This window comes from Syngnathus leptorhynchus, unplaced genomic scaffold (genome assembly GCF_054491065.1).
Source record: "Syngnathus leptorhynchus isolate UIUO unplaced genomic scaffold, UIUO_Slep HiC_scaffold_26, whole genome shotgun sequence".
Lineage (NCBI taxonomy): Eukaryota > Metazoa > Chordata > Actinopteri > Syngnathiformes > Syngnathidae > Syngnathus > Syngnathus leptorhynchus.
Window position 1 is genome coordinate 1,659,194 of NW_028231993.1, and position 281,029 is coordinate 1,940,222.

Here is a 281,029-nt window from a genome sequence, read left to right on the forward strand (position 1 = left end):
TCTTTTCACACTTCCAGCTGGAGCTCGGCAGCGGCTATTTGCACAAGATCACGCCGGGTTAGGCTTCCAGGACCTCGGCTAAGCAATTTTAACGGGTCGCCCGGTTCTTTTTTGATCCAGCCCGGTTCTTTTTTTTTATCCAGCCCGGTTCTTTTTACACTTCCAGCTGGAGCTCGGGAGCGGATTTTTGCACAAGATCACGCCGGGTTAGGCTTCCAGGACCTCGGCTAAGCAATTTTAACGGGCCGCCCGGTTCTTTTTTTTATCCAGCCCGGTTCTTTTTACACTTCCAGCTGGAGCTCGGGAGCGGCTTTTTGCACAAGATCACGCCGGGTTAGGCTTCCAGGACCTCGGCTAAGCAATTTTAACGGGTCGCCCGGTTCTTTTTTTGATCCAGCCCGGTTCTTTTTTTATCCAGCCCGGTTCTTTTTACACTTCCAGCTGGAGCTCGGGAGCGGCTTTTTGCACAAGATCACGCCGTGTTAGGCTTCCAGGACCTCGGCTAAGCAATTTTAACGGGTCGCCCGGTTCTTTTTTGATCCAGCCCGGTTCTTTTTTTTATCCAGCCCGGTTCTTTTCACACTTCCAGCTGGAGCTCGGCAGCGGCTATTTGCACAAGATCACGCCGGGTTAGGCTTCCAGGACCTCGGCTAAGCAATTTTAACGGGCCGCCCGGTTCTTTTTTTTATCCAGCCCGGTTCTTTTTACACTTCCAGCTGGAGCTCGGGAGCGGCTTTTTGCACAAGATCACGCCGTGTTAGGCTTCCAGGACCTCGGCTAAGCAATTTTAACGGGCCGCCCGGTTCTTTTTTTTATCCAGCCCGGTTCTTTTTTTATCCAGCCCGGTTCTTTTTACACTTCCAGCTGGAGCTCGGGAGCGGCTTTTTGCACAAGATCACGCCGTGTTAGGCTTCCAGGACCTCGGCTAAGCAATTTTAACGGGTCGCCCGGTTCTTTTTTGATCCAGCCCGGTTCTTTTTTTTATCCAGCCCGGTTCTTTTCACACTTCCAGCTGGAGCTCGGCAGCGGCTATTTGCACAAGATCACGCCGGGTTAGGCTTCCAGGACCTCGGCTAAGCAATTTTAACGGGCCGCCCGGTTCTTTTTTTTATCCAGCCCGGTTCTTTTTACACTTCCAGCTGGAGCTCGGGAGCGGCTTTTTGCACAAGATCACGCCGTGTTAGGCTTCCAGGACCTCGGCTAAGCAATTTTAACGGGCCGCCCGGTTCTTTTTTTTATCCAGCCCGGTTCTTTTTACACTTCCAGCTGGAGCTCGGGAGCGGCTTTTTGCACAAGATCACGCCGTGTTAGGCTTCCAGGACCTCGGCTAAGCAATTTTAACGGGCCGCCCGGTTCTTTTTTTTATCCAGCCCGGTTCTTTTTACACTTCCAGCTGGAGCTCGGGAGCGGCTTTTTGCACAAGATCACGCCGTGTTAGGCTTCCAGGACCTCGGCTAAGCAATTTTAACGGGCCGCCCGGTTCTTTTTTTTATCCAGCCCGGTTCTTTTTTTATCCAGCCCGGTTCTTTTTACACTTCCAGCTGGAGCTCGGGAGCGGCTTTTTGCACAAGATCACGCCGTGTTAGGCTTCCAGGACCTCGGCTAAGCAATTTTAACGGGTCGCCCGGTTCTTTTTTTATCCAGCCCGGTTCTTTTTTTTATCCAGCCCGGTTCTTTTTACACTTCCAGCTGGAGCTCGGGAGGGACTTTTTGGGCAAGATCACGCCGACTTAGCAAGCAAGGTGGAAGTGCCAGCATGCTCCGTGGCTGGAAGTGTGGATGTGCCAGCACCCTCCGTGCCTGGAGCTATGGAAGTGTGGAGCTCCAGCACCCTCCGTGCCTATGGAAGTGTGGAGCTCCAGCACCCTCCCTGCCTATGGAAGTGTGGAGCTCCAGCACCCTCCCTGCCTATGGAAGTGTGGAGCTCCAGCACCCTCCGTGCCTATGGAAGTGTGGAGCTCCAGCACCCTCCCTGCCTATGGAAGTGTGGAGCTCCAGCACCCTCCCTGCCTATGGAAGTGTGGAGCTCCAGCACCCTCCCTGCCTATGGAAGTGTGGAGCTCCAGCACCCTCCCTGCCTATGGAAGTGTGGAGCTCCAGCACCCTCCCTGCCTATGGAAGTGTGGAGCTCCAGCACCCTCCCTGCCTATGGAAGTGTGGAGCTCCAGCACCCTCCCTGCCTATGGAAGTGTGGAGCTCCAGCACCCTCCCTGCCTATGGAAGTGTGGAGCTCCAGCACCCTCCCTGCCTATGGAAGTGTGGAGCTCCAGCACCCTCCCTGCCTATGGAAGTGTGGAGCTCCAGCACCCTCCCTGCCTATGGAAGTGTGGAGCTCCAGCACCCTCCCTGCCTATGGAAGTGTGGAGCTCCAGCACCCTCCGTGCCTATGGAAGTGTGGAGCTCCAGCACCCTCCGTGCCTATGGAAGTGTGGAGCTCCAGCACCCTCCCTGCCTATGGAAGTGTGGAGCTCCAGCACCCTCCGTGCCTATGGAAGTGTGGAGCTCCAGCACCCTCCGTGCCTATGGAAGTGTGGAGCTCCAGCACCCTCCGTGCCTATGGAAGTGTGGAGCTCCAGCACCCTCCGTGCCTATGGAAGTGTGGAGCTCCAGCACCCTCCGTGCCTGGAGCTATGGAGCTATGGAGCTATGGAAGTATGGAGCTATGGAGCTATGGAAGTATGGAGCTATGGAGCTCTGGAGCTATGGAGCTATGGAAGTATGGAGCTATGGAGCTATGGAGGTATGGAGCTCTGGAGCTCTGGAGGTATGGAGCTCTGGAGGTATGGAGCTATGGAGCCCTGGAGCTCTGGAGGTATGGAGCTATGGTGCTATGGAGCTCTGAAGCCATGGAGCTCTGGTGCTATGGAGCTCTGGAGCTCTGGAGGTATGGAGCTCTGGAGCTATGGAGCCCTGGAGCTCTGGAGGTATGGAGCTATGGTGCTATGGAGCTCTGAAGCCATGGAGCTCTGGTGCTATGGAGCTCTGGAGCTCTGGAGGTATGGAGCTCTGGAGGTATGGAGCTCTGGAGGTATGGAGCTATGGAGCCCTGGAGCTCTGGAGGTATGGAGCTATGGTGCTATGGAGCTCTGAAGCCATGGAGCTCTGGTGCTATGGAGCTCTGGAGGTATGGAGCTCTGGAGGTATGGAGCTCTGGAGGTATGGAGCTATGGAGCCCTGGAGCTCTGGAGGTATGGAGCTATGGTGCTATGGAGCTCTGAAGCCATGGAGCTCTGGTGCTATGGAGTTCTGGAGGTATGGAGCTCTGGAGGTATGGAGCTCTGGAGGTATGGAGCTATGGAGCCCTGGAGCTCTGGAGGTATGGAGCTATGGTGCTATGGAGCTCTGAAGCCATGGAGCTCTGGTGCTATGGAGCTCTGGAGGTATGGAGCTCTGGAGGTATGGAGCTCTGGAGGTATGGAGCTATGGAGCCCTGGAGCTCTGGAGGTATGGAGCTATGGTGCTATGGAGCTCTGAAGCCATGGAGCTCTGGTGCTATGGAGCTATGGAGCTCTGGTGCTATGGAGCTATGGAGGTATGGAGCCACCAGCCAGCACCCTCCGTGGCTGGATCAATGGAAGTGTTTTAGGTACCAGGCAGCCAAAGGGCCGAGGCCTCACGCTCGACCACGCCGGCGCAGAGTTCCAGCCGCTCGGATAAGCTCTGTCACTCACCCGCCGCGCAGCCACCGGTAACGGGGAAATGTCGCCGCCTTGTGGACACGCCGTTGTAAATGAATGTGCTTTCGCACTTAGTGCAATTTTCGCCAACTCTCTGACTTAGAGCTATGGAAGTATGGAGCTATGGAGCCACCAGCCACCCAGGCTGGAGCTCTGGAGCTCTGGAGGTATGGAGCTCTGGTGCTATGGAAGTATGGAGCTCTGGTGCTATGGAAGTATGGAGCTATGGAGGTATGGAAGTATGGAGCTATGGAAGTATGGAGCTATGGAGCTCTGGAAGTATGGAGCTATGGAGCTCTGGAGGTATGGAGCCCTGGAGCTATGGAGCCCTGGAGCTATGGAAGTATGGAGCTCTGGTGCTATGGAGCTATGGAGCTCTGGTGCTATGGAGCTATGGAGCTATGGAGCTCTGGAGCTATGGAGCTCTGGAGGTATGGAGCTATGGAGCTATGGAGCTCTGGAGGTATGGAGCTATGGAGCTATGGAAGTATGGAGCTCTGGTGCTATGGAGCTATGGAGCTCTGGTGCTATGGAGCTATGGAGCTCTGGTGCTATGGAGCTATGGAGCTATGGAGCTCTGGAAGTATGGAGCTCTGGTGCTATGGAGCTATGGAGCTCTGGTGCTATGGAGCTATGGAGCTCTGGTGCTATGGAGCTCTGGTGCTATGGAGCTCTGGTGCTATGGAGCTATGGAGCTCTGGTGCTATGGAGCTCTGGAGGTATGGAGCTCTGGAGGTATGGAGCTCTGGAGGTATGGAGCTATGGAGCCCTGGAGCTCTGGAGGTATGGAGCTATGGTGCTATGGAGCTCTGAAGCCATGGAGCTCTGGTGCTATGGAGCTATGGAGCTCTGGTGCTATGGAGCTATGGAGCTATGGAGCTCTGGAAGTATGGAGCTCTGTTGCTATGGAGCTATGGAGCTCTGGTGCTATGGAGCTATGGAGCTCTGGTGCTATGGAGCTATGGAGCTCTGGTGCTATGGAGCTCTGGTGCTATGGAGCTCTGGTGCTATGGAGCTATGGAGCTCTGGTGCTATGGAGCTATGGAGCTCTGGAGGTATGGAGCTCTGGAGGTATGGAGCTCTGGAGGTATGGAGCTATGGAGCCCTGGAGCTCTGGAGGTATGGAGCTATGGTGCTATGGAGCTCTGAAGCCATGGAGCTCTGGTGCTATGGAGCTCTGGAGCTCTGGAGGTATGGAGCTCTGGAGGTATGGAGCTATGGAGCCCTGGAGCTCTGGAGGTATGGAGCTATGGTGCTATGGAGCTCTGAAGCCATGGAGCTCTGGTGCTATGGAGCTCTGGAGCTCTGGAGGTATGGAGCTCTGGAGGTATGGAGCTCTGGAGGTATGGAGCTATGGAGCCCTGGAGCTCTGGAGGTATGGAGCTATGGTGCTATGGAGCTCTGAAGCCATGGAGCTCTGGTGCTATGGAGCTCTGGAGGTATGGAGCTCTGGAGGTATGGAGCTCTGGAGGTATGGAGCTATGGAGCCCTGGAGCTCTGGAGGTATGGAGCTATGGTGCTATGGAGCTCTGAAGCCATGGAGCTCTGGTGCTATGGAGCTCTGGAGGTATGGAGCTCTGGAGGTATGGAGCTCTGGAGGTATGGAGCTATGGAGCCCTGGAGCTCTGGAGGTATGGAGCTATGGTGCTATGGAGCTCCTAAGCCATGGAGCTCTGGTGCTATGGAGCTCTGGAGGTATGGAGCTCTGGAGGTATGGAGCTCTGGAGGTATGGAGCTCTGGAGGTATGGAGCTATGGAGCCCTGGAGCTCTGGAGGTATGGAGCTATGGTGCTATGGAGCTCTGAAGCCATGGAGCTCTGGTGCTATGGAGCTATGGAGCTCTGGTGCTATGGAGCTATGGAGGTATGGAGCCACCAGCCAGCACCCTCCGTGGCTGGATCAATGGAAGTGTTTTAGGTACCAGGCAGCCAAAGGGCCGAGGCCTCACGCTCGACCACGCCGGCGCAGAGTTCCAGCCGCTCGGATAAGCTCTGTCACTCACCCGCCGCGCAGCCACCGGTAACGGGGAAATGTCGCCGCCTGGCGGACACGCCGTTGTAAATGAATGGGCTTTCGCACTTAGTGCAATTTTCGCCAACTCTCTGACTTAGAGCTATGGAAGTATGGAGCTATGGAGCCACCAGCCACCCAGGCTGGAGCTATGGAGCTCTGGAGGTATGGAGCTCAGGTGCTATGGAAGTATGGAGCTATGGAGCTATGGAAGTATGGAGCTATGGAGCTATGGAGCTCTGGAAGTATGGAGCTATGGAGCTCTGGAGGTATGGAGCTATGGAGCCCTGGAGCCCTGGAGCTATGGAGCTCTGGTGCTATGGAGGTATGGAGCTCTGGAGGTATGGAGCTCTGGAGGTATGGAGCTATGGAGCTATGGAGCCCTGGAGCTATGGAGCTATGGAGCCCTGGAGCTATGGAGCTATGGAGCCTTGGAGCTATGGAGCTATGGAGCTCTGGTGCTATGGAGCTATGGAGCTCTGGTGCTATGGAGCTATGGAGCTCTGGTGCTATGGAGCTATGGAGCTCTGGTGCTATGGAGCTATGGAGCTCTGGAAGTATGGAGCTATGGAGCTCTGGAGGTATGGAGCTATGGAGCCCTGGAGCTATGGAGCCCTGGAGCTATGGAAGTATGGAGCTCTGGTGCTATGGAGCTATGGAGCTCTGGTGCTATGGAGCTATGGAGCTCTGGAGCTATGGAGCTCTGGAGGTATGGAGCTATGGAGCTATGGAGCTCTGGAGGTATGGAGCTATGGAGCTATGGAAGTATGGAGCTCTGGTGCTATGGAGCTATGGAGCTCTGGTGCTATGGAGCTATGGAGCTCTGGTGCTATGGAGCTATGGAGCTATGGAGCTCTGGAAGTATGGAGCTCTGGTGCTATGGAGCTATGGAGCTCTGGTGCTATGGAGCTATGGAGCTCTGGTGCTATGGAGCTATGGAGCTCTGGTGCTATGGAGCTCTGGTGCTATGGAGCTCTGGTGCTATGGAGCTATGGAGTTCTGGTGCTATGGAGCTATGGAGCTCTGGAGGTATGGAGCTCTGGAGGTATGGAGCTTTGGAGCCCTGGAGCTCTGGAGGTATGGAGCTATGGTGCTATGGAGCTCTGAAGCCATGGAGCTCTGGTGCTATGGAGCTCTGGAGCTCTGGAGGTATGGAGCTCTGGAGGTATGGAGCTATGGAGCCCTGGAGCTCTGGAGGTATGGAGCTATGGTGCTATGGAGCTCTGAAGCCATGGAGCTCTGGTGCTATGGAGCTCTGGAGCTCTGGAGGTATGGAGCTCTGGAGGTATGGAGCTATGGAGCCCTGGAGCTCTGGAGGTATGGAGCTATGGTGATATGGAGCTCTGAAGCCATGGAGCTCTGGTGCTATGGAGCTCTGGAGCTCTGGAGGTATGGAGCTCTGGAGGTATGGAGCTCTGGAGGTATGGAGCTATGGAGCCCTGGAGCTCTGGAGGTATGGAGCTATGGTGCTATGGAGCTCTGAAGCCATGGAGCTCTGGTGCTATGGAGCTCTGGAGGTATGGAGCTCTGGAGGTATGGAGCTCTGGAGGTATGGAGCTATGGAGCCCTGGAGCTCTGGAGGTATGGAGCTATGGTGCTATGGAGCTCTGAAGCCATGGAGCTCTGGTGCTATGGAGCTCTGGAGGTATGGAGCTCTGGAGGTATGGAGCTCTGGAGGTATGGAGCTATGGAGCCCTGGAGCTCTGGAGGTATGGAGCTATGGTGCTATGGAGCTCTGAAGCCATGGAGCTCTGGTGCTATGGAGCTCTGGAGGTATGGAGCTCTGGAGGTATGGAGCTCTGGAGGTATGGAGCTATGGAGCCCTGGAGCTCTGGAGGTATGGAGCTATGGTGCTATGGAGCTCTGAAGCCATGGAGCTCTGGTGCTATGGAGCTATGGAGCTCTGGTGCTATGGAGCTATGGAGGTATGGAGCCACCAGCCAGCACCCTCCGTGGCTGGATCAATGGAAGTGTTTTAGGTACCAGGCAGCCAAAGGGCCGAGGCCTCACGCTCGACCACGCCGGCGCAGAGTTCCAGCCGCTCGGATAAGCTCTGTCACTCACCCGCCGCGCAGCCACCGGTAACGGGGAAATGTCGCCGCCTTGTGGACACGCCGTTGTAAATGAATGGGCTTTCGCACTTAGTGCAATTTTCGCCAACTCTCTGACTTAGAGCTATGGAAGTATGGAGCTATGGAGCCACCAGCCACCCAGGCTGGAGCTCTGGAGCTCTGGAGGTATGGAGCTCTGGTGCTATGGAAGTATGGAGCTCTGGTGCTATGGAAGTATGGAGCTATGGAGGTATGGAAGTATGGAGCTATGGAAGTATGGAGCTATGGAGCTCTGGAAGTATGGAGCTATGGAGCTCTGGAGGTATGGAGCCCTGGAGCTATGGAGCCCTGGAGCTATGGAAGTATGGAGCTCTGGTGCTATGGAGCTATGGAGCTCTGGTGCTATGGAGCTATGGAGCTATGGAGCTCTGGAGCTATGGAGCTCTGGAGGTATGGAGCTATGGAGCTATGGAGCTCTGGAGGTATGGAGCTATGGAGCTATGGAAGTATGGAGCTCTGGTGCTATGGAGCTATGGAGCTCTGGTGCTATGGAGCTATGGAGCTCTGGTGCTATGGAGCTATGGAGCTATGGAGCTCTGGAAGTATGGAGCTCTGGTGCTATGGAGCTATGGAGCTCTGGTGCTATGGAGCTATGGAGCTCTGGTGCTATGGAGCTCTGGTGCTATGGAGCTCTGGTGCTATGGAGCTATGGAGCTCTGGTGCTATGGAGCTATGGAGCTCTGGAGGTATGGAGCTCTGGAGGTATGGAGCTCTGGAGGTATGGAGCTATGGAGCCCTGGAGCTCTGGAGGTATGGAGCTATGGTGCTATGGAGCTCTGAAGCCATGGAGCTCTGGTGCTATGGAGCTCTGGAGCTCTGGAGGTATGGAGCTCTGGAGGTATGGAGCTATGGAGCCCTGGAGCTCTGGAGGTATGGAGCTATGGTGCTATGGAGCTCTGAAGCCATGGAGCTCTGGTGCTATGGAGCTCTGGAGCTCTGGAGGTATGGAGCTCTGGAGGTATGGAACTCTGGAGGTATGGAGCTATGGAGCCCTGGAGCTCTGGAGGTATGGAGCTATGGAGCTCTGAAGCCATGGAGCTCTGGTGCTATGGAGCTCTGGAGCTCTGGAGGTATGGAGCTCTGGAGGTATGGAGCTCTGGAGGTATGGAGCTATGGAGCCCTGGAGCTCTGGAGGTATGGAGCTATGGTGCTATGGAGCTCTGAAGCCATGGAGCTCTGGTGCTATGGAGCTCTGGAGGTATGGAGCTCTGGAGGTATGGAGCTCTGGAGGTATGGAGCTATGGAGCCCTGGAGCTCTGGAGGTATGGAGCTATGGTGCTATGGAGCTCTGAAGCCATGGAGCTCTGGTGCTATGGAGCTCTGGAGGTATGGAGCTCTGGAGGTATGGAGCTCTGGAGGTATGGAGCTATGGAGCCCTGGAGCTCTGGAGGTATGGAGCTATGGTGCTATGGAGCTCTGAAGCCATGGAGCTCTGGTGCTATGGAGCTATGGAGCTCTGGTGCTATGGAGCTATGGAGGTATGGAGCCACCAGCCAGCACCCTCCGTGGCTGGATCAATGGAAGTGTTTTAGGTACCAGGCAGCCAAAGGGCCGAGGCCTCACGCTCGACCACGCCGGCGCAGAGTTCCAGCCGCTCGGATAAGATCTGTCACTCACCCGCCGCGCAGCCACCGGTAACGGGGAAATGTCGCCGCCTGGCGGACACGCCGTTGTAAATGAATGGGCTTTCGCACTTAGTGCAATTTTCGCCAACTCTCTGACTTAGAGCTATGGAAGTATGGAGCTATGGAGCCACCAGCCACCCAGGCTGGAGCTATGGAGCTCTGGAGGTATGGAGCTCAGGTGCTATGGAAGTATGGAGCTATGGAGCTATGGAAGTATGGAGCTATGGAGCTATGGAGCTCTGGAAGTATGGAGCTATGGAGCTCTGGAGGTATGGAGCTATGGAGCCCTGGAGCCCTGGAGCTATGGAGCTCTGGTGCTATGGAGGTATGGAGCTCTGGAGGTATGGAGCTCTGGAGGTATGGAGCTATGGAGCTATGGAGCCCTGGAGCTATGGAGCTATGGAGCCCTGGAGCTATGGAGCTATGGAGCCCTGGAGCTATGGAGCTATGGAGCTCTGGTGCTATGGAGCTATGGAGCTCTGGTGCTATGGAGCTATGGAGCTCTGGTGCTATGGAGCTATGGAGCTCTGGTGCTATGGAGCTATGGAGCTCTGGAAGTATGGAGCTATGGAGCTCTGGAGGTATGGAGCTATGGAGCCCTGGAGCTATGGAGCCCTGGAGCTATGGAAGTATGGAGCTCTGGTGCTATGGAGCTATGGAGCTCTGGTGCTATGGAGCTATGGAGCTCTGGAGCTATGGAGCTCTGGAGGTATGGAGCTATGGAGCTATGGAGCTCTGGAGGTATGGAGCTATGGAGCTATGGAAGTATGGAGCTCTGGTGCTATGGAGCTATGGAGCTCTGGTGCTATGGAGCTATGGAGCTCTGGTGCTATGGAGCTATGGAGCTATGGAGCTCTGGAAGTATGGAGCTCTGGTGCTATGGAGCTATGGAGCTCTGGTGCTATGGAGCTATGGAGCTCTGGTGCTATGGAGCTATGGAGCTCTGGTGCTATGGAGCTCTGGTGCTATGGAGCTCTGGTGCTATGGAGCTATGGAGCTCTGGTGCTATGGAGCTATGGAGCTCTGGAGGTATGGAGCTCTGGAGGTATGGAGCTCTGGAGGTATGGAGCTATGGAGCCCTGGAGCTCTGGAGGTATGGAGCTATGGTGCTATGGAGCTCTGAAGCCATGGAGCTCTGGTGCTATGGAGCTCTGGAGGTATGGAGCTCTGGAGGTATGGAGCTCTGGAGGTATGGAGCTATGGAGCCCTGGAGCTCTGGAGGTATGGAGCTATGGTGCTATGGAGCTCTGAAGCCATGGAGCTCTGGTGCTATGGAGCTCTGGAGGTATGGAGCTCTGGAGGTATGGAGCTCTGGAGGTATGGAGCTATGGAGCCCTGGAGCTCTGGAGGTATGGAGCTATGGTGCTATGGAGCTCTGAAGCCATGGAGCTCTGGTGCTATGGAGCTATGGAGCTCTGGTGCTATGGAGCTATGGAGGTATGGAGCCACCAGCCAGCACCCTCCGTGGCTGGATCAATGGAAGTGTTTTAGGTACCAGGCAGCCAAAGGGCCGAGGCCTCACGCTCGACCACGCCGGCGCAGAGTTCCAGCCGCTCGGATAAGCTCTGTCACTCACCCGCCGCGCAGCCACCGGTAACGGGGAAATGTCGCCGCCTTGTGGACACGCCGTTGTAAATGAATGGGCTTTCGCACTTAGTGCAATTTTCGCCAACTCTCTGACTTAGAGCTATGGAAGTATGGAGCTATGGAGCCACCAGCCACCCAGGCTGGAGCTCTGGAGCTCTGGAGGTATGGAGCTCTGGTGCTATGGAAGTATGGAGCTCTGGTGCTATGGAAGTATGGAGCTATGGAGGTATGGAAGTATGGAGCTATGGAAGTATGGAGCTATGGAGCTCTGGAAGTATGGAGCTATGGAGCTCTGGAGGTATGGAGCCCTGGAGCTATGGAGCCCTGGAGCTATGGAAGTATGGAGCTCTGGTGCTATGGAGCTATGGAGCTCTGGTGCTATGGAGCTATGGAGCTCTGGAGCTATGGAGCTCTGGAGGTATGGAGCTATGGAGCTATGGAGCTCTGGAGGTATGGAGCTATGGAGCTATGGAAGTATGGAGCTCTGGTGCTATGGAGCTATGGAGCTCTGGTGCTATGGAGCTATGGAGCTCTGGTGCTATGGAGCTATGGAGCTATGGAGCTCTGGAAGTATGGAGCTCTGGTGCTATGGAGCTATGGAGCTCTGGTGCTATGGAGCTATGGAGCTCTGGTGCTATGGAGCTATGGAGCTCTGGTGCTATGGAGCTCTGGTGCTATGGAGCTCTGGTGCTATGGAGCTATGGAGCTCTGGTGCTATGGAGCTATGGAGCTCTGGAGGTATGGAGCTCTGGAGGTATGGAGCTCTGGAGGTATGGAGCTTTGGAGCCCTGGAGCTCTGGAGGTATGGAGCTATGGTGCTATGGAGCTCTGAAGCCATGGAGCTCTGGTGCTATGGAGCTCTGGAGCTCTGGAGGTATGGAGCTCTGGAGGTATGGAGCTATGGAGCCCTGGAGCTCTGGAGGTATGGAGCTATGGTGCTATGGAGCTCTGAAGCCATGGAGCTCTGGTGCTATGGAGCTCTGGAGCTCTGGAGGTATGGAGCTCTGGAGGTATGGAGCTATGGAGCCCTGGAGCTCTGGAGGTATGGAGCTATGGTGCTATGGAGCTCTGAAGCCATGGAGCTCTGGTGCTATGGAGCTCTGGAGCTCTGGAGGTATGGAGCTCTGGAGGTATGGAGCTCTGGAGGTATGGAGCTATGGAGCCCTGGAGCTCTGGAGGTATGGAGCTATGGTGCTATGGAGCTCTGAAGCCATGGAGCTCTGGTGCTATGGAGCTCTGGAGGTATGGAGCTCTGGAGGTATGGAGCTCTGGAGGTATGGAGCTATGGAGCCCTGGAGCTCTGGAGGTATGGAGCTATGGTGCTATGGAGCTCTGAAGCCATGGAGCTCTGGTGCTATGGAGCTCTGGAGGTATGGAGCTCTGGAGGTATGGAGCTATGGAGCCCTGGAGCTCTGGAGGTATGGAGCTATGGTGCTATGGAGCTCTGAAGCCATGGAGCTCTGGTGCTATGGAGCTATGGAGCTCTGGTGCTATGGAGCTATGGAGGTATGGAGCCACCAGCCAGCACCCTCCGTGGCTGGATCAATGGAAGTGTTTTAGGTACCAGGCAGCCAAAGGGCCGAGGCCTCACGCTCGACCACGCCGGCGCAGAGTTCCAGCCGCTCGGATAAGCTCTGTCACTCACCCGCCGCGCAGCCACCGGTAACGGGGAAATGTCGCCGCCTTGTGGACACGCCGTTGTAAATGAATGGGCTTTCGCACTTAGTGCAATTTTCGCCAACTCTCTGACTTAGAGCTATGGAAGTATGGAGCTATGGAGCCACCAGCCACCCAGGCTGGAGCTCTGGAGCTCTGGAGCTCTGGAGCTCTGGTGCTATGGAAGTATGGAGCTCTGGTGCTATGGAAGTATGGAGCTATGGAGCTATGGAAGTATGGAGCTATGGAGCTCTGGAAGTATGGAGCTATGGAGCTATGGAGGTATGGAGCTATGGAGCCCTGGAGCTATGGAGCCCTGGAGCTATGGAAGTATGGAGCTCTGGTGCTATGGAGCTATGGAGCTCTGGTGCTATGGAGCTATGGAGCTCTGGTGCTATGGAGCTATGGAGCTATGGAGCTCTGGTGCTATGGAGCTATGGAGCTCTGGTGCTATGGAGCTATGGAGCTCTGGTGCTATGGAGCTCTGGAGCTCTGGAGGTATGGAGCTCTGGTGCTATGGAGCTATGGAGCTCTGGTGCTATGGAGCTATGGAGCTCTGGTGCTATGGAGCTCTGGAGGTATGGAGCTCTGGTGCTATGGAGCTATGGAAGTATAGAGCTATGGAAGTATGGAGCTCTGGAGGTATGGAGGTATGGAGCTATGGAGCTCTGCAGCTATGGAAGTATGGAGCTCTGGAGGTATGGAGCCACCAGCCAGCACCCTCCGTGGCTGGATCAATGGAAGTGTTTAGGTACCAGGCAGCCAAAGGGCCGAGGCCTCACGCTCGACCACGCCGGCGCAGAGTTCCAGCCGCTCGGATAAGCTCTGTCACTCACCCGCCGCGCAGCCACCGGTAACGGGGAAATGTCGCCGCCTGGCGGACACGCCGTTGTAAATGAATGGGCTATCCCCGGGCGCGCCCTTTACGCACGCCCGCCGTCATTCTACGGAGACTAAGTTCCGCCCCGGGGAGGCTGCCTCCTCCCCTCCGCGGCCCGGGGATGCTGCCTCATCCCCGGACGCGCCCTTTACGCACGCCCGCCGTCATTCTACGGAGACTAAGTTCCGCCCCGGGGAGGCTGCCTCCTCCCCTCCGCGGCCCAGGGATGCTGCCTCATCCCCGGGCGCGCCCGCTGTCTTCCGCCGCGGCGTAATTTCTTCAAAGTCCGATGACGCCCCTGGTAGCGGCCCACCCCGGAGGGGGGATGCCGACCGGCCCCCGGAGGTGACACCGGCCGACAAAAGGTTGGATCGAGGGCTGACTCTCAATAGATCGCAGCGATGTAGCTGCTCTGCTACTTACGAGACCCTGACCCAGAATCAGGTCGTATGCAAGTCATTTAGACCTGATAGGCTGCCTCCCTGTCGGAGGTGATAGGGCAGACATTCGAATGAGACGTCGCCGCCGCGGAGGGCCGGCGATCGGCTGGAAGTTATCGAGGATCACCAAGGGAGGCCGGGCCGGACGCGCGGAGGGCCGCGGCGCGGCGCGTGAACGCCGGCGCGACCCCTGGGCCCGCGCGCCCGGGCACCGCGTGGGTTTTGGGTCTGATAAATGCGCGCGTCCCCGGAGGTCGGCGCCCGTTTGCATGTATTAGCTCTAGAATTGCCACAGTTATCCAAGTAACTGAGGAGCGATCAAAGGAACCATAACTGATTTAATGAGCCATTCGCAGTTTCGCTGTACGGGCCGTGTGCACTTAGACTTGCATGGCTTAATCTTTGAGACAAGCATATGCTACTGGCAGGATCAACCAGGTAGGAGAGAGGGTGGCTGGGTAGCGCCTCTCGCTCGCCGGCCCGCCGGAGCGGGGGCTCGCGCGACTGTTTTCCGGACGCCGGCCGCGGTTCGCGGGGGCTCTAGGTGGTCTGAGGCTGCCGCGGGGTGAGATGGATCGGGCTGGACCCGGCGCAGCCGAAGCCGAGGACGCGGAACCTCGAACGCGACCCTCGCGGACCCCTAAACGAGAGGAGCTGCGCCCGGCCTCGTAAGACACCCCCTGTCCGGTGCTGAGTTTGACCCCGACGCCGCTGACCGCCGCCGCCGCCTTGCCGCTAGCCCTCCGCACGTGTGGGGCCGGTGCGCGACCCGTAGGACGGCCGGCAACTCGCTCGTTTGGCGGGGCGATGCAAGGTTAGGCGAACCGGGCGGTAACTCGTGCAGTCGGTTGGACGACTTTGCGGTGGACAGGGTGGTGCGAATCCGGCGGGACGGCCCTTCGATGGAGCCCGCTGCAGGGGGACGTTCGGTGGGTTGAGCCGCGCTCGCCGCGGAACCTTCGAGCGCCGCTACTCAGCAAGTAAACGAGAGGGAGCTGCGCCCGGCCTCGTAAGACGCCTCTTCTCCGGTGCGAGCGCCCCGACGCCGCTGGCCGCCGCCGCCGCCTTGCCGCTATCCCGCCGCGCGTTTGGGGCCGGAGGGCGACCCGTAGGACGGCCCGCCGACTACACGACCGTTTGGCAGAGCGAGTGCAAGGTTAGGCGAGCTGGGCGGTAACTCGGGTTAGTCTGGGGAGACTGGCGGTGGACAGGGGGGCGCGAATCCGGCCGGGCGGCCCCATCGATTAAGCATTGGTAGGGGGCCGAGGATGAGCCGTGCGAAGTGGCCTCGGAGGCGGTCCGGGGGGGACGACGGGGGGGGACGGGCGTCGGCCCTCCGGCCCGAGCAGAGAACGTTCGGTCACCCAGGCGGGAATCTGCGCCCCGGCCCGAGTCGGACTCGGTCGGTGCGGCCCGCTGAGGCCCTCAACTATTCCCGTACGCGGGGGTCGGGAGCTGCGGCGCTGCGCCGGCGACTTACCCGCGCGAGGCACGCACTGCGTGCGGCCAGGATGCGGAGTTGGATCGGCGCTGGTTGGGAACCCTCGGGGAACGAAGGCGGACGGTGGCCAGCCGGCGCCGACGAACCCGTCGGGGAGGGGGCTGGTGGCAGGCGCGATCGGCACTATTGCTGACTGCCGGGAGGGAAGCTGCGCCCCGGCCGAGTCAGACTCAGCCGTTGCGGCCCCCCCGAGCCCGCAGCGCGTAGCGCGGAAGCCATACGCCCCCCCGATGCGGAGCGACAGACGCCCCCGCGACCGCGGTTGGTCGGGAAGGCTTTTCGGATAGAGGTCGGACGGTGTGTGTGGACGGCTTCCCGTGGTGCCGCCGCTATCAAGCCGGAGGGTTTGAGAAACGTCATTCGCAGAAGGACCGGCGCGGCCGGCGGACGCTCGCACGCGCGGCGCCCGACACTCAGCCGCTCGCTCGGCCTCCGTGGATCGTGGCTAGGTGGGATGGATGCTTTTTCCGGGTCGTCTCGGTCTCGCCGCAGTACGGTCGCGCCGGGGCCTGCGGGGCGGCGCGGGGAGCGCCAACATTCGTAGTTGACACTTTGTTTCATTTTATCCGAGCGGGCGGGCGCCTCGAGAGGCGGACCGTCCGGGGCGACTCTCGGCCTTTGTTTAAGGAGCCGGCCGGGCATCACGCTCCTTCCTTGGATGGACAACATTCGTAGTTGACACTTTGTGTCATTTTATCCGAGCGGGCGGGCGCCGCGAGGCGGACCGTCCGGGGCGACTCTCGGCCTGTGTTTAAGGAGCCGGCCGGGCATCACGCTCCTTCCTTGGATGGACAACATTCGCAGTTGACACTTTGTGTCATTTTATCCGAGCAGACGGGCGCCGCGAGGCGGACCGTCCGGGGCGACTCTCGGCCTGTGTTTTCGGAGCCGGCCGGGCCTCACGCTCCCTCCTTGGATGGACAACATTCGTAGTTGACACTTTGTGTCATTTTATCCGAGCGGGCGGGCGCCGCGAGGCGGACCGTCCGGGGCGACTCTCGGCCTGTGTTTAAGGAGCCGGCCGGGCATCACGCTCCTTCCTTGGATGGACAACATTCGCAGTTGACACTTTGTGTCATTTTATCCGAGCAGACGGGCGCCGCGAGGCGGACCGTCCGGGGCGACTCTCGGCCTGTGTTTTCGGAGCCGGCCGGGCCTCACGCTCCCTCCTTGGATGGACAACATTCATAGTTGACACTTTGTGTCATTTTATCCGAGCGGGCGGGCGCCGCGAGGCGGACCGTCCGGGGAGACTCTCGGCCTGTGTTTAAGGAGCCGGCCGGGCATCACGCTCCTTCCTTGGATGGACAACATTCGCAGTTGACACTTTGTGTCATTTTATCCGAGCAGACGGGCGCCGCGAGGCGGACCGTCCGGGGCGACTCTCGGCCTGTGTTTAAGGAGCCGGCCGGGCATCACGCTCCTTCCTTGGATGGACAACATTCGTAGTTGACACTTTGTGTCATTTTATCCGAGCGGGCGGGCGCCGCGAGGCGGACCGTCCGGGGCGACTCTCGGCCTGTGTTTAAGGAGCCGGCCGGGCATCACGCTCCTTCCTTGGATGGACAACATTCGCAGTTGACACTTTGTGTCATTTTATCCGAGCGGACGGGCGCCGCGAGGCGGACCGTCCGGGGCGACTCTCGGCCTGTGTTTAAGGAGCCGGCCGGGCATCACGCTCCTTCCTTGGATGGACAACATTCGCAGTTGACACTTTGTGTCATTTTGTTCGGCCTGTGTTTAAGGAGGCGGCCGTCCTCCACTCGGTCCGTGTTTAAGGAGCAACACTCGCGCTCCGGTTCGGCCTGTGTTTAAGGAGGCGGCCGTCCTCCCCTTGGTCTGTGTTAAGGGCGACACTCGGTCCGTGTTTAAGGAGCCTGGCCCTCGCGCTCCGGTTCGGCCTGTATTTAGGGAGGCGGCCGTCCTCCGCTTGGTCTGTGTTAAGGGCGACACTCGGTCCGTGTTTAAGGAGCCTGGCCCTGACGCTCCTCTCCGGCCTGTGTTTAAGGAGGCGGCCGTCCTCCCCTTGGTCTGTGTTAAGGGCGACACTCGGTCCGTGTTTAAGGAGCCTGGCCCTCGCGCTCCGGTTCGGCCTGTATTTAGGGAGGCGGCCGTCCTCCGCTTGGTCTGTGTTAAGGGCGACACTCGGTCCGTGTTTAAGGAGCCTGGCCCTGACGCTCCTCTCCGGCCTGTGTTTAAGGAGGCGGCCGTCCTCCCCTTGGTCTGTGTTAAGGGCGACACTCGGTCCGTGTTTAAGGAGCCTGGCCCTCGCGCTCCGGTTCGGCCTGTATTTAGGGAGGCGGCCGTCCTCCGCTTGGTCTGTGTTAAGGGCGACACTCGGTCCGTGTTTAAGGAGCGGCCCTCGCGCTCCGGTTCGGCCTGTATTTAGGGAGGCGGCCGTCCTCCGCTTGGTCTGTGTTAAGGGCGACACTCGGTCCGTGTTTAAGGAGCCGGCCCTGACGCTCCTCTTCGGCCTGTGTTTAAGGAGGCGGCCGTCCTCCACTTCCTTCCATGCACCACCACATTCGCAGTTGACACTTTTCCATTTTTTCAGAGAGGTGACACTTAGTCGTTTTTTCGAAAGTTGACACTTAGTCGTTTTTTTCAAAAGTTGACACTTTGCCGTTTTTTCAGAGAGGTGACACTTTGTCGTTTTTTCGAAAGTTGACACTTAGCCGTTTTTTCGAAAGTTGACACTTAGCCGTTTTTTCGAAAGTTGACACTTAGTCACTTTTTCGCCACAGTGACACCTCCAGCGCGTGCCACGGCGCTTTTCAGGTCTTCTATCCGACCTTGTGCTGTCGAGGACGGCGTGTCCGACGCCGTGGGGAGACCAGCACCATCTCCTCCATACTCGTAAACGAGGTGCTTTGGAAAACAGGGGGAAAGTCGATGAGTACACTGACTACTGGGACCATTTCATTGTACTCTGGCGCACCTGAAGACCAAAAAAGGTACTGCATCTTAGCCCGGGTACCTCACCCCCTGGTACCTCGAGGAGAACTTAGAAAAATTTCGACAAATTTTTGGTGAGCTCCAGGGAGAGAGGCTGATTTTTCGCTTTTTGAGGCCGACCGCCGAACCGGCGCGGGGCGGACTCACAAGCCCCGCAGAGCCGTGGGCACTTAGTCGTTTTTTCAGAGAGGCGACACTTAGTCGTTTTTTCGGAGGCGACACTTAGTCGTTTTTTCGAAAGTTGACACTTAGCCGTTTTTTCGAAAGTCGACACTTAGCCGTTTTTTTGGAAAGTTGACACTTAGTCGTTTTTTCGCCGATTTTGCTGGGACCTCCAGGCGAGGACCGGCGTTTTTCGTCTTCCGGGTCCGACCCGGGAACCAGCGCCGAGCGGACACATTCGCTCGCAAGTGCCGTTGGCACTTAGAAAATTTTTCGTTTGTCATGAGCTCCGGGCGAGGACCGGCGTTTTTCGTCTTCCGGGTTCGACCCGGGAACCAGCGCCGAGCGGACACATTCGCTCGCAAGTGCCGTTGGCACTTAGAAAATTTTTCGTTTGTCATGAGCTCCGGGCGGAGACCGGCGTTTTTCGTCTTCCGGGTCCGACCCGGGAACCAGCGCCGAGCGGACACATTCGCTCGCAAGTGCCGTTGGCACTTAGAAAATTTTTCGTTTGTCATGAGCTCCGGGCGAGGACCGGCGTTTTTCGTCTTCCGGGTTCGACCCGGGAACCAGCGCCGAGCGGACACATTCGCTCGCAAGTGCCGTTGGCACTTAGAAAATTTTTCGTTTGTCATGAGCTCCGGGCGGAGACCGGCGTTTTTCGTCTTCCGGGTCCGACCCGGGAACCAGCGCCGAGCGGACACATTCGCTCGCAAGTGCCGTTGGCACTTAGAAAATTTTTCGTTTGTCATGAGCTCCGGGCGAGGACCGGCGTTTTTCGTCTTCCGGGTTCGACCCGGGAACCAGCGCCGAGCGGACACATTCGCTCGCAAGTGCCGTTGGCACTTAGAAAATTTTTCGTTTGTCATGAGCTCCGGGCGGAGACCGGCATTTTTCGTCATTCGAGGCCGACGGGGGAACCAGCCGGAGCGGACACGTTTGCTCGGAAGAGCCGTTGGCACTTAGAAAAAATTCCGTGTCTCGTGAGCTCCAGGGGGGACAGGCTGGTTTTATTCATCCGTAGCCGACATGGGAACCAGCGCGGAGCGGATTGGTGTTGCGCTGGCATATACCTCATCTCTCTCAGGAGTCCCCCCCTTATACGTGCCGATTGTGTTTTGGAAAACGGGGGGTAACTGGATGAGTACACTGACTAGGGGGACCAGTACACTAGCGAGTGGGACCAGTACACTGACTAGTGGGACCAACACACTATGAGCGCCTGGTACCTAAAATGGAAGTATAGAGGCCGACTTTCGGGCAAGATCACGCCGTGTTAGGCTTCCAGGACCTCGGCTAAGCAATTTTAACGGGTCGCCCGGTTCTTTTTTGATCCAGCCCGGTTCTTTTTTTATCCAGCCCGGTTCTTTTTACACTTCCAGCTGGAGCTCGGGAGCGGCTTTTTGCACAAGATCACGCCGTGTTAGGCTTCCAGGACCTCGGCTAAGCAATTTTAACGGGTCGCCCGGTTCTTTTTTGATCCAGCCCGGTTCTTTTTTTTATCCAGCCCGGTTCTTTTTACACTTCCAGCTGGAGCTCGGGAGCGGCTTTTTGCACAAGATCACGCCGGGTTAGGCTTCCAGGACCTCGGCTAAGCAATTTTAACGGGCCGCCCGGTTCTTTTTTTTATCCAGCCCGGTTCTTTTTACACTTCCAGCTGGAGCTCGGGAGCGGCTTTTTGCACAAGATCACGCCGGGTTAGGCTTCCAGGACCTCGGCTAAGCAATTTTAACGGGTCGCCCGGTTCTTTTTTTTATCCAGCCCGGTTCTTTTTACACTTCCAGCTGGAGCTCGGGAGCGGCTTTTTGCACAAGATCACGCCGTGTTAGGCTTCCAGGACCTCGGCTAAGCAATTTTAACGGGCCGCCCGGTTCTTTTTTTTATCCAGCCCGGTTCTTTTTTTATCCAGCCCGGTTCTTTTTACACTTCCAGCTGGAGCTCGGGAGCGGCTTTTTGCACAAGATCACGCCGTGTTAGGCTTCCAGGACCTCGGCTAAGCAATTTTAACGGGTCGCCCGGTTCTTTTTTTATCCAGCCCGGTTCTTTTTTTTATCCAGCCCGGTTCTTTTTACACTTCCAGCTGGAGCTCGGGAGGGACTTTTTGGGCAAGATCACGCCGACTTAGCAAGCAAGGTGGAAGTGCCAGCATGCTCCGTGGCTGGAAGTGTGGATGTGCCAGCACCCTCCGTGCCTGGAGCTATGGAAGTGTGGAGCTCCAGCACCCTCCGTGCCTATGGAAGTGTGGAGCTCCAGCACCCTCCGTGCCTATGGAAGTGTGGAGCTCCAGCACCCTCCCTGCCTATGGAAGTGTGGAGCTCCAGCACCCTCCCTGCCTATGGAAGTGTGGAGCTCCAGCACCCTCCCTGCCTATGGAAGTGTGGAGCTCCAGCACCCTCCCTGCCTATGGAAGTGTGGAGCTCCAGCACCCTCCCTGCCTATGGAAGTGTGGAGCTCCAGCACCCTCCCTGCCTATGGAAGTGTGGAGCTCCAGCACCCTCCCTGCCTATGGAAGTGTGGAGCTCCAGCACCCTCCCTGCCTATGGAAGTTTGGAGCTCCAGCACCCTCCCTGCCTATGGAAGTGTGGAGCTCCAGCACCCTCCCTGCCTATGGAAGTGTGGAGCTCCAGCACCCTCCCTGCCTATGGAAGTGTGGAGCTCCAGCACCCTCCCTGCCTATGGAAGTGTGGAGCTCCAGCACCCTCCGTGCCTGGAGCTATGGAGCTATGGAGCTATGGAAGTATGGAGCTATGGAGCTCTGGAGCTATGGAGCTATGGAAGTATGGAGCTATGGAGCTATGGAGGTATGGAGCTATGGAGCTCTGGAGCTCTGGAGCTATGGAGCTATGGAAGTATGGAGCTATGGAGCTCTGGAGCTATGGAGCTATGGAAGTATGGAGCTATGGAGCTATGGAGGTATGGAGCTATGGAGCTCTGGAGCTCTGGAGCTATGGAGCTATGGAAGTATGGAGCTATGGAGCTCTGGAGCTCTGGAGCTATGGAGCTATGGAAGTATGGAGCTATGGAGCTCTGGAGCTATGGAGCTATGGAGCTATGGAAATGTGGAGCTATGGAGCTATGGAGCTATGGAGCTATGGAAGTATGGAAGTATGGAGCTATGGAGCTATGGAGCTCTGGAAGTATGGAGCTATGGAGCTCTGGAGGTATGGAGCTATGGAGCCCTGGAGCCCTGGAGCTATGGAGCCCTGGAGCTATGGAGCTATGGAGCCCTGGAGCTATGGAGCTATGGAGCCCTGGAGCTATGGAGCTATGGAGCTCTGGTGCTATGGAGCTATGGAGCTCTGGTGCTATGGAGCTATGGAGCTCTGGTGCTATGGAGCTATGGAGCTCTGGTGCTATGGAGCTATGGAGCTCTGATGCTATGGAGCTCTGGTGCTATGGAGCTCTGGTGCTATGGAGCTATGGAGCTCTGGTGCTATGGAGCTATGGAGCTCTGGAGGTATGGAGCTCTGGAGGTATGGAGCTCTGGAGTTATGGAGCTATGGAGCCCTGGAGCTCTGGAGGTATGGAGCTATGGTGCTATGGAGCTCTGAAGCCATGGAGCTCTGGTGCTATGGAGCTATGGAGCTCTGGTGCTATGGAGCTATGGAGGTATGGAGCTATGGAGCCCTGGAGCTCTGGAGGTATGGAGCTATGGTGCTATGGAGCTCTGAAGCCATGGAGCTCTGGTGCTATGGAGCTCTGGAGGTATGGAGCTCTGGAGGTATGGAGCTCTGGAGGTATGGAGCTATGGAGCCCTGGAGCTCTGGAGGTATGGAGCTATGGTGCTATGGAGCTCTGAAGCCATGGAGCTCTGGTGCTATGGAGCTCTGGAGGTATGGAGCTCTGGAGGTATGGAGCTCTGGAGGTATGGAGCTATGGAGCCCTGGAGCTCTGGAGGTATGGAGCTATGGTGCTATGGAGCTCTGAAGCCATGGAGCTCTGGTGCTATGGAGCTATGGAGTTCTGGTGCTATGGAGCTATGGAGGTATGGAGCCACCAGCCAGCACCCTCCGTGGCTGGATCAATGGAAGTGTTTTAGGTACCAGGCAGCCAAAGGGCCGAGGCCTCACGCTCGACCACGCCGGCGCAGAGTTCCAGCCGCTCGGATAAGCTCTGTCACTCACCCGCCGCGCAGCCACCGGTAACGGGGAAATGTCGCCGCCTGGCGGACACGCCGTTGTAAATGAATGGGCTTTCGCACTTAGTGCAATTTTCGCCAACTCTCTGACTTAGAGCTATGGAAGTATGGAGCTATGGAGCCACCAGCCACCCAGGCTGGAGCTATGGAGCTCTGGAGGTATGGAGCTCAGGTGCTATGGAAGTATGGAGCTATGGAGCTATGGAAGTATGGAGCTATGGAGCTATGGAGCTCTGGAAGTATGGAGCTATGGAGCTCTGGAGGTATGGAGCTATGGAGCCCTGGAGCCCTGGAGCTATGGAGCTCTGGTGCTATGGAGGTATGGAGCTCTGGAGGTATGGAGCTCTGGAGGTATGGAGCTATGGAGCTATGGAGCTATGGAGCCCTGGAGCTATGGAGCTATGGAGCCCTGGAGCTATGGAGCTATGGAGCCCTGGAGCTATGGAGCTATGGAGCTCTGGTGCTATGGAGCTATGGAGCTCTGGTGCTATGGAGCTATGGAGCTCTGGTGCTATGGAGCTATGGAGCTCTGGTGCTATGGAGCTATGGAGCTCTGGAAGTATGGAGCTATGGAGCTCTGGAGGTATGGAGCTATGGAGCCCTGGAGCTATGGAGCCCTGGAGCTATGGAAGTATGGAGCTCTGGTGCTATGGAGCTATGGAGCTCTGGTGCTATGGAGCTATGGAGCTCTGGAGCTATGGAGCTCTGGAGGTATGGAGCTATGGAGCTATGGAGCTCTGGAGGTATGGAGCTATGGAGCTATGGAAGTATGGAGCTCTGGTGCTATGGAGCTATGGAGCTCTGGTGCTATGGAGCTATGGAGCTCTGGTGCTATGGAGCTATGGAGCTATGGAGCTCTGGAAGTATGGAGCTCTGGTGCTATGGAGCTATGGAGCTCTGGTGCTATGGAGCTATGGAGCTCTGGTGCTATGGAGCTATGGAGCTCTGGTGCTATGGAGCTCTGGTGCTATGGAGCTCTGGTGCTATGGAGCTATGGAGCTCTGGTGCTATGGAGCTATGGAGCTCTGGAGGTATGGAGCTCTGGAGGTATGGAGCTCTGGAGGTATGGAGCTTTGGAGCCCTGGAGCTCTGGAGGTATGGAGCTATGGTGCTATGGAGCTCTGAAGCCATGGAGCTCTGGTGCTATGGAGCTCTGGAGCTCTGGAGGTATGGAGCTCTGGAGGTATGGAGCTATGGTGCTATGGAGCTCTGAAGCCATGGAGCTCTGGTGCTATGGAGCTCTGGAGCTCTGGAGGTATGGAGCTCTGGAGGTATGGAGCTATGGAGCCCTGGAGCTCTGGAGGTATGGAGCTATGGTGCTATGGAGCTCTGAAGCCATGGAGCTCTGGTGCTATGGAGCTCTGGAGCTCTGGAGGTATGGAGCTCTGGAGGTATGGAGCTCTGGAGGTATGGAGCTATGGAGCCCTGGAGCTCTGGAGGTATGGAGCTATGGTGCTATGGAGCTCTGAAGCCATGGAGCTCTGGTGCTATGGAGCTCTGGAGGTATGGAGCTCTGGAGGTATGGAGCTCTGGAGGTATGGAGCTATGGAGCCCTGGAGCTCTGGAGGTATGGAGCTATGGTGCTATGGAGCTCTGAAGCCATGGAGCTCTGGTGCTATGGAGCTCTGGAGGTATGGAGCTCTGGAGGTATGGAGCTCTGGAGGTATGGAGCTATGGAGCCCTGGAGCTCTGGAGGTATGGAGCTATGGTGCTATGGAGCTCTGAAGCCATGGAGCTCTGGTGCTATGGAGCTCTGGAGGTATGGAGCTCTGGAGGTATGGAGCTCTGGAGGTATGGAGCTATGGAGCCCTGGAGCTCTGGAGGTATGGAGCTATGGTGCTATGGAGCTCTGAAGCCATGGAGCTCTGGTGCTATGGAGCTATGGAGCTCTGGTGCTATGGAGCTATGGAGGTATGGAGCCACCAGCCAGCACCCTCCGTGGCTGGATCAATGGAAGTGTTTTAGGTACCAGGCAGCCAAAGGGCCGAGGCCTCACGCTCGACCACGCCGGCGCAGAGTTCCAGCCGCTCGGATAAGCTCTGTCACTCACCCGCCGCGCAGCCACCGGTAACGGGGAAATGTCGCCGCCTTGTGGACACGCCGTTGTAAATGAATGGGCTTTCGCACTTAGTGCAATTTTCGCCAACTCTCTGACTTAGAGCTATGGAAGTATGGAGCTATGGAGCCACCAGCCACCCAGGCTGGAGCTCTGGAGGTATGGAGCTCTGGTGCTATGGAAGTATGGAGCTCTGGTGCTATGGAAGTATGGAGCTATGGAGGTATGGAAGTATGGAGCTATGGAAGTATGGAGCTATGGAGCTCTGGAAGTATGGAGCTATGGAGCTCTGGAGGTATGGAGCCCTGGAGCTATGGAGCCCTGGATCTATGGAAGTATGGAGCTCTGGTGCTATGGAGCTATGGAGCTCTGGTGCTATGGAGCTATGGAGCTATGGAGCTCTGGAGCTATGGAGCTCTGGAGGTATGGAGCTATGGAGCTATGGAGCTCTGGAGGTATGGAGCTATGGAGCTATGGAAGTATGGAGCTCTGGTGCTATGGAGCTATGGAGCTCTGGTGCTATGGAGCTATGGAGCTCTGGTGCTATGGAGCTATGGAGCTATGGAGCTCTGGAAGTATGGAGCTCTGGTGCTATGGAGCTATGGAGCTCTGGTGCTATGGAGCTATGGAGCTCTGGTGCTATGGAGCTATGGAGCTCTGGTGCTATGGAGCTCTGGTGCTATGGAGCTCTGGTGCTATGGAGCTATGGAGCTCTGGTGCTATGGAGCTATGGAGCTCTGGAGGTATGGAGCTCTGGAGGTATGGAGCTCTGGAGGTATGGAGCTATGGAGCCCTGGAGCTCTGGAGGTATGGAGCTATGGTGCTATGGAGCTCTGAAGCCATGGAGCTCTGGTGCTATGGAGCTCTGGAGCTCTGGAGGTATGGAGCTCTGGAGGTATGGAGCTATGGAGCCCTGGAGCTCTGGAGGTATGGAGCTATGGAGCTCTGAAGCCATGGAGCTCTGGTGCTATGGAGCTCTGGAGCTCTGGAGGTATGGAGCTCTGGAGGTATGGAGCTCTGGAGGTATGGAGCTATGGAGCCCTGGAGCTCTGGAGGTATGGAGCTATGGTGCTATGGAGCTCTGAAGCCATGGAGCTCTGGTGCTATGGAGCTCTGGAGGTATGGAGCTCTGGAGGTATGGAGCTCTGGAGGTATGGAGCTATGGAGCCCTGGAGCTCTGGAGGTATGGAGCTATGGTGCTATGGAGCTCTGAAGCCATGGAGCTCTGGTGCTATGGAGCTCTGGAGGTATGGAGCTCTGGAGGTATGGAGCTCTGGAGGTATGGAGCTATGGAGCCCTGGAGCTCTGGAGGTATGGAGCTATGGTGCTATGGAGCTCTGAAGCCATGGAGCTCTGGTGCTATGGAGCTATGGAGCTCTGGTGCTATGGAGCTATGGAGGTATGGAGCCACCAGCCAGCACCCTCCGTGGCTGGATCAATGGAAGTGTTTTAGGTACCAGGCAGCCAAAGGTCCGAGGCCTCACGCTCGACCACGCCGGCGCAGAGTTCCAGCCGCTCGGATAAGCTCTGTCACTCACCCGCCGCGCAGCCACCGGTAACGGGGAAATGTCGCCGCCTGGCGGACACGCCGTTGTAAATGAATGGGCTTTCGCACTTAGTGCAATTTTCGCCAACTCTCTGACTTAGAGCTATGGAAGTATGGAGCTATGGAGCCACCAGCCACCCAGGCTGGAGCTATGGAGCTCTGGAGGTATGGAGCTCAGGTGCTATGGAAGTATGGAGCTATGGAGCTATGGAAGTATGGAGCTATGGAGCTATGGAGCTCTGGAAGTATGGAGCTATGGAGCTCTGGAGGTATGGAGCTATGGAGCCCTGGAGCCCTGGAGCTATGGAGCTCTGGTGCTATGGAGGTATGGAGCTCTGGAGGTATGGAGCTCTGGAGGTATGGAGCTATGGAGCTATGGAGCCCTGGAGCTATGGAGCTATGGAGCCCTGGAGCTATGGAGCTATGGAGCCCTGGAGCTATGGAGCTATGGAGCTCTGGTGCTATGGAGCTATGGAGCTCTGGTGCTATGGAGCTATGGAGCTCTGGTGCTATGGAGCTATGGAGCTCTGGTGCTATGGAGCTATGGAGCTCTGGAAGTATGGAGCTATGGAGCTCTGGAGGTATGGAGCTATGGAGCCCTGGAGCTATGGAGCCCTGGAGCTATGGAAGTATGGAGCTCTGGTGCTATGGAGCTATGGAGCTCTGGTGCTATGGAGCTATGGAGCTTTGGAGCTATGGAGCTCTGGAGGTATGGAGCTCTGGAGCTATGGAGCTCTGGAGGTATGGAGCTATGGAGCTATGGAAGTATGGAGCTCTGGTGCTATGGAGCTATGGAGCTCTGGTGCTATGGAGCTATGGAGCTCTGGTGCTATGGAGCTATGGAGCTATGGAGCTCTGGAAGTATGGAGCTCTGGTGCTATGGAGCTATGGAGCTCTGGTGCTATGGAGCTATGGAGCTCTGGTGCTATGGAGCTATGGAGCTCTGGTGCTATGGAGCTCTGGTGCTATGGAACTCTGGTGCTATGGAGCTATGGAGCTCTGGTGCTATGGAGCTATGGAGCTCTGGAGGTATGGAGCTCTGGAGGTATGGAGCTCTGGAGGTATGGAGCTTTGGAGCCCTGGAGCTCTGGAGGTATGGAGCTATGGTGCTATGGAGCTCTGAAGCCATGGAGCTCTGGTGCTATGGAGCTCTGGAGCTCTGGAGGTATGGAGCTCTGGAGGTATGGAGCTATGGAGCCCTGGAGCTCTGGAGGTATGGAGCTATGGTGCTATGGAGCTCTGAAGCCATGGAGCTCTGGTGCTATGGAGCTCTGGAGCTCTGGAGGTATGGAGCTCTGGAGGTATGGAGCTATGGAGCCCTGGAGCTCTGGAGGTATGGAGCTATGGTGCTATGGAGCTCTGAAGCCATGGAGCTCTGGTGCTATGGAGCTCTGGAGCTCTGGAGGTATGGAGCTCTGGAGGTATGGAGCTCTGGAGGTATGGAGCTATGGAGCCCTGGAGCTCTGGAGGTATGGAGCTATGGTGCTATGGAGCTCTGAAGCCATGGAGCTCTGGTGCTATGGAGCTCTGGAGGTATGGAGCTCTGGAGGTATGGAGCTCTGGAGGTATGGAGCTATGGAGCCCTGGAGCTCTGGAGGTATGGAGCTATGGTGCTATGGAGCTCTGAAGCCATGGAGCTCTGGTGCTATGGAGCTATGGAGCTCTGGTGCTATGGAGCTATGGAGGTATGGAGCCACCAGCCAGCACCCTCCGTGGCTGGATCAATGGAAGTGTTTTAGGTACCAGGCAGCCAAAGGGCCGAGGCCTCACGCTCGACCACGCCGGCGCAGAGTTCCAGCCGCTCGGATAAGCTCTGTCACTCACCCGCCGCGCAGCCACCGGTAACGGGGAAATGTCGCCGCCTTGTGGACACGCCGTTGTAAATGAATGGGCTTTCGCACTTAGTGCAATTTTCGCCAACTCTCTGACTTAGAGCTATGGAAGTATGGAGCTATGGAGCCACCAGCCACCCAGGCTGGAGCTCTGGAGCTCTGGAGGTATGGAGCTCTGGTGCTATGGAAGTATGGAGCTCTGGTGCTATGGAAGTATGGAGCTATGGAGGTATGGAAGTATGGAGCTATGGAAGTATGGAGCTATGGAGCTCTGGAAGTATGGAGCTATGGAGCTCTGGAGGTATGGAGCCCTGGAGCTATTGAGCCCTGGAGCTATGGAAGTATGGAGCTCTGGTGCTATGGAGCTATGGAGCTATGGTGCTATGGAGCTATGGAGCTATGGAGCTCTGGAGCTATGGAGCTCTGGAGGTATGGAGCTATGGAGCTATGGAGCTCTGGAAGTATGGAGCTATGGAGCTATGGAAGTATGGAGCTCTGGTGCTATGGAGCTATGGAGCTCTGGTGCTATGGAGCTATGGAGCTCTGGTGCTATGGAGCTATGGAGCTATGGAGCTCTGGAAGTATGGAGCTCTGGTGCTATGGAGCTATGGAGCTCTGGTGCTATGGAGCTATGGAGCTCTGGTGCTATGGAGCTCTGGTGCTATGGAGCTCTGGTGCTATGGAGCTATGGAGCTCTGGTGCTATGGAGCTCTGGAGGTATGGAGCTCTGGAGGTATGGAGCTCTGGAGGTATGGAGCTATGGAGCCCTGGAGCTCTGGAGGTATGGAGCTATGGTGCTATGGAGCTCTGAAGCCATGGAGCTCTGGTGCTATGGAGCTATGGAGCTCTGGTGCTATGGAGCTATGGAGCTATGGAGCTCTGGAAGTATGGAGCTCTGGTGCTATGGAGCTATGGAGCTCTGGTGCTATGGAGCTATGGAGCTCTGGTGCTATGGAGCTATGGAGCTCTGGTGCTATGGAGCTATGGAGGTATGGAGCCACCAGCCAGCACCCTCCGTGGCTGGATCAATGGAAGTGTTTTAGGTACCAGGCAGCCAAAGGGCCGAGGCCTCACGCTCGACCACGCCGGCGCAGAGTTCCAGCCGCTCGGATAAGCTCTGTCACTCACCCGCCGCGCAGCCACCGGTAACGGGGAAATGTCGCCGCCTGGCGGACACGCCGTTGTAAATGAATGGGCTTTCGCACTTAGTGCAATTTTCGCCAACTCTCTGACTTAGAGCTATGGAAGTATGGAGCTATGGAGCCACCAGCCACCCAGGCTGGAGCTATGGAGCTCTGGAGGTATGGAGCTCAGGTGCTATGGAAGTATGGAGCTATGGAGCTATGGAAGTATGGAGCTATGGAGCTATGGAGCTCTGGAAGTATGGAGCTATGGAGCTCTGGAGGTATGGAGCTATGGAGCCCTGGAGCCCTGGAGCTATGGAGCTCTGGTGCTATGGAGGTATGGAGCTCTGGAGGTATGGAGCTCTGGAGGTATGGAGCTATGGAGCTATGGAGCCCTGGAGCTATGGAGCTATGGAGCCCTGGAGCTATGGAGCTATGGAGCCCTGGAGCTATGGAGCTATGGAGCTCTGGTGCTATGGAGCTATGGAGCTCTGGTGCTATGGAGCTATGGAGCTCTGGTGCTATGGAGCTATGGAGCTCTGGTGCTATGGAGCTATGGAGCTCTGGAAGTATGGAGCTATGGAGCTCTGGAGGTATGGAGCTATGGAGCCCTGGAGCTATGGAGCCCTGGAGCTATGGAAGTATGGAGCTCTGGTGCTATGGAGCTATGGAGCTCTGGTGCTATGGAGCTATGGAGCTCTGGAGCTATGGAGCTCTGGAGGTATGGAGCTATGGAGCTATGGAGCTCTGGAGGTATGGAGCTATGGAGCTATGGAAGTATGGAGCTCTGGTGCTATGGAGCTATGGAGCTCTGGTGCTATGGAGCTATGGAGCTCTGGTGCTATGGAGCTATGGAGCTATGGAGCTCTGGAAGTATGGAGCTCTGGTGCTATGGAGCTATGGAGCTCTGGTGCTATGGAGCTATGGAGCTCTGGTGCTATGGAGCTATGGAGCTCTGGTGCTATGGAGCTCTGGTGCTATGGAGCTCTGGTGCTATGGAGCTATGGAGCTCTGGTGCTATGGAGCTATGGAGCTCTGGAGGTATGGAGCTCTGGAGGTATGGAGCTCTGGAGGTATGGAGCTTTGGAGCCCTGGAGCTCTGGAGGTATGGAGCTATGGTGCTATGGAGCTCTGAAGCCATGGAGCTCTGGTGCTATGGAGCTCTGGAGCTCTGGAGGTATGGAGCTCTGGAGGTATGGAGCTATGGAGCCCTGGAGCTCTGGAGGTATGGAGCTATGGTGCTATGGAGCTCTGAAGCCATGGAGCTCTGGTGCTATGGAGCTCTGGAGCTCTGGAGGTATGGAGCTCTGGAGGTATGGAGCTATGGAGCCCTGGAGCTCTGGAGGTATGGAGCTATGGTGCTATGGAGCTCTGAAGCCATGGAGCTCTGGTGCTATGGAGCTCTGGAGCTCTGGAGGTATGGAGCTCTGGAGGTATGGAGCTCTGGAGGTATGGAGCTATGGAGCCCTGGAGCTCTGGAGGTATGGAGCTATGGTGCTATGGAGCTCTGAAGCCATGGAGCTCTGGTGCTATGGAGCTCTGGAGGTATGGAGCTCTGGAGGTATGGAGCTCTGGAGGTATGGAGCTATGGAGCCCTGGAGCTCTGGAGGTATGGAGCTATGGTGCTATGGAGCTCTGAAGCCATGGAGCTCTGGTGCTATGGAGCTCTGGAGGTATGGAGCTCTGGAGGTATGGAGCTCTGGAGGTATGGAGCTATGGAGCCCTGGAGCTCTGGAGGTATGGAGCTATGGTGCTATGGAGCTCTGAAGCCATGGAGCTCTGGTGCTATGGAGCTCTGGAGGTATGGAGCTCTGGAGGTATGGAGCTCTGGAGGTATGGAGCTATGGAGCCCTGGAGCTCTGGAGGTATGGAGCTATGGTGCTATGGAGCTCTGAAGCCATGGAGCTCTGGTGCTATGGAGCTATGGAGCTCTGGTGCTATGGAGCTATGGAGGTATGGAGCCACCAGCCAGCACCCTCCGTGGCTGGATCAATGGAAGTGTTTTAGGTACCAGGCAGCCAAAGGGCCGAGGCCTCACGCTCGACCACGCCGGCGCAGAGTTCCAGCCGCTCGGATAAGCTCTGTCACTCACCCGCCGCGCAGCCACCGGTAACGGGGAAATGTCGCCGCCTTGTGGACACGCCGTTGTAAATGAATGGGCTTTCGCACTTAGTGCAATTTTCGCCAACTCTCTGACTTAGAGCTATGGAAGTATGGAGCTATGGAGCCACCAGCCACCCAGGCTGGAGCTCTGGAGCTCTGGAGGTATGGAGCTCTGGTGCTATGGAAGTATGGAGCTCTGGTGCTATGGAAGTATGGAGCTATGGAGGTATGGAAGTATGGAGCTATGGAAGTATGGAGCTATGGAGCTCTGGAAGTATGGAGCTATGGAGCTCTGGAGGTATGGAGCCCTGGAGCTATGGAGCCCTGGAGCTATGGAAGTATGGAGCTCTGGTGCTATGGAGCTATGGAGCTCTGGTGCTATGGAGCTATGGAGCTATGGAGCTCTGGAGCTATGGAGCTCTGGAGGTATGGAGCTATGGAGCTATGGAGCTCTGGAGGTATGGAGCTATGGAGCTATGGAAGTATGGAGCTCTGGTGCTATGGAGCTATGGAGCTCTGGTGCTATGGAGCTATGGAGCTCTGGTGCTATGGAGCTATGGAGCTATGGAGCTATGGAAGTATGGAGCTCTGGTGCTATGGAGCTATGGAGCTCTGGTGCTATGGAGCTATGGAGCTCTGGTGCTATGGAGCTCTGGTGCTATGGAGCTCTGGTGCTATGGAGCTATGGAGCTCTGGTGCTATGGAGCTCTGGAGGTATGGAGCTCTGGAGGTATGGAGCTCTGGAGGTATGGAGCTATGGAGCCCTGGAGCTCTGGAGGTATGGAGCTATGGTGCTATGGAGCTCTGAAGCCATGGAGCTCTGGTGCTATGGAGCTATGGAGCTCTGGTGCTATGGAGCTATGGAGCTATGGAGCTCTGGAAGTATGGAGCTCTGGTGCTATGGAGCTATGGAGCTCTGGTGCTATGGAGCTATGGAGCTCTGGTGCTATGGAGCTATGGAGCTCTGGTGCTATGGAGCTCTGGTGCTATGGAGCTCTGGTGCTATGGAGCTATGGAGCTCTGGTGCTATGGAGCTATGGAGCTCTGGAGGTATGGAGCTCTGGAGGTATGGAGCTCTGGAGGTATGGAGCTATGGAGCCCTGGAGCTCTGGAGGTATGGAGCTATGGTGCTATGGAGCTCTGAAGCCACGGAGCTCTGGTGCTATGGAGCTCTGGAGCTCTGGAGGTATGGAGCTCTGGAGGTATGGAGCTATGGAGCCCTGGAGCTCTGGAGGTATGGAGCTATGGTGCTATGGAGCTCTGAAGCCATGGAGCTCTGGTGCTATGGAGCTCTGGAGCTCTGGAGGTATGGAGCTCTGGAGGTATGGAGCTCTGGAGGTATGGAGCTATGGAGCCCTGGAGCTCTGGAGGTATGGAGCTATGGTGCTATGGAGCTCTGAAGCCATGGAGCTCTGGTGCTATGGAGCTCTGGAGGTATGGAGCTCTGGAGGTATGGAGCTCTGGAGGTATGGAGCTATGGAGCCCTGGAGCTCTGGAGGTATGGAGCTATGGTGCTATGGAGCTCTGAAGCCATGGAGCTCTGGTGCTATGGAGCTCTGGAGGTATGGAGCTCTGGAGGTATGGAGCTCTGGAGGTATGGAGCTATGGAGCCCTGGAGCTCTGGAGGTATGGAGCTATGGTGCTATGGAGCTCTGAAGCCATGGAGCTCTGGTGCTATGGAGCTATGGAGCTCTGGTGCTATGGAGCTATGGAGGTATGGAGCCACCAGCCAGCACCCTCCGTGGCTAGATCAATGGAAGTGTTTTAGGTACCAGGCAGCCAAAGGGCCGAGGCCTCACGCTCGACCACGCCGGCGCAGAGTTCCAGCCGCTCGGATAAGCTCTGTCACTCACCCGCCGCGCAGCCACCGGTAACGGGGAAATGTCGCCGCCTGGCGGACACGCCGTTGTAAATGAATGGGCTTTCGCACTTAGTGCAATTTTCGCCAACTCTCTGACTTAGAGCTATGGAAGTATGGAGCTATGGAGCCACCAGCCACCCAGGCTGGAGCTATGGAGCTCTGGAGGTATGGAGCTCAGGTGCTATGGAAGTATGGAGCTATGGAGCTATGGAAGTATGGAGCTATGGAGCTATGGAGCTCTGGAAGTATGGAGCTATGGAGCTCTGGAGGTATGGAGCTATGGAGCCCTGGAGCTCTGGAGCTATGGAGCTCTGGTGCTATGGAGGTATGGAGCTCTGGAGGTATGGAGCTCTGGAGGTATGGAGCTATGGAGCTATGGAGCCCTGGAGCTATGGAGCTATGGAGCCCTGGAGCTATGGAGCTATGGAGCCCTGGAGCTATGGAGCTATGGAGCTCTGGTGCTATGGAGCTATGGAGCTCTGGTGCTATGGAGCTATGGAGCTCTGGTGCTATGGAGCTATGGAGCTCTGGTGCTATGGAGCTATGGAGCTCTGGAAGTATGGAGCTATGGAGCTATGGAGGTATGGAGCTATGGAGCCCTGGAGCTATGGAGCCCTGGAGCTATGGAAGTATGGAGCTCTGGTGCTATGGAGCTATGGAGCTCTGGTGCTATGGAGCTATGGAGCTCTGGAGCTATGGAGCTCTGGAGGTATGGAGCTATGGAGCTATGGAGCTCTGGAGGTATGGAGCTATGGAGCTATGGAGCTATGGAAGTATGGAGCTCTGGTGCTATGGAGCTATGGAGCTCTGGTGCTATGGAGCTATGGAGCTCTGGTGCTATGGAGCTATGGAGCTATGGAGCTCTGGAAGTATGGAGCTCTGGTGCTATGGAGCTATGGAGCTCTGGTGCTATGGAGCTATGGAGCTCTGGTGCTATGGAGCTCTGGTGCTATGGAGCTCTGGTGCTATGGAGCTATGGAGCTCTGGTGCTATGGAGCTATGGAGCTCTGGAGGTATGGAGCTCTGGAGGTATGGAGCCCTGGAGCTATTGAGCCCTGGAGCTATGGAAGTATGGAGCTCTGGTGCTATGGAGCTATGGAGCTCTGGTGCTATGGAGCTATGGAGCTATGGAGCTCTGGAGCTATGGAGCTCTGGAGGTATGGAGCTATGGAGCTATGGAGCTCTGGAAGTATGGAGCTATGGAGCTATGGAAGTATGGAGCTCTGGTGCTATGGAGCTATGGAGCTCTGGTGCTATGGAGCTATGGAGCTCTGGTGCTATGGAGCTATGGAGCTATGGAGCTCTGGAAGTATGGAGCTCTGGTGCTATGGAGCTATGGAGCTCTGGTGCTATGGAGCTATGGAGCTCTGGTGCTATGGAGCTCTGGTGCTATGGAGCTCTGGTGCTATGGAGCTATGGAGCTCTGGTGCTATGGAGCTCTGGAGGTATGGAGCTCTGGAGGTATGGAGCTCTGGAGGTATGGAGCTATGGAGCCCTGGAGCTCTGGAGGTATGGAGCTATGGTGCTATGGAGCTCTGAAGCCATGGAGCTCTGGTGCTATGGAGCTCTGGAGGTATGGAGCTCTGGAGGTATGGAGCTCTGGAGGTATGGAGCTATGGAGCCCTGGAGCTCTGGAGCTCTGGAGGTATGGAGCTATGGTGCTATGGAGCTCTGAAGCCATGGAGCTCTGGTGCTATGGAGCTATGGAGCTCTGGTGCTATGGAGCTATGGAGGTATGGAGCCACCAGCCAGCACCCTCCGTGGCTGGATCAATGGAAGTGTTTTAGGTACCTGGCAGCCAAAGGGCCGAGGCCTCACGCTCGACCACGCCGGCGCAGAGTTCCAGCCGCTCGGATAAGCTCTGTCACTCACCCGCCGCGCAGCCACCGGTAACGGGGAAATGTCGCCGCCTGGCGGACACGCCGTTGTAAATGAATGGGCTTTCGCACTTAGTGCAATTTTCGCCAACTCTCTGACTTAGAGCTATGGAAGTATGGAGCTATGGAGCCACCAGCCACCCAGGCTGGAGCTATGGAGCTCTGGAGGTATGGAGCTCAGGTGCTATGGAAGTATGGAGCTATGGAGCTATGGAAGTATGGAGCTATGGAGCTATGGAGCTCTGGAAGTATGGAGCTATGGAGCTCTGGAGGTATGGAGCTATGGAGCCCTGGAGCCCTGGAGCTATGGAGCTCTGGTGCTATGGAGGTATGGAGCTCTGGAGGTATGGAGCTCTGGAGGTATGGAGCTATGGAGCTATGGAGCCCTGGAGCTATGGAGCTATGGAGCTATGGAGCCCTGGAGCTATGGAGCTATGGAGCCCTGGAGCTATGGAGCTATGGAGCTCTGGTGCTATGGAGCTATGGAGCTCTGGTGCTATGGAGCTATGGAGCTCTGGTGCTATGGAGCTATGGAGCTCTGGTGCTATGGAGCTATGGAGCTCTGGAAGTATGGAGCTATGGAGCTCTGGAGGTATGGAGCTATGGAGCCCTGGAGCTATGGAGCCCTGGAGCTATGGAAGTATGGAGCTCTGGTGCTATTGAGCTATGGAGCTCTGGTGCTATGGAGCTATGGAGCTCTGGAGCTATGGAGCTCTGGAGGTATGGAGCTATGGAGCTATGGAGCTCTGGAGGTATGGAGCTATGGAGCTATGGAAGTATGGAGCTCTGGTGCTTTGGAGCTATGGAGCTCTGGTGCTATGGAGCTATGGAGCTCTGGTGCTATGGAGCTATGGAGCTCTGGAAGTATGGAGCTCTGGTGCTATGGAGCTATGGAGCTCTGGTGCTATGGAGCTATGGAGCTCTGGTGCTATGGAGCTATGGAGCTCTGGTGCTATGGAGCTCTGGTGCTATGGAGTTCTGGTGCTATGGAGTTATGGAGCTCTGGTGCTATGGAGCTATGGAGCTCTGGAGGTATGGAGCTCTGGAGGTATGGAGCTCTGGAGGTATGGAGCTTTGGAGCCCTGGAGCTCTGGAGGTATGGAGCTATGGTGCTATGGAGCTCTGAAGCCATGGAGCTCTGGTGCTATGGAGCTCTGGAGCTCTGGAGGTATGGAGCTCTGGAGGTATGGAGCTATGGAGCCCTGGAGCTCTGGAGGTATGGAGCTATGGTGCTATGGAGCTCTGAAGCCATGGAGCTCTGGTGCTATGGAGCTCTGGAGCTCTGGAGGTATGGAGCTCTGGAGGTATGGAGCTATGGAGCCCTGGAGCTCTGGAGGTATGGAGCTATGGTGCTATGGAGCTCTGAAGCCATGGAGCTCTGGTGCTATGGAGCTCTGGAGCTCTGGAGGTATGTAGCTCTGGAGGTATGGAGCTCTGGAGGTATGGAGCTATGGAGCCCTGGAGCTCTGGAGGTATGGAGCTATGGTGCTATGGAGCTCTGAAGCCATGGAGCTCTGGTGCTATGGAGCTCTGGAGGTATGGAGCTCTGGAGGTATGGAGCTCTGGAGGTATGGAGCTATGGAGCCCTGGAGCTCTGGAGGTATGGAGCTATGGTGCTATGGAGCTCTGAAGCCATGGAGCTCTGGTGCTATGGAGCTCTGGAGGTATGGAGCTCTGGAGGTATGGAGCTCTGGAGGTATGGAGCTATGGAGCCCTGGAGCTCTGGAGGTATGGAGCTATGGTGCTATGGAGCTCTGAAGCCATGGAGCTCTGGTGCTATGGAGCTCTGGAGGTATGGAGCTCTGGAGGTATGGAGCTCTGGAGGTATGGAGCTATGGAGCCCTGGAGCTCTGGAGGTATGGAGCTATGGTGCTATGGAGCTCTGAAGCCATGGAGCTCTGGTGCTATGTAGCTATGGAGCTCTGGTGCTATGGAGCTATGGAGGTATGGAGCCACCAGCCAGCACCCTCCGTGGCTGGATCAATGGAAGTGTTTTAGGTACCAGGCAGCCAAAGGGCCGAGGCCTCACGCTCGACCACGCCGGCGCAGAGTTCCAGCCGCTCGGATAAGCTCTGTCACTCACCCGCCGCGCAGCCACCGGTAACGGGGAAATGTCGCCGCCTTGTGGACACGCCGTTGTAAATGAATGGGCTTTCGCACTTAGTGCAATTTTCGCCAACTCTCTGACTTAGAGCTATGGAAGTATGGAGCTATGGAGCCACCAGCCACCCAGGCTGGAGCTCTGGAGCTCTGGAGGTATGGAGCTCTGGTGCTATGGAAGTATGGAGCTCTGGTGCTATGGAAGTATGGAGCTATGGAGGTATGGAAGTATGGAGCTATGGAAGTATGGAGCTATGGAGCTCTGGAAGTATGGAGCTATGGAGCTCTGGAGGTATGGAGCCCTGGAGCTATGGAGCCCTGGAGCTATGGAAGTATGGAGCTCTGGTGCTATGGAGCTATGGAGCTCTGGTGCTATGGAGCTATGGAGCTATGGAGCTCTGGAGCTATGGAGCTCTGGAGGTATGGAGCTATGGAGCTATGGAGCTCTGGAGGTATGGAGCTCTGGTGCTATGGAGCTATGGAGCTCTGGTGCTATGGAGTTCTGGTGCTATGGAGCTCTGGTGCTATGGAGCTATGGAGCTCTGGTGCTATGGAGCTCTGGAGGTATGGAGCTCTGGAGGTATGGAGCTCTGGAGGTATGGAGCTATGGAGCCCTGGAGCTCTGGAGGTATGGAGCTATGGTGCTATGGAGCTCTGAAGCCATGGAGCTCTGGTGCTATGGAGCTATGGAGCTCTGGTGCTATGGAGCTATGGAGCTATGGAGCTCTGGAAGTATGGAGCTCTGGTGCTATGGAGCTATGGAGCTCTGGTGCTATGGAGCTATGGAGCTCTGGTGCTATGGAGCTATGGAGCTCTGGTGCTATGGAGCTCTGGTGCTATGGAGCTCTGGTGCTATGGAGCTATGGAGCTCTGGTGCTATGGAGCTATGGAGCTCTGGAGGTATGGAGCTCTGGAGGTATGGAGCTCTGGAGGTATGGAGCTATGGAGCCCTGGAGCTCTGGAGGTATGGAGCTATGGTGCTATGGAGCTCTGAAGCCATGGAGCTCTGGTGCTATGGAGCTCTGGAGCTCTGGAGGTATGGAGCTCTGGAGGTATGGAGCTATGGAGCCCTGGAGCTCTGGAGGTATGGAGCTATGGTGCTATGGAGCTCTGAAGCCATGGAGCTCTGGTGCTATGGAGCTCTGGAGGTATGGAGCTCTGGAGGTATGGAGCTCTGGAGGTATGGAGCTATGGAGCCCTGGAGCTCTGGAGGTATGGAGCTATGGTGCTATGGAGCTCTGAAGCCATGGAGCTCTGGTGCTATGGAGCTCTGGAGGTATGGAGCTCTGGAGGTATGGAGCTCTGGAGGTATGGAGCTATGGAGCCCTGGAGCTCTGGAGGTATGGAGCTATGGTGCTATGGAGCTCTGAAGCCATGGAGCTCTGGTGCTATGGAGCTATGGAGCTCTGGTGCTATGGAGCTATGGAGGTATGGAGCCACCAGCCAGCACCCTCCGTGGCTAGATCAATGGAAGTGTTTTAGGTACCAGGCAGCCAAAGGGCCGAGGCCTCACGCTCGACCACGCCGGCGCAGAGTTCCAGCCGCTCGGATAAGCTCTGTCACTCACCCGCCGCGCAGCCACCGGTAACGGGGAAATGTCGCCGCCTGGCGGACACGCCGTTGTAAATGAATGGGCTTTCGCACTTAGTGCAATTTTCGCCAACTCTCTGACTTAGAGCTATGGAAGTATGGAGCTATGGAGCCACCAGCCACCCAGGCTGGAGCTATGGAGCTCTGGAGGTATGGAGCTCAGGTGCTATGGAAGTATGGAGCTATGGAGCTATGGAAGTATGGAGCTATGGAGCTATGGAGCTCTGGAAGTATGGAGCTATGGAGCTCTGGAGGTATGGAGCTATGGAGCCCTGGAGCCCTGGAGCTATGGAGCTCTGGTGCTATGGAGGTATGGAGCTCTGGAGGTATGGAGCTCTGGAGGTATGGAGCTATGGAGCTATGGAGCCCTGGAGCTATGGAGCTATGGAGCCCTGGAGCTATGGAGCTATGGAGCCCTGGAGCTATGGAGCTATGGAGCTCTGGTGCTATGGAGCTATGGAGCTCTGGTGCTATGGAGCTATGGAGCTCTGGTGCTATGGAGCTATGGAGCTCTGGTGCTATGGAGCTATGGAGCTCTGGAAGTATGGAGCTATGGAGCTATGGAGGTATGGAGCTATGGAGCCCTGGAGCTATGGAGCCCTGGAGCTATGGAAGTATGGAGCTCTGGTGCTATGGAGCTATGGAGCTCTGGTGCTATGGAGCTATGGAGCTCTGGAGCTATGGAGCTCTGGAGGTATGGAGCTATGGAGCTATGGAGCTCTGGAGGTATGGAGCTATGGAGCTATGGAGCTATGGAAGTATGGAGCTCTGGTGCTATGGAGCTATGGAGCTCTGGTGCTATGGAGCTATGGAGCTCTGGTGCTATGGAGCTATGGAGCTATGGAGCTCTGGAAGTATGGAGCTCTGGTGCTATGGAGCTATGGAGCTCTGGTGCTATGGAGCTATGGAGCTCTGGTGCTATGGAGCTATGGAGCTCTGGTGCTATGGAGCTCTGGTGCTATGGAGCTCTGGTGCTATGGAGCTATGGAGCTCTGGTGCTATGGAGCTATGGAGCTCTGGAGGTATGGAGCTCTGGAGGTATGGAGCTCTGGAGGTATGGAGCTTTGGAGCCCTGGAGCTCTGGAGGTATAGAGCTATGGTGCTATGGAGCTCTGAAGCCATGGAGCTCTGGTGCTATGGAGCTCTGGAGCTCTGGAGGTATGGAGCTCTGGAGGTATGGAGCTATGGAGCCCTGAAGCTCTGGAGGTATGGAGCTATGGTGCTATGGAGCTCTGAAGCCATGGAGCTCTGGTGCTATGGAGCTCTGGAGCTCTGGAGGTATGGAGCTCTGGAGGTATGGAGCTATGGAGCCCTGGAGCTCTGGAGGTATGGAGCTATGGTGCTATGGAGCTCTGAAGCCATGGAGCTCTGGTGCTATGGAGCTCTGGAGCTCTGGAGGTATGGAGCTCTGGAGGTATGGAGCTCTGGAGGTATGGAGCTATGGAGCCCTGGAGCTCTGGAGGTATGGAGCTATGGTGCTATGGAGCTCTGAAGCCATGGAGCTCTGGTGCTATGGAGCTCTGGAGGTATGGAGCTCTGGAGGTATGGAGCTCTGGAGGTATGGAGCTATGGAGCCCTGGAGCTCTGGAGGTATGGAGCTATGGTGCTATGGAGCTCTGAAGCCATGGAGCTCTGGTGCTATGGAGCTCTGGAGGTATGGAGCTCTGGAGGTATGGAGCTCTGGAGGTATGGAGCTATGGAGCCCTGGAGCTCTGGAGCTCTGGAGGTATGGAGCTATGGTGCTATGGAGCTCTGAAGCCATGGAGCTCTGGTGCTATGGAGCTATGGAGCTCTGGTGCTATGGAGCTATGGAGGTATGGAGCCACCAGCCAGCACCCTCCGTGGCTGGATCAATGGAAGTGTTTTAGGTACCTGGCAGCCAAAGGGCCGAGGCCTCACGCTCGACCACGCCGGCGCAGAGTTCCAGCCGCTCGGATAAGCTCTGTCACTCACCCGCCGCGCAGCCACCGGTAACGGGGAAATGTCGCCGCCTGGCGGACACGCCGTTGTAAATGAATGGGCTTTCGCACTTAGTGCAATTTTCGCCAACTCTCTGACTTAGAGCTATGGAAGTATGGAGCTATGGAGCCACCAGCCACCCAGGCTGGAGCTATGGAGCTCTGGAGGTATGGAGCTCAGGTGCTATGGAAGTATGGAGCTATGGAGCTATGGAAGTATGGAGCTATGGAGCTATGGAGCTCTGGAAGTATGGAGCTATGGAGCTCTGGAGGTATGGAGCTATGGAGCCCTGGAGCCCTGGAGCTATGGAGCTCTGGTGCTATGGAGGTATGGAGCTCTGGAGGTATGGAGCTCTGGAGGTATGGAGCTATGGAGCTATGGAGCCCTGGAGCTATGGAGCTATGGAGCCCTGGAGCTATGGAGCTATGGAGCCCTGGAGCTATGGAGCTATGGAGCTCTGGTGCTATGGAGCTATGGAGCTCTGGTGCTATGGAGCTATGGAGCTCTGGTGCTATGGAGCTATGGAGCTCTGGTGCTATGGAGCTATGGAGCTCTGGAAGTATGGAGCTATGGAGCTCTGGAGGTATGGAGCTATGGAGCCCTGGAGCTATGGAGCCCTGGAGCTATGGAAGTATGGAGCTCTGGTGCTATTGAGCTATGGAGCTCTGGTGCTATGGAGCTATGGAGCTCTGGAGCTATGGAGCTCTGGAGGTATGGAGCTATGGAGCTATGGAGCTCTGGAGGTATGGAGCTATGGAGCTATGGAAGTATGGAGCTCTGGTGCTTTGGAGCTATGGAGCTCTGGTGCTATGGAGCTATGGAGCTCTGGTGCTATGGAGCTATGGAGCTCTGGAAGTATGGAGCTCTGGTGCTATGGAGCTATGGAGCTCTGGTGCTATGGAGCTATGGAGCTCTGGTGCTATGGAGCTATGGAGCTCTGGTGCTATGGAGCTCTGGTGCTATGGAGTTCTGGTGCTATGGAGTTATGGAGCTCTGGTGCTATGGAGCTATGGAGCTCTGGAGGTATGGAGCTCTGGAGGTATGGAGCTCTGGAGGTATGGAGCTTTGGAGCCCTGGAGCTCTGGAGGTATGGAGCTATGGTGCTATGGAGCTCTGAAGCCATGGAGCTCTGGTGCTATGGAGCTCTGGAGCTCTGGAGGTATGGAGCTCTGGAGGTATGGAGCTATGGAGCCCTGGAGCTCTGGAGGTATGGAGCTATGGTGCTATGGAGCTCTGAAGCCATGGAGCTCTGGTGCTATGGAGCTCTGGAGCTCTGGAGGTATGGAGCTCTGGAGGTATGGAGCTATGGAGCCCTGGAGCTCTGGAGGTATGGAGCTATGGTGCTATGGAGCTCTGAAGCCATGGAGCTCTGGTGCTATGGAGCTCTGGAGCTCTGGAGGTATGTAGCTCTGGAGGTATGGAGCTCTGGAGGTATGGAGCTATGGAGCCCTGGAGCTCTGGAGGTATGGAGCTATGGTGCTATGGAGCTCTGAAGCCATGGAGCTCTGGTGCTATGGAGCTCTGGAGGTATGGAGCTCTGGAGGTATGGAGCTCTGGAGGTATGGAGCTATGGAGCCCTGGAGCTCTGGAGGTATGGAGCTATGGTGCTATGGAGCTCTGAAGCCATGGAGCTCTGGTGCTATGGAGCTCTGGAGGTATGGAGCTCTGGAGGTATGGAGCTCTGGAGGTATGGAGCTATGGAGCCCTGGAGCTCTGGAGGTATGGAGCTATGGTGCTATGGAGCTCTGAAGCCATGGAGCTCTGGTGCTATGGAGCTCTGGAGGTATGGAGCTCTGGAGGTATGGAGCTCTGGAGGTATGGAGCTATGGAGCCCTGGAGCTCTGGAGGTATGGAGCTATGGTGCTATGGAGCTCTGAAGCCATGGAGCTCTGGTGCTATGTAGCTATGGAGCTCTGGTGCTATGGAGCTATGGAGGTATGGAGCCACCAGCCAGCACCCTCCGTGGCTGGATCAATGGAAGTGTTTTAGGTACCAGGCAGCCAAAGGGCCGAGGCCTCACGCTCGACCACGCCGGCGCAGAGTTCCAGCCGCTCGGATAAGCTCTGTCACTCACCCGCCGCGCAGCCACCGGTAACGGGGAAATGTCGCCGCCTTGTGGACACGCCGTTGTAAATGAATGGGCTTTCGCACTTAGTGCAATTTTCGCCAACTCTCTGACTTAGAGCTATGGAAGTATGGAGCTATGGAGCCACCAGCCACCCAGGCTGGAGCTCTGGAGCTCTGGAGGTATGGAGCTCTGGTGCTATGGAAGTATGGAGCTCTGGTGCTATGGAAGTATGGAGCTATGGAGGTATGGAAGTATGGAGCTATGGAAGTATGGAGCTATGGAGCTCTGGAAGTATGGAGCTATGGAGCTCTGGAGGTATGGAGCCCTGGAGCTATGGAGCTCTGGAGCTATGGAGCTCTGGAGGTATGGAGCTATGGAGCTATGGAGCTCTGGAGGTATGGAGCTATGGAGCTATGGAAGTATGGAGCTCTGGTGCTATGGAGCTATGGAGCTCTGGTGCTATGGAGCTATGGAGCTCTGGTGCTATGGAGCTATGGAGCTATGGAGCTCTGGAAGTATGGAGCTCTGGTGCTATGGAGCTATGGAGCTCTGGTGCTATGGAGCTATGGAGCTCTGGTGCTATGGAGCTCTGGTGCTATGGAGCTCTGGTGCTATGGAGCTATGGAGCTCTGGTGCTATGGAGCTCTGGAGGTATGGAGCTCTGGAGGTATGGAGCTCTGGAGGTATGGAGCTATGGAGCCCTGGAGCTCTGGAGGTATGGAGCTATGGTGCTATGGAGCTCTGAAGCCATGGAGCTCTGGTGCTATGGAGCTATGGAGCTCTGGTGCTATGGAGCTATGGAGCTATGGAGCTCTGGAAGTATGGAGCTCTGGTGCTATGGAGCTATGGAGCTCTGGTGCTATGGAGCTATGGAGCTCTGGTGCTATGGAGCTATGGAGCTCTGGTGCTATGGAGCTCTGGTGCTATGGAGCTCTGGTGCTATGGAGCTATGGAGCTCTGGTGCTATGGAGCTATGGAGCTCTGGAGGTATGGAGCTCTGGAGGTATGGAGCTCTGGAGGTATGGAGCTATGGAGCCCTGGAGCTCTGGAGGTATGGAGCTATGGTGCTATGGAGCTCTGAAGCCATGGAGCTCTGGTGCTATGGAGCTCTGGAGCTCTGGAGGTATGGAGCTCTGGAGGTATGGAGCTATGGAGCCCTGGAGCTCTGGAGGTATGGAGCTATGGTGCTATGGAGCTCTGAAGCCATGGAGCTCTGGTGCTATGGAGCTCTGGAGCTCTGGAGGTATGGAGCTCTGGAGGTATGGAGCTCTGGAGGTATGGAGCTATGGAGCCCTGGAGCTCTGGAGGTATGGAGCTATGGTGCTATGGAGTTCTGAAGCCATGGAGCTCTGGTGCTATGGAGCTCTGGAGGTATGGAGCTCTGGAGGTATGGAGCTCTGGAGGTATGGAGCTATGGAGCCCTGGAAATCTGGAGGTATGGAGCTATGGTGCTATGGAGCTCTGAAGCCATGGAGCTCTGGTGCTATGGAGCTCTGGAGGTATGGAGCTCTGGAGGTATGGAGCTCTGGAGGTATGGAGCTATGGAGCCCTGGAGCTCTGGAGGTATGGAGCTATGGTGCTATGGAGCTCTGAAGCCATGGAGCTCTGGTGCTATGGAGCTCTGGAGGTATGGAGCTCTGGAGGTATGGAGCTCTGGAGGTATGGAGCTATGGAGCCCTGGAGCTCTGGAGGTATGGAGCTATGGTGCTATGGAGCTCTGAAGCCATGGAGCTCTGGTGCTATGGAGCTATGGAGCTCTGGTGCTATGGAGCTATGGAGGTATGGAGCCACCAGCCAGCACCCTCCGTGGCTGGATCAATGGAAGTGTTTTAGGTACCAGGCAGCCAAAGGGCCGAGGCCTCACGCTCGACCACGCCGGCGCAGAGTTCCAGCCGCTCGGATAAGCTCTGTCACTCACCCGCCGCGCAGCCACCGGTAACGGGGAAATGTCGCCGCCTTGTGGACACGCCGTTGTAAATGAATGGGCTTTCGCACTTAGTGCAATTTTCGCCAACTCTCTGACTTAGAGCTATGGAAGTATGGAGCTATGGAGCCACCAGCCACCCAGGCTGGAGCTCTGGAGCTCTGGAGGTATGGAGCTCTGGTGCTATGGAAGTATGGAGCTCTGGTGCTATGGAAGTATGGAGCTATGGAGGTATGGAAGTATGGAGCTATGGAAGTATGGAGCTATGGAGCTCTGGAAGTATGGAGCTATGGAGCTCTGGAGGTATGGAGCCCTGGAGCTATTGAGCCCTGGAGCTATGGAAGTATGGAGCTCTGGTGCTATGGAGCTATGGAGCTCTGGTGCTATGGAGCTATGGAGCTATGGAGCTCTGGAGCTATGGAGCTCTGGAGGTATGGAGCTATGGAGCTATGGAGCTCTGGAAGTATGGAGCTATGGAGCTATGGAAGTATGGAGCTCTGGTGCTATGGAGCTATGGAGCTCTGGTGCTATGGAGCTATGGAGCTCTGGTGCTATGGAGCTATGGAGCTATGGAGCTCTGGAAGTATGGAGCTCTGGTGCTATGGAGCTATGGAGCTCTGGTGCTATGGAGCTATGGAGCTCTGGTGCTATGGAGCTCTGGTGCTATGGAGCTCTGGTGCTATGGAGCTATGGAGCTCTGGTGCTATGGAGCTCTGGAGGTATGGAGCTCTGGAGGTATGGAGCTCTGGAGGTATGGAGCTATGGAGCCCTGGAGCTCTGGAGGTATGGAGCTATGGTGCTATGGAGCTCTGAAGCCATGGAGCTCTGGTGCTATGGAGCTATGGAGCTCTGGTGCTATGGAGCTATGGAGCTATGGAGCTCTGGAAGTATGGAGCTCTGGTGCTATGGAGCTATGGAGCTCTGGTGCTATGGAGCTATGGAGCTCTGGTGCTATGGAGCTATGGAGCTCTGGTGCTATGGAGCTATGGAGGTATGGAGCCACCAGCCAGCACCCTCCGTGGCTGGATCAATGGAAGTGTTTTAGGTACCAGGCAGCCAAAGGGCCGAGGCCTCACGCTCGACCACGCCGGCGCAGAGTTCCAGCCGCTCGGATAAGCTCTGTCACTCACCCGCCGCGCAGCCACCGGTAACGGGGAAATGTCGCCGCCTGGCGGACACGCCGTTGTAAATGAATGGGCTTTCGCACTTAGTGCAATTTTCGCCAACTCTCTGACTTAGAGCTATGGAAGTATGGAGCTATGGAGCCACCAGCCACCCAGGCTGGAGCTATGGAGCTCTGGAGGTATGGAGCTCAGGTGCTATGGAAGTATGGAGCTATGGAGCTATGGAAGTATGGAGCTATGGAGCTATGGAGCTCTGGAAGTATGGAGCTATGGAGGTCTGGAGGTATGGAGCTATGGAGCCCTGGAGCTATGGAGCTCTGGTGCTATGGAGGTATGGAGCTCTGGAGGTATGGAGCTCTGGAGGTATGGAGCTATGGAGCTATGGAGCCCTGGAGCTATGGAGCTATGGAGCCCTGGAGCTATGGAGCTATGGAGCCCTGGAGCTATGGAGCTATGGAGCTCTGGTGCTATGGAGCTATGGAGCTCTGGTGCTATGGAGCTATGGAGCTCTGGTGCTATGGAGCTATGGAGCTCTGGTGCTATGGAGCTATGGAGCTCTGGAAGTATGGAGCTATGGAGCTCTGGAGGTATGGAGCTATGGAGCCCTGGAGCTATGGAGCCCTGGAGCTATGGAAGTATGGAGCTCTGGTGCTATGGAGCTATGGAGCTCTGGTGCTATGGAGCTATGGAGCTCTGGAGCTATGGAGCTCTGGAGGTATGGAGCTATGGAGCTATGGAGCTCTGGAGGTATGGAGCTATGGAGCTATGGAAGTATGGAGCTCTGGTGCTATGGAGCTATGGAGCTCTGGTGCTATGGAGCTATGGAGCTCTGGTGCTATGGAGCTATGGAGCTATGGAGCTCTGGAAGTATGGAGCTCTGGTGCTATGGAGCTATGGAGCTCTGGTGCTATGGAGCTATGGAGCTCTGGTGCTATGGAGCTATGGAGCTCTGGTGCTACGGAGCTCTGGTGCTATGGAGCTCTGGTGCTATGGAGCTATGGAGCTCTGGTGCTATGGAGCTATGGAGCTCTGGAGGTATGGAGCTCTGGAGGTATGGAGCTCTGGAGGTATGGAGCTTTGGAGCCCTGGAGCTCTGGAGGTATGGAGCTATGGTGCTATGGAGCTCTGAAGCCATGGAGCTCTGGTGCTATGGAGCTCTGGAGCTCTGGAGGTATGGAGCTCTGGAGGTATGGAGCTATGGAGCCCTGGAGCTCTGGAGGTATGGAGCTATGGTGCTATGGAGCTCTGAAGCCATGGAGCTCTGGTGCTATGGAGCTCTGGAGCTCTGGAGGTATGGAGCTCTGGAGGTATGGAGCTATGGAGCCCTGGAGCTATGGAAGTATGGAGCTCTGGTGCTATGGAGCTATGGAGCTCTGGTGCTATGGAGCTATGGAGCTATGGAGCTATGGAGCTATGGAGCTCTGGAGGTATGGAGCTATGGAGCTATGGAGCTCTGGAGGTATGGAGCTATGGAGCTATGGAAGTATGGAGCTCTGGTGCTATGGAGCTATGGAGCTCTGGTGCTATGGAGCTATGGAGCTCTGGTGCTATGGAGCTATGGAGCTATGGAGCTCTGGAAGTATGGAGCTCTGGTGCTATGGAGCTATGGAGCTCTGGTGCTATGGAGCTCTGGAGGTATGGAGCTATGGAGCTATGGAAGTATGGAGCTCTGGTGCTATGGAGCTATGGAGCTCTGGTGCTATGGAGCTATGGAGCTCTGGTGCTATGGAGCTATGGAGCTATGGAGCTCTGGAAGTATGGAGCTCTGGTGCTATGGAGCTATGGAGCTCTGGTGCTATGGAGCTATGGAGCTCTGGTGCTATGGAGCTATGGAGCTCTGGTGCTATGGAGCTCTGGTGCTATGGAGCTCTGGTGCTATGGAGCTATGGAGCTCTGGTGCTATGGAGCTATGGAGCTCTGGAGGTATGGAGCTCTGGAGGTATGGAGCTCTGGAGGTATGGAGCTTTGGAGCCCTGGAGCTCTGGAGGTATGGAGCTATGGTGCTATGGAGCTCTGGTGCTATGGAGCTCTGGAGCTCTGGAGGTATGGAGCTCTGGAGGTATGGAGCTATGGAGCCCTGGAGCTCTGGAGGTATGGAGCTATGGTGCTATGGAGCTCTGAAGCCATGGAGCTCTGGTGCTATGGAGCTCTGGAGCTCTGGAGGTATGGAGCTCTGGAGGTATGGAGCTATGGAGCCCTGGAGCTCTGGAGGTATGGAGCTATGGTGCTATGGAGCTCTGAAGCCATGGAGCTCTGGTGCTATGGAGCTCTGGAGCTCTGGAGGTATGGAGCTCTGGAGGTATGGAGCTCTGGAGGTATGGAGCTATGGAGCCCTGGAGCTCTGGAGGTATGGAGCTATGGTGCTATGGAGCTCTGAAGCCATGGAGCTCTGGTGCTATGGAGCTCTGGAGGTATGGAGCTCTGGAGGTATGGAGCTCTGGAGGTATGGAGCTATGGAGCCCTGGAGCTCTGGAGGTATGGAGCTATGGTGCTATGGAGCTCTGAAGCCATGGAGCTCTGGTGCTATGGAGCTATGGAGCTCTGGTGCTATGGAGCTATGGAGGTATGGAGCCACCAGCCAGCACCCTCCGTGGCTGGATCAATGGAAGTGTTTTAGGTACCAGGCAGCCAAAGGGCCGAGGCCTCACGCTCGACCACGCCGGCGCAGAGTTCCAGCCGCTCGGATAAGCTCTGTCACTCACCCGCCGCGCAGCCACCGGTAACGGGGAAATGTCGCCGCCTTGTGGACACGCCGTTGTAAATGAATGGGCTTTCGCAATTAGTGCAATTTTCGCCAACTCTCTGACTTAGAGCTATGGAAGTATGGAGCTATGGAGCCACCAGCCACCCAGGCTGGAGCTCTGGAGCTCTGGAGGTATGGAGCTCTGGTGCTATGGAAGTATGGAGCTCTGGTGCTATGGAAGTATGGAGCTATGGAGGTATGGAAGTATGGAGCTATGGAAGTATGGAGCTATGGAGCTCTGGAAGTATGGAGTTATGGAGCTCTGGAGGTATGGAGCCCTGGAGCTATGGAGCCCTGGAGCTATGGAAGTATGGAGCTCTGGTGCTATGGAGCTATGGAGCTCTGGTGCTATGGAGCTATGGAGCTATGGAGCTCTGGAGCTATGGAGCTCTGGAGGTATGGAGCTATGGAGCTATGGAGCTCTGGAGGGCGGAGCTATGGAGCTATGGAAGTATGGAGCTCTGGTGCTATGGAGCTATGGAGCTCTGGTGCTATGGAGCTATGGAGCTCTGGTGCTATGGAGCTATGGAGCTATGGAGCTCTGGAAGTATGGAGCTCTGGTGCTATGGAGCTATGGAGCTCTGGTGCTATGGAGCTATGGAGCTCTGGTGCTATGGAGCTCTGGTGCTATGGAGCTCTGGTGCTATGGAGCTATGGAGCTCTGGTGCTATGGAGCTCTGGAGGTATGGAGCTCTGGAGGTATGGAGCTCTGGAGGTATGGAGCTATGGAGCCCTGGAGCTCTGGAGGTATGGAGCTATGGTGCTATGGAGCTCTGAAGCCATGGAGCTCTGGTGCTATGGAGCTATGGAGCTCTGGTGCTATGGAGCTATGGAGCTATGGAGCTATGGAGCTCTGGAAGTATGGAGCTCTGGTGCTATGGAGCTATGGAGCTCTGGTGCTATGGAGCTATGGAGCTCTGGTGCTATGGAGCTATGGAGCTCTGGTGCTATGGAGCTCTGGTGCTATGGAGCTCTGGTGCTATGGAGCTATGGAGCTCTGGTGCTATGGAGCTATGGAGCTCTGGAGCTCTGGAGCTCTGGAGGTATGGAGCTCTGGAGGTATGGAGCTATGGAGCCCTGGAGCTCTGGAGGTATGGAGCTATGGTGCTATGGAGCTCTGAAGCCATGGAGCTCTGGTGCTATGGAGCTCTGGAGCTCTGGAGGTATGGAGCTCTGGAGGTATGGAGCTATGGAGCCCTGGAGCTCTGGAGGTATGGAGCTATGGTGCTATGGAGCTCTGAAGCCATGGAGCTCTGGTGCTATGGAGCTCTGGAGCTCTGGAGGTATGGAGCTCTGGAGGTATGGAGCTCTGGAGGTATGGAGCTATGGAGCCCTGGAGCTCTGGAGGTATGGAGCTATGGTGCTATGGAGCTCTGAAGCCATGGAGCTCTGGTGCTATGGAGCTCTGGAGGTATGGAGCTCTGGAGGTATGGAGCTCTGGAGGTATGGAGCTATGGAGCCCTGGAGCTCTGGAGGTATGGAGCTATGGTGCTATGGAGCTCTGAAGCCATGGAGCTCTGGTGCTATGGAGCTCTGGAGGTATGGAGCTCTGGAGGTCTGGAGCTCTGGAGGTATGGAGCTATGGAGCCCTGGAGCTCTGGAGGTATGGAGCTATGGTGCTATGGAGCTCTGAAGCCATGGAGCTCTGGTGCTATGGAGCTATGGAGCTCTGGTACTATGGAGCTATGGAGGTATGGAGCCACCAGCCAGCACCCTCCGTGGCTGGATCAATGGAAGTGTTTTAGGTACCAGGCAGCCAAAGGGCCGAGGCCTCACGCTCGACCACGCCGGCGCAGAGTTCCAGCCGCTCGGATAAGCTCTGTCACTCACCCGCCGCGCAGCCACCGGTAACGGGGAAATGTCGCCGCCTGGCGGACACGCCGTTGTAAATGAATGGGCTTTCGCACTTAGTGCAATTTTCGCCAACTCTCTGACTTAGAGCTATGGAAGTATGGAGCTATGGAGCCACCAGCCACCCAGGCTGGAGCTATGGAGCTCTGGAGGTATGGAGCTCAGGTGCTATGGAAGTATGGAGCTCTGGTGCTATGGAAGTATGGAGCTATGGAGGTATGGAAGTATGGAGCTATGGAAGTATGGAGCTATGGAGCTCTGGAAGTATGGAGCTATGGAGCTCTGGAGGTATGGAGCCCTGGAGCTATGGAGCCCTGGAGCTATGGAAGTATGGAGCTCTGGTGCTATGGAGCTATGGAGCTCTGGTGCTATGGAGCTATGGAGCTATGGAGCTCTGGAGCTATGGAGCTCTGGAGGTATGGAGCTATGGAGCTATGGAGCTCTGGAGGTATGGAGCTCTGGTGCTATGGAGCTATGGAGCTCTGGTGCTATGGAGTTCTGGTGCTATGGAGCTCTGGTGCTATGGAGCTATGGAGCTCTGGTGCTATGGAGCTCTGGAGGTATGGAGCTCTGGAGGTATGGAGCTCTGGAGGTATGGAGCTATGGAGCCCTGGAGCTCTGGAGGTATGGAGCTATGGTGCTATGGAGCTCTGAAGCCATGGAGCTCTGGTGCTATGGAGCTATGGAGCTCTGGTGCTATGGAGCTATGGAGCTATGGAGCTCTGGAAGTATGGAGCTCTGGTGCTATGGAGCTATGGAGCTCTGGTGCTATGGAGCTATGGAGCTCTGGTGCTATGGAGCTATGGAGCTCTGGTGCTATGGAGCTCTGGTGCTATGGAGCTCTGGTGCTATGGAGCTATGGAGCTCTGGTGCTATGGAGCTATGGAGCTCTGGAGGTATGGAGCTCTGGAGGTATGGAGCTCTGGAGGTATGGAGCTATGGAGCCCTGGAGCTCTGGAGGTATGGAGCTATGGTGCTATGGAGCTCTGAAGCCATGGAGCTCTGGTGCTATGGAGCTCTGGAGCTCTGGAGGTATGGAGCTCTGGAGGTATGGAGCTATGGAGCCCTGGAGCTCTGGAGGTATGGAGCTATGGTGCTATGGAGCTCTGAAGCCATGGAGCTCTGGTGCTATGGAGCTCTGGAGGTATGGAGCTCTGGAGGTATGGAGCTCTGGAGGTATGGAGCTATGGAGCCCTGGAGCTCTGGAGGTATGGAGCTATGGTGCTATGGAGCTCTGAAGCCATGGAGCTCTGGTGCTATGGAGCTCTGGAGGTATGGAGCTCTGGAGGTATGGAGCTCTGGAGGTATGGAGCTATGGAGCCCTGGAGCTCTGGAGGTATGGAGCTATGGTGCTATGGAGCTCTGAAGCCATGGAGCTCTGGTGCTATGGAGCTATGGAGCTCTGGTGCTATGGAGCTATGGAGGTATGGAGCCACCAGCCAGCACCCTCCGTGGCTAGATCAATGGAAGTGTTTTAGGTACCAGGCAGCCAAAGGGCCGAGGCCTCACGCTCGACCACGCCGGCGCAGAGTTCCAGCCGCTCGGATAAGCTCTGTCACTCACCCGCCGCGCAGCCACCGGTAACGGGGAAATGTCGCCGCCTGGCGGACACGCCGTTGTAAATGAATGGGCTTTCGCACTTAGTGCAATTTTCGCCAACTCTCTGACTTAGAGCTATGGAAGTATGGAGCTATGGAGCCACCAGCCACCCAGGCTGGAGCTATGGAGCTCTGGAGGTATGGAGCTCAGGTGCTATGGAAGTATGGAGCTATGGAGCTATGGAAGTATGGAGCTATGGAGCTATGGAGCTCTGGAAGTATGGAGCTATGGAGCTCTGGAGGTATGGAGCTATGGAGCCCTGGAGCCCTGGAGCTATGGAGCTCTGGTGCTATGGAGGTATGGAGCTCTGGAGGTATGGAGCTCTGGAGGTATGGAGCTATGGAGCTATGGAGCCCTGGAGCTATGGAGCTATGGAGCCCTGGAGCTATGGAGCTATGGAGCCCTGGAGCTATGGAGCTATGGAGCTCTGGTGCTATGGAGCTATGGAGCTCTGGTGCTATGGAGCTATGGAGCTCTGGTGCTATGGAGCTATGGAGCTCTGGTGCTATGGAGCTATGGAGCTCTGGAAGTATGGAGCTATGGAGCTATGGAGGTATGGAGCTATGGAGCCCTGGAGCTATGGAGCCCTGGAGCTATGGAAGTATGGAGCTCTGGTGCTATGGAGCTATGGAGCTCTGGTGCTATGGAGCTATGGAGCTCTGGAGCTATGGAGCTCTGGAGGTATGGAGCTATGGAGCTATGGAGCTCTGGAGGTATGGAGCTATGGAGCTATGGAGCTATGGAAGTATGGAGCTCTGGTGCTATGGAGCTATGGAGCTCTGGTGCTATGGAGCTATGGAGCTCTGGTGCTATGGAGCTATGGAGCTATGGAGCTCTGGAAGTATGGAGCTCTGGTGCTATGGAGCTATGGAGCTCTGGTGCTATGGAGCTATGGAGCTCTGGTGCTATGGAGCTATGGAGCTCTGGTGCTATGGAGCTCTGGTGCTATGGAGCTCTGGTGCTATGGAGCTATGGAGCTCTGGTGCTATGGAGCTATGGAGCTCTGGAGGTATGGAGCTCTGGAGGTATGGAGCTCTGGAGGTATGGAGCTTTGGAGCCCTGGAGCTCTGGAGGTATGGAGCTATGGTGCTATGGAGCTCTGAAGCCATGGAGCTCTGGTGCTATGGAGCTCTGGAGCTCTGGAGGTATGGAGCTCTGGAGGTATGGAGCTATGGAGCCCTGGAGCTCTGGAGGTATGGAGCTATGGTGCTATGGAGCTCTGAAGCCATGGAGCTCTGGTGCTATGGAGCTCTGGAGCTCTGGAGGTATGGAGCTCTGGAGGTATGGAGCTATGGAGCCCTGGAGCTCTGGAGGTATGGAGCTATGGTGCTATGGAGCTCTGAAGCCATGGAGCTCTGGTGCTATGGAGCTCTGGAGCTCTGGAGGTATGGAGCTCTGGAGGTATGGAGCTCTGGAGGTATGGAGCTATGGAGCCCTGGAGCTCTGGAGGTATGGAGCTATGGTGCTATGGAGCTCTGAAGCCATGGAGCTCTGGTGCTATGGAGCTCTGGAGGTATGGAGCTCTGGAGGTATGGAGCTCTGGAGGTATGGAGCTATGGAGCCCTGGAGCTCTGGAGGTATGGAGCTATGGTGCTATGGAGCTCTGAAGCCATGGAGCTCTGGTGCTATGGAGCTCTGGAGGTATGGAGCTCTGGAGGTATGGAGCTCTGGAGGTATGGAGCTATGGAGCCCTGGAGCTCTGGAGCTCTGGAGGTATGGAGCTATGGTGCTATGGAGCTCTGAAGCCATGGAGCTCTGGTGCTATGGAGCTATGGAGCTCTGGTGCTATGGAGCTATGGAGGTATGGAGCCACCAGCCAGCACCCTCCGTGGCTGGATCAATGGAAGTGTTTTAGGTACCTGGCAGCCAAAGGGCCGAGGCCTCACGCTCGACCACGCCGGCGCAGAGTTCCAGCCGCTCGGATAAGCTCTGTCACTCACCCGCCGCGCAGCCACCGGTAACGGGGAAATGTCGCCGCCTGGCGGACACGCCGTTGTAAATGAATGGGCTTTCGCACTTAGTGCAATTTTCGCCAACTCTCTGACTTAGAGCTATGGAAGTATGGAGCTATGGAGCCACCAGCCACCCAGGCTGGAGCTATGGAGCTCTGGAGGTATGGAGCTCAGGTGCTATGGAAGTATGGAGCTATGGAGCTATGGAAGTATGGAGCTATGGAGCTATGGAGCTCTGGAAGTATGGAGCTATGGAGCTCTGGAGGTATGGAGCTATGGAGCCCTGGAGCCCTGGAGCTATGGAGCTCTGGTGCTATGGAGGTATGGAGCTCTGGAGGTATGGAGCTCTGGAGGTATGGAGCTATGGAGCTATGGAGCCCTGGAGCTATGGAGCTATGGAGCCCTGGAGCTATGGAGCTATGGAGCCCTGGAGCTATGGAGCTATGGAGCTCTGGTGCTATGGAGCTATGGAGCTCTGGTGCTATGGAGCTATGGAGCTCTGGTGCTATGGAGCTATGGAGCTCTGGTGCTATGGAGCTATGGAGCTCTGGAAGTATGGAGCTATGGAGCTCTGGAGGTATGGAGCTATGGAGCCCTGGAGCTATGGAGCCCTGGAGCTATGGAAGTATGGAGCTCTGGTGCTATTGAGCTATGGAGCTCTGGTGCTATGGAGCTATGGAGCTCTGGAGCTATGGAGCTCTGGAGGTATGGAGCTATGGAGCTATGGAGCTCTGGAGGTATGGAGCTATGGAGCTATGGAAGTATGGAGCTCTGGTGCTTTGGAGCTATGGAGCTCTGGTGCTATGGAGCTATGGAGCTCTGGTGCTATGGAGCTATGGAGCTCTGGAAGTATGGAGCTCTGGTGCTATGGAGCTATGGAGCTCTGGTGCTATGGAGCTATGGAGCTCTGGTGCTATGGAGCTCTGGTGCTATGGAGTTCTGGTGCTATGGAGTTATGGAGCTCTGGTGCTATGGAGCTATGGAGCTCTGGAGGTATGGAGCTCTGGAGGTATGGAGCTCTGGAGGTATGGAGCTTTGGAGCCCTGGAGCTCTGGAGGTATGGAGCTATGGTGCTATGGAGCTCTGAAGCCATGGAGCTCTGGTGCTATGGAGCTCTGGAGCTCTGGAGGTATGGAGCTCTGGAGGTATGGAGCTATGGAGCCCTGGAGCTCTGGAGGTATGGAGCTATGGTGCTATGGAGCTCTGAAGCCATGGAGCTCTGGTGCTATGGAGCTCTGGAGCTCTGGAGGTATGGAGCTCTGGAGGTATGGAGCTATGGAGCCCTGGAGCTCTGGAGGTATGGAGCTATGGTGCTATGGAGCTCTGAAGCCATGGAGCTCTGGTGCTATGGAGCTCTGGAGCTCTGGAGGTATGTAGCTCTGGAGGTATGGAGCTCTGGAGGTATGGAGCTATGGAGCCCTGGAGCTCTGGAGGTATGGAGCTATGGTGCTATGGAGCTCTGAAGCCATGGAGCTCTGGTGCTATGGAGCTCTGGAGGTATGGAGCTCTGGAGGTATGGAGCTCTGGAGGTATGGAGCTATGGAGCCCTGGAGCTCTGGAGGTATGGAGCTATGGTGCTATGGAGCTCTGAAGCCATGGAGCTCTGGTGCTATGGAGCTCTGGAGGTATGGAGCTCTGGAGGTATGGAGCTCTGGAGGTATGGAGCTATGGAGCCCTGGAGCTCTGGAGGTATGGAGCTATGGTGCTATGGAGCTCTGAAGCCATGGAGCTCTGGTGCTATGGAGCTCTGGAGGTATGGAGCTCTGGAGGTATGGAGCTCTGGAGGTATGGAGCTATGGAGCCCTGGAGCTCTGGAGGTATGGAGCTATGGTGCTATGGAGCTCTGAAGCCATGGAGCTCTGGTGCTATGTAGCTATGGAGCTCTGGTGCTATGGAGCTATGGAGGTATGGAGCCACCAGCCAGCACCCTCCGTGGCTGGATCAATGGAAGTGTTTTAGGTACCAGGCAGCCAAAGGGCCGAGGCCTCACGCTCGACCACGCCGGCGCAGAGTTCCAGCCGCTCGGATAAGCTCTGTCACTCACCCGCCGCGCAGCCACCGGTAACGGGGAAATGTCGCCGCCTTGTGGACACGCCGTTGTAAATGAATGGGCTTTCGCACTTAGTGCAATTTTCGCCAACTCTCTGACTTAGAGCTATGGAAGTATGGAGCTATGGAGCCACCAGCCACCCAGGCTGGAGCTCTGGAGCTCTGGAGGTATGGAGCTCTGGTGCTATGGAAGTATGGAGCTCTGGTGCTATGGAAGTATGGAGCTATGGAGGTATGGAAGTATGGAGCTATGGAAGTATGGAGCTATGGAGCTCTGGAAGTATGGAGCTATGGAGCTCTGGAGGTATGGAGCCCTGGAGCTATGGAGCCCTGGAGCTATGGAAGTATGGAGCTCTGGTGCTATGGAGCTATGGAGCTCTGGTGCTATGGAGCTATGGAGCTATGGAGCTCTGGAGCTATGGAGCTCTGGAGGTATGGAGCTATGGAGCTATGGAGCTCTGGAGGTATGGAGCTATGGAGCTATGGAAGTATGGAGCTCTGGTGCTATGGAGCTATGGAGCTCTGGTGCTATGGAGCTATGGAGCTCTGGTGCTATGGAGCTATGGAGCTATGGAGCTCTGGAAGTATGGAGCTCTGGTGCTATGGAGCTATGGAGCTCTGGTGCTATGGAGCTATGGAGCTCTGGTGCTATGGAGCTCTGGTGCTATGGAGCTCTGGTGCTATGGAGCTATGGAGCTCTGGTGCTATGGAGCTCTGGAGGTATGGAGCTCTGGAGGTATGGAGCTCTGGAGGTATGGAGCTATGGAGCCCTGGAGCTCTGGAGGTATGGAGCTATGGTGCTATGGAGCTCTGAAGCCATGGAGCTCTGGTGCTATGGAGCTATGGAGCTCTGGTGCTATGGAGCTATGGAGCTATGGAGCTCTGGAAGTATGGAGCTCTGGTGCTATGGAGCTATGGAGCTCTGGTGCTATGGAGCTATGGAGCTCTGGTGCTATGGAGCTATGGAGCTCTGGTGCTATGGAGCTCTGGTGCTATGGAGCTCTGGTGCTATGGAGCTATGGAGCTCTGGTGCTATGGAGCTATGGAGCTCTGGAGGTATGGAGCTCTGGAGGTATGGAGCTCTGGAGGTATGGAGCTATGGAGCCCTGGAGCTCTGGAGGTATGGAGCTATGGTGCTATGGAGCTCTGAAGCCATGGAGCTCTGGTGCTATGGAGCTCTGGAGCTCTGGAGGTATGGAGCTCTGGAGGTATGGAGCTATGGAGCCCTGGAGCTCTGGAGGTATGGAGCTATGGTGCTATGGAGCTCTGAAGCCATGGAGCTCTGGTGCTATGGAGCTCTGGAGCTCTGGAGGTATGGAGCTCTGGAGGTATGGAGCTCTGGAGGTATGGAGCTATGGAGCCCTGGAGCTCTGGAGGTATGGAGCTATGGTGCTATGGAGTTCTGAAGCCATGGAGCTCTGGTGCTATGGAGCTCTGGAGGTATGGAGCTCTGGAGGTATGGAGCTCTGGAGGTATGGAGCTATGGAGCCCTGGAAATCTGGAGGTATGGAGCTATGGTGCTATGGAGCTCTGAAGCCATGGAGCTCTGGTGCTATGGAGCTCTGGAGCTCTGGAGGTATGGAGCTCTGGAGGTATGGAGCTATGGAGCCCTGGAGCTCTGGAGGTATGGAGCTATGGTGCTATGGAGCTCTGAAGCCATGGAGCTCTGGTGCTATGGAGCTCTGGAGGTATGGAGCTCTGGAGGTATGGAGCTCTGGAGGTATGGAGCTATGGAGCCCTGGAGCTCTGGAGGTATGGAGCTATGGTGCTATGGAGCTCTGAAGCCATGGAGCTCTGGTGCTATGGAGCTATGGAGCTCTGGTGCTATGGAGCTATGGAGGTATGGAGCCACCAGCCAGCACCCTCCGTGGCTGGATCAATGGAAGTGTTTTAGGTACCAGGCAGCCAAAGGGCCGAGGCCTCACGCTCGACCACGCCGGCGCAGAGTTCCAGCCGCTCGGATAAGCTCTGTCACTCACCCGCCGCGCAGCCACCGGTAACGGGGAAATGTCGCCGCCTTGTGGACACGCCGTTGTAAATGAATGGGCTTTCGCACTTAGTGCAATTTTCGCCAACTCTCTGACTTAGAGCTATGGAAGTATGGAGCTATGGAGCCACCAGCCACCCAGGCTGGAGCTCTGGAGCTCTGGAGGTATGGAGCTCTGGTGCTATGGAAGTATGGAGCTCTGGTGCTATGGAAGTATGGAGCTATGGAGGTATGGAAGTATGGAGCTATGGAAGTATGGAGCTATGGAGCTCTGGAAGTATGGAGCTATGGAGCTCTGGAGGTATGGAGCCCTGGAGCTATTGAGCCCTGGAGCTATGGAAGTATGGAGCTCTGGTGCTATGGAGCTATGGAGCTCTGGTGCTATGGAGCTATGGAGCTATGGAGCTCTGGAGCTATGGAGCTCTGGAGGTATGGAGCTATGGAGCTATGGAGCTCTGGAAGTATGGAGCTATGGAGCTATGGAAGTATGGAGCTCTGGTGCTATGGAGCTATGGAGCTCTGGTGCTATGGAGCTATGGAGCTCTGGTGCTATGGAGCTATGGAGCTATGGAGCTCTGGAAGTACTGAGCTCTGGTGCTATGGAGCTATGGAGCTCTGGTGCTATGGAGCTATGGAGCTCTGGTGCTATGGAGCTCTGGTGCTATGGAGCTCTGGTGCTATGGAGCTATGGAGCTCTGGTGCTATGGAGCTCTGGAGGTATGGAGCTCTGGAGGTATGGAGCTCTGGAGGTATGGAGCTATGGAGCCCTGGAGCTCTGGAGGTATGGAGCTATGGTGCTATGGAGCTCTGAAGCCATGGAGCTCTGGTGCTATGGAGCTATGGAGCTCTGGTGCTATGGAGCTATGGAGCTATGGAGCTCTGGAAGTATGGAGCTCTGGTGCTATGGAGCTATGGAGCTCTGGTGCTATGGAGCTATGGAGCTCTGGTGCTATGGAGCTATGGAGCTCTGGTGCTATGGAGCTATGGAGGTATGGAGCTACCAGCCAGCACCCTCCGTGGCTGGATCAATGGAAGTGTTTTAGGTACCAGGCAGCCAAAGGGCCGAGGCCTCACGCTCGACCACGCCGGCGCAGAGTTCCAGCCGCTCGGATAAGCTCTGTCACTCACCCGCCGCGCAGCCACCGGTAACGGGGAAATGTCGCCGCCTGGCGGACACGCCGTTGTAAATGAATGGGCTTTCGCACTTAGTGCAATTTTCGCCAACTCTCTGACTTAGAGCTATGGAAGTATGGAGCTATGGAGCCACCAGCCACCCAGGCTGGAGCTATGGAGCTCTGGAGGTATGGAGCTCAGGTGCTATGGAAGTATGGAGCTATGGAGCTATGGAAGTATGGAGCTATGGAGCTATGGAGCTCTGGAAGTATGGAGCTATGGAGGTCTGGAGGTATGGAGCTATGGAGCCCTGGAGCCCTGGAGCTATGGAGCTATGGAGCCCTGGAGCTATGGAGCTATGGAGCTCTGGTGCTATGGAGCTATGGAGCTCTGGTGCTATGGAGCTATGGAGCTCTGGTGCTATGGAGCTATGGAGCTCTGGTGCTATGGAGCTATGGAGCTCTGGAAGTATGGAGCTATGGAGCTCTGGAGGTATGGAGCTATGGAGCCCTGGAGCTATGGAGCCCTGGAGCTATGGAAGTATGGAGCTCTGGTGCTATGGAGCTATGGAGCTCTGGTGCTATGGAGCTATGGAGCTCTGGAGCTATGGAGCTCTGGAGGTATGGAGCTATGGAGCTATGGAGCTCTGGAGGTATGGAGCTATGGAGCTATGGAAGTATGGAGCTCTGGTGCTATGGAGCTATGGAGCTCTGGTGCTATGGAGCTATGGAGCTCTGGTGCTATGGAGCTATGGAGCTATGGAGCTCTGGAAGTATGGAGCTCTGGTGCTATGGAGCTATGGAGCTCTGGTGCTATGGAGCTATGGAGCTCTGGTGCTATGGAGCTATGGAGCTCTGGTGCTACGGAGCTCTGGTGCTATGGAGCTCTGGTGCTATGGAGCTATGGAGCTCTGGTGCTATGGAGCTATGGAGCTCTGGAGGTATGGAGCTCTGGAGGTATGGAGCTCTGGAGGTATGGAGCTTTGGAGCCCTGGAGCTCTGGAGGTATGGAGCTATGGTGCTATGGAGCTCTGAAGCCATGGAGCTCTGGTGCTATGGAGCTCTGGAGCTCTGGAGGTATGGAGCTCTGGAGGTATGGAGCTATGGAGCCCTGGAGCTCTGGAGGTATGGAGCTATGGTGCTATGGAGCTCTGAAGCCATGGAGCTCTGGTGCTATGGAGCTCTGGAGCTCTGGAGGTATGGAGCTCTGGAGGTATGGAGCTATGGAGCCCTGGAGCTATGGAAGTATGGAGCTCTGGTGCTATGGAGCTATGGAGCTCTGGTGCTATGGAGCTATGGAGCTATGGAGCTATGGAGCTATGGAGCTCTGGAGGTATGGAGCTATGGAGCTATGGAGCTCTGGAGGTATGGAGCTATGGAGCTATGGAAGTATGGAGCTCTGGTGCTATGGAGCTATGGAGCTCTGGTGCTATGGAGCTATGGAGCTCTGGTGCTATGGAGCTATGGAGCTATGGAGCTCTGGAAGTATGGAGCTCTGGTGCTATGGAGCTATGGAGCTCTGGTGCTATGGAGCTATGGAGCTCTGGTGCTATGGAGCTATGGAGCTCTGGTGCTATGGAGCTCTGGTGCTATGGAGCTCTGGTGCTATGGAGCTATGGAGCTCTGGTGCTATGGAGCTCTGGAGGTATGGAGCTCTGGAGGTATGGAGCTCTGGAGGTATGGAGCTATGGAGCCCTGGAGCTCTGGAGGTATGGAGCTATGGTGCTATGGAGCTCTGAAGCCATGGAGCTCTGGTGCTATGGAGCTCTGGAGCTCTGGAGGTATGGAGCTCTGGAGGTATGGAGCTATGGAGCCCTGGAGCTCTGGAGGTATGGAGCTATGGAGCTCTGAAGCCATGGAGCTCTGGTGCTATGGAGCTCTGGAGCTCTGGAGGTATGGAGCTCTGGAGGTATGGAGCTCTGGAGGTATGGAGCTATGGAGCCCTGGAGCTCTGGAGGTATGGAGCTATGGTGCTATGGAGCTCTGAAGCCATGGAGCTCTGGTGCTATGGAGCTCTGGAGGTATGGAGCTCTGGAGGTATGGAGCTCTGGAGGTATGGAGCTATGGAGCCCTGGAGCTCTGGAGGTATGGAGCTATGGTGCTATGGAGCTCTGAAGCCATGGAGCTCTGGTGCTATGGAGCTCTGGAGGTATGGAGCTCTGGAGGTATGGAGCTCTGGAGGTATGGAGCTATGGAGCCCTGGAGCTCTGGAGGTATGGAGCTATGGTGCTATGGAGCTCTGAAGCCATGGAGCTCTGGTGCTATGGAGCTATGGAGCTCTGGTGCTATGGAGCTATGGAGGTATGGAGCCACCAGCCAGCACCCTCCGTGGCTGGATCAATGGAAGTGTTTTAGGTACCAGGCAGCCAAAGGGCCGAGGCCTCACGCTCGACCACGCCGGCGCAGAGTTCCAGCCGCTCGGATAAGCTCTGTCACTCACCCGCCGCGCAGCCACCGGTAACGGGGAAATGTCGCCGCCTGGCGGACACGCCGTTGTAAATGAATGGGCTTTCGCACTTAGTGCAATTTTCGCCAACTCTCTGACTTAGAGCTATGGAAGTATGGAGCTATGGAGCCACCAGCCACCCAGGCTGGAGCTATGGAGCTCTGGAGGTATGGAGCTCAGGTGCTATGGAAGTATGGAGCTATGGAGCTATGGAAGTATGGAGCTATGGAGCTATGGAGCTCTGGAAGTATGGAGCTATGGAGCTCTGGAGGTATGGAGCTATGGAGCCCTGGAGCCCTGGAGCTATGGAGCTCTGGTGCTATGGAGGTATGGAGCTCTGGAGGTATGGAGCTCTGGAGGTATGGAGCTATGGAGCTATGGAGCCCTGGAGCTATGGAGCTATGGAGCCCTGGAGCTATGGAGCTATGGAGCCCTGGAGCTATGGAGCTATGGAGCTCTGGTGCTATGGAGCTATGGAGCTCTGGTGCTATGGAGCTATGGAGCTCTGGTGCTATGGAGCTATGGAGCTCTGGTGCTATGGAGCTATGGAGCTCTGGAAGTATGGAGCTATGGAGCTCTGGAGGTATGGAGCTATGGAGCCCTGGAGCTATGGAGCCCTGGAGCTATGGAAGTATGGAGCTCTGGTGCTATGGAGCTATGGAGCTCTGGTGCTATGGAGCTATGGAGCTCTGGAGCTATGGAGCTCTGGAGGTATGGAGCTATGGAGCTATGGAGCTCTGGAGGTATGGAGCTATGGAGCTATGGAAGTATGGAGCTCTGGTGCTATGGAGCTATGGAGCTCTGGTGCTATGGAGCTATGGAGCTCTGGTGCTATGGAGCTATGGAGCTATGGAGCTCTGGAAGTATGGAGCTCTGGTGCTATGGAGCTATGGAGCTCTGGTGCTATGGAGCTATGGAGCTCTGGTGCTATGGAGCTATGGAGCTCTGGTGCTATGGAGCTCTGGTGCTATGGAGCTCTGGTGCTATGGAGCTATGGAGCTCTGGTGCTATGGAGCTATGGAGCTCTGGAGGTATGGAGCTCTGGAGGTATGGAGCTCTGGAGGTATGGAGCTTTGGAGCCCTGGAGCTCTGGAGGTATGGAGCTATGGTGCTATGGAGCTCTGAAGCCATGGAGCTCTGGTGCTATGGAGCTCTGGAGCTCTGGAGGTATGGAGCTCTGGAGGTATGGAGCTATGGAGCCCTGGAGCTCTGGAGGTATGGAGCTATGGTGCTATGGAGCTCTGAAGCCATGGAGCTCTGGTGCTATGGAGCTCTGGAGGTATGGAGCTCTGGAGGTATGGAGCTATGGAGCCCTGGAGCTCTGGAGGTATGGAGCTATGGTGCTATGGAGCTCTGAAGCCATGGAGCTCTGGTGCTATGGAGCTCTGGAGGTATGGAGCTCTGGAGGTATGGAGCTCTGGAGGTATGGAGCTATGGAGCCCTGGAGCTCTGGAGGTATGGAGCTATGGTGCTATGGAGCTCTGAAGCCATGGAGCTCTGGTGCTATGGAGCTCTGGAGGTATGGAGCTCTGGAGGTATGGAGCTCTGGAGGTATGGAGCTATGGAGCCCTGGAGCTCTGGAGGTATGGAGCTATGGTGCTATGGAGCTCTGAAGCCATGGAGCTCTGGTGCTATGGAGCTATGGAGCTCTGGTGCTATGGAGCTATGGAGGTATGGAGCCACCAGCCAGCACCCTCCGTGGCTGGATCAATGGAAGTGTTTTAGGTACCAGGCAGCCAAAGGGCCGAGGCCTCACGCTCGACCACGCCGGCGCAGAGTTCCAGCCGCTCGGATAAGCTCTGTCACTCACCCGCCGCGCAGCCACCGGTAACGGGGAAATGTCGCCGCCTTGTGGACACGCCGTTGTAAATGAATGGGCTTTCGCACTTAGTGCAATTTTCGCCAACTCTCTGACTTAGAGCTATGGAAGTATGGAGCTATGGAGCCACCAGCCACCCAGGCTGGAGCTCTGGAGCTCTGGAGGTATGGAGCTCTGGTGCTATGGAAGTATGGAGCTCTGGTGCTATGGAAGTATGGAGCTATGGAGGTATGGAAGTATGGAGCTATGGAAGTATGGAGCTATGGAGCTCTGGAAGTATGGAGCTATGGAGCTCTGGAGGTATGGAGCCCTGGAGCTATGGAGCCCTGGAGCTATGGAAGTATGGAGCTCTGGTGCTATGGAGCTATGGAGCTCTGGTGCTATGGAGCTATGGAGCTATGGAGCTCTGGAGCTATGGAGCTCTGGAGGTATGCAGCTATGGAGCTATGGAGCTCTGGAGGTATGGAGCTATGGAGCTATGGAAGTATGGAGCTCTGGTGCTATGGAGCTATGGAGCTCTGGTGCTATGGAGCTATGGAGCTCTGGTGCTATGGAGCTATGGAGCTATGGAGCTCTGGAAGTATGGAGCTCTGGTGCTATGGAGCTATGGAGCTCTGGTGCTATGGAGCTATGGAGCTCTGGTGCTATGGAGCTATGGAGCTCTGGTGCTATGGAGCTCTGGTGCTATGGAGCTCTGGTGCTATGGAGCTATGGAGCTCTGGTGCTATGGAGCTATGGAGCTCTGGAGGTATGGAGCTCTGGAGGTATGGAGCTCTGGAGGTATGGAGCTATGGAGCCCTGGAGCTCTGGAGGTATGGAGCTATGGTGCTATGGAGCTCTGAAGCCATGGAGCTCTGGTGCTATGGAGCTCTGGAGCTCTGGAGGTATGGAGCTCTGGAGGTATGGAGCTATGGAGCCCTGGAGCTCTGGAGGTATGGAGCTATGGAGCTCTGAAGCCATGGAGCTCTGGTGCTATGGAGCTCTGGAGCTCTGGAGGTATGGAGCTCTGGAGGTATGGAGCTCTGGAGGTATGGAGCTATGGAGCCCAGGAGCTCTGGAGGTATGGAGCTATGGTGCTATGGAGCTCTGAAGCCATGGAGCTCTGGTGCTATGGAGCTCTGGAGGTATGGAGCTCTGGAGGTATGGAGCTCTGGAGGTATGGAGCTATGGAGCCCTGGAGCTCTGGAGGTATGGAGCTATGGTGCTATGGAGCTCTGAAGCCATGGAGCTCTGGTGCTATGGAGCTCTGGAGGTATGGAGCTCTGGAGGTATGGAGTTCTGGAGGTATGGAGCTATGGAGCCCTGGAGCTCTGGAGGTATGGAGCTATGGTGCTATGGAGCTCTGAAGCCATGGAGCTCTGGTGCTATGGAGCTATGGAGCTTTGGTGCTATGGAGCTATGGAGGTATGGAGCCACCAGCCAGCACCCTCCGTGGCTGGATCAATGGAAGTGTTTTAGGTACCAGGCAGCCAAAGGGCCGAGGCCTCACGCTCGACCACGCCGGCGCAGAGTTCCAGCCGCTCGGATAAGCTCTGTCACTCACCCGCCGCGCAGCCACCGGTAACGGGGAAATGTCGCCGCCTGGCGGACACGCCGTTGTAAATGAATGGGCTTTCGCACTTAGTGCAATTTTCGCCAACTCTCTGACTTAGAGCTATGGAAGTATGGAGCTATGGAGCCACCAGCCACCCAGGCTGGAGCTATGGAGCTCTGGAGGTATGGAACTCAGGTGCTATGGAAGTATGGAGCTATGGAGCTATGGAAGTATGGAGCTATGGAGCTATGGAGCTCTGGAAGTATGGAGCTATGGAGCTCTGGAGGTATGGAGCTATGGAGCCCTGGAGCCCTGGAGCTATGGAGCTCTGGTGCTATGGAGGTATGGAGCTCTGGAGGTATGGAGCTCTGGAGGTATGGAGCTATGGAGCTATGGAGCCCTGGAGCTATGGAGCTATGGAGCCCTGGAGCTATGGAGCTATGGAGCCCTGGAGCTATGGAGCTATGGAGCTCTGGTGCTATGGAGCTATGGAGCTCTGGTGCTATGGAGCTATGGAGCTCTGGTGCTATGGAGCTATGGAGCTCTGGTGCTATGGAGCTATGGAGCTCTGGAAGTATGGAGCTATGGAGCTCTGGAGGTATGGAGCTATGGAGCCCTGGAGCTATGGAGCCCTGGAGCTATGGAAGTATGGAGCTCTGGTGCTATGGAGCTATGGAGCTCTGGTGCTATGGAGCTCTGGAGGTATGGAGCTATGGAGCTATGGAGCTCTGGAGGTATGGAGCTATGGAGCTATGGAAGTATGGAGCTCTGGTGCTATGGAGCTATGGAGCTCTGGTGCTATGGAGCTATGGAGCTCTGGTGCTATGGAGCTATGGAGCTATGGAGCTCTGGAAGTATGGAGCTCTGGTGCTATGGAGCTATGGAGCTCTGGTGCTATGGAGCTATGGAGCTCTGGTGCTATGGAGCTATGGAGCTCTGGTGCTATGGAGCTCTGGTGCTATGGAGCTCTGGTGCTATGGAGCTATGGAGCTCTGGTGCTATGGAGGTATGGAGCTCTGGAGGTATGGAGCTCTGGAGGTATGGAGCTTTGGAGCCCTGGAGCTCTGGAGGTATGGAGCTATGGTGCTATGGAGCTCTGAAGCCATGGAGCTCTGGTGCTATGGAGCTCTGGAGCTCTGGAGGTATGGAGCTCTGGAGGTATGGAGCTATGGAGCCCTGGAGCTCTGGAGGTATGGAGCTATGGTGCTATGGAGCTCTGAAGCCATGGAGCTCTGGTGCTATGGAGCTCTGGAGGTATGGAGCTCTGGAGGTATGGAGCTCTGGAGGTATGGAGCTATGGAGCCCTGGAGCTCTGGAGGTATGGAGCTATGGTGCTATGGAGCTCTGAAGCCATGGAGCTCTGGTGCTATGGAGCTCTAAAGGTATGGAGCTCTGGAGGTATGGAGCTCTGGAGGTATGGAGCTATGGAGCCCTGGAGCTCTGGAGGTATGGAGCTATGGTGCTATGGAGCTCTGAAGCCATGGAGCTCTGGTGCTATGGAGCTATGGAGCTCTGGTGCTATGGAGCTATGGAGGTATGGAGCCACCAGCCAGCACCCTCCGTGGCTGGATCAATGGAAGTGTTTTAGGTACCAGGCAGCCAAAGGGCCGAGGCCTCACGCTCGACCACGCCGGCGCAGAGTTCCAGCCGCTCGGATAAGCTCTGTCACTCACCCGCCGCGCAGCCACCGGTAACGGGGAAATGTCGCCGCCTTGTGGACACGCCGTTGTAAATGAATGGGCTTTCGCACTTAGTGCAATTTTCGCCAACTCTCTGACTTAGAGCTATGGAAGTATGGAGCTATGGAGCCACCAGCCACCCAGGCTGGAGCTCTGGAGCTCTGGAGGTATGGAGCTCTGGTGCTATGGAAGTATGGAGCTCTGGTGCTATGGAAGTATGGAGCTATGGAGGTATGGAAGTATGGAGCTATGGAAGTATGGAGCTATGGAGCTCTGGAAGTATGGAGCTATGGAGCTCTGGAGGTATGGAGCCCTGGAGCTATGGAGCCCTGGAGCTATGGAAGTATGGAGCTCTGGTGCTATGGAGCTATGGAGCTCTGGTGCTATGGAGCTATGGAGCTATGGAGCTCTGGAGCTATGGAGCTCTGGAGGTATGGAGCTATGGAGCTATGGAGCTCTGGAGGTATGGAGCTATGGAGCTATGGAAGTATGGAGCTCTGGTGCTATGGAGCTACGGAGCTCTGGTGCTATGGAGCTATGGAGCTCTGGTGCTATGGAGCTATGGAGCTATGGAGCTCTGGAAGTATGGAGCTCTGGTGCTATGGAGCTATGGAGCTCTGGTGCTATGGAGCTATGGAGCTCTGGTGCTATGGAGCTCTGGTGCTATGGAGCTCTGGTGCTATGGAGCTATGGAGCTCTGGTGCTATGGAGCTCTGGAGGTATGGAGCTCTGGAGGTATGGAGCTCTGGAGGTATGGCGCTATGGAGCCCTGGAGCTCTGGAGGTATGGAGCTATGGTGCTATGGAGCTCTGAAGCCATGGAGCTCTGGTGCTATGGAGCTATGGAGCTCTGGTGCTATGGAGCTATGGAGCTATGGAGCTCTGGAAGTATGGAGCTCTGGTGCTATGGAGCTATGGAGCTCTGGTGCTATGGAGCTATGGAGCTCTGGTGCTATGGAGCTATGGAGCTCTGGTGCTATGGAGCTCTGGTGCTATGGAGCTCTGGTGCTATGGAGCTATGGAGCTCTGGTGCTATGGAGCTATGGAGCTCTGGAGGTATGGAGCTCTGGAGGTATGGAGCTCTGGAGGTATGGAGCTATGGAGCCCTGGAGCTCTGGAGGTATGGAGCTATGGTTCTATGGAGCTCTGAAGCCATGGAGCTCTGGTGCTATGGAGCTCTGGAGCTCTGGAGGTATGGAGCTATGGAGCCCTGGAGCTCTGGAGGTATGGAGCTATGGTGCTATGGAGCTCTGAAGCCATGGAGCTCTGGTGCTATGGAGCTCTGGAGCTCTGGAGGTATGGAGCTCTGGAGGTATGGAGCTCTGGAGGTATGGAGCTATGGAGCCCTGGAGCTCTGGAGGTATGGAGCTATGGTGCTATGGAGCTCTGAAGCCATGGAGCTCTGGTGCTATGGAGCTCTGGAGCTCTGGAGCTCTGGAGGTATGGAGCTCTGGAGGTATGGAGCTATGGAGCCCTGGAGCTCTGGAGGTATGGAGCTATGGTGCTATGGAGCTCTGAAGCCATGGAGCTCTGGTGCTATGGAGCTCTGGAGGTATGGAGCTCTGGAGGTATGGAGCTCTGGAGGTATGGAGCTATGGAGCCCTGGAGCTCTGGAGGTATGGAGCTATGGTGCTATGGAGCTCTGAAGCCATGGAGCTCTGGTGCTATGGTGCTATGGAGCTCTGGTGCTATGGAGCTATGGAGGTATGGAGCCACCAGCCAGCACCCTCCGTGGCTGGATCAATGGAAGTGTTTTAGGTACCAGGCAGCCAAAGGGCCGAGGCCTCACGCTCGACCACGCCGGCGCAGAGTTCCAGCCGCTCGGATAAGCTCTGTCACTCACCCGCCGCGCAGCCACCGGTAACGGGGAAATGTCGCCGCCTGGCGGACACGCCGTTGTAAATGAATGGGCTTTCGCACTTAGTGCAATTTTCGCCAACTCTCTGACTTAGAGCTATGGAAGTATGGAGCTATGGAGCCACCAGCCACCCAGGCTGGAGCTATGGAGCTCTGGAGGTATGGAGCTCAGGTGCTATGGAAGTATGGAGCTATGGAGCTATGGAAGTATGGAGCTATGGAGCTATGGAGCTCTGGAAGTATGGAGCTATGGAGCTCTGGAGGTATGGAGCTATGGAGCCCTGGAGCCCTGGAGCTATGGAGCTCTGGTGCTATGGAGGTATGGAGCTCTGGAGGTATGGAGCTCTGGAGGTATGGAGCTATGGAGCTATGGAGCCCTGGAGCTATGGAGCTATGGAGCCCTGGAGCTATGGAGCTATGGAGCCCTGGAGCTATGGAGCTATGGAGCTCTGGTGCTATGGAGCTATGGAGCTCTGGTGCTATGGAGCTATGGAGCTCTGGTGCTATGGAGCTATGGAGCTCTGGTGCTATGGAGCTATGGAGCTCTGGAAGTATGGAGCTATGGAGCTCTGGAGGTATGGAGCTATGGAGCCCTGGAGCTATGGAGCCCTGGAGCTATGGAAGTATGGAGCTCTGGTGCTATGGAGCTATGGAGCTCTGGTGCTATGGAGCTATGGAGCTCTGGAGCTATGGAGCTCTGGAGGTATGGAGCTATGGAGCTATGGAGCTCTGGAGGTATGGAGCTATGGAGCTATGGAGCTATGGAAGTATGGAGCTCTGGTGCTATGGAGCTATGGAGCTCTGGTGCTATGGAGCTATGGAGCTCTGGTGCTATGGAGCTATGGAGCTCTGGAAGTATGGAGCTCTGGTGCTATGGAGCTATGGAGCTCTGGTGCTATGGAGCTATGGAGCTCTGGTGCTATGGAGCTATGGAGCTCTGGTGCTATGGAGCTCTGGTGCTATGGAGCTCTGGTGCTATGGAGCTATGGAGCTCTGGTGCTATGGAGCTATGGAGCTCTGGAGGTATGGAGCTCTGGAGGTATGGAGCTCTGGAGGTATGGAGCTTTGGAGCCCTGGAGCTCTGGAGGTATGGAGCTATGGTGCTATGGAGCTCTGAAGCCATGGAGCTCTGGTGCTATGGAGCTCTGGAGCTCTGGAGGTATGGAGCTCTGGAGGTATGGAGCTATGGAGCCCTGGAGCTCTGGAGGTATGGAGCTATGGTGCTATGGAGCTCTGAAGCCATGGAGCTCTGGTGCTATGGAGCTCTGGAGCTCTGGAGGTATGGAGCTCTGGAGGTATGGAGCTATGGAGCCCTGGAGCTCTGGAGGTATGGAGCTATGGTGCTATGGAGCTCTGAAGCCATGGAGCTCTGGTGCTATGGAGCTCTGGAGCTCTGGAGGTATGGAGCTCTGGAGGTATGGAGCTCTGGAGGTATGGAGCTATGGAGCCCTGGAGCTCTGGAGGTATGGAGCTATGGTGCTATGGAGCTCTGAAGCCATGGAGCTCTGGTGCTATGGAGCTCTGGAGGTATGGAGCTCTGGAGGTATGGAGCTATGGAGCCCTGGAGCTCTGGAGGTATGGAGCTATGGTGCTATGGAGCTCTGAAGCCATGGAGCTCTGGTGCTATGGAGCTCTGGAGGTATGGAGCTCTGGAGGTATGGAGCTCTGGAGGTATGGAGCTATGGAGCCCTGGAGCTCTGGAGGTATGGAGCTATGGTGCTATGGAGCTCTGAAGCCATGGAGCTCTGGTGCTATGGAGCTCTGGAGGTATGGAGCTCTGGAGGTATGGAGCTCTGGAGGTATGGAGCTATGGAGCCGGGCATCACGCTCCTTCCTTGGATGGACAACATTCGTAGTTGACACTTTGTGTCATTTTATCCGAGCGGGCGGGCGCCGCGAGGCGGACCGTCCGGGGCGACTCTCGGCCTGTGTTTAAGGAGCCGGCCGGGCATCACGCTCCTTCCTTGGATGGACAACATTCGCAGTTGACACTTTGTGTCATTTTATCCGAGCAGACGGGCGCCGCGAGGCGGACCGTCCGGGGCGACTCTCGGCCTGTGTTTTCGGAGCCGGCCGGGCCTCACGCTCCCTCCTTGGATGGACAACATTCGTAGTTGACACTTTGTGTCATTTTATCCGAGCGGGCGGGCGCCGCGAGGCGGACCGTCCGGGGCGACTCTCGGCCTGTGTTTAAGGAGCCGGCCGGGCATCACGCTCCTTCCTTGGATGGACAACATTCGCAGTTGACACTTTGTGTCATTTTATCCGAGCAGACGGGCGCCGCGAGGCGGACCGTCCGGGGCGACTCTCGGCCTGTGTTTTCGGAGCCGGCCGGGCCTCACGCTCCCTCCTTGGATGGACAACATTCATAGTTGACACTTTGTGTCATTTTATCCGAGCGGGCGGGCGCCGCGAGGCGGACCGTCCGGGGCGACTCTCGGCCTGTGTTTAAGGAGCCGGCCGGGCATCACGCTCCTTCCTTGGATGGACAACATTCGTAGTTGACACTTTGTGTCATTTTATCCGAGCGGGCGGGCGCCGCGAGGCGGACCGTCCGGGGCGACTCTCGGCCTTTGTTTAAGGAGCCGGCCGGGCATCACGCTCCTTCCTTGGATGGACAACATTCGCAGTTGACACTTTGTGTCATTTTATCCGAGCGGGCGGGCGCCGCGAGGCGGACCGTCCGGGGCGACTCTCGGCCTGTGTTTAAGGAGCCGGCCGGGCATCACGCTCCTTCCTTGGATGGACAACATTCGCAGTTGACACTTTGTGTCATTTTATCCGAGCAGACGGGCGCCGCGAGGCGGACCGTCCGGGGCGACTCTCGGCCTGTGTTTAAGGAGCCGGCCGGGCATCACGCTCCTTCCTTGGATGGACAACATTCGTAGTTGACACTTTGTGTCATTTTATCCGAGCGGGCGGGCGCCGCGAGGCGGACCGTCCGGGGCGACTCTCGGCCTGTGTTTAAGGAGCCGGCCGGGCATCACGCTCCTTCCTTGGATGGACAACATTCGCAGTTGACACTTTGTGTCATTTTATCCGAGCAGACGGGCGCCGCGAGGCGGACCGTCCGGGGCGACTCTCGGCCTGTGTTTAAGGAGCCGGCCGGGCATCACGCTCCTTCCTTGGATGGACAACATTCGCAGTTGACACTTTGTGTCATTTTGTTCGGCCTGTGTTTAAGGAGGCGGCCGTCCTCCACTCGGTCCGTGTTTAAGGAGCAACACTCGCGCTCCGGTTCGGCCTGTGTTTAAGGAGGCGGCCGTCCTCCCCTTGGTCTGTGTTAAGGGCGACACTCGGTCCGTGTTTAATGAGCCTGGCCCTCGCGCTCCGGTTCGGCCTGTATTTAGGGAGGCGGCCGTCCTCCGCTTGGTCTGTGTTAAGGGCGACACTCGGTCCGTGTTTAAGGAGCCTGGCCCTGACGCTCCTCTCCGGCCTGTGTTTAAGGAGGCGGCCGTCCTCCCCTTGGTCTGTGTTAAGGGCGACACTCGGTCCGTGTTTAAGGAGCGGCCCTCGCGCTCCGGTTCGGCCTGTATTTAGGGAGGCGGCCGTCCTCCGCTTGGTCTGTGTTAAGGGCGACACTCGGTCCGTGTTTAAGGAGCGGCCCTCGCGCTCCGGTTCGGCCTGTATTTAGGGAGGCGGCCGTCCTCCGCTTGGTCTGTGTTAAGGGCGACACTCGGTCCGTGTTTAAGGAGCCGGCCCTGACGCTCCTCTTCGGCCTGTGTTTAAGGAGGCGGCCGTCCTCCACTTCCTTCCATGCACCACCACATTCGCAGTTGACACTTTGCCATTTTTTCAGAGAGGTGACACTTAGTCGTTTTTTCGAAAGTTGACACTTAGTCGTTTTTTTCAAAAGTTGACACTTTGCCGTTTTTTCAGAGAGGTGACACTTTGTCGTTTTTTCGAAAGTTGACACTTAGCCGTTTTTTCGAAAGTTGACACTTAGCCGTTTTTTCGAAAGTTGACACTTAGTCACTTTTTCGCCACAGTGACACCTCCAGCGCGTGCCACGGCGCTTTTCAGGTCTTCTATCCGACCTTGTGCTGTCGAGGACGGCGTGTCCGACGCCGTGGGGTGACCAGCACCATCTCCTCCATACTCGTAAACGAGGTGCTTTGGAAAACGGGGGGAAAGTCGATGAGTACACTGACTACTGGGACCATTTCATTGTACTCTGGCGCACCTGAAGACCAAAAAAGGTACTGCATCTTAGCCCGGGTACCTCACCCCCTGGTACCTCGAGGAGAACTTAGAAAAATTTCGACAAATTTTTGGTGAGCTCCAGGGAGAGAGGCTGATTTTTCGCTTTTTGAGGCCGACCGCCGAACCGGCGCGGGGCGGACTCACAAGCCCCGCAGAGCCGTGGGCACTTAGTCGTTTTTTCAGAGAGGCGACACTTAGTCGTTTTTTCGGAGGCGACACTTAGTCGTTTTTTCGAAAGTTGACACTTAGCCGTTTTTTCGAAAGTCGACACTTAGCCGTTTTTTTGGAAAGTTGACACTTAGTCGTTTTTTCGAAAGTTGACACTTAGTCGTTTTTTCGCCACAATTGGCTCTGAGCTCCAGGGGGAGAGGCTGGTTTTGCCTTATTTCAGGCCGGCTGGGGAACCGGCGCGGGTCGGATGCACGAGCCCGGCAGAGCCGTGGGCACTTAGAAAATTTTCGCCGATTAAGCTGGGACCTCCAGGCGGAGACCGGCATTCCTCGTCCTCGGGGTTCGACCCAGGAACCGGCGCTGGGCAGACGCCGTAGCCACGCAGAGCCGTGGGCACTTAGAAAATATTCGCCAAGTTGGCTCTGAGCTCCAGGCGGAGAGGCTGGTTTTGCCTTATTTCAGGCCGGCTGGGGAACCGGCGCGGGTCGGATGCACGAGCCCGCAGAGCCGTGGGCACTTTGCCATTTTCTCAGAGTCGACACTTAGTCGTTTTTTCAGAGAGGCGACACTCTGTCGTTTTTTCGAAAGTTGACACTTTGCCGTTTTTTCAGAGAGGCGACACTTAGCCGTTTTTTCGAAAGTTGACACTTAGCCGTTTTTTCGAAAGTCGACACTTAGCCGTTTTTTCAGAGATGTGACACTTTGCCGTTTTTTCGAAAGTCGACACTTAGCCGTTTTTTCAGAGATGTGACACTTAGAAACTTTTTGCCAAGTTGGCTGTGAGCTCCAGGAGGAGACCGTTATTTTTCGTCATTCGAGGCCGACTGCGGAACCGGCGCTGGGCGGACGCCAAAGCTCGGCAGGGCCGTGGGCACTTAGAAACTTTTTGCCAAGTTGGCTGTGAGCTCCAGGAGGAGACCGTTATTTTTCGTCATTCGAGGCCGACTGCGGAACCGGCGCTGGGCGGACGCCAAAGCTCGGCAGGGCCGTGGGCACTTAGAAACTTTTTGCCAAGTTGGCTGTGAGCTCCAGGAGGAGACCGTTATTTTTCGTCATTCGAGGCCGACTGCGGAACCGGCGCTGGGCGGACGCCAAAGCTCGGCAGGGCCGTGGGCACTTAGAAACTTTTTGCCAAGTTGGCTGTGAGCTCCAGGAGGAGACCGTTATTTTTCGTCATTCGAGGCCGACTGCGGAACCGGCGCTGGGCGGACGCCAAAGCTCGGCAGGGCCGTGGGCACTTAGAAACTTTTTGCCAAGTTGGCTGTGAGCTCCAGGAGGAGACCGTTATTTTTCGTCATTCGAGGCCGACTGCGGAACCGGCGCTGGGCGGACGCCAAAGCTCGGCAGGGCCGTGGGCACTTAGAAACTTTTTGCCAAGTTGGCTGTGAGCTCCAGGAGGAGACCGTTATTTTTCGTCATTCGAGGCCGACTGCGGAACCGGCGCTGGGCGGACGCCAAAGCTCGGCAGGGCCGTGGGCACTTAGAAACTTTTTCCCAAGTTGGCTGTGAGCTCCAGGAGGAGACCGTTATTTTTCGTCATTCGAGGCCGACTGCGGAACCGGCGCTGGGCGGACGCCAAAGCTCGGCAGGGCCGTGGGCACTTAGAAACTTTTTGCCAAGTTGGCTGTGAGCTCCAGGAGGAGACCGTTATTTTTCGTCATTCGAGGCCGACTGCGGAACCGGCGCTCGGCGGACGCCAAAGCTCGGCAGGGCCGTGGGCACTTAGAAACTTTTTGCCAAGTTGGCTGTGAGCTCCAGGAGGAGACCGTTATTTTTCGTCATTCGAGGCCGACTGCGGAACCGGCGCTGGGCGGACGCCAAAGCTCGGCAGGGCCGTGGGCACTTAGAAACTTTTTGCCAAGTTGGCTGTGAGCTCCAGGAGGAGACCGTCATTTTTCGTCATTCGAGGCCGGCTGCAGAACCGGCGCGGGTCGGATGCACGAGCCCGCAGAGCCGTGGGCACTTTGCCACTTTTTCGCCACAATTGGCTGTGAGCTCCAGGAGGAGACCGTTATTTTTCGTCATTCTAGGCCGGTTGCAGAACCGGCGCGGCTCGGATGCACGAGCCCGCAGAGCCGTGGGCACTTAGAAAATTTTCAGAGAGGCGACACTTTGCCATTTTTTCAGAGAGGTGACACTTAGTCGTTTTTTCGAAAGTTGACACTTAGCCGTTTTTTCGAAAGTTGACACTTAGTCGTTTTTTCGAAAGTTGACACTTAGTCGTTTTTTCGCCACAGTGCCCACCTCCAGCGCGTGCCACGGCGCTTTCCAGGTCTTCTATCCGACCTTGTGCTGTCAAGGACGGCGTGTCCGACGCCGTGGGGAGACCAGCACCATCTCCTCCATACTCGTAAACGAGGTGCTTTGGAAAACGGGGGGAAAGTCGATGAGTACACTGACTACTGGGACCATTTCATTGTACTCTGGCGCACCTGAAGACCAAAAAAGGTACTGCATCTTAGCCCGGGTACCTCACCCCCTGGTACCTCGAGGAGAACTTAGAAAAATTTCGACAAATTTTTGGTGAGCTCCAGGGAGAGAGGCTGATTTTTCGCTTTTTGAGGCCGACCGCCGAACCGGCGCGGGGCGGACTCACAAGCCCCGCAGAGCCGTGGGCACTCTGCCGTTTTTTCAGAGAGGCGACACTTAGTCGTTTTTTCGAAAGTTGACACTTAGCCGTTTTTTCGAAAGTTGACACTTAGCCGTTTTTTCGAAAGTCGACACTTAGCCGTTTTTTCGAAAGTTGACACTTAGTCGTTTTTTCGCCGATTTTGCTGGGACCTCCAGGCGAGGACCGGCGTTTTTCGTCTTCCGGGTCCGACCCGGGAACCAGCGCCGAGCGGACACATTCGCTCGCAAGTGCCGTTGGCACTTAGAAAATTTTTCGTTTGTCATGAGCTCCGGGCGAGGACCGGCGTTTTTCGTCTTCCGGGTTCGACCCGGGAACCAGCGCCGAGCGGACACATTCGCTCGCAAGTGCCGTTGGCACTTAGAAAATTTTTCGTTTGTCATGAGCTCCGGGCGGAGACCGGCGTTTTTCGTCTTCCGGGTCCGACCCGGGAACCAGCGCCGAGCGGACACATTCGCTCGCAAGTGCCGTTGGCACTTAGAAAATTTTTCGTTTGTCATGAGCTCCGGGCGAGGACCGGCGTTTTTCGTCTTCCGGGTTTGACCCGGGAACCAGCGCCGAGCGGACACATTCGCTCGCAAGTGCCGTTGGCACTTGGAAAATTTTTCGTTTGTCATGAGCTCCGGGCGGAGACCGGCGTTTTTCGTCTTCCGGGTTCGACCCGGGAACCAGCGCCGAGCGGACACATTCGCTCGCAAGTGCCGTTGGCACTTAGAAAATTTTTCGTTTGTCATGAGCTCCGGGCGAGGACCGGCGTTTTTCGTCTTCCGGGTTCGACCCGGGAACCAGCGCCGAGCGGACACATTCGCTCGCAAGTGCTGTTGGCACTTAGAAAATTTTTCGTTTGTCATGAGCTCCGGGCGGAGACCGGCGTTTTTCGTCTTCCGGGTTCGACCCGGGAACCAGCGCCGAGCGGACACATTCGCTCGCAAGTGCCGTTGGCACTTAGAAAATTTTTCGTTTGTCATGAGCTCCGGGCGGAGACCGGCATTTTTCGTCATTCGAGGCCGACGGGGGAACCAGCCGGAGCGGACACGTTTGCTCGGAAGAGCCGTTGGCACTTAGAAAAAATTCCGTGTCTCGTGAGCTCCAGGGGGGACAGGCTGGTTTTATTCATCCGTAGCCGACATGGGAACCAGCGCGGAGCGGATTGGTGTTGCGCTGGCATATACCTCATCTCTCTCAGGAGTCCCCCCCTTATACGTGCCGATTGTGTTTTGGAAAACGGGGGGTAACTGGATGAGTACACTGACTAGGGGGACCAGTACACTAGCGAGTGGGACCAGTACACTGACTAGTGGGACCAACACACTATGAGCGCCTGGTACCTAAAATGGAAGTATAGAGGCCGACTTTCGGGCAAGATCACGCCGTGTTAGGCTTCCAGGACCTCGGCTAAGCAATTTTAACGGGTCGCCCGGTTCTTTTTTGATCCAGCCCGGTTCTTTTTTTATCCAGCCCGGTTCTTTTTACACTTCCAGCTGGAGCTCGGGAGCGGCTTTTTGCACAAGATCACGCCGTGTTAGGCTTCCAGGACCTCGGCTAAGCAATTTTAACGGGCCGCCCGGTTCTTTTTTGATCCAGCCCGGTTCTTTTTTTTATCCAGCCTGGTTCTTTTTACACTTCCAGCTGGAGCTCGGGAGCGGCTTTTTGCACAAGATCACGCCGGGTTAGGCTTCCAGGACCTCGGCTAAGCAATTTTAACGGGTCGCCCGGTTCTTTTTTTTTATCCAGCCCGGTTCTTTTTTTTATCCAGCCTGGTTCTTTTTACACTTCCAGCTGGAGCTCGGGAGCGGCTTTTTGCACAAGATCACGCCGTGTTAGGCTTCCAGGACCTCGGCTAAGCAATTTTAACGGGTCGCCCGGTTCTTTTTTGATCCAGCCCGGTTCTTTTTTTATCCAGCCCGGTTCTTTTTACACTTCCAGCTGGAGCTCGGGAGCGGCTTTTTGCACAAGATCACGCCGTGTTAGGCTTCCAGGACCTCGGCTAAGCAATTTTAACGGGTCGCCCGGTTCTTGTTTGATCCAGCCCGGTTCTTTTTTTTATCCAGCCCGGTTCTTTTTACACTTCCAGCTGGAGCTCGGGAGCGGCTTTTTGCACAAGATCACGCCGGGTTAGGCTTCCAGGACCTCGGCTAAGCAATTTTAACGGGCCGCCCGGTTCTTTTTTTTATCCAGCCCGGTTCTTTTTACACTTCCAGCTGGAGCTCGGGAGCGGCTTTTTGCACAAGATCACGCCGGGTTAGGCTTCCAGGACCTCGGCTAAGCAATTTTAACGGGTCGCCCGGTTCTTTTTTGATCCAGCCCGGTTCTTTTTTTATCCAGCCCGGTTCTTTTTACACTTCCAGCTGGAGCTCGGGAGCGGCTTTTTGCACAAGATCACGCCGTGTTAGGCTTCCAGGACCTCGGCTAAGCAATTTTAACGGGTCGCCCGGTTCTTTTTTGATCCAGCCCGGTTCTTTTTTTGTGTGGAGCTCCAGCACCCTCCCTGCCTATGGAAGTGTGGAGCTCCAGCACCCTCCCTGCCTATGGAAGTGTGGAGCTCCAGCACCCTCCCTGCCTATGGAAGTGTGGAGCTCCAGCACCCTCCCTGCCTATGGAAGTGTGGAGCTCCAGCACCCTCCCTGCCTATGGAAGTGTGGAGCTCCAGCACCCTCCCTGCCTATGGAAGTGTGGAGCTCCAGCACCCTCCCTGCCTATGGAAGTGTGGAGCTCCAGCACCCTCCGTGCCTATGGAAGTGTGGAGCTCCAGCACCCTCCGTGCCTATGGAAGTGTGGAGCTCCAGCACCCTCCCTGCCTATGGAAGTGTGGAGCTCCAGCACCCTCCGTGCCTATGGAAGTGTGGAGCTCCAGCACCCTCCGTGCCTATGGAAGTGTGGAGCTCCATCACCCTCCGTGCCTATGGAAGTGTGGAGCTCCAGCACCCTCCGTGCCTATGGAAGTGTGGAGCTCCAGCACCCTCCGTGCCTGGAGCTATGGAGCTATGGAGCTATGGAAGTATGGAGCTATGGAGCTATGGAAGTATGGAGCTATGGAGCTCTGGAGCTATGGAAGTATGGAGCTATGGAGCTATGGAGGTATGGAGCTCTGGAGCTCTGGAGGTATGGAGCTCTGGAGGTATGGAGGTATGGAGCTCTGGAGGTATGGAGCTATGGAGCTATGGAGCCCTGGAGCTATGGAGCTATGGAGCCCTGGAGCTATGGAGCTATGGAGCCCTGGAGCTATGGAGCTATGGAGCTCTGGTGCTATGGAGCTCTGGAGCTCTGGTGCTATGGAGCTATGGAGCTCTGGTGCTATGGAGCTATGGAGCTCTGGTGCTATGGAGCTATGGAGCTCTGGAAGTATGGAGCTATGGAGCTCTGGAGGTATGGAGCTATGGAGCCCTGGAGCTATGGAGCCCTGGAGCTATGGAAGTATGGAGCTCTGGTGCTATGGAGCTATGGAGCTCTGGTGCTATGGAGCTATGGAGCTCTGGAGCTATGGAGCTCTGGAGGTATGGAGCTATGGAGCTATGGAGCTCTGGAGGTATGGAGCTATGGAGCTATGGAAGTATGGAGCTCTGGTGCTATGGAGCTATGGAGCTCTGGTGCTATGGAGCTATGGAGCTCTGGTGCTATGGAGCTATGGAGCTATGGAGCTCTGGAAGTATGGAGCTCTGGTGCTATGGAGCTATGGAGCTCTGGTGCTATGGAGCTATGGAGCTCTGGTGCTATGGAGCTATGGAGCTCTGGTGCTATGGAGCTCTGGTGCTATGGAGCTATGGAGCTCTGGTGCTATGGAGCTATGGAGCTCTGGAGGTATGGAGCTCTGGAGGTATGGAGCTCTGGAGGTATGGAGCTTTGGAGCCCTGGAGCTCTGGAGGTATGGAGCTATGGTGCTATGGAGCTCTGAAGCCATGGAGCTCTGGTGCTATGGAGCTCTGGAGCTCTGGAGGTATGGAGCTCTGGAGGTATGGAGCTATGGAGCCCTGGAGCTCTGGAGGTATGGAGCTATGGTGCTATGGAGCTCTGAAGCCATGGAGCTCTGGTGCTATGGAGCTCTGGAGCTCTGGAGGTATGGAGCTCTGGAGGTATGGAGCTATGGAGCCCTGGAGCTCTGGAGGTATGGAGCTATGGTGCTATGGAGCTCTGAAGCCATGGAGCTCTGGTGCTATGGAGCTCTGGAGGTATGGAGCTCTGGAGGTATGGAGTTCTGGAGGTATGGAGCTATGGAGCCCTGGAGCTCTGGAGGTATGGAGCTATGGTGCTATGTAGCTCTGAAGCCATGGAGCTCTGGTGGTATGGAGCTATGGAGCTTTGGTGCTATGGAGCTATGGAGGTATGGAGCCACCAGCCAGCACCCTCCGTGGCTGGATCAATGGAAGTGTTTTAGGTACCAGGCAGCCAAAGGGCCGAGGCCTCACGCTCGACCACGCCGGCGCAGAGTTCCAGCCGCTCGGATAAGCTCTGTCACTCACCCGCCGCGCAGCCACCGGTAACGGGGAAATGTCGCCGCCTGGCGGACACGCCGTTGTAAATGAATGGGCTTTCGCACTTAGTGCAATTTTCGCCAACTCTCTGACTTAGAGCTATGGAAGTATGGAGCTATGGAGCCACCAGCCACCCAGGCTGGAGCTATGGAGCTCTGGAGGTATGGAGCTCAGGTGCTATGGAAGTATGGAGCTATGGAGCTATGGAAGTATGGAGCTATGGAGCTATGGAGCTCTGGAAGTATGGAGCTATGGAGCTCTGGAGGTATGGAGCTATGGAGCCCTGGAGCCCTGGAGCTATGGAGCTCTGGTGCTATGGAGGTATGGAGCTCTGGAGGTATGGAGCTCTGGAGGTATGGAGCTATGGAGCTATGGAGCCCTGGAGCTATGGAGCTATGGAGCCCTGGAGCTATGGAGCTATGGAGCCCTGGAGCTATGGAGCTATGGAGCTCTGGTGCTATGGAGCTATGGAGCTCTGGTGCTATGGAGCTATGGAGCTCTGGTGCTATGGAGCTATGGAGCTCTGGTGCTATGGAGCTATGGAGCTCTGGAAGTATGGAGCTATGGAGCTCTGGAGGTATGGAGCTATGGAGCCCTGGAGCTATGGAGCCCTGGAGCTATGGAAGTATGGAGCTCTGGTGCTATGGAGCTATGGAGCTCTGGTGCTATGGAGCTATGGAGCTCTGGAGCTATGGAGCTCTGGAGGTATGGAGCTATGGAGCTATGGAGCTCTGGAGGTATGGAGCTATGGAGCTATGGAAGTATGGAGCTCTGGTGCTATGGAGCTATGGAGCTCTGGTGCTATGGAGCTATGGAGCTCTGGTGCTATGGAGCTATGGAGCTATGGAGCTCTGGAAGTATGGAGCTCTGGTGCTATGGAGCTATGGAGCTCTGGTGCTATGGAGCTATGGAGCTCTGGTGCTATGGAGCTATGGAGCTCTGGTGCTATGGAGCTCTGGTGCTATGGAGCTCTGGTGCTATGGAGCTATGGAGCTCTGGTGCTATGGAGCTATGGAGCTCTGGAGGTATGGAGCTCTGGAGGTATGGAGCTCTGGAGGTATGGAGCTTTGGAGCCCTGGAGCTCTGGAGGTATGGAGCTATGGTGCTATGGAGCTCTGAAGCCATGGAGCTCTGGTGCTATGGAGCTCTGGAGCTCTGGAGGTATGGAGCTCTGGAGGTATGGAGCTATGGAGCCCTGGAGCTCTGGAGGTATGGAGCTATGGTGCTATGGAGCTCTGAAGCCATGGAGCTCTGGTGCTATGGAGCTCTGGAGCTCTGGAGGTATGGAGCTCTGGAGGTATGGAGCTATGGAGCCCTGGAGCTCTGGAGGTATGGAGCTATGGTGCTATGGAGCTCTGAAGCCATGGAGCTCTGGTGCTATGGAGCTCTGGAGCTCTGGAGGTATGGAGCTCTGGAGCTCTGGAGGTATGGAGCTATGGAGCCCTGGAGCTCTGGAGGTATGGAGCTATGGTGCTATGGAGCTCTGAAGCCATGGAGCTCTGGTGCTATGGAGCTCTGGAGGTATGGAGCTCTGGAGGTATGGAGCTCTGGAGGTATGGAGCTATGGAGCCCTGGAGCTCTGGAGGTATGGAGCTATGGTGCTATGGAGCTCTGAAGCCATGGAGCTCTGGTGCTATGGAGCTATGGAGCTCTGGTGCTATGGAGCTCTGGAGGTATGGAGCCACCAGCCAGCACCCTCCGTGGCTGGATCAATGGAAGTGTTTTAGGTACCAGGCAGCCAAAGGGCCGAGGCCTCACGCTCGACCACGCCGGCGCAGAGTTCCAGCCGCTCGGATAAGCTCTGTCACTCACCCGCCGCGCAGCCACCGGTAACGGGGAAATGTCGCCGCCTGGCGGACACGCCGTTGTAAATGAATGGGCTTTCGCACTTAGTGCAATTTTCGCCAACTCTCTGACTTAGAGCTATGGAAGTATGGAGCTATGGAGCCACCAGCCACCCAGGCTGGAGCTATGGAGCTCTGGAGGTATGGAGCTCAGGTGCTATGGAAGTATGGAGCTATGGAGCTATGGAAGTATGGAGCTATGGAGCTATGGAGCTCTGGAAGTATGGAGCTATGGAGCTCTGGAGGTATGGAGCTATGGAGCCCTGGAGCCCTGGAGCTATGGAGCTCTGGTGCTATGGAGGTATGGAGCTCTGGAGGTATGGAGCTCTGGAGGTATGGAGCTATGGAGCTATGGAGCCCTGGAGCTATGGAGCTATGGAGCCCTGGAGCTATGGAGCTATGGAGCCCTGGAGCTATGGAGCTATGGAGCTCTGGTGCTATGGAGCTATGGAGCTCTGGTGCTATGGAGCTATGGAGCTCTGGTGCTATGGAGCTATGGAGCTCTGGTGCTATGGAGCTATGGAGCTCTGGAAGTATGGAGCTATGGAGCTCTGGAGGTATGGAGCTATGGAGCCCTGGAGCTATGGAGCCCTGGAGCTATGGAAGTATGGAGCTCTGGTGCTATGGAGCTATGGAGCTCTGGTGCTATGGAGCTATGGAACTCTGGAGCTATGGAGCTCTGGAGGTATGGAGCTATGGAGCTATGGAGCTCTGGAGGTATGGAGCTATGGAGCTATGGAAGTATGGAGCTCTGGTGCTATGGAGCTATGGAGCTCTGGTGCTATGGAGCTATGGAGCTCTGGTGCTATGGAGCTATGGAGCTATGGAGCTCTGGAAGTATGGAGCTCTGGTGCTATGGAGCTATGGAGCTCTGGTGCTATGGAGCTATGGAGCTCTGGTGCTATGGAGCTATGGAGCTCTGGTGCTATGGAGCTCTGGTGCTATGGAGCTATGGAGCTCTGGTGCTATGGAGCTATGGAGCTCTGGAGGTATGGAGCTCTGGAGGTATGGAGCTCTGGAGGTATGGAGCTTTGGAGCCCTGGAGCTCTGGAGGTATGGAGCTATGGTGCTATGGAGCTCTGAAGCCATGGAGCTCTGGTGCTATGGAGCTCTGGAGCTCTGGAGGTATGGAGCTCTGGAGGTATGGAGCTATGGAGCCCTGGAGCTCTGGAGGTATGGAGCTATGGTGCTATGGAGCTCTGAAGCCATGGAGCTCTGGTGCTATGGAGCTCTGGAGCTCTGGAGGTATGGAGCTCTGGAGGTATGGAGCTATGGAGCCCTGGAGCTCTGGAGGTATGGAGCTATGGTGCTATGGAGCTCTGAAGCCATGGAGCTCTGGTGCTATGGAGCTCTGGAGCTCTGGAGGTATGGAGCTCTGGAGGTATGGAGCTCTGGAGGTATGGAGCTATGGAGCCCTGGAGCTCTGGAGGTATGGAGCTATGGTGCTATGGAGCTCTGAAGCCATGGAGCTCTGGTGCTATGGAGCTCTGGAGGTATGGAGCTCTGGAGGTATGGAGCTCTGGAGGTATGGAGCTATGGAGCCCTGGAGCTCTGGAGGTATGGAGCTATGGTGCTATGGAGCTCTGAAGCCATGGAGCTCTGGTGCTATGGAGCTCTGGAGGTATGGAGCTCTGGAGGTATGGAGCTCTGGAGGTATGGAGCTATGGAGCCCTGGAGCTCTGGAGGTATGGAGCTATGGTGCTATGGAGCTCTGAAGCCATGGAGCTCTGGTGCTATGGAGCTCTGGAGGTATGGAGCTCTGGAGGTATGGAGCTCTGGAGGTATGGAGCTATGGAGCCCTGGAGCTCTGGAGGTATGGAGCTATGGTGCTATGGAGCTCTGAAGCCATGGAGCTCTGGTGCTATGGAGCTATGGAGCTCTGGTGCTATGGAGCTATGGAGGTATGGAGCCACCAGCCAGCACCCTCCGTGGCTGGATCAATGGAAGTGTTTTAGGTACCAGGCAGCCAAAGGGCCGAGGCCTCACGCTCGACCACGCCGGCGCAGAGTTCCAGCCGCTCGGATAAGCTCTGTCACTCACCCGCCGCGCAGCCACCGGTAACGGGGAAATGTCGCCGCCTTGTGGACACGCCGTTGTAAATGAATGGGCTTTCGCACTTAGTGCAATTTTCGCCAACTCTCTGACTTAGAGCTATGGAAGTATGGAGCTATGGAGCCACCAGCCACCCAGGCTGGAGCTCTGGAGCTCTGGAGGTATGGAGCTCTGGTGCTATGGAAGTATGGAGCTCTGGTGCTATGGAAGTATGGAGCTATGGAGGTATGGAAGTATGGAGCTATGGAAGTATGGAGCTATGGAGCTCTGGAAGTATGGAGCTATGGAGCTCTGGAGGTATGGAGCCCTGGAGCTATGGAGCCCTGGAGCTATGGAAGTATGGAGCTCTGGTGCTATGGAGCTATGGAGCTCTGGTGCTATGGAGCTATGGAGCTATGGAGCTCTGGAGCTATGGAGCTCTGGAGGTATGCAGCTATGGAGCTATGGAGCTCTGGAGGTATGGAGCTATGGAGCTATGGAAGTATGGAGCTCTGGTGCTATGGAGCTATGGAGCTCTGGTGCTATGGAGCTATGGAGCTCTGGTGCTATGGAGCTATGGAGCTATGGAGCTCTGGAAGTATGGAGCTCTGGTGCTATGGAGCTATGGAGCTCTGGTGCTATGGAGCTATGGAGCTCTGGTGCTATGGAGCTCTGGAGCTCTGGTGCTATGGAGCTCTGGTGCTATGGAGCTCTGGTGCTATGGAGCTATGGAGCTCTGGTGCTATGGAGCTATGGAGCTCTGGAGGTATGGAGCTCTGGAGGTATGGAGCTCTGGAGGTATGGAGCTATGGAGCCCTGGAGCTCTGGAGGTATGGAGCTATGGTGCTATGGAGCTCTGAAGCCATGGAGCTCTGGTGCTATGGAGCTCTGGAGCTCTGGAGGTATGGAGCTCTGGAGGTATGGAGCTATGGAGCCCTGGAGCTCTGGAGGTATGGAGCTATGGAGCTCTGAAGCCATGGAGCTCTGGTGCTATGGAGCTCTGGAGCTCTGGAGGTATGGAGCTCTGGAGGTATGGAGCTCTGGAGGTATGGAGCTATGGAGCCCTGGAGCTCTGGAGGTATGGAGCTATGGTGCTATGGAGCTCTGAAGCCATGGAGCTCTGGTGCTATGGAGCTCTGGAGGTATGGAGCTCTGGAGGTATGGAGCTCTGGAGGTATGGAGCTATGGAGCCCTGGAGCTCTGGAGGTATGGAGCTATGGTGCTATGGAGCTCTGAAGCCATGGAGCTCTGGTGCTATGGAGCTCTGGAGGTATGGAGCTCTGGAGGTATGGAGTTCTGGAGGTATGGAGCTATGGAGCCCTGGAGCTCTGGAGGTATGGAGCTATGGTGCTATGGAGCTCTGAAGCCATGGAGCTCTGGTGTTATGGAGCTATGGAGCTCTGGTGCTATGGAACTATGGAGGTATGGAGCCACCAGCCAGCACCCTCCGTGGCTGGATCAATGGAAGTGTTTTAGGTACCAGGCAGCCAAAGGGCCGAGGCATCACGCTCGACCACGCCGGCGCAGAGTTCCAGCCGCTCGGATAAGCTCTGTCACTCACCCGCCGCGCAGCCACCGGTAACGGGGAAATGTCGCCGCCTGGCAGACACGCCGTTGTAAATGAATGGGCTTTCGCACTTAGTGCAATTTTCGCCAACTCTCTGACTTAGAGCTATGGAAGTATGGAGCTATGGAGCCACCAGCCACCCAGGCTGGAGCTATGGAGCTCTGGAGGTATGGAGCTCAGGTGCTATGGAAGTATGGAGCTATGGAGCTATGGAAGTATGGAGCTATGGAGCTATGGAGCTCTGGAAGTATGGAGCTATGGAGCTCTGGAGGTATGGAGCTATGGAGCCCTGGAGCCCTGGAGCTATGGAGCTCTGGTGCTATGGAGGTATGGAGCTCTGGAGGTATGGAGCTCTGGAGGTATGGAGCTATGGAGCTATGGAGCCCTGGAGCTATGGAGCTATGGAGCCCTGGAGCTATGGAGCTATGGAGCCCTGGAGCTATGGAGCTATGGAGCTCTGGTGCTATGGAGCTATGGAGCTCTGGTGCTATGGAGCTATGGAGCTCTGGTGCTATGGAGCTATGGAGCTCTGGTGCTATGGAGCTATGGAGCTCTGGAAGTATGGAGCTATGGAGCTCTGGAGGTATGGAGCTATGGAGCCCTGGAGCTATGGAGCCCTGGAGCTATGGAAGTATGGAGCTCTGGTGCTATGGAGCTATGGAGCTCTGGTGCTATGGAGCTATGGAGCTCTGGAGCTATGGAGCTCTGGAGGTATGGAGCTATGGAGCTATGGAGCTCTGGAGGTATGGAGCTATGGAGCTATGGAAGTATGGAGCTCTGGTGCTATGGAGCTATGGAGCTCTGGTGCTATGGAGCTATGGAGCTCTGGTGCTATGGAGCTATGGAGCTCTGGAAGTATGGAGCTCTGGTGCTATGGAGCTATGGAGCTCTGGTGCTATGGAGCTATGGAGCTCTGGTGCTATGGAGCTATGGAGCTCTGGTGCTATGGAGCTCTGGTGCTATGGAGCTCTGGTGCTATGGAGCTATGGAGCTCTGGTGCTATGGAGCTATGGAGCTCTGGAGCCACCAGCCACCCAGGCTGGAGCTCTGGAGCTCTGGAGGTATGGAGCTCTGGTGCTATGGAAGTATGGAGCTCTGGTGCTATGGAAGTATGGAGCTATGGAGGTATGGAAGTATGGAGCTATGGAAGTATGGAGCTATGGAGCTCTGGAAGTATGGAGCTATGGAGCTCTGGAGGTATGGAGCCCTGGAGCTATGGAGCCCTGGAGCTATGGAAGTATGGAGCTCTGGTGCTATGGAGCTATGGAGCTCTGGTGCTATGGAGCTATGGAGCTATGGAGCTATGGAGCTCTGGAGCTATGGAGCTCTGGAGGTATGGAGCTATGGAGCTATGGAGCTCTGGAGGTATGGAGCTATGGAGCTATGGAAGTATGGAGCTCTGGTGCTATGGAGCTATGGAGCTCTGGTGCTATGGAGCTATGGAGCTCTGGAGCTCTGGTGCTATGGAGCTATGGAGCTCTGGTGCTATGGAGCTATGGAGCTCTGGAGGTATGGAGCTCTGGAGGTATGGAGCTCTGGAGGTATGGAGCTATGGAGCCCTGGAGCTCTGGAGGTATGGAGCTATGGTGCTATGGAGCTCTGAAGCCATGGAGCTCTGGTGCTATGGAGCTCTGGAGCTCTGGAGCTCTGGAGGTATGGAGCTCTGGAGGTATGGAGCTATGGAGCACTGGAGCTCTGGAGGTATGGAGCTATGGTGCTATGGAGCTCTGAAGCCATGGAGCTCTGGTGCTATGGAGCTCTGGAGCTCTGGAGGTATGGAGCTCTGGAGGTATGGAGCTCTGGAGGTATGGAGCTATGGAGCCCTGGAGCTCTGGAGGTATGGAGCTATGGTGCTATGGAGCTCTGAAGCCATGGAGCTCTGGTGCTATGGAGCTCTGGAGGTATGGAGCTCTGGAGGTATGGAGCTCTGGAGGTATGGAGCTATGGAGCCCTGGAGCTCTGGAGGTATGGAGCTATGTTGCTATGGAGCTCTGAAGCCATGGAGCTCTGGTGCTATGGAGCTCTGGAGGTATGGAGCTCTGGAGGTATGGAGCTCTGGAGGTATGGAGCTATGGAGCCCTGGAGCTCTGGAGGTATGGAGCTATGGTGCTATGGAGCTCTGAAGCCATGGAGCTCTGGTGCTATGGAGCTATGGAGCTCTGGTGCTATGGAGCTATGGAGGTATGGAGCCACCAGCCAGCACCCTCCGTGGCTGGATCAATGGAAGTGTTTTAGGTACCAGGCAGCCAAAGGGCCGAGGCCTCACGCTCGACCACGCCGGCGCAGAGTTCCAGCCGCTCGGATAAGCTCTGTCACTCACCCGCCGCGCAGCCACCGGTAACGGGGAAATGTCGCCGCCTTGTGGACACGCCGTTGTAAATGAATGGGCTTTCGCACTTAGTGCAATTTTCGCCAACTCTCTGACTGGAGCTATGGAAGTATGGAGCTATGGAGCCACCAGCCACCCAGGCTGGAGCTATGGAGCTCTGGAGGTATGGAGCTCTGGTGCTATGGAAGTATGGAGCTATGGAGCTATGGAAGTATGGAGCTATGGAGCTATGGAGCTCTGGAAGTATGGAGCTATGGAGCTCTGGAGGTATGGAGCTATGGAGCCCTGGAGCCCTGGAGCTATGGAGCCCTGGAGCTATGGAGCTATGGAGCCCTGGAGCTATGGAGCTATGGAGCCCTGGAGCTATGGAGCTATGGAGCTCTGGTGCTATGGAGCTATGGAGCTCTGGTGCTATGGAGCTATGGAGCTCTGGTGCTATGGAGCTATGGAGCTCTGGTGCTATGGAGCTATGGAGCTCTGGAAGTATGGAGCTATGGAGCTATGGAAGTATGGAGCTCTGGTGCTATGGAGCTATGGAGCTCTGGTGCTATGGAGCTATGGAGCTATGGAGCTCTGGAGCTATGGAGCTCTGGAGGTATGGAGCTATGGAGCTATGGAGCTCTGGAGGTATGGAGCTATGGAGCTATGGAAGTATGGAGCTCTGGTGCTATGGAGCTATGGAGCTCTGGTGCTATGGAGCTATGGAGCTCTGGTGCTATGGAGCTATGGAGCTATGGAGCTCTGGAAGTATGGAGCTCTGGTGCTATGGAGCTATGGAGCTCTGGTGCTATGCAGCTATGGAGCTCTGGTGCTATGGAGCTCTGGTGCTATGGAGCTCTGGTGCTATGGAGCTATGGAGCTCTGGTGCTATGGAGCTATGGAGCTCTGGAGGTATGGAGCTCTGGAGGTATGGAGCTCTGGAGGTATGGAGCTATGGAGCCCTGGAGCTCTGGAGGTATGGAGCTATGGTGCTATGGAGCTCTGAAGCCATGGAGCTCTGGTGCTATGGAGCTCTGGAGCTCTGGAGGTATGGAGCTCTGGAGGTATGGAGCTATGGAGCCCTGGAGCTCTGGAGGTATGGAGCTATGGAGCTCTGAAGCCATGGAGCTCTGGTGCTATGGAGCTCTGGAGCTCTGGAGGTATGGAGCTCTGGAGGTATGGAGCTCTGGAGGTATGGAGCTATGGAGCCCTGGAGCTCTGGAGGTATGGAGCTATGGTGCTATGGAGCTCTGAAGCCATGGAGCTCTGGTGCTATGGAGCTCTGGAGGTATGGAGCTCTGGAGGTATGGAGCTCTGGAGGTATGGAGCTATGGAGCCCTGGAGCTCTGGAGGTATGGAGCTATGGTGCTATGGAGCTCTGAAGCCATGGAGCTCTGGTGCTATGGAGTTCTGGAGGTATGGAGCTCTGGAGGTATGGAGCTCTGGAGGTATGGAGCTATGGAGCCCTGGAGCTCTGGAGGTATGGAGCTATGGTGCTATGGAGCTCTGAAGCCATGGAGCTCTGGTGCTATGGAGCTATGGAGCTCTGGTGCTATGGAGCTATGGAGGTATGGAGCCACCAGCCAGCACCCTCCGTGGCTGGATCAATGGAAGTGTTTTAGGTACCAGGCAGCCAAAGGGCCGAGGCCTCACGCTCGACCACGCCGGCGCAGAGTTCCAGCCGCTCGGATAAGCTCTGTCACTCACCCGCCGCGCAGCCACCGGTAACGGGGAAATGTCGCCGCCTGGCGGACACGCCGTTGTAAATGAATGGGCTTTCGCACTTAGTGCAATTTTCGCCAACTCTCTGACTTAGAGCTATGGAAGTATGGAGCTATGGAGCCACCAGCCACCCAGGCTGGAGCTATGGAGCTCTGGAGGTATGGAGCTCAGGTGCTATGGAAGTATGGAGCTATGGAGCTATGGAAGTATGGAGCTATGGAGCTATGGAGCTATGGAGCTCTGGAAGTATGGAGCTATGGAGCTCTGGAGGTATGGAGCTATGGAGCCCTGGAGCCCTGGAGCTATGGAGCTCTGGTGCTATGGAGGTATGGAGCTCTGGAGGTATGGAGCTCTGGAGGTATGGAGCTATGGAGCTATGGAGCCCTGGAGCTATGGAGCTATGGAGCCCTGGAGCTATGGAGCTATGGAGCCCTGGAGCTATGGAGCTATGGAGCTCTGGTGCTATGGAGCTATGGAGCTCTGGTGCTATGGAGCTATGGAGCTCTGGTGCTATGGAGCTATGGAGCTCTGGTGCTATGGAGCTATGGAGCTCTGGAAGTATGGAGCTATGGAGCTCTGGAGGTATGGAGCTATGGAGCCCTGGAGCTATGGAGCCCTGGAGCTATGGAAGTATGGAGCTCTGGTGCTATGGAGCTATGGAGCTCTGGTGCTATGGAGCTATGGAGCTCTGGAGCTATGGAGCTCTGGAGGTATGGAGCTATGGAGCTATGGAGCTCTGGAGGTATGGAGCTATGGAGCTATGGAAGTATGGAGCTCTGGTGCTATGGAGCTATGGAGCTCTGGTGCTATGGAGCTATGGAGCTCTGGTGCTATGGAGCTATGGAGCTATGGAGCTCTGGAAGTATGGAGCTCTGGTGCTATGGAGCTATGGAGCTCTGGTGCTATGGAGCTATGGAGCTCTGGTGCTATGGAGCTATGGAGCTCTGGTGCTATGGAGCTCTGGTGCTATGGAGCTCTGGTGCTATGGAGCTATGGAGCTCTGGTGCTATGGAGCTATGGAGCTCTGGAGGTATGGAGCTCTGGAGGTATGGAGCTCTGGAGGTATGGAGCTTTGGAGCCCTGGAGCTCTGGAGGTATGGAGCTATGGTGCTATGGAGCTCTGAAGCCATGGAGCTCTGGTGCTATGGAGCTCTGGAGCTCTGGAGGTATGGAGCTCTGGAGGTATGGAGCTATGGAGCCCTGGAGCTCTGGAGGTATGGAGCTATGGTGCTATGGAGCTCTGAAGCCATGGAGCTCTGGTGCTATGGAGCTCTGGAGCTCTGGAGGTATGGAGCTCTGGAGGTATGGAGCTATGGAGCCCTGGAGCTCTGGAGGTATGGAGCTATGGTGCTATGGAGCTCTGAAGCCATGGAGCTCTGGTGCTATGGAGCTCTGGAGCTCTGGAGGTATGGAGCTCTGGAGGTATGGAGCTCTGGAGGTATGGAGCTATGGAGCCCTGGAGCTCTGGAGGTATGGAGCTATGGTGCTATGGAGCTCTGAAGCCATGGAGCTCTGGTGCTATGGAGCTCTGGAGGTATGGAGCTCTGGAGGTATGGAGCTCTGGAGGTATGGAGCTATGGAGCCCTGGAGCTCTGGAGGTATGGAGCTATGGTGGTATGGAGCTCTGAAGCCATGGAGCTCTGGTGCTATGGAGCTATGGAGCTCTGGTGCTATGGAGCTATGGAGGTATGGAGCCACCAGCCAGCACCCTCCGTGGCTGGATCAATGGAAGTGTTTTAGGTACCAGGCAGCCAAAGGGCCGAGGCCTCACGCTCGACCACGCCGGCGCAGAGTTCCAGCCGCTCGGATAAGCTCTGTCACTCACCCGCCGCGCAGCCACCGGTAACGGGGAAATGTCGCCGCCTTGTGGACACGCCGTTGTAAATGAATGGGCTTTCGCACTTAGTGCAATTTTCGCCAACTCTCTGACTTAGAGCTATGGAAGTATGGAGCTATGGAGCCACCAGCCACCCAGGCTGGAGCTCTGGAGCTCTGGAGGTATGGAGCTCTGGTGCTATGGAAGTATGGAGCTCTGGTGCTATGGAAGTATGGAGCTATGGAGGTATGGAAGTATGGAGCTATGGAAGTATGGAGCTATGGAGCTCTGGAAGTATGGAGCTATGGAGCTCTGGAGGTATGGAGCCCTGGAGCTATGGAGCCCTGGAGCTATGGAAGTATGGAGCTCTGGTGCTATGGAGCTATGGAGCTCTGGTGCTATGGAGCTATGGAGCTATGGAGCTATGGAGCTCTGGAGCTATGGAGCTCTGGAGGTATGGAGCTATGGAGCTATGGAGCTCTGGAGGTATGGAGCTATGGAGCTATGGAAGTATGGAGCTCTGGTGCTATGGAGCTATGGAGCTCTGGTGCTATGGAGCTATGGAGCTCTGGTGCTATGGAGCTATGGAGCTATGGAGCTCTGGAAGTATGGAGCTCTGGTGCTATGGAGCTATGGAGCTCTGGTGCTATGGAGCTATGGAGCTCTGGTGCTATGGAGCTCTGGTGCTATGGAGCTCTGGTGCTATGGAGCTATGGAGCTCTGGTGCTATGGAGCTCTGGAGGTATGGAGCTCTGGAGGTATGGAGCTCTGGAGGTATGGAGCTATGGAGCCCTGGAGCTCTGGAGGTATGGAGCTATGGTGCTATGGAGCTCTGAAGCCATGGAGCTCTGGTGCTATGGAGCTATGGAGCTCTGGTGCTATGGAGCTATGGAGCTATGGAGCTCTGGAAGTATGGAGCTCTGGTGCTATGGAGCTATGGAGCTCTGGTGCTATGGAGCTATGGAGCTCTGGTGCTATGGAGCTATGGAGCTCTGGTGCTATGGAGCTCTGGTGCTATGGAGCTCTGGTGCTATGGAGCTATGGAGCTCTGGTGCTATGGAGCTATGGAGCTCTGGAGGTATGGAGCTCTGGAGGTATGGAGCTCTGGAGGTATGGAGCTATGGAGCCCTGGAGCTCTGGAGGTATGGAGCTATGGTGCTATGGAGCTCTGAAGCCATGGAGCTCTGGTGCTATGGAGCTCTGGAGCTCTGGAGGTATGGAGCTCTGGAGGTATGGAGCTATGGAGCACTGGAGCTCTGGAGGTATGGAGCTATGGTGCTATGGAGCTCTGAAGCCATGGAGCTCTGGTGCTATGGAGCTCTGGAGCTCTGGAGGTATGGAGCTCTGGAGGTATGGAGCTCTGGAGGTATGGAGCTATGGAGCCCTGGAGCTCTGGAGGTATGGAGCTATGGTGCTATGGAGCTCTGAAGCCATGGAGCTCTGGTGCTATGGAGCTCTGGAGGTATGGAGCTCTGGAGGTATGGAGCTCTGGAGGTATGGAGCTATGGAGCCCTGGAGCTCTGGAGGTATGGAGCTATGTTGCTATGGAGCTCTGAAGCCATGGAGCTCTGGTGCTATGGAGCTCTGGAGGTATGGAGCTCTGGAGGTATGGAGCTCTGGAGGTATGGAGCTATGGAGCCCTGGAGCTCTGGAGGTATGGAGCTATGGTGCTATGGAGCTCTGAAGCCATGGAGCTCTGGTGCTATGGAGCTATGGAGCTCTGGTGCTATGGAGCTATGGAGGTATGGAGCCACCAGCCAGCACCCTCCGTGGCTGGATCAATGGAAGTGTTTTAGGTACCAGGCAGCCAAAGGGCCGAGGCCTCACGCTCGACCACGCCGGCGCAGAGTTCCAGCCGCTCGGATAAGCTCTGTCACTCACCCGCCGCGCAGCCACCGGTAACGGGGAAATGTCGCCGCCTTGTGGACACGCCGTTGTAAATGAATGGGCTTTCGCACTTAGTGCAATTTTTGCCAACTCTCTGACTGGAGCTATGGAAGTATGGAGCTATGGAGCCACCAGCCACCCAGGCTGGAGCTATGGAGCTCTGGAGGTATGGAGCTCTGGTGCTATGGAAGTATGGAGCTATGGAGCTATGGAAGTATGGAGCTATGGAGCTATGGAGCTCTGGAAGTATGGAGCTATGGAGCTCTGGAGGTATGGAGCTATGGAGCCCTGGAGCCCTGGAGCTATGGAGCCCTGGAGCTATGGAGCTATGGAGCCCTGGAGCTATGGAGCTATGGAGCCCTGGAGCTATGGAGCTATGGAGCTCTGGTGCTATGGAGCTATGGAGCTCTGGTGCTATGGAGCTATGGAGCTCTGGTGCTATGGAGCTATGGAGCTCTGGTGCTATGGAGCTATGGAGCTCTGGAAGTATGGAGCTATGGAGCTCTGGAGGTATGGAGCTCTGGAGGTATGGAGCTATGGAGCCCTGGAGCTATGGAAGTATGGAGCTCTGGTGCTATGGAGCTATGGAGCTCTGGTGCTATGGAGCTATGGAGCTCTGGAGCTATGGAGCTCTGGAGGTATGGAGCTATGGAGCTCTGGAGGTATGGAGCTATGGAGCTATGGAAGTATGGAGCTCTGGTGCTATGGAGCTATGGAGCTCTGGTGCTATGGAGCTATGGAGCTCTGGTGCTATGGAGCTATGGAGCTATGGAGCTCTGGAAGTATGGAGCTCTGGTGCTATGGAGCTATGGAGCTCTGGTGCTATGGAGCTATGGAGCTCTGGTGCTATGGAGCTATGGAGCTCTGGTGCTATGGAGCTATGGTGCTATGGAGCTCTGGTGCTATGGAGCTATGGAGCTCTGGTGCTATGGAGCTATGGAGCTCTGGAGGTATGGAGCTCTGGAGGTATGGAGCTCTGGAGGTATGGAGCTTTGGAGCCCTGGAGCTCTGGAGGTATGGAGCTATGGTGCTATGGAGCTCTGAAGCCATGGAGCTCTGGTGCTATGGAGCTATGGAGCTCTGGTGCTATGGAGCTATGGAGGTATGGAGCCACCAGCCAGCACCCTCCGTGGCTGGATCAATGGAAGTGTTTTAGGTACCAGGCAGCCAAAGGGCCGAGGCCTCACGCTCGACCACGCCGGCGCAGAGTTCCAGCCGCTCGGATAAGCTCTGTCACTCACCCGCCGCGCAGCCACCGGTAACGGGGAAATGTCGCCGCCTTGTGGACACGCCGTTGTAAATGAATGGGCTTTCGCACTTAGTGCAATTTTCGCCAACTCTCTGACTTAGAGCTATGGAAGTATGGAGCTATGGAGCCACCAGCCACCCAGGCTGGAGCTCTGGAGCTCTGGAGGTATGGAGCTCTGGTGCTATGGAAGTATGGAGCTCTGGTGCTATGGAAGTATGGAGCTATGGAGGTATGGAAGTATGGAGCTATGGAAGTATGGAGCTATGGAGCTCTGGAAGTATGGAGCTATGGAGCTCTGGAGGTATGGAGCCCTGGAGCTATGGAGCCCTGGAGCTATGGAAGTATGGAGCTCTGGTGCTATGGAGCTATGGAGCTCTGGTGCTATGGAGCTATGGAGCTATGGAGCTCTGGAGCTATGGAGCTCTGGAGGTATGGAGCTATGGAGCTATGGAGCTCTGGAGGTATGGAGCTATGGAGCTATGGAAGTATGGAGCTCTGGTGCTATGGAGCTATGGAGCTCTGGTGCTATGGAGCTATGGAGCTCTGGTGCTATGGAGCTATGGAGCTATGGAGCTCTGGAAGTATGGAGCTCTGGTGCTATGGAGCTATGGAGCTCTGGTGCTATGGAGCTATGGAGCTCTGGTGCTATGGAGCTCTGGTGCTATGGAGCTCTGGTGCTATGGAGCTATGGAGCTCTGGTGCTATGGAGCTATGGAGCTCTGGAGGTATGGAGCTCTGGAGGTATGGAGCTCTGGAGGTATGGAGCTATGGAGCCCTGGAGCTCTGGAGGTATGGAGCTATGGTGCTATGGAGCTCTGAAGCCATGGAGCTCTGGTGCTATGGAGCTCTGGAGCTCTGGAGGTATGGAGCTCTGGAGGTATGGAGCTATGGAGCCCTGGAGCTCTGGAGGTATGGAGCTATGGAGCTCTGAAGCCATGGAGCTCTGGTGCTATGGAGCTCTGGAGCTCTGGAGGTATGGAGCTCTGGAGGTATGGAGCTATGGAGCCCTGGAGCTCTGGAGGTATGGAGCTATGGTGCTATGGAGCTCTGAAGCCATGGAGCTCTGGTGCTATGGAGCTCTGGAGGTATGGAGCTCTGGAGGTATGGAGCTCTGGAGGTATGGAGCTATGGAGCCCTGGAGCTCTGGAGGTATGGAGCTATGGTGCTATGGAGCTCTGAAGCCATGGAGCTCTGGTGCTATGGAGCTCTGGAGCTCTGGAGGTATGGAGCTCTGGAGGTATGGAGCTCTGGAGGTATGGAGCTATGGAGCCCTGGAGCTCTGGAGGTATGGAGCTATGGTGCTATGGAGCTCTGAAGCCATGGAGCTCTGGTGCTATGGAGCTATGGAGCTCTGGTGCTATGGAGCTATGGAGGTATGGAGCCACCAGCCAGCACCCTCCGTGGCTGGATCAATGGAAGTGTTTTAGGTACCAGGCAGCCAAAGGGCCGAGGCCTCACGCTCGACCACGCCGGCGCAGAGTTCCAGCCGCTCGGATAAGCTCTGTCACTCACCCGCCGCGCAGCCACCGGTAACGGGGAAATGTCGCCGCCTGGCGGACACGCCGTTGTAAATGAATGGGCTTTCGCACTTAGTGCAATTTTCGCCAACTCTCTGACTTAGAGCTATGGAAGTATGGAGCTATGGAGCCACCAGCCACCCAGGCTGGAGCTATGGAGCTCTGGAGGTATGGAGCTCAGGTGCTATGGAAGTATGGAGCTATGGAGCTATGGAAGTATGGAGCTATGGAGCTATGGAGCTCTGGAAGTATGGAGCTATGGAGCTCTGGAGGTATGGAGCTATGGAGCCCTGGAGCCCTGGAGCTATGGAGCTCTGGTGCTATGGAGGTATGGAGCTCTGGAGGTATGGAGCTCTGGAGGTATGGAGCTATGGAGCTATGGAGCCCTGGAGCTATGGAGCTATGGAGCCCTGGAGCTATGGAGCTATGGAGCCCTGGAGCTATGGAGCTATGGAGCTCTGGTGCTATGGAGCTATGGAGCTCTGGTGCTATGGAGCTATGGAGCTCTGGTGCTATGGAGCTATGGAGCTCTGGTGCTATGGAGCTATGGAGCTCTGGAAGTATGGAGCTATGGAGCTCTGGAGGTATGGAGCTATGGAGCCCTGGAGCTATGGAGCCCTGGAGCTATGGAAGTATGGAGCTCTGGTGCTATGGAGCTATGGAGCTCTGGTGCTATGGAGCTATGGAGCTCTGGAGCTATGGAGCTCTGGAGGTATGGAGCTATGGAGCTATGGAGCTCTGGAGGTATGGAGCTATGGAGCTATGGAAGTATGGAGCTCTGGTGCTATGGAGCTATGGAGCTCTGGTGCTATGGAGCTATGGAGCTCTGGTGCTATGGAGCTATGGAGCTATGGAGCTCTGGAAGTATGGAGCTCTGGTGCTATGGAGCTATGGAGCTCTGGTGCTATGGAGCTATGGAGCTCTGGTGCTATGGAGCTATGGAGCTCTGGTGCTATGGAGCTCTGGTGCTATGGAGCTCTGGTGCTATGGAGCTATGGAGCTCTGGTGCTATGGAGCTATGGAGCTCTGGAGGTATGGAGCTCTGGAGGTATGGAGCTTTGGAGCCCTGGAGCTCTGGAGGTATGGAGCTATGGTGCTATGGAGCTCTGAAGCCATGGAGCTCTGGTGCTATGGAGCTCTGGAGCTCTGGAGGTATGGAGCTCTGGAGGTATGGAGCTATGGAGCCCTGGAGCTCTGGAGGTATGGAGCTATGGTGCTATGGAGCTCTGAAGCCATGGAGCTCTGGTGCTATGGAGCTCTGGAGCTCTGGAGGTATGGAGCTCTGGAGGTATGGAGCTATGGAGCCCTGGAGCTCTGGAGGTATGGAGCTATGGTGCTATGGAGCTCTGAAGCCATGGAGCTCTGGTGCTATGGAGCTCTGGAGCTCTGGAGGTATGGAGCTCTGGAGGTATGGAGCTCTGGAGGTATGGAGCTATGGAGCCCTGGAGCTCTGGAGGTATGGAGCTATGGTGCTATGGAGCTCTGAAGCCATGGAGCTCTGGTGCTATGGAGCTCTGGAGGTATGGAGCTCTGGAGGTATGGAGCTCTGGAGGTATGGAGCTATGGAGCCCTGGAGCTCTGGAGGTATGGAGCTATGGTGCTATGGAGCTCTGAAGCCATGGAGCTCTGGTGCTATGGAGCTCTGGAGGTATGGAGCTCTGGAGGTATGGAGCTCTGGAGGTATGGAGCTATGGAGCCCTGGAGCTCTGGAGGTATGGAGCTCTGGAGGTATGGAAGTATGGAGCTCTGGTGCTATGGAGCTATGGAGCTCTGGTGCTATGGAGCTATGGAGCTCTGGTGCTATGGAGCTATGGAGCTCTGGTGCTATGGAGCTCTGGTGCTATGGAGCTCTGGTGCTATGGAGCTATGGAGCTCTGGTGCTATGGAGCTATGGAGCTCTGGAGGTATGGAGCTCTGGAGGTATGGAGCTCTGGAGGTATGGAGCTATGGAGCCCTGGAGCTCTGGAGGTATGGAGCTATGGTGCTATGGAGCTCTGAAGCCATGGAGCTCTGGTGCTATGGAGCTCTGGAGCTCTGGAGGTATGGAGCTCTGGAGGTATGGAGCTATGGAGCCCTGGAGCTCTGGAGGTATGGAGCTATGGTGCTATGGAGCTCTGAAGCCATGGAGCTCTGGTGCTATGGAGCTCTGGAGGTATGGAGCTCTGGAGGTATGGAGCTCTGGAGGTATGGAGCTATGGAGCCCTGGAGCTCTGGAGGTATGGAGCTATGGTGCTATGGAGCTCTGAAGCCATGGAGCTCTGGTGCTATGGAGCTCTGGAGGTATGGAGCTCTGGAGGTATGGAGCTCTGGAGGTATGGAGCTATGGAGCCCTGGAGCTCTGGAGGTATGGAGCTATGGTGCTATGGAGCTCTGAAGCCATGGAGCTCTGGTGCTATGGAGCTATGGAGCTCTGGTGCTATGGAGCTATGGAGGTATGGAGCCACCAGCCAGCACCCTCCGTGGCTGGATCAATGGAAGTGTTTTAGGTACCAGGCAGCCAAAGGGCCGAGGCCTCACGCTCGACCACGCCGGCGCAGAGTTCCAGCCGCTCGGATAAGCTCTGTCACTCACCCGCCGCGCAGCCACCGGTAACGGGGAAATGTCGCCGCCTGGCGGACACGCCGTTGTAAATGAATGGGCTTTCGCACTTAGTGCAATTTTCGCCAACTCTCTGACTTAGAGCTATGGAAGTATGGAGCTATGGAGCCACCAGCCACCCAGGCTGGAGCTATGGAGCTCTGGAGGTATGGAGCTCAGGTGCTATGGAAGTATGGAGCTATGGAGCTATGGAAGTATGGAGCTATGGAGCTATGGAGCTCTGGAAGTATGGAGCTATGGAGCTCTGGAGGTATGGAGCTGTGGAGCCCTGGAGCCCTGGAGCTATGGAGCTCTGGTGCTATGGAGGTATGGAGCTCTGGAGGTATGGAGCTCTGGAGGTATGGAGCTATGGAGCTATGGAGCCCTGGAGCTATGGAGCTATGGAGCCCTGGAGCTATGGAGCTATGGAGCCCTGGAGCTATGGAGCTATGGAGCTCTGGTGCTATGGAGCTATGGAGCTCTGGTGCTATGGAGCTATGGAGCTCTGGTGCTATGGAGCTATGGAGCTCTGGTGCTATGGAGCTATGGAGCTCTGGAAGTATGGAGCTATGGAGCTCTGGAGGTATGGAGCTATGGAGCCCTGGAGCTATGGAGCCCTGGAGCTATGGAAGTATGGAGCTCTGGTGCTATGGAGCTATGGAGCTCTGGTGCTATGGAGCTATGGAGCTCTGGAGCTATGGAGCTCTGGAGGTATGGAGCTATGGAGCTATGGAGCTCTGGAGGTATGGAGCTATGGAGCTATGGAAGTATGGAGCTCTGGTGCTATGGAGCTATGGAGCTCTGGTGCTATGGAGCTATGGAGCTCTGGTGCTATGGAGCTATGGAGCTCTGGAAGTATGGAGCTCTGGTGCTATGGAGCTATGGAGCTCTGGTGCTATGGAGCTATGGAGCTCTGGAGCTCTGGTGCTATGGAGCTATGGAGCTCTGGTGCTATGGAGCTCTGGTGCTATGGAGCTCTGGTGCTATGGAGCTATGGAGCTCTGGTGCTATGGAGCTATGGAGCTCTGGAGGTATGGAGCTCTGGAGGTATGGAGCTCTGGAGGTATGGAGCTTTGGAGCCCTGGAGCTCTGGAGGTATGGAGCTATGGTGCTATGGAACTCTGAAGCCATGGAGCTCTGGTGCTATGGAGCTCTGGAGCTCTGGAGGTATGGAGCTCTGGAGGTATGGAGCTCTGGAGGTATGGAGCTATGGAGCCCTGGAGCTCTGGAGGTATGGAGCTATGGTGCTATGGAGCTCTGAAGCCATGGAGCTCTGGTGCTATGGAGCTCTGGAGGTATGGAGCTCTGGAGGTATGGAGCTCTGGAGGTATGGAGCTATGGAGCCCTGGAGCTCTGGAGGTATGGAGCTACATACCTCCAGAGCTCCAGAGCTCCATAGCACCAGAGCTCCATGGCTTCAGAGCTCCATAGCACCATAGCTCCATACCTCCAGAGCTCCAGGGCTCCAAAGCTCCATACCTCCAGAGCTCCATACCTCCAGAGCTCCAGAGCTCCATAGCACCAGAGCTCCATGGCTTCAGAGCTCCATAGCACCATAGCTCCATACCTCCAGAGCTCCAGGGCTCCAAAGCTCCATACCTCCAGAGCTCCATACCTCCAGAGCTCCATACCTCCAGAGCTCCATAGCTCCATAGCACCAGAGCTCCATAGCTCCATAGCACCAGAGCTCCATAGCACCAGAGCTCCATAGCACCAGAGCTCCATAGCTCCATAGCACCAGAGCTCCATAGCTCCATAGCACCAGAGCTCCATAGCTCCATAGCACCAGAGCTCCATACTTCCAGAGCTCCATAGCTCCATAGCACCAGAGCTCCATAGCTCCATAGCACCAGAGCTCCATAGCTCCATAGCACCAGAGCTCCATACTTCCATAGCTCCATAGCTCCATACCTCCAGAGCTCCATAGCTCCATAGCTCCATACCTCCAGAGCTCCATAGCTCCAGAGCTCCATAGCTCCATAGCACCAGAGCTCCATAGCTCCATAGCACCAGAGCTCCATACTTCCATAGCTCCAGGGCTCCATAGCTCCAGGGCTCCAAAGCTCCATACCTCCAGAGCTCCATAGCTCCATACTTCCAGAGCTCCATAGCTCCATAGCACCAGAGCTCCATAGCTCCATAGCACCAGAGCTCCATAGCTCCATAGCACCAGAGCTCCATAGCTCCATAGCACCAGAGCTCCATAGCTCCATAGCTCCAGGGCTCCATAGCTCCATAGCTCCAGGGCTCCATAGCTCCATAGCTCCAGGGCTCCATAGCTCCATAGCTCCATACCTCCAGAGCTCCATACCTCCAGAGCTCCATACCTCCATAGCACCAGAGCTCCATAGCTCCAGGGCTCCAGGGCTCCATAGCTCCATACCTCCAGAGCTCCATAGCTCCATACTTCCAGAGCTCCATAGCTCCATAGCTCCATACTTCCATAGCTCCATAGCTCCATACTTCCATAGCACCTGAGCTCCATACCTCCAGAGCTCCATAGCTCCAGCCTGGGTGGCTGGTGGCTCCATAGCTCCATACTTCCATAGCTCTAAGTCAGAGAGTTGGCGAAAATTGCACTAAGTGCGAAAGCCCATTCATTTACAACGGCGTGTCCGCCAGGCGGCGACATTTCCCCGTTACCGGTGGCTGCGCGGCGGGTGAGTGACAGAGCTTATCCGAGCGGCTGGAACTCTGCGCCGGCGTGGTCGAGCGTGAGGCCTCGGCCCTTTGGCTGCCTGGTACCTAAAACACTTCCATTGATCCAGCCACGGAGGGTGCTGGCTGGTGGCTCCATACCTCCATAGCTCCATAGCACCAGAGCTCCATAGCTCCATAGCACCAGAGCTCCATGGCTTCAGAGCTCCATAGCACCATAGCTCCATACCTCCAGAGCTCCAGGGCTCCATAGCTCCATACCTCCAGAGCTCCATACCTCCAGAGCTCCATACCTCCAGAGCTCCATAGCACCAGAGCTCCATGGCTTCAGAGCTCCATAGCACCATAGCTCCATACCTCCAGAGCTCCAGGGCTCCATAGCTCCATACCTCCAGAGCTCCATACCTCCAGAGCTCCATACCTCCAGAGCTCCATAGCACCAGAGCTCCATGGCTTCAGAGCTCCATAGCACCATAGCTCCATACCTCCAGAGCTCCAGGGCTCCATAGCTCCATACCTCCAGAGCTCCATACCTCCAGAGCTCCATACCTCCAGAGCTCCATAGCACCAGAGCTCCATGGCTTCAGAGCTCCATAGCACCATAGCTCCATACCTCCAGAGCTCCAGGGCTCCATAGCTCCATACCTCCAGAGCTCTGGAGGTATGGAGCTATGGTGCTATGGAGCTCTGAAGCCATGGAGCTCTGGTGTTATGGAGCTCTGGAGGTATGGAGCTCTGGAGGTATGGAGCTCTGGAGGTATGGAGCTATGGAGCCCTGGAGCTCTGGAGGTATGGAGCTATGGTGCTATGGAGCTCTGAAGCCATGGAGCTCTGGTGCTATGGAGCTCTGGAGGTATGGAGCTCTGGAGGTATGGAGCTCTGGAGGTATGGAGCTATGGAGCCGGGCATCACGCTCCTTCCTTGGATGGACAACATTCGTAGTTGACACTTTGTGTCATTTTATCCGAGCGGGCGGGCGCCGCGAGGCGGACCGTCCGGGGCGACTCTCGGCCTGTGTTTAAGGAGCCGGCCGGGCATCACGCTCCTTCCTTGGATGGACAACATTCGCAGTTGACACTTTGTGTCATTTTATCCGAGCAGACGGGCGCCGCGAGGCGGACCGTCCGGGGCGACTCTCGGCCTGTGTTTTCGGAGCCGGCCGGGCCTCACGCTCCCTCCTTGGATGGACAACATTCGTAGTTGACACTTTGTGTCATTTTATCCGAGCGGGCGGGCGCCGCGAGGCGGACCGTCCGGGGCGACTCTCGGCCTGTGTTTAAGGAGCCGGCCGGGCATCACGCTCCTTCCTTGGATGGACAACATTCGCAGTTGACACTTTGTGTCATTTTATCCGAGCAGACGGGCGCCGCGAGGCGGACCGTCCGGGGCGACTCTCGGCCTGTGTTTTCGGAGCCGGCCGGGCCTCACGCTCCCTCCTTGGATGGACAACATTCATAGTTGACACTTTGTGTCATTTTATCCGAGCGGGCGGGCGCCGCGAGGCGGACCGTCCGGGGCGACTCTCGGCCTGTGTTTAAGGAGCCGGCCGGGCATCACGCTCCTTCCTTGGATGGACAACATTCGCAGTTGACACTTTGTGTCATTTTATCCGAGCGGACGGGCGCCGCGAGGCGGACCGTCCGGGGCGACTCTCGGCCTGTGTTTAAGGAGCCGGCCGGGCATCACGCTCCTTCCTTGGATGGACAACATTCGCAGTTGACACTTTGTGTCATTTTATCCGAGCGGGCGGGCGCCGCGAGGCGGACCGTCCGGGGCGACTCTCGGCCTGTGTTTAAGGAGCCGGCCGGGCATCACGCTCCTTCCTTGGATGGACAACATTCGTAGTTGACACTTTGTGTCATTTTATCCGAGCGGGCGGGCGCCGCGAGGCGGACCGTCCGGGGCGACTCTCGGCCTGTGTTTAAGGAGCCGGCCGGGCATCACGCTCCTTCCTTGGATGGACAACATTCGCAGTTGACACTTTGTGTCATTTTATCCGAGCAGACGGGCGCCGCGAGGCGGACCGTCCGGGGCGACTCTCGGCCTGTGTTTAAGGAGCCGGCCGGGCATCACGCTCCTTCCTTGGATGGACAACATTCGTAGTTGACACTTTGTGTCATTTTATCCGAGCGGGCGGGCGCCGCGAGGCGGACCGTCCGGGGCGACTCTCGGCCTGTGCTTAAGGAGCCGGCCGGGCATCACGCTCCTTCCTTGGATGGACAACATTCGCAGTTGACACTTTGTGTCATTTTATCCGAGCAGACGGGCGCCGCGAGGCGGACCGTCCGGGGCGACTCTCGGCCTGTGTTTAAGGAGCCGGCCGGGCATCACGCTCCTTCCTTGGATGGACAACATTCGTAGTTGACACTTTGTGTCATTTTATCCGAGCGGGCGGGCGCCGCGAGGCGGACCGTCCGGGGCGACTCTCGGCCTGTGTTTAAGGAGCCGGCCGGGCATCACGCTCCTTCCTTGGATGGACAACATTCGCAGTTGACACTTTGTGTCATTTTATCCGAGCAGACGGGCGCCGCGAGGCGGACCGTCCGGGGCGACTCTCGGCCTGTGTTTAAGGAGCCGGCCGGGCATCACGCTCCTTCCTTGGATGGACAACATTCGCAGTTGACACTTTGTGTCATTTTGTTCGGCCTGTGTTTAAGGAGGCGGCCGTCCTCCACTCGGTCCGTGTTTAAGGAGCAACACTCGCGCTCCGGTTCGGCCTGTGTTTAAGGAGGCGGCCGTCCTCCCCTTGGTCTGTGTTAAGGGCGACACTCGGTCCGTGTTTAAGGAGCCTGGCCCTCGCGCTCCGGTTCGGCCTGTATTTAGGGAGGCGGCCGTCCTCCGCTTGGTCTGTGTTAAGGGCGACACTCGGTCCGTGTTTAAGGAGCCTGGCCCTGACGCTCCTCTCCGGCCTGTGTTTAAGGAGGCGGCCGTCCTCCCCTTGGTCTGTGTTAAGGGCGACACTCGGTCCGTGTTTAAGGAGCCTGGCCCTCGCGCTCCGGTTCGGCCTGTATTTAGGGAGGCGGCCGTCCTCCGCTTGGTCTGTGTTAAGGGCGACACTCGGTCCGTGTTTAAGGAGCCTGGCCCTGACGCTCCTCTCCGGCCTGTGTTTAAGGAGGCGGCCGTCCTCCCCTTGGTCTGTGTTAAGGGCGACACTCGGTCCGTGTTTAAGGAGCGGCCCTCGCGCTCCGGTTCGGCCTGTATTTAGGGAGGCGGCCGTCCTCCGCTTGGTCTGTGTTAAGGGCGACACTCGGTCCGTGTTTAAGGAGCGGCCCTCGCGCTCCGGTTCGGCCTGTATTTAGGGAGGCGGCCGTCCTCCGCTTGGTCTGTGTTAAGGGCGACACTCGGTCCGTGTTTAAGGAGCCGGCCCTGACGCTCCTCTTCGGCCTGTGTTTAAGGAGGCGGCCGTCCTCCACTTCCTTCCATGCACCACCACATTCGCAGTTGACACTTTGCCATTTTTTCAGAGAGGTGACACTTAGTCGTTTTTTCGAAAGTTGACACTTAGTCGTTTTTTTCAAAAGTTGACACTTTGCCGTTTTTTCAGAGAGGTGACACTTTGTCGTTTTTTCGAAAGTTGACACTTAGCCGTTTTTTCGAAAGTTGACACTTAGCCGTTTTTTCGAAAGTTGACACTTAGTCACTTTTTCGCAGGAGTGACACCTCCAGCGCGTGCCACGGCGCTTTTCAGGTCTTCTATCCGACCTTGTGCTGTCGAGGACGGCGTGTCCGACGCCGTGGGGAGACCAGCACCATCTCCTCCATACTCGTAAACGAGGTGCTTTGGAAAACGGGGGGAAAGTCGATGAGTACACTGACTACTGGGACCATTTCATTGTACTCTGGCGCACCTGAAGACCAAAAAAGGTACTGCATCTTAGCCCGGGTACCTCACCCCCTGGTACCTCGAGGAGAACTTAGAAAAATTTCGACAAATTTTTGGTGAGCTCCAGGGAGAGAGGCTGATTTTTCGCTTTTTGAGGCCGACCGCCGAACCGGCGCGGGGCGGACTCACAAGCCCCGCAGAGCCGTGGGCACTTAGTCGTTTTTTCAGAGAGGCGACACTTAGTCGTTTTTTCGGAGGCGACACTTAGTCGTTTTTTCGAAAGTTGACACTTAGCCGTTTTTTCGAAAGTCGACACTTAGCCGTTTTTTTGGAAAGTTGACACTTAGTCGTTTTTTCGAAAGTTGACACTTAGTCGTTTTTTCGCCACAATTGGCTCTGAGCTCCAGGGGGAGAGGCTGGTTTTGCCTTATTTCAGGCCGGCTGGGGAACCGGCGCGGGTCGGATGCACGAGCCCGGCAGAGCCGTGGGCACTTAGAAAATTTTCGCCGATTAAGCTGGGACCTCCAGGCGGAGACCGGCATTCCTCGTCCTCGGGGTTCGACCCAGGAACCGGCGCTGGGCAGACGCCGTAGCCACGCAGAGCCGTGGGCACTTAGAAAATATTCGCCAAGTTGGCTCTGAGCTCCAGGCGGAGAGGCTGGTTTTGCCTTATTTCAGGCCGGCTGGGGAACCGGCGCGGGTCGGATGCACGAGCCCGCAGAGCCGTGGGCACTTTGCCATTTTCTCAGAGTCGACACTTAGTCGTTTTTTCAGAGAGGCGACACTCTGTCGTTTTTTCGAAAGTTGACACTTTGCCGTTTTTTCAGAGAGGCGACACTTAGCCGTTTTTTCGAAAGTTGACACTTAGCCGTTTTTTCGAAAGTCGACACTTAGCCGTTTTTTCAGAGATGTGACACTTTGCCGTTTTTTCGAAAGTCGACACTTAGCCGTTTTTTCAGAGATGTGACACTTAGAAACTTTTTGCCAAGTTGGCTGTGAGCTCCAGGAGGAGACCGTTATTTTTCGTCATTCGAGGCCGACTGCGGAACCGGCGCTGGGCGGACGCCAAAGCTCGGCAGGGCCGTGGGCACTTAGAAACTTTTTGCCAAGTTGGCTGTGAGCTCCAGGAGGAGACCGTTATTTTTCGTCATTCGAGGCCGACTGCGGAACCGGCGCTGGGCGGACGCCAAAGCTCGGCAGGGCCGTGGGCACTTAGAAACTTTTTGCCAAGTTGGCTGTGAGCTCCAGGAGGAGACCGTTATTTTTCGTCATTCGAGGCCGACTGCGGAACCGGCGCTGGGCGGACGCCAAAGCTCGGCAGGGCCGTGGGCACTTAGAAACTTTTTGCCAAGTTGGCTGTGAGCTCCAGGAGGAGACCGTTATTTTTCGTCATTCGAGGCCGACTGCGGAACCGGCGCTGGGCGGACGCCAAAGCTCGGCAGGGCCGTGGGCACTTAGAAACTTTTTGCCAAGTTGGCTGTGAGCTCCAGGAGGAGACCGTTATTTTTCGTCATTCGAGGCCGACTGCGGAACCGGCGCTGGGCGGACGCCAAAGCTCGGCAGGGCCGTGGGCACTTAGAAACTTTTTGCCAAGTTGGCTGTGAGCTCCAGGAGGAGACCGTTATTTTTCGTCATTCGAGGCCGACTGCGGAACCGGCGCTGGGCGGACGCCAAAGCTCGGCAGGGCCGTGGGCACTTAGAAACTTTTTGCCAAGTTGGCTGTGAGCTCCAGGAGGAGACCGTTATTTTTCGTCATTCGAGGCCGACTGCGGAACCGGCGCTGGGCGGACGCCAAAGCTCGGCAGGGCCGTGGGCACTTAGAAACTTTTTGCCAAGTTGGCTGTGAGCTCCAGGAGGAGACCGTTATTTTTCGTCATTCGAGGCCGACTGCGGAACCGGCGCTCGGCGGACGCCAAAGCTCGGCAGGGCAGTGGGCACTTAGAAACTTTTTGCCAAGTTGGCTGTGAGCTCCAGGAGGAGACCGTTATTTTTCGTCATTCGAGGCCGACTGCGGAACCGGCGCTGGGCGGACACCAAAGCTCGGCAGGGCCGTGGGCACTTAGAAACTTTTTGCCAAGTTGGCTGTGAGCTCCAGGAGGAGACCGTTATTTTTCGTCATTCGAGGCCGACTGCGGAACCGGCGCTGGGCGGACGCCAAAGCTCGGCAGGGCAGTGGGCACTTAGAAACTTTTTGCCAAGTTGGCTGTGAGCTCCAGGAGGAGACCGTTATTTTTCGTCATTCGAGGCCGACTGCGGAACCGGCGCTGGGCGGACACCAAAGCTCGGCAGGGCCGTGGGCACTTAGAAACTTTTTGCCAAGTTGGCTGTGAGCTCCAGGAGGAGACCGTCATTTTTCGTCATTCGAGGCCGGCTGCAGAACCGGCGCGGGTCGGATGCACGAGCCCGCAGAGCCGTGGGCACTTTGCCACTTTTTCGCCACAATTGGCTGTGAGCTCCAGGAGGAGACCGTTATTTTTCGTCATTCTAGGCCGGTTGCAGAACCGGCGCGGCTCGGATGCACGAGCCCGCAGAGCCGTGGGCACTTAGAAAATTTTCAGAGAGGCGACACTTTGCCATTTTTTCAGAGAGGTGACACTTAGTCGTTTTTTCGAAAGTTGACACTTAGCCGTTTTTTCGAAAGTTGACACTTAGTCGTTTTTTCGAAAGTTGACACTTAGTCGTTTTTTCGCCACAGTGCCCACCTCCAGCGCGTGCCACGGCGCTTTCCAGGTCTTCTATCCGACCTTGTGCTGTCGAGGACGGCGTGTCCGACGCCGTGGGGAGACCAGCACCATCTCCTCCATACTCGTAAACGAGGTGCTTTGGAAAACGGGGGGAAAGTCGATGAGTACACTGACTACTGGGACCATTTCATTGTACTCTGGCGCACCTGAAGACCAAAAAAGGTACTGCATCTTAGCCCGGGTACCTCACCCCCTGGTACCTCGAGGAGAACTTAGAAAAATTTCGACAAATTTTTGGTGAGCTCCAGGGAGAGAGGCTGATTTTTCGCTTTTTGAGGCCGACCGCCGAACCGGCGCGGGGCGGACTCACAAGCCCCGCAGAGCCGTGGGCACTCTGCCGTTTTTTCAGAGAGGCGACACTTAGTCGTTTTTTCGAAAGTTGACACTTAGCCGTTTTTTCGAAAGTTGACACTTAGCCGTTTTTTCGAAAGTCGACACTTAGCCGTTTTTTCGAAAGTTGACACTTAGTCGTTTTTTCGCCGATTTTGCTGGGACCTCCAGGCGAGGACCGGCGTTTTTCGTCTTCCGGGTCCGACCCGGGAACCAGCGCCGAGCGGACACATTCGCTCGCAAGTGCCGTTGGCACTTAGAAAATTTTTCGTTTGTCATGAGCTCCGGGCGAGGACCGGCGTTTTTCGTCTTCCGGGTTCGACCCGGGAACCAGCGCCGAGCGGACACATTCGCTCGCAAGTGCCGTTGGCACTTAGAAAATTTTTCGTTTGTCATGAGCTCCGGGCGGAGACCGGCGTTTTTCGTCTTCCGGGTCCGACCCGGGAACCAGCGCCGAGCGGACACATTCGCTCGCAAGTGCCGTTGGCACTTAGAAAATTTTTCGTTTGTCATGAACTCCGGGCGAGGACCGGCGTTTTTCGTCTTCCGGGTTCGACCCGGGAACCAGCGCCGAGCGGACACATTCGCTCGCAAGTGCCGTTGGCACTTGGAAAATTTTTCGTTTGTCATGAGCTCCGGCCGGAGACCGGCGTTTTTCGTCTTCCGGGTTCGACCCGGGAACCAGCGCCGAGCGGACACATTCGCTCGCAAGTGCCGTTGGCACTTAGAAAATTTTTCGTTTGTCATGAGCTCCGGGCGAGGACCGGCGTTTTTCGTCTTCCGGGTTCGACCCGGGAACCAGCGCCGAGCGGACACATTCGCTCGCAAGTGCCGTTGGCACTTAGAAAATTTTTCGTTTGTCATGAGCTCCGGGCGGAGACCGGCGTTTTTCGTCTTCCGGGTTCGACCCGGGAACCAGCGCCGAGCGGACACATTCGCTCGCAAGTGCCGTTGGCACTTAGAAAATTTTTCGTTTGTCATGAGCTCCGGGCGGAGACCGGCATTTTTCGTCATTCGAGGCCGACGGGGGAACCAGCCGGAGCGGACACGTTTGCTCGGAAGAGCCGTTGGCACTTAGAAAAAATTCCGTGTCTCGTGAGCTCCAGGGGGGACAGGCTGGTTTTATTCATCCGTAGCCGACATGGGAACCAGCGCGGAGCGGATTGGTGTTGCGCTGGCCTATACCTCATCTCTCTCAGGAGTCCCCCCCTTATACGTGCCGATTGTGTTTTGGAAAACGGGGGGTAACTGGATGAGTACACTGACTAGGGGGACCAGTACACTAGCGAGTGGGACCAGTACACTGACTAGTGGGACCAACACACTATGAGCGCCTGGTACCTAAAATGGAAGTATAGAGGCCGACTTTCGGGCAAGATCACGCCGTGTTAGGCTTCCAGGACCTCGGCTAAGCAATTTTAACGGGTCGCCCGGTTCTTTTTTGATCCAGCCCGGTTCTTTTTTTATCCAGCCCGGTTCTTTTTACACTTCCAGCTGGAGCTCGGGAGCGGCTTTTTGCACAAGATCACGCCGTGTTAGGCTTCCAGGACCTCGGCTAAGCAATTTTAACGGGCCGCCCGGTTCTTTTTTGATCCAGCCCGGTTCTTTTTTTTATCCAGCCTGGTTCTTTTTACACTTCCAGCTGGAGCTCGGGAGCGGCTTTTTGCACAAGATCACGCCGGGTTAGGCTTCCAGGACCTCGGCTAAGCAATTTTAACGGGTCGCCCGGTTCTTTTTTGATCCAGCCCGGTTCTTTTTTTATCCAGCCCGGTTCTTTTTACACTTCCAGCTGGAGCTCGGGAGCGGCTTTTTGCACAAGATCACGCCGTGTTAGGCTTCCAGGACCTCGGCTAAGCAATTTTAACGGGTCGCCCGGTTCTTTTTTGATCCAGCCCGGTTCTTTTTTTTATCCAGCCCGGTTCTTTTCACACTTCCAGCTGGAGCTCGGCAGCGGCTATTTGCACAAGATCACGCCGGGTTAGGCTTCCAGGACCTCGGCTAAGCAATTTTAACGGGTCGCCCGGTTCTTTTTTGATCCAGCCCGGTTCTTTTTTTTTATCCAGCCCGGTTCTTTTTACACTTCCAGCTGGAGCTCGGGAGCGGCTTTTTGCACAAGATCACGCCGGGTTAGGCTTCCAGGACCTCGGCTAAGCAATTTTAACGGGCCGCCCGGTTCTTTTTTTTATCCAGCCCGGTTCTTTTTACACTTCCAGCTGGAGCTCGGGAGCGGCTTTTTGCACAAGATCACGCCGGGTTAGGCTTCCAGGACCTCGGCTAAGCAATTTTAACGGGTCGCCCGGTTCTTTTTTTGATCCAGCCCGGTTCTTTTTTTATCCAGCCCGGTTCTTTTTACACTTCCAGCTGGAGCTCGGGAGCGGCTTTTTGCACAAGATCACGCCGTGTTAGGCTTCCAGGACCTCGGCTAAGCAATTTTAACGGGTCGCCCGGTTCTTTTTTGATCCAGCCCGGTTCTTTTTTTTATCCAGCCCGGTTCTTTTCACACTTCCAGCTGGAGCTCGGCAGCGGCTATTTGCACAAGATCACGCCGGGTTAGGCTTCCAGGACCTCGGCTAAGCAATTTTAACGGGCCGCCCGGTTCTTTTTTTTATCCAGCCCGGTTCTTTTTACACTTCCAGCTGGAGCTCGGGAGCGGCTTTTTGCACAAGATCACGCCGTGTTAGGCTTCCAGGACCTCGGCTAAGCAATTTTAACGGGCCGCCCGGTTCTTTTTTTTATCCAGCCCGGTTCTTTTTTTATCCAGCCCGGTTCTTTTTACACTTCCAGCTGGAGCTCGGGAGCGGCTTTTTGCACAAGATCACGCCGTGTTAGGCTTCCAGGACCTCGGCTAAGCAATTTTAACGGGTCGCCCGGTTCTTTTTTGATCCAGCCCGGTTCTTTTTTTTATCCAGCCCGGTTCTTTTCACACTTCCAGCTGGAGCTCGGCAGCGGCTATTTGCACAAGATCACGCCGGGTTAGGCTTCCAGGACCTCGGCTAAGCAATTTTAACGGGCCGCCCGGTTCTTTTTTTTATCCAGCCCGGTTCTTTTTACACTTCCAGCTGGAGCTCGGGAGCGGCTTTTTGCACAAGATCACGCCGTGTTAGGCTTCCAGGACCTCGGCTAAGCAATTTTAACGGGCCGCCCGGTTCTTTTTTTTATCCAGCCCGGTTCTTTTTTTATCCAGCCCGGTTCTTTTTACACTTCCAGCTGGAGCTCGGGAGCGGCTTTTTGCACAAGATCACGCCGTGTTAGGCTTCCAGGACCTCGGCTAAGCAATTTTAACGGGTCGCCCGGTTCTTTTTTGATCCAGCCCGGTTCTTTTTTTTATCCAGCCCGGTTCTTTTCACACTTCCAGCTGGAGCTCGGCAGCGGCTATTTGCACAAGATCACGCCGGGTTAGGCTTCCAGGACCTCGGCTAAGCAATTTTAACGGGCCGCCCGGTTCTTTTTTTTATCCAGCCCGGTTCTTTTTACACTTCCAGCTGGAGCTCGGGAGCGGCTTTTTGCACAAGATCACGCCGTGTTAGGCTTCCAGGACCTCGGCTAAGCAATTTTAACGGGCCGCCCGGTTCTTTTTTTTATCCAGCCCGGTTCTTTTTACACTTCCAGCTGGAGCTCGGGAGCGGCTTTTTGCACAAGATCACGCCGTGTTAGGCTTCCAGGACCTCGGCTAAGCAATTTTAACGGGCCGCCCGGTTCTTTTTTTTATCCAGCCCGGTTCTTTTTACACTTCCAGCTGGAGCTCGGGAGCGGCTTTTTGCACAAGATCACGCCGTGTTAGGCTTCCAGGACCTCGGCTAAGCAATTTTAACGGGCCGCCCGGTTCTTTTTTTTATCCAGCCCGGTTCTTTTTTTATCCAGCCCGGTTCTTTTTACACTTCCAGCTGGAGCTCGGGAGCGGCTTTTTGCACAAGATCACGCCGTGTTAGGCTTCCAGGACCTCGGCTAAGCAATTTTAACGGGTCGCCCGCTTCTTTTTTTATCCAGCCCGGTTCTTTTTTTTATCCAGCCCGGTTCTTTTTACACTTCCAGCTGGAGCTCGGGATGGACTTTTTGGGCAAGATCACGCCGACTTAGCAAGCAAGGTGGAAGTGCCAGCATGCTCCGTGGCTGGAAGTGTGGATGTGCCAGCACCCTCCGTGCCTGGAGCTATGGAAGTGTGGAGCTCCAGCACCCTCCGTGCCTATGGAAGTGTGGAGCTCCAGCACCCTCCCTGCCTATGGAAGTGTGGAGCTCCAGCACCCTCCCTGCCTATGGAAGTGTGGAGCTCCAGCACCCTCCGTGCCTATGGAAGTGTGGAGCTCCAGCACCCTCCCTGCCTATGGAAGTGTGGAGCTCCAGCACCCTCCCTGCCTATGGAAGTGTGGAGCTCCAGCACCCTCCCTGCCTATGGAAGTGTGGAGCTCCAGCACCCTCCCTGCCTATGGAAGTGTGGAGCTCCAGCACCCTCCCTGCCTATGGAAGTGTGGAGCTCCAGCACCCTCCCTGCCTATGGAAGTGTGGAGCTCCAGCACCCTCCCTGCCTATGGAAGTGTGGAGCTCCAGCACCCTCCCTGCCTATGGAAGTGTGGAGCTCCAGCACCCTCCCTGCCTATGGAAGTGTGGAGCTCCAGCACCCTCCCTGCCTATGGAAGTGTGGAGCTCCAGCACCCTCCCTGCCTATGGAAGTGTGGAGCTCCAGCACCCTCCCTGCCTATGGAAGTGTGGAGCTCCAGCACCCTCCCTGCCTATGGAAGTGTGGAGCTCCAGCACCCTCCGTGCCTATGGAAGTGTGGAGCTCCAGCACCCTCCGTGCCTATGGAAGTGTGGAGCTCCAGCACCCTCCCTGCCTATGGAAGTGTGGAGCTCCAGCACCCTCCGTGCCTATGGAAGTGTGGAGCTCCAGCACCCTCCGTGCCTATGGAAGTGTGGAGCTCCAGCACCCTCCGTGCCTATGGAAGTGTGGAGCTCCAGCACCCTCCGTGCCTATGGAAGTGTGGAGCTCCAGCACCCTCCGTGCCTGGAGCTATGGAGCTATGGAGCTATGGAAGTATGGAGCTATGGAGCTATGGAAGTATGGAGCTATGGAGCTCTGGAGCTATGGAGCTATGGAAGTATGGAGCTATGGAGCTATGGAGGTATGGAGCTCTGGAGCTCTGGAGGTATGGAGCTCTGGAGGTATGGAGCTATGGAGCCCTGGAGCTCTGGAGGTATGGAGCTATGGTGCTATGGAGCTCTGAAGCCATGGAGCTCTGGTGCTATGGAGCTCTGGAGCTCTGGAGGTATGGAGCTCTGGAGGTATGGAGCTATGGAGCCCTGGAGCTCTGGAGGTATGGAGCTATGGTGCTATGGAGCTCTGAAGCCATGGAGCTCTGGTGCTATGGAGCTCTGGAGCTCTGGAGGTATGGAGCTCTGGATGTATGGAGCTCTGGAGGTATGGAGCTATGGAGCCCTGGAGCTCTGGAGGTATGGAGCTATGGTGCTATGGAGCTCTGAAGCCATGGAGCTCTGGTGCTATGGAGCTCTGGAGGTATGGAGCTCTGGAGGTATGGAGCTCTGGAGGTATGGAGCTATGGAGCCCTGGAGCTCTGGAGGTATGGAGCTATGGTGCTATGGAGCTCTGAAGCCATGGAGCTCTGGTGCTATGGAGCTCTGGAGGTATGGAGCTCTGGAGGTATGGAGCTCTGGAGGTATGGAGCTATGGAGCCCTGGAGCTCTGGAGGTATGGAGCTATGGTGCTATGGAGCTCTGAAGCCATGGAGCTCTGGTGCTATGGAGCTCTGGAGGTATGGAGCTCTGGAGGTATGGAGCTCTGGAGGTATGGAGCTATGGAGCCCTGGAGCTCTGGAGGTATGGAGCTATGGTGCTATGGAGCTCTGAAGCCATGGAGCTCTGGTGCTATGGAGCTATGGAGCTCTGGTGCTATGGAGCTATGGAGCTATGGAGCTCTGGAAGTATGGAGCTCTGGTGCTATGGAGCTATGGAGCTCTGGTGCTATGGAGCTATGGAGCTCTGGTGCTATGGAGCTATGGAGCTCTGGTGCTATGGAGCTCTGGTGCTATGGAGCTCTGGTGCTATGGAGCTATGGAGCTCTGGAGGTATGGAGCTCTGGAGGTATGGAGCTCTGGAGGTATGGAGCTATGGAGCCCTGGAGCTCTGGAGGTATGGAGCTATGGTGCTATGGAGCTCTGAAGCCATGGAGCTCTGGTGCTATGGAGCTCTGGAGCTCTGGAGGTATGGAGCTCTGGAGGTATGGAGCTATGGAGCCCTGGAGCTCTGGAGGTATGGAGCTATGGTGCTATGGAGCTCTGAAGCCATGGAGCTCTGGTGCTATGGAGCTCTGGAGCTCTGGAGGTATGGAGCTCTGGAGGTATGGAGCTCTGGAGGTATGGAGCTATGGAGCCCTGGAGCTCTGGAGGTATGGAGCTATGGTGCTATGGAGCTCTGAAGCCATGGAGCTCTGGTGCTATGGAGCTCTGGAGGTATGGAGCTCTGGAGGTATGGAGCTCTGGAGGTATGGAGCTATGGAGCCCTGGAGCTCTGGAGGTATGGAGCTATGGTGCTATGGAGCTCTGAAGCCATGGAGCTCTGGTGCTATGGAGCTCTGGTGCTATGGAGCTCTGGAGGTATGGAGCTCTGGAGGTATGGAGCTCTGGAGGTATGGAGCTATGGAGCCCTGGAGCTCTGGAGGTATGGAGCTATGGTGCTATGGAGCTCTGAAGCCATGGAGCTCTGGTGCTATGGAGCTATGGAGCTCTGGTGCTATGGAGCTATGGAGGTATGGAGCCACCAGCCAGCACCCTCCGTGGCTGGATCAATGGAAGTGTTTTAGGTACCAGGCAGCCAAAGGGCCGAGGCCTCACGCTCGACCACGCCGGCGCAGAGTTCCAGCCGCTCGGATAAGCTCTGTCACTCACCCGCCGCGCAGCCACCGGTAACGGGGAAATGTCGCCGCCTGGCGGACACGCCGTTGTAAATGAATGGGCTTTCGCACTTAGTGCAATTTTCGCCAACTCTCTGACTTAGAGCTATGGAAGTATGGAGCTATGGAGCCACCAGCCACCCAGGCTGGAGCTATGGAGCTCTGGAGGTATGGAGCTCAGGTGCTATGGAAGTATGGAGCTATGGAGCTATGGAAGTATGGAGCTATGGAGCTATGGAGCTCTGGAAGTATGGAGCTATGGAGCTCTGGAGGTATGGAGCTATGGAGCCCTGGAGCCCTGGAGCTATGGAGCTCTGGTGCTATGGAGGTATGGAGCTCTGGAGGTATGGAGCTCTGGAGGTATGGAGCTATGGAGCTATGGAGCCCTGGAGCTATGGAGCTATGGAGCCCTGGAGCTATGGAGCTATGGAGCCCTGGAGCTATGGAGCTATGGAGCTCTGGTGCTATGGAGCTATGGAGCTCTGGTGCTATGGAGCTATGGAGCTCTGGTGCTATGGAGCTATGGAGCTCTGGTGCTATGGAGCTATGGAGCTCTGGAAGTATGGAGCTATGGAGCTCTGGAGGTATGGAGCTATGGAGCCCTGGAGCTATGGAGCCCTGGAGCTATGGAAGTATGGAGCTCTGGTGCTATGGAGCTATGGAGCTCTGGTGCTATGGAGCTATGGAGCTCTGGAGCTATGGAGCTCTGGAGGTATGGAGCTATGGAGCTATGGAGCTCTGGAGGTATGAAGCTATGGAGCTATGGAAGTATGGAGCTCTGGTGCTATGGAGCTATGGAGCTCTGGTGCTATGGAGCTATGGAGCTCTGGTGCTATGGAGCTATGGAGCTATGGAGCTATGGAAGTATGGAGCTCTGGTGCTATGGAGCTATGGAGCTCTGGTGCTATGGAGCTATGGAGCTCTGGTGCTATGGAGCTATGGAGGTATGGAGCCACCAGCCAGCACCCTCCGTGGCTGGATCAATGGAAGTGTTTTAGGTACCAGGCAGCCAAAGGGCCGAGGCCTCACGCTCGACCACGCCGGCGCAGAGTTCCAGCCGCTCGGATAAGCTCTGTCACTCACCCGCCGCGCAGCCACCGGTAACGGGGAAATGTCGCCGCCTTGTGGACACGCCGTTGTAAATGAATGGGCTTTCGCACTTAGTGCAATTTTCGCCAACTCTCTGACTTAGAGCTATGGAAGTATGGAGCTATGGAGCCACCAGCCACCCAGGCTGGAGCTCTGGAGCTCTGGAGGTATGGAGCTCTGGTGCTATGGAAGTATGGAGCTCTGGTGCTATGGAAGTATGGAGCTATGGAGGTATGGAAGTATGGAGCTATGGAAGTATGGAGCTATGGAGCTCTGGAAGTATGGAGCTATGGAGCTCTGGAGGTATGGAGCCCTGGAGCTATGGAGCCCTGGAGCTATGGAAGTATGGAGCTCTGGTGCTATGGAGCTATGGAGCTCTGGTGCTATGGAGCTATGGAGCTATGGAGCTCTGGAGCTATGGAGCTCTGGAGGTATGCAGCTATGGAGCTATGGAGCTCTGGAGGTATGGAGCTATGGAGCTATGGAAGTATGGAGCTCTGGTGCTATGGAGCTATGGAGCTCTGGTGCTATGGAGCTATGGAGCTCTGGTGCTATGGAGCTATGGAGCTATGGAGCTCTGGAAGTATGGAGCTCTGGTGCTATGGAGCTATGGAGCTCTGGTGCTATGGAGCTATGGAGCTCTGGTGCTATGGAGCTATGGAGCTCTGGTGCTATGGAGCTCTGGTGCTATGGAGCTCTGGTGCTATGGAGCTATGGAGCTCTGGTGCTATGGAGCTATGGAGCTCTGGAGGTATGGAGCTCTGGAGGTATGGAGCTCTGGAGGTATGGAGCTATGGAGCCCTGGAGCTCTGGAGGTATGGAGCTATGGTGCTATGGAGCTCTGAAGCCATGGAGCTCTGGTGCTATGGAGCTCTGGAGCTCTGGAGGTATGGAGCTCTGGAGGTATGGAGCTATGGAGCCCTGGAGCTCTGGAGGTATGGAGCTATGGAGCTCTGAAGCCATGGAGCTCTGGTGCTATGGAGCTCTGGAGCTCTGGAGGTATGGAGCTCTGGAGGTATGGAGCTCTGGAGGTATGGAGCTATGGAGCCCTGGAGCTCTGGAGGTATGGAGCTATGGTGCTATGGAGCTCTGAAGCCATGGAGCTCTGGTGCTATGGAGCTCTGGAGGTATGGAGCTCTGGAGGTATGGAGCTCTGGAGGTATGGAGCTATGGAGCCCTGGAGCTCTGGAGGTATGGAGCTATGGTGCTATGGAGCTCTGAAGCCATGGAGCTCTGGTGCTATGGAGCTCTGGAGGTATGGAGCTCTGGAGGTATGGAGTTCTGGAGGTATGGAGCTATGGAGCCCTGGAGCTCTGGAGGTATGGAGCTATGGTGCTATGGAGCTCTGAAGCCATGGAGCTCTGGTGCTATGGAGCTATGGAACTTTGGTGCTATGGAGCTATGGAGGTATGGAGCCACCAGCCAGCACCCTCCGTGGCTGGATCAATGGAAGTGTTTTAGGTACCAGGCAGCCAAAGGGCCAAGGCCTCACGCTCGACCACGCCGGCGCAGAGTTCCAGCCGCTCGGATAAGCTCTGTCACTCACCCGCCGCGCAGCCACCGGTAACGGGGAAATGTCGCCGCCTGGCGGACACGCCGTTGTAAATGAATGGGCTTTCGCACTTAGTGCAATTTTCGCCAACTCTCTGACTTAGAGCTATGGAAGTATGGAGCTATGGAGCCACCAGCCACCCAGGCTGGAGCTATGGAGCTCTGGAGGTATGGAGCTCAGGTGCTATGGAAGTATGGAGCTATGGAGCTATGGAAGTATGGAGCTATGGAGCTATGGAGCTCTGGAAGTATGGAGCTATGGAGCTCTGGAGGTATGGAGCTATGGAGCCCTGGAGCCCTGGAGCTATGGAGCTCTGGTGCTATGGAGGTATGGAGCTCTGGAGGTATGGAGCTCTGGAGGTATGGAGCTATGGAGCTATGGAGCCCTGGAGCTATGGAGCTATGGAGCCCTGGAGCTATGGAGCTATGGAGCCCTGGAGCTATGGAGCTATGGAGCTCTGGTGCTATGGAGCTATGGAGCTCTGGTGCTATGGAGCTATGGAGCTCTGGTGCTATGGAGCTATGGAGCTCTGGTGCTATGGAGCTATGGAGCTCTGGAAGTATGGAGCTATGGAGCTCTGGAGGTATGGAGCTATGGAGCCCTGGAGCTATGGAGCCCTGGAGCTATGGAAGTATGGAGCTCTGGTGCTATGGAGCTATGGAGCTCTGGTGCTATGGAGCTATGGAGCTCTGGAGCTATGGAGCTCTGGAGGTATGGAGCTATGGAGCTATGGAGCTCTGGAGGTATGGAGCTATGGAGCTATGGAAGTATGGAGCTCTGGTGCTATGGAGCTATGGAGCTCTGGTGCTATGGAGCTATGGAGCTCTGGTGCTATGGAGCTATGGAGCTATGGAGCTCTGGAAGTATGGAGCTCTGGTGCTATGGAGCTATGGAGCTCTGGTGCTATGGAGCTATGGAGCTCTGGTGCTATGGAGCTATGGAGCTCTGGTGCTATGGAGCTCTGGTGCTATGGAGCTCTGGTGCTATGGAGCTATGGAGCTCTGGTGCTATGGAGCTATGGAGCTCTGGAGGTATGGAGCTCTGGAGGTATGGAGCTCTGGAGGTATGGAGCTTTGGAGCCCTGGAGCTCTGGAGGATATTGAGCTATGGTGCTATGGAGCTCTGAAGCCATGGAGCTCTGGTGCTATGGAGCTCTGGAGCTCTGGAGGTATGGAGCTCTGGAGGTATGGAGCTATGGAGCCCTGGAGCTCTGGAGGTATGGAGCTATGGTGCTATGGAGCTCTGAAGCCATGGAGCTCTGGTGCTATGGAGCTCTGGAGCTCTGGAGGTATGGAGCTCTGGAGGTATGGAGCTATGGAGCCCTGGAGCTCTGGAGGTATGGAGCTATGGTGCTATGGAGCTCTGAAGCCATGGAGCTCTGGTGCTATGGAGCTCTGGAGCTCTGGAGGTATGGAGCTCTGGAGGTATGGAGCTCTGGAGGTATGGAGCTATGGAGCCCTGGAGCTCTGGAGGTATGGAGCTATGGTGCTATGGAGCTCTGAAGCCATGGAGCTCTGGTGCTATGGAGCTCTGGAGGTATGGAGCTCTGGAGGTATGGAGCTCTGGAGGTATGGAGCTATGGAGCCCTGGAGCTCTGGAGGTATGGAGCTATGGTGCTATGGAGCTCTGAAGCCATGGAGCTCTGGTGCTATGGAGCTATGGAGCTCTGGTGCTATGGAGCTATGGAGGTATGGAGCCACCAGCCAGCACCCTCCGTGGCTGGATCAATGGAAGTGTTTTAGGTACCAGGCAGCCAAAGGGCCGAGGCCTCACGCTCGACCACGCCGGCGCAGAGTTCCAGCCGCTCGTATAAGCTCTGTCACTCACCCGCCGCGCAGCCACCGGTAACGGGGAAATGTCGCCGCCTTGTGGACACGCCGTTGTAAATGAATGGGCTTTCGCACTTAGTGCAATTTTCGCCAACTCTCTGACTTAGAGCTATGGAAGTATGGAGCTATGGAGCCACCAGCCACCCAGGCTGGAGCTCTGGAGCTCTGGAGGTATGGAGCTCTGGTGCTATGGAAGTATGGAGCTCTGGTGCTATGGAAGTATGGAGCTATGGAGGTATGGAAGTATGGAGCTATGGAAGTATGGAGCTATGGAGCTCTGGAAGTATGGAGCTATGGAGCTCTGGAGGTATGGAGCCCTGGAGCTATGGAGCCCTGGAGCTATGGAAGTATGGAGCTCTGGTGCTATGGAGCTATGGAGCTCTGGTGCTATGGAGCTATGGAGCTATGGAGCTCTGGAGCTATGGAGCTCTGGAGGTATGGAGCTATGGAGCTATGGAGCTCTGGAGGTATGGAGCTATGGAGCCCTGGAGCTCTGGAGGTATGGAGCTATGGTGCTATGGAGCTCTGAAGCCATGGAGCTCTGGTGCTATGGAGCTCTGGAGCTCTGGAGGTATGGAGCTCTGGAGGTATGGAGCTATGGAGCCCTGGAGCTCTGGAGGTATGGAGCTATGGTGCTATGGAGCTCTGAAGCCATGGAGCTCTGGTGCTATGGAGCTCTGGAGCTCTGGAGGTATGGAGCTCTGGAGGTATGGAGCTCTGGAGGTATGGAGCTATGGAGCCCTGGAGCTCTGGAGGTATGGAGCTATGGTGCTATGGAGCTCTGAAGCCATGGAGCTCTGGTGCTATGGAGCTCTGGAGGTATGGAGCTCTGGAGGTATGGAGCTCTGGAGGTATGGAGCTATGGAGCCCTGGAGCTCTGGAGGTATGGAGCTATGGTGCTATGGAGCTCTGAAGCCATGGAGCTCTGGTGCTATGGAGCTCTGGAGGTATGGAGCTCTGGAGGTATGGAGCTCTGGAGGTATGGAGCTATGGAGCCCTGGAGCTCTGGAGGTATGGAGCTATGGTGCTATGGAGCTCTGAAGCCATGGAGCTCTGGTGCTATGGAGCTCTGGAGGTATGGAGCTCTGGAGGTATGGAGCTCTGGAGGTATGGAGCTATGGAGCCCTGGAGCTCTGGAGGTATGGAGCTATGGTGCTATGGAGCTCTGAAGCCATGGAGCTCTGGTGCTATGGAGCTATGGAGCTCTGGTGCTATGGAGCTATGGAGGTATGGAGCCACCAGCCAGCACCCTCCGTGGCTGGATCAATGGAAGTGTTTTAGGTACCAGGCAGCCAAAGGGCCGAGGCCTCACGCTCGACCACGCCGGCGCAGAGTTCCAGCCGCTCGGATAAGCTCTGTCACTCACCCGCCGCGCAGCCACCGGTAACGGGGAAATGTCGCCGCCTTGTGGACACGCCGTTGTAAATGAATGGGCTTTCGCACTTAGTGCAATTTTCGCCAACTCTCTGACTTAGAGCTATGGAAGTATGGAGCTATGGAGCCACCAGCCACCCAGGCTGGAGCTCTGGAGCTCTGGAGGTATGGAGCTCTGGTGCTATGGAAGTATGGAGCTCTGGTGCTATGGAAGTATGGAGCTATGGAGGTATGGAAGTATGGAGCTATGGAAGTATGGAGCTATGGAGCTCTGGAAGTATGGAGCTATGGAGCTCTGGAGGTATGGAGCCCTGGAGCTATGGAGCCCTGGAGCTATGGAAGTATGGAGCTCTGGTGCTATGGAGCTATGGAGCTCTGGTGCTATGGAGCTATGGAGCTATGGAGCTCTGGAGCTATGGAGCTCTGGAGGTATGCAGCTATGGAGCTATGGAGCTCTGGAGGTATGGAGCTATGGAGCTATGGAAGTATGGAGCTCTGGTGCTATGGAGCTATGGAGCTCTGGTGCTATGGAGCTATGGAGCTCTGGTGCTATGGAGCTATGGAGCTATGGAGCTCTGGAAGTATGGAGCTCTGGTGCTATGGAGCTATGGAGCTCTGGTGCTATGGAGCTATGGAGCTCTGGTCCTATGGAGCTCTGGTGCTATGGAGCTCTGGTGCTATGGAGCTATGGAGCTCTGGTGCTATGGAGCTCTGGAGGTATGGAGCTCTGGAGGTATGGAGCTCTGGAGGTATGGAGCTATGGAGCCCTGGAGCTCTGGAGGTATGGAGCTATGGTGCTATGGAGCTCTGAAGCCATGGAGCTCTGGTGCTATGGAGCTATGGAGCTCTGGTGCTATGGAGCTATGGAGCTATGGAGCTCTGGAAGTATGGAGCTCTGGTGCTATGGAGCTATGGAGCTCTGGTGCTATGGAGCTATGGAGCTCTGGTGCTATGGAGCTATGGAGCTCTGGTGCTATGGAGCTCTGGTGCTATGGAGCTCTGGTGCTATGGAGCTATGGAGCTCTGGTGCTATGGAGCTATGGAGCTCTGGAGGTATGGAGCTCTGGAGGTATGGAGCTCTGGAGGTATGGAGCTATGGAGCCCTGGAGCTCTGGAGGTATGGAGCTATGGTGCTATGGAGCTCTGAAGCCATGGAGCTCTGGTGCTATGGAGCTCTGGAGCTCTGGAGGTATGGAGCTCTGGAGGTATGGAGCTATGGAGCCCTGGAGCTCTGGAGGTATGGAGCTATGGTGCTATGGAGCTCTGAAGCCATGGAGCTCTGGTGCTATGGAGCTCTGGAGCTCTGGAGGTATGGAGCTCTGGAGGTATGGAGCTCTGGAGGTATGGAGCTATGGAGCCCTGGAGCTCTGGAGGTATGGAGCTATGGTGCTATGGAGCTCTGAAGCCATGGAGCTCTGGTGCTATGGAGCTCTGGAGGTATGGAGCTCTGGAGGTATGGAGCTCTGGAGGTATGGAGCTATGGAGCCCTGGAGCTCTGGAGGTATGGAGCTATGGTGCTATGGAGCTCTGAAGCCATGGAGCTCTGGTGCTATGGAGCTCTGGAGGTATGGAGCTCTGGAGGTATGGAGCTCTGGAGGTATGGAGCTATGGAGCCCTGGAGCTCTGGAGGTATGGAGCTATGGTGCTATGGAGCTCTGAAGCCATGGAGCTCTGGTGCTATGGAGCTATGGAGCTCTGGTGCTATGGAGCTATGGAGGTATGGAGCCACCAGCCAGCACCCTCCGTGGCTGGATCAATGGAAGTGTTTTAGGTACCAGGCAGCCAAAGGGCCGAGGCCTCACGCTCGACCACGCCGGCGCAGAGTTCCAGCCGCTCGGATAAGCTCTGTCACTCACCCGCCGCGCAGCCACCGGTAACGGGGAAATGTCGCCGCCTTGTGGACACGCCGTTGTAAATGAATGGGCTTTCGCACTTAGTGCAATTTTTGCCAACTCTCTGACTGGAGCTATGGAAGTATGGAGCTATGGAGCCACCAGCCACCCAGGCTGGAGCTATGGAGCTCTGGAGGTATGGAGCTCTGGTGCTATGGAAGTATGGAGCTATGGAGCTATGGAAGTATGGAGCTATGGAGCTATGGAGCTCTGGAAGTATGGAGCTATGGAGCTCTGGAGGTATGGAGCTATGGAGCCCTGGAGCCCTGGAGCTATGGAGCCCTGGAGCTATGGAGCTATGGAGCCCTGGAGCTATGGAGCTATGGAGCCCTGGAGCTATGGAGCTATGGAGCTCTGGTGCTATGGAGCTATGGAGCTCTGGTGCTATGGAGCTATGGAGCTCTGGTGCTATGGAGCTATGGAGCTCTGGTGCTATGGAGCTATGGAGCTCTGGAAGTATGGAGCTATGGAGCTCTGGAGGTATGGAGCTATGGAGCTCTGGAGGTATGGAGCTATGGAGCCCTGGAGCTATGGAGCCCTGGAGCTATGGAAGTATGGAGCTCTGGTGCTATGGAGCTATGGAGCTCTGGTGCTATGGAGCTATGGAGCTCTGGAGCTATGGAGCTCTGGAGGTATGGAGCTATGGAGCTCTGGAGGTATGGAGCTATGGAGCTATGGAAGTATGGAGCTCTGGTGCTATGGAGCTATGGAGCTCTGGTGCTATGGAGCTATGGAGCTCTGGTGCTATGGAGCTATGGAGCTATGGAGCTCTGGAAGTATGGAGCTCTGGTGCTATGGAGCTATGGAGCTCTGGTGCTATGGAGCTATGGAGCTCTGGTGCTATGGAGCTATGGAGCTCTGGTGCTATGGAGCTATGGTGCTATGGAGCTCTGGTGCTATGGAGCTATGGAGCTCTGGTGCTATGGAGCTATGGAGCTCTGGAGGTATGGAGCTCTGGAGGTATGGAGCTCTGGAGGTATGGAGCTTTGGAGCCCTGGAGCTCTGGAGGTATGGAGCTATGGTGCTATGGAGCTCTGAAGCCATGGAGCTCTGGTGCTATGGAGCTATGGAGGTCTGGTGCTATGGAGCTATGGAGGTATGGAGCCACCAGCCAGCACCCTCCGTGGCTGGATCAATGGAAGTGTTTTAGGTACCAGGCAGCCAAAGGGCCGAGGCCTCACGCTCGACCACGCCGGCGCAGAGTTCCAGCCGCTCGGATAAGCTCTGTCACTCACCCGCCGCGCAGCCACCGGTAACGGGGAAATGTCGCCGCCTTGTGGACACGCCGTTGTAAATGAATGGGCTTTCGCACTTAGTGCAATTTTCGCCAACTCTCTGACTTAGAGCTATGGAAGTATGGAGCTATGGACCCACCAGCCACCCAGGCTGGAGCTCTGGAGCTCTGGAGGTATGGAGCTCTGGTGCTATGGAAGTATGGAGCTCTAGTGCTATGGAAGTATGGAGCTATGGAGGTATGGAAGTATGGAGCTATGGAAGTATGGAGCTATGGAGCTCTGGAAGTATGGAGCTATGGAGCTCTGGAGGTATGGAGCCCTGGAGCTATGGAGCCCTGGAGCTATGGAAGTATGGAGCTCTGGTGCTATGGAGCTATGGAGCTCTGGTGCTATGGAGCTATGGAGCTATGGAGCTATGGAGCTCTGGAGCTATGGAGCTCTGGAGGTATGGAGCTATGGAGCTATGGAGCTCTGGAGGTATGGAGCTATGGAGCTATGGAAGTAAGGAGCTCTGGTGCTATGGAGCTATGGAGCTCTGGTGCTATGGAGCTATGGAGCTCTGGTGCTATGGAGCTATGGAGCTATGGAGCTCTGGAAGTATGGAGCTCTGGTGCTATGGAGCTATGGAGCTCTGGTGCTATGGAGCTATGGAGCTCTGGTGCTATGGAGCTCTGGTGCTATGGAGCTCTGGTGCTATGGAGCTATGGAGCTCTGGTGCTATGGAGCTATGGAGCTCTGGAGGTATGGAGCTCTGGAGGTATGGAGCTCTGGAGGTATGGAGCTATGGAGCCCTGGAGCTCTGGAGGTATGGAGCTATGGTGCTATGGAGCTCTGAAGCCATGGAGCTCTGGTGCTATGGAGCTCTGGAGCTCTGGAGGTATGGAGCTCTGGAGGTATGGAGCTATGGAGCCCTGGAGCTCTGGAGGTATGGAGCTATGGAGCTCTGAAGCCATGGAGCTCTGGTGCTATGGAGCTCTGGAGCTCTGGAGGTATGGAGCTCTGGAGGTATGGAGCTATGGAGCCCTGGAGCTCTGGAGGTATGGAGCTATGGTGCTATGGAGCTCTGAAGCCATGGAGCTCTGGTGCTATGGAGCTCTGGAGGTATGGAGCTCTGGAGGTATGGAGCTCTGGAGGTATGGAGCTATGGAGCCCTGGAGCTCTGGAGGTATGGAGCTATGGTGCTATGGAGCTCTGAAGCCATGGAGCTCTGGTGCTATGGAGCTCTGGAGGTATGGAGCTCTGGAGGTATGGAGCTCTGGAGGTATGGAGCTATGGAGCCCTGGAGCTCTGGAGGTATGGAGCTATGGTGCTATGGAGCTCTGAAGCCATGGAGCTCTGGTGCTATGGAGCTATGGAGCTCTGGTGCTATGGAGCTATGGAGGTATGGAGCCACCAGCCAGCACCCTCCGTGGCTGGATCAATGGAAGTGTTTTAGGTACCAGGCAGCCAAAGGGCCGAGGCCTCACGCTCGACCACGCCGGCGCAGAGTTCCAGCCGCTCGGATAAGCTCTGTCACTCACCCGCCGCGCAGCCACCGGTAACGGGGAAATGTCGCCGCCTGGCGGACACGCCGTTGTAAATGAATGGGCTTTCGCACTTAGTGCAATTTTCGCCAACTCTCTGACTTAGAGCTATGGAAGTATGGAGCTATGGAGCCACCAGCCACCCAGGCTGGAGCTCTGGAGCTCTGGAGGTATGGAGCTCTGGTGCTATGGAAGTATGGAGCTCTGGTGCTATGGAAGTATGGAGCTATGGAGGTATGGAAGTATGGAGCTATGGAAGTATGGAGCTCTGGAGCTCTGGAAGTATGGAGCTATGGAGCTCTGGAGGTATGGAGCCCTGGAGCTATGGAGCCCTGGAGCTATGGAAGTATGGAGCTCTGGTGCTATGGAGCTATGGAGCTCTGGTGCTATGGAGCTATGGAGCTATGGAGCTCTGGAGCTATGGAGCTCTGGAGGTATGGAGCTATGGAGCTATGGAGCTCTGGAGGTATGGAGCTATGGAGCTATGGAAGTATGGAGCTCTGGTGCTATGGAGCTATGGAGCTCTGGTGCTATGGAGCTATGGAGCTCTGGTGCTATGGAGCTATGGAGCTATGGAGCTCTGGAAGTATGGAGCTCTGGTGCTATGGAGCTATGGAGCTCTGGTGCTATGGAGCTATGGAGCTCTGGTGCTATGGAGCTCTGGTGCTATGGAGCTCTGGTGCTATGGAGCTATGGAGCTCTGGTGCTATGGAGCTCTGGAGGTATGGAGCTCTGGAGGTATGGAGCTCTGGAGGTATGGAGCTATGGAGCCCTGGAGCTCTGGAGGTATGGAGCTATGGTGCTATGGAGCTCTGAAGCCATGGAGCTCTGGTGCTATGGAGCTATGGAGCTCTGGTGCTATGGAGCTATGGAGCTATGGAGCTCTGGAAGTATGGAGCTCTGGTGCTATGGAGCTATGGAGCTCTGGTGCTATGGAGCTATGGAGCTCTGGTGCTATGGAGCTATGGAGCTCTGGTGCTATGGAGCTCTGGTGCTATGGAGCTCTGGTGCTATGGAGCTATGGAGCTCTGGTGCTATGGAGCTATGGAGCTCTGGAGGTATGGAGCTCTGGAGGTATGGAGCTCTGGAGGTATGGAGCTATGGAGCCCTGGAGCTCTGGAGGTATGGAACTATGGTGCTATGGAGCTCTGAAGCCATGGAGCTCTGGTGCTATGGAGCTCTGGAGCTCTGGAGGTATGGAGCTCTGGAGGTATGGAGTTATGGAGCCCTGGAGCTCTGGAGGTATGGAGCTATGGTGCTATGGAGCTCTGAAGCCATGGAGCTCTGGTGCTATGGAGCTCTGGAGCTCTGGAGGTATGGAGCTCTGGAGGTATGGAGCTCTGGAGGTATGGAGCTATGGAGCCCTGGAGCTCTGGAGGTATGGAGCTATGGTGCTATGGAGCTCTGAAGCCATGGAGCTCTGGTGCTATGGAGCTCTGGAGGTATGGAGCTCTGGAGGTATGGAGCTCTGGAGGTATGGAGCTATGGAGCCCTGGAGCTCTGGAGGTATGGAGCTATGGTGCTATGGAGCTCTGAAGCCATGGAGCTCTGGTGCTATGGAGCTCTGGAGGTATGGAGCTCTGGAGGTATGGAGCTCTGGAGGTATGGAGCTATGGAGCCCTGGAGCTCTGGAGGTATGGAGCTATGGTGCTATGGAGCTCTGAAGCCATGGAGCTCTGGTGCTATGGAGCTATGGAGCTCTGGTGCTATGGAGCTATGGAGGTATGGAGCCACCAGCCAGCACCCTCCGTGGCTGGATCAATGGAAGTGTTTTAGGTACCAGGCAGCCAAAGGGCCGAGGCCTCACGCTCGACCACGCCGGCGCAGAGTTCCAGCCGCTCGGATAAGCTCTGTCACTCACCCGCCGCGCAGCCACCGGTAACGGGGAAATGTCGCCGCCTTGTGGACACGCCGTTGTAAATGAATGGGCTTTCGCACTTAGTGCAATTTTCGCCAACTCTCTGACTTAGAGCTATGGAAGTATGGAGCTATGGAGCCACCAGCCACCCAGGCTGGAGCTATGGAGCTCTGGAGGTATGGAGCTCAGGTGCTATGGAAGTATGGAGCTATGGAGCTATGGAAGTATGGAGCTATGGAGCTATGGAGCTCTGGAAGTATGGAGCTATGGAGCTCTGGAGGTATGGAGCTATGGAGCCCTGGAGCCCTGGAGCTATGGAGCTCTGGTGCTATGGAGGTATGGAGCTCTGGAGGTATGGAGCTCTGGAGGTATGGAGCTATGGAGCTATGGAGCCCTGGAGCTATGGAGCTATGGAGCCCTTGAGCTATGGAGCTATGGAGCCCTGGAGCTATGGAGCTATGGAGCTCTGGTGCTATGGAGACCTGGAGCTCTGGTGCTATGGAGCTATGGAGCTCTGGTGCTCTGAAGCCATGGAACTCTGGTGCTATGGAGCTCTGGAGGTATGGAGCTCTGGAGGTATGGAGCTCTGGAGGTATGGAGCTATGGAGCCCTGGAGCTCTGGAGGTATGGAGCTATGGTGCTATGGAGCTCTGAAGCCATGGAGCTCTGGTGCTATGGAGCTCTGGAGGTATGGAGCTCTGGAGGTATGGAGCTCTGGAGGTATGGAGCTATGGAGCCCTGGAGCTCTGGAGGTATGGAGCTATGGTGCTATGGAGCTCTGAAGCCATGGAGCTCTGGTGCTATGGAGCTATGGAGCTCTGGTGCTATGGAGCTATGGAGGTATGGAGCCACCAGCCAGCACCCTCCGTGGCTGGATCAATGGAAGTGTTTTAGGTACCAGGCAGCCAAAGGGCCGAGGCCTCACGCTCGACCACGCCGGCGCAGAGTTCCAGCCGCTCGGATAAGCTCTGTCACTCACCCGCCGCGCAGCCACCGGTAACGGGGAAATGTCGCCGCCTTGTGGACACGCCGTTGTAAATGAATGGGCTTTCGCACTTAGTGCAATTTTCGCCAACTCTCTGACTTAGAGCTATGGAAGTATGGAGCTATGGAGCCACCAGCCACCAAGGCTGGAGCTCTGGAGCTCTGGAGGTATGGAGCTCTGGTGCTATGGAAGTATGGAGCTCTGGTGCTATGGAAGTATGGAGCTATGGAGGTATGGAAGTATGGAGCTATGGAAGTATGGAGCTATGGAGCTCTGGAAGTATGGAGCTATGGAGCTCTGGAGGTATGGAGCCCTGGAGCTATGGAGCCCTGGAGCTATGGAAGTATGGAGCTCTGGTGCTATGGAGCTATGGAGCTCTGGTGCTATGGAGCTATGGAGCTATGGAGCTCTGGAGCTATGGAGCTCTGGAGGTATGGAGCTATGGAGCTATGGAGCTCTGGAGGTATGGAGCTATGGAGCTATGGAAGTATGGAGCTCTGGTGCTATGGAGCTATGGAGCTCTGGTGCTATGGAGCTATGGAGCTCTGGTGCTATGGAGCTATGGAGCTATGGAGCTCTGGAAGTATGGAGCTCTGGTGCTATGGAGCTATGGAGCTCTGGTGCTATGGAGCTATGGAGCTCTGGTGCTATGGAGCTCTGGTGCTATGGAGCTCTGGTGCTATGGAGCTATGGAGCTCTGGTGCTATGGAGCTCTGGAGGTATGGAGCTCTGGAGGTATGGAGCTCTGGAGGTATGGAGCTATGGAGCCCTGGAGCTCTGGAGGTATGGAGCTATGGTGCTATGGAGCTCTGAAGCCATGGAGCTCTGGTGCTATGGAGCTATGGAGCTATGGAGCTCTGGAAGTATGGAGCTCTGGTGCTATGGAGCTATGGAGCTCTGGTGCTATGGAGCTATGGAGCTCTGGTGCTATGGAGCTATGGAGCTCTGGTGCTATGGAGCTCTGGTGCTATGGAGCTCTGGTGCTATGGAGCTATGGAGCTCTGGTGCTATGGAGTTATGGAGCTCTGGAGGTATGGAGCTCTGGAGGTATGGAGCTCTGGAGGTATGGAGGTATGGAGCTATGGAGCCCTGGAGCTCTGGAGGTATGGAGCTATGGTGCTATGGAGCTCTGAAGCCATGGAGCTCTGGTGCTATGGAGCTCTGGAGCTCTGGAGGTATGGAGGTATGGAGCTCTGGAGGTATGGAGCTATGGAGCCCTGGAGCTCTGGAGGTATGGAGCTATGGTGCTATGGAGCTCTGAAGCCATGGAGCTCTGGTGCTATGGAGCTCTGGAGGTATGGAGCTCTGGAGGTATGGAGCTCTGGAGGTATGGAGCTATGGAGCCCTGGAGCTCTGGAGGTATGGAGCTATGGTGCTATGGAGCTCTGAAGCCATGGAGCTCTGGTGCTATGGAGCTCTGGAGGTATGGAGCTCTGGAGGTATGGAGCTCTGGAGGTATGGAGCTATGGAGCCCTGGAGCTCTGGAGGTATGGAGCTATGGTGCTATGGAGCTCTGAAGCCATGGAGCTCTGGTGCTATGGAGCTATGGAGCTCTGGTGCTATGGATCTATGGAGGTATGGAGCCACCAGCCAGCACCCTCCGTGGCTGGATCAATGGAAGTGTTTTAGGTACCAGGCAGCCAAAGGGCCGAGGCCTCACGCTCGACCACGCCGGCGCAGAGTTCCAGCCGCTCGGATAAGCTCTGTCACTCACCCGCCGCGCAGCCACCGGTAACGGGGAAATGTCGCCGCCTGGCGGACACGCCGTTGTAAATGAATGGGCTTTCGCACTTAGTGCAATTTTCGCCAACTCTCTGACTTAGAGCTATGGAAGTATGGAGCTATGGAGCCACCAGCCACCCAGGCTGGAGCTATGGAGCTCTGGAGGTATGGAGCTCAGGTGCTATGGAAGTATGGAGCTATGGAGCTATGGAAGTATGGAGCTATGGAGCTATGGAGCTCTGGAAGTATGGAGCTATGGAGCTCTGGAGGTATGGAGCTATGGAGCCCTGGAGCCCTGGAGCTATGGAGCTCTGGTGCTATGGAGGTATGGAGCTCTGGAGGTATGGAGCTCTGGAGGTATGGAGCTATGGAGCTATGGAGCCCTGGAGCTATGGAGCTATGGAGCCCTGGAGCTATGGAGCTATGGAGCCCTGGAGCTATGGAGCTATGGAGCTCTGGTGCTATGGAGCTATGGAGCTCTGGTGCTATGGAGCTATGGAGCTCTGGTGCTATGGAGCTATGGAGCTCTGGTGCTATGGAGCTATGGAGCTCTGGAAGTATGGAGCTATGGAGCTCTGGAGGTATGGAGCTATGGAGCCCTGGAGCTATGGAGCCCTGGAGCTATGGAAGTATGGAGCTCTGGTGCTATGGAGCTATGGAGCTCTGGTGCTATGGAGCTATGGAGCTCTGGAGCTATGGAGCTCTGGAGGTATGGAGCTATGGAGCTATGGAGCTCTGGAGGTATGGAGCTATGGAGCTATGGAAGTATGGAGCTCTGGTGCTATGGAGCTATGGAGCTCTGGTGCTATGGAGCTATGGAGCTCTGGTGCTATGGAGCTATGGAGCTATGGAGCTCTGGAAGTATGGAGCTCTGGTGCTATGGAGCTATGGAGCTCTGGTGCTATGGAGCTATGGAGCTCTGGTGCTATGGAGCTATGGAGCTCTGGTGCTATGGAGCTCTGGTGCTATGGAGCTCTGGTGCTATGGAGCTATGGAGCTCTGGTGCTATGGAGCTATGGAGCTCTGGAGGTATGGAGCTCTGGAGGTATGGAGCTCTGGAGGTATGGAGCTTTGGAGCCCTGGAGCTCTGGAGGTATGGAGCTATGGTGCTATGGAGCTCTGAAGCCATGGAGCTCTGGTGCTATGGAGCTCTGGAGCTCTGGAGGTATGGAGCTATGGAGCCCTGGAGCTCTGGAGGTATGGAGCTATGGTGCTATGGAGCTCTGAAGCCATGGAGCTCTGGTGCTATGGAGCTCTGGAGCTCTGGAGGTATGGAGCTCTGGAGGTATGGAGCTATGGAGCCCTGGAGCTCTGGAGGTATGGAGCTATGGTGCTATGGAGCTCTGAAGCCATGGAGCTCTGGTGCTATGGAGCTCTGGAGCTCTGGAGGTATGGAGCTCTGGAGGTATGGAGCTCTGGAGGTATGGAGCTATGGAGCCCTGGAGCTCTGGAGGTATGGAGCTATGGTGCTATGGAGCTCTGAAGCCATGGAGCTCTGGTGCTATGGAGCTCTGGAGGTATGGAGCTCTGGAGGTATGGAGCTCTGGAGGTATGGAGCTATGGAGCCCTGGAGCTCTGGAGGTATGGAGCTATGGTGCTATGGAGCTCTGAAGCCATGGAGCTCTGGTGCTATGGAGCTCTGGAGGTATGGAGCTCTGGAGGTATGGAGCTCTGGAGGTATGGAGCTATGGAGCCCTGGAGCTCTGGAGGTATGGAGCTATGGTGCTATGGAGCTCTGAAGCCATGGAGCTCTGGTGCTATGGAGCTCTGGAGGTATGGAGCTCTGGAGGTATGGAGCTCTGGAGGTATGGAGCTATGGAGCCCTGGAGCTCTGGAGGTATGGAGCTATGGTGCTATGGAGCTCTGAAGCCATGGAGCTCTGGTGCTATGGAGCTATGGAGCTCTGGTGCTATGGAGCTATGGAGGTATGGAGCCACCAGCCAGCACCCTCCGTGGCTGGATCAATGGAAGTGTTTTAGGTACCAGGCAGCCAAAGGGCCGAGGCCTCACGCTCGACCACGCCGGCGCAGAGTTCCAGCCGCTCGGATAAGCTCTGTCACTCACCCGCCGCGCAGCCACCGGTAACGGGGAAATGTCGCCGCCTTGTGGACACGCCGTTGTAAATGAATGGGCTTTCGCACTTAGTGCAATTTTCGCCAACTCTCTGACTTAGAGCTATGGAAGTATGGAGCTATGGAGCCACCAGCCACCCAGGCTGGAGCTCTGGAGCTCTGGAGGTATGGAGCTCTGGTGCTATGGAAGTATGGAGCTCTGGTGCTATGGAAGTATGGAGCTATGGAGGTATGGAAGTATGGAGCTATGGAAGTATGGAGCTATGGAGCTCTGGAAGTATGGAGCTATGGAGCTCTGGAGGTATGGAGCCCTGGAGCTATGGAGCCCTGGAGCTATGGAAGTATGGAGCTCTGGTGCTATGGAGCTATGGAGCTCTGGTGCTATGGAGCTATGGAGCTATGGAGCTCTGGAGCTATGGAGCTCTGGAGGTATGCAGCTATGGAGCTATGGAGCTCTGGAGGTATGGAGCTATGGAGCTATGGAAGTATGGAGCTCTGGTGCTATGGAGCTATGGAGCTCTGGTGCTATGGAGCTATGGAGCTCTGGTGCTATGGAGCTATGGAGCTATGGAGCTCTGGAAGTATGGAGCTCTGGTGCTATGGAGCTATGGAGCTCTGGTGCTATGGAGCTATGGAGCTCTGGTCCTATGGAGCTCTGGTGCTATGGAGCTCTGGTGCTATGGAGCTATGGAGCTCTGGTGCTATGGAGCTCTGGAGGTATGGAGCTCTGGAGGTATGGAGCTCTGGAGGTATGGAGCTATGGAGCCCTGGAGCTCTGGAGGTATGGAGCTATGGTGCTATGGAGCTCTGAAGCCATGGAGCTCTGGTGCTATGGAGCTATGGAGCTCTGGTGCTATGGAGCTATGGAGCTATGGAGCTCTGGAAGTATGGAGCTCTGGTGCTATGGAGCTATGGAGCTCTGGTGCTATGGAGCTATGGAGCTCTGGTGCTATGGAGCTATGGAGCTCTGGTGCTATGGAGCTCTGGTGCTATGGAGCTCTGGTGCTATGGAGCTATGGAGCTCTGGTGCTATGGAGCTATGGAGCTCTGGAGGTATGGAGCTCTGGAGGTATGGAGCTCTGGAGGTATGGAGCTATGGAGCCCTGGAGCTCTGGAGGTATGGAGCTATGGTGCTATGGAGCTCTGAAGCCATGGAGCTCTGGTGCTATGGAGCTCTGGAGCTCTGGAGGTATGGAGCTCTGGAGGTATGGAGCTATGGAGCCCTGGAGCTCTGGAGGTATGGAGCTATGGTGCTATGGAGCTCTGAAGCCATGGAGCTCTGGTGCTATGGAGCTCTGGAGCTCTGGAGGTATGGAGCTCTGGAGGTATGGAGCTCTGGAGGTATGGAGCTATGGAGCCCTGGAGCTCTGGAGGTATGGAGCTATGGTGCTATGGAGCTCTGAAGCCATGGAGCTCTGGTGCTATGGAGCTCTGGAGGTATGGAGCTCTGGAGGTATGGAGCTCTGGAGGTATGGAGCTATGGAGCCCTGGAGCTCTGGAGGTATGGAGCTATGGTGCTATGGAGCTCTGAAGCCATGGAGCTCTGGTGCTATGGAGCTCTGGAGGTATGGAGCTCTGGAGGTATGGAGCTCTGAAGCCATGGAGCTCTGGTGCTATGGAGCTATGGAGCTCTGGTGCTATGGAGCTATGGAGGTATGGAGCCACCAGCCAGCACCCTCCGTGGCTGGATCAATGGAAGTGTTTTAGGTACCAGGCAGCCAAAGGGCCGAGGCCTCACGCTCGACCACGCCGGCGCAGAGTTCCAGCCGCTCGGATAAGCTCTGTCACTCACCCGCCGCGCAGCCACCGGTAACGGGGAAATGTCGCCGCCTTGTGGACACGCCGTTGTAAATGAATGGGCTTTCGCACTTAGTGCAATTTTTGCCAACTCTCTGACTGGAGCTATGGAAGTATGGAGCTATGGAGCCACCAGCCACCCAGGCTGGAGCTATGGAGCTCTGGAGGTATGGAGCTCTGGTGCTATGGAAGTATGGAGCTATGGAGCTATGGAAGTATGGAGCTATGGAGCTATGGAGCTCTGGAAGTATGGAGCTATGGAGCTCTGGAGGTATGGAGCTATGGAGCCCTGGAGCCCTGGAGCTATGGAGCCCTGGAGCTATGGAGCTATGGAGCCCTGGAGCTATGGAGCTATGGAGCCCTGGAGCTATGGAGCTATGGAGCTCTGGTGCTATGGAGCTATGGAGCTCTGGTGCTATGGAGCTATGGAGCTCTGGTGCTATGGAGCTATGGAGCTCTGGTGCTATGGAGCTATGGAGCTCTGGAAGTATGGAGCTATGGAGCTCTGGAGGTATGGAGCTATGGAGCTCTGGAGGTATGGAGCTATGGAGCCCTGGAGCTATGGAGCCCTGGAGCTATGGAAGTATGGAGCTCTGGTGCTATGGAGCTATGGAGCTCTGGTGCTATGGAGCTATGGAGCTCTGGAGCTATGGAGCTCTGGAGGTATGGAGCTATGGAGCTCTGGAGGTATGGAGCTATGGAGCTATGGAAGTATGGAGCTCTGGTGCTATGGAGCTATGGAGCTCTGGTGCTATGGAGCTATGGAGCTCTGGTGCTATGGAGCTATGGAGCTATGGAGCTCTGGAAGTATGGAGCTCTGGTGCTATGGAGCTATGGAGCTCTGGTGCTATGGAGCTATGGAGCTCTGGTGCTATGGAGCTATGGAGCTCTGGTGCTATGGAGCTATGGTGCTATGGAGCTCTGGTGCTATGGAGCTATGGAGCTCTGGTGCTATGGAGCTATGGAGCTCTGGAGGTATGGAGCTCTGGAGGTATGGAGCTCTGGAGGTATGGAGCTTTGGAGCCCTGGAGCTCTGGAGGTATGGAGCTATGGTGCTATGGAGCTCTGAAGCCATGGAGCTCTGGTGCTATGGAGCTATGGAGGTCTGGTGCTATGGAGCTATGGAGGTATGGAGCCACCAGCCAGCACCCTCCGTGGCTGGATCAATGGAAGTGTTTTAGGTACCAGGCAGCCAAAGGGCCGAGGCCTCACGCTCGACCACGCCGGCGCAGAGTTCCAGCCGCTCGGATAAGCTCTGTCACTCACCCGCCGCGCAGCCACCGGTAACGGGGAAATGTCGCCGCCTTGTGGACACGCCGTTGTAAATGAATGGGCTTTCGCACTTAGTGCAATTTTCGCCAACTCTCTGACTTAGAGCTATGGAAGTATGGAGCTATGGACCCACCAGCCACCCAGGCTGGAGCTCTGGAGCTCTGGAGGTATGGAGCTCTGGTGCTATGGAAGTATGGAGCTCTAGTGCTATGGAAGTATGGAGCTATGGAGGTATGGAAGTATGGAGCTATGGAAGTATGGAGCTATGGAGCTCTGGAAGTATGGAGCTATGGAGCTCTGGAGGTATGGAGCCCTGGAGCTATGGAGCCCTGGAGCTATGGAAGTATGGAGCTCTGGTGCTATGGAGCTATGGAGCTCTGGTGCTATGGAGCTATGGAGCTATGGAGCTATGGAGCTCTGGAGCTATGGAGCTCTGGAGGTATGGAGCTATGGAGCTATGGAGCTCTGGAGGTATGGAGCTATGGAGCTATGGAAGTAAGGAGCTCTGGTGCTATGGAGCTATGGAGCTCTGGTGCTATGGAGCTATGGAGCTCTGGTGCTATGGAGCTATGGAGCTATGGAGCTCTGGAAGTATGGAGCTCTGGTGCTATGGAGCTATGGAGCTCTGGTGCTATGGAGCTATGGAGCTCTGGTGCTATGGAGCTCTGGTGCTATGGAGCTCTGGTGCTATGGAGCTATGGAGCTCTGGTGCTATGGAGCTATGGAGCTCTGGAGGTATGGAGCTCTGGAGGTATGGAGCTCTGGAGGTATGGAGCTATGGAGCCCTGGAGCTCTGGAGGTATGGAGCTATGGTGCTATGGAGCTCTGAAGCCATGGAGCTCTGGTGCTATGGAGCTCTGGAGCTCTGGAGGTATGGAGCTCTGGAGGTATGGAGCTATGGAGCCCTGGAGCTCTGGAGGTATGGAGCTATGGAGCTCTGAAGCCATGGAGCTCTGGTGCTATGGAGCTCTGGAGCTCTGGAGGTATGGAGCTCTGGAGGTATGGAGCTATGGAGCCCTGGAGCTCTGGAGGTATGGAGCTATGGTGCTATGGAGCTCTGAAGCCATGGAGCTCTGGTGCTATGGAGCTCTGGAGGTATGGAGCTCTGGAGGTATGGAGCTCTGGAGGTATGGAGCTATGGAGCCCTGGAGCTCTGGAGGTATGGAGCTATGGTGCTATGGAGCTCTGAAGCCATGGAGCTCTGGTGCTATGGAGCTCTGGAGGTATGGAGCTCTGGAGGTATGGAGCTCTGGAGGTATGGAGCTATGGAGCCCTGGAGCTCTGGAGGTATGGAGCTATGGTGCTATGGAGCTCTGAAGCCATGGAGCTCTGGTGCTATGGAGCTATGGAGCTCTGGTGCTATGGAGCTATGGAGGTATGGAGCCACCAGCCAGCACCCTCCGTGGCTGGATCAATGGAAGTGTTTTAGGTACCAGGCAGCCAAAGGGCCGAGGCCTCACGCTCGACCACGCCGGCGCAGAGTTCCAGCCGCTCGGATAAGCTCTGTCACTCACCCGCCGCGCAGCCACCGGTAACGGGGAAATGTCGCCGCCTGGCGGACACGCCGTTGTAAATGAATGGGCTTTCGCACTTAGTGCAATTTTCGCCAACTCTCTGACTTAGAGCTATGGAAGTATGGAGCTATGGAGCCACCAGCCACCCAGGCTGGAGCTATGGAGCTCTGGAGGTATGGAGCTCAGGTGCTATGGAAGTATGGAGCTATGGAGCTATGGAAGTATGGAGCTATGGAGCTATGGAGCTCTGGAAGTATGGAGCTATGGAGCTCTGGAGGTATGGAGCTATGGAGCCCTGGAGCCCTGGAGCTATGGAGCTCTGGTGCTATGGAGGTATGGAGCTCTGGAGGTATGGAGCTCTGGAGGTATGGAGCTATGGAGCTATGGAGCCCTGAAGCTATGGAGCTATGGAGCCCTGGAGCTATGGAGCTATGGAGCCCTGGAGCTATGGAGCTATGGAGCTCTGGTGCTATGGAGCTATGGAGCTCTGGTGCTATGGAGCTATGGAGCTCTGGTGCTATGGAGCTATGGAGCTCTGGTGCTATGGAGCTATGGAGCTCTGGAAGTATGGAGCTATGGAGCTCTGGAGGTATGGAGCTATGGAGCCCTGGAGCTATGGAGCCCTGGAGCTATGGAAGTATGGAGCTCTGGTGCTATGGAGCTATGGAGCTCTGGTGCTATGGAGCTATGGAGCTCTGGAGCTATGGAGCTCTGGAGGTATGGAGCTATGGAGCTATGGAGCTCTGGAGGTATGGAGCTATGGAGCTATGGAAGTATGGAGCTCTGGTGCTATGGAGCTATGGAGCTCTGGTGCTATGGAGCTATGGAGCTCTGGTGCTATGGAGCTATGGAGCTATGGAGCTCTGGAAGTATGGAGCTCTGGTGCTATGGAGCTATGGAGCTCTGGTGCTATGGAGCTATGGAGCTCTGGTGCTATGGAGCTATGGAGCTCTGGTGCTATGGAGCTCTGGTGCTATGGAGCTCTGGTGCTATGGAGCTATGGAGCTCTGGTGCTATGGAGCTATGGAGCTCTGGAGGTATGGAGCTCTGGAGGTATGGAGCTCTGGAGGTATGGAGCTTTGGAGCCCTGGAGCTCTGGAGGTATGGAGCTATGGTGCTATGGAGCTCTGAAGCCATGGAGCTCTGGTGCTATGGAGCTCTGGAGCTCTGGAGGTATGGAGCTCTGGAGGTATGGAGCTATGGAGCCCTGGAGCTCTGGAGGTATGGAACTATGGTGCTATGGAGCTCTGAAGCCATGGAGCTCTGGTGCTATGGAGCTCTGGAGCTCTGGAGGTATGGAGCTCTGGAGGTATGGAGCTATGGAGCCCTGGAGCTCTGGAGGTATGGAGCTATGGTGCTATGGAGCTCTGAAGCCATGGAGCTCTGGTGCTATGGAGCTCTGGAGCTCTGGAGGTATGGAGCTCTGGAGGTATGGAGCTCTGGAGGTATGGAGCTATGGAGCCCTGGAGCTCTGGAGGTATGGAGCTATGGTGCTATGGAGCTCTGAAGCCATGGAGCTCTGGTGCTATGGAGCTCTGGAGGTATGGAGCTCTGGAGGTATGGAGCTCTGGAGGTATGGATCTATGGAGCCCTGGAGCTCTGGAGGTATGGAGCTATGGTGCTATGGAGCTCTGAAGCCATGGAGCTCTGGTGCTATGGAGCTATGGAGCTCTGGTGCTATGGAGCTATGGAGGTATGGAGCCACCAGCCAGCACCCTCCGTGGCTGGATCAATGGAAGTGTTTTAGGTACCAGGCAGCCAAAGGGCCGAGGCCTCACGCTCGACCACGCCGGCGCAGAGTTCCAGCCGCTCGGATAAGCTCTGTCACTCACCCGCCGCGCAGCCACCGGTAACGGGGAAATGTCGCCGCCTTGTGGACACGCCGTTGTAAATGAATGGGCTTTCGCACTTAGTGCAATTTTCGCCAACTCTCTGACTTAGAGCTATGGAAGTATGGAGCTATGGAGCCACCAGCCACCCAGGCTGGAGCTCTGGAGCTCTGGAGGTATGGAGCTCTGGTGCTATGGAAGTATGGAGCTCTGGTGCTATGGAAGTATGGAGCTATGGAGGTATGGAAGTATGGAGCTATGGAAGTATGGAGCTCTGGAGCTCTGGAAGTATGGAGCTATGGAGCTCTGGAGGTATGGAGCCCTGGAGCTATGGAGCCCTGGAGCTATGGAAGTATGGAGCTCTGGTGCTATGGAGCTATGGAGCTCTGGTGCTATGGAGCTATGGAGCTCTGGAGCTATGGAGCTCTGGAGGTATGGAGCTATGGAGCTATGGAGCTCTGGAGGTATGGAGCTATGGAGCTATGGAAGTATGGAGCTCTGGTGCTATGGAGCTATGGAGCTCTGGTGCTATGGAGCTATGGAGCTCTGGTGCTATGGAGCTATGGAGCTATGGAGCTCTGGAAGTATGGAGCTCTGGTGCTATGGAGCTATGGAGCTCTGGTGCTATGGAGCTATGGAGCTCTGGTGCTATGGAGCTCTGGTGCTATGGAGCTCTGGTGCTATGGAGCTATGGAGCTCTGGTGCTATGGAGCTCTGGAGGTATGGAGCTCTGGAGGTATGGAGCTCTGGAGGTATGGAGCTATGGAGCCCTGGAGCTCTGGAGGTATGGAGCTATGGTGCTATGGAGCTCTGAAGCCATGGAGCTCTGGTGCTATGGAGCTATGGAGCTCTGGTGCTATGGAGCTATGGAGCTATGGAGCTCTGGAAGTATGGAGCTCTGGTGCTATGGAGCTATGGAGCTCTGGTGCTATGGAGCTATGGAGCTCTGGTGCTATGGAGCTATGGAGCTCTGGTGCTATGGAGCTCTGGTGCTATGGAGCTCTGGTGCTATGGAGCTATGGAGCTCTGGTGCTATGGAGCTATGGAGCTCTGGAGGTATGGAGCTCTGGAGGTATGGAGCTCTGGAGGTATGGAGCTATGGAGCCCTGGAGCTCTGGAGGTATGGAACTATGGTGCTATGGAGCTCTGAAGCCATGGAGCTCTGGTGCTATGGAGCTCTGGAGCTCTGGAGGTATGGAGCTCTGGAGGTATGGAGTTATGGAGCCCTGGAGCTCTGGAGGTATGGAGCTATGGTGCTATGGAGCTCTGAAGCCATGGAGCTCTGGTGCTATGGAGCTCTGGAGCTCTGGAGGTATGGAGCTCTGGAGGTATGGAGCTCTGGAGGTATGGAGCTATGGAGCCCTGGAGCTCTGGAGGTATGGAGCTATGGTGCTATGGAGCTCTGAAGCCATGGAGCTCTGGTGCTATGGAGCTCTGGAGGTATGGAGCTCTGGAGGTATGGAGCTCTGGAGGTATGGAGCTATGGAGCCCTGGAGCTCTGGAGGTATGGAGCTATGGTGCTATGGAGCTCTGAAGCCATGGAGCTCTGGTGCTATGGAGCTCTGGAGGTATGGAGCTCTGGAGGTATGGAGCTCTGGAGGTATGGAGCTATGGAGCCCTGGAGCTCTGGAGGTATGGAGCTATGGTGCTATGGAGCTCTGAAGCCATGGAGCTCTGGTGCTATGGAGCTATGGAGCTCTGGTGCTATGGAGCTATGGAGGTATGGAGCCACCAGCCAGCACCCTCCGTGGCTGGATCAATGGAAGTGTTTTAGGTACCAGGCAGCCAAAGGGCCGAGGCCTCACGCTCGACCACGCCGGCGCAGAGTTCCAGCCGCTCGGATAAGCTCTGTCACTCACCCGCCGCGCAGCCACCGGTAACGGGGAAATGTCGCCGCCTTGTGGACACGCCGTTGTAAATGAATGGGCTTTCGCACTTAGTGCAATTTTCGCCAACTCTCTGACTTAGAGCTATGGAAGTATGGAGCTATGGAGCCACCAGCCACCCAGGCTGGAGCTATGGAGCTCTGGAGGTATGGAGCTCAGGTGCTATGGAAGTATGGAGCTATGGAGCTATGGAAGTATGGAGCTATGGAGCTATGGAGCTCTGGAAGTATGGAGCTATGGAGCTCTGGAGGTATGGAGCTATGGAGCCCTGGAGCCCTGGAGCTATGGAGCTCTGGTGCTATGGAGGTATGGAGCTCTGGAGGTATGGAGCTCTGGAGGTATGGAGCTATGGAGCTATGGAGCCCTGGAGCTATGGAGCTATGGAGCCCTTGAGCTATGGAGCTATGGAGCCCTGGAGCTATGGAGCTATGGAGCTCTGGTGCTATGGAGACCTGGAGCTCTGGTGCTATGGAGCTATGGAGCTCTGGTGCTCTGAAGCCATGGAACTCTGGTGCTATGGAGCTCTGGAGGTATGGAGCTCTGGAGGTATGGAGCTCTGGAGGTATGGAGCTATGGAGCCCTGGAGCTCTGGAGGTATGGAGCTATGGTGCTATGGAGCTCTGAAGCCATGGAGCTCTGGTGCTATGGAGCTCTGGAGGTATGGAGCTCTGGAGGTATGGAGCTATGGAGCCCTGGAGCTCTGGAGGTATGGAGCTATGGTGCTATGGAGCTCTGAAGCCATGGAGCTCTGGTGCTATGGAGCTATGGAGCTCTGGTGCTATGGAGCTATGGAGGTATGGAGCCACCAGCCAGCACCCTCCGTGGCTGGATCAATGGAAGTGTTTTAGGTACCAGGCAGCCAAAGGGCCGAGGCCTCACGCTCGACCACGCCGGCGCAGAGTTCCAGCCGCTCGGATAAGCTCTGTCACTCACCCGCCGCGCAGCCACCGGTAACGGGGAAATGTCGCCGCCTTGTGGACACGCCGTTGTAAATGAATGGGCTTTCGCACTTAGTGCAATTTTCGCCAACTCTCTGACTTAGAGCTATGGAAGTATGGAGCTATGGAGCCACCAGCCACCCAGGCTGGAGCTCTGGAGCTCTGGAGGTATGGAGCTCTGGTGCTATGGAAGTATGGAGCTCTGGTGCTATGGAAGTATGGAGCTATGGAGGTATGGAAGTATGGAGCTATGGAAGTATGGAGCTATGGAGCTCTGGAAGTATGGAGCTATGGAGCTCTGGAGGTATGGAGCCCTGGAGCTATGGAGCCCTGGAGCTATGGAAGTATGGAGCTCTGGTGCTATGGAGCTATGGAGCTCTGGTGCTATGGAGCTATGGAGCTATGGAGCTCTGGAGCTATGGAGCTCTGGAGGTATGGAGCTATGGAGCTATGGAGCTCTGGAGGTATGGAGCTATGGAGCTATGGAAGTATGGAGCTCTGGTGCTATGGAGCTATGGAGCTCTGGTGCTATGGAGCTATGGAGCTCTGGTGCTATGGAGCTATGGAGCTATGGAGCTCTGGAAGTATGGAGCTCTGGTGCTATGGAGCTATGGAGCTCTGGTGCTATGGAGCTATGGAGCTCTGGTGCTATGGAGCTCTGGTGCTATGGAGCTCTGGTGCTATGGAGCTATGGAGCTCTGGTGCTATGGAGCTCTGGAGGTATGGAGCTCTGGAGGTATGGAGCTCTGGAGGTATGGAGCTATGGAGCCCTGGAGCTCTGGAGGTATGGAGCTATGGTGCTATGGAGCTCTGAAGCCATGGAGCTCTGGTGCTATGGAGCTATGGAGCTCTGGTGCTATGGAGCTATGGAGCTATGGAGCTCTGGAAGTATGGAGCTCTGGTGCTATGGAGCTATGGAGCTCTGGTGCTATGGAGCTATGGAGCTCTGGTGCTATGGAGCTATGGAGCTCTGGTGCTATGGAGCTCTGGTGCTATGGAGCTCTGGTGCTATGGAGCTATGGAGCTCTGGTGCTATGGAGTTATGGAGCTCTGGAGGTATGGAGCTCTGGAGGTATGGAGCTCTGGAGGTATGGAGGTATGGAGCTATGGAGCCCTGGAGCTCTGGAGGTATGGAGCTATGGTGCTATGGAGCTCTGAAGCCATGGAGCTCTGGTGCTATGGAGCTCTGGAGCTCTGGAGGTATGGAGGTATGGAGCTCTGGAGGTATGGAGCTATGGAGCCCTGGAGCTCTGGAGGTATGGAGCTATGGTGCTATGGAGCTCTGAAGCCATGGAGCTCTGGTGCTATGGAGCTCTGGAGGTATGGAGCTCTGGAGGTATGGAGCTCTGGAGGTATGGAGCTATGGAGCCCTGGAGCTCTGGAGGTATGGAGCTATGGTGCTATGGAGCTCTGAAGCCATGGAGCTCTGGTGCTATGGAGCTCTGGAGGTATGGAGCTCTGGAGGTATGGAGCTCTGGAGGTATGGAGCTATGGAGCCCTGGAGCTCTGGAGGTATGGAGCTATGGTGCTATGGAGCTCTGAAGCCATGGAGCTCTGGTGCTATGGAGCTCTGGAGGTATGGAGCTCTGGAGGTATGGAGCTCTGGAGGTATGGAGCTATGGAGCCCTGGAGCTCTGGAGGTATGGAGCTATGGTGCTATGGAGCTCTGAAGCCATGGAGCTCTGGTGCTATGGAGCTATGGAGCTCTGGTGCTATGGATCTATGGAGGTATGGAGCCACCAGCCAGCACCCTCCGTGGCTGGATCAATGGAAGTGTTTTAGGTACCAGGCAGCCAAAGGGCCGAGGCCTCACGCTCGACCACGCCGGCGCAGAGTTCCAGCCGCTCGGATAAGCTCTGTCACTCACCCGCCGCGCAGCCACCGGTAACGGGGAAATGTCGCCGCCTGGCGGACACGCCGTTGTAAATGAATGGGCTTTCGCACTTAGTGCAATTTTCGCCAACTCTCTGACTTAGAGCTATGGAAGTATGGAGCTATGGAGCCACCAGCCACCCAGGCTGGAGCTCTGGAGCTCTGGAGCTCTGGTGCTATGGAAGTATGGAGCTCTGGTGCTATGGAAGTATGGAGCTATGGAGCTATGGAAGTATGGAGCTATGGAGCTCTGGAAGTATGGAGCTATGGAGCTATGGAGGTATGGAGCTATGGAGCCCTGGAGCTATGGAGCCCTGGAGCTATGGAAGTATGGAGCTCTGGTGCTATGGAGCTATGGAGCTCTGGTGCTATGGAGCTATGGAGCTCTGGTGCTATGGAGCTATGGAGCTATGGAGCTCTGGTGCTATGGAGCTATGGAGCTCTGGTGCTATGGAGCTATGGAGCTCTGGTGCTATGGAGCTCTGGAGCTCTGGAGGTATGGAGCTCTGGTGCTATGGAGCTATGGAGCTCTGGTGCTATGGAGCTATGGAGCTCTGGTGCTATGGAGCTCTGGAGGTATGGAGCTCTGGTGCTATGGAGCTATGGAAGTATAGAGCTATGGAAGTATGGAGCTCTGGAGGTATGGAGGTATGGAGCTATGGAGCTCTGCAGCTATGGAAGTATGGAGCTCTGGAGGTATGGAGCCACCAGCCAGCACCCTCCGTGGCTGGATCAATGGAAGTGTTTAGGTACCAGGCAGCCAAAGGGCCGAGGCCTCACGCTCGACCACGCCGGTGCAGAGTTCCAGCCGCTCGGATAAGCTCTGTCACTCACCCGCCGCGCAGCCACCGGTAACGGGGAAATGTCGCCGCCTGGCGGACACGCCGTTGTAAATGAATGGGCTATCCCCGGGCGCGCCCTTTACGCACGCCCGCCGTCATTCTACGGAGACTAAGTTCCGCCCCGGGGAGGCTGCCTCCTCCCCTCCGCGGCCCGGGGATGCTGCCTCATCCCCGGACGCGCCCTTTACGCACGCCCGCCGTCATTCTACGGAGACTAAGTTCCGCCCCGGGGAGGCTGCCTCCTCCCCTCCGCGGCCCAGGGATGCTGCCTCATCCCCGGGCGCGCCCGCTGTCTTCCGCCGCGGCGTAATTTCTTCAAAGTCCGATGACGCCCCTGGTAGCGGCCCACCCCGGAGGGGGGATGCCGACCGGCCCCCGGAGGTGACACCGGCCGACAAAAGGTTGGATCGAGGGCTGACTCTCAATAGATCGCAGCGATGTAGCTGCTCTGCTACTTACGAGACCCTGACCCAGAATCAGGTCGTATGCAAGTCATTTAGACCTGATAGGCTGCCTCCCTGTCGGAGGTGATAGGGCAGACATTCGAATGAGACGTCGCCGCCGCGGAGGGCCGGCGATCGGCTGGAAGTTATCGAGGATCACCAAGGGAGGCCGGGCCGGACGCGCGGAGGGCCGCGGCGCGTGAACGCCGGCGCGACCCCTGGGCCCGCGCGCCCGGGCACCGCGTGGGTTTTGGGTCTGATAAATGCGCGCGTCCCCGGAGGTCGGCGCCCGTTTGCATGTATTAGCTCTAGAATTGCCACAGTTATCCAAGTAACTGAGGAGCGATCAAAGGAACCATAACTGATTTAATGAGCCATTCGCAGTTTCGCTGTACGGGCCGTGTGCACTTAGACTTGCATGGCTTAATCTTTGAGACAAGCATATGCTACTGGCAGGATCAACCAGGTAGGAGAGAGGGTGGCTGGGTAGCGCCTCTCGCTCGCCGGCCCGCCGGAGCGGGGGCTCGCGCGACTGTTTTCCGGACGCCGGCCGCGGTTCGCGGGGGCTCTAGGTGGTCTGAGGCTGCCGCGGGGTGAGATGGATCGGGCTGGACCCGGCGCAGCCGAAGCCGAGGACGCGGAACCTCGAACGCAACCCTCGCGGACCCCTAAACGAGAGGAGCTGCGCCCGGCCTCGTAAGACACCCCCTGTCCGGTGCTGAGTTTGACCCCGACGCCGCTGACCGCCGCCGCCGCCTTGCCGCTAGCCCTCCGCACGTGTGGGGCCGGTGCGCGACCCGTAGGACGGCCGGCAACTCGCTCGTTTGGCGGGGCGATGCAAGGTTAGGCGAACCGGGCGGTAACTCGTGCAGTCGGTTGGACGACTTTGCGGTGGACAGGGTGGTGCGAATCCGGCGGGACGGCCCTTCGATGGAGCCCGCTGCAGGGGGACGTTCGGTGGGTTGAGCCGCGCTCGCCGCGGAACCTTCGAGCGCCGCTACTCAGCAAGTAAACGAGAGGGAGCTGCGCCCGGCCTCGTAAGACGCCTCTTCTCCGGTGCGAGCGCCCCGACGCCGCTGGCCGCCGCCGCCGCCTTGCCGCTATCCCGCCGCGCGTTTGGGGCCGGAGGGCGACCCGTAGGACGGCCCGCCGACTACACGACCGTTTGGCAGAGCGAGTGCAAGGTTAGGCGAGCTGGGCGGTAACTCGGGTTAGTCTGGGGAGACTGGCGGTGGACAGGGGGGCGCGAATCCGGCCGGGCGGCCCCATCGATTAAGCATTGGTAGGGGGCCGAGGATGAGCCGTGCGAAGTGGCCTCGGAGGCGGTCCGTGGGGGACGACGGGGGGGGACGGGCGTCGGCCCTCCGGCCCGAGCAGAGAACGTTCGGTCACCCAGGCGGGAATCTGCGCCCCGGCCCGAGTCGGACTCGGTCGGTGCGGCCCGCTGAGGCCCTCAACTATTCCCGTACGCGGGGGTCGGGAGCTGCGGCGCTGCGCCGGCGACTTACCCGCGCGAGGCACGCACTGCGTGCGGCCAGGATGCGGAGTTGGATCGGCGCTGGTTGGGAACCCTCGGGGAACGAAGGCGGACGGTGGCCAGCCGGCGCCGACGAACCCGTCGGGGAGGGGGCTGGTGGCAGGCGCGATCGGCACTATTGCTGACTGCCGGGAGGGAAGCTGCGCCCCGGCCGAGTCAGACTCAGCCGTTGCGGCCCCCCCGAGCCCGCAGCGCGTAGCGCGGAAGCCATACGCCCCCCCGATGCGGAGCGACAGACGCCCCCGCGACCGCGGTTGGTCGGGAAGGCTTTTCGGATAGAGGTCGGACGGTGTGTGTGGACGGCTTCCCGTGGTGCCGCCGCTATCAAGCCGGAGGGTTTGAGAAACGTCATTCGCAGAAGGACCGGCGCGGCCGGCGGACGCTCGCACGCGCGGCGCCCGACACTCAGCCGCTCGCTCGGCCTCCGTGGATCGTGGCTAGGTGGGATGGATGCTTTTTCCGGGTCGTCTCGGTCTCGCCGCAGTACGGTCGCGCCGGGGCCTGCGGGGCGGCGCGGGGAGCGCCAACATTCGTAGTTGACACTTTGTTTCATTTTATCCGAGCGGGCGGGCGCCTCGAGAGGCGGACCGTCCGGGGCGACTCTCGGCCTTTGTTTAAGGAGCCGGCCGGGCATCACGCTCCTTCCTTGGATGGACAACATTCGTAGTTGACACTTTGTGTCATTTTATCCGAGCGGGCGGGCGCCGCGAGGCGGACCGTCCGGGGCGACTCTCGGCCTGTGTTTAAGGAGCCGGCCGGGCATCACGCTCCTTCCTTGGATGGACAACATTCGCAGTTGACACTTTGTGTCATTTTATCCGAGCAGACGGGCGCCGCGAGGCGGACCGTCCGGGGCGACTCTCGGCCTGTGTTTTCGGAGCCGGCCGGGCCTCACGCTCCCTCCTTGGATGGACAACATTCGTAGTTGACACTTTGTGTCATTTTATCCGAGCGGGCGGGCGCCGCGAGGCGGACCGTCCGGGGCGACTCTCGGCCTGTGTTTAAGGAGCCGGCCGGGCATCACGCTCCTTCCTTGGATGGACAACATTCGCAGTTGACACTTTGTGTCATTTTATCCGAGCAGACGGGCGCCGCGAGGCGGACCGTCCGGGGCGACTCTCGGCCTGTGTTTTCGGAGCCGGCCGGGCCTCACGCTCCCTCCTTGGATGGACAACATTCATAGTTGACACTTTGTGTCATTTTATCCGAGCGGGCGGGCGCCGCGAGGCGGACCATCCGGGGCGACTCTCGGCCTGTGTTTAAGGAGCCGGCCGGGCATCACGCTCCTTCCTTGGATGGACAACATTCGCAGTTGACACTTTGTGTCATTTTATCCGAGCGGACGGGCGCCGCGAGGCGGACCGTCCGGGGCGACTCTCGGCCTGTGTTTAAGGAGCCGGCCGGGCATCACGCTCCTTCCTTGGATGGACAACATTCGTAGTTGACACTTTGTGTCATTTTATCCGAGCGGGCGGGCGCCGCGAGGCGGACCGTCCGGGGCGACTCTCGGCCTGTGTTTAAGGAGCCGGCCGGGCATCACGCTCCTTCCTTGGATGGACAACATTCGCAGTTGACACTTTGTGTCATTTTATCCGAGCGGACGGGCGCCGCGAGGCGGACCGTCCGGGGCGACTCTCGGCCTGTGTTTAAGGAGCCGGCCGGGCATCACGCTCCTTCCTTGGATGGACAACATTCGTAGTTGACACTTTGTGTCATTTTATCCGAGCGGGCGGGCGCCGCGAGGCGGACCGTCCGGGGCGACTCTCGGCCTGTGTTTAAGGAGCCGGCCGGGCATCACGCTCCTTCCTTGGATGGACAACATTCGCAGTTGACACTTTGTGTCATTTTATCCGAGCAGACGGGCGCCGCGAGGCGGACCGTCCGGGGCGACTCTCGGCCTGTGTTTAAGGAGCCGGCCGGGCATCACGCTCCTTCCTTGGATGGACAACATTCGCAGTTGACACTTTGTGTCATTTTGTTCGGCCTGTGTTTAAGGAGGCGGCCGTCCTCCACTCGGTCCGTGTTTAAGGAGCAACACTCGCGCTCCGGTTCGGCCTGTGTTTAAGGAGGCGGCCGTCCTCCCCTTGGTCTGTGTTAAGGGCGACACTCGGTCCGTGTTTAAGGAGCCTGGCCCTCGCGCTCCGGTTCGGCCTGTATTTAGGGAGGCGGCCGTCCTCCGCTTGGTCTGTGTTAAGGGCGACACTCGGTCCGTGTTTAAGGAGCCTGGCCCTGACGCTCCTCTCCGGCCTGTGTTTAAGGAGGCGGCCGTCCTCCCCTTGGTCTGTGTTAAGGGCGACACTCGGTCCGTGTTTAAGGAGCCTGGCCCTCGCGCTCCGGTTCGGCCTGTATTTAGGGAGGCGGCCGTCCTCCGCTTGGTCTGTGTTAAGGGCGACACTCGGTCCGTGTTTAAGGAGCCTGGCCCTGACGCTCCTCTCCGGCCTGTGTTTAAGGAGGCGGCCGTCCTCCCCTTGGTCTGTGTTAAGGGCGACACTCGGTCCGTGTTTAAGGAGCGGCCCTCGCGCTCCGGTTCGGCCTGTATTTAGGGAGGCGGCCGTCCTCCGCTTGGTCTGTGTTAAGGGCGACACTCGGTCCGTGTTTAAGGAGCGGCCCTCGCGCTCCGGTTCGGCCTGTATTTAGGGAGGCGGCCGTCCTCCGCTTGGTCTGTGTTAAGGGCGACACTCGGTCCGTGTTTAAGGAGCCGGCCCTGACGCTCCTCTTCGGCCTGTGTTTAAGGAGGCGGCCGTCCTCCACTTCCTTCCATGCACCACCACATTCGCAGTTGACACTTTGCCATTTTTTCAGAGAGGTGACACTTAGTCGTTTTTTCGAAAGTTGACACTTAGTCGTTTTTTTCAAAAGTTGACACTTTGCCGTTTTTTCAGAGAGGTGACACTTTGTCGTTTTTTCGAAAGTTGACACTTAGCCGTTTTTTCGAAAGTTGACACTTAGCCGTTTTTTCGAAAGTTGACACTTAGTCACTTTTTCGCCACAGTGACACCTCCAGCGCGTGCCACGGCGCTTTTCAGGTCTTCTATCCGACCTTGTGCTGTCGAGGACGGCGTGTCCGACGCCGTGGGGAGACCAGCACCATCTCCTCCATACTCGTAAACGAGGTGCTTTGGAAAACGGGGGGAAAGTCGATGAGTACACTGACTACTGGGACCATTTCATTGTACTCTGGCGCACCTGAAGACCAAAAAAGGTACTGCATCTTAGCCCGGGTACCTCACCCCCTGGTACCTCGAGGAGAACTTAGAAAAATTTCGACAAATTTTTGGTGAGCTCCAGGGAGAGAGGCTGATTTTTCGCTTTTTGAGGCCGACCGCCGAACCGGCGCGGGGCGGACTCACAAGCCCCGCAGAGCCGTGGGCACTTAGTCGTTTTTTCAGAGAGGCGACACTTAGTCGTTTTTTCGGAGGCGACACTTAGTCGTTTTTTCGAAAGTTGACACTTAGCCGTTTTTTCGAAAGTCGACACTTAGCCGTTTTTTTGGAAAGTTGACACTTAGTCGTTTTTTCGAAAGTTGACACTTAGTCGTTTTTTCGCCACAATTGGCTCTGAGCTCCAGGGGGAGAGGCTGGTTTTGCCTTATTTCAGGCCGGCTGGGGAACCGGCGCGGGTCGGATGCACGAGCCCGGCAGAGCCGTGGGCACTTAGAAAATTTTCGCCGATTAAGCTGGGACCTCCAGGCGGAGACCGGCATTCCTCGTCCTCGGGGTTCGACCCAGGAACCGGCGCTGGGCAGACGCCGTAGCCACGCAGAGCCGTGGGCACTTAGAAAATATTCGCCAAGTTGGCTCTGAGCTCCAGGCGGAGAGGCTGGTTTAGCCTTATTTCAGGCCGGCTGGGGAACCGGCGCGGGTCGGATGCACGAGCCCGCAGAGCCGTGGGCACTTTGCCATTTTCTCAGAGTCGACACTTAGTCGTTTTTTCAGAGAGGCGACACTCTGTCGTTTTTTCGAAAGTTGACACTTTGCCGTTTTTTCAGAGAGGCGACACTTAGCCGTTTTTTCGAAAGTTGACACTTAGCTGTTTTTTCGAAAGTCGACACTTAGCCGTTTTTTCAGAGATGTGACACTTTGCCGTTTTTTCGAAAGTCGACACTTAGCCGTTTTTTCAGAGATGTGACACTTAGAAACTTTTTGCCAAGTTGGCTGTGAGCTCCAGGAGGAGACCGTTATTTTTCGTCATTCGAGGCCGACTGCGGAACCGGCGCTGGGCGGACGCCAAAGCTCGGCAGGGCCGTGGGCACTTAGAAACTTTTTGCCAAGTTGGCTGTGAGCTCCAGGAGGAGACCGTTATTTTTCGTCATTCGAGGCCGACTGCGGAACCGGCGCTGGGCGGACGCCAAAGCTCGGCAGGGCCGTGGGCACTTAGAAACTTTTTGCCAAGTTGGCTGTGAGCTCCAGGAGGAGACCGTTATTTTTCGTCATTCGAGGCCGACTGCGGAACCGGCGCTGGGCGGACGCCAAAGCTCGGCAGGGCCGTGGGCACTTAGAAACTTTTTGCCAAGTTGGCTGTGAGCTCCAGGAGGAGACCGTTATTTTTCGTCATTCGAGGCCGACTGCGGAACCGGCGCTGGGCGGACGCCAAAGCTCGGCAGGGCCGTGGGCACTTAGAAACTTTTTGCCAAGTTGGCTGTGAGCTCCAGGAGGAGACCGTTATTTTTCGTCATTCGAGGCCGACTGCGGAACCGGCGCTGGGCGGACGCCAAAGCTCGGCAGGGCCGTGGGCACTTAGAAACTTTTTGCCAAGTTGGCTGTGAGCTCCAGGAGGAGACCGTTATTTTTCGTCATTCGAGGCCGACTGCGGAACCGGCGCTGGGCGGACGCCAAAGCTCGGCAGGGCCGTGGGCACTTAGACACTTTTTGCCACGTTGGCTGTGAGCTCCAGGAGGAGACCGTTATTTTTCGTCATTCGAGGCCGACTGCGGAACCGGCGCTGGGCGGACGCCAAAGCTCGGCAGGGCCGTGGGCACTTAGAAACTTTTTGCCAAGTTGGCTGTGAGCTCCAGGAGGAGACCGTTATTTTTCGTCATTCGAGGCCGACTGCGGAACCGGCGCTGGGCGGACGCCAAAGCTCGGCAGGGCCGTGGGCACTTAGAAACTTTTTGCCAAGTTGGCTGTGAGCTCCAGGAGGAGACCGTCATTTTTCGTCATTCGAGGCCGACTGCGGAACCGGCGCTGGGCGGACGCCAAAGCTCGGCAGGGCCGTGGGCACTTAGAAACTTTTTGCCAAGTTGGCTGTGAGCTCCAGGAGGAGACCGTCATTTTTCGTCATTCGAGGCCGGCTGCAGAACCGGCGCGGGTCGGATGCACGAGCCCGCAGAGCCGTGGGCACTTTGCCACTTTTTCGCCACAATTGGCTGTGAGCTCCAGGAGGAGACCGTTATTTTTCGTCATTCTAGGCCGGTTGCAGAACCGGCGCGGCTCGGATGCACGAGCCCGCAGAGCCGTGGGCACTTAGAACATTTTCAGAGAGGCGACACTTTGCCATTTTTTCAGAGAGGTGACACTTAGTCGTTTTTTCGAAAGTTGACACTTAGCCGTTTTTTCGAAAGTTGACACTTAGTCGTTTTTTCGAAAGTTGACACTTAGTCGTTTTTTCGCCACAGTGCCCACCTCCAGCGCGTGCCACGGCGCTTTCCAGGTCTTCTATCCGACCTTGTGCTGTCGAGGACGGCGTGTCCGACGCCGTGGGGAGACCAGCACCATCTCCTCCATACTCGTAAACGAGGTGCTTTGGAAAACGGGGGGAAAGTCGATGAGTACACTGACTACTGGGACCATTTCATTGTACTCTGGCGCACCTGAAGACCAAAAAAGGTACTGCATCTTAGCCCGGGTACCTCACCCCCTGGTACCTCGAGGAGAACTTAGAAAAATTTCGACAAATTTTTGGTGAGCTCCAGGGAGAGAGGCTGATTTTTCGCTTTTTGAGGCCGACCGCCGAACCGGCGCGGGGCGGACTCACAAGCCCCGCAGAGCCGTGGGCACTCTGCCGTTTTTTCAGAGAGGCGACACTTAGTCGTTTTTTCGAAAGTTGACACTTAGCCGTTTTTTCGAAAGTTGACACTTAGCCGTTTTTTCGAAAGTCGACACTTAGCCGTTTTTTCGAAAGTTGACAGTCGTTTTTTCGCCGATTTTGCTGGGACCTCCAGGCGAGGACCGGCGTTTTTCGTCTTCCGGGTCCGACCCGGGAACCAGCGCCGAGCGGACACATTCGCTCGCAAGTGCCGTTGGCACTTAGAAAATTTTTCGTTTGTCATGACCTCCGGGCGAGGACCGGCGTTTTTCGTCTTCCGGGTTCGACCCGGGAACCAGCGCCGAGCGGACACATTCGCTCGCAAGTGCCGTTGGCACTTAGAAAATTTTTCGTTTGTCATGAGCTCCGGGCGGAGACCGGCGTTTTTCGTCTTCCGGGTCCGACCCGGGAACCAGCGCCGAGCGGACACATTCGCTCGCAAGTGCCGTTGGCACTTAGAAAATTTTTCGTTTGTCATGAGCTCCGGGCGAGGACCGGCGTTTTTCGTCTTCCGGGTTCGACCCGGGAACCAGCGCCGAGCGGACACATTCGCTCGCAAGTGCCGTTGGCACTTAGAAAATTTTTCGTTTGTCATGAGCTCCGGGCGGAGACCGGCGTTTTTCGTCTTCCGGGTCCGACCCGGGAACCAGCGCCGAGCGGACACATTCGCTCGCAAGTGCCGTTGGCACTTAGAAAATTTTTCGTTTGTCATGAGCTCCGGGCGAGGACCGGCGTTTTTCGTCTTCCGGGTTCGACCCGGGAACCAGCGCCGAGCGGACACATTCGCTCGCAAGTGCCGTTGGCACTTAGAAAATTTTTCGTTTGTCATGAGCTCCGGGCGGAGACCGGCATTTTTCGTCATTCGAGGCCGACGGGGGAACCAGCCGGAGCGGACACGTTTGCTCGGAAGAGCCGTTGGCACTTAGAAAAAATTCCGTGTCTCGTGAGCTCCAGGGGGGACAGGCTGGTTTTATTCATCCGTAGCCGACATGGGAACCAGCGCGGAGCGGATTGGTGTTGCGCTGGCATATACCTCATCTCTCTCAGGAGTCCCCCCCTTATACGTGCCGATTGTGTTTTGGAAAACGGGGGGTAACTGGATGAGTACACTGACTAGGGGGACCAGTACACTAGCGAGTGGGACCAGTACACTGACTAGTGGGACCAACACACTATGAGCGCCTGGTACCTAAAATGGAAGTATAGAGGCCGACTTTCGGGCAAGATCACGCCGTGTTAGGCTTCCAGGACCTCGGCTAAGCAATTTTAACGGGTCGCCCGGTTCTTTTTTGATCCAGCCCGGTTCTTTTTTTATCCAGCCCGGTTCTTTTTACACTTCCAGCTGGAGCTCGGAGCGGCTTTTTGCACAAGATCACGCCGTGTTAGGCTTCCAGGACCTCGGCTAAGCAATTTTAACGGGTCGCCCGGTTCTTTTTTGATCCAGCCCGGTTCTTTTTTTTATCCAGCCCGGTTCTTTTTACACTTCCAGCTGGAGCTCGGGAGCGGCTTTTTGCACAAGATCACGCCGGGTTAGGCTTCCAGGACCTCGGCTAAGCAATTTTAACGGGCCGCCCGGTTCTTTTTTTTATCCAGCCCGGTTCTTTTTACACTTCCAGCTGGAGCTCGGGAGCGGCTTTTTGCACAAGATCACGCCGGGTTAGGCTTCCAGGACCTCGGCTAAGCAATTTTAACGGGTCGCCCGGTTCTTTTTTGATCCAGCCCGGTTCTTTTTTTATCCAGCCCGGTTCTTTTTACACTTCCAGCTGGAGCTCGGGAGCGGCTTTTTGCACAAGATCACGCCGTGTTAGGCTTCCAGGACCTCGGCTAAGCAATTTTAACGGGTCGCCCGGTTCTTTTTTGATCCAGCCCGGTTCTTTTTTTATCCAGCCCGGTTCTTTTTACACTTCCAGCTGGAGCTCGGGAGCGGCTTTTTGCACAAGATCACGCCGTGTTAGGCTTCCAGGACCTCGGCTAAGCAATTTTAACGGGTCGCCCGGTTCTTTTTTGATCCAGCCCGGTTCTTTTTTTTATCCAGCCCGGTTCTTTTCACACTTCCAGCTGGAGCTCGGCAGCGGCTATTTGCACAAGATCACGCCGGGTTAGGCTTCCAGGACCTCGGCTAAGCAATTTTAACGGGTCGCCCGGTTCTTTTTTGATCCAGCCCGGTTCTTTTTTTTATCCAGCCCGGTTCTTTTTACACTTCCAGCTGGAGCTCGGGAGCGGCTTTTTGCACAAGATCACGCCGGGTTAGGCTTCCAGGACCTCGGCTAAGCAATTTTAACGGGCCGCCCGGTTCTTTTTTTTATCCAGCCCGGTTCTTTTTACACTTCCAGCTGGAGCTCGGGAGCGGCTTTTTGCACAAGATCACGCCGGGTTAGGCTTCCAGGACCTCGGCTAAGCAATTTTAACGGGTCGCCCGGTTCTTTTTTGATCCAGCCCGGTTCTTTTTTTATCCAGCCCGGTTCTTTTTACACTTCCAGCTGGAGCTCGGGAGCGGCTTTTTGCAAAAGATCACGCCGGGTTAGGCTTCCAGGACCTCGGCTAAGCAATTTTAACGGGTCGCCCGGTTCTTTTTTGATCCAGCCCGGTTCTTTTTTTATCCAGCCCGGTTCTTTTTACACTTCCAGCTGGAGCTCGGGAGCGGCTTTTTGCACAAGATCACGCCGTGTTAGGCTTCCAGGACCTCGGCTAAGCAATTTTAACGGGTCGCCCGGTTCTTTTTTGATCCAGCCCGGTTCTTTTTTTTATCCAGCCCGGTTCTTTTCACACTTCCAGCTGGAGCTCGGCAGCGGCTATTTGCACAAGATCACGCCGGGTTAGGCTTCCAGGACCTCGGCTAAGCAATTTTAACGGGCCGCCCGGTTCTTTTTTTTATCCAGCCCGGTTCTTTTTACACTTCCAGCTGGAGCTCGGGAGCGGCTTTTTGCACAAGATCACGCCGTGTTAGGCTTCCAGGACCTCGGCTAAGCAATTTTAACGGGCCGCCCGGTTCTTTTTTTTATCCAGCCCGGTTCTTTTTTTATCCAGCCCGGTTCTTTTTACACTTCCAGCTGGAGCTCGGGAGCGGCTTTTTGCACAAGATCACGCCGTGTTAGGCTTCCAGGACCTCGGCTAAGCAATTTTAACGGGTCGCCCGGTTCTTTTTTTATCCAGCCCGGTTCTTTTTTTTATCCAGCCCGGTTCTTTTTACACTTCCAGCTGGAGCTCGGGAGGGACTTTTTGGGCAAGATCACGCCGACTTAGCAAGCAAGGTGGAAGTGCCAGCATGCTCCGTGGCTGGAAGTGTGGATGTGCCAGCACCCTCCGTGCCTGGAGCTATGGAAGTGTGGAGCTCCAGCACCCTCCGTGCCTATGGAAGTGTGGAGCTCCAGCACCCTCCGTGCCTATGGAAGTGTGGAGCTCCAGCACCCTCCCTGCCTATGGAAGTGTGGAGCTCCAGCACCCTCCCTGCCTATGGAAGTGTGGAGCTCCAGCACCCTCCCTGCCTATGGAAGTGTGGAGCTCCAGCACCCTCCCTGCCTATGGAAGTGTGGAGCTCCAGCACCCTCCCTGCCTATGGAAGTGTGGAGCTCCAGCACCCTCCCTGCCTATGGAAGTGTGGAGCTCCAGCACCCTCCCTGCCTATGGAAGTGTGGAGCTCCAGCACCCTCCCTGCCTATGGAAGTGTGGAGCTCCAGCACCCTCCCTGCCTATGGAAGTGTGGAGCTCCAGCACCCTCCCTGCCTATGGAAGTGTGGAGCTCCAGCACCCTCCCTGCCTATGGAAGTGTGGAGCTCCAGCACCCTCCCTGCCTATGGAAGTGTGGAGCTCCAGCACCCTCCCTGCCTATGGAAGTGTGGAGCTCCAGCACCCTCCCTGCCTATGGAAGTGTGGAGCTCCAGCACCCTCCCTGCCTATGGAAATGTGGAGCTCCAGCACCCTCCCTGCCTATGGAAGTGTGGAGCTCCAGCACCCTCCGTGCCTGGAGCTATGGAGCTATGGAGCTATGGAAGTATGGAGCTATGGAGCTATGGAAGTATGGAGCTATGGAGCTCTGGAGCTATGGAGCTATGGAAGTATGGAGCTATGGAGCTATGGAGGTATGGAGCTATGGAGCTCTGGAGCTCTGGAGCTATGGAGCTATGGAAGTATGGAGCTATGGAGCTCTGGAGCTATGGAGCTATGGAAGTATGGAGCTATGGAGCTATGGAGGTATGGAGCTATGGAGCTCTGGAGCTCTGGAGCTCTGGAGCTATGGAGCTATGGAAGTATGGAGCTATGGAGCTCTGGAGCTCTGGAGCTATGGAGCTATGGAAGTATGGAGCTATGGAGCTCTGGAGCTATGGAGCTATGGAGCTATGGAAATGTGGAGCTATGGAGCTATGGAGCTATGGAGCTATGGAAGTATGGAAGTATGGAGCTATGGAGCTATGGAGCTCTGGAAGTATGGAGCTATGGAGCTCTGGAGGTATGGAGCTATGGAGCCCTGGAGCCCTGGAGCTATGGAGCCCTGGAGCTATGGAGCTATGGAGCCCTGGAGCTATGGAGCTATGGAGCTATGGAGCCCTGGAGCTATGGAGCTATGGAGCTCTGGTGCTATGGAGCTATGGAGCTCTGGTGCTATGGAGCCATGGAGCTCTGGTGCTATGGAGCTATGGAGCTCTGGTGCTATGGAGCTATGGAGCTCTGGTGCTATGGAGCTCTGGTGCTATGGAGCTCTGGTGCTATGGAGCTATGGAGCTCTGGTGCTATGGAGCTATGGAGCTCTGGAGGTATGGAGCTCTGGAGGTATGGAGCTCTGGAGGTATGGAGCTATGGAGCCCTGGAGCTCTGGAGGTATGGAGCTATGGTGCTATGGAGCTCTGAAGCCATGGAGCTCTGGTGCTATGGAGCTATGGAGCTCTGGTGCTATGGAGCTATGGAGGTATGGAGCCACCAGCCAGCACCCTCCGTGGCTGGATCAATGGAAGTGTTTTAGGTACCAGGCAGCCAAAGGGCCGAGGCCTCACGCTCGACCACGCCGGCGCAGAGTTCCAGCCGCTCGGATAAGCTCTGTCACTCACCCGCCGCGCAGCCACCGGTAACGGGGAAATGTCGCCGCCTGGCGGACACGCCGTTGTAAATGAATGGGCTTTCGCACTTAGTGCAATTTTCGCCAACTCTCTGACTTAGAGCTATGGAAGTATGGAGCTATGGAGCCACCAGCCACCCAGGCTGGAGCTATGGAGCTCTGGAGGTATGGAGCTCAGGTGCTATGGAAGTATGGAGCTATGGAGCTATGGAAGTATGGAGCTATGGAGCTATGGAGCTCTGGAAGTATGGAGCTATGGAGCTCTGGAGGTATGGAGCTATGGAGCCCTGGAGCCCTGGAGCTATGGAGCTCTGGTGCTATGGAGGTATGGAGCTCTGGAGGTATGGAGCTCTGGAGGTATGGAGCTATGGAGCTATGGAGCCCTGGAGCTATGGAGCTATGGAGCCCTGGAGCTATGGAGCTATGGAGCCCTGGAGCTATGGAGCTATGGAGCTCTGGTGCTATGGAGCTATGGAGCTCTGGTGCTATGGAGCTATGGAGCTCTGGTGCTATGGAGCTATGGAGCTCTGGTGCTATGGAGCTATGGAGCTCTGGAAGTATGGAGCTATGGAGCTCTGGAGGTATGGAGCTATGGAGCCCTGGAGCTATGGAGCCCTGGAGCTATGGAAGTATGGAGCTCTGGTGCTATGGAGCTATGGAGCTCTGGTGCTATGGAGCTATGGAGCTCTGGAGCTATGGAGCTCTGGAGGTATGGAGCTATGGAGCTATGGAGCTCTGGAGGTATGGAGCTATGGAGCTATGGAAGTATGGAGCTCTGGTGCTATGGAGCTATGGAGCTCTGGTGCTATGGAGCTATGGAGCTCTGGTGCTATGGAGCTATGGAGCTAGGGAACTCTGGAAGTATGGAGCTCTGGTGCTATGGAGCTATGGAGCTCTGGTGCTATGGAGCTATGGAGCTCTGGTGCTATGGAGCTATGGAGCTCTGGTGCTATGGAGCTCTGGTGCTATGGAGCTCTGGTGCTATGGAGCTATGGAGCTCTGGTGCTATGGAGCTATGGAGCTCTGGAGGTATGGAGCTCTGGAGGTATGGAGCTCTGGAGGTATGGAGCTTTGGAGCCCTGGAGCTCTGGAGGTATGGAACTATGGTGCTATGGAGCTCTGAAGCCATGGAGCTCTGGTGCTATGGAGCTCTGGAGCTCTGGAGGTATGGAGCTCTGGAGGTATGGAGCTATGGAGCCCTGGAGCTCTGGAGGTATGGAGCTATGGTGCTATGGAGCTCTGAAGCCATGGAGCTCTGGTGCTATGGAGCTCTGGAGCTCTGGAGGTATGGAGCTCTGGAGGTATGGAGCTATGGAGCCCTGGAGCTCTGGAGGTATGGAGCTATGGTGCTATGGAGCTCTGAAGCCATGGAGCTCTGGTGCTATGGAGCTCTGGAGCTCTGGAGGTATGGAGCTCTGGAGGTATGGAGCTCTGGAGGTATGGAGCTATGGAGCCCTGGAGCTCTGGAGGTATGGAGCTATGGTGCTATGGAGCTCTGAAGCCATGGAGCTCTGGTGCTATGGAGCTCTGGAGGTATGGAGCTCTGGAGGTATGGAGCTCTGGAGGTATGGAGCTATGGAGCCCTGGAGCTCTGGAGGTATGGAGCTATGGTGCTATGGAGCTCTGAAGCCATGGAGCTCTGGTGCTATGGAGCTCTGGAGGTATGGAGCTCTGGAGGTATGGAGCTCTGGAGGTATGGAGCTATGGAGCCCTGGAGCTCTGGAGGTATGGAGCTATGGTGCTATGGAGCTCTGAAGCCATGGAGCTCTGGTGCTATGGAGCTATGGAGCTCTGGTGCTATGGAGCTATGGAGGTATGGAGCCACCAGCCAGCACCCTCCGTGGCTGGATCAATGGAAGTGTTTTAGGTACCAGGCAGCCAAAGGGCCGAGGCCTCACGCTCGACCACGCCGGCGCAGAGTTCCAGCCGCTCGGATAAGCTCTGTCACTCACCCGCCGCGCAGCCACCGGTAACGGGGAAATGTCGCGGCCTGGCGGACACGCCGTTGTAAATGAATGGGCTTTCGCACTTAGTGCAATTTTCGCCAACTCTCTGACTTAGAGCTATGGAAGTATGGAGCTATGGAGCCACCAGCCACCCAGGCTGGAGCTATGGAGCTCTGGAGGTATGGAGCTCAGGTGCTATGGAAGTATGGAGCTATGGAGCTATGGAAGTATGGAGCTATGGAGCTATGGAGCTCTGGAAGTATGGAGCTATGGAGCTCTGGAGGTATGGAGCTATGGAGCCCTGGAGCCCTGGAGCTATGGAGCTCTGGTGCTATGGAGGTATGGAGCTCTGGAGGTATGGAGCTCTGGAGGTATGGAGGTATGGAGCTATGGAGCCCTGGAGCTATGGAGCTATGGAGCCCTGGAGCTATGGAGCTATGGAGCCCTGGAGCTATGGAGCTATGGAGCTCTGGTGCTATGGAGCTATGGAGCTCTGGTGCTATGGAGCTATGGAGCTCTGGTGCTATGGAGCTATGGAGCTCTGGTGCTATGGAGCTATGGAGCTCTGGAAGTATGGAGCTATGGAGCTCTGGAGGTATGGAGCTATGGAGCCCTGGAGCTATGGAGCCCTGGAGCTATGGAAGTATGGAGCTCTGGTGCTATGGAGCTATGGAGCTCTGGTGCTATGGAGCTATGGAGCTCTGGAGCTATGGAGCTCTGGAGGTATGGAGCTATGGAGCTATGGAGCTCTGGAGGTATGGAGCTATGGAGCTATGGAAGTATGGAGCTCTGGTGCTATGGAGCTATGGAGCTCTGGTGCTATGGAGCTATGGAGCTCTGGTGCTATGGAGCTATGGAGCTATGGAGCTCTGGAAGTATGGAGCTCTGGTGCTATGGAGCTATGGAGCTCTGGTGCTATGGAGCTATGGAGCTCTGGTGCTATGGAGCTATGGAGCTCTGGTGCTATGGAGCTCTGGTGCTATGGAGCTCTGGTGCTATGGAGCTATGGAGCTCTGGTGCTATGGAGCTATGGAGCTCTGGAGGTATGGAGCTCTGGAGGTATGGAGCTCTGGAGGTATGGAGCTTTGGAGCCCTGGAGCTCTGGAGGTATGGAGCTATGGTGCTATGGAGCTCTGAAGCCATGGAGCTCTGGTGCTATGGAGCTCTGGAGCTCTGGAGGTATGGAGCTCTGGAGGTATGGAGCTATGGAGCCCTGGAGCTTTGGAGGTATGGAGCTATGGTGCTATGGAGCTCTGAAGCCATGGAGCTCTGGTGCTATGGAGCTCTGGAGCTCTGGAGGTATGGAGCTCTGGAGGTATGGAGCTATGGAGCCCTGGAGCTCTGGAGGTATGGAGCTATGGTGCTATGGAGCTCTGAAGCCATGGAGCTCTGGTGCTATGGAGCTCTGGAGCTCTGGAGGTATGGAGCTCTGGAGGTATGGAGCTCTGGAGGTATGGAGCTATGGAGCCCTGGAGCTCTGGAGGTATGGAGCTATGGTGCTATGGAGCTCTGAAGCCATGGAGCTCTGGTGCTATGGAGCTCTGGAGGTATGGAGCTCTGGAGGTATGGAGCTCTGGAGGTATGGAGCTATGGAGCCCTGGAGCTCTGGAGGTATGGAGCTATGGTGCTATGGAGCTCTGAAGCCATGGAGCTCTGGTGCTATGGAGCTCTGGAGGTATGGAGCTCTGGAGGTATGGAGCTCTGGAGGTATGGAGCTATGGAGCCCTGGAGCTCTGGAGGTATGGAGCTATGGTGCTATGGAGCTCTGAAGCCATGGAGCTCTGGTGCTATGGAGCTATGGAGCTCTGGTGCTATGGAGCTATGGAGGTATGGAGCCACCAGCCAGCACCCTCCGTGGCTGGATCAATGGAAGTGTTTTAGGTACCAGGCAGCCAAAGGGCCGAGGCCTCACGCTCGACCACGCCGGCGCAGAGTTCCAGCCGCTCGGATAAGCTCTGTCACTCACCCGCCGCGCAGCCACCGGTAACGGGGAAATGTCGCCGCCTTGTGGACACGCCGTTGTAAATGAATGGGCTTTCGCACTTAGTGCAATTTTCGCCAACTCTCTGACTTAGAGCTATGGAAGTATGGAGCTATGGAGCCACCAGCCACCCAGGCTGGAGCTCTGGAGCTCTGGAGGTATGGAGCTCTGGTGCTATGGAAGTATGGAGCTCTGGTGCTATGGAAGTATGGAGCTATGGAGGTATGGAAGTATGGAGCTATGGAAGTATGGAGCTATGGAGCTCTGGAAGTATGGAGCTATGGAGCTCTGGAGGTATGGAGCCCTGGAGCTATGGAGCCCTGGAGCTATGGAAGTATGGAGCTCTGGTGCTATGGAGCTATGGAGCTCTGGTGCTATGGAGCTATGGAGCTATGGAGCTCTGGAGCTATGGAGCTCTGGAGGTATGGAGCTATGGAGCTATGGAGCTCTGGAGGTATGGAGCTATGGAGCTATGGAAGTATGGAGCTCTGGTGCTATGGAGCTATGGAGCTCTGGTGCTATGGAGCTATGGAGCTCTGGTGCTATGGAGCTATGGAGCTATGGAGCTCTGGAAGTATGGAGCTCTGGTGCTATGGAGCTATGGAGCTCTGGTGCTATGGAGCTATGGAGCTCTGGTGCTATGGAGCTCTGGTGCTATGGAGCTCTGGTGCTATGGAGCTATGGAGCTCTGGTGCTATGGAGCTATGGAGCTCTGGAGGTATGGAGCTCTGGAGGTATGGAGCTCTGGAGGTATGGAGCTATGGAGCCCTGGAGCTCTGGAGGTATGGAGCTATGGTGCTATGGAGCTCTGAAGCCATGGAGCTCTGGTGCTATGGAGCTCTGGAGCTCTGGAGGTATGGAGCTCTGGAGGTATGGAGCTATGGAGCCCTGGAGCTCTGGAGGTATGGAGCTATGGAGCTCTGAAGCCATGGAGCTCTGGTGCTATGGAGCTCTGGAGCTCTGGAGGTATGGAGCTCTGGAGGTATGGAGCTCTGGAGGTATGGAGCTATGGAGCCCTGGAGCTCTGGAGGTATGGAGCTATGGTGCTATGGAGCTCTGAAGCCATGGAGCTCTGGTGCTATGGAGCTCTGGAGGTATGGAGCTCTGGAGGTATGGAGCTCTGGAGGTATGGAGCTATGGAGCCCTGGAGCTCTGGAGGTATGGAGCTATGGTGCTATGGAGCTCTGAAGCCATGGAGCTCTGGTGCTATGGAGCTCTGGAGGTATGGAGCTCTGGAGGTATGGAGCTATGGAGCCCTGGAGCTCTGGAGGTATGGAGCTATGGTGCTATGGAGCTCTGAAGCCATGGAGCTCTGGTGCTATGGAGCTATGGAGCTCTGGTGCTATGGAGCTATGGAGGTATGGAGCCACCAGCCAGCACCCTCCGTGGCTGGATCAATGGAAGTGTTTTAGGTACCAGGCAGCCAAAGGGCCGAGGCCTCACGCTCGACCACGCCGGCGCAGAGTTCCAGCCGCTCGGATAAGCTCTGTCACTCACCCGCCGCGCAGCCACCGGTAACGGGGTAATGTCGCCGCCTGGCGGACACGCCGTTGTAAATGAATGGGCTTTCGCACTTAGTGCAATTTTCGCCAACTCTCTGACTTAGAGCTATGGAAGTATGGAGCTATGGAGCCACCAGCCACCCAGGCTGGAGCTCTGGAGCTCTGGAGGTATGGAGCTCTGGTGCTATGGAAGTATGGAGCTCTGGTGCTATGGAAGTATGGAGCTATGGAGGTATGGAAGTATGGAGCTATGGAAGTATGGAGCTATGGAGCTCTGGAAGTATGGAGCTATGGAGCTCTGGAGGTATGGAGCCCTGGAGCTATGGAGCCCTGGAGCTATGGAAGTATGGAGCTCTGGTGCTATGGAGCTATGGAGCTCTGGTGCTATGGAGCTATGGAGCTATGGAGCTCTGGAGCTATGGAGCTCTGGAGGTATGGAGCTATGGAGCTATGGAGCTCTGGAGGTATGGAGCTATGGAGCTATGGAAGTATGGAGCTCTGGTGCTATGGAGCTATGGAGCTCTGGTGCTATGGAGCTATGGAGCTCTGGTGCTATGGAGCTATGGAGCTATGGAGCTCTGGAAGTATGGAGCTCTGGTGCTATGGAGCTATGGAGCTCTGGTGCTATGGAGCTATGGAGCTCTGGTGCTATGGAGCTCTGGTGCTATGGAGCTCTGGTGCTATGGAGCTATGGAGCTCTGGTGCTATGGAGCTCTGGAGGTATGGAGCTCTGGAGGTATGGAGCTCTGGAGGTATGGAGCTATGGAGCCCTGGAGCTCTGGAGGTATGGAGCTATGGTGCTATGGAGCTCTGAAGCCATGGAGCTCTGGTGCTATGGAGCTATGGAGCTCTGGTGCTATGGAGCTATGGAGCTATGGAGCTCTGGAAGTATGGAGCTCTGGTGCTATGGAGCTATGGAGCTCTGGTGCTATGGAGCTATGGAGCTCTGGTGCTATGGAGCTATGGAGCTCTGGTGCTATGGAGCTCTGGTGCTATGGAGCTCTGGTGCTATGGAGCTATGGAGCTCTGGTGCTATGGAGCTATGGAGCTCTGGAGGTATGGAGCTCTGGAGGTATGGAGCTCTGGAGGTATGGAGCTATGGAGCCCTGGAGCTCTGGAGGTATGGAGCTATGGTGCTATGGAGCTCTGAAGCCATGGAGCTCTGGTGCTATGGAGCTCTGGAGCTCTGGAGGTATGGAGCTCTGGAGGTATGGAGCTATGGAGCCCTGGAGCTCTGGAGGTATGGAGCTATGGTGCTATGGAGCTCTGAAGCCATGGAGCTCTGGTGCTATGGAGCTCTGGAGCTCTGGAGGTATGGAGCTCTGGAGGTATGGAGCTCTGGAGGTATGGAGCTATGGAGCCCTGGAGCTCTGGAGGTATGGAGCTATGGTGCTATGGAGCTCTGAAGCCATGGAGCTCTGGTGCTATGGAGCTCTGGAGGTATGGAGCTCTGGAGGTATGGAGCTCTGGAGGTATGGAGCTATGGAGCCCTGGAGCTCTGGAGGTATGGAGCTATGGTGCTATGGAGCTCTGAAGCCATGGAGCTCTGGTGCTATGGAGCTCTGGAGGTATGGAGCTCTGGAGGTATGGAGCTCTGGAGGTATGGAGCTATGGAGCCCTGGAGCTCTGGAGGTATGGAGCTATGGTGCTATGGAGCTCTGAAGCCATGGAGCTCTGGTGCTATGGAGCTATGGAGCTCTGGTGCTATGGAGCTATGGAGGTATGGAGCCACCAGCCAGCACCCTCCGTGGCTGGATCAATGGAAGTGTTTTAGGTACCAGGCAGCCAAAGGGCCGAGGCCTCACGCTCGACCACGCCGGCGCAGAGTTCCAGCCGCTCGGATAAGCTCTGTCACTCACCCGCCGCGCAGCCACCGGTAACGGGGAAATGTCGCCGCCTGGCGGACACGCCGTTGTAAATGAATGGGCTTTCGCACTTAGTGCAATTTTCGCCAACTCTCTGACTTAGAGCTATGGAAGTATGGAGCTATGGAGCCACCAGCCACCCAGGCTGGAGCTATGGAGCTCTGGAGGTATGGAGCTCAGGTGCTATGGAAGTATGGAGCTATGGAGCTATGGAAGTATGGAGCTATGGAGCTATGGAGCTCTGGAAGTATGGAGCTATGGAGCTCTGGAGGTATGGAGCTATGGAGCCCTGGAGCCCTGGAGCTATGGAGCTCTGGTGCTATGGAGGTATGGAGCTCTGGAGGTATGGAGCTCTGGAGGTATGGAGCTATGGAGCTATGGAGCCCTGGAGCTATGGAGCTATGGAGCCCTGGAGCTATGGAGCTATGGAGCCCTGGAGCTATGGAGCTATGGAGCTCTGGTGCTATGGAGCTATGGAGCTCTGGTGCTATGGAGCTATGGAGCTCTGGTGCTATGGAGCTATGGAGCTCTGGAAGTATGGAGCTATGGAGCTCTGGAGGTATGGAGCTATGGAGCCCTGGAGCTATGGAGCCCTGGAGCTATGGAAGTATGGAGCTCTGGTGCTATGGAGCTATGGAGCTCTGGTGCTATGGAGCTATGGAGCTCTGGAGCTATGGAGCTCTGGAGGTATGGAGCTATGGAGCTATGGAGCTCTGGAGGTATGGAGCTATGGAGCTATGGAAGTATGGAGCTCTGGTGCTATGGAGCTATGGAGCTCTGGTGCTATGGAGCTATGGAGCTCTGGTGCTATGGAGCTATGGAGCTATGGAGCTCTGGAAGTATGGAGCTCTGGTGCTATGGAGCTATGGAGCTCTGGTGCTATGGAGCTATGGAGCTCTGGTGCTATGGAGCTATGGAGCTCTGGTGCTATGGAGCTCTGGTGCTATGGAGCTATGGAGCTCTGGTGCTATGGAGCTATGGAGCTCTGGAGGTATGGAGCTCTGGAGGTATGGAGCTCTGGAGGTATGGAGCTTTGGAGCCCTGGAGCTCTGGAGGTATGGAGCTATGGTGCTATGGAGCTCTGAAGCCATGGAGCTCTGGTGCTATGGAGCTCTGGAGCTCTGGAGGTATGGAGCTCTGGAGGTATGGAGCTATGGAGCCCTGGAGCTCTGGAGGTATGGAGCTATGGTGCTATGGAGCTCTGAAGCCATGGAGCTCTGGTGCTATGGAGCTCTGGAGCTCTGGAGGTATGGAGCTCTGGAGGTATGGAGCTATGGAGCCCTGGAGCTCTGGAGGTATGGAGCTATGGTGCTATGGAGCTCTGAAGCCATGGAGCTCTGGTGCTATGGAGCTCTGGAGCTCTGGAGGTATGGAGCTCTGGAGGTATGGAGCTCTGGAGGTATGGAGCTATGGAGCCCTGGAGCTCTGGAGGTATGGAGCTATGGTGCTATGGAGCTCTGAAGCCATGGAGCTCTGGTGCTATGGAGCTCTGGAGGTATGGAGCTCTGGAGGTATGGAGCTCTGGAGGTATGGAGCTATGGAGCCCTGGAGCTCTGGAGGTATGGAGCTATGGTGCTATGGAGCTCTGAAGCCATGGAGATCTGGTGCTATGGAGCTCTGGAGGTATGGAGCTCTGGAGGTATGGAGCTCTGGAGGTATGGAGCTATGGAGCCCTGGAGCTCTGGAGGTATGGAGCTATGGTGCTATGGAGCTCTGAAGCCATGGAGCTCTGGTGCTATGGAGCTCTGGAGGTATGGAGCTCTGGAGGTATGGAGCTCTGGAGGTATGGAGCTATGGAGCCCTGGAGCTCTGGAGGTATGGAGCTATGGTGCTATGGAGCTCTGGAGCTCTGAAGCCATGGAGCTCTGGTGCTATGGAGCTATGGAGCTCTGGTGCTATGGAGCTATGGAGGTATGGAGCCACCAGCCAGCACCCTCCGTGGCTGGATCAATGGAAGTGTTTTAGGTACCAGGCAGCCAAAGGGCCGAGGCCTCACGCTCGACCACGCCGGCGCAGAGTTCCAGCCGCTCGGATAAGCTCTGTCACTCACCCGCCGCGCAGCCACCGGTAACGGGGAAATGTCGCCGCCTTGTGGACACGCCGTTGTAAATGAATGGGCTTTCGCACTTAGTGCAATTTTCGCCAACTCTCTGACTTAGAGCTATGGAAGTATGGAGCTATGGAGCCACCAGCCACCCAGGCTGGAGCTCTGGAGCTCTGGAGGTATGGAGCTCTGGTGCTATGGAAGTATGGAGCTCTGGTGCTATGGAAGTATGGAGCTATGGAGGTATGGAAGTATGGAGCTATGGAAGTATGGAGCTATGGAGCTCTGGAAGTATGGAGCTATGGAGCTCTGGAGGTATGGAGCCCTGGAGCTATGGAGCCCTGGAGCTATGGAAGTATGGAGCTCTGGTGCTATGGAGCTATGGAGCTCTGGTGCTATGGAGCTATGGAGCTATGGAGCTCTGGAGCTATGGAGCTCTGGAGGTATGCAGCTATGGAGCTATGGAGCTCTGGAGGTATGGAGCTATGGAGCTATGGAAGTATGGAGCTCTGGTGCTATGGAGCTATGGAGCTCTGGTGCTATGGAGCTATGGAGCTCTGGTGCTATGGAGCTATGGAGCTATGGAGCTATGGAAGTATGGAGCTCTGGTGCTATGGAGCTATGGAGCTCTGGTGCTATGGAGCTATGGAGCTCTGGTGCTATGGAGCTATGGAGCTCTGGTGCTATGGAGCTCTGGTGCTATGGAGCTCTGGTGCTATGGAGCTATGGAGCTCTGGTGCTATGGAGCTATGGAGCTCTGGAGGTATGGAGCTCTGGAGGTATGGAGCTCTGGAGGTATGGAGCTATGGAGCCCTGGAGCTCTGGAGGTATGGAGCTATGGTGCTATGGAGCTCTGAAGCCATGGAGCTCTGGTGCTATGGAGCTCTGGAGCTCTGGAGGTATGGAGCTCTGGAGGTATGGAGCTATGGAGCCCTGGAGCTCTGGAGGTATGGAGCTATGGAGCTCTGAAGCCATGGAGCTCTGGTGCTATGGAGCTCTGGAGCTCTGGAGGTATGGAGCTCTGGAGGTATGGAGCTCTGGAGGTATGGAGCTATGGAGCCCTGGAGCTCTGGAGGTATGGAGCTATGGTGCTATGGAGCTCTGAAGCCATGGAGCTCTGGTGCTATGGAGCTCTGGAGGTATGGAGCTCTGGAGGTATGGAGCTCTGGAGGTATGGAGCTATGGAGCCCTGGAGCTCTGGAGGTATGGAGCTATGGTGCTATGGAGCTCTGAAGCCATGGAGCTCTGGTGCTATGGAGCTCTGGAGGTATGGAGCTCTGGAGGTATGGAGCTCTGGAGGTATGGAGCTATGGAGCCCTGGAGCTCTGGAGGTATGGAGCTATGGTGCTATGGAGCTCTGAAGCCATGGAGCTCTGGTGCTATGGAGCTATGGAGCTCTGGTGCTATGGAGCTATGGAGGTATGGAGCCACCAGCCAGCACCCTCCGTGGCTGGATCAATGGAAGTGTTTTAGGTACCAGGCAGCCAAAGGGCCGAGGCCTCACGCTCGACCACGCCGGCGCAGAGTTCCAGCCGCTCGGATAAGCTCTGTCACTCACCCGCCGCGCAGCCACCGGTAACGGGGAAATGTCGCCGCCTGGCGGACACGCCGTTGTAAATGAATGGGCTTTCGCACTTAGTGCAATTTTCGCCAACTCTCTGACTTAGAGCTATGGAAGTATGGAGCTATGGAGCCACCAGCCACCCAGGCTGGAGCTATGGAGCTCTGGAGGTATGGAGCTCAGGTGCTATGGAAGTATGGAGCTATGGAAGTATGGAGCTATGGAGCTATGGAGCTCTGGAAGTATGGAGCTATGGAGCTCTGGAGGTATGGAGCTATGGAGCCCTGGAGCCCTGGAGCTATGGAGCTCTGGTGCTATGGAGGTATGGAGCTCTGGAGGTATGGAGCTCTGGAGGTATGGAGCTATGGAGCTATGGAGCCCTGGAGCTATGGAGCTATGGAGCCCTGGAGCTATGGAGCTATGGAGCCCTGGAGCTATGGAGCTATGGAGCTCTGGTGCTATGGAGCTATGGAGCTCTGGTGCTATGGAGCTATGGAGCTCTGGTGCTATGGAGCTATGGAGCTCTGGAAGTATGGAGCTATGGAGCTCTGGAGGTATGGAGCTATGGAGCCCTGGAGCTATGGAGCCCTGGAGCTATGGAAGTATGGAGCTCTGGTGCTATGGAGCTATGGAGCTCTGGTGCTATGGAGCTATGGAGCTCTGGAGCTATGGAGCTCTGGAGGTATGGAGCTATGGAGCTATGGAGCTATGGAGCTCTGGAGGTATGGAGCTATGGAGCTATGGAAGTATGGAGCTCTGGTGCTATGGAGCTATGGAGCTCTGGTGCTATGGAGCTATGGAGCTCTGGTGCTATGGAGCTATGGAGCTATGGAGCTCTGGAAGTATGGAGCTCTGGTGCTATGGAGCTATGGAGCTCTGGTGCTATGGAGCTATGGAGCTCTGGTGCTATGGAGCTATGGAGCTCTGGTGCTATGGAGCTCTGGTGCTATGGAGCTCTGGTGCTATGGAGCTATGGAGCTCTGGTGCTATGGAGCTATGGAGCTCTGGAGGTATGGAGCTCTGGAGGTATGGAGCTCTGGAGGTATGGAGCTTTGGAGCCCTGGAGCTCTGGAGGTATGGAGCTATGGTGCTATGGAGCTCTGAAGCCATGGAGCTCTGGTGCTATGGAGCTCTGGAGCTCTGGAGGTATGGAGCTCTGGAGGTATGGAGCTATGGAGCCCTGGAGCTCTGGAGGTATGGAGCTATGGTGCTATGGAGCTCTGAAGCCATGGAGCTCTGGTGCTATGGAGCTCTGGAGCTCTGGAGGTATGGAGCTCTGGAGGTATGGAGCTATGGAGCCCTGGAGCTCTGGAGGTATGGAGCTATGGTGCTATGGAGCTCTGAAGCCATGGAGCTCTGGTGCTATGGAGCTCTGGAGCTCTGGAGGTATGGAGCTCTGGAGGTATGGAGCTATGGAGCCCTGGAGCTCTGGAGGTATGGAGCTATGGTGCTATGGAGCTCTGAAGCCATGGAGCTCTGGTGCTATGGAGCTCTGGAGGTATGGAGCTCTGGAGGTATGGAGCTCTGGAGGTATGGAGCTATGGAGCCCTGGAGCTCTGGAGGTATGGAGCTATGGTGCTATGGAGCTCTGAAGCCATGGAGCTCTGGTGCTATGGAGCTATGGAGCTCTGGTGCTATGGAGCTATGGAGGTATGGAGCCACCAGCCAGCACCCTCCGTGGCTGGATCAATGGAAGTGTTTTAGGTACCAGGCAGCCAAAGGGCCGAGGCCTCACGCTCGACCACGCCGGCGCAGAGTTCCAGCCGCTCGGATAAGCTCTGTCACTCACCCGCCGCGCAGCCACCGGTAACGGGGAAATGTCGCCGCCTTGTGGACACGCCGTTGTAAATGAATGGGCTTTCGCACTTAGTGCAATTTTCGCCAACTCTCTGACTTAGAGCTATGGAAGTATGGAGCTATGGAGCCACCAGCCACCCAGGCTGGAGCTCTGGAGCTCTGGAGGTATGGAGCTCTGGTGCTATGGAAGTATGGAGCTCTGGTGCTATGGAAGTATGGAGGTATGGAAGTATGGAGCTATGGAAGTATGGAGCTATGGAGCTCTGGAAGTATGGAGCTATGGAGCTCTGGAGGTATGGAGCCCTGGAGCTATGGAGCCCTGGAGCTATGGAAGTATGGAGCTCTGGTGCTATGGAGCTATGGAGCTCTGGTGCTATGGAGCTATGGAGCTATGGAGCTCTGGAGCTATGGAGCTCTGGAGGTATGGAGCTATGGAGCTATGGAGCTCTGGAGGTATGGAGCTATGGAGCTATGGAAGTATGGAGCTCTGGTGCTATGGAGCTATGGAGCTCTGGTGCTATGGAGCTATGGAGCTCTGGTGCTATGGAGCTATGGAGCTATGGAGCTCTGGAAGTATGGAGCTCTGGTGCTATGGAGCTATGACGCTCTGGTGCTATGGAGCTATGGAGCTCTGGTGCTATGGAGCTCTGGTGCTATGGAGCTCTGGTGCTATGGAGCTATGGAGCTCTGGTGCTATGGAGCTCTGGAGGTATGGAGCTCTGGAGGTATGGAGCTCTGGAGGTATGGAGCTATGGAGCCCTGGAGCTCTGGAGGTATGGAGCTATGGTGCTATGGAGCTCTGAAGCCATGGAGCTCTGGTGCTATGGAGCTATGGAGCTCTTGTGCTATGGAGCTATGGAGCTATGGAGCTCTGGAAGTATGGAGCTCTGGTGCTATGGAGCTATGGAGCTCTGGTGCTATGGAGCTATGGAGCTCTGGTGCTATGGAGCTATGGAGCTCTGGTGCTATGGAGCTCTGGTGCTATGGAGCTCTGGTGCTATGGAGCTATGGAGCTCTGGTGCTATGGAGCTATGGAGCTCTGGAGGTATAGAGCTCTGGAGGTATGGAGCTCTGGAGGTATGGAGCTATGGAGCCCTGGAGCTCTGGAGGTATGGAGCTATGGTGCTATGGAGCTCTGAAGCCATGGAGCTCTGGTGCTATGGAGCTCTGGAGCTCTGGAGGTATGGAGCTCTGGAGGTATGGAGCTATGGAGCCCTGGAGCTCTGGAGGTATGGAGCTATGGTGCTATGGAGCTCTGAAGCCATGGAGCTCTGGTGCTATGGAGCTCTGGAGCTCTGGAGGTATGGAGCTCTGGAGGTATGGAGCTCTGGAGGTATGGAGCTATGGAGCCCTGGAGCTCTGGAGGTATGGAGCTATGGTGCTATGGAGCTCTGAAGCCATGGAGCTCTGGTGCTATGGAGCTCTGGAGGTATGGAGCTCTGGAGGTATGGAGCTCTGGAGGTATGGAGCTATGGAGCCCTGGAGCTCTGGAGGTATGGAGCTATGGTGCTATGGAGCTCTGAAGCCATGGAGCTCTGGTGCTATGGAGCTCTGGAGGTATGGAGCTCTGGAGGTATGGAGCTCTGGAGGTATGGAGCTATGGAGCCCTGGAGCTCTGGAGGTATGGAGCTATGGTGCTATGGAGCTCTGAAGCCATGGAGCTCTGGTGCTATGGAGCTATGGAGCTCTGGTGCTATGGAGCTATGGAGGTATGGAGCCACCAGCCAGCACCCTCCGTGGCTGGATCAATGGAAGTGTTTTAGGTACCAGGCAGCCAAAGGGCCGAGGCCTCACGCTCGACCACGCCGGCGCAGAGTTCCAGCCGCTCGGATAAGCTCTGTCACTCACCCGCCGCGCAGCCACCGGTAACGGGGAAATGTCGCCGCCTTGTGGACACGCCGTTGTAAATGAATGGGCTTTCGCACTTAGTGCAATTTTCGCCAACTCTCTGACTGGAGCTATGGAAGTATGGAGCTATGGAGCCACCAGCCACCCAGGCTGGAGCTATGGAGCTCTGGAGGTATGGAGCTCTGGTGCTATGGAAGTATGGAGCTATGGAGCTATGGAAGTATGGAGCTATGGAGCTATGGAAGTATGGAGCTATGGAGCTCTGGAGGTATGGAGCTATGGAGCCCTGGAGCCCTGGAGCTATGGAGCTCTGGTGCTATGGAGGTATGGAGCTCAGGAGGTATGGAGCTCTGGAGGTATGGAGCTATGGAGCTATGGAGCCCTGGAGCTATGGAGCTATGGAGCCCTGGAGCTATGGAGCTATGGAGCCCTGGAGCTATGGAGCTATGGAGCTCTGGTGCTATGGAGCTATGGAGCTCTGGTGCTATGGAGCTATGGAGCTCTGGTGCTATGGAGCTATGGAGCTCTGGAAGTATGGAGCTATGGAGCTCTGGAGGTATGGAGCTATGGAGCCCTGGAGCTATGGAGCCCTGGAGCTATGGAAGTATGGAGCTCTGGTGCTATGGAGCTATGGAGCTCTGGTGCTATGGAGCTATGGAGCTCTGGAGCTATGGAGCTCTGGAGGTATGGAGCTATGGAGCTATGGAGCTCTGGAGGTATGGAGCTATGGAGCTATGGAAGTATGGAGCTCTGGTGCTATGGAGCTATGGAGCTCTGGTGCTATGGAGCTATGGAGCTCTGGTGCTATGGAGCTATGGAGCTATGGAGCTCTGGAAGTATGGAGCTCTGGTGCTATGGAGCTATGGAGCTCTGGTGCTATGGAGCTATGGAGCTCTGGTGCTATGGAGCTATGGAGCTCTGGTGCTATGGAGCTCTGGTGCTATGGAGCTCTGGTGCTATGGAGCTATGGAGCTCTGGTGCTATGGAGCTATGGAGCTCTGGAGGTATGGAGCTCTGGAGGTATGGAGCTCTGGAGGTATGGAGCTTTGGAGCCCTGGAGCTCTGGAGGTATGGAGCTATGGTGCTATGGAGCTCTGAAGCCATGGAGCTCTGGTGCTATGGAGCTCTGGAGCTCTGGAGGTATGGAGCTCTGGAGGTATGGAGCTATGGAGCCCTGGAGCTCTGGAGGTATGGAGCTATGGTGCTATGGAGCTCTGAAGCCATGGAGCTCTGGTGCTATGGAGCTCTGGAGCTCTGGAGGTATGGAGCTCTGGAGGTATGGAGCTATGGAGCCCTGGAGCTCTGGAGGTATGGAGCTATGGTGCTATGGAGCTCTGAAGCCATGGAGCTCTGGTGCTATGGAGCTCTGGAGCTCTGGAGGTATGGAGCTATGGAGCCCTGGAGCTCTGGAGGTATGGAGCTATGGTGCTATGGAGCTCTGAAGCCATGGAGCTCTGGTGCTATGGAGCTCTGGAGGTATGGAGCTCTGGAGGTATGGAGCTCTGGAGGTATGGAGCTATGGAGCCCTGGAGCTCTGGAGGTATGGAGCTATGGTGCTATGGAGCTCTGAAGCCATGGAGCTCTGGTGCTATGGAGCTATGGAGCTCTGGTGCTATGGAGCTATGGAGGTATGGAGCCACCAGCCAGCACCCTCCGTGGCTGGATCAATGGAAGTGTTTTAGGTACCAGGCAGCCAAAGGGCCGAGGCCTCACGCTCGACCACGCCGGCGCAGAGTTCCAGCCGCTCGGATAAGCTCTGTCACTCACCCGCCGCGCAGCCACCGGTAACGGGGAAATGTCGCCGCCTTGTGGACACGCCGTTGTAAATGAATGGGCTTTCGCACTTAGTGCAATTTTCGCCAACTCTCTGACTTAGAGCTATGGAAGTATGGAGCTATGGAGCCACCAGCCACCCAGGCTGGAGCTCTGGAGCTCTGGAGGTATGGAGCTCTGGTGCTATGGAAGTATGGAGCTCTGGTGCTATGGAAGTATGGAGCTATGGAGGTATGGAAGTATGGAGCTATGGAAGTATGGAGCTATGGAGCTCTGGAAGTATGGAGCTATGGAGCTCTGGAGGTATGGAGCCCTGGAGCTATGGAGCCCTGGAGCTATGGAAGTATGGAGCTCTGGTGCTATGGAGCTATGGAGCTCTGGTGCTATGGAGCTATGGAGCTATGGAGCTCTGGAGCTATGGAGCTCTGGAGGTATGGAGCTATGGAGCTATGGAGCTCTGGAGGTATGGAGCTATGGAGCTATGGAAGTATGGAGCTCTGGTGCTATGGAGCTATGGAGCTCTGGTGCTATGGAGCTATGGAGCTCTGGTGCTATGGAGCTATGGAGCTATGGAGCTCTGGAAGTATGGAGCTCTGGTGCTATGGAGCTATGGAGCTCTGGTGCTATGGAGCTATGGAGCTCTGGTGCTATGGAGCTCTGGTGCTATGGAGCTCTGGTGCTATGGAGCTATGGAGCTCTGGTGCTATGGAGCTCTGGAGGTATGGAGCTCTGGAGGTATGGAGCTCTGGAGGTATGGAGCTATGGAGCCCTGGAGCTCTGGAGGTATGGAGCTATGGTGCTATGGAGCTCTGAAGCCATGGAGCTCTGGTGCTATGGAGCTATGGAGCTCTGGTGCTATGGAGCTATGGAGCTATGGAGCTCTGGAAGTATGGAGCTCTGGTGCTATGGAGCTATGGAGCTCTGGTGCTATGGAGCTATGGAGCTCTGGTGCTATGGAGCTATGGAGCTCTGGTGCTATGGAGCTCTGGTGCTATGGAGCTCTGGTGCTATGGAGCTATGGAGCTCTGGTGCTATGGAGCTATGGAGCTCTGGAGGTATAGAGCTCTGGAGGTATGGAGCTCTGGAGGTATGGAGCTATGGAGCCCTGGAGCTCTGGAGGTATGGAGCTATGGTGCTATGGAGCTCTGAAGCCATGGAGCTCTGGTGCTATGGAGCTCTGGAGCTCTGGAGGTATGGAGCTCTGGAGGTATGGAGCTATGGAGCCCTGGAGCTCTGGAGGTATGGAGCTATGGTGCTATGGAGCTCTGAAGCCATGGAGCTCTGGTGCTATGGAGCTCTGGAGCTCTGGAGGTATGGAGCTCTGGAGGTATGGAGCTCTGGAGGTATGGAGCTATGGAGCCCTGGAGCTCTGGAGGTATGGAGCTATGGTGCTATGGAGCTCTGAAGCCATGGAGCTCTGGTGCTATGGAGCTCTGGAGGTATGGAGCTCTGGAGGTATGGAGCTCTGGAGGTATGGAGCTATGGAGCCCTGGAGCTCTGGAGGTATGGAGCTATGGTGCTATGGAGCTCTGAAGCCATGGAGCTCTGGTGCTATGGAGCTCTGGAGGTATGGAGCTCTGGAGGTATGGAGCTCTGGAGGTATGGAGCTATGGAGCCCTGGAGCTCTGGAGGTATGGAGCTATGGTGCTATGGAGCTCTGAAGCCATGGAGCTCTGGTGCTATGGAGCTATGGAGCTCTGGTGCTATGGAGCTATGGAGGTATGGAGCCACCAGCCAGCACCCTCCGTGGCTGGATCAATGGAAGTGTTTTAGGTACCAGGCAGCCAAAGGGCCGAGGCCTCACGCTCGACCACGCCGGCGCAGAGTTCCAGCCGCTCGGATAAGCTCTGTCACTCACCCGCCGCGCAGCCACCGGTAACGGGGAAATGTCGCCGCCTTGTGGACACGCCGTTGTAAATGAATGGGCTTTCGCACTTAGTGCAATTTTCGCCAACTCTCTGACTGGAGCTATGGAAGTATGGAGCTATGGAGCCACCAGCCACCCAGGCTGGAGCTATGGAGCTCTGGAGGTATGGAGCTCTGGTGCTATGGAAGTATGGAGCTATGGAGCTATGGAAGTATGGAGCTATGGAGCTATGGAGCTCTGGAAGTATGGAGCTATGGAGCTCTGGAGGTATGGAGCTATGGAGCCCTGGAGCCCTGGAGCTATGGAGCCCTGGAGCTATGGAGCTATGGAGCCCTGGAGCTATGGAGCTATGGAGCCCTGGAGCTATGGAGCTATGGAGCTCTGGTGCTATGGAGCTATGGAGCTATGGAGCTCTGGTGCTATGGAGCTATGGAGCTCTGGTGCTATGGAGCTATGGAGCTCTGGAAGTATGGAGCTATGGAGCTCTGGAGGTATGGAGCTATGGAGCTCTGGAGGTATGGAGCTATGGAGCCCTGGAGCTATGGAGCCCTGGAGCTATGGAAGTATGGAGCTCTGGTGCTATGGAGCTATGGAGCTCTGGTGCTATGGAGCTATGGAGCTCTGGAGCTATGGAGCTCTGGAGGTATGGAGCTATGGAGCTCTGGAGGTATGGAGCTATGGAGCTATGGAAGTATGGAGCTCTGGTGCTATGGAGCTATGGAGCTCTGGTGCTATGGAGCTATGGAGCTCTGGTGCTATGGAGCTATGGAGCTATGGAGCTCTGGAAGTATGGAGCTCTGGTGCTATGGAGCTATGGAGCTCTGGTGCTATGGAGCTATGGAGCTCTGGTGCTATGGAGCTCTGGTGCTATGGAGCTCTGGTGCTATGGAGCTATGGAGCTCTGGTGCTATGGAGCTATGGAGCTCTGGAGGTATGGAGCTCTGGAGGTATGGAGCTCTGGAGGTATGGAGCTATGGAGCCCTGGAGCTCTGGAGGTATGGAGCTATGGTGCTATGGAGCTCTGAAGCCATGGAGCTCTGGTGCTATGGAGCTCTGGAGCTCTGGAGGTATGGAGCTCTGGAGGTATGGAGCTATGGAGCCCTGGAGCTCTGGAGGTATGGAGCTATGGAGCTCTGAAGCCATGGAGCTCTGGTGCTATGGAGCTCTGGAGCTCTGGAGGTATGGAGCTCTGGAGGTATGGAGCTCTGGAGGTATGGAGCTATGGAGCCCTGGAGCTCTGGAGGTATGGAGCTATGGTGCTATGGAGCTCTGAAGCCATGGAGCTCTGGTGCTATGGAGCTCTGGAGGTATGGAGCTCTGGAGGTATGGAGCTCTGGAGGTATGGAGCTATGGAGCCCTGGAGCTCTGGAGGTATGGAGCTATGGTGCTATGGAGCTCTGAAGCCATGGAGCTCTGGTGCTATGGAGCTCTGGAGGTATGGAGCTCTGGAGGTATGGAGCTCTGGAGGTATGGAGCTATGGAGCCCTGGAGCTCTGGAGGTATGGAGCTATGGTGCTATGGAGCTCTGAAGCCATGGAGCTCTGGTGCTATGGAGCTATGGAGCTCTGGTGCTATGGAGCTATGGAGGTATGGAGCCACCAGCCAGCACCCTCCGTGGCTGGATCAATGGAAGTGTTTTAGGTACCAGGCAGCCAAAGGGCCGAGGCCTCACGCTCGACCACGCCGGCGCAGAGTTCCAGCCGCTCGGATAAGCTCTGTCACTCACCCGCCGCGCAGCCACCGGTAACGGGGAAATGTCGCCGCCTGGCGGACACGCCGTTGTAAATGAATGGGCTTTCGCACTTAGTGCAATTTTCGCCAACTCTCTGACTTAGAGCTATGGAAGTATGGAGCTATGGAGCCACCAGCCACCCAGGCTGGAGCTATGGAGCTCTGGAGGTATGGAGCTCAGGTGCTATGGAAGTATGGAGCTATGGAAGTATGGAGCTATGGAGCTATGGAGCTCTGGAAGTATGGAGCTATGGAGCTCTGGAGGTATGGAGCTATGGAGCCCTGGAGCCCTGGAGCTATGGAGCTCTGGTGCTATGGAGGTATGGAGCTCTGGAGGTATGGAGCTCTGGAGGTATGGAGCTATGGAGCTATGGAGCCCTGGAGCTATGGAGCTATGGAGCCCTGGAGCTATGGAGCTATGGAGCCCTGGAGCTATGGAGCTATGGAGCTCTGGTGCTATGGAGCTATGGAGCTCTGGTGCTATGGAGCTATGGAGCTCTGGTGCTATGGAGCTATGGAGCTCTGGAAGTATGGAGCTATGGAGCTCTGGAGGTATGGAGCTATGTAGCCCTGGAGCTATGGAGCCCTGGAGCTATGGAAGTATGGAGCTCTGGTGCTATGGAGCTATGGAGCTCTGGTGCTATGGAGCTATGGAGCTCTGGAGCTATGGAGCTCTGGAGGTATGGAGCTATGGAGCTATGGAGCTCTGGAGGTATGGAGCTATGGAGCTATGGAAGTATGGAGCTCTGGTGCTATGGAGCTATGGAGCTCTGGTGCTATGGAGCTATGGAGCTCTGGTGCTATGGAGCTATGGAGCTATGGAGCTCTGGAAGTATGGAGCTCTGGTGCTATGGAGCTATGGAGCTCTGGTGCTATGGAGCTATGGAGCTCTGGTGCTATGGAGCTATGGAGCTCTGGTGCTATGGAGCTCTGGTGCTATGGAGCTCTGGTGCTATGGAGCTATGGAGCTCTGGTGCTATGGAGCTATGGAGCTCTGGAGGTATGGAGCTCTGGAGGTATGGAGCTCTGGAGGTATGGAGCTTTGTAGCCCTGGAGCTCTGGAGGTATGGAGCTATGGTGCTATGGAGCTCTGAAGCCATGGAGCTCTGGTGCTATGGAGCTCTGGAGCTCTGGAGGTATGGAGCTCTGGAGGTATGGAGCTATGGAGCCCTGGAGCTCTGGAGGTATGGAGCTATGGTGCTATGGAGCTCTGAAGCCATGGAGCTCTGGTGCTATGGAGCTCTGGAGCTCTGGAGGTATGGAGCTCTGGAGGTATGGAGCTATGGAGCCCTGGAGCTCTGGAGGTATGGAGCTATGGTGCTATGGAGCTCTGAAGCCATGGAGCTCTGGTGCTATGGAGCTCTGGAGCTCTGGAGGTATGGAGCTCTGGAGGTATGGAGCTATGGAGGTATGGAGCTATGGAGCCCTGGAGCTCTGGAGGTATGGAGCTATGGTGCTATGGAGCTCTGAAGCCATGGAGCTCTGGTGCTATGGAGCTCTGGAGGTATGGAGCTCTGGAGGTATGGAGCTCTGGAGGTATGGAGCTATGGAGCCCTGGAGCTCTGGAGGTATGGAGCTATGGTGCTATGGAGCTCTGAAGCCATGGAGCTCTGGTGCTATGGAGCTCTGGAGGTATGGAGCTCTGGAGGTATGGAGCTCTGGAGGTATGGAGCTATGGAGCCCTGGAGCTCTGGAGGTATGGAGCTATGGTGCTATGGAGCTCTGAAGCCATGGAGCTCTGGTGCTATGGAGCTCTGGAGGTATGGAGCTCTGGAGGTATGGAGCTCTGGAGGTATGGAGCTATGGAGCCCTGGAGCTCTGGAGGTATGGAGCTATGGTGCTATGGAGCTCTGAAGCCATGGAGCTCTGGTGCTATGGAGCTATGGAGCTCTGGTGCTATGGAGCTATGGAGGTATGGAGCCACCAGCCAGCACCCTCCGTGGCTGGATCAATGGAAGTGTTTTAGGTACCAGGCAGCCAAAGGGCCGAGGCCTCACGCTCGACCACGCCGGCGCAGAGTTCCAGCCGCTCGGATAAGCTCTGTCACTCACCCGCCGCGCAGCCACCGGTAACGGGGAAATGTCGCCGCCTTGTGGACACGCCGTTGTAAATGAATGGGCTTTCGCACTTAGTGCAATTTTCGCCAACTCTCTGACTTAGAGCTATGGAAGTATGGAGCTATGGAGCCACCAGCCACCCAGGCTGGAGCTCTGGAGCTCTGGAGGTATGGAGCTCTGGTGCTATGGAAGTATGGAGCTCTGGTGCTATGGAAGTATGGAGCTATGGAGGTATGGAAGTATGGAGCTATGGAAGTATGGAGCTATGGAGCTCTGGAAGTATGGAGCTATGGAGCTCTGGAGGTATGGAGCCCTGGAGCTATGGAGCCCTGGAGCTATGGAAGTATGGAGCTCTGGTGCTATGGAGCTATGGAGCTCTGGTGCTATGGAGCTATGGAGCTATGGAGCTCTGGAGCTATGGAGCTCTGGAGGTATGGAGCTATGGAGCTATGGAGCTCTGGAGGTATGGAGCTATGGAGCTATGGAAGTATGGAGCTCTGGTGCTATGGAGCTATGGAGCTCTGGTGCTATGGAGCTATGGAGCTCTGGTGCTATGGAGCTATGGAGCTATGGAGCTCTGGAAGTATGGAGCTCTGGTGCTATGGAGCTATGGAGCTCTGGTGCTATGGAGCTATGGAGCTCTGGTGCTATGGAGCTCTGGTGCTATGGAGCTCTGGTGCTATGGAGCTATGGAGCTCTGGTGCTATGGAGCTATGGAGCTCTGGAGGTATGGAGCTCTGGAGGTATGGAGCTCTGGAGGTATGGAGCTATGGAGCCCTGGAGCTCTGGAGGTATGGAGCTATGGTGCTATGGAGCTCTGAAGCCATGGAGCTCTGGTGCTATGGAGCTCTGGAGCTCTGGAGGTATGGAGCTCTGGAGGTATGGAGCTATGGAGCCCTGGAGCTCTGGAGGTATGGAGCTATGGAGCTCTGAAGCCATGGAGCTCTGGTGCTATGGAGCTCTGGAGCTCTGGAGGTATGGAGCTCTGGAGGTATGGAGCTCTGGAGGTATGGAGCTATGGAGCCCTGGAGCTCTGGAGGTATGGAGCTATGGTGCTATGGAGCTCTGAAGCCATGGAGCTCTGGTGCTATGGAGCTCTGGAGGTATGGAGCTCTGGAGGTATGGAGCTCTGGAGGTATGGAGCTATGGAGCCCTGGAGCTCTGGAGGTATGGAGCTATGGTGCTATGGAGCTCTGAAGCCATGGAGCTCTGGTGCTATGGAGCTCTGGAGGTATGGAGCTCTGGAGGTATGGAGCTATGGAGCCCTGGAGCTCTGGAGGTATGGAGCTATGGTGCTATGGAGCTCTGAAGCCATGGAGCTCTGGTGCTATGGAGCTATGGAGCTCTGGTGCTATGGAGCTATGGAGGTATGGAGCCACCAGCCAGCACCCTCCGTGGCTGGATCAATGGAAGTGTTTTAGGTACCAGGCAGCCAAAGGGCCGAGGCCTCACGCTCGACCACGCCGGCGCAGAGTTCCAGCCGCTCGGATAAGCTCTGTCACTCACCCGCCGCGCAGCCACCGGTAACGGGGAAATGTCGCCGCCTGGCGGACACGCCGTTGTAAATGAATGGGCTTTCGCACTTAGTGCAATTTTCGCCAACTCTCTGACTTAGAGCTATGGAAGTATGGAGCTATGGAGCCACCAGCCACCCAGGCTGGAGCTCTGGAGCTCTGGAGGTATGGAGCTCTGGTGCTATGGAAGTATGGAGCTCTGGTGCTATGGAAGTATGGAGCTATGGAGGTATGGAAGTATGGAGCTATGGAAGTATGGAGCTATGGAGCTCTGGAAGTATGGAGCTATGGAGCTCTGGAGGTATGGAGCCCTGGAGCTATGGAGCCCTGGAGCTATGGAAGTATGGAGCTCTGGTGCTATGGAGCTATGGAGCTCTGGTGCTATGGAGCTATGGAGCTATGGAGCTCTGGAGCTATGGAGCTCTGGAGGTATGGAGCTATGGAGCTATGGAGCTCTGGAGGTATGGAGCTATGGAGCTATGGAAGTATGGAGCTCTGGTGCTATGGAGCTATGGAGCTCTGGTGCTATGGAGCTATGGAGCTCTGGTGCTATGGAGCTATGGAGCTATGGTGCTATGGAGCTATGGAGCTCTGGTGCTATGGAGCTCTGGTGCTATGGAGCTCTGGTGCTATGGAGCTATGGAGCTCTGGTGCTATGGAGCTCTGGAGGTATGGAGCTCTGGAGGTATGGAGCTCTGGAGGTATGGAGCTATGGAGCCCTGGAGCTCTGGAGGTATGGAGCTATGGTGCTATGGAGCTCTGAAGCCATGGAGCTCTGGTGCTATGGAGCTATGGAGCTCTGGTGCTATGGAGCTATGGAGCTATGGAGCTCTGGAAGTATGGAGCTCTGGTGCTATGGAGCTATGGAGCTCTGGTGCTATGGAGCTATGGAGCTCTGGTGCTATGGAGCTATGGAGCTCTGGTGCTATGGAGCTCTGGTGCTATGGAGCTCTGGTGCTATGGAGCTATGGAGCTCTGGTGCTATGGAGCTATGGAGCTCTGGAGGTATGGAGCTCTGGAGGTATGGAGCTCTGGAGGTATGGAGCTATGGAGCCCTGGAGCTCTGGAGGTATGGAGCTATGGTGCTATGGAGCTCTGAAGCCATGGAGCTCTGGTGCTATGGAGCTCTGGAGCTCTGGAGGTATGGAGCTCTGGAGGTATGGAGCTATGGAGCCCTGGAGCTCTGGAGGTATGGAGCTATGGTGCTATGGAGCTCTGAAGCCATGGAGCTCTGGTGCTATGGAGCTCTGGAGCTCTGGAGGTATGGAGCTCTGGAGGTATGGAGCTCTGGAGGTATGGAGCTATGGAGCCCTGGAGCTCTGGAGGTATGGAGCTATGGTGCTATGGAGCTCTGAAGCCATGGAGCTCTGGTGCTATGGAGCTCTGGAGGTATGGAGCTCTGGAGGTATGGAGCTCTGGAGGTATGGAGCTATGGAGCCCTGGAGCTCTGGAGGTATGGAGCTATGGTGCTATGGAGCTCTGAAGCCATGGAGCTCTGGTGCTATGGAGCTCTGGAGGTATGGAGCTCTGGAGGTATGGAGCTCTGGAGGTATGGAGCTATGGAGCCCTGGAGCTCTGGAGGTATGGAGCTATGGTGCTATGGAGCTCTGAAGCCATGGAGCTCTGGTGCTATGGAGCTATGGAGCTCTGGTGCTATGGAGCTATGGAGGTATGGAGCCACCAGCCAGCACCCTCCGTGGCTGGATCAATGGAAGTGTTTTAGGTACCAGGCAGCCAAAGGGCCGAGGCCTCACGCTCGACCACGCCGGCGCAGAGTTCCAGCCGCTCGGATAAGCTCTGTCACTCACCCGCCGCGCAGCCACCGGTAACGGGGAAATGTCGCCGCCTGGCGGACACGCCGTTGTAAATGAATGGGCTTTCGCACTTAGTGCAATTTTCGCCAACTCTCTGACTTAGAGCTATGGAAGTATGGAGCTATGGAGCCACCAGCCACCCAGGCTGGAGCTATGGAGCTCTGGAGGTATGGAGCTCAGGTGCTATGGAAGTATGGAGCTATGGAGCTATGGAAGTATGGAGCTATGGAGCTATGGAGCTCTGGAAGTATGGAGCTATGGAGCTCTGGAGGTATGGAGCTATGGAGCCCTGGAGCCCTGGAGCTATGGAGCTCTGGTGCTATGGAGGTATGGAGCTCTGGAGGTATGGAGCTCTGGAGGTATGGAGCTATGGAGCTATGGAGCCCTGGAGCTATGGAGCTATGGAGCCCTGGAGCTATGGAGCTATGGAGCCCTGGAGCTATGGAGCTATGGAGCTCTGGTGCTATGGAGCTATGGAGCTCTGGTGCTATGGAGCTATGGAGCTCTGGTGCTATGGAGCTATGGAGCTCTGGAAGTATGGAGCTATGGAGCTCTGGAGGTATGGAGCTATGGAGCCCTGGAGCTATGGAGCCCTGGAGCTATGGAAGTATGGAGCTCTGGTGCTATGGAGCTATGGAGCTCTGGTGCTATGGAGCTATGGAGCTCTGGAGCTATGGAGCTCTGGAGGTATGGAGCTATGGAGCTATGGAGCTCTGGAGGTATGGAGCTATGGAGCTATGGAAGTATGGAGCTCTGGTGCTATGGAGCTATGGAGCTCTGGTGCTATGGAGCTATGGAGCTCTGGTGCTATGGAGCTATGGAGCTATGGAGCTCTGGAAGTATGGAGCTCTGGTGCTATGGAGCTATGGAGCTCTGGTGCTATGGAGCTATGGAGCTCTGGTGCTATGGAGCTATGGAGCTCTGGTGCTATGGAGCTCTGGTGCTATGGAGCTATGGAGCTCTGGTGCTATGGAGCTATGGAGCTCTGGAGGTATGGAGCTCTGGAGGTATGGAGCTCTGGAGGTATGGAGCTTTGGAGCCCTGGAGCTCTGGAGGTATGGAGCTATGGTGCTATGGAGCTCTGAAGCCATGGAGCTCTGGTGCTATGGAGCTCTGGAGCTCTGGAGGTATGGAGCTCTGGAGGTATGGAGCTATGGAGCCCTGGAGCTCTGGAGGTATGGAGCTATGGTGCTATGGAGCTCTGAAGCCATGGAGCTCTGGTGCTATGGAGCTCTGGAGCTCTGGAGGTATGGAGCTCTGGAGGTATGGAGCTATGGAGCCCTGGAGCTCTGGAGGTATGGAGCTATGGTGCTATGGAGCTCTGAAGCCATGGAGCTCTGGTGCTATGGAGCTCTGGAGCTCTGGAGGTATGGAGCTCTGGAGGTATGGAGCTCTGGAGGTATGGAGCTATGGAGCCCTGGAGCTCTGGAGGTATGGAGCTATGGTGCTATGGAGCTCTGAAGCCATGGAGCTCTGGTGCTATGGAGCTCTGGAGGTATGGAGCTCTGGAGGTATGGAGCTCTGGAGGTATGGAGCTATGGAGCCCTGGAGCTCTGGAGGTATGGAGCTATGGTGCTATGGAGCTCTGAAGCCATGGAGATCTGGTGCTATGGAGCTCTGGAGGTATGGAGCTCTGGAGGTATGGAGCTCTGGAGGTATGGAGCTATGGAGCCCTGGAGCTCTGGAGGTATGGAGCTATGGTGCTATGGAGCTCTGAAGCCATGGAGCTCTGGTGCTATGGAGCTCTGGAGGTATGGAGCTCTGGAGGTATGGAGCTCTGGAGGTATGGAGCTATGGAGCCCTGGAGCTCTGGAGGTATGGAGCTATGGTGCTATGGAGCTCTGGAGCTCTGAAGCCATGGAGCTCTGGTGCTATGGAGCTATGGAGCTCTGGTGCTATGGAGCTATGGAGGTATGGAGCCACCAGCCAGCACCCTCCGTGGCTGGATCAATGGAAGTGTTTTAGGTACCAGGCAGCCAAAGGGCCGAGGCCTCACGCTCGACCACGCCGGCGCAGAGTTCCAGCCGCTCGGATAAGCTCTGTCACTCACCCGCCGCGCAGCCACCGGTAACGGGGAAATGTCGCCGCCTTGTGGACACGCCGTTGTAAATGAATGGGCTTTCGCACTTAGTGCAATTTTCGCCAACTCTCTGACTTAGAGCTATGGAAGTATGGAGCTATGGAGCCACCAGCCACCCAGGCTGGAGCTCTGGAGCTCTGGAGGTATGGAGCTCTGGTGCTATGGAAGTATGGAGCTCTGGTGCTATGGAAGTATGGAGCTATGGAGGTATGGAAGTATGGAGCTATGGAAGTATGGAGCTATGGAGCTCTGGAAGTATGGAGCTATGGAGCTCTGGAGGTATGGAGCCCTGGAGCTATGGAGCCCTGGAGCTATGGAAGTATGGAGCTCTGGTGCTATGGAGCTATGGAGCTCTGGTGCTATGGAGCTATGGAGCTATGGAGCTCTGGAGCTATGGAGCTATGGAGCTATGGAGCTCTGGAGGTATGGAGCTATGGAGCTATGGAAGTATGGAGCTCTGGTGCTATGGAGCTATGGAGCTCTGGTGCTATGGAGCTATGGAGCTCTGGTGCTATGGAGCTATGGAGCTATGGAGCTCTGGAAGTATGGAGCTCTGGTGCTATGGAGCTATGGAGCTCTGGTGCTATGGAGCTATGGAGCTCTGGTGCTATGGAGCTCTGGTGCTATGGAGCTCTGGTGCTATGGAGCTATGGAGCTCTGGTGCTATGGAGCTATGGAGCTCTGGAGGTATGGAGCTCTGGAGGTATGGAGCTCTGGAGGTATGGAGCTATGGAGCCCTGGAGCTCTGGAGGTATGGAGCTATGGTGCTATGGAGCTCTGAAGCCATGGAGCTCTGGTGCTATGGAGCTCTGGAGCTCTGGAGGTATGGAGCTCTGGAGGTATGGAGCTATGGAGCCCTGGAGCTCTGGAGGTATGGAGCTATGGAGCTCTGAAGCCATGGAGCTCTGGTGCTATGGAGCTCTGGAGCTCTGGAGGTATGGAGCTCTGGAGGTATGGAGCTATGGAGCCCTGGAGCTCTGGAGGTATGGAGCTATGGTGCTATGGAGCTCTGAAGCCATGGAGCTCTGGTGCTATGGAGCTCTGGAGGTATGGAGCTCTGGAGGTATGGAGCTCTGGAGGTATGGAGCTATGGAGCCCTGGAGCTCTGGAGGTATGGAGCTATGGTGCTATGGAGCTCTGAAGCCATGGAGCTCTGGTGCTATGGAGCTCTGGAGGTATGGAGCTCTGGAGGTATGGAGCTCTGGAGGTATGGAGCTATGGAGCCCTGGAGCTCTGGAGGTATGGAGCTATGGTGCTATGGAGCTCTGAAGCCATGGAGCTCTGGTGCTATGGAGCTATGGAGCTCTGGTGCTATGGAGCTATGGAGGTATGGAGCCACCAGCCAGCACCCTCCGTGGCTGGATCAATGGAAGTGTTTTAGGTACCAGGCAGCCAAAGGGCCGAGGCCTCACGCTCGACCACGCCGGCGCAGAGTTCCAGCCGCTCGGATAAGCTCTGTCACTCACCCGCCGCGCAGCCACCGGTAACGGGGAAATGTCGCCGCCTGGCGGACACGCCGTTGTAAATGAATGGGCTTTCGCACTTAGTGCAATTTTCGCCAACTCTCTGACTTAGAGCTATGGAAGTATGGAGCTATGGAGCCACCAGCCACCCAGGCTGGAGCTATGGAGCTCTGGAGGTATGGAGCTCAGGTGGTATGGAAGTATGGAGCTATGGAGCTATGGAAGTATGGAGCTATGGAGCTATGGAGCTCTGGAAGTATGGAGCTATGGAGCTCTGGAGGTATGGAGCTATGGAGCCCTGGAGCCCTGGAGCTATGGAGCTCTGGTGCTATGGAGGTATGGAGCTCTGGAGGTATGGAGCTCTGGAGGTATGGAGCTATGGAGCTATGGAGCCCTGGAGCTATGGAGCTATGGAGCCCTGGAGCTATGGAGCTATGGAGCCCTGGAGCTATGGAGCTATGGAGCTCTGGTGCTATGGAGCTATGGAGCTCTGGTGCTATGGAGCTATGGAGCTCTGGTGCTATGGAGCTATGGAGCTCTGGTGCTATGGAGCTATGGAGCTCTGGAAGTATGGAGCTATGGAGCTCTGGAGGTATGGAGCTATGGAGCCCTGGAGCTATGGAGCCCTGGAGCTATGGAAGTATGGAGCTCTGGTGCTATGGAGCTATGGAGCTCTGGTGCTATGGAGCTATGGAGCTCTGGAGCTATGGAGCTCTGGAGGTATGGAGCTATGGAGCTATGGAGCTCTGGAGGTATGGAGCTATGGAGCTATGGAAGTATGGAGCTCTGGTGCTATGGAGCTATGGAGCTCTGGTGCTATGGAGCTATGGAGCTCTGGTGCTATGGAGCTATGGAGCTATGGAGCTCTGGAAGTATGGAGCTCTGGTGCTATGGAGCTATGGAGCTCTGGTGCTATGGAGCTATGGAGCTCTGGTGCTATGGAGCTATGGAGCTCTGGAGGTATGGAGCTCTGGTGCTATGGAGCTCTGGAGCTCTGGTGCTATGGAGCTCTGGTGCTATGGAGCTATGGAGCTCTGGAGGTATGGAGCCACCAGCCAGCACCCTCCGTGGCTGGATCAATGGAAGTGTTTTAGGTACCAGGCAGCCAAAGGGCCGAGGCCTCACGCTCGACCACGCCGGCGCAGAGTTCCAGCCGCTCGGATAAGCTCTGTCACTCACCCGCCGCGCAGCCACCGGTAACGGGGAAATGTCGCCGCCTGGCGGACACGCCGTTGTAAATGAATGGGCTTTCGCACTTAGTGCAATTTTCGCCAACTCTCTGACTTAGAGCTATGGAAGTATGGAGCTATGGAGCCACCAGCCACCCAGGCTGGAGCTATGGAGCTCTGGAGGTATGGAGCTCAGGTGCTATGGAAGTATGGAGCTATGGAGCTATGGAAGTATGGAGCTATGGAGCTATGGAGCTCTGGAAGTATGGAGCTATGGAGCTCTGGAGCTATGGAGCCCTGGAGCCCTGGAGCTATGGAGCTCTGGTGCTATGGAGGTATGGAGCTCTGGAGGTATGGAGCTCTGGAGGTATGGAGCTATGGAGCTATGGAGCCCTGGAGCTATGGAGCTATGGAGCCCTGGAGCTATGGAGCTATGGAGCCCTGGAGCTATGGAGCTATGGAGCTCTGGTGCTATGGAGCTATGGAGCTCTGGTGCTATGGAGCTATGGAGCTCTGGTGCTATGGAGCTATGGAGCTCTGGTGCTATGGAGCTATGGAGCTCTGGAAGTATGGAGCTCTGGAGGTATGGAGCTATGGAGCCCTGGAGCTATGGAGCCCTGGAGCTATGGAAGTATGGAGCTCTGGTGCTATGGAGCTATGGAGCTCTGGTGCTATGGAGCTATGGAGCTCTGGAGCTATGGAGCTCTGGAGGTATGGAGCTATGGAGCTATGGAGCTCTGGAGGTATGGAGCTATGGAGCTATGGAAGTATGGAGCTCTGGTGCTATGGAGCTATGGAGCTCTGGTGCTATGGAGCTATGGAGCTCTGGTGCTATGGAGCTATGGAGCTATGGAGCTCTGGAAGTATGGAGCTCTGGTGCTATGGAGCTATGGAGCTCTGGTGCTATGGAGCTATGGAGCTCTCGTGCTATGGAGCTATGGAGCTCTGGTGCTATGGAGCTCTGGTGCTATGGAGCTCTGGTGCTATGGAGCTATGGAGCTCTGGTGCTATGGAGCTATGGAGCTCTGGAGGTATGGAGCTCTGGAGGTATGGAGCTCTGGAGGTATGGAGCTTTGGAGCCCTGGAGCTCTGGAGGTATGGAGCTATGGTGCTATGGAGCTCTGAAGCCATGGAGCTCTGGTGCTATGGAGCTCTGGAGCTCTGGAGGTATGGAGCTCTGGAGGTATGGAGCTATGGAGCCCTGGAGCTCTGGAGGTATGGAGCTATGGTGCTATGGAGCTCTGAAGCCATGGAGCTCTGGTGCTATGGAGCTCTGGAGCTCTGGAGGTATGGAGCTCTGGAGGTATGGAGCTATGGAGCCCTGGAGCTCTGGAGGTATGGAGCTATGGTGCTATGGAGCTCTGAAGCCATGGAGCTCTGGTGCTATGGAGCTCTGGAGCTCTGGAGGTATGGAGCTCTGGAGGTATGGAGCTCTGGAGGTATGGAGCTATGGAGCCCTGGAGCTCTGGAGGTATGGAGCTATGGTGCTATGGAGCTCTGAAGCCATGGAGCTCTGGTGCTATGGAGCTCTGGAGGTATGGAGCTCTGGAGGTATGGAGCTCTGGAGGTATGGAGCTATGGAGCCCTGGAGCTCTGGAGGTATGGAGCTATGGTGCTATGGAGCTCTGAAGCCATGGAGCTCTGGTGCTATGGAGCTATGGAGCTCTGGTGCTATGGAGCTATGGAGGTATGGAGCCACCAGCCAGCACCCTCCGTGGCTGGATCAATGGAAGTGTTTTAGGTACCAGGCAGCCAAAGGGCCGAGGCCTCACGCTCGACCACGCCGGCGCAGAGTTCCAGCCGCTCGGATAAGCTCTGTCACTCACCCGCCGCGCAGCCACCGGTAACGGGGAAATGTCGCCGCCTTGTGGACACGCCGTTGTAAATGAATGGGCTTTCGCACTTAGTGCAATTTTCGCCAACTCTCTGACTTAGAGCTATGGAAGTATGGAGCTATGGAGCCACCAGCCACCCAGGCTGGAGCTCTGGAGCTCTGGAGGTATGGAGCTCTGGTGCTATGGAAGTATGGAGCTCTGGTGCTATGGAAGTATGGAGCTATGGAGGTATGGAAGTATGGAGCTATGGAAGTATGGAGCTATGGAGCTCTGGAAGTATGGCGCTATGGAGCTCTGGAGGTATGGAGCCCTGGAGCTATGGAGCCCTGGAGCTATGGAAGTATGGAGCTCTGGTGCTATGGAGCTATGGAGCTCTGGTGCTATGGAGCTATGGAGCTATGGAGCTCTGGAGCTATGGAGCTCTGGAGGTATGGAGCTATGGAGCTATGGAGCTCTGGAGGTATGGAGCTATGGAGCTATGGAAGTATGGAGCTCTGGTGCTATGGAGCTATGGAGCTCTGGTGCTATGGAGCTATGGAGCTCTGGTGCTATGGAGCTATGGAGCTATGGAGCTCTGGAAGTATGGAGCTCTGGTGCTATGGAGCTATGGAGCTCTGGTGCTATGGAGCTATGGAGCTCTGGTGCTATGGAGCTCTGGTGCTATGGAGCTCTGGTGCTATGGAGCTATGGAGCTCTGGTGCTATGGAGCTCTGGAGGTATGGAGCTCTGGAGGTATGGAGCTCTGGAGGTATGGAGCTATGGAGCCCTGGAGCTCTGGAGGTATGGAGCTATGGTGCTATGGAGCTCTGAAGCCATGGAGCTCTGGTGCTATGGAGCTATGGAGCTCTGGTGCTATGGAGCTATGGAGCTATGGAGCTCTGGAAGTATGGAGCTCTGGTGCTATGGAGCTATGGAGCTCTGGTGCTATGGAGCTATGGAGCTCTGGTGCTATGGAGCTATGGAGCTCTGGTGCTATGGAGCTCTGGTGCTATGGAGCTCTGGTGCTATGGAGCTATGGAGCTCTGGTGCTATGGAGCTATGGAGCTCTGGAGGTATGGAGCTCTGGAGGTATGGAGCTATGGAGCCCTGGAGCTCTGGAGGTATGGAGCTATGGTGCTATGGAGCTCTGAAGCCATGGAGCTCTGGTGCTATGGAGCTCTGGAGCTCTGGAGGTATGGAGCTCTGGAGGTATGGAGCTATGGAGCCCTGGAGCTCTGGAGGTATGGAGCTATGGTGCTATGGAGCTCTGAAGCCATGGAGCTCTGGTGCTATGGAGCTCTGGAGCTCTGGAGGTATGGAGCTCTGGAGGTATGGAGCTCTGGAGGTATGGAGCTATGGAGCCCTGGAGCTCTGGAGGTATGGAGCTATGGTGCTATGGAGCTCTGAAGCCATGGAGCTCTGGTGCTATGGAGCTCTGGAGGTATGGAGCTCTGGAGGTATGGAGCTCTGGAGGTATGGAGCTATGGAGCCCTGGAGCTCTGGAGGTATGGAGCTATGGTGCTATGGAGCTCTGAAGCCATGGAGCTCTGGTGCTATGGAGCTCTGGAGGTATGGAGCTCTGGAGGTATGGAGCTCTGGAGGTATGGAGCTATGGAGCCCTGGAGCTCTGGAGGTATGGAGCTATGGTGCTATGGAGCTCTGAAGCCATGGAGCTCTGGTGCTATGGAGCTATGGAGCTCTGGTGCTATGGAGCTATGGAGGTATGGAGCCACCAGCCAGCACCCTCCGTGGCTGGATCAATGGAAGTGTTTTAGGTACCAGGCAGCCAAAGGGCCGAGGCCTCACGCTCGACCACGCCGGCGCAGAGTTCCAGCCGCTCGGATAAGCTCTGTCACTCACCCGCCGCGCAGCCACCGGTAACGGGGAAATGTCGCCGCCTTGTGGACACGCCGTTGTAAATGAATGGGCTTTCGCACTTAGTGCAATTTTCGCCAACTCTCTGACTGGAGCTATGGAAGTATGGAGCTATGGAGCCACCAGCCACCCAGGCTGGAGCTATGGAGCTCTGGAGGTATGGAGCTCTGGTGCTATGGAAGTATGGAGCTATGGAGCTATGGAAGTATGGAGCTATGGAGCTATGGAGCTCTGGAAGTATGGAGCTATGGAGCTCTGGAGGTATGGAGCTATGGAGCCCTGGAGCTATGGAGCCCTGGAGCTATGGAGCTATGGAGCCCTGGAGCTATGGAGCTATGGAGCCCTGGAGCTATGGAGCTATGGAGCTCTGGTGCTATGGAGCTATGGAGCTCTGGTGCTATGGAGCTATGGAGCTCTGGTGCTATGGAGCTATGGAGCTCTGGTGCTATGGAGCTATGGAGCTCTGGTGCTATGGAGCTATGGAGCTCTGGAGGTATGGAGCTATGGAGCTCTGGAGGTATGGAGCTATGGAGCTATGGAGCCCTGGAGCTATGGAGCCCTGGAGCTATGGAAGTATGGAGCTCTGGTGCTATGGAGCTATGGAGCTCTGGTGCTATGGAGCTATGGAGCTCTGGAGCTATGGAGCTCTGGAGGTATGGAGCTATGGAGCTCTGGAGGTATGGAGCTATGGAGCTATGGAAGTATGGAGCTCTGGTGCTATGGAGCTATGGAGCTCTGGTGCTATGGAGCTATGGAGCTCTGGTGCTATGGAGCTATGGAGCTATGGAGCTCTGGAAGTATGGAGCTCTGGTGCTATGGAGCTATGGAGCTCTGGTGCTATGGAGCTATGGAGCTCTGGTGCTATGGAGCTATGGAGCTCTGGTGCTATGGAGCTCTGGTGCTATGGAGCTCTGGTGCTATGGAGCTATGGAGCTCTGGTGCTATGGAGCTATGGAGCTCTGGAGGTATGGAGCTCTGGAGGTATGGAGCTCTGGAGGTATGGAGCTTTGGAGCCCTGGAGCTCTGGAGGTATGGAGCTATGGTGCTATGGAGCTCTGAAGCCATGGAGCTCTGGTGCTATGGAGCTATGGAGCTCTGGTGCTATGGAGCTATGGAGGTATGGAGCTATGGAGCCCTGGAGCTCTGGAGGTATGGAGCTATGGTGCTATGGAGCTCTGAAGCCATGGAGCTCTGGTGCTATGGAGCTCTGGAGCTCTGGAGGTATGGAGCTCTGGAGGTATGGAGCTATGGAGCCCTGGAGCTCTGGAGGTATGGAGCTATGGTGCTATGGAGCTCTGAAGCCATGGAGCTCTGGTGCTATGGAGCTCTGGAGGTATGGAGCTCTGGAGGTATGGAGCTCTGGAGGTATGGAGCTATGGAGCCCTGGAGCTCTGGAGGTATGGAGCTATGGTGCTATGGAGCTCTGAAGCCATGGAGCTCTGGTGCTATGGAGCTCTGGAGGTATGGAGCTCTGGAGGTATGGAGCTCTGGAGGTATGGAGCTATGGAGCCCTGGAGCTCTGGAGGTATGGAGCTATGGTGCTATGGAGCTCTGAAGCCATGGAGCTCTGGTGCTATGGAGCTATGGAGCTCTGGTGCTATGGAGCTATGGAGGTATGGAGCCACCAGCCAGCACCCTCCGTGGCTGGATCAATGGAAGTGTTTTAGGTACCAGGCAGCCAAAGGGCCGAGGCCTCACGCTCGACCACGCCGGCGCAGAGTTCCAGCCGCTCGGATAAGCTCTGTCACTCACCCGCCGCGCAGCCACCGGTAACGGGGAAATGTCGCCGCCTTGTGGACACGCCGTTGTAAATGAATGGGCTTTCGCACTTAGTGCAATTTTCGCCAACTCTCTGACTTAGAGCTATGGAAGTATGGAGCTATGGAGCCACCAGCCACCCAGGCTGGAGCTCTGGAGCTCTGGAGGTATGGAGCTCTGGTGCTATGGAAGTATGGAGCTCTGGTGCTATGGAAGTATGGAGCTATGGAGGTATGGAAGTATGGAGCTATGGAAGTATGGAGCTATGGAGCTCTGGAAGTATGGAGCTATGGAGCTCTGGAGGTATGGAGCCCTGGAGCTATGGAGCCCTGGAGCTATGGAAGTATGGAGCTCTGGTGCTATGGAGCTATGGAGCTCTGGTGCTATGGAGCTATGGAGCTATGGAGCTCTGGAGCTATGGAGCTCTGGAGGTATGGAGCTATGGAGCTATGGAGCTCTGGAGGTATGGAGCTATGGAGCTATGGAAGTATGGAGCTCTGGTGCTATGGAGCTATGGAGCTCTAGTGCTATGGAGCTATGGAGCTCTGGTGCTATGGAGCTATGGAGCTATGGAGCTCTGGAAGTATGGAGCTCTGGTGCTATGGAGCTATGGAGCTCTGGTGCTATGGAGCTATGGAGCTCTGGTGCTATGGAGCTCTGGTGCTATGGAGCTCTGGTGCTATGGAGCTATGGAGCTCTGGTGCTATGGAGCTCTGGAGGTATGGAGCTCTGGAGGTATGGAGCTCTGGAGGTATGGAGCTATGGAGCCCTGGAGCTCTGGAGGTATGGAGCTATGGTGCTATGGAGCTCTGAAGCCATGGAGCTCTGGTGCTATGGAGCTATGGAGCTCTGGTGCTATGGAGCTATGGAGCTATGGAGCTCTGGAAGTATGGAGCTCTGGTGCTATGGAGCTATGGAGCTCTGGTGCTATGGAGCTATGGAGCTCTGGTGCTATGGAGCTATGGAGCTCTGGTGCTATGGAGCTCTGGTGCTATGGAGCTCTGGTGCTATGGAGCTATGGAGCTCTGGTGCTATGGAGCTATGGAGCTCTGGAGGTATGGAGCTCTGGAGGTATGGAGCTCTGGAGGTATGGAGCTATGGAGCCCTGGAGCTCTGGAGGTATGGAGCTATGGTGCTATGGAGCTCTGAAGCCATGGAGCTCTGGTGCTATGGAGCTCTGGAGCTCTGGAGGTATGGAGCTCTGGAGGTATGGAGCTATGGAGCCCTGGAGCTCTGGAGGTATGGAGCTATGGTGCTATGGAGCTCTGAAGCCATGGAGCTCTGGTGCTATGGAGCTCTGGAGCTCTGGAGGTATGGAGCTCTGGAGGTATGGAGCTCTGGAGGTATGGAGCTATGGAGCCCTGGAGCTCTGGAGGTATGGAGCTATGGTGCTATGGAGCTCTGAAGCCATGGAGCTCTGGTGCTATGGAGCTCTGGAGGTATGGAGCTCTGGAGGTATGGAGCTATGGAGCCCTGGAGCTCTGGAGGTATGGAGCTATGGTGCTATGGAGCTCTGAAGCCATGGAGCTCTGGTGCTATGGAGCTCTGGAGGTATGGAGCTCTGGAGGTATGGAGCTCTGGAGGTATGGAGCTATGGAGCCCTGGAGCTCTGGAGGTATGGAGCTATGGTGCTATGGAGCTCTGAAGCCATGGAGCTATGGTGCTATGGAGCTATGGAGCTCTGGTGCTATGGAGCTATGGAGGTATGGAGCCACCAGCCAGCACCCTCCGTGGCTGGATCAATGGAAGTGTTTTAGGTACCAGGCAGCCAAAGGGCCGAGGCCTCACGCTCGACCACGCCGGCGCAGAGTTCCAGCCGCTCGGATAAGCTCTGTCACTCACCCGCCGCGCAGCCACCGGTAACGGGGAAATGTCGCCGCCTGGCGGACACGCCGTTGTAAATGAATGGGCTTTCGCACTTAGTGCAATTTTCGCCAACTCTCTGACTTAGAGCTATGGAAGTATGGAGCTATGGAGCCACCAGCCACCCAGGCTGGAGCTATGGAGCTCTGGAGGTATGGAGCTCAGGTGCTATGGAAGTATGGAGCTATGGAGCTATGGAAGTATGGAGCTATGGAGCTATGGAGCTCTGGAAGTATGGAGCTATGGAGCTCTGGAGGTATGGAGCTATGGAGCCCTGGAGCCCTGGAGCTATGGAGCTCTGGTGCTATGGAGGTATGGAGCTCTGGAGGTATGGAGCTCTGGAGGTATGGAGCTATGGAGCTATGGAGCCCTGGAGCTATGGAGCTATGGAGCCCTGGAGCTATGGAGCTATGGAGCCCTGGAGCTATGGAGCTATGGAGCTCTGGTGCTATGGAGCTATGGAGCTCTGGTGCTATGGAGCTATGGAGCTCTGGTGCTATGGAGCTATGGAGCTCTGGTGCTATGGAGCTATGGAGCTCTGGAAGTATGGAGCTATGGAGCTCTGGAGGTATGGAGCTATGGAGCCCTGGAGCTATGGAGCCCTGGAGCTATGGAAGTATGGAGCTCTGGTGCTATGGAGCTATGGAGCTCTGGTGCTATGGAGCTATGGAGCTCTGGAGCTATGGAGCTCTGGAGGTATGGAGCTATGGAGCTATGGAGCTCTGGAGGTATGGAGCTATGGAGCTATGGAAGTATGGAGCTCTGGTGCTATGGAGCTATGGAGCTCTGGTGCTATGGAGCTATGGAGCTCTGGTGCTATGGAGCTATGGAGCTCTGGAAGTATGGAGCTCTGGTGCTATGGAGCTATGGAGCTCTGGTGCTATGGAGCTATGGAGCTCTGGTGCTATGGAGCTATGGAGCTCTGGTGCTATGGAGCTCTGGTGCTATGGAGCTCTGGTGCTATGGAGCTATGGAGCTCTGGTGCTATGGAGCTATGGAGCTCTGGAGGTATGGAGCTCTGGAGGTATGGAGCTCTGGAGGTATGGAGCTTTGGAGCCCTGGAGCTCTGGAGGTATGGAGCTATGGTGCTATGGAGCTCTGAAGCCATGGAGCTCTGGTGCTATGGAGCTCTGGAGCTCTGGAGGTATGGAGCTCTGGAGGTATGGAGCTATGGAGCCCTGGAGCTCTGGAGGTATGGAGCTATGGTGCTATGGAGCTCTGAAGCCATGGAGCTCTGGTGCTATGGAGCTCTGGAGCTCTGGAGGTATGGAGCTCTGGAGGTATGGAGCTATGGAGCCCTGGAGCTCTGGAGGTATGGAGCTATGGTGCTATGGAGCTCTGAAGCCATGGAGCTCTGGTGCTATGGAGCTCTGGAGCTCTGGAGGTATGGAGCTCTGGAGGTATGGAGCTCTGGAGGTATGGAGCTATGGAGCCCCGGAGCTCTGGAGGTATGGAGCTATGGTGCTATGGAGCTCTGAAGCCATGGAGCTCTGGTGCTATGGAGCTCTGGAGGTATGGAGCTCTGGAGGTATGGAGCTCTGGAGGTATGGAGCTATGGAGCCCTGGAGCTCTGGAGGTATGGAGCTATGGTGCTATGGAGCTCTGAAGCCATGGAGCTCTGGTGCTATGGAGCTCTGGAGGTATGGAGCTCTGGAGGTATGGAGCTCTGGAGGTATGGAGCTATGGAGCCCTGGAGCTCTGGAGGTATGGAGCTATGGTGCTATGGAGCTCTGAAGCCATGGAGCTCTGGTGCTATGGAGCTCTGGAGGTATGGAGCTCTGGAGGTATGGAGCTCTGGAGGTATGGAGCTATGGAGCCCTGGAGCTCTGGAGGTATGGAGCTATGGTGCTATGGAGCTCTGAAGCCATGGAGCTCTGGTGCTATGGAGCTATGGAGCTCTGGTGCTATGGAGCTATGGAGGTATGGAGCCACCAGCCAGCACCCTCCGTGGCTGGATCAATGGAAGTGTTTTAGGTACCAGGCAGCCAAAGGGCCGAGGCCTCACGCTCGACCACGCCGGCGCAGAGTTCCAGCCGCTCGGATAAGCTCTGTCACTCACCCGCCGCGCAGCCACCGGTAACGGGGAAATGTCGCCGCCTTGTGGACACGCCGTTGTAAATGAATGGGCTTTCGCACTTAGTGCAATTTTCGCCAACTCTCTGACTTAGAGCTATGGAAGTATGGAGCTATGGAGCCACCAGCCACCCAGGCTGGAGCTCTGGAGCTCTGGAGGTATGGAGCTCTGGTGCTATGGAAGTATGGAGCTCTGGTGCTATGGAAGTATGGAGCTATGGAGGTATGGAAGTATGGAGCTATGGAAGTATGGAGCTATGGAGCTCTGGAAGTATGGAGCTATGGAGCTCTGGAGGTATGGAGCCCTGGAGCTATGGAGCCCTGGAGCTATGGAAGTATGGAGCTCTGGTGCTATGGAGCTATGGAGCTCTGGTGCTATGGAGCTATGGAGCTATGGAGCTCTGGAGCTATGGAGCTCTGGAGGTATGGAGCTATGGAGCTATGGAGCTCTGGAGGTATGGAGCTATGGAGCTATGGAAGTATGGAGCTCTGGTGCTATGGAGCTATGGAGCTCTGGTGCTATGGAGCTATGGAGCTCTGGTGCTATGGAGCTATGGAGCTCTGGAAGTATGGAGCTCTGGTGCTATGGAGCTATGGAGCTCTGGTGCTATGGAGCTATGGAGCTCTGGTGCTATGGAGCTCTGGTGCTATGGAGCTCTGGTGCTATGGAGCTATGGAGCTCTGGTGCTATGGAGCTATGGAGCTCTGGAGGTATGGAGCTCTGGAGGTATGGAGCTCTGGAGGTATGGAGCTATGGAGCCCTGGAGCTCTGGAGGTATGGAGCTATGGTGCTATGGAGCTCTGAAGCCATGGAGCTCTGGTGCTATGGAGCTCTGGAGCTCTGGAGGTATGGAGCTCTGGAGGTATGGAGCTATGGAGCCCTGGAGCTCTGGAGGTATGGAGCTATGGAGCTCTGAAGCCATGGAGCTCTGGTGCTATGGAGCTCTGGAGCTCTGGAGGTATGGAGCTCTGGAGGTATGGAGCTATGGAGCCCTGGAGCTCTGGAGGTATGGAGCTATGGTGCTATGGAGCTCTGAAGCCATGGAGCTCTGGTGCTATGGAGCTCTGGAGGTATGGAGCTCTGGAGGTATGGAGCTCTGGAGGTATGGAGCTATGGAGCCCTGGAGCTCTGGAGGTATGGAGCTATGGTGCTATGGAGCTCTGAAGCCATGGAGCTCTGGTGCTATGGAGCTCTGGAGGTATGGAGCTCTGGAGGTATGGAGCTCTGGAGGTATGGAGCTATGGAGCCCTGGAGCTCTGGAGGTATGGAGCTATGGTGCTATGGAGCTCTGAAGCCATGGAGCTCTGGTGCTATGGAGCTATGGAGCTCTGGTGCTATGGAGCTATGGAGGTATGGAGCCACCAGCCAGCACCCTCCGTGGCTGGATCAATGGAAGTGTTTTAGGTACCAGGCAGCCAAAGGGCCGAGGCCTCACGCTCGACCACGCCGGCGCAGAGTTCCAGCCGCTCGGATAAGCTCTGTCACTCACCCGCCGCGCAGCCACCGGTAACGGGGAAATGTCGCCGCCTGGCGGACACGCCGTTGTAAATGAATGGGCTTTCGCACTTAGTGCAATTTTCGCCAACTCTCTGACTTAGAGCTATGGAAGTATGGAGCTATGGAGCCACCAGCCACCCAGGCTGGAGCTATGGAGCTCTGGAGGTATGGAGCTCAGGTGGTATGGAAGTATGGAGCTATGGAGCTATGGAAGTATGGAGCTATGGAGCTATGGAGCTCTGGAAGTATGGAGCTATGGAGCTCTGGAGGTATGGAGCTATGGAGCCCTGGAGCCCTGGAGCTATGGAGCTCTGGTGCTATGGAGGTATGGAGCTCTGGAGGTATGGAGCTCTGGAGGTATGGAGCTATGGAGCTATGGAGCCCTGGAGCTATGGAGCTATGGAGCCCTGGAGCTATGGAGCTATGGAGCCCTGGAGCTATGGAGCTATGGAGCTCTGGTGCTATGGAGCTATGGAGCTCTGGTGCTATGGAGCTATGGAGCTCTGGTGCTATGGAGCTATGGAGCTCTGGTGCTATGGAGCTATGGAGCTCTGGAAGTATGGAGCTATGGAGCTCTGGAGGTATGGAGCTATGGAGCCCTGGAGCTATGGAGCCCTGGAGCTATGGAAGTATGGAGCTCTGGTGCTATGGAGCTATGGAGCTCTGGTGCTATGGAGCTATGGAGCTCTGGAGCTATGGAGCTCTGGAGGTATGGAGCTATGGAGCTATGGAGCTCTGGAGGTATGGAGCTATGGAGCTATGGAAGTATGGAGCTCTGGTGCTATGGAGCTATGGAGCTCTGGTGCTATGGAGCTATGGAGCTCTGGTGCTATGGAGCTATGGAGCTATGGAGCTCTGGAAGTATGGAGCTCTGGTGCTATGGAGCTATGGAGCTCTGGTGCTATGGAGCTATGGAGCTCTGGTGCTATGGAGCTATGGAGCTCTGGAGGTATGGAGCTCTGGTGCTATGGAGCTCTGGAGCTCTGGTGCTATGGAGCTCTGGTGCTATGGAGCTATGGAGCTCTGGAGGTATGGAGCCACCAGCCAGCACCCTCCGTGGCTGGATCAATGGAAGTGTTTTAGGTACCAGGCAGCCAAAGGGCCGAGGCCTCACGCTCGACCACGCCGGCGCAGAGTTCCAGCCGCTCGGATAAGCTCTGTCACTCACCCGCCGCGCAGCCACCGGTAACGGGGAAATGTCGCCGCCTGGCGGACACGCCGTTGTAAATGAATGGGCTTTCGCACTTAGTGCAATTTTCGCCAACTCTCTGACTTAGAGCTATGGAAGTATGGAGCTATGGAGCCACCAGCCACCCAGGCTGGAGCTATGGAGCTCTGGAGGTATGGAGCTCAGGTGCTATGGAAGTATGGAGCTATGGAGCTATGGAAGTATGGAGCTATGGAGCTATGGAGCTCTGGAAGTATGGAGCTATGGAGCTCTGGAGCTATGGAGCCCTGGAGCCCTGGAGCTATGGAGCTCTGGTGCTATGGAGCTCTGGAGCTCTGGTGCTATGGAGCTCTGGTGCTATGGAGCTATGGAGCTCTGGAGGTATGGAGCCACCAGCCAGCACCCTCCGTGGCTGGATCAATGGAAGTGTTTTAGGTACCAGGCAGCCAAAGGGCCGAGGCCTCACGCTCGACCACGCCGGCGCAGAGTTCCAGCCGCTCGGATAAGCTCTGTCACTCACCCGCCGCGCAGCCACCGGTAACGGGGAAATGTCGCCGCCTGGCGGACACGCCGTTGTAAATGAATGGGCTTTTGCACTTAGTGCAATTTTCGCCAACTCTCTGACTTAGAGCTATGGAAGTATGGAGCTATGGAGCCACCAGCCACCCAGGCTGGAGCTATGGAGCTCTGGAGGTATGGAGCTCAGGTGCTATGGAAGTATGGAGCTATGGAGCTATGGAAGTATGGAGCTATGGAGCTATGGAGCTCTGGAAGTATGGAGCTATGGAGCTCTGGAGCTATGGAGCCCTGGAGCCCTGGAGCTATGGAGCTCTGGTGCTATGGAGGTATGGAGCTCTGGAGGTATGGAGCTCTGGAGGTATGGAGCTATGGAGCTATGGAGCCCTGGAGCTATGGAGCTATGGAGCCCTGGAGCTATGGAGCTATGGAGCCCTGGAGCTATGGAGCTATGGAGCTCTGGTGCTATGGAGCTATGGAGCTCTGGTGCTATGGAGCTATGGAGCTCTGGTGCTATGGAGCTATGGAGCTCTGGTGCTATGGAGCTATGGAGCTCTGGAAGTATGGAGCTCTGGAGGTATGGAGCTATGGAGCCCTGGAGCTATGGAGCCCTGGAGCTATGGAAGTATGGAGCTCTGGTGCTATGGAGCTATGGAGCTCTGGTGCTATGGAGCTATGGAGCTCTGGAGCTATGGAGCTCTGGAGGTATGGAGCTATGGAGCTATGGAGCTCTGGAGGTATGGAGCTATGGAGCTATGGAAGTATGGAGCTCTGGTGCTATGGAGCTATGGAGCTCTGGTGCTATGGAGCTATGGAGCTCTGGTGCTATGGAGCTATGGAGCTATGGAGCTCTGGAAGTATGGAGCTCTGGTGCTATGGAGCTATGGAGCTCTGGTGCTATGGAGCTATGGAGCTCTGGTGCTATGGAGCTATGGAGCTCTGGTGCTATGGAGCTCTGGTGCTATGGAGCTCTGGTGCTATGGAGCTATGGAGCTCTGGTGCTATGGAGCTATGGAGCTCTGGAGGTATGGAGCTCTGGAGGTATGGAGCTCTGGAGGTATGGAGCTTTGGAGCCCTGGAGCTCTGGAGGTATGGAGCTATGGTGCTATGGAGCTCTGAAGCCATGGAGCTCTGGTGCTATGGAGCTCTGGAGCTCTGGAGGTATGGAGCTCTGGAGGTATGGAGCTATGGAGCCCTGGAGCTCTGGAGGTATGGAGCTATGGTGCTATGGAGCTCTGAAGCCATGGAGCTCTGGTGCTATGGAGCTCTGGAGCTCTGGAGGTATGGAGCTCTGGAGGTATGGAGCTATGGAGCCCTGGAGCTCTGGAGGTATGGAGCTATGGTGCTATGGAGCTCTGAAGCCATGGAGCTCTGGTGCTATGGAGCTCTGGAGCTCTGGAGGTATGGAGCTCTGGAGGTATGGAGCTCTGGAGGTATGGAGCTATGGAGCCCTGGAGCTCTGGAGGTATGGAGCTATGGTGCTATGGAGCTCTGAAGCCATGGAGCTCTGGTGCTATGGAGCTCTGGAGGTATGGAGCTCTGGAGGTATGGAGCTCTGGAGGTATGGAGCTATGGAGCCCTGGAGCTCTGGAGGTATGGAGCTATGGTGCTATGGAGCTCTGAAGCCATGGAGCTCTGGTGCTATGGAGCTATGGAGCTCTGGTGCTATGGAGCTATGGAGGTATGGAGCCACCAGCCAGCACCCTCCGTGGCTGGATCAATGGAAGTGTTTTAGGTACCAGGCAGCCAAAGGGCCGAGGCCTCACGCTCGACCACGCCGGCGCAGAGTTCCAGCCGCTCGGATAAGCTCTGTCACTCACCCGCCGCGCAGCCACCGGTAACGGGGAAATGTCGCCGCCTTGTGGACACGCCGTTGTAAATGAATGGGCTTTCGCACTTAGTGCAATTTTCGCCAACTCTCTGACTTAGAGCTATGGAAGTATGGAGCTATGGAGCCACCAGCCACCCAGGCTGGAGCTCTGGAGCTCTGGAGGTATGGAGCTCTGGTGCTATGGAAGTATGGAGCTCTGGTGCTATGGAAGTATGGAGGTATGGAAGTATGGAGCTATGGAAGTATGGAGCTATGGAGCTCTGGAAGTATGGAGCTATGGAGCTCTGGAGGTATGGAGCCCTGGAGCTATGGAGCCCTGGAGCTATGGAAGTATGGAGCTCTGGTGCTATGGAGCTATGGAGCTCTGGTGCTATGGAGCTATGGAGCTATGGAGCTCTGGAGCTATGGAGCTCTGGAGGTATGGAGCTATGGAGCTATGGAGCTCTGGAGGTATGGAGCTATGGAGCTATGGAAGTATGGAGCTCTGGTGCTATGGAGCTATGGAGCTCTGGTGCTATGGAGCTATGGAGCTCTGGTGCTATGGAGCTATGGAGCTATGGAGCTCTGGAAGTATGGAGCTCTGGTGCTATGGAGCTATGACGCTCTGGTGCTATGGAGCTATGGAGCTCTGGTGCTATGGAGCTCTGGTGCTATGGAGCTCTGGTGCTATGGAGCTATGGAGCTCTGGTGCTATGGAGCTCTGGAGGTATGGAGCTCTGGAGGTATGGAGCTCTGGAGGTATGGAGCTATGGAGCCCTGGAGCTCTGGAGGTATGGAGCTATGGTGCTATGGAGCTCTGAAGCCATGGAGCTCTGGTGCTATGGAGCTATGGAGCTCTTGTGCTATGGAGCTATGGAGCTATGGAGCTCTGGAAGTATGGAGCTCTGGTGCTATGGAGCTATGGAGCTCTGGTGCTATGGAGCTATGGAGCTCTGGTGCTATGGAGCTATGGAGCTCTGGTGCTATGGAGCTCTGGTGCTATGGAGCTCTGGTGCTATGGAGCTATGGAGCTCTGGTGCTATGGAGCTATGGAGCTCTGGAGGTATAGAGCTCTGGAGGTATGGAGCTCTGGAGGTATGGAGCTATGGAGCCCTGGAGCTCTGGAGGTATGGAGCTATGGTGCTATGGAGCTCTGAAGCCATGGAGCTCTGGTGCTATGGAGCTCTGGAGCTCTGGAGGTATGGAGCTCTGGAGGTATGGAGCTATGGAGCCCTGGAGCTCTGGAGGTATGGAGCTATGGTGCTATGGAGCTCTGAAGCCATGGAGCTCTGGTGCTATGGAGCTCTGGAGCTCTGGAGGTATGGAGCTCTGGAGGTATGGAGCTCTGGAGGTATGGAGCTATGGAGCCCTGGAGCTCTGGAGGTATGGAGCTATGGTGCTATGGAGCTCTGAAGCCATGGAGCTCTGGTGCTATGGAGCTCTGGAGGTATGGAGCTCTGGAGGTATGGAGCTCTGGAGGTATGGAGCTATGGAGCCCTGGAGCTCTGGAGGTATGGAGCTATGGTGCTATGGAGCTCTGAAGCCATGGAGCTCTGGTGCTATGGAGCTCTGGAGGTATGGAGCTCTGGAGGTATGGAGCTCTGGAGGTATGGAGCTATGGAGCCCTGGAGCTCTGGAGGTATGGAGCTATGGTGCTATGGAGCTCTGAAGCCATGGAGCTCTGGTGCTATGGAGCTATGGAGCTCTGGTGCTATGGAGCTATGGAGGTATGGAGCCACCAGCCAGCACCCTCCGTGGCTGGATCAATGGAAGTGTTTTAGGTACCAGGCAGCCAAAGGGCCGAGGCCTCACGCTCGACCACGCCGGCGCAGAGTTCCAGCCGCTCGGATAAGCTCTGTCACTCACCCGCCGCGCAGCCACCGGTAACGGGGAAATGTCGCCGCCTTGTGGACACGCCGTTGTAAATGAATGGGCTTTCGCACTTAGTGCAATTTTCGCCAACTCTCTGACTGGAGCTATGGAAGTATGGAGCTATGGAGCCACCAGCCACCCAGGCTGGAGCTATGGAGCTCTGGAGGTATGGAGCTCTGGTGCTATGGAAGTATGGAGCTATGGAGCTATGGAAGTATGGAGCTATGGAGCTATGGAAGTATGGAGCTATGGAGCTCTGGAGGTATGGAGCTATGGAGCCCTGGAGCCCTGGAGCTATGGAGCTCTGGTGCTATGGAGGTATGGAGCTCAGGAGGTATGGAGCTCTGGAGGTATGGAGCTATGGAGCTATGGAGCCCTGGAGCTATGGAGCTATGGAGCCCTGGAGCTATGGAGCTATGGAGCCCTGGAGCTATGGAGCTATGGAGCTCTGGTGCTATGGAGCTATGGAGCTCTGGTGCTATGGAGCTATGGAGCTCTGGTGCTATGGAGCTATGGAGCTCTGGAAGTATGGAGCTATGGAGCTCTGGAGGTATGGAGCTATGGAGCCCTGGAGCTATGGAGCCCTGGAGCTATGGAAGTATGGAGCTCTGGTGCTATGGAGCTATGGAGCTCTGGTGCTATGGAGCTATGGAGCTCTGGAGCTATGGAGCTCTGGAGGTATGGAGCTATGGAGCTATGGAGCTCTGGAGGTATGGAGCTATGGAGCTATGGAAGTATGGAGCTCTGGTGCTATGGAGCTATGGAGCTCTGGTGCTATGGAGCTATGGAGCTCTGGTGCTATGGAGCTATGGAGCTATGGAGCTCTGGAAGTATGGAGCTCTGGTGCTATGGAGCTATGGAGCTCTGGTGCTATGGAGCTATGGAGCTCTGGTGCTATGGAGCTATGGAGCTCTGGTGCTATGGAGCTCTGGTGCTATGGAGCTCTGGTGCTATGGAGCTATGGAGCTCTGGTGCTATGGAGCTATGGAGCTCTGGAGGTATGGAGCTCTGGAGGTATGGAGCTCTGGAGGTATGGAGCTTTGGAGCCCTGGAGCTCTGGAGGTATGGAGCTATGGTGCTATGGAGCTCTGAAGCCATGGAGCTCTGGTGCTATGGAGCTCTGGAGCTCTGGAGGTATGGAGCTCTGGAGGTATGGAGCTATGGAGCCCTGGAGCTCTGGAGGTATGGAGCTATGGTGCTATGGAGCTCTGAAGCCATGGAGCTCTGGTGCTATGGAGCTCTGGAGCTCTGGAGGTATGGAGCTCTGGAGGTATGGAGCTATGGAGCCCTGGAGCTCTGGAGGTATGGAGCTATGGTGCTATGGAGCTCTGAAGCCATGGAGCTCTGGTGCTATGGAGCTCTGGAGCTCTGGAGGTATGGAGCTCTGGAGGTATGGAGCTATGGAGCCCTGGAGCTCTGGAGGTATGGAGCTATGGTGCTATGGAGCTCTGAAGCCATGGAGCTCTGGTGCTATGGAGCTCTGGAGGTATGGAGCTCTGGAGGTATGGAGCTCTGGAGGTATGGAGCTATGGAGCCCTGGAGCTCTGGAGGTATGGAGCTATGGTGCTATGGAGCTCTGAAGCCATGGAGCTCTGGTGCTATGGAGCTATGGAGCTCTGGTGCTATGGAGCTATGGAGGTATGGAGCCACCAGCCAGCACCCTCCGTGGCTGGATCAATGGAAGTGTTTTAGGTACCAGGCAGCCAAAGGGCCGAGGCCTCACGCTCGACCACGCCGGCGCAGAGTTCCAGCCGCTCGGATAAGCTCTGTCACTCACCCGCCGCGCAGCCACCGGTAACGGGGAAATGTCGCCGCCTTGTGGACACGCCGTTGTAAATGAATGGGCTTTCGCACTTAGTGCAATTTTCGCCAACTCTCTGACTTAGAGCTATGGAAGTATGGAGCTATGGAGCCACCAGCCACCCAGGCTGGAGCTCTGGAGCTCTGGAGGTATGGAGCTCTGGTGCTATGGAAGTATGGAGCTCTGGTGCTATGGAAGTATGGAGCTATGGAGGTATGGAAGTATGGAGCTATGGAAGTATGGAGCTATGGAGCTCTGGAAGTATGGAGCTATGGAGCTCTGGAGGTATGGAGCCCTGGAGCTATGGAGCCCTGGAGCTATGGAAGTATGGAGCTCTGGTGCTATGGAGCTATGGAGCTCTGGTGCTATGGAGCTATGGAGCTATGGAGCTCTGGAGCTATGGAGCTCTGGAGGTATGGAGCTATGGAGCTATGGAGCTCTGGAGGTATGGAGCTATGGAGCTATGGAAGTATGGAGCTCTGGTGCTATGGAGCTATGGAGCTCTGGTGCTATGGAGCTATGGAGCTCTGGTGCTATGGAGCTATGGAGCTATGGAGCTCTGGAAGTATGGAGCTCTGGTGCTATGGAGCTATGGAGCTCTGGTGCTATGGAGCTATGGAGCTCTGGTGCTATGGAGCTCTGGTGCTATGGAGCTCTGGTGCTATGGAGCTATGGAGCTCTGGTGCTATGGAGCTCTGGAGGTATGGAGCTCTGGAGGTATGGAGCTCTGGAGGTATGGAGCTATGGAGCCCTGGAGCTCTGGAGGTATGGAGCTATGGTGCTATGGAGCTCTGAAGCCATGGAGCTCTGGTGCTATGGAGCTATGGAGCTCTGGTGCTATGGAGCTATGGAGCTATGGAGCTCTGGAAGTATGGAGCTCTGGTGCTATGGAGCTATGGAGCTCTGGTGCTATGGAGCTATGGAGCTCTGGTGCTATGGAGCTATGGAGCTCTGGTGCTATGGAGCTCTGGTGCTATGGAGCTCTGGTGCTATGGAGCTATGGAGCTCTGGTGCTATGGAGCTATGGAGCTCTGGAGGTATAGAGCTCTGGAGGTATGGAGCTCTGGAGGTATGGAGCTATGGAGCCCTGGAGCTCTGGAGGTATGGAGCTATGGTGCTATGGAGCTCTGAAGCCATGGAGCTCTGGTGCTATGGAGCTCTGGAGCTCTGGAGGTATGGAGCTCTGGAGGTATGGAGCTATGGAGCCCTGGAGCTCTGGAGGTATGGAGCTATGGTGCTATGGAGCTCTGAAGCCATGGAGCTCTGGTGCTATGGAGCTCTGGAGCTCTGGAGGTATGGAGCTCTGGAGGTATGGAGCTCTGGAGGTATGGAGCTATGGAGCCCTGGAGCTCTGGAGGTATGGAGCTATGGTGCTATGGAGCTCTGAAGCCATGGAGCTCTGGTGCTATGGAGCTCTGGAGGTATGGAGCTCTGGAGGTATGGAGCTCTGGAGGTATGGAGCTATGGAGCCCTGGAGCTCTGGAGGTATGGAGCTATGGTGCTATGGAGCTCTGAAGCCATGGAGCTCTGGTGCTATGGAGCTCTGGAGGTATGGAGCTCTGGAGGTATGGAGCTCTGGAGGTATGGAGCTATGGAGCCCTGGAGCTCTGGAGGTATGGAGCTATGGTGCTATGGAGCTCTGAAGCCATGGAGCTCTGGTGCTATGGAGCTATGGAGCTCTGGTGCTATGGAGCTATGGAGGTATGGAGCCACCAGCCAGCACCCTCCGTGGCTGGATCAATGGAAGTGTTTTAGGTACCAGGCAGCCAAAGGGCCGAGGCCTCACGCTCGACCACGCCGGCGCAGAGTTCCAGCCGCTCGGATAAGCTCTGTCACTCACCCGCCGCGCAGCCACCGGTAACGGGGAAATGTCGCCGCCTTGTGGACACGCCGTTGTAAATGAATGGGCTTTCGCACTTAGTGCAATTTTCGCCAACTCTCTGACTGGAGCTATGGAAGTATGGAGCTATGGAGCCACCAGCCACCCAGGCTGGAGCTATGGAGCTCTGGAGGTATGGAGCTCTGGTGCTATGGAAGTATGGAGCTATGGAGCTATGGAAGTATGGAGCTATGGAGCTATGGAGCTCTGGAAGTATGGAGCTATGGAGCTCTGGAGGTATGGAGCTATGGAGCCCTGGAGCCCTGGAGCTATGGAGCCCTGGAGCTATGGAGCTATGGAGCCCTGGAGCTATGGAGCTATGGAGCCCTGGAGCTATGGAGCTATGGAGCTCTGGTGCTATGGAGCTATGGAGCTATGGAGCTCTGGTGCTATGGAGCTATGGAGCTCTGGTGCTATGGAGCTATGGAGCTCTGGAAGTATGGAGCTATGGAGCTCTGGAGGTATGGAGCTATGGAGCTCTGGAGGTATGGAGCTATGGAGCCCTGGAGCTATGGAGCCCTGGAGCTATGGAAGTATGGAGCTCTGGTGCTATGGAGCTATGGAGCTCTGGTGCTATGGAGCTATGGAGCTCTGGAGCTATGGAGCTCTGGAGGTATGGAGCTATGGAGCTCTGGAGGTATGGAGCTATGGAGCTATGGAAGTATGGAGCTCTGGTGCTATGGAGCTATGGAGCTCTGGTGCTATGGAGCTATGGAGCTCTGGTGCTATGGAGCTATGGAGCTATGGAGCTCTGGAAGTATGGAGCTCTGGTGCTATGGAGCTATGGAGCTCTGGTGCTATGGAGCTATGGAGCTCTGGTGCTATGGAGCTCTGGTGCTATGGAGCTCTGGTGCTATGGAGCTATGGAGCTCTGGTGCTATGGAGCTATGGAGCTCTGGAGGTATGGAGCTCTGGAGGTATGGAGCTCTGGAGGTATGGAGCTATGGAGCCCTGGAGCTCTGGAGGTATGGAGCTATGGTGCTATGGAGCTCTGAAGCCATGGAGCTCTGGTGCTATGGAGCTCTGGAGCTCTGGAGGTATGGAGCTCTGGAGGTATGGAGCTATGGAGCCCTGGAGCTCTGGAGGTATGGAGCTATGGAGCTCTGAAGCCATGGAGCTCTGGTGCTATGGAGCTCTGGAGCTCTGGAGGTATGGAGCTCTGGAGGTATGGAGCTCTGGAGGTATGGAGCTATGGAGCCCTGGAGCTCTGGAGGTATGGAGCTATGGTGCTATGGAGCTCTGAAGCCATGGAGCTCTGGTGCTATGGAGCTCTGGAGGTATGGAGCTCTGGAGGTATGGAGCTCTGGAGGTATGGAGCTATGGAGCCCTGGAGCTCTGGAGGTATGGAGCTATGGTGCTATGGAGCTCTGAAGCCATGGAGCTCTGGTGCTATGGAGCTCTGGAGGTATGGAGCTCTGGAGGTATGGAGCTCTGGAGGTATGGAGCTATGGAGCCCTGGAGCTCTGGAGGTATGGAGCTATGGTGCTATGGAGCTCTGAAGCCATGGAGCTCTGGTGCTATGGAGCTATGGAGCTCTGGTGCTATGGAGCTATGGAGGTATGGAGCCACCAGCCAGCACCCTCCGTGGCTGGATCAATGGAAGTGTTTTAGGTACCAGGCAGCCAAAGGGCCGAGGCCTCACGCTCGACCACGCCGGCGCAGAGTTCCAGCCGCTCGGATAAGCTCTGTCACTCACCCGCCGCGCAGCCACCGGTAACGGGGAAATGTCGCCGCCTGGCGGACACGCCGTTGTAAATGAATGGGCTTTCGCACTTAGTGCAATTTTCGCCAACTCTCTGACTTAGAGCTATGGAAGTATGGAGCTATGGAGCCACCAGCCACCCAGGCTGGAGCTATGGAGCTCTGGAGGTATGGAGCTCAGGTGCTATGGAAGTATGGAGCTATGGAAGTATGGAGCTATGGAGCTATGGAGCTCTGGAAGTATGGAGCTATGGAGCTCTGGAGGTATGGAGCTATGGAGCCCTGGAGCCCTGGAGCTATGGAGCTCTGGTGCTATGGAGGTATGGAGCTCTGGAGGTATGGAGCTCTGGAGGTATGGAGCTATGGAGCTATGGAGCCCTGGAGCTATGGAGCTATGGAGCCCTGGAGCTATGGAGCTATGGAGCCCTGGAGCTATGGAGCTATGGAGCTCTGGTGCTATGGAGCTATGGAGCTCTGGTGCTATGGAGCTATGGAGCTCTGGTGCTATGGAGCTATGGAGCTCTGGAAGTATGGAGCTATGGAGCTCTGGAGGTATGGAGCTATGTAGCCCTGGAGCTATGGAGCCCTGGAGCTATGGAAGTATGGAGCTCTGGTGCTATGGAGCTATGGAGCTCTGGTGCTATGGAGCTATGGAGCTCTGGAGCTATGGAGCTCTGGAGGTATGGAGCTATGGAGCTATGGAGCTCTGGAGGTATGGAGCTATGGAGCTATGGAAGTATGGAGCTCTGGTGCTATGGAGCTATGGAGCTCTGGTGCTATGGAGCTATGGAGCTCTGGTGCTATGGAGCTATGGAGCTATGGAGCTCTGGAAGTATGGAGCTCTGGTGCTATGGAGCTATGGAGCTCTGGTGCTATGGAGCTATGGAGCTCTGGTGCTATGGAGCTATGGAGCTCTGGTGCTATGGAGCTCTGGTGCTATGGAGCTCTGGTGCTATGGAGCTATGGAGCTCTGGTGCTATGGAGCTATGGAGCTCTGGAGGTATGGAGCTCTGGAGGTATGGAGCTCTGGAGGTATGGAGCTTTGTAGCCCTGGAGCTCTGGAGGTATGGAGCTATGGTGCTATGGAGCTCTGAAGCCATGGAGCTCTGGTGCTATGGAGCTCTGGAGCTCTGGAGGTATGGAGCTCTGGAGGTATGGAGCTATGGAGCCCTGGAGCTCTGGAGGTATGGAGCTATGGTGCTATGGAGCTCTGAAGCCATGGAGCTCTGGTGCTATGGAGCTCTGGAGCTCTGGAGGTATGGAGCTCTGGAGGTATGGAGCTATGGAGCCCTGGAGCTCTGGAGGTATGGAGCTATGGTGCTATGGAGCTCTGAAGCCATGGAGCTCTGGTGCTATGGAGCTCTGGAGCTCTGGAGGTATGGAGCTCTGGAGGTATGGAGCTATGGAGGTATGGAGCTATGGAGCCCTGGAGCTCTGGAGGTATGGAGCTATGGTGCTATGGAGCTCTGAAGCCATGGAGCTCTGGTGCTATGGAGCTCTGGAGGTATGGAGCTCTGGAGGTATGGAGCTCTGGAGGTATGGAGCTATGGAGCCCTGGAGCTCTGGAGGTATGGAGCTATGGTGCTATGGAGCTCTGAAGCCATGGAGCTCTGGTGCTATGGAGCTCTGGAGGTATGGAGCTCTGGAGGTATGGAGCTCTGGAGGTATGGAGCTATGGAGCCCTGGAGCTCTGGAGGTATGGAGCTATGGTGCTATGGAGCTCTGAAGCCATGGAGCTCTGGTGCTATGGAGCTCTGGAGGTATGGAGCTCTGGAGGTATGGAGCTCTGGAGGTATGGAGCTATGGAGCCCTGGAGCTCTGGAGGTATGGAGCTATGGTGCTATGGAGCTCTGAAGCCATGGAGCTCTGGTGCTATGGAGCTATGGAGCTCTGGTGCTATGGAGCTATGGAGGTATGGAGCCACCAGCCAGCACCCTCCGTGGCTGGATCAATGGAAGTGTTTTAGGTACCAGGCAGCCAAAGGGCCGAGGCCTCACGCTCGACCACGCCGGCGCAGAGTTCCAGCCGCTCGGATAAGCTCTGTCACTCACCCGCCGCGCAGCCACCGGTAACGGGGAAATGTCGCCGCCTTGTGGACACGCCGTTGTAAATGAATGGGCTTTCGCACTTAGTGCAATTTTCGCCAACTCTCTGACTTAGAGCTATGGAAGTATGGAGCTATGGAGCCACCAGCCACCCAGGCTGGAGCTCTGGAGCTCTGGAGGTATGGAGCTCTGGTGCTATGGAAGTATGGAGCTCTGGTGCTATGGAAGTATGGAGCTATGGAGGTATGGAAGTATGGAGCTATGGAAGTATGGAGCTATGGAGCTCTGGAAGTATGGAGCTATGGAGCTCTGGAGGTATGGAGCCCTGGAGCTATGGAGCCCTGGAGCTATGGAAGTATGGAGCTCTGGTGCTATGGAGCTATGGAGCTCTGGTGCTATGGAGCTATGGAGCTATGGAGCTCTGGAGCTATGGAGCTCTGGAGGTATGGAGCTATGGAGCTATGGAGCTCTGGAGGTATGGAGCTATGGAGCTATGGAAGTATGGAGCTCTGGTGCTATGGAGCTATGGAGCTCTGGTGCTATGGAGCTATGGAGCTCTGGTGCTATGGAGCTATGGAGCTATGGAGCTCTGGAAGTATGGAGCTCTGGTGCTATGGAGCTATGGAGCTCTGGTGCTATGGAGCTATGGAGCTCTGGTGCTATGGAGCTCTGGTGCTATGGAGCTCTGGTGCTATGGAGCTATGGAGCTCTGGTGCTATGGAGCTATGGAGCTCTGGAGGTATGGAGCTCTGGAGGTATGGAGCTCTGGAGGTATGGAGCTATGGAGCCCTGGAGCTCTGGAGGTATGGAGCTATGGTGCTATGGAGCTCTGAAGCCATGGAGCTCTGGTGCTATGGAGCTCTGGAGCTCTGGAGGTATGGAGCTCTGGAGGTATGGAGCTATGGAGCCCTGGAGCTCTGGAGGTATGGAGCTATGGAGCTCTGAAGCCATGGAGCTCTGGTGCTATGGAGCTCTGGAGCTCTGGAGGTATGGAGCTCTGGAGGTATGGAGCTCTGGAGGTATGGAGCTATGGAGCCCTGGAGCTCTGGAGGTATGGAGCTATGGTGCTATGGAGCTCTGAAGCCATGGAGCTCTGGTGCTATGGAGCTCTGGAGGTATGGAGCTCTGGAGGTATGGAGCTCTGGAGGTATGGAGCTATGGAGCCCTGGAGCTCTGGAGGTATGGAGCTATGGTGCTATGGAGCTCTGAAGCCATGGAGCTCTGGTGCTATGGAGCTCTGGAGGTATGGAGCTCTGGAGGTATGGAGCTATGGAGCCCTGGAGCTCTGGAGGTATGGAGCTATGGTGCTATGGAGCTCTGAAGCCATGGAGCTCTGGTGCTATGGAGCTATGGAGCTCTGGTGCTATGGAGCTATGGAGGTATGGAGCCACCAGCCAGCACCCTCCGTGGCTGGATCAATGGAAGTGTTTTAGGTACCAGGCAGCCAAAGGGCCGAGGCCTCACGCTCGACCACGCCGGCGCAGAGTTCCAGCCGCTCGGATAAGCTCTGTCACTCACCCGCCGCGCAGCCACCGGTAACGGGGAAATGTCGCCGCCTGGCGGACACGCCGTTGTAAATGAATGGGCTTTCGCACTTAGTGCAATTTTCGCCAACTCTCTGACTTAGAGCTATGGAAGTATGGAGCTATGGAGCCACCAGCCACCCAGGCTGGAGCTCTGGAGCTCTGGAGGTATGGAGCTCTGGTGCTATGGAAGTATGGAGCTCTGGTGCTATGGAAGTATGGAGCTATGGAGGTATGGAAGTATGGAGCTATGGAAGTATGGAGCTATGGAGCTCTGGAAGTATGGAGCTATGGAGCTCTGGAGGTATGGAGCCCTGGAGCTATGGAGCCCTGGAGCTATGGAAGTATGGAGCTCTGGTGCTATGGAGCTATGGAGCTCTGGTGCTATGGAGCTATGGAGCTATGGAGCTCTGGAGCTATGGAGCTCTGGAGGTATGGAGCTATGGAGCTATGGAGCTCTGGAGGTATGGAGCTATGGAGCTATGGAAGTATGGAGCTCTGGTGCTATGGAGCTATGGAGCTCTGGTGCTATGGAGCTATGGAGCTCTGGTGCTATGGAGCTATGGAGCTATGGTGCTATGGAGCTATGGAGCTCTGGTGCTATGGAGCTCTGGTGCTATGGAGCTCTGGTGCTATGGAGCTATGGAGCTCTGGTGCTATGGAGCTCTGGAGGTATGGAGCTCTGGAGGTATGGAGCTCTGGAGGTATGGAGCTATGGAGCCCTGGAGCTCTGGAGGTATGGAGCTATGGTGCTATGGAGCTCTGAAGCCATGGAGCTCTGGTGCTATGGAGCTATGGAGCTCTGGTGCTATGGAGCTATGGAGCTATGGAGCTCTGGAAGTATGGAGCTCTGGTGCTATGGAGCTATGGAGCTCTGGTGCTATGGAGCTATGGAGCTCTGGTGCTATGGAGCTATGGAGCTCTGGTGCTATGGAGCTCTGGTGCTATGGAGCTCTGGTGCTATGGAGCTATGGAGCTCTGGTGCTATGGAGCTATGGAGCTCTGGAGGTATGGAGCTCTGGAGGTATGGAGCTCTGGAGGTATGGAGCTATGGAGCCCTGGAGCTCTGGAGGTATGGAGCTATGGTGCTATGGAGCTCTGAAGCCATGGAGCTCTGGTGCTATGGAGCTCTGGAGCTCTGGAGGTATGGAGCTCTGGAGGTATGGAGCTATGGAGCCCTGGAGCTCTGGAGGTATGGAGCTATGGTGCTATGGAGCTCTGAAGCCATGGAGCTCTGGTGCTATGGAGCTCTGGAGCTCTGGAGGTATGGAGCTCTGGAGGTATGGAGCTCTGGAGGTATGGAGCTATGGAGCCCTGGAGCTCTGGAGGTATGGAGCTATGGTGCTATGGAGCTCTGAAGCCATGGAGCTCTGGTGCTATGGAGCTCTGGAGGTATGGAGCTCTGGAGGTATGGAGCTCTGGAGGTATGGAGCTATGGAGCCCTGGAGCTCTGGAGGTATGGAGCTATGGTGCTATGGAGCTCTGAAGCCATGGAGCTCTGGTGCTATGGAGCTCTGGAGGTATGGAGCTCTGGAGGTATGGAGCTCTGGAGGTATGGAGCTATGGAGCCCTGGAGCTCTGGAGGTATGGAGCTATGGTGCTATGGAGCTCTGAAGCCATGGAGCTCTGGTGCTATGGAGCTATGGAGCTCTGGTGCTATGGAGCTATGGAGGTATGGAGCCACCAGCCAGCACCCTCCGTGGCTGGATCAATGGAAGTGTTTTAGGTACCAGGCAGCCAAAGGGCCGAGGCCTCACGCTCGACCACGCCGGCGCAGAGTTCCAGCCGCTCGGATAAGCTCTGTCACTCACCCGCCGCGCAGCCACCGGTAACGGGGAAATGTCGCCGCCTGGCGGACACGCCGTTGTAAATGAATGGGCTTTCGCACTTAGTGCAATTTTCGCCAACTCTCTGACTTAGAGCTATGGAAGTATGGAGCTATGGAGCCACCAGCCACCCAGGCTGGAGCTATGGAGCTCTGGAGGTATGGAGCTCAGGTGCTATGGAAGTATGGAGCTATGGAGCTATGGAAGTATGGAGCTATGGAGCTATGGAGCTCTGGAAGTATGGAGCTATGGAGCTCTGGAGGTATGGAGCTATGGAGCCCTGGAGCCCTGGAGCTATGGAGCTCTGGTGCTATGGAGGTATGGAGCTCTGGAGGTATGGAGCTCTGGAGGTATGGAGCTATGGAGCTATGGAGCCCTGGAGCTATGGAGCTATGGAGCCCTGGAGCTATGGAGCTATGGAGCCCTGGAGCTATGGAGCTATGGAGCTCTGGTGCTATGGAGCTATGGAGCTCTGGTGCTATGGAGCTATGGAGCTCTGGTGCTATGGAGCTATGGAGCTCTGGAAGTATGGAGCTATGGAGCTCTGGAGGTATGGAGCTATGGAGCCCTGGAGCTATGGAGCCCTGGAGCTATGGAAGTATGGAGCTCTGGTGCTATGGAGCTATGGAGCTCTGGTGCTATGGAGCTATGGAGCTCTGGAGCTATGGAGCTCTGGAGGTATGGAGCTATGGAGCTATGGAGCTCTGGAGGTATGGAGCTATGGAGCTATGGAAGTATGGAGCTCTGGTGCTATGGAGCTATGGAGCTCTGGTGCTATGGAGCTATGGAGCTCTGGTGCTATGGAGCTATGGAGCTATGGAGCTCTGGAAGTATGGAGCTCTGGTGCTATGGAGCTATGGAGCTCTGGTGCTATGGAGCTATGGAGCTCTGGTGCTATGGAGCTATGGAGCTCTGGTGCTATGGAGCTCTGGTGCTATGGAGCTATGGAGCTCTGGTGCTATGGAGCTATGGAGCTCTGGAGGTATGGAGCTCTGGAGGTATGGAGCTCTGGAGGTATGGAGCTTTGGAGCCCTGGAGCTCTGGAGGTATGGAGCTATGGTGCTATGGAGCTCTGAAGCCATGGAGCTCTGGTGCTATGGAGCTCTGGAGCTCTGGAGGTATGGAGCTCTGGAGGTATGGAGCTATGGAGCCCTGGAGCTCTGGAGGTATGGAGCTATGGTGCTATGGAGCTCTGAAGCCATGGAGCTCTGGTGCTATGGAGCTCTGGAGCTCTGGAGGTATGGAGCTCTGGAGGTATGGAGCTATGGAGCCCTGGAGCTCTGGAGGTATGGAGCTATGGTGCTATGGAGCTCTGAAGCCATGGAGCTCTGGTGCTATGGAGCTCTGGAGCTCTGGAGGTATGGAGCTCTGGAGGTATGGAGCTCTGGAGGTATGGAGCTATGGAGCCCTGGAGCTCTGGAGGTATGGAGCTATGGTGCTATGGAGCTCTGAAGCCATGGAGCTCTGGTGCTATGGAGCTCTGGAGGTATGGAGCTCTGGAGGTATGGAGCTCTGGAGGTATGGAGCTATGGAGCCCTGGAGCTCTGGAGGTATGGAGCTATGGTGCTATGGAGCTCTGAAGCCATGGAGATCTGGTGCTATGGAGCTCTGGAGGTATGGAGCTCTGGAGGTATGGAGCTCTGGAGGTATGGAGCTATGGAGCCCTGGAGCTCTGGAGGTATGGAGCTATGGTGCTATGGAGCTCTGAAGCCATGGAGCTCTGGTGCTATGGAGCTCTGGAGGTATGGAGCTCTGGAGGTATGGAGCTCTGGAGGTATGGAGCTATGGAGCCCTGGAGCTCTGGAGGTATGGAGCTATGGTGCTATGGAGCTCTGGAGCTCTGAAGCCATGGAGCTCTGGTGCTATGGAGCTATGGAGCTCTGGTGCTATGGAGCTATGGAGGTATGGAGCCACCAGCCAGCACCCTCCGTGGCTGGATCAATGGAAGTGTTTTAGGTACCAGGCAGCCAAAGGGCCGAGGCCTCACGCTCGACCACGCCGGCGCAGAGTTCCAGCCGCTCGGATAAGCTCTGTCACTCACCCGCCGCGCAGCCACCGGTAACGGGGAAATGTCGCCGCCTTGTGGACACGCCGTTGTAAATGAATGGGCTTTCGCACTTAGTGCAATTTTCGCCAACTCTCTGACTTAGAGCTATGGAAGTATGGAGCTATGGAGCCACCAGCCACCCAGGCTGGAGCTCTGGAGCTCTGGAGGTATGGAGCTCTGGTGCTATGGAAGTATGGAGCTCTGGTGCTATGGAAGTATGGAGCTATGGAGGTATGGAAGTATGGAGCTATGGAAGTATGGAGCTATGGAGCTCTGGAAGTATGGAGCTATGGAGCTCTGGAGGTATGGAGCCCTGGAGCTATGGAGCCCTGGAGCTATGGAAGTATGGAGCTCTGGTGCTATGGAGCTATGGAGCTCTGGTGCTATGGAGCTATGGAGCTATGGAGCTCTGGAGCTATGGAGCTATGGAGCTATGGAGCTCTGGAGGTATGGAGCTATGGAGCTATGGAAGTATGGAGCTCTGGTGCTATGGAGCTATGGAGCTCTGGTGCTATGGAGCTATGGAGCTCTGGTGCTATGGAGCTATGGAGCTATGGAGCTCTGGAAGTATGGAGCTCTGGTGCTATGGAGCTATGGAGCTCTGGTGCTATGGAGCTATGGAGCTCTGGTGCTATGGAGCTCTGGTGCTATGGAGCTCTGGTGCTATGGAGCTATGGAGCTCTGGTGCTATGGAGCTATGGAGCTCTGGAGGTATGGAGCTCTGGAGGTATGGAGCTCTGGAGGTATGGAGCTATGGAGCCCTGGAGCTCTGGAGGTATGGAGCTATGGTGCTATGGAGCTCTGAAGCCATGGAGCTCTGGTGCTATGGAGCTCTGGAGCTCTGGAGGTATGGAGCTCTGGAGGTATGGAGCTATGGAGCCCTGGAGCTCTGGAGGTATGGAGCTATGGAGCTCTGAAGCCATGGAGCTCTGGTGCTATGGAGCTCTGGAGCTCTGGAGGTATGGAGCTCTGGAGGTATGGAGCTATGGAGCCCTGGAGCTCTGGAGGTATGGAGCTATGGTGCTATGGAGCTCTGAAGCCATGGAGCTCTGGTGCTATGGAGCTCTGGAGGTATGGAGCTCTGGAGGTATGGAGCTCTGGAGGTATGGAGCTATGGAGCCCTGGAGCTCTGGAGGTATGGAGCTATGGTGCTATGGAGCTCTGAAGCCATGGAGCTCTGGTGCTATGGAGCTCTGGAGGTATGGAGCTCTGGAGGTATGGAGCTCTGGAGGTATGGAGCTATGGAGCCCTGGAGCTCTGGAGGTATGGAGCTATGGTGCTATGGAGCTCTGAAGCCATGGAGCTCTGGTGCTATGGAGCTATGGAGCTCTGGTGCTATGGAGCTATGGAGGTATGGAGCCACCAGCCAGCACCCTCCGTGGCTGGATCAATGGAAGTGTTTTAGGTACCAGGCAGCCAAAGGGCCGAGGCCTCACGCTCGACCACGCCGGCGCAGAGTTCCAGCCGCTCGGATAAGCTCTGTCACTCACCCGCCGCGCAGCCACCGGTAACGGGGAAATGTCGCCGCCTGGCGGACACGCCGTTGTAAATGAATGGGCTTTCGCACTTAGTGCAATTTTCGCCAACTCTCTGACTTAGAGCTATGGAAGTATGGAGCTATGGAGCCACCAGCCACCCAGGCTGGAGCTATGGAGCTCTGGAGGTATGGAGCTCAGGTGGTATGGAAGTATGGAGCTATGGAGCTATGGAAGTATGGAGCTATGGAGCTATGGAGCTCTGGAAGTATGGAGCTATGGAGCTCTGGAGGTATGGAGCTATGGAGCCCTGGAGCCCTGGAGCTATGGAGCTCTGGTGCTATGGAGGTATGGAGCTCTGGAGGTATGGAGCTCTGGAGGTATGGAGCTATGGAGCTATGGAGCCCTGGAGCTATGGAGCTATGGAGCCCTGGAGCTATGGAGCTATGGAGCCCTGGAGCTATGGAGCTATGGAGCTCTGGTGCTATGGAGCTATGGAGCTCTGGTGCTATGGAGCTATGGAGCTCTGGTGCTATGGAGCTATGGAGCTCTGGTGCTATGGAGCTATGGAGCTCTGGAAGTATGGAGCTATGGAGCTCTGGAGGTATGGAGCTATGGAGCCCTGGAGCTATGGAGCCCTGGAGCTATGGAAGTATGGAGCTCTGGTGCTATGGAGCTATGGAGCTCTGGTGCTATGGAGCTATGGAGCTCTGGAGCTATGGAGCTCTGGAGGTATGGAGCTATGGAGCTATGGAGCTCTGGAGGTATGGAGCTATGGAGCTATGGAAGTATGGAGCTCTGGTGCTATGGAGCTATGGAGCTCTGGTGCTATGGAGCTATGGAGCTCTGGTGCTATGGAGCTATGGAGCTATGGAGCTCTGGAAGTATGGAGCTCTGGTGCTATGGAGCTATGGAGCTCTGGTGCTATGGAGCTATGGAGCTCTGGTGCTATGGAGCTATGGAGCTCTGGAGGTATGGAGCTCTGGTGCTATGGAGCTCTGGAGCTCTGGTGCTATGGAGCTCTGGTGCTATGGAGCTATGGAGCTCTGGAGGTATGGAGCCACCAGCCAGCACCCTCCGTGGCTGGATCAATGGAAGTGTTTTAGGTACCAGGCAGCCAAAGGGCCGAGGCCTCACGCTCGACCACGCCGGCGCAGAGTTCCAGCCGCTCGGATAAGCTCTGTCACTCACCCGCCGCGCAGCCACCGGTAACGGGGAAATGTCGCCGCCTGGCGGACACGCCGTTGTAAATGAATGGGCTTTCGCACTTAGTGCAATTTTCGCCAACTCTCTGACTTAGAGCTATGGAAGTATGGAGCTATGGAGCCACCAGCCACCCAGGCTGGAGCTATGGAGCTCTGGAGGTATGGAGCTCAGGTGCTATGGAAGTATGGAGCTATGGAGCTATGGAAGTATGGAGCTATGGAGCTATGGAGCTCTGGAAGTATGGAGCTATGGAGCTCTGGAGCTATGGAGCCCTGGAGCCCTGGAGCTATGGAGCTCTGGTGCTATGGAGGTATGGAGCTCTGGAGGTATGGAGCTCTGGAGGTATGGAGCTATGGAGCTATGGAGCCCTGGAGCTATGGAGCTATGGAGCCCTGGAGCTATGGAGCTATGGAGCCCTGGAGCTATGGAGCTATGGAGCTCTGGTGCTATGGAGCTATGGAGCTCTGGAAGTATGGAGCTCTGGTGCTATGGAGCTATGGAGCTCTGGTGCTATGGAGCTATGGAGCTCTGGTGCTATGGAGCTATGGAGCTCTGGAGGTATGGAGCTCTGGTGCTATGGAGCTCTGGAGCTCTGGTGCTATGGAGCTCTGGTGCTATGGAGCTATGGAGCTCTGGTGCTATGGAGCTATGGAGCTCTGGTGCTATGGAGCTATGGAGCTATGGAGCTCTGGAAGTATGGAGCTCTGGTGCTATGGAGCTATGGAGCTCTGGTGCTATGGAGCTATGGAGCTCTCGTGCTATGGAGCTATGGAGCTCTGGTGCTATGGAGCTCTGGTGCTATGGAGCTCTGGTGCTATGGAGCTATGGAGCTCTGGTGCTATGGAGCTATGGAGCTCTGGAGGTATGGAGCTCTGGAGGTATGGAGCTCTGGAGGTATGGAGCTTTGGAGCCCTGGAGCTCTGGAGGTATGGAGCTATGGTGCTATGGAGCTCTGAAGCCATGGAGCTCTGGTGCTATGGAGCTCTGGAGCTCTGGAGGTATGGAGCTCTGGAGGTATGGAGCTATGGAGCCCTGGAGCTCTGGAGGTATGGAGCTATGGTGCTATGGAGCTCTGAAGCCATGGAGCTCTGGTGCTATGGAGCTCTGGAGCTCTGGAGGTATGGAGCTCTGGAGGTATGGAGCTATGGAGCCCTGGAGCTCTGGAGGTATGGAGCTATGGTGCTATGGAGCTCTGAAGCCATGGAGCTCTGGTGCTATGGAGCTCTGGAGCTCTGGAGGTATGGAGCTCTGGAGGTATGGAGCTCTGGAGGTATGGAGCTATGGAGCCCTGGAGCTCTGGAGGTATGGAGCTATGGTGCTATGGAGCTCTGAAGCCATGGAGCTCTGGTGCTATGGAGCTCTGGAGGTATGGAGCTCTGGAGGTATGGAGCTCTGGAGGTATGGAGCTATGGAGCCCTGGAGCTCTGGAGGTATGGAGCTATGGTGCTATGGAGCTCTGAAGCCATGGAGCTCTGGTGCTATGGAGCTATGGAGCTCTGGTGCTATGGAGCTATGGAGGTATGGAGCCACCAGCCAGCACCCTCCGTGGCTGGATCAATGGAAGTGTTTTAGGTACCAGGCAGCCAAAGGGCCGAGGCCTCACGCTCGACCACGCCGGCGCAGAGTTCCAGCCGCTCGGATAAGCTCTGTCACTCACCCGCCGCGCAGCCACCGGTAACGGGGAAATGTCGCCGCCTTGTGGACACGCCGTTGTAAATGAATGGGCTTTCGCACTTAGTGCAATTTTCGCCAACTCTCTGACTTAGAGCTATGGAAGTATGGAGCTATGGAGCCACCAGCCACCCAGGCTGGAGCTCTGGAGCTCTGGAGGTATGGAGCTCTGGTGCTATGGAAGTATGGAGCTCTGGTGCTATGGAAGTATGGAGCTATGGAGGTATGGAAGTATGGAGCTATGGAAGTATGGAGCTATGGAGCTCTGGAAGTATGGCGCTATGGAGCTCTGGAGGTATGGAGCCCTGGAGCTATGGAGCCCTGGAGCTATGGAAGTATGGAGCTCTGGTGCTATGGAGCTATGGAGCTCTGGTGCTATGGAGCTATGGAGCTATGGAGCTCTGGAGCTATGGAGCTCTGGAGGTATGGAGCTATGGAGCTATGGAGCTCTGGAGGTATGGAGCTATGGAGCTATGGAAGTATGGAGCTCTGGTGCTATGGAGCTATGGAGCTCTGGTGCTATGGAGCTATGGAGCTCTGGTGCTATGGAGCTATGGAGCTATGGAGCTCTGGAAGTATGGAGCTCTGGTGCTATGGAGCTATGGAGCTCTGGTGCTATGGAGCTATGGAGCTCTGGTGCTATGGAGCTCTGGTGCTATGGAGCTCTGGTGCTATGGAGCTATGGAGCTCTGGTGCTATGGAGCTCTGGAGGTATGGAGCTCTGGAGGTATGGAGCTCTGGAGGTATGGAGCTATGGAGCCCTGGAGCTCTGGAGGTATGGAGCTATGGTGCTATGGAGCTCTGAAGCCATGGAGCTCTGGTGCTATGGAGCTATGGAGCTCTGGTGCTATGGAGCTATGGAGCTATGGAGCTCTGGAAGTATGGAGCTCTGGTGCTATGGAGCTATGGAGCTCTGGTGCTATGGAGCTATGGAGCTCTGGTGCTATGGAGCTATGGAGCTCTGGTGCTATGGAGCTCTGGTGCTATGGAGCTCTGGTGCTATGGAGCTATGGAGCTCTGGTGCTATGGAGCTATGGAGCTCTGGAGGTATGGAGCTCTGGAGGTATGGAGCTATGGAGCCCTGGAGCTCTGGAGGTATGGAGCTATGGTGCTATGGAGCTCTGAAGCCATGGAGCTCTGGTGCTATGGAGCTCTGGAGCTCTGGAGGTATGGAGCTCTGGAGGTATGGAGCTATGGAGCCCTGGAGCTCTGGAGGTATGGAGCTATGGTGCTATGGAGCTCTGAAGCCATGGAGCTCTGGTGCTATGGAGCTCTGGAGCTCTGGAGGTATGGAGCTCTGGAGGTATGGAGCTCTGGAGGTATGGAGCTATGGAGCCCTGGAGCTCTGGAGGTATGGAGCTATGGTGCTATGGAGCTCTGAAGCCATGGAGCTCTGGTGCTATGGAGCTCTGGAGGTATGGAGCTCTGGAGGTATGGAGCTCTGGAGGTATGGAGCTATGGAGCCCTGGAGCTCTGGAGGTATGGAGCTATGGTGCTATGGAGCTCTGAAGCCATGGAGCTCTGGTGCTATGGAGCTCTGGAGGTATGGAGCTCTGGAGGTATGGAGCTCTGGAGGTATGGAGCTATGGAGCCCTGGAGCTCTGGAGGTATGGAGCTATGGTGCTATGGAGCTCTGAAGCCATGGAGCTCTGGTGCTATGGAGCTATGGAGCTCTGGTGCTATGGAGCTATGGAGGTATGGAGCCACCAGCCAGCACCCTCCGTGGCTGGATCAATGGAAGTGTTTTAGGTACCAGGCAGCCAAAGGGCCGAGGCCTCACGCTCGACCACGCCGGCGCAGAGTTCCAGCCGCTCGGATAAGCTCTGTCACTCACCCGCCGCGCAGCCACCGGTAACGGGGAAATGTCGCCGCCTTGTGGACACGCCGTTGTAAATGAATGGGCTTTCGCACTTAGTGCAATTTTCGCCAACTCTCTGACTGGAGCTATGGAAGTATGGAGCTATGGAGCCACCAGCCACCCAGGCTGGAGCTATGGAGCTCTGGAGGTATGGAGCTCTGGTGCTATGGAAGTATGGAGCTATGGAGCTATGGAAGTATGGAGCTATGGAGCTATGGAGCTCTGGAAGTATGGAGCTATGGAGCTCTGGAGGTATGGAGCTATGGAGCCCTGGAGCTATGGAGCCCTGGAGCTATGGAGCTATGGAGCCCTGGAGCTATGGAGCTATGGAGCCCTGGAGCTATGGAGCTATGGAGCTCTGGTGCTATGGAGCTATGGAGCTCTGGTGCTATGGAGCTATGGAGCTCTGGTGCTATGGAGCTATGGAGCTCTGGTGCTATGGAGCTATGGAGCTCTGGTGCTATGGAGCTATGGAGCTCTGGAGGTATGGAGCTATGGAGCTCTGGAGGTATGGAGCTATGGAGCTATGGAGCCCTGGAGCTATGGAGCCCTGGAGCTATGGAAGTATGGAGCTCTGGTGCTATGGAGCTATGGAGCTCTGGTGCTATGGAGCTATGGAGCTCTGGAGCTATGGAGCTCTGGAGGTATGGAGCTATGGAGCTCTGGAGGTATGGAGCTATGGAGCTATGGAAGTATGGAGCTCTGGTGCTATGGAGCTATGGAGCTCTGGTGCTATGGAGCTATGGAGCTCTGGTGCTATGGAGCTATGGAGCTATGGAGCTCTGGAAGTATGGAGCTCTGGTGCTATGGAGCTATGGAGCTCTGGTGCTATGGAGCTATGGAGCTCTGGTGCTATGGAGCTATGGAGCTCTGGTGCTATGGAGCTCTGGTGCTATGGAGCTCTGGTGCTATGGAGCTATGGAGCTCTGGTGCTATGGAGCTATGGAGCTCTGGAGGTATGGAGCTCTGGAGGTATGGAGCTCTGGAGGTATGGAGCTTTGGAGCCCTGGAGCTCTGGAGGTATGGAGCTATGGTGCTATGGAGCTCTGAAGCCATGGAGCTCTGGTGCTATGGAGCTATGGAGCTCTGGTGCTATGGAGCTATGGAGGTATGGAGCTATGGAGCCCTGGAGCTCTGGAGGTATGGAGCTATGGTGCTATGGAGCTCTGAAGCCATGGAGCTCTGGTGCTATGGAGCTCTGGAGCTCTGGAGGTATGGAGCTCTGGAGGTATGGAGCTATGGAGCCCTGGAGCTCTGGAGGTATGGAGCTATGGTGCTATGGAGCTCTGAAGCCATGGAGCTCTGGTGCTATGGAGCTCTGGAGGTATGGAGCTCTGGAGGTATGGAGCTCTGGAGGTATGGAGCTATGGAGCCCTGGAGCTCTGGAGGTATGGAGCTATGGTGCTATGGAGCTCTGAAGCCATGGAGCTCTGGTGCTATGGAGCTCTGGAGGTATGGAGCTCTGGAGGTATGGAGCTCTGGAGGTATGGAGCTATGGAGCCCTGGAGCTCTGGAGGTATGGAGCTATGGTGCTATGGAGCTCTGAAGCCATGGAGCTCTGGTGCTATGGAGCTATGGAGCTCTGGTGCTATGGAGCTATGGAGGTATGGAGCCACCAGCCAGCACCCTCCGTGGCTGGATCAATGGAAGTGTTTTAGGTACCAGGCAGCCAAAGGGCCGAGGCCTCACGCTCGACCACGCCGGCGCAGAGTTCCAGCCGCTCGGATAAGCTCTGTCACTCACCCGCCGCGCAGCCACCGGTAACGGGGAAATGTCGCCGCCTTGTGGACACGCCGTTGTAAATGAATGGGCTTTCGCACTTAGTGCAATTTTCGCCAACTCTCTGACTTAGAGCTATGGAAGTATGGAGCTATGGAGCCACCAGCCACCCAGGCTGGAGCTCTGGAGCTCTGGAGGTATGGAGCTCTGGTGCTATGGAAGTATGGAGCTCTGGTGCTATGGAAGTATGGAGCTATGGAGGTATGGAAGTATGGAGCTATGGAAGTATGGAGCTATGGAGCTCTGGAAGTATGGAGCTATGGAGCTCTGGAGGTATGGAGCCCTGGAGCTATGGAGCCCTGGAGCTATGGAAGTATGGAGCTCTGGTGCTATGGAGCTATGGAGCTCTGGTGCTATGGAGCTATGGAGCTATGGAGCTCTGGAGCTATGGAGCTCTGGAGGTATGGAGCTATGGAGCTATGGAGCTCTGGAGGTATGGAGCTATGGAGCTATGGAAGTATGGAGCTCTGGTGCTATGGAGCTATGGAGCTCTAGTGCTATGGAGCTATGGAGCTCTGGTGCTATGGAGCTATGGAGCTATGGAGCTCTGGAAGTATGGAGCTCTGGTGCTATGGAGCTATGGAGCTCTGGTGCTATGGAGCTATGGAGCTCTGGTGCTATGGAGCTCTGGTGCTATGGAGCTCTGGTGCTATGGAGCTATGGAGCTCTGGTGCTATGGAGCTCTGGAGGTATGGAGCTCTGGAGGTATGGAGCTCTGGAGGTATGGAGCTATGGAGCCCTGGAGCTCTGGAGGTATGGAGCTATGGTGCTATGGAGCTCTGAAGCCATGGAGCTCTGGTGCTATGGAGCTATGGAGCTCTGGTGCTATGGAGCTATGGAGCTATGGAGCTCTGGAAGTATGGAGCTCTGGTGCTATGGAGCTATGGAGCTCTGGTGCTATGGAGCTATGGAGCTCTGGTGCTATGGAGCTATGGAGCTCTGGTGCTATGGAGCTCTGGTGCTATGGAGCTCTGGTGCTATGGAGCTATGGAGCTCTGGTGCTATGGAGCTATGGAGCTCTGGAGGTATGGAGCTCTGGAGGTATGGAGCTCTGGAGGTATGGAGCTATGGAGCCCTGGAGCTCTGGAGGTATGGAGCTATGGTGCTATGGAGCTCTGAAGCCATGGAGCTCTGGTGCTATGGAGCTCTGGAGCTCTGGAGGTATGGAGCTCTGGAGGTATGGAGCTATGGAGCCCTGGAGCTCTGGAGGTATGGAGCTATGGTGCTATGGAGCTCTGAAGCCATGGAGCTCTGGTGCTATGGAGCTCTGGAGCTCTGGAGGTATGGAGCTCTGGAGGTATGGAGCTCTGGAGGTATGGAGCTATGGAGCCCTGGAGCTCTGGAGGTATGGAGCTATGGTGCTATGGAGCTCTGAAGCCATGGAGCTCTGGTGCTATGGAGCTCTGGAGGTATGGAGCTCTGGAGGTATGGAGCTATGGAGCCCTGGAGCTCTGGAGGTATGGAGCTATGGTGCTATGGAGCTCTGAAGCCATGGAGCTCTGGTGCTATGGAGCTCTGGAGGTATGGAGCTCTGGAGGTATGGAGCTCTGGAGGTATGGAGCTATGGAGCCCTGGAGCTCTGGAGGTATGGAGCTATGGTGCTATGGAGCTCTGAAGCCATGGAGCTCTGGTGCTATGGAGCTATGGAGCTCTGGTGCTATGGAGCTATGGAGGTATGGAGCCACCAGCCAGCACCCTCCGTGGCTGGATCAATGGAAGTGTTTTAGGTACCAGGCAGCCAAAGGGCCGAGGCCTCACGCTCGACCACGCCGGCGCAGAGTTCCAGCCGCTCGGATAAGCTCTGTCACTCACCCGCCGCGCAGCCACCGGTAACGGGGAAATGTCGCCGCCTGGCGGACACGCCGTTGTAAATGAATGGGCTTTCGCACTTAGTGCAATTTTCGCCAACTCTCTGACTTAGAGCTATGGAAGTATGGAGCTATGGAGCCACCAGCCACCCAGGCTGGAGCTATGGAGCTCTGGAGGTATGGAGCTCAGGTGCTATGGAAGTATGGAGCTATGGAGCTATGGAAGTATGGAGCTATGGAGCTATGGAGCTCTGGAAGTATGGAGCTATGGAGCTCTGGAGGTATGGAGCTATGGAGCCCTGGAGCCCTGGAGCTATGGAGCTCTGGTGCTATGGAGGTATGGAGCTCTGGAGGTATGGAGCTCTGGAGGTATGGAGCTATGGAGCTATGGAGCCCTGGAGCTATGGAGCTATGGAGCCCTGGAGCTATGGAGCTATGGAGCCCTGGAGCTATGGAGCTATGGAGCTCTGGTGCTATGGAGCTATGGAGCTCTGGTGCTATGGAGCTATGGAGCTCTGGTGCTATGGAGCTATGGAGCTCTGGTGCTATGGAGCTATGGAGCTCTGGAAGTATGGAGCTATGGAGCTCTGGAGGTATGGAGCTATGGAGCCCTGGAGCTATGGAGCCCTGGAGCTATGGAAGTATGGAGCTCTGGTGCTATGGAGCTATGGAGCTCTGGTGCTATGGAGCTATGGAGCTCTGGAGCTATGGAGCTCTGGAGGTATGGAGCTATGGAGCTATGGAGCTCTGGAGGTATGGAGCTATGGAGCTATGGAAGTATGGAGCTCTGGTGCTATGGAGCTATGGAGCTCTGGTGCTATGGAGCTATGGAGCTCTGGTGCTATGGAGCTATGGAGCTCTGGAAGTATGGAGCTCTGGTGCTATGGAGCTATGGAGCTCTGGTGCTATGGAGCTATGGAGCTCTGGTGCTATGGAGCTATGGAGCTCTGGTGCTATGGAGCTCTGGTGCTATGGAGCTCTGGTGCTATGGAGCTATGGAGCTCTGGTGCTATGGAGCTATGGAGCTCTGGAGGTATGGAGCTCTGGAGGTATGGAGCTCTGGAGGTATGGAGCTTTGGAGCCCTGGAGCTCTGGAGGTATGGAGCTATGGTGCTATGGAGCTCTGAAGCCATGGAGCTCTGGTGCTATGGAGCTCTGGAGCTCTGGAGGTATGGAGCTCTGGAGGTATGGAGCTATGGAGCCCTGGAGCTCTGGAGGTATGGAGCTATGGTGCTATGGAGCTCTGAAGCCATGGAGCTCTGGTGCTATGGAGCTCTGGAGCTCTGGAGGTATGGAGCTCTGGAGGTATGGAGCTATGGAGCCCTGGAGCTCTGGAGGTATGGAGCTATGGTGCTATGGAGCTCTGAAGCCATGGAGCTCTGGTGCTATGGAGCTCTGGAGCTCTGGAGGTATGGAGCTCTGGAGGTATGGAGCTCTGGAGGTATGGAGCTATGGAGCCCCGGAGCTCTGGAGGTATGGAGCTATGGTGCTATGGAGCTCTGAAGCCATGGAGCTCTGGTGCTATGGAGCTCTGGAGGTATGGAGCTCTGGAGGTATGGAGCTCTGGAGGTATGGAGCTATGGAGCCCTGGAGCTCTGGAGGTATGGAGCTATGGTGCTATGGAGCTCTGAAGCCATGGAGCTCTGGTGCTATGGAGCTCTGGAGGTATGGAGCTCTGGAGGTATGGAGCTCTGGAGGTATGGAGCTATGGAGCCCTGGAGCTCTGGAGGTATGGAGCTATGGTGCTATGGAGCTCTGAAGCCATGGAGCTCTGGTGCTATGGAGCTCTGGAGGTATGGAGCTCTGGAGGTATGGAGCTCTGGAGGTATGGAGCTATGGAGCCCTGGAGCTCTGGAGGTATGGAGCTATGGTGCTATGGAGCTCTGAAGCCATGGAGCTCTGGTGCTATGGAGCTATGGAGCTCTGGTGCTATGGAGCTATGGAGGTATGGAGCCACCAGCCAGCACCCTCCGTGGCTGGATCAATGGAAGTGTTTTAGGTACCAGGCAGCCAAAGGGCCGAGGCCTCACGCTCGACCACGCCGGCGCAGAGTTCCAGCCGCTCGGATAAGCTCTGTCACTCACCCGCCGCGCAGCCACCGGTAACGGGGAAATGTCGCCGCCTTGTGGACACGCCGTTGTAAATGAATGGGCTTTCGCACTTAGTGCAATTTTCGCCAACTCTCTGACTTAGAGCTATGGAAGTATGGAGCTATGGAGCCACCAGCCACCCAGGCTGGAGCTCTGGAGCTCTGGAGGTATGGAGCTCTGGTGCTATGGAAGTATGGAGCTCTGGTGCTATGGAAGTATGGAGCTATGGAGGTATGGAAGTATGGAGCTATGGAAGTATGGAGCTATGGAGCTCTGGAAGTATGGAGCTATGGAGCTCTGGAGGTATGGAGCCCTGGAGCTATGGAGCCCTGGAGCTATGGAAGTATGGAGCTCTGGTGCTATGGAGCTATGGAGCTCTGGTGCTATGGAGCTATGGAGCTATGGAGCTCTGGAGCTATGGAGCTCTGGAGGTATGGAGCTATGGAGCTATGGAGCTCTGGAGGTATGGAGCTATGGAGCTATGGAAGTATGGAGCTCTGGTGCTATGGAGCTATGGAGCTCTGGTGCTATGGAGCTATGGAGCTCTGGTGCTATGGAGCTATGGAGCTATGGAGCTCTGGAAGTATGGAGCTCTGGTGCTATGGAGCTATGGAGCTCTGGTGCTATGGAGCTATGGAGCTCTGGTGCTATGGAGCTCTGGTGCTATGGAGCTCTGGTGCTATGGAGCTATGGAGCTCTGGTGCTATGGAGCTATGGAGCTCTGGAGGTATGGAGCTCTGGAGGTATGGAGCTCTGGAGGTATGGAGCTATGGAGCCCTGGAGCTCTGGAGGTATGGAGCTATGGTGCTATGGAGCTCTGAAGCCATGGAGCTCTGGTGCTATGGAGCTCTGGAGCTCTGGAGGTATGGAGCTCTGGAGGTATGGAGCTATGGAGCCCTGGAGCTCTGGAGGTATGGAGCTATGGAGCTCTGAAGCCATGGAGCTCTGGTGCTATGGAGCTCTGGAGCTCTGGAGGTATGGAGCTCTGGAGGTATGGAGCTATGGAGCCCTGGAGCTCTGGAGGTATGGAGCTATGGTGCTATGGAGCTCTGAAGCCATGGAGCTCTGGTGCTATGGAGCTCTGGAGGTATGGAGCTCTGGAGGTATGGAGCTCTGGAGGTATGGAGCTATGGAGCCCTGGAGCTCTGGAGGTATGGAGCTATGGTGCTATGGAGCTCTGAAGCCATGGAGCTCTGGTGCTATGGAGCTCTGGAGGTATGGAGCTCTGGAGGTATGGAGCTCTGGAGGTATGGAGCTATGGAGCCCTGGAGCTCTGGAGGTATGGAGCTATGGTGCTATGGAGCTCTGAAGCCATGGAGCTCTGGTGCTATGGAGCTATGGAGCTCTGGTGCTATGGAGCTATGGAGGTATGGAGCCACCAGCCAGCACCCTCCGTGGCTGGATCAATGGAAGTGTTTTAGGTACCAGGCAGCCAAAGGGCCGAGGCCTCACGCTCGACCACGCCGGCGCAGAGTTCCAGCCGCTCGGATAAGCTCTGTCACTCACCCGCCGCGCAGCCACCGGTAACGGGGAAATGTCGCCGCCTGGCGGACACGCCGTTGTAAATGAATGGGCTTTCGCACTTAGTGCAATTTTCGCCAACTCTCTGACTTAGAGCTATGGAAGTATGGAGCTATGGAGCCACCAGCCACCCAGGCTGGAGCTATGGAGCTCTGGAGGTATGGAGCTCAGGTGGTATGGAAGTATGGAGCTATGGAGCTATGGAAGTATGGAGCTATGGAGCTATGGAGCTCTGGAAGTATGGAGCTATGGAGCTCTGGAGGTATGGAGCTATGGAGCCCTGGAGCCCTGGAGCTATGGAGCTCTGGTGCTATGGAGGTATGGAGCTCTGGAGGTATGGAGCTCTGGAGGTATGGAGCTATGGAGCTATGGAGCCCTGGAGCTATGGAGCTATGGAGCCCTGGAGCTATGGAGCTATGGAGCCCTGGAGCTATGGAGCTATGGAGCTCTGGTGCTATGGAGCTATGGAGCTCTGGTGCTATGGAGCTATGGAGCTCTGGTGCTATGGAGCTATGGAGCTCTGGTGCTATGGAGCTATGGAGCTCTGGAAGTATGGAGCTATGGAGCTCTGGAGGTATGGAGCTATGGAGCCCTGGAGCTATGGAGCCCTGGAGCTATGGAAGTATGGAGCTCTGGTGCTATGGAGCTATGGAGCTCTGGTGCTATGGAGCTATGGAGCTCTGGAGCTATGGAGCTCTGGAGGTATGGAGCTATGGAGCTATGGAGCTCTGGAGGTATGGAGCTATGGAGCTATGGAAGTATGGAGCTCTGGTGCTATGGAGCTATGGAGCTCTGGTGCTATGGAGCTATGGAGCTCTGGTGCTATGGAGCTATGGAGCTATGGAGCTCTGGAAGTATGGAGCTCTGGTGCTATGGAGCTATGGAGCTCTGGTGCTATGGAGCTATGGAGCTCTGGTGCTATGGAGCTATGGAGCTCTGGAGGTATGGAGCTCTGGTGCTATGGAGCTCTGGAGCTCTGGTGCTATGGAGCTCTGGTGCTATGGAGCTATGGAGCTCTGGAGGTATGGAGCCACCAGCCAGCACCCTCCGTGGCTGGATCAATGGAAGTGTTTTAGGTACCAGGCAGCCAAAGGGCCGAGGCCTCACGCTCGACCACGCCGGCGCAGAGTTCCAGCCGCTCGGATAAGCTCTGTCACTCACCCGCCGCGCAGCCACCGGTAACGGGGAAATGTCGCCGCCTGGCGGACACGCCGTTGTAAATGAATGGGCTTTCGCACTTAGTGCAATTTTCGCCAACTCTCTGACTTAGAGCTATGGAAGTATGGAGCTATGGAGCCACCAGCCACCCAGGCTGGAGCTATGGAGCTCTGGAGGTATGGAGCTCAGGTGCTATGGAAGTATGGAGCTATGGAGCTATGGAAGTATGGAGCTATGGAGCTATGGAGCTCTGGAAGTATGGAGCTATGGAGCTCTGGAGCTATGGAGCCCTGGAGCCCTGGAGCTATGGAGCTCTGGTGCTATGGAGCTCTGGAGCTCTGGTGCTATGGAGCTCTGGTGCTATGGAGCTATGGAGCTCTGGAGGTATGGAGCCACCAGCCAGCACCCTCCGTGGCTGGATCAATGGAAGTGTTTTAGGTACCAGGCAGCCAAAGGGCCGAGGCCTCACGCTCGACCACGCCGGCGCAGAGTTCCAGCCGCTCGGATAAGCTCTGTCACTCACCCGCCGCGCAGCCACCGGTAACGGGGAAATGTCGCCGCCTGGCGGACACGCCGTTGTAAATGAATGGGCTTTTGCACTTAGTGCAATTTTCGCCAACTCTCTGACTTAGAGCTATGGAAGTATGGAGCTATGGAGCCACCAGCCACCCAGGCTGGAGCTATGGAGCTCTGGAGGTATGGAGCTCAGGTGCTATGGAAGTATGGAGCTATGGAGCTATGGAAGTATGGAGCTATGGAGCTATGGAGCTCTGGAAGTATGGAGCTATGGAGCTCTGGAGCTATGGAGCCCTGGAGCCCTGGAGCTATGGAGCTCTGGTGCTATGGAGGTATGGAGCTCTGGAGGTATGGAGCTCTGGAGGTATGGAGCTATGGAGCTATGGAGCCCTGGAGCTATGGAGCTATGGAGCCCTGGAGCTATGGAGCTATGGAGCCCTGGAGCTATGGAGCTATGGAGCTCTGGTGCTATGGAGCTATGGAGCTCTGGTGCTATGGAGCTATGGAGCTCTGGTGCTATGGAGCTATGGAGCTCTGGTGCTATGGAGCTATGGAGCTCTGGAAGTATGGAGCTCTGGAGGTATGGAGCTATGGAGCCCTGGAGCTATGGAGCCCTGGAGCTATGGAAGTATGGAGCTCTGGTGCTATGGAGCTATGGAGCTCTGGTGCTATGGAGCTATGGAGCTCTGGAGCTATGGAGCTCTGGAGGTATGGAGCTATGGAGCTATGGAGCTCTGGAGGTATGGAGCTATGGAGCTATGGAAGTATGGAGCTCTGGTGCTATGGAGCTATGGAGCTCTGGTGCTATGGAGCTATGGAGCTCTGGTGCTATGGAGCTATGGAGCTATGGAGCTCTGGAAGTATGGAGCTCTGGTGCTATGGAGCTATGGAGCTCTGGTGCTATGGAGCTATGGAGCTCTGGTGCTATGGAGCTATGGAGCTCTGGTGCTATGGAGCTCTGGTGCTATGGAGCTCTGGTGCTATGGAGCTATGGAGCTCTGGTGCTATGGAGCTATGGAGCTCTGGAGGTATGGAGCTCTGGAGGTATGGAGCTCTGGAGGTATGGAGCTTTGGAGCCCTGGAGCTCTGGAGGTATGGAGCTATGGTGCTATGGAGCTCTGAAGCCATGGAGCTCTGGTGCTATGGAGCTCTGGAGCTCTGGAGGTATGGAGCTCTGGAGGTATGGAGCTATGGAGCCCTGGAGCTCTGGAGGTATGGAGCTATGGTGCTATGGAGCTCTGAAGCCATGGAGCTCTGGTGCTATGGAGCTCTGGAGCTCTGGAGGTATGGAGCTCTGGAGGTATGGAGCTATGGAGCCCTGGAGCTCTGGAGGTATGGAGCTATGGTGCTATGGAGCTCTGAAGCCATGGAGCTCTGGTGCTATGGAGCTCTGGAGCTCTGGAGGTATGGAGCTCTGGAGGTATGGAGCTCTGGAGGTATGGAGCTATGGAGCCCTGGAGCTCTGGAGGTATGGAGCTATGGTGCTATGGAGCTCTGAAGCCATGGAGCTCTGGTGCTATGGAGCTCTGGAGGTATGGAGCTCTGGAGGTATGGAGCTCTGGAGGTATGGAGCTATGGAGCCCTGGAGCTCTGGAGGTATGGAGCTATGGTGCTATGGAGCTCTGAAGCCATGGAGCTCTGGTGCTATGGAGCTATGGAGCTCTGGTGCTATGGAGCTATGGAGGTATGGAGCCACCAGCCAGCACCCTCCGTGGCTGGATCAATGGAAGTGTTTTAGGTACCAGGCAGCCAAAGGGCCGAGGCCTCACGCTCGACCACGCCGGCGCAGAGTTCCAGCCGCTCGGATAAGCTCTGTCACTCACCCGCCGCGCAGCCACCGGTAACGGGGAAATGTCGCCGCCTTGTGGACACGCCGTTGTAAATGAATGGGCTTTCGCACTTAGTGCAATTTTCGCCAACTCTCTGACTTAGAGCTATGGAAGTATGGAGCTATGGAGCCACCAGCCACCCAGGCTGGAGCTCTGGAGCTCTGGAGGTATGGAGCTCTGGTGCTATGGAAGTATGGAGCTCTGGTGCTATGGAAGTATGGAGCTATGGAGGTATGGAAGTATGGAGCTATGGAAGTATGGAGCTATGGAGCTCTGGAAGTATGGAGCTATGGAGCTCTGGAGGTATGGAGCCCTGGAGCTATGGAGCCCTGGAGCTATGGAAGTATGGAGCTCTGGTGCTATGGAGCTATGGAGCTCTGGTGCTATGGAGCTATGGAGCTATGGAGCTCTGGAGCTATGGAGCTCTGGAGGTATGGAGCTATGGAGCTATGGAGCTCTGGAGGTATGGAGCTATGGAGCTATGGAAGTATGGAGCTCTGGTGCTATGGAGCTATGGAGCTCTGGTGCTATGGAGCTATGGAGCTCTGGTGCTATGGAGCTATGGAGCTATGGAGCTCTGGAAGTATGGAGCTCTGGTGCTATGGAGCTATGGAGCTCTGGTGCTATGGAGCTATGGAGCTCTGGTGCTATGGAGCTCTGGTGCTATGGAGCTCTGGTGCTATGGAGCTATGGAGCTCTGGTGCTATGGAGCTCTGGAGGTATGGAGCTCTGGAGGTATGGAGCTCTGGAGGTATGGAGCTATGGAGCCCTGGAGCTCTGGAGGTATGGAGCTATGGTGCTATGGAGCTCTGAAGCCATGGAGCTCTGGTGCTATGGAGCTATGGAGCTCTGGTGCTATGGAGCTATGGAGCTATGGAGCTCTGGAAGTATGGAGCTCTGGTGCTATGGAGCTATGGAGCTCTGGTGCTATGGAGCTATGGAGCTCTGGTGCTATGGAGCTATGGAGCTCTGGTGCTATGGAGCTCTGGTGCTATGGAGCTCTGGTGCTATGGAGCTATGGAGCTCTGGTGCTATGGAGCTATGGAGCTCTGGAGGTATGGAGCTCTGGAGGTATGGAGCTCTGGAGGTATGGAGCTATGGAGCCCTGGAGCTCTGGAGGTATGGAGCTATGGTGCTATGGAGCTCTGAAGCCATGGAGCTCTGGTGCTATGGAGCTCTGGAGCTCTGGAGGTATGGAGCTCTGGAGGTATGGAGCTATGGAGCCCTGGAGCTCTGGAGGTATGGAGCTATGGTGCTATGGAGCTCTGAAGCCATGGAGCTCTGGTGCTATGGAGCTCTGGAGCTCTGGAGGTATGGAGCTCTGGAGGTATGGAGCTCTGGAGGTATGGAGCTATGGAGCCCTGGAGCTCTGGAGGTATGGAGCTATGGTGCTATGGAGCTCTGAAGCCATGGAGCTCTGGTGCTATGGAGCTCTGGAGGTATGGAGCTCTGGAGGTATGGAGCTCTGGAGGTATGGAGCTATGGAGCCCTGGAGCTCTGGAGGTATGGAGCTATGGTGCTATGGAGCTCTGAAGCCATGGAGCTCTGGTGCTATGGAGCTCTGGAGGTATGGAGCTCTGGAGGTATGGAGCTCTGGAGGTATGGAGCTATGGAGCCCTGGAGCTCTGGAGGTATGGAGCTATGGTGCTATGGAGCTCTGAAGCCATGGAGCTCTGGTGCTATGGAGCTATGGAGCTCTGGTGCTATGGAGCTATGGAGGTATGGAGCCACCAGCCAGCACCCTCCGTGGCTGGATCAATGGAAGTGTTTTAGGTACCAGGCAGCCAAAGGGCCGAGGCCTCACGCTCGACCACGCCGGCGCAGAGTTCCAGCCGCTCGGATAAGCTCTGTCACTCACCCGCCGCGCAGCCACCGGTAACGGGGAAATGTCGCCGCCTTGTGGACACGCCGTTGTAAATGAATGGGCTTTCGCACTTAGTGCAATTTTCGCCAACTCTCTGACTGGAGCTATGGAAGTATGGAGCTATGGAGCCACCAGCCACCCAGGCTGGAGCTATGGAGCTCTGGAGGTATGGAGCTCTGGTGCTATGGAAGTATGGAGCTATGGAGCTATGGAAGTATGGAGCTATGGAGCTATGGAGCTCTGGAAGTATGGAGCTATGGAGCTCTGGAGGTATGGAGCTATGGAGCCCTGGAGCCCTGGAGCTATGGAGCCCTGGAGCTATGGAGCTATGGAGCCCTGGAGCTATGGAGCTATGGAGCCCTGGAGCTATGGAGCTATGGAGCTCTGGTGCTATGGAGCTATGGAGCTCTGGTGCTATGGAGCTATGGAGCTCTGGTGCTATGGAGCTATGGAGCTCTGGTGCTATGGAGCTATGGAGCTCTGGAAGTATGGAGCTATGGAGCTCTGGAGGTATGGAGCTATGGAGCTCTTGAGGTATGGAGCTATGGAGCCCTGGAGCTATGGAGCCCTGGAGCTATGGAAGTATGGAGCTCTGGTGCTATGGAGCTATGGAGCTCTGGTGCTATGGAGCTATGGAGCTCTGGAGCTATGGAGCTCTGGAGGTATGGAGCTATGGAGCTCTGGAGGTATGGAGCTATGGAGCTATGGAAGTATGGAGCTCTGGTGCTATGGAGCTATGGAGCTCTGGTGCTATGGAGCTATGGAGCTCTGGTGCTATGGAGCTATGGAGCTCTGGTGCTATGGAGCTATGGAGCTATGGAGCTCTGGAAGTATGGAGCTCTGGTGCTATGGAGCTATGGAGCTCTGGTGCTATGGAGCTATGGAGCTCTGGTGCTATGGAGCTATGGAGCTCTGGTGCTATGGAGCTATGGTGCTATGGAGCTCTGGTGCTATGGAGCTATGGAGCTCTGGTGCTATGGAGCTATGGAGCTCTGGAGGTATGGAGCTCTGGAGGTATGGAGCTCTGGAGGTATGGAGCTTTGGAGCCCTGGAGCTCTGGAGGTATGGAGCTATGGTGCTATGGAGCTCTGAAGCCATGGAGCTCTGGTGCTATGGAGCTATGGAGCTCTGGTGCTATGGAGCTATGGAGGTATGGAGCCACCAGCCAGCACCCTCCGTGGCTGGATCAATGGAAGTGTTTTAGGTACCAGGCAGCCAAAGGGCCGAGGCCTCACGCTCGACCACGCCGGCGCAGAGTTCCAGCCGCTCGGATAAGCTCTGTCACTCACCCGCCGCGCAGCCACCGGTAACGGGGAAATGTCGCCGCCTTGTGGACACGCCGTTGTAAATGAATGGGCTTTCGCACTTAGTGCAATTTTCGCCAACTCTCTGACTTAGAGCTATGGAAGTATGGAGCTATGGAGCCACCAGCCACCCAGGCTGGAGCTCTGGAGCTCTGGAGGTATGGAGCTCTGGTGCTATGGAAGTATGGAGCTCTGGTGCTATGGAAGTATGGAGCTATGGAGGTATGGAAGTATGGAGCTATGGAAGTATGGAGCTATGGAGCTCTGGAAGTATGGAGCTATGGAGCTCTGGAGGTATGGAGCCCTGGAGCTATGGAGCCCTGGAGCTATGGAAGTATGGAGCTCTGGTGCTATGGAGCTATGGAGCTCTGGTGCTATGGAGCTATGGAGCTCTGGTGCTATGGAGCTATGGAGCTATGGAGCTCTGGAGCTATGGAGCTCTGGAGGTATGGAGCTATGGAGCTATGGAGCTCTGGAGGTATGGAGCTATGGAGCTATGGAAGTATGGAGCTCTGGTGCTATGGAGCTATGGAGCTCTGGTGCTATGGAGCTATGGAGCTCTGGTGCTATGGAGCTATGGAGCTATGGAGCTCTGGAAGTATGGAGCTCTGGTGCTATGGAGCTATGGAGCTCTGGTGCTATGGAGCTATGGAGCTCTGGTGCTATGGAGCTCTGGTGCTATGGAGCTCTGGTGCTATGGAGCTATGGAGCTCTGGTGCTATGGAGCTCTGGAGGTATGGAGCTCTGGAGGTATGGAGCTCTGGAGGTATGGAGCTATGGAGCCCTGGAGCTCTGGAGGTATGGAGCTATGGTGCTATGGAGCTCTGAAGCCATGGAGCTCTGGTGCTATGGAGCTATGGAGCTCTGGTGCTATGGAGCTATGGAGCTATGGAGCTCTGGAAGTATGGAGCTCTGGTGCTATGGAGCTATGGAGCTCTGGTGCTATGGAGCTATGGAGCTCTGGTGCTATGGAGCTATGGAGCTCTGGTGCTATGGAGCTCTGGTGCTATGGAGCTCTGGTGCTATGGAGCTATGGAGCTCTGGTGCTATGGAGCTATGGAGCTCTGAAGGTATGGAGCTCTGGAGGTATGGAGCTCTGGAGGTATGGAGCTATGGAGCCCTGGAGCTCTGGAGGTATGGAGCTATGGTGCTATGGAGCTCTGAAGCCATGGAGCTCTGGTGCTATGGAGCTCTGGAGCTCTGGAGGTATGGAGCTCTGGAGGTATGGAGCTATGGAGCCCTGGAGCTCTGGAGGTATGGAGCTATGGTGCTATGGAGCTCTGAAGCCATGGAGCTCTGGTGCTATGGAGCTCTGGAGCTCTGGAGGTATGGAGCTCTGGAGGTATGGAGCTCTGGAGGTATGGAGCTATGGAGCCCTGGAGCTCTGGAGGTATGGAGCTATGGTGCTATGGAGCTCTGAAGCCATGGAGCTCTGGTGCTATGGAGCTCTGGAGGTATGGAGCTCTGGAGGTATGGAGCTCTGGAGGTATGGAGCTATGGAGCCCTGGAGCTCTGGAGGTATGGAGCTATGGTGCTATGGAGCTCTGAAGCCATGGAGCTCTGGTGCTATGGAGCTCTGGAGGTATGGAGCTCTGGAGGTATGGAGCTCTGGAGGTATGGAGCTATGGAGCCCTGGAGCTCTGGAGGTATGGAGCTATGGTGCTATGGAGCTCTGAAGCCATGGAGCTCTGGTGCTATGGAGCTATGGAGCTCTGGTGCTATGGAGCTATGGAGCTATGGAGGTATGGAGCCACCAGCCAGCACCCTCCGTGGCTGGATCAATGGAAGTGTTTTAAGTACCAGGCAGCCAAAGGGCCGAGGCCTCACGCTCGACCACGCCGGCGCAGAGTTCCAGCCGCTCGGATAAGCTCTGTCACTCACCCGCCGCGCAGCCACCGGTAACGGGGAAATGTCGCCGCCTTGTGGACACGCCGTTGTAAATGAATGGGCTTTCGCACTTAGTGCAATTTTCGCCAACTCTCTGACTTAGAGCTATGGAAGTATGGAGCTATGGAGCCACCAGCCACCCAGGCTGGAGCTCTGGAGCTCTGGAGGTATGGAGCTCTGGTGCTATGGAAGTATGGAGCTCTGGTGCTATGGAAGTATGGAGCTATGGAGGTATGGAAGTATGGAGCTATGGAAGTATGGAGCTATGGAGCTCTGGAAGTATGGAGCTATGGAGCTCTGGAGCTATGGAGCCCTGGAGCTATGGAGCCCTGGAGCTATGGAAGTATGGAGCTCTGGTGCTATGGAGCTCTGGAGCTCTGGTGCTATGGAGCTATGGAGCTATGGAGCTCTGGAGCTATGGAGCTCTGGAGGTATGGAGCTATGGAGCTATGGAGCTCTGGAGGTATGGAGCTATGGAGCTATGGAAGTATGGAGCTCTGGTGCTATGGAGCTATGGAGCTCTGGTGCTATGGAGCTATGGAGCTCTGGTGCTATGGAGCTATGGAGCTATGGAGCTCTGGAAGTATGGAGCTCTGGTGCTATGGAGCTATGGAGCTCTGGTGCTATGGAGCTATGGAGCTCTGGTGCTATGGAGCTCTGGTGCTATGGAGCTCTGGTGCTATGGAGCTATGGAGCTCTGGTGCTATGGAGCTCTGGAGGTATGGAGCTCTAGAGGTATGGAGCTCTGGAGGTATGGAGCTATGGAGCCCTGGAGCTCTGGAGGTATGGAGCTATGGTGCTATGGAGCTCTGAAGCCATGGAGCTCTGGTGCTATGGAGCTATGGAGCTCTGGTGCTATGGAGCTATGGAGCTATGGAGCTCTGGAAGTATGGAGCTCTGGTGCTATGGAGCTATGGAGCTCTGGTGCTATGGAGCTATGGAGCTCTGGTGCTATGGAGCTATGGAGCTCTGGTGCTATGGAGCTCTGGTGCTATGGAGCTCTGGTGCTATGGAGCTATGGAGCTCTGGTGCTATGGAGCTATGGAGCTCTGGAGGTATGGAGCTCTGGAGGTATGGAGCTCTGGAGGTATGGAGCTATGGAGCCCTGGAGCTCTGGAGGTATGGAGCTATGGTGCTATGGAGCTCTGAAGCCATGGAGCTCTGGTGCTATGGAGCTCTGGAGCTCTGGAGGTATGGAGCTCTGGAGGTATGGAGCTATGGAGCCCTGGAGCTCTGGAGGTATGGAGCTATGGTGCTATGGAGCTCTGAAGCCATGGAGCTCTGGTGCTATGGAGCTCTGGAGCTCTGGAGGTATGGAGCTCTGGAGGTATGGAGCTCTGGAGGTATGGAGCTATGGAGCCCTGGAGCTCTGGAGGTATGGAGCTATGGTGCTATGGAGCTCTGAAGCCATGGAGCTCTGGTGCTATGGAGCTCTGGAGGTATGGAGCTCTGGAGGTATGGAGCTCTGGAGGTATGGAGCTATGGAGCCCTGGAGCTCTGGAGGTATGGAGCTATGGTGCTATGGAGCTCTGAAGCCATGGAGCTCTGGTGCTATGGAGCTCTGGAGGTATGGAGCTCTGGAGGTATGGAGCTCTGGAGGTATGGAGCTATGGAGCCCTGGAGCTCTGGAGGTATGGAGCTATGGTGCTATGGAGCTCTGAAGCCATGGAGCTCTGGTGCTATGGAGCTATGGAGCTCTGGTGCTATGGAGCTATGGAGGTATGGAGCCACCAGCCAGCACCCTCCGTGGCTGGATCAATGGAAGTGTTTTAGGTACCAGGCAGCCAAAGGGCCGAGGCCTCACGCTCGACCACGCCGGCGCAGAGTTCCAGCCGCTCGGATAAGCTCTGTCACTCACCCGCCGCGCAGCCACCGGTAACGGGGAAATGTCGCCGCCTTGTGGACACGCCGTTGTAAATGAATGGGCTTTCGCACTTAGTGCAATTTTCGCCAACTCTCTGACTGGAGCTATGGAAGTATGGAGCTATGGAGCCACCAGCCACCCAGGCTGGAGCTATGGAGCTCTGGAGGTATGGAGCTCTGGTGCTATGGAAGTATGGAGCTATGGAGCTATGGAAGTATGGAGCTATGGAGCTATGGAGCTCTGGAAGTATGGAGCTATGGAGCTCTGGAGGTATGGAGCTATGGAGCCCTGGAGCCCTGGAGCTATGGAGCCCTGGAGCTATGGAGCTATGGAGCCCTGGAGCTATGGAGCTATGGAGCCCTGGAGCTATGGAGCTATGGAGCTCTGGTGCTATGGAGCTATGGAGCTCTGGTGCTATGGAGCTATGGAGCTCTGGTGCTATGGAGCTATGGAGCTCTGGTGCTATGGAGCTATGGAGCTCTGGAAGTATGGAGCTATGGAGCTCTGGAGGTATGGAGCTATGGAGCTCTGGAGGTATGGAGCTATGGAGCCCTGGAGCTATGGAGCCCTGGAGCTATGGAAGTATGGAGCTCTGGTGCTATGGAGCTATGGAGCTCTGGTGCTATGGAGCTATGGAGCTCTGGAGCTATGGAGCTCTGGAGGTATGGAGCTATGGAGCTCTGGAGGTATGGAGCTATGGAGCTATGGAAGTATGGAGCTCTGGTGCTATGGAGCTATGGAGCTCTGGTGCTATGGAGCTATGGAGCTCTGGTGCTATGGAGCTATGGAGCTATGGAGCTCTGGAAGTATGGAGCTCTGGTGCTATGGAGCTATGGAGCTCTGGTGCTATGGAGCTATGGAGCTCTGGTGCTATGGAGCTATGGAGCTCTGGTGCTATGGAGCTATGGTGCTATGGAGCTCTGGTGCTATGGAGCTATGGAGCTCTGGTGCTATGGAGCTATGGAGCTCTGGAGGTATGGAGCTCTGGAGGTATGGAGCTCTGGAGGTATGGAGCTTTGGAGCCCTGGAGCTCTGGAGGTATGGAGCTATGGTGCTATGGAGCTCTGAAGCCATGGAGCTCTGGTGCTATGGAGCTATGGAGCTCTGGTGCTATGGAGCTATGGAGGTATGGAGCCACCAGCCAGCACCCTCCGTGGCTGGATCAATGGAAGTGTTTTAGGTACCAGGCAGCCAAAGGGCCGAGGCCTCACGCTCGACCACGCCGGCGCAGAGTTCCAGCCGCTCGGATAAGCTCTGTCACTCACCCGCCGCGCAGCCACCGGTAACGGGGAAATGTCGCCGCCTTGTGGACACGCCGTTGTAAATGAATGGGCTTTCGCACTTAGTGCAATTTTCGCCAACTCTCTGACTTAGAGCTATGGAAGTATGGAGCTATGGAGCCACCAGCCACCCAGGCTGGAGCTCTGGAGCTCTGGAGGTATGGAGCTCTGGTGCTATGGAAGTATGGAGCTCTGGTGCTATGGAAGTATGGAGCTATGGAGGTATGGAAGTATGGAGCTATGGAAGTATGGAGCTATGGAGCTCTGGAAGTATGGAGCTATGGAGCTCTGGAGGTATGGAGCCCTGGAGCTATGGAGCCCTGGAGCTATGGAAGTATGGAGCTCTGGTGCTATGGAGCTATGGAGCTCTGGTGCTATGGAGCTATGGAGCTATGGAGCTCTGGAGCTATGGAGCTCTGGAGGTATGGAGCTATGGAGCTATGGAGCTCTGGAGGTATGGAGCTATGGAGCTATGGAAGTATGGAGCTCTGGTGCTATGGAGCTATGGAGCTCTGGTGCTATGGAGCTATGGAGCTCTGGTGCTATGGAGCTATGGAGCTATGGAGCTCTGGAAGTATGGAGCTCTGGTGCTATGGAGCTATGGAGCTCTGGTGCTATGGAGCTATGGAGCTCTGGTGCTATGGAGCTCTGGTGCTATGGAGCTCTGGTGCTATGGAGCTATGGAGCTCTGGTGCTATGGAGCTATGGAGCTCTGGAGGTATGGAGCTCTGGAGGTATGGAGCTCTGGAGGTATGGAGCTATGGAGCCCTGGAGCTCTGGAGGTATGGAGCTATGGTGCTATGGAGCTCTGAAGCCATGGAGCTCTGGTGCTATGGAGCTCTGGAGCTCTGGAGGTATGGAGCTCTGGAGGTATGGAGCTATGGAGCCCTGGAGCTCTGGAGGTATGGAGCTATGGAGCTCTGAAGCCATGGAGCTCTGGTGCTATGGAGCTCTGGAGCTCTGGAGGTATGGAGCTCTGGAGGTATGGAGCTCTGGAGGTATGGAGCTATGGAGCCCTGGAGCTCTGGAGGTATGGAGCTATGGTGCTATGGAGCTCTGAAGCCATGGAGCTCTGGTGCTATGGAGCTCTGGAGGTATGGAGCTCTGGAGGTATGGAGCTCTGGAGGTATGGAGCTATGGAGCCCTGGAGCTCTGGAGGTATGGAGCTATGGTGCTATGGAGCTCTGAAGCCATGGAGCTCTGGTGCTATGGAGCTATGGAGCTCTGGTGCTATGGAGCTATGGAGGTATGGAGCCACCAGCCAGCACCCTCCGTGGCTGGATCAATGGAAGTGTTTTAGGTACCAGGCAGCCAAAGGGCCGAGGCCTCACGCTCGACCACGCCGGCGCAGAGTTCCAGCCGCTCGGATAAGCTCTGTCACTCACCCGCCGCGCAGCCACCGGTAACGGGGAAATGTCGCCGCCTTGTGGACACGCCGTTGTAAATGAATGGGCTTTCGCACTTAGTGCAATTTTCGCCAACTCTCTGACTTAGAGCTATGGAAGTATGGAGCTATGGAGCCACCAGCCACCCAGGCTGGAGCTCTGGAGCTCTGGAGGTATGGAGCTCTGGTGCTATGGAAGTATGGAGCTCTGGTGCTATGGAAGTATGGAGCTATGGAGGTATGGAAGTATGGAGCTATGGAAGTATGGAGCTATGGAGCTCTGGAAGTATGGAGCTATGGAGCTCTGGAGGTATGGAGCCCTGGAGCTATGGAGCCCTGGAGCTATGGAAGTATGGAGCTCTGGTGCTATGGAGCTATGGAGCTCTGGTGCTATGGAGCTATGGAGCTATGGAGCTCTGGAGCTATGGAGCTCTGGAGGTATGGAGCTATGGAGCTATGGAGCTCTGGAGGTATGGAGCTATGGAGCTATGGAAGTATGGAGCTCTGGTGCTATGGAGCTATGGAGCTCTGGTGCTATGGAGCTATGGAGCTCTGGTGCTATGGAGCTATGGAGCTATGGAGCTCTGGAAGTATGGAGCTCTGGTGCTATGGAGCTATGGAGCTCTGGTGCTATGGAGCTATGGAGCTCTGGTGCTATGGAGCTCTGGTGCTATGGAGCTCTGGTGCTATGGAGCTATGGAGCTCTGGTGCTATGGAGCTCTGGAGGTATGGAGCTCTGGAGGTATGGAGCTCTGGAGGTATGGAGCTATGGAGCCCTGGAGCTCTGGAGGTATGGAGCTATTGTGCTATGGAGCTCTGAAGCCATGGAGCTCTGGTGCTATGGAGCTATGGAGCTCTGGTGCTATGGAGCTATGGAGCTATGGAGCTCTGGAAGTATGGAGCTCTGGTGCTATGGAGCTATGGAGCTCTGGTGCTATGGAGCTATGGAGCTCTGGTGCTATGGAGCTATGGAGCTCTGGTGCTATGGAGCTCTGGTGCTATGGAGCTCTGGTGCTATGGAGCTATGGAGCTCTGGTGCTATGGAGCTATGGAGCTCTGGAGGTATGGAGCTCTGGAGGTATGGAGCTCTGGAGGTATGGAGCTATGGAGCCCTGGAGCTCTGGAGGTATGGAGCTATGGTGCTATGGAGCTCTGAAGCCATGGAGCTCTGGTGCTATGGAGCTCTGGAGCTCTGGAGGTATGGAGCTCTGGAGGTATGGAGCTATGGAGCCCTGGAGCTCTGGAGGTATGGAGCTATGGTGCTATGGAGCTCTGAAGCCATGGAGCTCTGGTGCTATGGAGCTCTGGAGCTCTGGAGGTATGGAGCTCTGGAGGTATGGAGCTCTGGAGGTATGGAGCTATGGAGCCCTGGAGCTCTGGAGGTATGGAGCTATGGTGCTATGGAGCTCTGAAGCCATGGAGCTCTGGTGCTATGGAGCTCTGGAGGTATGGAGCTCTGGAGGTATGGAGCTATGGAGCCCTGGAGCTCTGGAGGTATGGAGCTATGGTGCTATGGAGCTCTGAAGCCATGGAGCTCTGGTGCTATGGAGCTCTGGAGGTATGGAGCTCTGGAGGTATGGAGCTCTGGAGGTATGGAGCTATGGAGCCCTGGAGCTCTGGAGGTATGGAGCTATGGTGCTATGGAGCTCTGAAGCCATGGAGCTCTGGTGCTATGGAGCTATGGAGCTCTGGTGCTATGGAGCTATGGAGGTATGGAGCCACCAGCCAGCACCCTCCGTGGCTGGATCAATGGAAGTGTTTTAGGTACCAGGCAGCCAAAGGGCCGAGGCCTCACGCTCGACCACGCCGGCGCAGAGTTCCAGCCGCTCGGATAAGCTCTGTCACTCAACCGCCGCGCAGCCACCGGTAACGGGGAAATGTCGCCGCCTGGCGGACACGCCGTTGTAAATGAATGGGCTTTCGCACTTAGTGCAATTTTCGCCAACTCTCTGACTTAGAGCTATGGAAGTATGGAGCTATGGAGCCACCAGCCACCCAGGCTGGAGCTATGGAGCTCTGGAGGTATGGAGCTCAGGTGCTATGGAAGTATGGAGCTATGGAGCTATGGAAGTATGGAGCTATGGAGCTATGGAGCTCTGGAAGTATGGAGCTATGGAGCTCTGGAGGTATGGAGCTATGGAGCCCTGGAGCCCTGGAGCTATGGAGCTCTGGTGCTATGGAGGTATGGAGCTCTGGAGGTATGGAGCTCTGGAGGTATGGAGCTATGGAGCTATGGAGCCCTGGAGCTATGGAGCTATGGAGCCCTGGAGCTATGGAGCTATGGAGCCCTGGAGCTATGGAGCTATGGAGCTCTGGTGCTATGGAGCTATGGAGCTCTGGTGCTATGGAGCTATGGAGCTCTGGTGCTATGGAGCTATGGAGCTCTGGTGCTATGGAGCTATGGAGCTCTGGAAGTATGGAGCTATGGAGCTCTGGAGGTATGGAGCTATGGAGCCCTGGAGCTATGGAGCCCTGGAGCTATGGAAGTATGGAGCTCTGGTGCTATGGAGCTATGGAGCTCTGGTGCTATGGAGCTATGGAGCTCTGGAGCTATGGAGCTCTGGAGCTATGGAGCTATGGAGCTATGGAGCTCTGGAGGTATGGAGCTATGGAGCTATGGAAGTATGGAGCTCTGGTGCTATGGAGCTATGGAGCTCTGGTGCTATGGAGCTATGGAGCTCTGGTGCTATGGAGCTATGGAGCTCTGGTGCTATGGAGCTATGGAGCTCTGGAGCTATGGAGCTCTGGAGGTATGGAGCTATGGAGCTATGGAGCTCTGGAGGTATGGAGCTATGGAGCTATGGAAGTATGGAGCTCTGGTGCTATGGAGCTATGGAGCTCTGGTGCTATGGAGCTATGGAGCTCTGGTGCTATGGAGCTATGGAGCTCTGGAAGTATGGAGCTCTGGTGCTATGGAGCTATGGAGCTCTGGTGCTATGGAGCTATGGAGCTCTGGTGCTATGGAGCTATGGAGCTCTGGTGCTATGGAGCTCTGGTGCTATGGAGCTCTGGTGCTATGGAGCTATGGAGCTCTGGTGCTATGGAGCTATGGAGCTCTGGAGGTATGGAGCTCTGGAGGTATGGAGCTCTGGAGGTATGGAGCTTTGGAGCCCTGGAGCTCTGGAGGTATGGAGCTATGGTGCTATGGAGCTCTGAAGCCATGGAGCTCTGGTGCTATGGAGCTCTGGAGCTCTGGAGGTATGGAGCTCTGGAGGTATGGAGCTATGGAGCCCTGGAGCTCTGGAGGTATGGAGCTATGGTGCTATGGAGCTCTGAAGCCATGGAGCTCTGGTGCTATGGAGCTCTGGAGCTCTGGAGGTATGGAGCTCTGGAGGTATGGAGCTATGGAGCCCTGGAGCTCTGGAGGTATGGAGCTATGGTGCTATGGAGCTCTGAAGCCATGGAGCTCTGGTGCTATGGAGCTCTGGAGCTCTGGAGGTATGGAGCTCTGGAGGTATGGAGCTCTGGAGGTATGGAGCTATGGAGCCCTGGAGCTCTGGAGGTATGGAGCTATGGTGCTATGGAGCTCTGAAGCCATGGAGCTCTGGTGCTATGGAGCTCTGGAGGTATGGAGCTCTGGAGGTATGGAGCTCTGGAGGTATGGAGCTATGGAGCCCTGGAGCTCTGGAGGTATGGAGCTATGGTGCTATGGAGCTCTGAAGCCATGGAGCTCTGGTGCTATGGAGCTCTGGAGGTATGGAGCTCTGGAGGTATGGAGCTCTGGAGGTATGGAGCTATGGAGCTATGGAGCCCTGGAGCTCTGGAGGTATGGAGCTATGGTGCTATGGAGCTCTGAAGCCATGGAGCTCTGGTGCTATGGAGCTCTGGAGGTATGGAGCTCTGGAGGTATGGAGCTCTGGAGGTATGGAGCTATGGAGCCCTGGAGCTCTGGAGGTATGGAGCTATGGTGCTATGGAGCTCTGAAGCCATGGAGCTCTGGTGCTATGGAGCTATGGAGCTCTGGTGCTATGGAGCTATGGAGGTATGGAGCCACCAGCCAGCACCCTCCGTGGCTGGATCAATGGAAGTGTTTTAGGTACCAGGCAGCCAAAGGGCCGAGGCCTCACGCTCGACCACGCCGGCGCAGAGTTCCAGCCGCTCGGATAAGCTCTGTCACTCACCCGCCGCGCAGCCACCGGTAACGGGGAAATGTCGCCGCCTTGTGGACACGCCGTTGTAAATGAATGGGCTTTCGCACTTAGTGCAATTTTCGCCAACTCTCTGACTTAGAGCTATGGAAGTATGGAGCTATGGAGCCACCAGCCACCCAGGCTGGAGCTCTGGAGCTCTGGAGGTATGGAGCTCTGGTGCTATGGAAGTATGGAGCTCTGGTGCTATGGAAGTATGGAGCTATGGAGGTATGGAAGTATGGAGCTATGGAAGTATGGAGCTATGGAGCTCTGGAAGTATGGAGCTATGGAGCTCTGGAGGTATGGAGCCCTGGAGCTATGGAGCCCTGGAGCTATGGAAGTATGGAGCTCTGGTGCTATGGAGCTATGGAGCTCTGGTGCTATGGAGCTATGGAGCTATGGAGCTCTGGAGCTATGGAGCTCTGGAGGTATGGAGCTATGGAGCTATGGAGCTCTGGAGGTATGGAGCTATGGAGCTATGGAAGTATGGAGCTCTGGTGCTATGGAGCTATGGAGCTCTGGTGCTATGGAGCTATGGAGCTCTGGTGCTATGGAGCTATGGAGCTATGGAGCTCTGGAAGTATGGAGCTCTGGTGCTATGGAGCTATGGAGCTCTGGTGCTATGGAGCTATGGAGCTCTGGTGCTATGGAGCTCTGGTGCTATGGAGCTCTGGTGCTATGGAGCTATGGAGCTCTGGTGCTATGGAGCTATGGAGCTCTGGAGGTATGGAGCTCTGGAGGTATGGAGCTCTGGAGGTATGGAGCTATGGAGCCCTGGAGCTCTGGAGGTATGGAGCTATGGTGCTATGGAGCTCTGAAGCCATGGAGCTCTGGTGCTATGGAGCTCTGGAGCTCTGGAGGTATGGAGCTCTGGAGGTATGGAGCTATGGAGCCCTGGAGCTCTGGAGGTATGGAGCTATGGAGCTCTGAAGCCATGGAGCTCTGGTGCTATGGAGCTCTGGAGCTCTGGAGGTATGGAGCTCTGGAGGTATGGAGCTCTGGAGGTATGGAGCTATGGAGCCCTGGAGCTCTGGAGGTATGGAGCTATGGTGCTATGGAGCTCTGAAGCCATGGAGCTCTGGTGCTATGGAGCTCTGGAGGTATGGAGCTCTGGAGGTATGGAGCTCTGGAGGTATGGAGCTATGGAGCCCTGGAGCTCTGGAGGTATGGAGCTATGGTGCTATGGAGCTCTGAAGCCATGGAGCTCTGGTGCTATGGAGCTCTGGAGGTATGGAGCTCTGGAGGTATGGAGCTATGGAGCCCTGGAGCTCTGGAGGTATGGAGCTATGGTGCTATGGAGCTCTGAAGCCATGGAGCTCTGGTGCTATGGAGCTATGGAGCTCTGGTGCTATGGAGCTATGGAGGTATGGAGCCACCAGCCAGCACCCTCCGTGGCTGGATCAATGGAAGTGTTTTAGGTACCAGGCAGCCAAAGGGCCGAGGCCTCACGCTCGACCACGCCGGCGCAGAGTTCCAGCCGCTCGGATAAGCTCTGTCACTCACCCGCCGCGCAGCCACCGGTAACGGGGAAATGTCGCCGCCTGGCGGACACGCCGTTGTAAATGAATGGGCTTTCGCACTTAGTGCAATTTTCGCCAACTCTCTGACTTAGAGCTATGGAAGTATGGAGCTATGGAGCCACCAGCCACCCAGGCTGGAGCTCTGGAGCTCTGGAGGTATGGAGCTCTGGTGCTATGGAAGTATGGAGCTCTGGTGCTATGGAAGTATGGAGCTATGGAGGTATGGAAGTATGGAGCTATGGAAGTATGGAGCTATGGAGCTCTGGAAGTATGGAGCTATGGAGCTCTGGAGGTATGGAGCCCTGGAGCTATGGAGCCCTGGAGCTATGGAAGTATGGAGCTCTGGTGCTATGGAGCTATGGAGCTCTGGTGCTATGGAGCTATGGAGCTATGGAGCTCTGGAGCTATGGAGCTCTGGAGGTATGGAGCTATGGAGCTATGGAGCTCTGGAGGTATGGAGCTATGGAGCTATGGAAGTATGGAGCTCTGGTGCTATGGAGCTATGGAGCTCTGGTGCTATGGAGCTATGGAGCTCTGGTGCTATGGAGCTATGGAGCTATGGAGCTCTGGAAGTATGGAGCTCTGGTGCTATGGAGCTATGGAGCTCTGGTGCTATGGAGCTATGGAGCTCTGGTGCTATGGAGCTCTGGTGCTATGGAGCTCTGGTGCTATGGAGCTATGGAGCTCTGGTGCTATGGAGCTCTGGAGGTATGGAGCTCTGGAGGTATGGAGCTCTGGAGGTATGGAGCTATGGAGCCCTGGAGCTCTGGAGGTATGGAGCTATGGTGCTATGGAGCTCTGAAGCCATGGAGCTCTGGTGCTATGGAGCTATGGAGCTCTGGTGCTATGGAGCTATGGAGCTCTGGAAGTATGGAGCTCTGGTGCTATGGAGCTATGGAGCTCTGGTGCTATGGAGCTATGGAGCTCTGGTGCTATGGAGCTCTGGAGCTCTGGTGCTATGGAGCTCTGGTGCTATGGAGCTCTGGTGCTATGGAGCTATGGAGCTCTGGTGCTATGGAGCTATGGAGCTCTGGAGGTATGGAGCTCTGGAGGTATGGAGCTCTGGAGGTATGGAGCTATGGAGCCCTGGAGCTCTGGAGGTATGGAGCTATGGTGCTATGGAGCTCTGAAGCCATGGAGCTCTGGTGCTATGGAGCTCTGGAGCTCTGGAGGTATGGAGCTCTGGAGGTATGGAGCTATGGAGCCCTGGAGCTCTGGAGGTATGGAGCTATGGTGCTATGGAGCTCTGAAGCCATGGAGCTCTGGTGCTATGGAGCTCTGGAGCTCTGGAGGTATGGAGCTCTGGAGGTATGGAGCTCTGGAGGTATGGAGCTATGGAGCCCTGGAGCTCTGGAGGTATGGAGCTATGGTGCTATGGAGCTCTGAAGCCATGGAGCTCTGGTGCTATGGAGCTCTGGAGGTATGGAGCTCTGGAGGTATGGAGCTCTGGAGGTATGGAGCTATGGAGCCCTGGAGCTCTGGAGGTATGGAGCTATGGTGCTATGGAGCTCTGAAGCCATGGAGCTCTGGTGCTATGGAGCTCTGGAGGTATGGAGCTCTGGAGGTATGGAGCTCTGGAGGTATGGAGCTATGGAGCCCTGGAGCTCTGGAGGTATGGAGCTATGGTGCTATGGAGCTCTGAAGCCATGGAGCTCTGGTGCTATGGAGCTATGGAGCTCTGGTGCTATGGAGCTATGGAGGTATGGAGCCACCAGCCAGCACCCTCCGTGGCTGGATCAATGGAAGTGTTTTAGGTACCAGGCAGCCAAAGGGCCGAGGCCTCACGCTCGACCACGCCGGCGCAGAGTTCCAGCCGCTCGGATAAGCTCTGTCACTCACCCGCCGCGCAGCCACCGGTAACGGGGAAATGTCGCCGCCTGGCGGACACGCCGTTGTAAATGAATGGGCTTTCGCACTTAGTGCAATTTTCGCCAACTCTCTGACTTAGAGCTATGGAAGTATGGAGCTATGGAGCCACCAGCCACCCAGGCTGGAGCTATGGAGCTCTGGAGGTATGGAGCTCAGGTGCTATGGAAGTATGGAGCTATGGAGCTATGGAAGTATGGAGCTATGGAGCTATGGAGCTCTGGAAGTATGGAGCTATGGAGCTCTGGAGGTATGGAGCTATGGAGCCCTGGAGCCCTGGAGCTATGGAGCTCTGGTGCTATGGAGGTATGGAGCTCTGGAGGTATGGAGCTCTGGAGGTATGGAGCTATGGAGCTATGGAGCCCTGGAGCTATGGAGCTATGGAGCCCTGGAGCTATGGAGCTATGGAGCCCTGGAGCTATGGAGCTATGGAGCTCTGGTGCTATGGAGCTATGGAGCTCTGGTGCTATGGAGCTATGGAGCTCTGGTGCTATGGAGCTATGGAGCTCTGGAAGTATGGAGCTATGGAGCTCTGGAGGTATGGAGCTATGGAGCCCTGGAGCTATGGAGCCCTGGAGCTATGGAAGTATGGAGCTCTGGTGCTATGGAGCTATGGAGCTCTGGTGCTATGGAGCTATGGAGCTCTGGAGCTATGGAGCTCTGGAGGTATGGAGCTATGGAGCTATGGAGCTCTGGAGGTATGGAGCTATGGAGCTATGGAAGTATGGAGCTCTGGTGCTATGGAGCTATGGAGCTCTGGTGCTATGGAGCTATGGAGCTCTGGTGCTATGGAGCTATGGAGCTATGGAGCTCTGGAAGTATGGAGCTCTGGTGCTATGGAGCTATGGAGCTCTGGTGCTATGGAGCTATGGAGCTCTGGTGCTATGGAGCTATGGAGCTCTGGTGCTATGGAGCTCTGGTGCTATGGAGCTATGGAGCTCTGGTGCTATGGAGCTATGGAGCTCTGGAGGTATGGAGCTCTGGAGGTATGGAGCTCTGGAGGTATGGAGCTTTGGAGCCCTGGAGCTCTGGAGGTATGGAGCTATGGTGCTATGGAGCTCTGAAGCCATGGAGCTCTGGTGCTATGGAGCTCTGGAGCTCTGGAGGTATGGAGCTCTGGAGGTATGGAGCTATGGAGCCCTGGAGCTCTGGAGGTATGGAGCTATGGTGCTATGGAGCTCTGAAGCCATGGAGCTCTGGTGCTATGGAGCTCTGGAGCTCTGGAGGTATGGAGCTCTGGAGGTATGGAGCTATGGAGCCCTGGAGCTCTGGAGGTATGGAGCTATGGTGCTATGGAGCTCTGAAGCCATGGAGCTCTGGTGCTATGGAGCTCTGGAGCTCTGGAGGTATGGAGCTCTGGAGGTATGGAGCTCTGGAGGTATGGAGCTATGGAGCCCTGGAGCTCTGGAGGTATGGAGCTATGGTGCTATGGAGCTCTGAAGCCATGGAGCTCTGGTGCTATGGAGCTCTGGAGGTATGGAGCTCTGGAGGTATGGAGCTCTGGAGGTATGGAGCTATGGAGCCCTGGAGCTCTGGAGGTATGGAGCTATGGTGCTATGGAGCTCTGAAGCCATGGAGATCTGGTGCTATGGAGCTCTGGAGGTATGGAGCTCTGGAGGTATGGAGCTCTGGAGGTATGGAGCTATGGAGCCCTGGAGCTCTGGAGGTATGGAGCTATGGTGCTATGGAGCTCTGAAGCCATGGAGCTCTGGTGCTATGGAGCTCTGGAGGTATGGAGCTCTGGAGGTATGGAGCTCTGGAGGTATGGAGCTATGGAGCCCTGGAGCTCTGGAGGTATGGAGCTATGGTGCTATGGAGCTCTGGAGCTCTGAAGCCATGGAGCTCTGGTGCTATGGAGCTATGGAGCTCTGGTGCTATGGAGCTATGGAGGTATGGAGCCACCAGCCAGCACCCTCCGTGGCTGGATCAATGGAAGTGTTTTAGGTACCAGGCAGCCAAAGGGCCGAGGCCTCACGCTCGACCACGCCGGCGCAGAGTTCCAGCCGCTCGGATAAGCTCTGTCACTCACCCGCCGCGCAGCCACCGGTAACGGGGAAATGTCGCCGCCTTGTGGACACGCCGTTGTAAATGAATGGGCTTTCGCACTTAGTGCAATTTTCGCCAACTCTCTGACTTAGAGCTATGGAAGTATGGAGCTATGGAGCCACCAGCCACCCAGGCTGGAGCTCTGGAGCTCTGGAGGTATGGAGCTCTGGTGCTATGGAAGTATGGAGCTCTGGTGCTATGGAAGTATGGAGCTATGGAGGTATGGAAGTATGGAGCTATGGAAGTATGGAGCTATGGAGCTCTGGAAGTATGGAGCTATGGAGCTCTGGAGGTATGGAGCCCTGGAGCTATGGAGCCCTGGAGCTATGGAAGTATGGAGCTCTGGTGCTATGGAGCTATGGAGCTCTGGTGCTATGGAGCTATGGAGCTATGGAGCTCTGGAGCTATGGAGCTCTGGAGGTATGCAGCTATGGAGCTATGGAGCTCTGGAGGTATGGAGCTATGGAGCTATGGAAGTATGGAGCTCTGGTGCTATGGAGCTATGGAGCTCTGGTGCTATGGAGCTATGGAGCTCTGGTGCTATGGAGCTATGGAGCTATGGAGCTATGGAAGTATGGAGCTCTGGTGCTATGGAGCTATGGAGCTCTGGTGCTATGGAGCTATGGAGCTCTGGTGCTATGGAGCTATGGAGCTCTGGTGCTATGGAGCTCTGGTGCTATGGAGCTCTGGTGCTATGGAGCTATGGAGCTCTGGTGCTATGGAGCTATGGAGCTCTGGCGGTATGGAGCTCTGGAGGTATGGAGCTCTGGAGGTATGGAGCTATGGAGCCCTGGAGCTCTGGAGGTATGGAGCTATGGTGCTATGGAGCTCTGAAGCCATGGAGCTCTGGTGCTATGGAGCTCTGGAGCTCTGGAGGTATGGAGCTCTGGAGGTATGGAGCTATGGAGCCCTGGAGCTCTGGAGGTATGGAGCTATGGAGCTCTGAAGCCATGGAGCTCTGGTGCTATGGAGCTCTGGAGCTCTGGAGGTATGGAGCTCTGGAGGTATGGAGCTCTGGAGGTATGGAGCTATGGAGCCCTGGAGCTCTGGAGGTATGGAGCTATGGTGCTATGGAGCTCTGAAGCCATGGAGCTCTGGTGCTATGGAGCTCTGGAGGTATGGAGCTCTGGAGGTATGGAGCTCTGGAGGTATGGAGCTATGGAGCCCTGGAGCTCTGGAGGTATGGAGCTATGGTGCTATGGAGCTCTGAAGCCATGGAGCTCTGGTGCTATGGAGCTCTGGAGGTATGGAGCTCTGGAGGTATGGAGCTCTGGAGGTATGGAGCTATGGAGCCCTGGAGCTCTGGAGGTATGGAGCTATGGTGCTATGGAGCTCTGAAGCCATGGAGCTCTGGTGCTATGGAGCTATGGAGCTCTGGTGCTATGGAGCTATGGAGGTATGGAGCCACCAGCCAGCACCCTCCGTGGCTGGATCAATGGAAGTGTTTTAGGTACCAGGCAGCCAAAGGGCCGAGGCCTCACGCTCGACCACGCCGGCGCAGAGTTCCAGCCGCTCGGATAAGCTCTGTCACTCACCCGCCGCGCAGCCACCGGTAACGGGGAAATGTCGCCGCCTGGCGGACACGCCGTTGTAAATGAATGGGCTTTCGCACTTAGTGCAATTTTCGCCAACTCTCTGACTTAGAGCTATGGAAGTATGGAGCTATGGAGCCACCAGCCACCCAGGCTGGAGCTATGGAGCTCTGGAGGTATGGAGCTCAGGTGCTATGGAAGTATGGAGCTATGGAAGTATGGAGCTATGGAGCTATGGAGCTCTGGAAGTATGGAGCTATGGAGCTCTGGAGGTATGGAGCTATGGAGCCCTGGAGCCCTGGAGCTATGGAGCTCTGGTGCTATGGAGGTATGGAGCTCTGGAGGTATGGAGCTCTGGAGGTATGGAGCTATGGAGCTATGGAGCCCTGGAGCTATGGAGCTATGGAGCCCTGGAGCTATGGAGCTATGGAGCCCTGGAGCTATGGAGCTCTGGTGCTATGGAGCTATGGAGCTCTGGTGCTATGGAGCTATGGAGCTCTGGTGCTATGGAGCTATGGAGCTCTGGAAGTATGGAGCTATGGAGCTCTGGAGGTATGGAGCTATGGAGCCCTGGAGCTATGGAGCCCTGGAGCTATGGAAGTATGGAGCTCTGGTGCTATGGAGCTATGGAGCTCTGGTGCTATGGAGCTATGGAGCTCTGGAGCTATGGAGCTCTGGAGGTATGGAGCTATGGAGCTATGGAGCTATGGAGCTCTGGAGGTATGGAGCTATGGAGCTATGGAAGTATGGAGCTCTGGTGCTATGGAGCTATGGAGCTCTGGTGCTATGGAGCTATGGAGCTCTGGTGCTATGGAGCTATGGAGCTATGGAGCTCTGGAAGTATGGAGCTCTGGTGCTATGGAGCTATGGAGCTCTGGTGCTATGGAGCTATGGAGCTCTGGTGCTATGGAGCTATGGAGCTCTGGTGCTATGGAGCTCTGGTGCTATGGAGCTCTGGTGCTATGGAGCTATGGAGCTCTGGTGCTATGGAGCTATGGAGCTCTGGAGGTATGGAGCTCTGGAGGTATGGAGCTCTGGAGGTATGGAGCTTTGGAGCCCTGGAGCTCTGGAGGTATGGAGCTATGGTGCTATGGAGCTCTGAAGCCATGGAGCTCTGGTGCTATGGAGCTCTGGAGCTCTGGAGGTATGGAGCTCTGGAGGTATGGAGCTATGGAGCCCTGGAGCTCTGGAGGTATGGAGCTATGGTGCTATGGAGCTCTGAAGCCATGGAGCTCTGGTGCTATGGAGCTCTGGAGCTCTGGAGGTATGGAGCTCTGGAGGTATGGAGCTATGGAGCCCTGGAGCTCTGGAGGTATGGAGCTATGGTGCTATGGAGCTCTGAAGCCATGGAGCTCTGGTGCTATGGAGCTCTGGAGCTCTGGAGGTATGGAGCTCTGGAGGTATGGAGCTATGGAGCCCTGGAGCTCTGGAGGTATGGAGCTATGGTGCTATGGAGCTCTGAAGCCATGGAGCTCTGGTGCTATGGAGCTCTGGAGGTATGGAGCTCTGGAGGTATGGAGCTCTGGAGGTATGGAGCTATGGAGCTCTGGAGGTATGGAGCTATGGTGCTATGGAGCTCTGAAGCCATGGAGCTCTGGTGCTATGGAGCTATGGAGCTCTGGTGCTATGGAGCTATGGAGGTATGGAGCCACCAGCCAGCACCCTCCGTGGCTGGATCAATGGAAGTGTTTTAGGTACCAGGCAGCCAAAGGGCCGAGGCCTCACGCTCGACCACGCCGGCGCAGAGTTCCAGCCGCTCGGATAAGCTCTGTCACTCACCCGCCGCGCAGCCACCGGTAACGGGGAAATGTCGCCGCCTTGTGGACACGCCGTTGTAAATGAATGGGCTTTCGCACTTAGTGCAATTTTCGCCAACTCTCTGACTTAGAGCTATGGAAGTATGGAGCTATGGAGCCACCAGCCACCCAGGCTGGAGCTCTGGAGCTCTGGAGGTATGGAGCTCTGGTGCTATGGAAGTATGGAGCTCTGGTGCTATGGAAGTATGGAGCTATGGAGGTATGGAAGTATGGAGCTATGGAAGTATGGAGCTATGGAGCTCTGGAAGTATGGAGCTATGGAGCTCTGGAGGTATGGAGCCCTGGAGCTATGGAGCCCTGGAGCTATGGAAGTATGGAGCTCTGGTGCTATGGAGCTATGGAGCTCTGGTGCTATGGAGCTATGGAGCTATGGAGCTCTGGAGCTATGGAGCTCTGGAGGTATGGAGCTATGGAGCTATGGAGCTCTGGAGGTATGGAGCTATGGAGCTATGGAAGTATGGAGCTCTGGTGCTATGGAGCTATGGAGCTCTGGTGCTATGGAGCTATGGAGCTCTGGTGCTATGGAGCTATGGAGCTATGGAGCTCTGGAAGTATGGAGCTCTGGTGCTATGGAGCTATGACGCTCTGGTGCTATGGAGCTATGGAGCTCTGGTGCTATGGAGCTCTGGTGCTATGGAGCTCTGGTGCTATGGAGCTATGGAGCTCTGGTGCTATGGAGCTCTGGAGGTATGGAGCTCTGGAGGTATGGAGCTCTGGAGGTATGGAGCTATGGAGCCCTGGAGCTCTGGAGGTATGGAGCTATGGTGCTATGGAGCTCTGAAGCCATGGAGCTCTGGTGCTATGGAGCTATGGAGCTCTTGTGCTATGGAGCTATGGAGCTATGGAGCTCTGGAAGTATGGAGCTCTGGTGCTATGGAGCTATGGAGCTCTGGTGCTATGGAGCTATGGAGCTCTGGTGCTATGGAGCTATGGAGCTCTGGTGCTATGGAGCTCTGGTGCTATGGAGCTCTGGTGCTATGGAGCTATGGAGCTCTGGTGCTATGGAGCTATGGAGCTCTGGAGGTATAGAGCTCTGGAGGTATGGAGCTCTGGAGGTATGGAGCTATGGAGCCCTGGAGCTCTGGAGGTATGGAGCTATGGTGCTATGGAGCTCTGAAGCCATGGAGCTCTGGTGCTATGGAGCTCTGGAGCTCTGGAGGTATGGAGCTCTGGAGGTATGGAGCTATGGAGCCCTGGAGCTCTGGAGGTATGGAGCTATGGTGCTATGGAGCTCTGAAGCCATGGAGCTCTGGTGCTATGGAGCTCTGGAGCTCTGGAGGTATGGAGCTCTGGAGGTATGGAGCTCTGGAGGTATGGAGCTATGGAGCCCTGGAGCTCTGGAGGTATGGAGCTATGGTGCTATGGAGCTCTGAAGCCATGGAGCTCTGGTGCTATGGAGCTCTGGAGGTATGGAGCTCTGGAGGTATGGAGCTCTGGAGGTATGGAGCTATGGAGCCCTGGAGCTCTGGAGGTATGGAGCTATGGTGCTATGGAGCTCTGAAGCCATGGAGCTCTGGTGCTATGGAGCTCTGGAGGTATGGAGCTCTGGAGGTATGGAGCTCTGGAGGTATGGAGCTATGGAGCCCTGGAGCTCTGGAGGTATGGAGCTATGGTGCTATGGAGCTCTGAAGCCATGGAGCTCTGGTGCTATGGAGCTATGGAGCTCTGGTGCTATGGAGCTATGGAGGTATGGAGCCACCAGCCAGCACCCTCCGTGGCTGGATCAATGGAAGTGTTTTAGGTACCAGGCAGCCAAAGGGCCGAGGCCTCACGCTCGACCACGCCGGCGCAGAGTTCCAGCCGCTCGGATAAGCTCTGTCACTCACCCGCCGCGCAGCCACCGGTAACGGGGAAATGTCGCCGCCTTGTGGACACGCCGTTGTAAATGAATGGGCTTTCGCACTTAGTGCAATTTTCGCCAACTCTCTGACTGGAGCTATGGAAGTATGGAGCTATGGAGCCACCAGCCACCCAGGCTGGAGCTATGGAGCTCTGGAGGTATGGAGCTCTGGTGCTATGGAAGTATGGAGCTATGGAGCTATGGAAGTATGGAGCTATGGAGCTATGGAAGTATGGAGCTATGGAGCTCTGGAGGTATGGAGCTATGGAGCCCTGGAGCCCTGGAGCTATGGAGCTCTGGTGCTATGGAGGTATGGAGCTCAGGAGGTATGGAGCTCTGGAGGTATGGAGCTATGGAGCTATGGAGCCCTGGAGCTATGGAGCTATGGAGCCCTGGAGCTATGGAGCTATGGAGCCCTGGAGCTATGGAGCTATGGAGCTCTGGTGCTATGGAGCTATGGAGCTCTGGTGCTATGGAGCTATGGAGCTCTGGTGCTATGGAGCTATGGAGCTCTGGAAGTATGGAGCTATGGAGCTCTGGAGGTATGGAGCTATGGAGCCCTGGAGCTATGGAGCCCTGGAGCTATGGAAGTATGGAGCTCTGGTGCTATGGAGCTATGGAGCTCTGGTGCTATGGAGCTATGGAGCTCTGGAGCTATGGAGCTCTGGAGGTATGGAGCTATGGAGCTATGGAGCTCTGGAGGTATGGAGCTATGGAGCTATGGAAGTATGGAGCTCTGGTGCTATGGAGCTATGGAGCTCTGGTGCTATGGAGCTATGGAGCTCTGGTGCTATGGAGCTATGGAGCTATGGAGCTCTGGAAGTATGGAGCTCTGGTGCTATGGAGCTATGGAGCTCTGGTGCTATGGAGCTATGGAGCTCTGGTGCTATGGAGCTATGGAGCTCTGGTGCTATGGAGCTCTGGTGCTATGGAGCTCTGGTGCTATGGAGCTATGGAGCTCTGGTGCTATGGAGCTATGGAGCTCTGGAGGTATGGAGCTCTGGAGGTATGGAGCTCTGGAGGTATGGAGCTTTGGAGCCCTGGAGCTCTGGAGGTATGGAGCTATGGTGCTATGGAGCTCTGAAGCCATGGAGCTCTGGTGCTATGGAGCTCTGGAGCTCTGGAGGTATGGAGCTCTGGAGGTATGGAGCTATGGAGCCCTGGAGCTCTGGAGGTATGGAGCTATGGTGCTATGGAGCTCTGAAGCCATGGAGCTCTGGTGCTATGGAGCTCTGGAGCTCTGGAGGTATGGAGCTCTGGAGGTATGGAGCTATGGAGCCCTGGAGCTCTGGAGGTATGGAGCTATGGTGCTATGGAGCTCTGAAGCCATGGAGCTCTGGTGCTATGGAGCTCTGGAGCTCTGGAGGTATGGAGCTCTGGAGGTATGGAGCTATGGAGCCCTGGAGCTCTGGAGGTATGGAGCTATGGTGCTATGGAGCTCTGAAGCCATGGAGCTCTGGTGCTATGGAGCTCTGGAGGTATGGAGCTCTGGAGGTATGGAGCTCTGGAGGTATGGAGCTATGGAGCCCTGGAGCTCTGGAGGTATGGAGCTATGGTGCTATGGAGCTCTGAAGCCATGGAGCTCTGGTGCTATGGAGCTATGGAGCTCTGGTGCTATGGAGCTATGGAGGTATGGAGCCACCAGCCAGCACCCTCCGTGGCTGGATCAATGGAAATGTTTTAGGTACCAGGCAGCCAAAGGGCCGAGGCCTCACGCTCGACCACGCCGGCGCAGAGTTCCAGCCGCTCGGATAAGCTCTGTCACTCACCCGCCGCGCAGCCACCGGTAACGGGGAAATGTCGCCGCCTTGTGGACACGCCGTTGTAAATGAATGGGCTTTCGCACTTAGTGCAATTTTCGCCAACTCTCTGACTTAGAGCTATGGAAGTATGGAGCTATGGAGCCACCAGCCACCCAGGCTGGAGCTCTGGAGCTCTGGAGGTATGGAGCTCTGGTGCTATGGAAGTATGGAGCTCTGGTGCTATGGAAGTATGGAGCTATGGAGGTATGGAAGTATGGAGCTATGGAAGTATGGAGCTATGGAGCTCTGGAAGTATGGAGCTATGGAGCTCTGGAGGTATGGAGCCCTGGAGCTATGGAGCCCTGGAGCTATGGAAGTATGGAGCTCTGGTGCTATGGAGCTATGGAGCTCTGGTGCTATGGAGCTATGGAGCTATGGAGCTCTGGAGCTATGGAGCTCTGGAGGTATGGAGCTATGGAGCTATGGAGCTCTGGAGGTATGGAGCTATGGAGCTATGGAAGTATGGAGCTCTGGTGCTATGGAGCTATGGAGCTCTGGTGCTATGGAGCTATGGAGCTCTGGTGCTATGGAGCTATGGAGCTATGGAGCTCTGGAAGTATGGAGCTCTGGTGCTATGGAGCTATGGAGCTCTGGTGCTATGGAGCTATGGAGCTCTGGTGCTATGGAGCTCTGGTGCTATGGAGCTCTGGTGCTATGGAGCTATGGAGCTCTGGTGCTATGGAGCTCTGGAGGTATGGAGCTCTGGAGGTATGGAGCTCTGGAGGTATGGAGCTATGGAGCCCTGGAGCTCTGGAGGTATGGAGCTATGGTGCTATGGAGCTCTGAAGCCATGGAGCTCTGGTGCTATGGAGCTATGGAGCTCTGGTGCTATGGAGCTATGGAGCTATGGAGCTCTGGAAGTATGGAGCTCTGGTGCTATGGAGCTATGGAGCTCTGGTGCTATGGAGCTATGGAGCTCTGGTGCTATGGAGCTATGGAGCTCTGGTGCTATGGAGCTCTGGTGCTATGGAGCTCTGGTGCTATGGAGCTATGGAGCTCTGGTGCTATGGAGCTATGGAGCTCTGGAGGTATAGAGCTCTGGAGGTATGGAGCTCTGGAGGTATGGAGCTATGGAGCCCTGGAGCTCTGGAGGTATGGAGCTATGGTGCTATGGAGCTCTGAAGCCATGGAGCTCTGGTGCTATGGAGCTCTGGAGCTCTGGAGGTATGGAGCTCTGGAGGTATGGAGCTATGGAGCCCTGGAGCTCTGGAGGTATGGAGCTATGGTGCTATGGAGCTCTGAAGCCATGGAGCTCTGGTGCTATGGAGCTCTGGAGCTCTGGAGGTATGGAGCTCTGGAGGTATGGAGCTCTGGAGGTATGGAGCTATGGAGCCCTGGAGCTCTGGAGGTATGGAGCTATGGTGCTATGGAGCTCTGAAGCCATGGAGCTCTGGTGCTATGGAGCTCTGGAGGTATGGAGCTCTGGAGGTATGGAGCTCTGGAGGTATGGAGCTATGGAGCCCTGGAGCTCTGGAGGTATGGAGCTATGGTGCTATGGAGCTCTGAAGCCATGGAGCTCTGGTGCTATGGAGCTCTGGAGGTATGGAGCTCTGGAGGTATGGAGCTCTGGAGGTATGGAGCTATGGAGCCCTGGAGCTCTGGAGGTATGGAGCTATGGTGCTATGGAGCTCTGAAGCCATGGAGCTCTGGTGCTATGGAGCTATGGAGCTCTGGTGCTATGGAGCTATGGAGGTATGGAGCCACCAGCCAGCACCCTCCGTGGCTGGATCAATGGAAGTGTTTTAGGTACCAGGCAGCCAAAGGGCCGAGGCCTCACGCTCGACCACGCCGGCGCAGAGTTCCAGCCGCTCGGATAAGCTCTGTCACTCACCCGCCGCGCAGCCACCGGTAACGGGGAAATGTCGCCGCCTTGTGGACACGCCGTTGTAAATGAATGGGCTTTCGCACTTAGTGCAATTTTCGCCAACTCTCTGACTGGAGCTATGGAAGTATGGAGCTATGGAGCCACCAGCCACCCAGGCTGGAGCTATGGAGCTCTGGAGGTATGGAGCTCTGGTGCTATGGAAGTATGGAGCTATGGAGCTATGGAAGTATGGAGCTATGGAGCTATGGAGCTCTGGAAGTATGGAGCTATGGAGCTCTGGAGGTATGGAGCTATGGAGCCCTGGAGCCCTGGAGCTATGGAGCCCTGGAGCTATGGAGCTATGGAGCCCTGGAGCTATGGAGCTATGGAGCCCTGGAGCTATGGAGCTATGGAGCTCTGGTGCTATGGAGCTATGGAGCTATGGAGCTATGGAGCTCTGGTGCTATGGAGCTATGGAGCTCTGGTGCTATGGAGCTATGGAGCTCTGGAAGTATGGAGCTATGGAGCTCTGGAGGTATGGAGCTATGGAGCTCTGGAGGTATGGAGCTATGGAGCCCTGGAGCTATGGAGCCCTGGAGCTATGGAAGTATGGAGCTCTGGTGCTATGGAGCTATGGAGCTCTGGTGCTATGGAGCTATGGAGCTCTGGAGCTATGGAGCTCTGGAGGTATGGAGCTATGGAGCTCTGGAGGTATGGAGCTATGGAGCTATGGAAGTATGGAGCTCTGGTGCTATGGAGCTATGGAGCTCTGGTGCTATGGAGCTATGGAGCTCTGGTGCTATGGAGCTATGGAGCTATGGAGCTCTGGAAGTATGGAGCTCTGGTGCTATGGAGCTATGGAGCTCTGGTGCTATGGAGCTATGGAGCTCTGGTGCTATGGAGCTCTGGTGCTATGGAGCTCTGGTGCTATGGAGCTATGGAGCTCTGGTGCTATGGAGCTATGGAGCTCTGGAGGTATGGAGCTCTGGAGGTATGGAGCTCTGGAGGTATGGAGCTATGGAGCCCTGGAGCTCTGGAGGTATGGAGCTATGGTGCTATGGAGCTCTGAAGCCATGGAGCTCTGGTGCTATGGAGCTCTGGAGCTCTGGAGGTATGGAGCTCTGGAGGTATGGAGCTATGGAGCCCTGGAGCTCTGGAGGTATGGAGCTATGGAGCTCTGAAGCCATGGAGCTCTGGTGCTATGGAGCTCTGGAGCTCTGGAGGTATGGAGCTCTGGAGGTATGGAGCTCTGGAGGTATGGAGCTATGGAGCCCTGGAGCTCTGGAGGTATGGAGCTATGGTGCTATGGAGCTCTGAAGCCATGGAGCTCTGGTGCTATGGAGCTCTGGAGGTATGGAGCTCTGGAGGTATGGAGCTCTGGAGGTATGGAGCTATGGAGCCCTGGAGCTCTGGAGGTATGGAGCTATGGTGCTATGGAGCTCTGAAGCCATGGAGCTCTGGTGCTATGGAGCTCTGGAGGTATGGAGCTCTGGAGGTATGGAGCTCTGGAGGTATGGAGCTATGGAGCCCTGGAGCTCTGGAGGTATGGAGCTATGGTGCTATGGAGCTCTGAAGCCATGGAGCTCTGGTGCTATGGAGCTATGGAGCTCTGGTGCTATGGAGCTATGGAGGTATGGAGCCACCAGCCAGCACCCTCCGTGGCTGGATCAATGGAAGTGTTTTAGGTACCAGGCAGCCAAAGGGCCGAGGCCTCACGCTCGACCACGCCGGCGCAGAGTTCCAGCCGCTCGGATAAGCTCTGTCACTCACCCGCCGCGCAGCCACCGGTAACGGGGAAATGTCGCCGCCTGGCGGACACGCCGTTGTAAATGAATGGGCTTTCGCACTTAGTGCAATTTTCGCCAACTCTCTGACTTAGAGCTATGGAAGTATGGAGCTATGGAGCCACCAGCCACCCAGGCTGGAGCTATGGAGCTCTGGAGGTATGGAGCTCAGGTGCTATGGAAGTATGGAGCTATGGAAGTATGGAGCTATGGAGCTATGGAGCTCTGGAAGTATGGAGCTATGGAGCTCTGGAGGTATGGAGCTATGGAGCCCTGGAGCCCTGGAGCTATGGAGCTCTGGTGCTATGGAGGTATGGAGCTCTGGAGGTATGGAGCTCTGGAGGTATGGAGCTATGGAGCTATGGAGCCCTGGAGCTATGGAGCTATGGAGCCCTGGAGCTATGGAGCTATGGAGCCCTGGAGCTATGGAGCTATGGAGCTCTGGTGCTATGGAGCTATGGAGCTCTGGTGCTATGGAGCTATGGAGCTCTGGTGCTATGGAGCTATGGAGCTCTGGAAGTATGGAGCTGTGGAGCTCTGGAGGTATGGAGCTATGGAGCCCTGGAGCTATGGAGCCCTGGAGCTATGGAAGTATGGAGCTCTGGTGCTATGGAGCTATGGAGCTCTGGTGCTATGGAGCTATGGAGCTCTGGAGCTATGGAGCTATGGAGGTATGGAGCTATGGAGCTATGGAGCTCTGGAGGTATGGAGCTATGGAGCTATGGAAGTATGGAGCTCTGGTGCTATGGAGCTATGGAGCTCTGGTGCTATGGAGCTATGGAGCTCTGGTGCTATGGAGCTATGGAGCTATGGAGCTCTGGAAGTATGGAGCTCTGGTGCTATGGAGCTATGGAGCTCTGGTGCTATGGAGCTATGGAGCTCTGGTGCTATGGAGCTATGGAGCTCTGGTGCTATGGAGCTCTGGTGCTATGGAGCTCTGGTGCTATGGAGCTATGGAGCTCTGGTGCTATGGAGCTATGGAGCTCTGGAGGTATGGAGCTCTGGAGGTATGGAGCTCTGGAGGTATGGAGCTTTGTAGCCCTGGAGCTCTGGAGGTATGGAGCTATGGTGCTATGGAGCTCTGAAGCCATGGAGCTCTGGTGCTATGGAGCTCTGGAGCTCTGGAGGTATGGAGCTCTGGAGGTATGGAGCTATGGAGCCCTGGAGCTCTGGAGGTATGGAGCTATGGTGCTATGGAGCTCTGAAGCCATGGAGCTCTGGTGCTATGGAGCTCTGGAGCTCTGGAGGTATGGAGCTCTGGAGGTATGGAGCTATGGAGCCCTGGAGCTCTGGAGGTATGGAGCTATGGTGCTATGGAGCTCTGAAGCCATGGAGCTCTGGTGCTATGGAGCTCTGGAGCTCTGGAGGTATGGAGCTCTGGAGGTATGGAGCTATGGAGGTATGGAGCTATGGAGCCCTGGAGCTCTGGAGGTATGGAGCTATGGTGCTATGGAGCTCTGAAGCCATGGAGCTCTGGTGCTATGGAGCTCTGGAGGTATGGAGCTCTGGAGGTATGGAGCTCTGGAGGTATGGAGCTATGGAGCCCTGGAGCTCTGGAGGTATGGAGCTATGGTGCTATGGAGCTCTGAAGCCATGGAGCTCTGGTGCTATGGAGCTCTGGAGGTATGGAGCTCTGGAGGTATGGAGCTCTGGAGGTATGGAGCTATGGAGCCCTGGAGCTCTGGAGGTATGGAGCTATGGTGCTATGGAGCTCTGAAGCCATGGAGCTCTGGTGCTATGGAGCTCTGGAGGTATGGAGCTCTGGAGGTATGGAGCTCTGGAGGTATGGAGCTATGGAGCCCTGGAGCTCTGGAGGTATGGAGCTATGGTGCTATGGAGCTCTGAAGCCATGGAGCTCTGGTGCTATGGAGCTATGGAGCTCTGGTGCTATGGAGCTATGGAGGTATGGAGCCACCAGCCAGCACCCTCCGTGGCTGGATCAATGGAAGTGTTTTAGGTACCAGGCAGCCAAAGGGCCGAGGCCTCACGCTCGACCACGCCGGCGCAGAGTTCCAGCCGCTCGGATAAGCTCTGTCACTCACCCGCCGCGCAGCCACCGGTAACGGGGAAATGTCGCCGCCTTGTGGACACGCCGTTGTAAATGAATGGGCTTTCGCACTTAGTGCAATTTTCGCCAACTCTCTGACTTAGAGCTATGGAAGTATGGAGCTATGGAGCCACCAGCCACCCAGGCTGGAGCTCTGGAGCTCTGGAGGTATGGAGCTCTGGTGCTATGGAAGTATGGAGCTCTGGTGCTATGGAAGTATGGAGCTATGGAGGTATGGAAGTATGGAGCTATGGAAGTATGGAGCTATGGAGCTCTGGAAGTATGGAGCTATGGAGCTCTGGAGGTATGGAGCCCTGGAGCTATGGAGCCCTGGAGCTATGGAAGTATGGAGCTCTGGTGCTATGGAGCTATGGAGCTCTGGTGCTATGGAGCTATGGAGCTATGGAGCTCTGGAGCTATGGAGCTCTGGAGGTATGGAGCTATGGAGCTATGGAGCTCTGGAGGTATGGAGCTATGGAGCTATGGAAGTATGGAGCTCTGGTGCTATGGAGCTATGGAGCTCTGGTGCTATGGAGCTATGGAGCTCTGGTGCTATGGAGCTATGGAGCTATGGAGCTCTGGAAGTATGGAGCTCTGGTGCTATGGAGCTATGGAGCTCTGGTGCTATGGAGCTATGGAGCTCTGGTGCTATGGAGCTCTGGTGCTATGGAGCTCTGGTGCTATGGAGCTATGGAGCTCTGGTGCTATGGAGCTATGGAGCTCTGGAGGTATGGAGCTCTGGAGGTATGGAGCTCTGGAGGTATGGAGCTATGGAGCCCTGGAGCTCTGGAGGTATGGAGCTATGGTGCTATGGAGCTCTGAAGCCATGGAGCTCTGGTGCTATGGAGCTCTGGAGCTCTGGAGGTATGGAGCTCTGGAGGTATGGAGCTATGGAGCCCTGGAGCTCTGGAGGTATGGAGCTATGGAGCTCTGAAGCCATGGAGCTCTGGTGCTATGGAGCTCTGGAGCTCTGGAGGTATGGAGCTCTGGAGGTATGGAGCTCTGGAGGTATGGAGCTATGGAGCCCTGGAGCTCTGGAGGTATGGAGCTATGGTGCTATGGAGCTCTGAAGCCATGGAGCTCTGGTGCTATGGAGCTCTGGAGGTATGGAGCTCTGGAGGTATGGAGCTCTGGAGGTATGGAGCTATGGAGCCCTGGAGCTCTGGAGGTATGGAGCTATGGTGCTATGGAGCTCTGAAGCCATGGAGCTCTGGTGCTATGGAGCTCTGGAGGTATGGAGCTCTGGAGGTATGGAGCTATGGAGCCCTGGAGCTCTGGAGGTATGGAGCTATGGTGCTATGGAGCTCTGAAGCCATGGAGCTCTGGTGCTATGGAGCTATGGAGCTCTGGTGCTATGGAGCTATGGAGGTATGGAGCCACCAGCCAGCACCCTCCGTGGCTGGATCAATGGAAGTGTTTTAGGTACCAGGCAGCCAAAGGGCCGAGGCCTCACGCTCGACCACGCCGGCGCAGAGTTCCAGCCGCTCGGATAAGCTCTGTCACTCACCCGCCGCGCAGCCACCGGTAACGGGGAAATGTCGCCGCCTGGCGGACACGCCGTTGTAAATGAATGGGCTTTCGCACTTAGTGCAATTTTCGCCAACTCTCTGACTTAGAGCTATGGAAGTATGGAGCTATGGAGCCACCAGCCACCCAGGCTGGAGCTCTGGAGCTCTGGAGGTATGGAGCTCTGGTGCTATGGAAGTATGGAGCTCTGGTGCTATGGAAGTATGGAGCTATGGAGGTATGGAAGTATGGAGCTATGGAAGTATGGAGCTATGGAGCTCTGGAAGTATGGAGCTATGGAGCTCTGGAGGTATGGAGCCCTGGAGCTATGGAGCCCTGGAGCTATGGAAGTATGGAGCTCTGGTGCTATGGAGCTATGGAGCTCTGGTGCTATGGAGCTATGGAGCTATGGAGCTCTGGAGCTATGGAGCTCTGGAGGTATGGAGCTATGGAGCTATGGAGCTCTGGAGGTATGGAGCTATGGAGCTATGGAAGTATGGAGCTCTGGTGCTATGGAGCTATGGAGCTCTGGTGCTATGGAGCTATGGAGCTCTGGTGCTATGGAGCTATGGAGCTATGGTGCTATGGAGCTATGGAGCTCTGGTGCTATGGAGCTCTGGTGCTATGGAGCTCTGGTGCTATGGAGCTATGGAGCTCTGGTGCTATGGAGCTCTGGAGGTATGGAGCTCTGGAGGTATGGAGCTCTGGAGGTATGGAGCTATGGAGCCCTGGAGCTCTGGAGGTATGGAGCTATGGTGCTATGGAGCTCTGAAGCCATGGAGCTCTGGTGCTATGGAGCTATGGAGCTCTGGTGCTATGGAGCTATGGAGCTATGGAGCTCTGGAAGTATGGAGCTCTGGTGCTATGGAGCTATGGAGCTCTGGTGCTATGGAGCTATGGAGCTCTGGTGCTATGGAGCTATGGAGCTCTGGTGCTATGGAGCTCTGGTGCTATGGAGCTCTGGTGCTATGGAGCTATGGAGCTCTGGTGCTATGGAGCTATGGAGCTCTGGAGGTATGGAGCTCTGGAGGTATGGAGCTCTGGAGGTATGGAGCTATGGAGCCCTGGAGCTCTGGAGGTATGGAGCTATGGTGCTATGGAGCTCTGAAGCCATGGAGCTCTGGTGCTATGGAGCTCTGGAGCTCTGGAGGTATGGAGCTCTGGAGGTATGGAGCTATGGAGCCCTGGAGCTCTGGAGGTATGGAGCTATGGTGCTATGGAGCTCTGAAGCCATGGAGCTCTGGTGCTATGGAGCTCTGGAGCTCTGGAGGTATGGAGCTCTGGAGGTATGGAGCTCTGGAGGTATGGAGCTATGGAGCCCTGGAGCTCTGGAGGTATGGAGCTATGGTGCTATGGAGCTCTGAAGCCATGGAGCTCTGGTGCTATGGAGCTCTGGAGGTATGGAGCTCTGGAGGTATGGAGCTCTGGAGGTATGGAGCTATGGAGCCCTGGAGCTCTGGAGGTATGGAGCTATGGTGCTATGGAGCTCTGAAGCCATGGAGCTCTGGTGCTATGGAGCTCTGGAGGTATGGAGCTCTGGAGGTATGGAGCTCTGGAGGTATGGAGCTATGGAGCCCTGGAGCTCTGGAGGTATGGAGCTATGGTGCTATGGAGCTCTGAAGCCATGGAGCTCTGGTGCTATGGAGCTATGGAGCTCTGGTGCTATGGAGCTATGGAGGTATGGAGCCACCAGCCAGCACCCTCCGTGGCTGGATCAATGGAAGTGTTTTAGGTACCAGGCAGCCAAAGGGCCGAGGCCTCACGCTCGACCACGCCGGCGCAGAGTTCCAGCCGCTCGGATAAGCTCTGTCACTCACCCGCCGCGCAGCCACCGGTAACGGGGAAATGTCGCCGCCTGGCGGACACGCCGTTGTAAATGAATGGGCTTTCGCACTTAGTGCAATTTTCGCCAACTCTCTGACTTAGAGCTATGGAAGTATGGAGCTATGGAGCCACCAGCCACCCAGGCTGGAGCTATGGAGCTCTGGAGGTATGGAGCTCAGGTGCTATGGAAGTATGGAGCTATGGAGCTATGGAAGTATGGAGCTATGGAGCTATGGAGCTCTGGAAGTATGGAGCTATGGAGCTCTGGAGGTATGGAGCTATGGAGCCCTGGAGCCCTGGAGCTATGGAGCTCTGGTGCTATGGAGGTATGGAGCTCTGGAGGTATGGAGCTCTGGAGGTATGGAGCTATGGAGCTATGGAGCCCTGGAGCTATGGAGCTATGGAGCCCTGGAGCTATGGAGCTATGGAGCCCTGGAGCTATGGAGCTATGGAGCTCTGGTGCTATGGAGCTATGGAGCTCTGGTGCTATGGAGCTATGGAGCTCTGGTGCTATGGAGCTATGGAGCTCTGGAAGTATGGAGCTATGGAGCTCTGGAGGTATGGAGCTATGGAGCCCTGGAGCTATGGAGCCCTGGAGCTATGGAAGTATGGAGCTCTGGTGCTATGGAGCTATGGAGCTCTGGTGCTATGGAGCTCCAGAGCTATGGAGCTCTGGAGGTATGGAGCTATGGAGCTATGGAGCTCTGGAGGTATGGAGCTATGGAGCTATGGAAGTATGGAGCTCTGGTGCTATGGAGCTATGGAGCTCTGGTGCTATGGAGCTATGGAGCTCTGGTGCTATGGAGCTATGGAGCTATGGAGCTCTGGAAGTATGGAGCTCTGGTGCTATGGAGCTATGGAGCTCTGGTGCTATGGAGCTATGGAGCTCTGGTGCTATGGAGCTATGGAGCTCTGGTGCTATGGAGCTCTGGTGCTATGGAGCTATGGAGCTCTGGTGCTATGGAGCTATGGAGCTCTGGAGGTATGGAGCTCTGGAGGTATGGAGCTCTGGAGGTATGGAGCTTTGGAGCCCTGGAGCTCTGGAGGTATGGAGCTATGGTGCTATGGAGCTCTGAAGCCATGGAGCTCTGGTGCTATGGAGCTCTGGAGCTCTGGAGGTATGGAGCTCTGGAGGTATGGAGCTATGGAGCCCTGGAGCTCTGGAGGTATGGAGCTATGGTGCTATGGAGCTCTGAAGCCATGGAGCTCTGGTGCTATGGAGCTCTGGAGCTCTGGAGGTATGGAGCTCTGGAGGTATGGAGCTATGGAGCCCTGGAGCTCTGGAGGTATGGAGCTATGGTGCTATGGAGCTCTGAAGCCATGGAGCTCTGGTGCTATGGAGCTCTGGAGCTCTGGAGGTATGGAGCTCTGGAGGTATGGAGCTCTGGAGGTATGGAGCTATGGAGCCCTGGAGCTCTGGAGGTATGGAGCTATGGTGCTATGGAGCTCTGAAGCCATGGAGCTCTGGTGCTATGGGGCTCTGGAGGTATGGAGCTCTGGAGGTATGGAGCTCTGGAGGTATGGAGCTATGGAGCCCTGGAGCTCTGGAGGTATGGAGCTATGGTGCTATGGAGCTCTGAAGCCATGGAGATCTGGTGCTATGGAGCTCTGGAGGTATGGAGCTCTGGAGGTATGGAGCTCTGGAGGTATGGAGCTATGGAGCCCTGGAGCTCTGGAGGTATGGAGCTATGGTGCTATGGAGCTCTGAAGCCATGGAGCTCTGGTGCTATGGAGCTCTGGAGGTATGGAGCTCTGGAGGTATGGAGCTCTGGAGGTATGGAGCTATGGAGCCCTGGAGCTCTGGAGGTATGGAGCTATGGTGCTATGGAGCTCTGGAGCTCTGAAGCCATGGAGCTCTGGTGCTATGGAGCTATGGAGCTCTGGTGCTATGGAGCTATGGAGGTATGGAGCCACCAGCCAGCACCCTCCGTGGCTGGATCAATGGAAGTGTTTTAGGTACCAGGCAGCCAAAGGGCCGAGGCCTCACGCTCGACCACGCCGGCGCAGAGTTCCAGCCGCTCGGATAAGCTCTGTCACTCACCCGCCGCGCAGCCACCGGTAACGGGGAAATGTCGCCGCCTTGTGGACACGCCGTTGTAAATGAATGGGCTTTCGCACTTAGTGCAATTTTCGCCAACTCTCTGACTTAGAGCTATGGAAGTATGGAGCTATGGAGCCACCAGCCACCCAGGCTGGAGCTCTGGAGCTCTGGAGGTATGGAGCTCTGGTGCTATGGAAGTATGGAGCTCTGGTGCTATGGAAGTATGGAGCTATGGAGGTATGGAAGTATGGAGCTATGGAAGTATGGAGCTATGGAGCTCTGGAAGTATGGAGCTATGGAGCTCTGGAGGTATGGAGCCCTGGAGCTATGGAGCCCTGGAGCTATGGAAGTATGGAGCTCTGGTGCTATGGAGCTATGGAGCTCTGGTGCTATGGAGCTATGGAGCTATGGAGCTCTGGAGCTATGGAGCTCTGGAGGTATGGAGCTATGGAGCTATGGAGCTCTGGAGGTATGGAGCTATGGAGCTATGGAAGTATGGAGCTCTGGTGCTATGGAGCTATGGAGCTCTGGTGCTATGGAGCTATGGAGCTCTGGTGCTATGGAGCTATGGAGCTATGGAGCTCTGGAAGTATGGAGCTCTGGTGCTATGGAGCTATGGAGCTCTGGTGCTATGGAGCTATGGAGCTCTGGTGCTATGGAGCTCTGGTGCTATGGAGCTCTGGTGCTATGGAGCTATGGAGCTCTGGTGCTATGGAGCTATGGAGCTCTGGAGGTATGGAGCTCTGGAGGTATGGAGCTCTGGAGGTATGGAGCTATGGAGCCCTGGAGCTCTGGAGGTATGGAGCTATGGTGCTATGGAGCTCTGAAGCCATGGAGCTCTGGTGCTATGGAGCTCTGGAGCTCTGGAGGTATGGAGCTCTGGAGGTATGGAGCTATGGAGCCCTGGAGCTCTGGAGGTATGGAGCTATGGAGCTCTGAAGCCATGGAGCTCTGGTGCTATGGAGCTCTGGAGCTCTGGAGGTATGGAGCTCTGGAGGTATGGAGCTATGGAGCCCTGGAGCTCTGGAGGTATGGAGCTATGGTGCTATGGAGCTCTGAAGCCATGGAGCTCTGGTGCTATGGAGCTCTGGAGGTATGGAGCTCTGGAGGTATGGAGCTCTGGAGGTATGGAGCTATGGAGCCCTGGAGCTCTGGAGGTATGGAGCTATGGTGCTATGGAGCTCTGAAGCCATGGAGCTCTGGTGCTATGGAGCTCTGGAGGTATGGAGCTCTGGAGGTATGGAGCTCTGGAGGTATGGAGCTATGGAGCCCTGGAGCTCTGGAGGTATGGAGCTATGGTGCTATGGAGCTCTGAAGCCATGGAGCTCTGGTGCTATGGAGCTATGGAGCTCTGGTGCTATGGAGCTATGGAGGTATGGAGCCACCAGCCAGCACCCTCCGTGGCTGGATCAATGGAAGTGTTTTAGGTACCAGGCAGCCAAAGGGCCGAGGCCTCACGCTCGACCACGCCGGCGCAGAGTTCCAGCCGCTCGGATAAGCTCTGTCACTCACCCGCCGCGCAGCCACCGGTAACGGGGAAATGTCGCCGCCTGGCGGACACGCCGTTGTAAATGAATGGGCTTTCGCACTTAGTGCAATTTTCGCCAACTCTCTGACTTAGAGCTATGGAAGTATGGAGCTATGGAGCCACCAGCCACCCAGGCTGGAGCTATGGAGCTCTGGAGGTATGGAGCTCAGGTCGTATGGAAGTATGGAGCTATGGAGCTATGGAAGTATGGAGCTATGGAGCTATGGAGCTCTGGAAGTATGGAGCTATGGAGCTCTGGAGGTATGGAGCTATGGAGCCCTGGAGCCCTGGAGCTATGGAGCTCTGGTGCTATGGAGGTATGGAGCTCTGGAGGTATGGAGCTCTGGAGGTATGGAGCTATGGAGCTATGGAGCCCTGGAGCTATGGAGCTATGGAGCCCTGGAGCTATGGAGCTATGGAGCCCTGGAGCTATGGAGCTATGGAGCTCTGGTGCTATGGAGCTATGGAGCTCTGGTGCTATGGAGCTATGGAGCTCTGGTGCTATGGAGCTATGGAGCTCTGGTGCTATGGAGCTATGGAGCTCTGGAAGTATGGAGCTATGGAGCTCTGGAGGTATGGAGCTATGGAGCCCTGGAGCTATGGAGCCCTGGAGCTATGGAAGTATGGAGCTCTGGTGCTATGGAGCTATGGAGCTATGGAGCTCTGGTGCTATGGAGCTATGGAGCTCTGGAGCTATGGAGCTCTGGAGGTATGGAGCTATGGAGCTATGGAGCTCTGGAGGTATGGAGCTATGGAGCTATGGAAGTATGGAGCTCTGGTGCTATGGAGCTATGGAGCTCTGGTGCTATGGAGCTATGGAGCTCTGGTGCTATGGAGCTATGGAGCTATGGAGCTCTGGAAGTATGGAGCTCTGGTGCTATGGAGCTATGGAGCTCTGGTGCTATGGAGCTATGGAGCTCTGGTGCTATGGAGCTATGGAGCTCTGGAGGTATGGAGCTCTGGTGCTATGGAGCTCTGGAGCTCTGGTGCTATGGAGCTCTGGTGCTATGGAGCTATGGAGCTCTGGAGGTATGGAGCCACCAGCCAGCACCCTCCGTGGCTGGATCAATGGAAGTGTTTTAGGTACCAGGCAGCCAAAGGGCCGAGGCCTCACGCTCGACCACGCCGGCGCAGAGTTCCAGCCGCTCGGATAAGCTCTGTCACTCACCCGCCGCGCAGCCACCGGTAACGGGGAAATGTCGCCGCCTGGCGGACACGCCGTTGTAAATGAATGGGCTTTCGCACTTAGTGCAATTTTCGCCAACTCTCTGACTTAGAGCTATGGAAGTATGGAGCTATGGAGCCACCAGCCACCCAGGCTGGAGCTATGGAGCTCTGGAGGTATGGAGCTCAGGTGCTATGGAAGTATGGAGCTATGGAGCTATGGAAGTATGGAGCTATGGAGCTATGGAGCTCTGGAAGTATGGAGCTATGGAGCTCTGGAGCTATGGAGCCCTGGAGCCCTGGAGCTATGGAGCTCTGGTGCTATGGAGGTATGGAGCTCTGGAGGTATGGAGCTCTGGAGGTATGGAGCTATGGAGCTATGGAGCCCTGGAGCTATGGAGCTATGGAGCCCTGGAGCTATGGAGCTATGGAGCCCTGGAGCTATGGAGCTATGGAGCTCTGGTGCTATGGAGCTATGGAGCTCTGGTGCTATGGAGCTATGGAGCTCTGGTGCTATGGAGCTATGGAGCTCTGGTGCTATGGAGCTATGGAGCTCTGGAAGTATGGAGCTCTGGAGGTATGGAGCTATGGAGCCCTGGAGCTATGGAGCCCTGGAGCTATGGAAGTATGGAGCTCTGGTGCTATGGAGCTATGGAGCTCTGGTGCTATGGAGCTATGGAGCTCTGGAGCTATGGAGCTATGGAGCTATGGAGCTCTGGAGGTATGGAGCTATGGAGCTATGGAAGTATGGAGCTCTGGTGCTATGGAGCTATGGAGCTCTGGTGCTATGGAGCTATGGAGCTCTGGTGCTATGGAGCTATGGAGCTATGGAGCTCTGGAAGTATGGAGCTCTGGTGCTATGGAGCTATGGAGCTCTGGTGCTATGGAGCTATGGAGCTCTGGTGCTATGGAGCTATGGAGCTCTGGTGCTATGGAGCTCTGGTGCTATGGAGCTCTGGTGCTATGGAGCTATGGAGCTCTGGTGCTATGGAGCTATGGAGCTCTGGAGGTATGGAGCTCTGGAGGTATGGAGCTCTGGAGGTATGGAGCTTTGGAGCCCTGGAGCTCTGGAGGTATGGAGCTATGGTGCTATGGAGCTCTGAAGCCATGGAGCTCTGGTGCTATGGAGCTCTGGAGCTCTGGAGGTATGGAGCTCTGGAGGTATGGAGCTATGGAGCCCTGGAGCTCTGGAGGTATGGAGCTATGGTGCTATGGAGCTCTGAAGCCATGGAGCTCTGGTGCTATGGAGCTCTGGAGCTCTGGAGGTATGGAGCTCTGGAGGTATGGAGCTATGGAGCCCTGGAGCTCTGGAGGTATGGAGCTATGGTGCTATGGAGCTCTGAAGCCATGGAGCTCTGGTGCTATGGAGCTCTGGAGCTCTGGAGGTATGGAGCTCTGGAGGTATGGAGCTCTGGAGGTATGGAGCTATGGAGCCCTGGAGCTCTGGAGGTATGGAGCTATGGTGCTATGGAGCTCTGAAGCCATGGAGCTCTGGTGCTATGGAGCTCTGGAGGTATGGAGCTCTGGAGGTATGGAGCTCTGGAGGTATGGAGCTATGGAGCCCTGGAGCTCTGGAGGTATGGAGCTATGGTGCTATGGAGCTCTGAAGCCATGGAGCTCTGGTGCTATGGAGCTATGGAGCTCTGGTGCTATGGAGCTATGGAGGTATGGAGCCACCAGCCAGCACCCTCCGTGGCTGGATCAATGGAAGTGTTTTAGGTACCAGGCAGCCAAAGGGCCGAGGCCTCACGCTCGACCACGCCGGCGCAGAGTTCCAGCCGCTCGGATAAGCTCTGTCACTCACCCGCCGCGCAGCCACCGGTAACGGGGAAATGTCGCCGCCTTGTGGACACGCCGTTGTAAATGAATGGGCTTTCGCACTTAGTGCAATTTTCGCCAACTCTCTGACTTAGAGCTATGGAAGTATGGAGCTATGGAGCCACCAGCCACCCAGGCTGGAGCTCTGGAGCTCTGGAGGTATGGAGCTCTGGTGCTATGGAAGTATGGAGCTCTGGTGCTATGGAAGTATGGAGCTATGGAGGTATGGAAGTATGGAGCTATGGAAGTATGGAGCTATGGAGCTCTGGAAGTATGGCGCTATGGAGCTCTGGAGGTATGGAGCCCTGGAGCTATGGAGCCCTGGAGCTATGGAAGTATGGAGCTCTGGTGCTATGGAGCTATGGAGCTCTGGTGCTATGGAGCTATGGAGCTATGGAGCTCTGGAGCTATGGAGCTCTGGAGGTATGGAGCTATGGAGCTATGGAGCTCTGGAGGTATGGAGCTATGGAGCTATGGAAGTATGGAGCTCTGGTGCTATGGAGCTATGGAGCTCTGGTGCTATGGAGCTATGGAGCTCTGGTGCTATGGAGCTATGGAGCTATGGAGCTCTGGAAGTATGGAGCTCTGGTGCTATGGAGCTATGGAGCTCTGGTGCTATGGAGCTATGGAGCTCTGGTGCTATGGAGCTCTGGTGCTATGGAGCTCTGGTGCTATGGAGCTATGGAGCTCTGGTGCTATGGAGCTCTGGAGGTATGGAGCTCTGGAGGTATGGAGCTCTGGAGGTATGGAGCTATGGAGCCCTGGAGCTCTGGAGGTATGGAGCTATGGTGCTATGGAGCTCTGAAGCCATGGAGCTCTGGTGCTATGGAGCTATGGAGCTCTGGTGCTATGGAGCTATGGAGCTATGGAGCTCTGGAAGTATGGAGCTCTGGTGCTATGGAGCTATGGAGCTCTGGTGCTATGGAGCTATGGAGCTCTGGTGCTATGGAGCTATGGAGCTCTGGTGCTATGGAGCTCTGGTGCTATGGAGCTCTGGTGCTATGGAGCTATGGAGCTCTGGTGCTATGGAGCTATGGAGCTCTGGAGGTATGGAGCTCTGGAGGTATGGAGCTCTGGAGGTATGGAGCTATGGAGCCCTGGAGCTCTGGAGGTATGGAGCTATGGTGCTATGGAGCTCTGAAGCCATGGAGCTCTGGTGCTATGGAGCTCTGGAGCTCTGGAGGTATGGAGCTCTGGAGGTATGGAGCTATGGAGCCCTGGAGCTCTGGAGGTATGGAGCTATGGTGCTATGGAGCTCTGAAGCCATGGAGCTCTGGTGCTATGGAGCTCTGGAGCTCTGGAGGTATGGAGCTCTGGAGGTATGGAGCTCTGGAGGTATGGAGCTATGGAGCCCTGGAGCTCTGGAGGTATGGAGCTATGGTGCTATGGAGCTCTGAAGCCATGGAGCTCTGGTGCTATGGAGCTCTGGAGGTATGGAGCTCTGGAGGTATGGAGCTCTGGAGGTATGGAGCTATGGAGCCCTGGAGCTCTGGAGGTATGGAGCTATGGTGCTATGGAGCTCTGAAGCCATGGAGCTCTGGTGCTATGGAGCTCTGGAGGTATGGAGCTCTGGAGGTATGGAGCTCTGGAGGTATGGAGCTATGGAGCCCTGGAGCTCTGGAGGTATGGAGCTATGGTGCTATGGAGCTCTGAAGCCATGGAGCTCTGGTGCTATGGAGCTATGGAGCTCTGGTGCTATGGAGCTATGGAGGTATGGAGCCACCAGCCAGCACCCTCCGTGGCTGGATCAATGGAAGTGTTTTAGGTACCAGGCAGCCAAAGGGCAGAGGCCTCACGCTCGACCACGCCGGCGCAGAGTTCCAGCCGCTCGGATAAGCTCTGTCACTCACCCGCCGCGCAGCCACCGGTAACGGGGAAATGTCGCCGCCTTGTGGACACGCCGTTGTAAATGAATGGGCTTTCGCACTTAGTGCAATTTTCGCCAACTCTCTGACTGGAGCTATGGAAGTATGGAGCTATGGAGCCACCAGCCACCCAGGCTGGAGCTATGGAGCTCTGGAGGTATGGAGCTCTGGTGCTATGGAAGTATGGAGCTATGGAGCTATGGAAGTATGGAGCTATGGAGCTATGGAGCTCTGGAAGTATGGAGCTATGGAGCTCTGGAGGTATGGAGCTATGGAGCCCTGGAGCTATGGAGCCCTGGAGCTATGGAGCTATGGAGCCCTGGAGCTATGGAGCTATGGAGCCCTGGAGCTATGGAGCTATGGAGCTCTGGTGCTATGGAGCTATGGAGCTCTGGTGCTATGGAGCTATGGAGCTCTGGAGCTATGGAGCCCTGGAGCTCTGGAGGTATGGAGCTATGGTGCTATGGAGCTCTGAAGCCATGGAGCTCTGGTGCTATGGAGCTCTGGAGCTCTGGAGGTATGGAGCTCTGGAGGTATGGAGCTATGGAGCCCTGGAGCTCTGGAGGTATGGAGCTATGGTGCTATGGAGCTCTGAAGCCATGGAGCTCTGGTGCTATGGAGCTCTGGAGCTCTGGAGGTATGGAGCTCTGGAGGTATGGAGCTCTGGAGGTATGGAGCTATGGAGCCCTGGAGCTCTGGAGGTATGGAGCTATGGTGCTATGGAGCTCTGAAGCCATGGAGCTCTGGTGCTATGGAGCTCTGGAGGTATGGAGCTCTGGAGGTATGGAGCTCTGGAGGTATGGAGCTATGGAGCCCTGGAGCTCTGGAGGTATGGAGCTATGGTGCTATGGAGCTCTGAAGCCATGGAGCTCTGGTGCTATGGAGCTCTGGAGGTATGGAGCTCTGGAGGTATGGAGCTCTGGAGGTATGGAGCTATGGAGCCCTGGAGCTCTGGAGGTATGGAGCTATGGTGCTATGGAGCTCTGAAGCCATGGAGCTCTGGTGCTATGGAGCTATGGAGCTCTGGTGCTATGGAGCTATGGAGGTATGGAGCCACCAGCCAGCACCCTCCGTGGCTGGATCAATGGAAGTGTTTTAGGTACCAGGCAGCCAAAGGGCCGAGGCCTCACGCTCGACCACGCCGGCGCAGAGTTCCAGCCGCTCGGATAAGCTCTGTCACTCACCCGCCGCGCAGCCACCGGTAACGGGGAAATGTCGCCGCCTTGTGGACACGCCGTTGTAAATGAATGGGCTTTCGCACTTAGTGCAATTTTCGCCAACTCTCTGACTGGAGCTATGGAAGTATGGAGCTATGGAGCCACCAGCCACCCAGGCTGGAGCTATGGAGCTCTGGAGGTATGGAGCTCTGGTGCTATGGAAGTATGGAGCTATGGAGCTATGGAAGTATGGAGCTATGGAGCTATGGAGCTCTGGAAGTATGGAGCTATGGAGCTCTGGAGGTATGGAGCTATGGAGCCCTGGAGCTATGGAGCCCTGGAGCTATGGAGCTATGGAGCCCTGGAGCTATGGAGCTATGGAGCCCTGGAGCTATGGAGCTATGGAGCTCTGGTGCTATGGAGCTATGGAGCTCTGGTGCTATGGAGCTATGGAGCTCTGGTGCTATGGAGCTATGGAGCTCTGGTGCTATGGAGCTATGGAGCTCTGGTGCTATGGAGCTATGGAGCTCTGGAGGTATGGAGCTATGGAGCTCTGGAGGTATGGAGCTATGGAGCTATGGAGCCCTGGAGCTATGGAGCCCTGGAGCTATGGAAGTATGGAGCTCTGGTGCTATGGAGCTATGGAGCTCTGGTGCTATGGAGCTATGGAGCTCTGGAGCTATGGAGCTCTGGAGGTATGGAGCTATGGAGCTCTGGAGGTATGGAGCTATGGAGCTATGGAAGTATGGAGCTCTGGTGCTATGGAGCTATGGAGCTCTGGTGCTATGGAGCTATGGAGCTCTGGTGCTATGGAGCTATGGAGCTATGGAGCTCTGGAAGTATGGAGCTCTGGTGCTATGGAGCTATGGAGCTCTGGTGCTATGGAGCTATGGAGCTCTGGTGCTATGGAGCTATGGAGCTCTGGTGCTATGGAGCTCTGGTGCTATGGAGCTCTGGTGCTATGGAGCTATGGAGCTCTGGTGCTATGGAGCTATGGAGCTCTGGAGGTATGGAGCTCTGGAGGTATGGAGCTCTGGAGGTATGGAGCTTTGGAGCCCTGGAGCTCTGGAGGTATGGAGCTATGGTGCTATGGAGCTCTGAAGCCATGGAGCTCTGGTGCTATGGAGCTATGGAGCTCTGGTGCTATGGAGCTATGGAGGTATGGAGCTATGGAGCCCTGGAGCTCTGGAGGTATGGAGCTATGGTGCTATGGAGCTCTGAAGCCATGGAGCTCTGGTGCTATGGAGCTCTGGAGCTCTGGAGGTATGGAGCTCTGGAGGTATGGAGCTATGGAGCCCTGGAGCTCTGGAGGTATGGAGCTATGGTGCTATGGAGCTCTGAAGCCATGGAGCTCTGGTGCTATGGAGCTCTGGAGGTATGGAGCTCTGGAGGTATGGAGCTCTGGAGGTATGGAGCTATGGAGCCCTGGAGCTCTGGAGGTATGGAGCTATGGTGCTATGGAGCTCTGAAGCCATGGAGCTCTGGTGCTATGGAGCTCTGGAGGTATGGAGCTCTGGAGGTATGGAGCTCTGGAGGTATGGAGCTATGGAGCCCTGGAGCTCTGGAGGTATGGAGCTATGGTGCTATGGAGCTCTGAAGCCATGGAGCTCTGGTGCTATGGAGCTATGGAGCTCTGGTGCTATGGAGCTATGGAGGTATGGAGCCACCAGCCAGCACCCTCCGTGGCTGGATCAATGGAAGTGTTTTAGGTACCAGGCAGCCAAAGGGCCGAGGCCTCACGCTCGACCACGCCGGCGCAGAGTTCCAGCCGCTCGGATAAGCTCTGTCACTCACCCGCCGCGCAGCCACCGGTAACGGGGAAATGTCGCCGCCTTGTGGACACGCCGTTGTAAATGAATGGGCTTTCGCACTTAGTGCAATTTTCGCCAACTCTCTGACTTAGAGCTATGGAAGTATGGAGCTATGGAGCCACCAGCCACCCAGGCTGGAGCTCTGGAGCTCTGGAGGTATGGAGCTCTGGTGCTATGGAAGTATGGAGCTCTGGTGCTATGGAAGTATGGAGCTATGGAGGTATGGAAGTATGGAGCTATGGAAGTATGGAGCTATGGAGCTCTGGAAGTATGGAGCTATGGAGCTCTGGAGGTATGGAGCCCTGGAGCTATGGAGCCCTGGAGCTATGGAAGTATGGAGCTCTGGTGCTATGGAGCTATGGAGCTCTGGTGCTATGGAGCTATGGAGCTATGGAGCTCTGGAGCTATGGAGCTCTGGAGGTATGGAGCTATGGAGCTATGGAGCTCTGGAGGTATGGAGCTATGGAGCTATGGAAGTATGGAGCTCTGGTGCTATGGAGCTATGGAGCTCTAGTGCTATGGAGCTATGGAGCTCTGGTGCTATGGAGCTATGGAGCTATGGAGCTCTGGAAGTATGGAGCTCTGGTGCTATGGAGCTATGGAGCTCTGGTGCTATGGAGCTATGGAGCTCTGGTGCTATGGAGCTCTGGTGCTATGGAGCTCTGGTGCTATGGAGCTATGGAGCTCTGGTGCTATGGAGCTCTGGAGGTATGGAGCTCTGGAGGTATGGAGCTCTGGAGGTATGGAGCTATGGAGCCCTGGAGCTCTGGAGGTATGGAGCTATGGTGCTATGGAGCTCTGAAGCCATGGAGCTCTGGTGCTATGGAGCTATGGAGCTCTGGTGCTATGGAGCTATGGAGCTATGGAGCTCTGGAAGTATGGAGCTCTGGTGCTATGGAGCTATGGAGCTCTGGTGCTATGGAGCTATGGAGCTCTGGTGCTATGGAGCTATGGAGCTCTGGTGCTATGGAGCTCTGGTGCTATGGAGCTCTGGTGCTATGGAGCTATGGAGCTCTGGTGCTATGGAGCTATGGAGCTCTGGAGGTATGGAGCTCTGGAGGTATGGAGCTCTGGAGGTATGGAGCTATGGAGCCCTGGAGCTCTGGAGGTATGGAGCTATGGTGCTATGGAGCTCTGAAGCCATGGAGCTCTGGTGCTATGGAGCTCTGGAGCTCTGGAGGTATGGAGCTCTGGAGGTATGGAGCTATGGAGCCCTGGAGCTCTGGAGGTATGGAGCTATGGTGCTATGGAGCTCTGAAGCCATGGAGCTCTGGTGCTATGGAGCTCTGGAGCTCTGGAGGTATGGAGCTCTGGAGGTATGGAGCTCTGGAGGTATGGAGCTATGGAGCCCTGGAGCTCTGGAGGTATGGAGCTATGGTGCTATGGAGCTCTGAAGCCATGGAGCTCTGGTGCTATGGAGCTCTGGAGGTATGGAGCT